The 247,955-nt window shown below is 53.6% G+C and overlaps 17 protein-coding genes, 1 long non-coding RNA gene and 2 pseudogenes across 35 annotated transcripts in view; 12 read left to right on the top strand and 8 right to left on the bottom strand.

Annotated features, from left to right (window-relative positions):
• Positions 1-16,032: 16,032 nt before the first annotated feature.
• Positions 16,033-20,152, top strand: ARHGDIA (Rho GDP dissociation inhibitor alpha). Of its 3 annotated transcripts, none has more exons than XM_055575383.1 (6): positions 16,033-16,180; positions 17,555-17,917; positions 18,019-18,102; positions 18,452-18,528; positions 18,609-18,672; positions 18,791-20,152. In XM_055575383.1, exons 1-6 carry the CDS (start codon positions 16,042-16,044, stop codon positions 18,988-18,990), a joined length of 927 nt encoding a protein of 308 aa, XP_055431358.1. In that variant the 5' UTR covers positions 16,033-16,041; the 3' UTR covers positions 18,991-20,152. The 3 variants fall into 3 exon arrangements, with proteins under 3 accessions (XP_055431358.1, XP_055431359.1, XP_055431360.1); XM_055575384.1 differs by having other exon boundaries at positions 16,061-16,180; positions 17,701-17,917; XM_055575385.1 differs by lacking the exon at positions 16,033-16,180 and adding an exon at positions 16,458-17,090 and having other exon boundaries at positions 17,701-17,917.
• Positions 20,153-20,428: 276 nt separating this feature from the next.
• Positions 20,429-25,866, bottom strand: LOC129648763 (proteasome assembly chaperone 3-like; annotated as a pseudogene).
• A 290-nt stretch (positions 25,867-26,156) lies between these two features.
• Positions 26,157-36,323, top strand: P4HB (prolyl 4-hydroxylase subunit beta). The gene is made up of 11 exons (XM_055575381.1): positions 26,157-26,375; positions 27,454-27,660; positions 29,036-29,169; positions 29,304-29,441; positions 33,199-33,303; positions 33,476-33,601; positions 33,784-33,984; positions 34,103-34,223; positions 34,307-34,488; positions 34,574-34,660; positions 35,406-36,323. Exons 1-11 carry the CDS (start codon positions 26,225-26,227, stop codon positions 35,484-35,486), a joined length of 1,533 nt encoding a protein of 510 aa, XP_055431356.1. The 5' UTR covers positions 26,157-26,224; the 3' UTR covers positions 35,487-36,323.
• Positions 36,324-40,859: 4,536 nt separating this feature from the next.
• On the top strand, positions 40,860-42,068 carry PPP1R27 (protein phosphatase 1 regulatory subunit 27). Of its 2 annotated transcripts, none has more exons than XM_055575379.1 (3): positions 40,860-41,198; positions 41,278-41,428; positions 41,691-41,826. In XM_055575379.1, exons 1-3 carry the CDS (start codon positions 41,009-41,011, stop codon positions 41,779-41,781), a joined length of 432 nt encoding a protein of 143 aa, XP_055431354.1. In that variant the 5' UTR covers positions 40,860-41,008; the 3' UTR covers positions 41,782-41,826. The 2 variants fall into 2 exon arrangements, with proteins under 2 accessions (XP_055431354.1, XP_055431353.1); XM_055575378.1 differs by having other exon boundaries at positions 40,861-41,198; positions 41,710-42,068.
• A 283-nt stretch (positions 42,069-42,351) lies between these two features.
• Positions 42,352-50,407, top strand: MCRIP1 (MAPK regulated corepressor interacting protein 1). The gene is made up of 5 exons (XM_055575380.1): positions 42,352-42,855; positions 48,343-48,398; positions 48,483-48,601; positions 49,220-49,321; positions 49,504-50,407. The coding sequence occupies exons 2-5, from the start codon at positions 48,391-48,393 to the stop codon at positions 49,566-49,568; spliced, it is 294 nt and encodes a 97-aa protein (XP_055431355.1). The 5' UTR covers positions 42,352-42,855; positions 48,343-48,390; the 3' UTR covers positions 49,569-50,407.
• Positions 50,408-55,677: 5,270 nt separating this feature from the next.
• GCGR (glucagon receptor) lies at positions 55,678-64,226 on the bottom strand. 5 transcript variants are annotated; one of them, XM_055579832.1, is made up of 14 exons: positions 64,036-64,226; positions 59,814-59,981; positions 59,599-59,701; positions 58,729-58,836; positions 58,525-58,646; positions 58,322-58,428; positions 58,082-58,238; positions 57,823-57,982; positions 57,679-57,739; positions 57,310-57,379; positions 56,896-56,984; positions 56,620-56,758; positions 56,508-56,549; positions 55,678-56,179 (listed from the first exon to the last, which is right to left on the bottom strand). In XM_055579832.1, exons 2-14 carry the CDS (start codon positions 59,871-59,873, stop codon positions 55,958-55,960), a joined length of 1,440 nt encoding a protein of 479 aa, XP_055435807.1. In that variant the 5' UTR covers positions 59,874-59,981; positions 64,036-64,226; the 3' UTR covers positions 55,678-55,957. The 5 variants fall into 5 exon arrangements, with proteins under 5 accessions (XP_055435807.1, XP_055435808.1, XP_055435809.1 ...); XM_055579833.1 differs by lacking the exon at positions 64,036-64,226 and adding an exon at positions 61,813-61,867 and having other exon boundaries at positions 59,814-60,002; XM_055579834.1 differs by lacking the exon at positions 59,599-59,701 and having other exon boundaries at positions 59,814-60,002.
• Positions 64,227-80,650: 16,424 nt separating this feature from the next.
• Positions 80,651-81,890, top strand: LOC129650787 (60S ribosomal protein L10a-like; annotated as a pseudogene).
• A 2,446-nt stretch (positions 81,891-84,336) lies between these two features.
• On the top strand, positions 84,337-96,993 carry LOC129648757 (uncharacterized). The gene is made up of 3 exons (XR_008712862.1): positions 84,337-85,046; positions 95,703-95,797; positions 96,617-96,993. It is a non-coding gene; the product is annotated as an uncharacterized LOC129648757 (long non-coding RNA).
• A 758-nt stretch (positions 96,994-97,751) lies between these two features.
• On the bottom strand, positions 97,752-107,587 carry SLC25A10 (solute carrier family 25 member 10). Of its 2 annotated transcripts, none has more exons than XM_055575367.1 (11): positions 104,539-107,587; positions 102,499-102,618; positions 101,841-101,955; positions 101,713-101,761; positions 101,438-101,479; positions 100,579-100,622; positions 100,391-100,461; positions 100,056-100,148; positions 99,703-99,780; positions 99,111-99,167; positions 97,752-99,025 (listed from the first exon to the last, which is right to left on the bottom strand). In XM_055575367.1, the coding sequence occupies exons 1-11, from the start codon at positions 104,629-104,631 to the stop codon at positions 98,924-98,926; spliced, it is 864 nt and encodes a 287-aa protein (XP_055431342.1). In that variant the 5' UTR covers positions 104,632-107,587; the 3' UTR covers positions 97,752-98,923. The 2 variants fall into 2 exon arrangements, with proteins under 2 accessions (XP_055431342.1, XP_055431343.1); XM_055575368.1 differs by lacking the exon at positions 104,539-107,587 and adding an exon at positions 104,253-104,479.
• Positions 107,588-107,708: 121 nt separating this feature from the next.
• MRPL12 (mitochondrial ribosomal protein L12) lies at positions 107,709-112,166 on the bottom strand. The gene is made up of 5 exons (XM_055575370.1): positions 111,908-112,166; positions 111,110-111,296; positions 110,853-110,936; positions 108,383-108,517; positions 107,709-108,285 (listed from the first exon to the last, which is right to left on the bottom strand). The coding sequence occupies exons 1-5, from the start codon at positions 111,979-111,981 to the stop codon at positions 108,169-108,171; spliced, it is 597 nt and encodes a 198-aa protein (XP_055431345.1). The 5' UTR covers positions 111,982-112,166; the 3' UTR covers positions 107,709-108,168.
• A 1,313-nt stretch (positions 112,167-113,479) lies between these two features.
• On the bottom strand, positions 113,480-126,554 carry HGS (hepatocyte growth factor-regulated tyrosine kinase substrate). Of its 3 annotated transcripts, none has more exons than XM_055575365.1 (22): positions 126,396-126,554; positions 124,712-124,796; positions 124,303-124,378; positions 123,832-123,924; positions 122,138-122,261; positions 120,986-121,038; positions 120,513-120,581; positions 119,747-119,871; positions 118,974-119,052; positions 118,809-118,907; positions 118,627-118,722; positions 117,977-118,015; positions 117,759-117,899; positions 117,605-117,664; positions 116,926-117,136; positions 116,343-116,515; positions 116,126-116,266; positions 115,866-116,043; positions 115,071-115,204; positions 114,876-114,980; positions 114,607-114,696; positions 113,480-114,167 (listed from the first exon to the last, which is right to left on the bottom strand). In XM_055575365.1, exons 1-22 carry the CDS (start codon positions 126,430-126,432, stop codon positions 114,057-114,059), a joined length of 2,319 nt encoding a protein of 772 aa, XP_055431340.1. In that variant the 5' UTR covers positions 126,433-126,554; the 3' UTR covers positions 113,480-114,056. The 3 variants fall into 3 exon arrangements, with proteins under 3 accessions (XP_055431340.1, XP_055431338.1, XP_055431339.1); XM_055575363.1 differs by having other exon boundaries at positions 114,876-114,995; positions 126,396-126,553; XM_055575364.1 differs by having other exon boundaries at positions 114,876-114,995; positions 116,926-117,133; positions 126,396-126,553.
• A 75-nt stretch (positions 126,555-126,629) lies between these two features.
• On the top strand, positions 126,630-137,126 carry ARL16 (ADP ribosylation factor like GTPase 16). 5 transcript variants are annotated; one of them, XM_055575374.1, is made up of 4 exons: positions 126,630-126,768; positions 127,479-127,592; positions 128,170-128,285; positions 136,958-137,126. In XM_055575374.1, exons 1-4 carry the CDS (start codon positions 126,670-126,672, stop codon positions 137,124-137,126), a joined length of 498 nt encoding a protein of 165 aa, XP_055431349.1. In that variant the 5' UTR covers positions 126,630-126,669. The 5 variants fall into 5 exon arrangements, with proteins under 5 accessions (XP_055431349.1, XP_055431347.1, XP_055431346.1 ...); XM_055575372.1 differs by having other exon boundaries at positions 128,170-128,300; XM_055575371.1 differs by lacking the exon at positions 136,958-137,126 and adding an exon at positions 128,446-133,380 and having other exon boundaries at positions 126,636-126,768; positions 128,170-128,300.
• A 103-nt stretch (positions 137,127-137,229) lies between these two features.
• Positions 137,230-142,965, bottom strand: CCDC137 (coiled-coil domain containing 137). Its single transcript, XM_055575366.1, has 6 exons — positions 142,698-142,965; positions 142,184-142,317; positions 140,523-140,745; positions 139,021-139,103; positions 138,821-138,900; positions 137,230-138,568 (listed from the first exon to the last, which is right to left on the bottom strand). Exons 1-6 carry the CDS (start codon positions 142,832-142,834, stop codon positions 138,347-138,349), a joined length of 879 nt encoding a protein of 292 aa, XP_055431341.1. The 5' UTR covers positions 142,835-142,965; the 3' UTR covers positions 137,230-138,346.
• OXLD1 (oxidoreductase like domain containing 1) lies at positions 142,942-144,448 on the top strand. Of its 2 annotated transcripts, none has more exons than XM_055575376.1 (2): positions 142,942-143,076; positions 143,883-144,448. In XM_055575376.1, the coding sequence occupies exons 1-2, from the start codon at positions 143,020-143,022 to the stop codon at positions 144,282-144,284; spliced, it is 459 nt and encodes a 152-aa protein (XP_055431351.1). In that variant the 5' UTR covers positions 142,942-143,019; the 3' UTR covers positions 144,285-144,448. The 2 variants fall into 2 exon arrangements, with proteins under 2 accessions (XP_055431351.1, XP_055431352.1); XM_055575377.1 differs by having other exon boundaries at positions 142,957-143,031.
• A 3,088-nt stretch (positions 144,449-147,536) lies between these two features.
• PDE6G (phosphodiesterase 6G) lies at positions 147,537-149,238 on the top strand. Its single transcript, XM_055579831.1, has 3 exons — positions 147,537-147,753; positions 148,208-148,248; positions 148,687-149,238. Exons 1-3 carry the CDS (start codon positions 147,608-147,610, stop codon positions 148,761-148,763), a joined length of 264 nt encoding a protein of 87 aa, XP_055435806.1. The 5' UTR covers positions 147,537-147,607; the 3' UTR covers positions 148,764-149,238.
• Positions 149,239-149,326: 88 nt separating this feature from the next.
• On the bottom strand, positions 149,327-154,573 carry TSPAN10 (tetraspanin 10). The gene is made up of 4 exons (XM_055579593.1): positions 154,538-154,573; positions 152,804-153,396; positions 150,619-150,916; positions 149,327-149,383 (listed from the first exon to the last, which is right to left on the bottom strand). The coding sequence occupies exons 1-4, from the start codon at positions 154,571-154,573 to the stop codon at positions 149,327-149,329; spliced, it is 984 nt and encodes a 327-aa protein (XP_055435568.1).
• A 5,932-nt stretch (positions 154,574-160,505) lies between these two features.
• On the top strand, positions 160,506-210,326 carry NPLOC4 (NPL4 homolog, ubiquitin recognition factor). Its single transcript, XM_055575360.1, has 17 exons — positions 160,506-160,680; positions 164,454-164,534; positions 170,442-170,554; positions 174,764-174,940; positions 176,408-176,456; positions 177,169-177,263; positions 178,943-179,066; positions 179,939-180,118; positions 182,840-182,926; positions 184,873-184,944; positions 185,359-185,485; positions 189,259-189,419; positions 198,824-198,895; positions 201,588-201,683; positions 202,826-202,942; positions 204,310-204,412; positions 208,018-210,326. Exons 1-17 carry the CDS (start codon positions 160,666-160,668, stop codon positions 208,173-208,175), a joined length of 1,827 nt encoding a protein of 608 aa, XP_055431335.1. The 5' UTR covers positions 160,506-160,665; the 3' UTR covers positions 208,176-210,326.
• Positions 210,327-210,465: 139 nt separating this feature from the next.
• Positions 210,466-222,210, top strand: FAAP100 (FA core complex associated protein 100). 2 transcript variants are annotated; one of them, XM_055575358.1, is made up of 10 exons: positions 210,466-213,188; positions 213,392-213,510; positions 213,998-214,959; positions 216,175-216,331; positions 216,885-217,648; positions 217,741-217,877; positions 219,103-219,219; positions 221,078-221,164; positions 221,585-221,722; positions 222,073-222,210. In XM_055575358.1, exons 1-9 carry the CDS (start codon positions 213,024-213,026, stop codon positions 221,714-221,716), a joined length of 2,640 nt encoding a protein of 879 aa, XP_055431333.1. In that variant the 5' UTR covers positions 210,466-213,023; the 3' UTR covers positions 221,717-221,722; positions 222,073-222,210. The 2 variants fall into 2 exon arrangements, with proteins under 2 accessions (XP_055431333.1, XP_055431334.1); XM_055575359.1 differs by having other exon boundaries at positions 222,070-222,190.
• A 1,687-nt stretch (positions 222,211-223,897) lies between these two features.
• FSCN2 (fascin actin-bundling protein 2, retinal) lies at positions 223,898-230,821 on the bottom strand. Of its 2 annotated transcripts, none has more exons than XM_055575362.1 (5): positions 229,575-230,821; positions 225,992-226,148; positions 225,472-225,637; positions 225,017-225,212; positions 223,898-224,895 (listed from the first exon to the last, which is right to left on the bottom strand). In XM_055575362.1, the coding sequence occupies exons 1-5, from the start codon at positions 230,398-230,400 to the stop codon at positions 224,690-224,692; spliced, it is 1,551 nt and encodes a 516-aa protein (XP_055431337.1). In that variant the 5' UTR covers positions 230,401-230,821; the 3' UTR covers positions 223,898-224,689. The 2 variants fall into 2 exon arrangements, with proteins under 2 accessions (XP_055431337.1, XP_055431336.1); XM_055575361.1 differs by having other exon boundaries at positions 223,955-224,895; positions 225,017-225,184; positions 225,516-225,637.
• A 16,930-nt stretch (positions 230,822-247,751) lies between these two features.
• The window catches only part of ACTG1 (actin gamma 1), a 2,915-nt gene continuing 2,711 nt past the window's right edge, over positions 247,752-247,955 (top strand). Inside the window, exon 1 of the mRNA XM_055575357.1 lies at positions 247,752-247,903. The gene's annotated coding sequence lies outside the window, so the exon portion shown is untranslated. The remainder of the gene's footprint in view (positions 247,904-247,955) is intronic.

The raw sequence follows: 247,955 nt of genomic DNA, 5'->3' as shown, positions 1-247,955 counted from the left end.
TTATTACTGCAGGTTGTTTTTCTTAATAAGAGCTTTATTAACATATAGTCGACATACCATGGAGTTAACCCGTTTACAGTAATTTTACTCTATTCACCAAGTCACAAATTCACCTCCACATTCAAATTCCAGGATATTCTCATCTCCCCAAAAAGAAACCCACTAGGCATCATGCCTCTGTTCCTGTTCCTCAGCCTTCACTTGTCCACTTTCTGTGGATTTGCCTATTCTGGACATTTCGTACAAATGGATTTATGTAATCTGTGCCCTCGGTGTCTGGCGTCTTTTCTCAGCACAATGTCTCTGAGGTTCGTTCTTGTTATAGCCTGTGTCAGTATCCAGTCCAAATGAAACCCTTGTTACTGCAAATAATCCTGTGGTGGATAGTTCACATTTTGTTTTGTCCGTTCATCAGTTGATGGACATTTGGGTTGTATCTACTTTTTGGCTATTGAAATAATGCTGCTGTGAGCATCGAGGTACACATTTTTATGCGGAGATAGTTTTCAGTGGTTTTGGAGTAGAATTGCTGGATCATAAAGCAACTAAGTTTGCTTCCCTGATAGCTCAGTTGATAAAGAATCAGCCTGCAGTGCAGGAGACCTCAGTTTGACCTTCCCTAATCATTTCTATTAACATCAGCCTACTTCTCCATTTAACTGGAAATGTTCTTAAGTGTCAGTTTGTAATTCTGAGAGTTTAGTCGCTCAGTGTCCGACACTTTGCAACCCCATGAACTATAGCACTCCAGGTCTCCATGTCTGTCACCAACTCCTGGAGTTTACTCAAACTTATGCCCATTGAGTTGGTGATGCCATCTAACCATCTCATCCTCGGTCGTCCCCTTCTCCTGCCTTCAATCTTTCTCAGTATCAGGGTCTTTTCAAATGAGTCAGTTCTTCACATCAGGTGGCGAAAGTATTGGAGTTTCAGCTTCAGCATCAGTCCTTCCAATGAATATTCAGGACTGATTTCCTTTAGGATGGGCTGGTTGGATCTCCTTGCAGTCCAAGGGACTCTCAAGAGTCTTCTCCAACACCACAGTTCAAAAGCATCAATTCTTCGGTGCTCAGCTTTCTTTATAGTCCAACTCTTACATCCATACATGACCACAGGAAAAACCATAGCTTTGACAAGATGGACCTTTGTTGGCAAAGTAGTGTCTCTGCTTTTGAATATGCTGTCTAGGTTGGTCATAACTTTCCTTCCAAGGAGGAAACATCTTTTAATTTCATGGCTGCAGTCACCATCTGCAGTTATTTTGGAGCCCAAAAAAATAAAGTCTGTCACTGTTTCCCCATCTATTTGCCATGAAGTAATGGGACCAGATGCCATGATTTTAGTTTTCTGAATGTTGAGCTTTAAGCCAACTTTTTCACTCTCCTCTTTCATTTTCATCAAGAGGCTCTTTAGTTCTTCACTTTCTGCCATAAGGGTGATGTTATCTCCATATCTGAGGTTATTGATATTTCTCCCGGCAATTTTGATTCCAACTTGTGCTTCATCCAGTTCATTTCTCATGACGTCCTCTGCATATAAGTTAAATAAGCAGGATGACAATATAGTCAGATGTATAGAAAAGAAGTGATAATCAAAGAATTCCTGGATTGTCACCCAGACCACCAGATGGAACCCTGCTCCTTTTCATTCTCTGTTTCTTCTGAACTGATAGAGAATAAGTTGCAGTGTGGTGCCACTTTACCCCTAAATCCTTCCACATGCATGTCTTTAAAAACAAATGCATCATCTTACATAATCAGGCATGAACACTGATAACAATACCATTATCTGAACCATATCCTTATTCAAGTTTAGCCAGCTGTCCTAATAGTCTATGTTGTAAATGCTTTGCCCTGTCTACATGGGAAAGGAATGTCTGGACCACTGCCTTGAGCTAACGATGCCTAGTCATCTTCAACTGGTAGTGCTTCTAGCCTTTTCATGTCTTTCATGACCTTGGCACTTTTTGAAGATCAGTCCCATTGGGGATTGTCTTGCTTCGTTATGATTAGACCGAGGTTACATACTCTAAGCAAAAATATCACTGAAAGGGTTTCCCATGGGGTACAGCATGGTGGTCTGTCTCTCATTACCCATCTTATAACCTTGCTTACATGATTCAGTGGGAGCTGCCAGGTTTCTCCATAAAGAAGGAAGAGTTAGCCTTCCCTCCTTTGTAATCTATAAATTTTTTTGAGAACTTTGAGACTAAGTGAATACTTGTTTCTCACCATTTTGCCTGCTAATTTTAGCCTCCTATGGTGCGATAAGGGCTTCCCTGATAGCTCAGTTGGTAAAGAATTTACCTGCAATGCAGGAGACCCCGGTATCAGTTCTCCGCTGGAGAAGGGATAGGCTACCCACTTCAGTATTCTTAGGCTTCCCTTGTGGCTCAGCTGGTAAAGAATCCCCCTGCAATGTGGGAGACCTGGGTTCGATCCCTAGGTTGGAAAGATCCCCTGGAAAAGGGAAAGGTTACCCACTCCAGTATTTTGGCCTGGAGAATTCTATGGACTATACAGTCCATGTATAGTGTCGGACGCAACTGAGGGATTTTCACTTTCACTTTTTTTTCACTTTCATGGTGTGATAATTATTACTGTAGTGTTTAATGTTGCATTTTTTGTATTTCCCCTATTCTTTCAACATTAATTGGAATTCTTTTCTAAGAAAGAACAGTCCCTTCACCATTTATTCAGTTATTTCAGTCAGTATGGACTTGTGGCTATTTGATTCTATGAGTCATAATCTGTTAACTGATTATAATTTATGTGATTCTATGAGTCACAATCTGATAAACTCTGTTGCTCAGACATTAGGGTTCCTCCTATGCCTTTTCTTTTTTTTTTTTTTTTCACATTTTTCAAAAGAATTTATTAAGAAATAGGAAAAAAGGATATAAAGCACATAATCAAAGGAATCAAAGAGTTTACAACATAGATTCTTCAGGCTGGTGGCAACTAAGAAATATTTGCTCGGCTGACACCAAGGATACCGAGGCCCCAATTTCATTTTCAATCCCATTTCTCTTGACTGCTAACCCAGCCAGCTCAAACTTCCTCCAAAGAGAAGTCAGATTGCCTTCCAAAACCTCCCCAAACTACTTTCCAATTGCTTTCCCAGCCCTTCTCTGCCTGGCCCTATAGTCCTCACCTAGGCTTCAGGTGAGGTCAGCCAGACCCTGTTGAGCCTTCTCCACTCCTCCAATCACTCTGTGGTCCCTAAATCTATTTTTGTTCCCATCTGGATTCATTTAATTAAACTACATTCCTGAACCAGTTGGGTTGGCTTGTTCTGATGCCTTTGGTCAAGATACCTATTTTTCTAACCCTACATCTGAACTCGATCTTTCTCCTGTTGGGAACAACTTCTTGAGCCATCTCTCTGGCAGCTCGCTGCCCCAGTTAGTTCAAGGTTACTTTCTCCCCTAGACAGAACTCTGCACCCCACTCCAACCCCCCACTTAACTTCCAGGTGGCTCTAGTTCTCAGCTAGCCCACCTGGGTGGTGGTTTAGTCACTAAGTTGTGTCTGACTCTCGAGACCCCATGGACTTGTAGCCCGCCCGGCTCCTCTGTCCATGGGATTCTCCAGACAAGAATACTGGAGTGTGTTGCCATTGCCTTCTTCACACCTATGCCTTTTTGACATGCCATGTCCTTTTTTATGTTTTCTTTTTCCTTAAAAAAAAAAATTTTTTTTTAAATGTTTTGGCTGCACTGTATACATCATGTAGGATCTTAGTTCAACCAGGGATTGAACCAGTGCCCCTTGCAGTTGAAGCACAGAGTCAAAGTTAATTGCTGGACTGCCAGGGGAGCCTGTTTTTTAAAGTACTTCCTGACTTTCTGGCCCCAGAAGAGGCTCCAGGCTCACCTTCTATTCCCAGGCTCCTTTCGTGGAGACTGGTATTTAACAACCAAGATCTGGGTGTTGGGTGTGCTCATTGCTACTGGGCTGTTGCTGCTTCTGGGCCCTCTCAGGACAAAACTAGGAAATATATATACTAATTCATGCATATCAATATTTATCTGCCCACTCTAGCGCTATTGCCTGGAAAATCCCATGGATGGAGGAGCCTGGTGGGTTGCAGTCCATGGGGTCGCTAAGAGTTGGACACGACTGAGCGACTTCACTTTCACTTTTCACTTTCATGCATTGGAGAAGGAAATGGCAACCCACTCCAGTGTTCTTGCCTTGAGAATCCCAGGGACGGGGAAGCCTGGTTGGGCTGCTGTCTCTGGAGTCGCACAGAGCTGGACAAGACTGAAGCGACTTAGCAGCAGTAGCAGCAGCATGCATTAAAAAAAAAAAAACATGAGTTTCTACTGTTCTCTGATTCCAACCCAATTCCATAGGATTCATTCTCATCTCCCCTTATTTGTAAATTCTTTCCCTGGCAATAAGAAACCTGGCTCTCTAGGGAGACCAAAAAAAAAGAAACCTGGCTCTCATTTTCAACATGATATTTGCTTAAATGATGTCAGTCCTTTAAGTATCCCCCTAGCCTGATTTTAGAACTGCTAACATACACCGTGTTAGAAGCATTTACTAACTCGGGTACAGTATTGGGTTCATCCGTGTGTTGAGCCATAGAGTACTGATTTCCAGTGAAAGTACCAGTTTCCAAAGTTGCTTAGGCAAGTCCTTCTCTTCTACCCCCTTCAGAGTACTTTGTACTACAATTAGTTTCTTTTGCTACACTTTGTATTCTATTGTGCCTTTCCCACATATCCTGATTTTTTTTTTTTTTTTGTAATTTACATTTATTACTTGTTATGGAATTACATAGGACTGTGTAATTTTCATAAAAATTTATATGGTTTACATTAATTACCTGTCATTATTAATGAGTCATTCTGGAATCAACTGACCATTTAGGGGAAAGTGGCAATAATGGTAAAGAACCCACCTGCCAATGCAGGAGACATAAGAGACGTAGGTTCAATCCCTGTGTCGGAAGATACCATGGAGGAAATGGCAACTCATCCCACTATTCTTGTCTGAAGAATCCCATGGACAGAAGAGCCTGGTGGGTTACAGTCCATGAGGTTGCACTGAGTCAGACACGACTGAAGTGATTTAGCATGTATGCAGCAATAAATAATATACATCAATAAAGATTTAATGTGAAAATAAGCCATCATAGTATTGGGAGATAATCTCATTAGTTTAAAATATATCATCTTGTCTAAGTTATGCCAGAGTTAATTTTTATGTTATCTATGCAGGTTGTAGAAACAAATTATACAATGTTTTAGCATGTTAACTATAAATTAGTATCTATATAAAAGTCACTGTATATTTTTTTTGGCTCCAAAATCACTGCAGATGGTGACTGCAGCCATGAAATTAAAAGACGCTTACTCCTTGGAAGGAAAGTTATGTCCAACCTAGATAGCATATTCAAAAGCAGAGACATTACTTTGCCAACAAAGGTCCGTCTAGTGAAGGCTATGGTTTTTCCAGTGGTCATGTATGGATGTGAGAGTTGGACTGTGAAGAAGGCTGAGGGCCGAAGAATTGATGCTTTTGAGCTGTGGTGTTGGAGAAGACTCTTGAGAGTCCCTTGGACTGCAAGGAGATCCAACCAGTCCATTCTGAAGGAGATCAGCCCTGGGATTTCTTTGGAAGGAATGATGCTAAAGCTGAAACTCCAGTACTCTGGCCACCTCATGTGAAGAGTTGACTCATTGGAAAAGACCCTGATGCTGAGAAAGATTGAAGGCAGGAGGAGAAGGGGACAACAGAGGATGAGATGGCTGGATGGCATCATTGACTCGATAGATGTGAGTCTGAGTAAACTCCGGGAGTTGGTGATGGACAGGGAGGCCTGGCGTGCTGCGATTCATGGGTTCGCAAAGAGTCGGACACGACTGAGCGACTGAACTGAACTGAACAGAACTGAAAAGTCACTGTGAGCGTTCCAGTTTTTTAAATGTACAAATCCATCATAAACAAGCCATTCAAATTACCATTAGTGGTTTCATAGAATTAATATTTCTTTCTTTTTTTTGGTCAAATAAATAAACATCCAAGAGTCCATATTGATATTTAAAAAAAATCTACTGTTCACCTCTGGAGATTCATTCTAAAAATTGGCCAATAAAAGGAAAGAAACAAATATTTTTTCTATACAAACTGTAGTTTGAAGGGATTAAATAGCTGATGACTGGGGTTTTTTAAAAAAGAATTCCAGCTAAGGGACTTCCCTGGTGGTCCAGTGGCTAACACTCTGAGCTCCCAAAGCAGGGGGCCTGCCTGGGTTCCATCTCTGGTCAGGGATGTAGAATCCAGGTACTGAAACTAAAGATTCTGCAGGACCCAATGAAGATTGAAGGTCCCATGTATTGCAGCTAAGACTGGGCACAGTCAAATAAATAAATATGGAAAAAAAAATCCAGCTAAGAAACACAAAAGTGTTAGAAAAAAAATCACCATTTTGTGATGCCTAATAACATGATGCATGTTGGGAAGAGTCCTCAGCAGCTAATGTGATGATAGACAATAGTGGGCCAGGCAGTCCCAGGAGCCTACCATACCTCACTGCAGGTAGGACCAGCAGAGTGTCCCCTGAGATGAAGCACTGGGAAGCCCACAGCACTTCCTCAAACTGACCTGGGGCTCAAACCCCCTGAGAAGTAAGGGGAATGGAAGACACACCACACTAATCACACCCGAGGATTCACCTGGCAAATCCACAAGTGCCCGTGGGAACGTCTCACCATAGGTGTCCTGGCTTCCTCCCCACCTAAGTGCTACAAGCATAGAAAAGGAATCAAAAGTGAATGTGGAAAAAAAAAAGTGAATGTGGTGTAATAACTATATAAGTTGATCTTTGTCCTTTGTTCCTAAATCCCTTGAGATTTCCTGAGTGATAGGATCATCTTTTGTTATTCATAACAAGGCCTTTTCAATTTATGTTAATGAATGACTCTTGGTGGGCCCCTAGATAGTTTTAGGGTGGGTGCTGGTCACCAGAAAGACACAGGTTTGGAACTCTCAGCCCCACCCCCTACCCCCTGACCTCTGCAGAGGGGAGAGGGGATGGAGATTGAGTTAATCACCAGTGTCCAATGATTTAATCAACCATGACTTGTACTGGAAAACCTCTAAACCATGGGGTTTAAAGAGCTTCTGGATCGGCGACCACATCATAATGCTGGGAGGATGGCGCACCTGGAGACAGCCCAGAAACACCAGGAACCCCCACCCCATGCCTTGTCCTAAGCATCTCCTCCCTTTGGCTGTTCCTGAGTTGTATCATTTACAATAAATGGATACTTGGAAGTAAATTGTTTTCCTGAGTTCTGAGTGGTTTATTGAACTTGAGGAAGCAGTGAAGGGAACCTTTGAATTTGTAGTCTGCTGGCAAAAAATGTGGGTAGCTCAAGACTGGTGCCTGAAGCAGGGGCAGTCTCGGGAGTGAGCTCTCAACCTGCAGGGTCACTCCAGTTAGCAGTCAGTATTTCACTGATGTGTGGCTTCAGACAGGTATGAGAATAAACCTCTCAGTGGCACATCATCCGAGTGTGTAGTGTGGACTCCATCTGGATCCTGATGTGAATAAACCGACTGAAATGAGAGGGTTGTTTTTGTTTTTCCTTTTTAAGGTATTTTATTAAATATAGTTGGTTTACAATGTTGTGTTAATTTCTGCCATACAGCAAAATGATTCTGCTTTATATATGTATTGTTGTTGTGCCACAGGGCTTTAGAATCTTAGTTTCTTAGTTCCCTGATCAAGGATTGAACTTGGGACCTCAGCAGTGAAACTGCAGTCTTGGGGGACACAGTGGTAAAGAATCTGCCTGCTGATGCAGGAGACAGACACAAAAGACGTGGGTTTGATCCCTAGGTTGGGAAGATTCCCTGGAGTAGGAAATGGCAACCCACTCCAGTATTCTTGCCTGGAAAAATGCCATGGACAGAAGAGCCTGGCAGGCTACAGTCCATGGGGTTGCAAAGAACTGGACATGACTGAGCAACTGAGCATGCGCAACCACTGGCCTGCCAGGGATTTTCCTATATATTCTTTTTCATATTCTTTTCCATTATGGTTTATTATAGAATATCAAATATACTTCTCTGTGCTATACCGTATACAGAATGCTATTTACCCATTCTATCTATAGTAGTTTGCATCTGTGAATCCCAAACTCCCAATCGACCCTCCACGACTCCCCTGAGACAAGAGCTTTGAGATAGAAGAATTGAACATGAACTATTAGATAATATTAGGAAAGCATTGTTAATTTTGGTAAGCAAGTTAATGATACTGTTATGTTAAAAATAACATAAAAATTTCCCAGTGGTCCAGTGGTTAGGATTCCATGCTCGTAATGCAGGGGTGTGGGTTCCATCCCTGGTAGGGGAACTAAGATCCCACATGCCACACAATGCAGCCCCGGCCCTGAAAAAAAAAAAAAAAAAAAAAGGCTTAGGAACAAATTTAACAATAAAAGTACAAGACCTGCACACAGGCACACTGAAAACTATGAAATTCTACAAAAAGAAACTAAAGATTAAATAGATGCCTGGGATGGGATGGGGGAGGGATAGACTGGGAGTTTGGAGTTAGCAGATGCAAACTATTACACATAGAATGGATTAAGGACAAGGTCCTACTGCATAGCACAGGCAACTATACTCAATATCCTGGGAATTAACCATGCTGCTGCTGCTGCTGCTGAGTCGCTTCATTCATGGCCGACTCTTTGCGACCCCATAGACGGCAGCCCACCAGGCTCCTCCGTCCCCGGGACTCTCCAGGCAAGAACACTGGAGTGGGTTGCCATTTCCTTCTCCAATGCGTGAAAGTGAAAAGTGAAAGTGAATTCGCTCAGTCATGTCCAGCTGTTAGCGACCCCATGAACTGCAGCCTACCGGGCTCCTCCGCCCATGGGATTTTTGGGCAAGAGTACTGGAGTGGGGAGCCATTGCCTTCTCCGAGAATTAACCATAGTGGAAAAGAATATTATAAAGATTGTATATATGTATACAACTCAGTCTAAGGGTCCCTGCTTCCACTACAGGGAGCACAGGTTTAATCCCTGGTCAAGGAACTAAGATCCAGTGTGCCATGTGGCTTTCTTTCAAAAAAGAAAAAAAATCTTTAAATAAAAACACAAATACATGCATAGAAATCTCATGTTTTGGGTTGAAACACTTAATATTGTTAAAATGGCAACTGTCCCCAAATTGCTCTATAGATTCAGTGTAATGGAGCTTCCCAGGTGGCTCAGTGGTAAAGAATCCACCTGCCAATGCAAGAGACACAGGTTGATCCCTGCATTGGGAAGATCCTCTGGAGAAGGAAATAACCCACTCCAGTATTCTTGCCTGGTAAATAGCATGGACAGAGAAGCCTGGTGGGGCTATAGTCCATGGGGTCGCAAAAGAGTTGGACACAACTCACCGACTAAACAACAATCCCTGTCAGTAAGTGCTTTTGTAGAAACTGAAAACAGATTTTAAGATTTATATAGAAATTAAAAGGACCTCGAATAGCCAAAACAATTTTGAAAAGAATAAAGTTGAGAACCTACACTGCCAGGTTTCAAAACTTACTACAAAGCTATGGTTATCAAGAGGTTGTGACATATAGGTTACAAAACAAAATTGAGTCTATAAATAAAGCCTTAAGTTTATGGTGAATAAAATTTCAACAAAGGTGCCAAGACAGTTCAGTGGCTGAAAACTATTAGTCTTTTCAACTCTTAACTCAGTTATACACAAACATTAATTCAAGATAAAGTGTAGACTTAAATGGAAGCTGAGATTATACATATAATAGAAGAAACTATAGGAGAAAACCTTCACAGTTTTGGTTTTGGCAAAGAGTTCTGAGACACAGCATCAAAAGCATGAGCCATGGAAAAAAATTGATATTAGAATTCACTAAAGGGTTGCCCTGCAAATGATGCCATTAAGAAAAACAATGTTGGGCTTCCCTGGTGGTCCAGTGGTTAAGAATCCACTTTGCAATGCAAGGAACAACAGTTCTATACCTGGGCAGAGAAGATCCCCCATGTCACGGAGCAACTAAGCCAGTCTGCCACAACTACTGAGCTCACGAGCTACAACTACTGAAGCCCTCGCGCCTAGAGCCCATGCCCCCCAACAAGAGAAGCCATTGCAGTGAGAAGCCTGTGCACAACTAGAGCAGCTCACACTTGCCACAAGTAGAGAAAGCCCGAGTGCAGCAACCAAGACCCACCACAGACAAAAATAATAATAAAAATAAAATAAGTAAATATCTTAAAAACAAAACACAATGAAAAACAATGTCAAGTAACAGAGATACATCTGACAAAGGACTCCTATCCAGGACCCATTAGTGGTCTTGCAACTGAATAGAACAATCAAATTTTTAAATGGACAAAAAACTTCAATAGATGTACCAAAGAAGACTCTTCATCGAGGAAATGCAAATCAAAGCCACAAACATCATGTCCCACCCACTAGGACAGCTTTAATCAAAAACATAGACAATGCCAAGTGTTAGCAAGGGTGTGCCCAACTGGAACTTTTCCACATTGCTGTCAGGATTGTAAAATGGTACCTTCCTACCTTGGAAAAGGGCTTTCCAGTTGGCACTAGGAGTAAAGAACCCGCTTGCCAATGCAGGAGACATAAGGGCACAGGTTCAATCCCTGGGTTGGGAAGATCCCCTGGAAGAGGGCCTGGCAACCCACTCAGGTATTGTTGATTGGAGAATCCCATGGACAAAGGAGCCTGGTGGGCTATATAGTCCATAGGGTCACAAAGAGTTGGACACAACTGAAGTGACTTAGCACGCATGCACACACCTTGGAAAACATGGGGAAATCCACTCTTGGCAATCTACCCAAGATAACAAACAAACCAAACATTCATGCGAAAACAAATGCAAATGTTCATAACAGACAAAAAGGAAACCAAAAGTGCATCAACTGACAAGTGAATACAAAACAAAATATGCTATACTTATACAAAAACAGGACAAAGCGCATACTCTACACTACAGACGGACTGCAAAACCTTGGGTGAAATCACAAGACGCCAGAAAGCTATGTCAGGCGAGCGTATGCGCCTCGGTTTTTGTCTCGTCACAACAAAGATTTGGAGTGATGGACATTAAAGCCCCCTCGGCGTGTCACAGCTCTCGGGTCTTGGACAGACCGTGTTATAGCTCTAAGACAAATCAGTGTTACAGCTCTATTTTATTTAGAAGACAGCAGGAGAATCCATCCTCGAAGAAGAGAAGAGAGTGGAGGAGCGCCCCAGCGCGACGCGGGGGTGGATGGGGGGCGGGGCAGGGGTAGAGAAAGAGAGTAGGCACGCCACGCAGGAGAGAGCGAGCAGCCCTTTGGCTCCTCTTTTTATCTGTTTTTTCCTTCCCCCTGGGCCTGCCCTATGCAAATTGCGCTTAGTCAGGAGTGCTGTTCTACCTGAAGTCCTCACTCCGGTCCTCGGACCTTCCTTTGACCTTCTTCTTCTGTTCTATTTTTGCGGGCTTTTTTAGCCGCCGCCATTTTGGACTCCTTTTCCCTGTTCTACCTATTTAACAGTTATATATTGTGTGATTCCACCAGCATGAACAGTCCAGGAAAGACAAATGTACAGATGCAAAAAGCAGGACAGTGGTTGCCAGAGGCTGCGGGGAAAGAGGGCTTAGAGTAGGTGTCAGCTACAAACAGTGCAAGGGAAACTTTCTGGGCCTGAGGATTATGCCCTTCTACAAATTTACTAAAAAATAATAGAATTGTCAACTTTGAACTGATGGATTTTGTAAATTCTACCTCAGTAAAGGTGACTTTCTATGTCATTAAATATTTTTATTTGAATAATGTAAAAAGTTTTAATTCATCACAGGGCTTTTAAATTAATACATTTTATTTATTACAGTGTAGATGCTCTGGGGCTGCTCAGTGATCTACTCTGCTTTTCAGATCCTTGTTATGAAAACGTTTGATACTGTGAAAATGGTGAAATAAATGTCCTTCTGTCTGGGACTTCCCTGGTGGTCCCTTGGCTATAAGACTCCTCGCTCCCAATGCAAGGGGTCTGGGTTCAATTCTTGGTCAGGGAACTAGATCCCACAAGCCACATCTAAAAGAACCTGAACACTGCAAGGAAGATCAAAGATCCTGCAGGTCACAACTAAGACCCGTCGCAGCCAAATATATTTTTTTTAAGTCCTTGTAAGTAAATCTTTGCACACAGCCACAGTTCTTTCCTCAGAACACTGTTAAGGTTCAAGGTATCCTTTCACAGCCCTCCCCAGCCTGGGTGCTCTGGGTGTGCCACGTCAGGTCACATCTCTTAAGATTCTTTGCTAATCTGACAAAAGGTTCAAAACAGTGTCATCCCTCTCCCCCCTAGAAATGTGTCACATTCCAAAAGGGTCCAGCTCCTGCCAGTCCAACCTGCACCTTCAGAAAGGATGGAGGGCAGGGACTCAATGTCAGTACTGGGGGTTGTGCTGCCATCCAGAGACAGTTGTGGGAGACTCGAAGGACCAGTGACCCTGGTCCTTCAACAAGACACTGCAAGGAGCAGAGACGATGATCCTATTACGAAGATACGAGCACAACTAATGCCATGTACAAAGCTCTAACCAAAAGTAAAACAATTCAGTACAATCAAGGGAAATAATATTAAATCTTTAGTGATAAATTTGTTGGATTTCCCTGGTGGTACAGTGGATAGGAATCCCCCTGCCAATGTAGGGGACATGGGATCAATCCCTGGTGCAGGAAGATCCCACATGCTGGGGAGAAACTAAAGCCTGCGTGATGCAAGTACTGCAGACTGTGCACCTACAGCCGTGCTCCCTAACAAGAGAAGGCGCCACAGTGAGAAGCCCATGCGTCACAACGAAGAGAAGCCCCTGCCTGCCACTAAAGAAAGCCCACAAGCGGCAATGAAGACCCCGTGCAATCAAAACTAAATACAGATAATTTAAAAAAAACAGAATTTGTTAATTTTCTTGATTAGTATTCCAGGTGCTTACTGCTCTATAAATTACTACAAAACTTGGTGTGAAACACACATTATGGTCACAATTCTGATGGTCAGGGAGTGAGATGACACAGGTTTGCCTCCTGCCACAAAGCAGGTCTTCTGGGTCTTCAGCCCCCACTTTCAGATCAAGAAAAGCCACACCCCCAGACTCATCCTCACCTGAGTCCTGACCAGAAACCATGATGGGATGAGACTTTGGGGGGTCCTGGGAGGCAGTGTGTGGTAGAAGGCCACACATCATCCTTTGCTTCTCTTCCCATTGAGAGGTGGAATCTAATCTGTTACGAAGTGATTTCTGTTATGATTCCTACTCACCTTGTGTGAAACTCATGGGATTTAAGCTATGTGAAGATATGTTAAGTAGTTAAAAATGGAGTCACACTGGCCAATGTGAACTTCCATGTTAGTTGTTTTGAAATGTCTGCTGTAGCACTGTATCTTAAGTGATAAACTAAGAGTATTACTTTAGATAAGAAGCTTGAAGGATGATGTTTGTCACTCAAAGAAAAAGAACTGTTAAAAGTCAAGACCCCTCCCCCTAGGGTTAACTGCTGCTCCTTAAGAGACCACTATGCCCAGTGACTTTGAAAACTCTTCCCTGGAGGAACCTACTCCACACTGTTGAGAACTGTTCCAGCTGTTTCGGACACTGCCAGAGGCCCTGCTGGAGCAGAAGGCAACTTCCCATTCATGTTTTGTCTTGAGACCTACTGCCCTGGGACCAAAGACGCTGCTCATGCTGAGAGGCCTCCTTCTCAAGCTTCTCCCTGGAGTGGTTCATTACCCGCTTGTCCCTGCTTTGTAATTGTGTGTAGTAAACTGAGTGATTTGTGAACTGAATGTTGGCTACTGTTTTATATATCTCTATTCCTGATTCTCACCTGCTCTTACTGCTGAGCCCTGCCCTTCCTTCAGGCACAGAAAACAGGTTTCTTGGAACATTTGTTTTTGAAATCCCAGTGGCCAACATTCCGCAGGAGCCATGTGGGAAGTCCTTGGGTCAACAGCCCAGGCTGAGCGCTATGCAACACGGTCTTTTTGTTGTTGTTTTCATTTTATCACCTCAAGCAGCATATGGGATCTTAGTTCCCTGACCAGGAATTGAACCTGTTCCCCGTGCATTGGCAGCTCAGAATCTTAACCACTGGACCACCAGGGAAGTTCTGGAGTGGTTTGTTACACAGTGGTTTGTTACATACATGGCATGATGGTACCGCTGTTATTAACTCCCAAAGGACCTTTTTACTTAGAATATTGTGTATAGAAATATTTATGGTGAAGTGACATTGAGGTTTGCTTCAGACTTACTCCATGTGGTACGGAGATGAGGGCACACCTGGCACAGGGCTGGAGGCAAGCTAGAGGGCACCTGTAGACGCTGATGACAGAAACTCTGGGCTTCATATTCCCATTCTTTCTGCCTCCATCCATGTGGTGGGCCACCTCCAAGATGGCTGAATGGCCCAGCTTGTCTCCTTGTCCTCATGTCCCCATGCTCCCCTCCAGCACTGTACTGGGGAAGCTCCACATGCCCAGAAGAGTAGAAGCAAGGGCACCTCTCATGCTAGGTTGTGAGGGGCACTGTGGCTTTGTTTTGGGCACTTGCTGTTTCTCTGGCTCGAATTCTCTTTCTGAGGCCTCACGTGGGGAAAGCCAGCTGCCTTACAGAGAAGCCAGAAGCTGTGGGCAGCAGGGAACTAAATCCTCCAGCCAACAGCCTGTGAGGATCAGAGCCTCCTGCCCACAGCACGTGCATGAGCTTGGAATTCCTGCAGATCCTGAAACCAGGGCCCTGGCTCACAGTTCAACCACAACCTCACTAGACTGCAGCCAGAACCACCAAGCAGAGCTCTCCCTGATCCTTGGTAAAGACAGTGTATGTTGGTCGTTTTAAGCTGCTAAATTCCAGGGTTATGTTTTTACACAGCAATAGGTGACAGAGTTTGATCGTTTTCAAAAAGCACTTGGGTTATCGAAAAACAGACTTTTGCTCAGTCGGCGATTCTGCAGTGTAGCAGGAGGCAGGATGAGTGCGGCCGGGTCTAGCGGTACGGTTTTCAGGTGCGCCAACAGGAAGCCTCAAAAGTGCGTATGGAATGAATACAATATTGGAATGCTCTGACTTTGGCCAACTCAACTTTCTACATTTTAAGCTGACCATGTGACTCTTAATTACAGAAAACTAGCAAATATTCCCCAAAAGTTAAGACATTTCCAAAAGATATCAAGGTCAGTATTTCACATTAGGTTCTGTGACCTAAAATGCCCCCACCACACGCAATCCAGGGGTGTGTGTTTGATGACTCGGGTGTGAAGCATCTGAGGTCTTGCACTCCGCGAGGAGGAGGTGAAGGAAGGAGAGATGCATGCTAGACCGGCGTTGGCAGCGCAGGCTCCGCCAGGCTGGCTACAAATCATAGGCCCTGCTTGGGGCTGCAAAATGCTCGCTGGCTGAACGCGTGGGCATGTGTCCGATAGTCGCCACGCCTGGTGGCGTCTGGGCTAGGAGCTCCCAAAAGGGCGACGGCATGCTGACTTGGTCTGGAAGGGGAAAGGCCTGGAGAGAGCCATTTGGACACCCGTGGATGAACGTCCGACGATAACTTCCGGGAGGGCGAACAGCGGCGAGCGGGCGCGAAGGCCGTCTAAGGCCGGACACATGCCACTCGCTGACCCCGGCTCCTTGATGGGACCGGCTGTGCCGGCTCGTCCCCGCGGCGTGATGGCAGCGTGCCCTCGGAGGGAGAGATGCCCGCTGACGGAGACGCGCCCGTGACACACGCGCGTCCCAGCACCTCGCAGAAATGCCATGCCGCGCCCAGGTTTCCCGTCGCGCTCAGCGAGACCGTCTCACTTCCCCGCCCCTTCAGCTTGCCGGCTGACTCCTGGGGATACCCGGGACTAAGAAAAGCCTGTGGCAAAGGGAACAGGAGCCCCAACCGGTTAAGTCTCCTCTGCCGCGCGGCCCAAACGGACGCGCCCACGAGGCCGGCCCGCAAGATGGCGGCGGCGCGCTGCCGGCAGCTCCTCGCACATGCGCTATCCGCGGCCCGCCCAGCGCGAGCGGAAGTCGCGTGACCCCGGAAGTGGCCGGCAGGGCGCGCGCGGGCGGGGCAGCGACGTTCGTCATTCTGTGCGGGAGGGAGCGCGAGAGCGGCGCGGACGATCCTCCGGTGAGTGCGGGCGGCGGGGCCAGCGAGCGCGGTGGGCACGGCGGGCGAGGCGGCCGCGGGGAAGAAGGCCGGGGCCGCGCCTTTGTTCTCGCTTCCCGCCCCGCCCGCCAGTCCGGCTGGGGGAATCTGCGCAGGGCGGGGGCGGCATTGACAGCGGGCGGCGCCCTGGGCGCAGGGCGGGCCCACGTGCAATCGGGGGCGCGGGGATCTGGAGGCGGGGGCGCGTGTGCCGGGGGCGGGAGCCGGGGTCTGTGCAGACCTCTTTTGTGGTCGCTGCTCGTACTCGGCAGACCCCTCCTCGCTGGTGTGCGCGGACAGGGGCCAGGCGGGACGCCTCCTCCCCTGGGAGGTGAGGTCCCTGCGCCCCACCCTGCTTGCCGGGCCTCGCCTGGCCCAGATTGCAGGCCCTGCGGAAGTGCGGGCCTCGCCATCTCACTTAAATGATTTTGTCGCCTGCGGCCGCGCTTGGGTAACGTTAGGGCGTAAGCCTTCTAGAGGAATTCCAGAGGAAGCTGCAGGGAAGCTTGGAAAAACGAGCCGGCCCCACCCTGCCTGTGGCGGCCCGGCGGTTCCGGGTCCTCAGCGGCCCTTTGTAAGATAAGGTCCTCACGCACGTCCCGGCATTGGCTGTCTTTACTGGCAACCGGTGGCCCTGACCCACCTCCCACACCGCCGGGTCTAATCTGAGTCGGTTTCAGATACTCCTCAGGGATTCTATGGGGTGCGACGGTCATCCTTAGCGAAGGAAGTCCTGTGGCTGCCCCATCACTTCTCGCTTTGACACCACTGCTCTGGGCTCTTCTGGGGCCCGGGCGGAAGGAGGATCTTGAGACTACCCATCACATGGCTGCAGCAGTTCCCAAATTCTAGGTCACAGACCCTCACAGTTAGAGATTGGTTTGTCGGACAGGTAGGGTCTTTTAGGCCATTTTAGGACTTACCTGTGGGACTTAGGCTAGCCCCGTCATCTGAGCTCTAGGGGAGCCCTGTGTTTGGGCTGGAGTGAGACATGACTGACCCATGTCCTGCACAAAGGCCTTGGTTTGTAGCTGGGGCGTTTTCGAAGGAACAGGATGGTCAGAGAGAACCCAGCAAAAGGGTTCCTTGAGGGGAGGGCCTGGGTAGCTCAGAACAGGAAGCAGCACTTGGTCCTGGTGCTTCCTGGTTGGACCCAGGTGCTGCTGCTTCCTGGGCAGCAGGGGAGCTGTGCCTGGTTTCCTCTGAGAGCAGGCTGCAGCTTTCATTTAGCTCTGGATGCTGGGGTGAGGTCCTGTGAGGTGGGCAGGGCGAGGAGGTGAGTGGCCACTTTGGGCTTCAGGAGCCTGTGTCTGGGCCCTTTTTGAAGCTCTGGCTGTCACTGCCTTCCTGTTACAGAACGTGCACCTCCCCTTGGGCCCAGGTTGGGGGCTTGGCCACTTGCAGAGAGCTGTGCAGATCACCCGCAGGTCCTGCAGAAGGGCAGGTGGGGACACACTCTGGGTCCCTCCAGGCTGCCACAGCCCCTGCTACCCTGGTCACAGGTGTCTCACATCCAGCTAGAGGTGAGTATGGCTGAGCAGGAGCCCACAGCCGAGCAGTTGGCACAGATTGCGGCGGAGAACGAGGAGGACGAGCACTCAGTCAACTATAAGCCCCCGGCCCAGAAGAGCATCCAGGAGATCCAGGAGCTGGACAAGGACGACGAGAGTCTGCGCAAGTACAAGGAGGCCCTCCTGGGCCGTGTGGCTGTGTCTGCCGGTAAGTGGGCCCTGGTGGGGTGTGTGGACACCTGTTGCTTTTTTGCGTGTCCGCCATTATTTCCCCCACTGGCAGAGCTCTAACTTGCTGTCACTCTGCAGACCCCAATGTCCCCAATGTTGTGGTGACCCGACTGACCCTGGTGTGTAGTACTGCCCCGGGCCCCCTGGAGCTGGACCTGACAGGTGAGTGGCATCTCCAGGTTCCTGGCTGGGGCTGCCTGGCACCCTGCTGCTTCCCCTAAAAATAATTTGTTGAGGTGCTGGCACCCTCTTGTGGGGAGCGTAGGAAGTGCAACCAAATGGTTTTAATAAGGCTTTGGCTTTGGTGTGGCCTGGGATTGGGGGGTGGGGTGTGTGTGGGTGTCTGGGTGTGTGGCCTGGGATGCCAAGGGGGGGTGTGTGTATGTGTGTTTGGTGTGGTCTGGGATGCCAGGGTGTGTGTGTGTGTAGAGGGGCAGACGGAGCACCCCACCAGCGCTGGAGTGGCCTCCCCTACCTGAACCTCCTAGTGTGGCATTTCTCTCAAACGCAGGTGATCTGGAGAGCTTCAAGAAGCAGTCCTTTGTGCTGAAGGAGGGTGTGGAATATCGGATAAAAATCTCCTTCCGGGTAAGGAGGAGGCTCAGGGGGGATGCTGTGGGCTCGGACTGGAGAGTCTGGCTGAGCCCCGCTTGGGTGCCTCCTTGCAGGTGAACCGAGAGATTGTGTCTGGCATGAAGTACATCCAGCACACGTACAGGAAAGGCGTGAAGAGTGAGTGAGGGTGGGCACCAGGGGGGAGGTGGCCACCCAGGGGCTCCAGGGGCGTCGGGAGGGAGCGAGGAAAGGCCCGGCTCAGCTCCCTGACGGACGCCCTCCCCGCATCCCGCAGTTGACAAGACTGACTACATGGTGGGGAGCTATGGGCCCCGGGCGGAGGAGTATGAGTTCCTGACCCCCATGGAGGAGGCGCCCAAGGGCATGCTGGCTCGAGGCAGCTACAACATCAAGTCCCGCTTCACAGACGACGACAGGACCGACCACCTGTCCTGGGAGTGGAACCTCACCATCAAGAAGGAGTGGAAGGACTGAGCCCCTGCCGGGAGGCGGGCAGGGCGGGCGGACAGAAGGACGGACGCGCCCCACCCCACCACCCCAACCCCCTGACCCCAAACCAAAGTGCTGACAGGGCCCGCCCACGCTGCCACCACTGCCCCTGGGCTGCCTCCTGGCTGGCCTGTCCTCCTCTACCCTCCCAGCCCACTGGCCCCAGCCTCCTCGGTGGTCTAGTGTTGTTGCTGCTTCCGCCTGTGCTGTGGGGAGGGAGGCCTCGACCTCCCCTTCTGTATCCCTCGAGATTCCCCCACTGTCCTGACCCGACCTGAGTCCTTGGCACGGGAGTCAGGCATCGCAGTGGGGCTCAGGGTGCTCAGGTCCCCTGGGCCTTCTCTGTTACGTTACCTGGACTCCTGTCGCCCCCTTCCTGGTGGGGGTGGGGTGTACCGCATGGGGCCTCGTGGGGCCGGTTGTCCTCCAGCTTTCACTTCTCCCCGGTCAGCCCATCCATCACTGTCAGTAACGGTCTAACCATGATGCCTTAACATGTGGAACGTGTGCTGTGGGGGCGTCACTAACCTCTAACCCTGTGTCTGCATGAGCATGTGGTGTCTCCCCGCCCAGTCCCTACCCTGTCTGTGATCCCCGTGGCCCGGGAAGGCTTCTGGGATGTGCTGGTCCCTAGTCTGCCCTGGCCTGGCCAGGCCTGCGGGGACAGCTCCAGGGGCTTGGGAAAAGCCAAATTGCCAAAATTCAAAAGCGGCCTCCAGTCCCACCTGGGAGGCTGGGTGTCCTCATGCCTCTGCCTTCTTTGTCCCAGTGGGCAGTGCTTACAGCCCACGGCCCCAAGAGAGAGCCCTCGGCAGACAAAGCCAGTGGCCGAGCCTTACTTGTCCCTCCTGGCCTGCCGGCCTGGAGTCGTGTGCCTGGCCGGCCAGTATTTATTGCCTCCATATGTGCCGTCCTCTGGGCCCGCTGGTCTGCCCCTCTGCCCCCGGGCTCGGTGCCACCATCCCCAGCAGGCCCTCCCTGGACCCAGCCAGGACAACTGTGGGACCAAGCTTGCACCGCTGGAGCCGTCCCCTCAGCCCCCACCCCACCCGACCCCACCCTCCCTGGTCAGGCCTGGGCCTAGAATGCACAGGCGCCTGTCCCTGCTTCTCCTTTTCTGACCGGGAAATAAACTTCCCCCTAAGGAGCCAGGGTGTCTGCTGCTCATCTCCTGGTGGGGAAGGGGAAATGGGGGCCCCATTGCTGTGCTTCCCCGGGGCACCCGCAGGAGGGCCAGGGGCCAGGTGCAGTCACCACTGTCTGTGGCTGGTGGAGGAGAAGGGGGTTACAGCCCTTACTCAGACACATCAGCCCCCCAGGCTAGTGCTGTCCTTTTGGCTGGTGGGTTCTGCCGGGGAAAGGGGGTGGGGACATTTGGGTCCGTGGGGCATCCGGTGTCCAGAGTGACTCCTGCACACCGCTTGTGGGCCCTTTCTGAGCCTCTGGGAGGGAATGGTTCCAACCTCAAAAAAGGGGAACCATGCTGAAGACTTGAGAACAAATAGAATGACTGGGTCCCAAGGAACCCAGGACAGGAACTCAGAGCTGGATGAGAGGATGGAGAAGTTGGCAGCAGGGCCAGTGGAGAGGGTGGCATGGAAGGCCAGAGGGCCAAAGGTGGGATTGCTGAGGCGGGGTGGATGGGAGGAGATGGGGACCCTTGCTGCAAGGAGGCGCAGGAGAGTGCCTGGGGAGCCCTGAAGGACTGACTACCGAGACACCATGCACCACTGCCAGTCCCGCTACTTGGCAGGGTCTCTTCAGGGCCTTGGGGTGGCAGGGATGGTGCTGCCTCAGCAGCACCCCCAAGGGCACCCAGGAACTAAGACACCCCTTACCGACTGGACAAGGAGAGGGCATATAGGAATCCCCAGTTCCATCCAGACAAAGTTGAGTCCATAAACCCCGTTTCAGTTTTTTCAGGGTGAAATCTTCCTTTGTGCTCAGCTGGTGAGAAAAGTGTGTGCCACACCTAGGCTGCTGCTGTCTGTGTGCCCGCCCTGGCCACGCCTGCCAGAGGCTGCCACTTTTCTCAGTTCTTAGCAGGGTGAGCCCTTGAAGGATTTATTGCCAGCTGGAACAGACCAGGAAGTACCCTTTCACTCCCACCCCCGGGCCAGTGACCACATGCCATGCCAGGATGGCTCCCACAGGGCTGATTACCGCCTGGCTTTCCTTCCCCCGGGGCCCCTGTGCTAGGTACCAGGACAAACTGCCACTTTCTGCAGCAACTGGCCCAAACATAAATCCAAGAGTCACAGTCACAGGGGACAAAGACCCTAACCAACCTCCTGGGACCACCAGCCTTAGGCAGGGGAAGACAGACGGCACAGCCCTGGGTTCCCAGGCCCAAGGCCCTTCTCACAAAACTAAGATGCCCGTACCTCTGAAACAGCCCTACCTTTGGAGGCGAAAGGCTTCCAGGCAGCAGCTATAGTCTCAGCCAGCCAGAGGAGCCCCAGGGCCAGCCAGAGCCCCTCCAACTCTCCCAGTCCACTTCCTAAAATGTCCAGTGAAAATCTTGAAATCTAGGGTTGACCTGTGCTGTCAGCAATTTGGCTTATTGGGCAAGGGCTTTCAGAGGCTCGGGCAGGCCAGAAGGGCTAGTCATGCCATCTTGACTCTTGGATTTTCCAAGCTTGATTTTAATTCGTGAACTCAGACCCCAAGTGCCAGGTTGGACAGGCACCCTGCCAGCAGCCAGGACTTTGTTCTGGTTCCTCCCCTCGCGAAGGCTAACATGAGGTGGCACCTGTAGGACCTGCATGACGTGTCTCTCAGGTCCCAAGTCTAACCTGATCCTCCTGGTTCCACCCCAAACCCGTTTGTACAGCTCAGTGCTCCTGAGCCTGGCCTCCCCGCCCTTATGAGCCCGCACCTGTAACCCTCTCCACTCCCTCCTGTCCATGGCCCTCAGTCATCCCCTACAGGGACCCTTCTTCCACTGAGGAGCATGGCGATGGGCACCAGGTCAGCGCCTTTCGTGGACTACCCACCAGTTATTGCAGCTTACTAGAATCTTCATACTCAGCACTGTCATGCTTTACAATCCAAGTCCACTTCAGTCTACCACGGCCTCCCTCACCACTGCACCTGGCTCCCATGTCCCACCTGTGTCTCAGCTCACCTGTGTGCAGACCTCTGTGGCCGTAGCACAGCCCTCAGCCCGTGCTGCTGCCCCACAGTAGAAATCTGCAAGTACAGAGGATTCCTGGGTGTTCATGAGCTTGCTGTGAGTACCTCCAGTTGGGTTGAAAAGGAGTTATTCTGAGAATGCGCTTGCTTTTTTTTTTTTTTTCTTCACACCATGTGGAATGCAGCATCTTAGTTCCCTGACAAGAAACCCAATCTGTATCCCCTGAGTGGAAGCCTGGTCTTAGCCATTGGATCACCAGGGAAGTCCAGAGAACTTTTTTTTTTGGAGGGGGATATGCATTTATTTTTAATAAAAAAATTTCCCCCAACAATTGAGGGCCATGACTCATTCTGTCAATTCTCACACGGGTGTGGCTGCCTGGACCTGGGGAAGACTCGAAACTTTCTCAGGACATGTTTCCTGTCCTCCTTCCACAGGGGATGCCAGCCTCCAAACCAAGGTCAGCCTGAGGTGTCTGTATTTCTTCCAACTTCAAGGGCCAAAGCCAGAGAGAGCTCCTCCTAACTAGAGGAGGACCTTCAAATCCTTGAGAAGGTGTCTGAGTTGCCGCATGCCCCTCCTGGAGAGCAGGGGTGACCACGCCAGTGTCACCACACCTGGCATGTCTGGGTCACCTCCTTCAGAGCCATCACCACCTCCGTGCTCTTGTCCTTCATGTCCAGGGCGAGGAGAACTCTCCAGCTTCTTGAGACACAAATGCCACCACATTCTTTGCGAAGACATGGACGAGAGGCTCATCCTTCCCAAGGAGGACTTTCGTGGTCAGCACAGGCTTGCCGATGTCACCAGTCACATTGCTGGGTTCCAGGGAGACCAGGGTACCCATCTTCCCCAACTGGGTCACCACCACCAGGATGTGACTGCTAAACGCTGTGCAGGCCCCCTGGGTGGGTACTCCACACACCACTGCAGTCTTCTCTTTGGATATCACCAATGGTTTACCTTCCATAGCTGAGTCTGCTCAATGGCACCCAGCCACCCGCCACGCTGCCTGCGCTCACCACGCCCAGAGAACTCAAGAGTAGTCTTTATCAAAACACTGATCACTCAGTTGTTTAACCAGTGAGCACCTTCTCTGGGTGTGAGAGACCCCTGGAGGTCATCCTGAGCCTACTGTGCTGGGTTCAGATGCCAGAGCCACAGCTACCAGGTGGGTAGGCTCTGCCCTCCAAGGACACACTCAGTTCAGGGCATTGGCATGAGAGTGACCATGGCTTCATGACCTTTTCCTAGAGTTGCCCTTGAAAGGCCTGTGAGTGGCCTTAGGAAAAAGACACTAGCCTTTCCCTCAGGGCCAAGGCCTGCAGAGGTGTACACTGAACCTGGCCTATGTTCTGGGGGACAGGCTGCACCCCTGCACCTCACCCAGCTATTTACCAGCCCCAGAAACTGGAGACCTGGGGCTATCACCATACCTGGCCTCCCTCCCACTTTTTGGGAAGCCCTCTTCCCTGCTCCTGCACAGGTCAGTGTACAGGTTGATTCATGATGGGTAACTGTGCTTTGAGAAGGTACATCAATGCAGACAGAGCATGAAAGTGTCATGCCCCCGCCCACGCCAGAGCCCCGGTGAGGCCCTGGTCCTCACAGAAGGATGACTTGGCTGTGTCCATCTGGGCTGCAGAACAGTGGCCCTGTCATCACCTGCATCAAGACGTGTCCCAGTTGCCCTTGGTTTTGACCAGGGAGTTCAAATTGAACCACAGTGAGGCTCAACCATCACCAGCAGCTCAGATCCTTGCTGTTCTTCCCTTGGTTCCAGTAGTCTCAACTATTTACCACATGCTATGAGGCCAAGTGGGAGAAGGCAATGGCACCCCACTCCAGTACTCTTGCCTGGAAAATCCCATGGATGGAGGAGCCTGGTGCGCTGCAGTCCATGGGGTCGCTAGGAGTCGGACATGACTGAGTGACTTCACTTTCACTTTTCAGTTTCATGCATTGGAGAAGGAAATGGCAACCCACTCCAGTGTTCTTGCCTGGAGAATCCCAGGGATGGGGAAGCCTGTGGGCTGCCGTCTATGGGGTCGCACAGAGTCGGACATGACTGACGTGACTTAGCAGCAGCAGCAGCATGAGGCCAAGCTCCCTCCAAAGTGTCACCAAGTATATCTTCATTCTGTTAGCTGAAAAAACTATAAAGTCCCCAAATTTAGGTATCTAAACTCAGATTTCATGAGTGCCTCTGAAATCGAGATGTGATACAAAGATCCCTTGTCTCAGGCCCCAAATTGTGGTCTGTAAAACAGTCATGGCAATCACAAAAACGTGGGAAGATTGGGCAGGAGACATGAGGCAGTTCCCACCGGTTCCCAGAGAGTAGAGCAGACCTGTGATGCTTATTATGAGCCGGGCCTGCTGCTCAGCGGGCCAGCACCCAGGCCAGAACACGGAAGTGGGCTGGAAGCTGCAGACACATCATTCACAGCCTTTTGTTTTGGGAGGCCCAGCTCCTGTAAAGTACCCCCCAGGAGGTACAACCACTTCCTCCTGACTCATGCTCTGCTGGCACTGGCGGAGGGGCACAGAGAACCGGGTCTTGACCTTCCGAAATTCATATTCTAGAAGGAATACTGCATAGGATATGAGAACACATGCCCTCAGGAGCAAGGTGTCAACAAACGCAAACTCTCTCAAGTACAAAAACATAATTTTTCTGTTTTACCATTTTTAAAACCAAGATGTTACTATAGCCAACGTGTACATTTAATGTAGCAGTGTCTCCCTCCTGCCAAGTTATTAAATCGATGATGAGTCTTAGTAGGGGTAGCATTTCATAACCGAGGAAGTGAACACAAATGAAGAGTGTCGACGGGGTTGGGGGTTGGGCTTTGAGCCTTTGAGGGCAAGGCGCTGCTCCGTCCAGAATTGCGCCGCCGGACAGAAGCTAACATTCCGGCCACGCATGTTATTTTAAATGCTCTGAAGCCACATTAAAGAAAAAGAAATATGAAATTTTAATATTTTCACTTAACCCAACAAAATATTCCAACGTATCCATACAAAAAGTCATCGAGGAAATATCGTACACTTCTTTCCATCCTCAGTCTGTGTGTTCACTGTGTGTTACTCTCACTCCGGGTCACACTGCCCGGTCGCATTGTAGAGCTCGGTGATACTGGCCGCTAGCCAACCCCGTGGCGGACGGCACAGGTTTACCCGGTCGCCTGAAAGCTTCCCGGAGACCGCTTCGTGGGCGGCAGCCGGTAGGAAGGAAGGGACGTGCCCACAGTGGACGGTGCCGGACCGGAGCCTCTCACCAGGCGAATGGCCCCATTCCGGGCACAGCTCCGGTGGGCCTTGCTGGCTCCTCCATCGCATTCCGCGTGGGGCCGTCCCCGGCCCCCCGCGCGCTGCCCCTGGACCTCGCTCTGCCGCCACCGAGTAGCGCCATGGCCACTCAGGGAGGCTACCCCGGCAACGCCCGCACAAGACACCAGCCGTCACAGCAGGCACCGCACGGGCCTCACGCGCGCCGGAAGCGCGTCAGCCCGGCTTCCGGCCTGCTGAGCCGGGGGGCGGTGTCAGGTGGGGATACGCGGTCCAGTCAGAAAGCAACACGAGGGGTTTCGGAGGCGCAAGCGTGGCTCCGCCCCTCAGCTGAGGAATCCTCCCCACTGCCACGTTCGACAAAGGATCGCGCGGGGAGCGCGCATGTCTTGGCCAATCAGGAGCCGCAGAACCCGGGTCCCCGAAGGTAGCAGCCATTCCAGGCCCGGGGAAGGTGTATGAGAAAACCACCAGTCACAAGTCGAGAGAGAGAAAGTTCTTCTCCAGGAGCCAATGAGATGCCGGTAGAGAGTGCGAGCGCGAGCTCCTCGACCAATCCTGGGCGAGGGCGAGGGAGGTGCTTGTAGCAATTCCGAATCCGGGGCCGTGACTTGTGTGGGCCCCCAATGCGAGTGCAGCGGAGGCGGGCCCCGGACCCCCCCAGGCCAATCGGAGGTGGGCACGGGCGGGCGCGCGCGCGGCGGCCGGACTTATAAGAGCAGCACGGGCGGCGCGCGCTCTCGTGGCCTGCTGTCCTGGCGGCGCCAACTGAAGCGCCGCGTCTGTGCCGACATGCTGCGCCGCGCTCTGCTCTGCCTGGCCCTGACCGCGCTATTCCGCGCGGGTGCCGGCGCCCCCGACGAGGAGGACCACGTCCTGGTGCTCCATAAGGGCAACTTCGACGAGGCGCTGGCGGCCCACAAGTACCTGCTGGTGGAGTTCTGTGAGTGCCTCCAGCTCGTCCATCCGTCCGGGCCGGGCCTCGCGGCTACTCGCGGAATAGAAACGAAGCAGGGACAGAGGAGGGGGCAGGGGCACCGGGGTGGACTGGGGGACGGAGAGGGGCTGGAGGATGGGGAACCTGGGCGCACTTCCCCACGCTTCCTTCCCTGGCCCCGCCAGAGATGAGTTGGAGTCTAAAGGGGTGTCAGCGGGCCACCCCTAGACGCGCTGACTTCTATCCCCTGTAGAGGCCCATCTGTAAGCGGAAACAGCTCACAGACTTGCTGTCAGCGTCCCTACGCTGCCCGCGTCCTGGGGGCATCCCTCGTGCCCAGCTGGACCTTGATGATGACCGAGGGCAGACATCCTGGATGTGCCTTTGTGCCTGACGTCCACATGGCAGGATCCCTCTGTTAGCCTAAGAAAAGTAGGGTCGGCTCTATGAACTGCCACAAATACAAAGGACTGTGCAAGGGGTAGCCTCCGAATTGCTCACCTGGACCAGTTCCCGGAGAGCACTGCCCCTGCCCACACCACCGTTCACCAGGGACAGCTGTCTTCTGATGAACAGTGTTGCCCACCAGAATCCAAAACCTTTGTTTGTGTTCGTAAGTGTATGAGCCCTGACTATCTCAGGTGGAAATCTTAGGCCCAACATAGCCATTAACCTGAGTTGAGAGAGAATCTAAAGAACTTGTGTTAGATGTGAGTCTCTGGCTGGTGTGCACAGATGTGTGTCTCATAATTACGACTCGTCAGTAAATATACAGCAGCCATGGCTTTAGCTTTAGCTTCTTAATTTCTCTGGTTCCGAAAGGGAAATTCCAGGACCCGACTGCATTAACTGCTTACAGGTAGTAGGAAGTTATTAACCACTGAAGATGAGGGAGAGTAGGAACAGTGGTTTGTCTTTCGTGCCCCCTGTCCAATACTGCTCAAGAGCATCCACAGCCCCAGCATTCAGAGAGGTTATCCTGGTGCAGAAATAAAGATTTCATGGCGGGCGGTACCAAAGGAAAAGGGAAGGGAGGCAGTGGAGTGGGTCGGTGCTGCTTTCTAGGTCTTGCTTTCTCTCCCAGACGCCCCATGGTGCGGCCACTGCAAGGCTCTGGCCCCGGAGTATGCCAAAGCAGCTGGGAAGCTGAAGGCAGAAGGTTCTGAGATCAGACTGGCCAAGGTGGATGCCACTGAAGAGTCTGACCTGGCCCAGCAGTATGGTGTCCGAGGCTACCCCACCATCAAGTTCTTCAAGAATGGAGACACAGCTTCCCCCAAAGAGTACACAGGTGCGAACGCGGCGCTGTCCTTTCCTTGCCGGTAGACAGGGTCTTGGAAGATAACAGGCACAGAGGAGAAGTTGTTCTCCGACTGGGTTCTAGAGTCTAGTTCAGCCTCAGGGTTGGTGAGGAACGTTCTCTCAAGTGGAGAGGGTCATCCCACAAGGTGGCTAGCCGGCTGAAGCTTGTCCTCAGGTTGACCAGTATGGGGGTGGGGGTAGGCTGAGCAAGTGGAACAACACGTTTCAGCCTTTGCTCACTCTCTCGTGTGCCTGCCACCAGGGCAGGTGTGAGGGCCTTTCACAGAGGAGGGGCAGACAGAGATCAGCGGGTACCAAGCTGGGGCTTGTGGCGGTTGTGGTAGAGCTCAAATCCAAGCCCAGCTGCACCGGCCCCTCCCTCAGTTGCTGCTCAGCCGCCTCCTCTCTGTAGCCCAGTCGGTACCGGTGACAAAAGGGGAATCTTTGTCTGTGAAACTGGTTCTGTGGCTTATCCGCACAAATCCTTTAGAGCAGCCCGTCTTGTTCATTCTGACATCAGCTCTGATCTCAGTAGGCTGCTCTTCTGTTGCTCCCACTTTTACTTGTGTTCACTTTTGGAATGGGAGTGCCATATGCAGAGTTACCACAATCCTGTCACTAACACTGAGGTCTTGTAGATGAGAAAACCCTTTCTGACTCCCCCTGTAACTGATAGCACAGCTTTTATTAATTCTAGGCAGAGTCCTTTTAAATGTGAGATTTAGCGACCCTATTCCAGGTCAGACTATGTAGTCACACAAGGGGATAAAGGGCAACTGGTCTCAGTCTTGGGAGGAGCAGATTTTTTCCTTCTTGCTTGATCTGCCGTGATGGTGTACATGGGCTGATCTCTTCCTCCTGCCAGTCCAGGAGGTGTGTAGGTTGAGGACACCTGACCAGTCTGGGTGCACGAGGCAGCAGAGCCCAACCTGCTTTTTCAGGGGAAAGCTGGTCTCGAGGCTGTCTTGCTAAGCAGCCCTTTCTTCCAACCCTACCACATCGCTAAATAAGACGAAGCCTGGTGTGAGACCACTTGGGGGAAAGTACTCATGTGTTTAGTGAATTTAAATATCAAGGAAAATTTATAAGATGCAAAAGTGTTAGAGGGAAAAAAAAAGGTGATTTATGATCTGTTATCCAGAGGTCACTGCTGCCTTCCCCTTCTTTAAACACATCCACAGTTTCCCATATACACATACAAGCCTTTTTAACCTTGGAATTCGGGTAGGTATGTAGACAAGATTCCTTTCCTTATGGCAAGGTGATGTTTTGCTCTGGTTTTGGCAGAGAGCTTGGATAAGGATAGGTGGGGAGGGTGGGTGCATCCCTGATATCAAGTGGACCCTGCCTGTGTTTGGGCGCAGCTGGCCGAGAAGCGGATGATATCGTGAACTGGCTGAAGAAGCGCACGGGCCCCGCTGCCAGCACGCTGTCCGACGGGGCTGCTGCAGAGGCCTTGGTGGAGTCCAGTGAGGTGGCCGTCATTGGCTTCTTCAAGGTAGAGGCTCATTAACTTCACCCTGGGTCTTCCTCCCACCTGCCGTGACCTGGGCACTGTGGTGTCCCCCATTGCTGACCAGGGCAGGGGTCCTCAGTGTTGGGACGGTGGCCACCTCTGCTTCTTCTCTCCAGGACGTGGAGTCGGACTCCGCAAAGCAGTTCTTGTTGGCAGCAGAGGCCATTGATGACATCCCCTTTGGGATCACATCTAACAGCGATGTGTTCTCCAAATACCAGCTGGACAAGGATGGGGTTGTCCTCTTTAAGAAGGTGAGTGCACTCCCCCCTCCCCGGGGTGGGGAGTTGAAGTTCCGGGCCTTTGAGGACCTTGCCCAGGTGGCGCTGGCTGCTGGACTGCAGCCCGCCTGTTATCAGGGCCCGTTTTGCAATGTCAGGTAGTAGGAGCCTCTTAGACTGTGGCCTTCAGCCCTTCTGCTGTGGGCCCTATGTCCAGCTTCTGTGTTGGCCCCATTGTGATGTTTTATGCAAGCCAAGTAGCTTCAGAGAATTAGCTTTTTAAAGGAAAGCTGCGGTGAGACAGACGTGATAAAGTTTAGTGTTTTAAGCACTTGGAAGTTTTCAGTGGCATTAATTACATTCGTGGTAACGTGCAGCTGTCACTTCTGTCTGTTTCCACGGTGGGGTATTAGTGGCATGTGTTTCCACTCTGTTGCAAAGCTGGGCCTTTGGGCTCCTGCAGGCTCCCCTGGCCCCATGTCTGTTATGCTTGGTCATGAAGGGGCCGTGTGTCTCTTGATTTCTCTGCACTCTTGCTAGGACACAGCTGGGATTGGTGTTTGTGCACAGCAGTTGGTGGGTGATCGGGGTCTCTTTTTTATCTTAGCCACCAGATAGCGGGTCTGGGGCTGGCCGAGCATGCATGTCCCTGAATTGGGTAAGAGTGGAGGAGGAGGGAAGGCTATGCCGGGGGAGCTGGCACTGGAGCTGCATCTTCAGGGAGAGGGGCTAGGCCTTGGACTCCTGTCCTGTTTTGTTCCCAGGGTTAGAAGGTAGTTGTAGCATTACAGCAAAGTGGTAAACTGAGTGATCAGAAAGGACACAGTGTTCGGGGGGCCCAGCCTCCCCACTGCGTGCACTCCTGGGTGGGGCACTGCTGAGCCTCTAGCATCTGGGGCTAGGGAGGGCAGCCCTCCCAGGTGCACTGTGTTCTGGGGTAGCTTTCTTTCAGCTATTTCTGAAGTCCTTTCCTCTTCCTCAAAACAAGAGGTGTTACATACGTTCTCTTTACTCAGTAGCCATCTTCACCCCATCCCTTAAAGGGAACAGAATTGCTAAATTAGTTGTCTTCTCAAAGGTACCCAGGAAACTGTTACTAACAGCTGATTAGGAGAAGACCCAGCCAAGTTGGATGGAGTTGAGTGGAATGAAGGTCCTGGGGGCCTTGAATAGAAAGTCTTGGGTGCGTCCCGCAGTCCTGGGTGAAGGATGGGGAGATTCAGGCCTGTGGCGCTTGCAAACCCCTTTTCATCAGCTTGATCCACACCGTCCTTTTCTATTACTCTTGAGATCTGGAGTGGCACTTGTCACACTGGATTGATGCTGGTTCTGGTGATCACATGTCCTTGAAGGTTAAGAAGGATGATTCTTTGTTCTACAAAGACTAGTCATGGTTGCTCATCTCTTCTCGGCCTCAAGTCTCTGGTATCTACGCGGGGAGAAGGGGAACAGTGAGGGGGGCTTCCCTCTTCCACTTGCTGGCTTCTGGCAGCCATGCTGGAATGTCATGCTGCCTTGGGCAGTTGTGAGGCTGGCAGAGCCCACGGGCTTTGTGCTGAGGAGTCAGTTGGGGTCACAACTGCAGTCGGGCAGACAGCTCTACGGATGAGAGGAAGAAGGTGCAGATTCCCCCCGGCCCACTGTCCCCATTCTCCGCCTTTACTTGTCGCTTCAGGCTGTTTGCCAAGTTCCTCAGTGTGAGCAGGGTCTTCTGTTTGGGCAACCTTGAGAGAGGGGGCTCCCAGGAATGGCCAGCTGCCACTTGCAACTCTGAGTCCGAGTCCCAGCTTGGGTCTGCTTGGACCACTGGCTTGAGAGCTGATCGTCCTGTGTCTTTGTTTGGTGTTTACTTTGTTTTTTTCTTTCATCTTAGAATCCAGGGGCTTAAGAGTGGGAGTGGGGCCTTATTTTTGTGACATTTTCATTGCAGCCTGGGGGGGTGGCTTCTGCCCAGGGCCCCAAGACCTCCCGTGGCTGTCCCCAGATACATAAGGGCTGTTTGTTTTTCACCAAAGGAGACACTGAACACAGTGTAACGTGGCACCACTACCTCGACCAAGGTTGTGTCCCAGTAGAGACACGGCGGTTTTGGGGGAGCGGGAATGGCTGTCTGCCTCTTAACGGGAGATCTGCTTTATGCCTGATGGAACCTGGCCGTGGCCAGCCTCTTGCCTCCATGTCCTTCTTGTCTCTCTGCACCTTCCCATCATGGGTGTGGGGAAGGCAGAGCCGGCTTCAGCTAGTGGGGTGGGAATGGGAAGTGGCTAGTTACTTTGGGAAAATGCAGAGGGAAATGGCCGGGCAGGAAAGGTGAGTGGTTTCTCCCTGTAGGTCCCATCTGAGTTCACAGAGGTGACCGGAGGCTCACTGACCAGCCGCATAGGCTGAGGCACCGCTCGGCCTCCTCGCAGGGAGCTGTGTCTGCCCACCCATCCGGAGCTGGGGCCACACCTCTCAGCTCTGAGGCCGCAGCCTTCGCTTTTCGTGGCTCCACTACTTTGAAACTCTTTTTTAATAGATTATTGGAGCTCCCAAAGACCCTTTTTTTTGGTGTGGAATACCTACCCATTTTTATTGTGTTAGACATGTTAGAACTGAGAAATTAAAAAAAAAAACCCTGTTCATTCTATTGGAGAAGGAAATGGCAACCCACTCTAGTATTCTTGCTTGGGAAATCCTATGGACAGAGGAGCCTGGTGGGCTACAGCCCAAGGAGCTGCAAAAGAGTTGGACACAAATTAGAAGCTAAAGAACCACACAGTAAGCCCTGGACTAAACCTGTTAGGGTCTGTCCCATTAGCCCATATTTTGTGTATGATCCTTGTATTGCAGGATATTTGCACAGGGTGAAATGTTACAAATAGAATTTCTCAGTTTTCAAAAGAGAAAAAAGCAGTTTTTAAAATCATTTGCAATTTCTTTATGAATAAAAGACAGAAAATAAAAAAATAAAAAAAAACCCTGTTCATTCTAAAACAACAATAATACATATTACATGTTATCAAAAGAGATGTTTTGGGGGGGAATTCCCTGATGGTCCAATGGTTAGGAGTCCATCTGGGATTCAGTCCCTGGTCGGGGAACTGAGATCCCACAAGCTGCATGGTGTGGCCAAAAAACATAAATAAACAAACATTTTTATGAAAATTTTTTCCCAGTGTTTTCGTGGTCAGAGTGGTGGTTTAGATTTCTAGCGGTCTCTAATGTCTGTCCGAACAGAAGACAGCTGGGTTTTCCTGTTTGCCTTCGGTCTGACGCAGTGTCACACGCCGTACTGCATACTCGGGGGGAATGCGTGACAGGGCACCTGCCATCTGAGCGTGGTTGTGAAAATTGGTCTGACCTTGCGGCCGTCCTGGAAGGGCCTTGGGTCCACAGGGGTGAGGCCCACATTTGGAGGGCCGCAGTTTTAGGGACTTGGCAATGAGGGTGTCCCCTGGCACCCCACCCAGGACATGGGGCTCTGATGGCTTGTCAGGACCGTGCCGGGCAGGGTCTGAGCCAGCTGCTGCGGTCTCAGCCTGCGGGAGGCTGCCTGCCGGTGTTCGTGGGAGCCTTGTGCACTGCTGGTGACCTCTCTGTGGCTAGTGCCCAGAGGGTGTGTCCGGCAGCCATCAGCTGGTTTGCTTTGGATGGAGACGTGTGTCCTGCCGGCCCCGCCCCCCAACTGCTGTCACAACCCAGACAGGAAACTGAGGCTGTAGACTGCCTTCCTGGCCATGGTCAGCTGGCCAGGGCCACAGGGGGCTTTGTGGAGAGCCTTGGCACCCACGCCTTTCTCTGTCCACAGTTTGATGAAGGCCGGAACAACTTTGAGGGGGAGGTCACCAAGGAGAAGCTTCTGGACTTCATCAAGCACAACCAGTTGCCCCTGGTCATCGAGTTCACCGAGCAGGTGTGTCTGTGTTGCTGATCTTGCCCCAGGTGGGGAGGGTCCTGATGTTTGGTCCTGGGGACCCTGACTTACAGAGACCAGGTGTGTGGTGGCCTTGGGGCCAAGGAGAGAATAGCCCGTGTCGATAGCGTGGTTTGTGTCTCAGACCAAGTAACCTGTGTTTCCAACGCAGACAGCCCCGAAGATCTTCGGAGGGGAAATCAAGACTCACATCCTGCTGTTCCTGCCGAAAAGCGTGTCTGACTATGAGGGCAAGCTGAGCAACTTCAAAAAAGCGGCTGAGAGCTTCAAGGGCAAGGTGTGTGCTCCCTGTGGCTCGCAAGCCGCTCGGCACCCCTGGATCAAAGGCTGATCAAAGGGTTCCTCCTGCCTTGGGACAGCCTTTTTAGTGTGGGGTCCCAGTTGTTGGGGAGTGGGCAGCAGGGAAGTCTAGGGAGCCCTCATTGTGCAGTGCCATCAACGTGCCTTTTCTCTCCCAAGATCCTGTTTATCTTCATCGACAGCGACCACACTGACAACCAGCGCATCCTGGAATTCTTCGGCCTAAAGAAAGAGGAGTGCCCGGCCGTGCGCCTCATCACGCTGGAGGAGGAGATGACCAAATATAAGCCAGAGTCAGATGAGCTGACGGCAGAGAAGATCACCGAGTTCTGCCACCGCTTCCTGGAGGGCAAGATTAAGGTGCGGACCTTGTCTGGGGTTGGGGTGCTGAGGATCCTTGGGGTGCACAGAGCAACTAGGTGGCAGAGAGGTCCCCAGGCAACTGTGTGTGCCTGACTCTTCTCTACTCACCCTCTAGCCCCACCTGATGAGCCAGGAGCTGCCTGACGACTGGGACAAGCAGCCTGTCAAAGTGCTGGTTGGGAAGAACTTTGAAGAGGTCGCTTTTGATGAGAAAAAGAACGTCTTTGTAGAGTTCTGTAAGTGAAGCCCTCCACGCCTCTGGGCTTGCTGGGGCGGGGTACTTCCCAGCCCAGCGAGACGCAGAACGGCTTTCTTTCAGATGCCCCGTGGTGCGGTCACTGCAAGCAGCTGGCCCCCATCTGGGATAAGCTGGGAGAGACGTACAAGGACCACGAGAACATAGTCATCGCCAAGATGGACTCCACGGCCAACGAGGTGGAGGCGGTGAAAGTGCACAGCTTCCCCACGCTCAAGTTCTTCCCCGCCAGCGCCGACAGGACGGTGCGCCCGCCACTGAGGGGAGTGCGGAGGAGGTGGGGGGCTGTCGGGGGGACCGCATCTCACACTTCATCCCCCCTTCTTACAGGTCATCGACTACAACGGGGAGCGGACACTGGATGGTTTTAAGAAGTTCCTGGAGAGTGGTGGCCAGGATGGGGCCGGAGATGATGACGTAAGTCGTCACTGGACCTGGCGGCTGTGGCGCGTGCTGCCACGCAGTGCTGCGCGGGGTGGGGGTGAGGTTGGAAGGGTCTTTAGGCGCCACTGTTTGCTCAGGAACCTTCGCAGGCACATCCAGCATGTTCTCTATCAGCTGAGGTGCTCTGCCCGGCGTGAGCTCGGTCCTCTCTACATCTGCTGGGGGGAGTGGAGGGGATAGCAGAAGTGCGCCTGGGCCAAGAGGGTGGGGCTGGGTCGGGTGGTGGAGGGAATGGTCAGTTCAGGCCACAGGGTCTGCCCGGAAGTGCAGGGATGTGGGACGAGGGGCAGACCCGGCTGCAGGGCACAGTGTGGGCAGTGAGGACCGCCAGGGCCGCGTGCGCTGCTGTGATTGGTGGGCTGTCACCAGCCCCTTGAACTCCAGGACTTGAGGGGTGGACATGACACACCAGTGGCTCCCTGCTCAGTCTTCATACTTGTGCCATGGACGGAGTAGGTCCAAGCACTCACCCGCTTGACAGCATGGGGTGAACTCCCAGAGCACCAGTTCTCCTTCCACCCTATATTGTGGGCAGGAGCCCCCATGCCTCGTCCGGAAGCCACCCCACACATCTACGCATCTGCTCATAGAGACCAAAGTTGGCTGCTTGTGTCTGAGCGCCACACTGGTCCCTAGTCCTTGGCATGGGCATGGAGGCCTCAGCAAGCTGGCCCAGCCTGGATTTCTCACAACCCTTCCTTTCCATCATATGTCCCAGGATCTAGAAGATCTTGAAGAAGCAGAAGAGCCTGATCTGGAGGAAGATGATGATCAAAAAGCTGTGAAAGATGAACTGTAACGCAGAGAGCCAGACCTGGGCACCAAACCCGGCACCTCCCAGTGGGCTGCACACCCAGCAGCACAGCCTCCAGACGCCCGCAGACCTTCCCGGCGAGGGAGCGTCGATCGGAAATGCAGGGAACTTTTCTGAAGCCACACTTCACTCTACCACACGTGCAAATCTAAACCCGTCTTCCTTTGCTTTTCAACTTTTGGAAAAGGGTTTATTTCCAGGCCAGCCCAGCCCAGCCCATCTTGGTGGGCCTTTTTTTTTAAATCGTGATGTACTTTTTTTGTACATGGTTTTGTCCAGAGTGCTCGCTAAAATGTTTTGGACTCTCACGCTGGCAATGTCTCTCATTCCTGTTAGGTTTATACTATCACTTTAAAAAAATCCCGTCTGTGGGATTTTTAGACATTTTTGGACGTCAGGGTGTGTGCTCCACCTTGGCCAGGCCTCCCTGGGACTCCTGCCCTCTGTGGGGCAGAACCAGGCAAGGCTGGACGGGTCCCTCACCTCATGCGGTATTGCCATGGTGGGGCATGGCTCCTGCATCATTTGATTAAATGGAGACTTTCCGGGCTCTGTCACAGGCCGCTCCCCCACCATGAGTGGAGGGTGTGGCTGGGCCCAGGACAAGCCCAGCAGCCCCCTCCCCCAAGCCAGGGTCCTTATTGCTCTGTGCTGTCCAGGGTGGCCTGAGGCCTGCGCCAGGCAGAACCGGGACCCTTCGTTTCCAGGCTGGGAGACAGCCAAGGATGCTTGAGCTGAATCACATGTTGACAGTTCTTCAGGCATTTCTACCACAATATTGGAATTGGACACATTGGCCAAATAAAGTTAAAATTTTCTGCCTTTTGTCGTCTCTGCCTTACAACTTCTAGGCACAGGGATGGGGGTTGGAATTCCGACATTCTAGGGAGAGGAGGTGAGCTTGGGGCTGCTGTTATTGAGCCATCTTTTTTTTTTGGAGCGTGGCAGACACCCAGAAGCATGTACACATCCCATGGGCGTGGAGCTGTCACTGCGTGGAGCTGATACCACGAATCACCTAGTGCACGTGGTCGGGGTAGGGGGAGGGCTGCCTCCTGGCCCTGCTCCTATGCTGTCCAGCTGGGGGTCTGCAGCTTTACCTGCTGTGGGCACCCAATGGTCACAGCATGGATTCTGCCAACATGCCATGTCAGGGCACGACAGCAAGGGGAGCACAGGTCTGTTGTGCAAGAGTATCCCCAGCCCCTGCAGCCTAGAACCACTGCAGCTTTGGATGAGAAATTGGGGGCATTCAGACTTCAAGATGGCTGTACTCAGAGACTTCCCTGGTGGTCCAGTGGCTAAGACTCCGAGCTCCCAATGCAGGCAGCCTGGGTTTGATCCCTGGGGAGGGAACTAGAGCCCACAAGCCACAACTAAGAGATCCTGCCTGCTCCAACTAGGATCCAGCACAGCTGGAATAAATAAAAATAATTTTTAAGTGCTGTGCTCATCACTAGATCTTTGTGTAAAAAAGAATCTGATGTTAAGAGAGCCAATCTCTTAGTTTTTAAAATGTAATTTGACTCCTTAGAGTCTCTGCTCATGCATAGTTTGTATAAGGAAAAGTAGTTCAGCTGACCTTTCCTTCCCCCTGCCTCCCCAGACTAAAAAACCAAAACTCAAAAACCGTGACTCAAAGCTGTCATCCTGGCTACAGTGGCTGATGGCACCTGAACCTGGACTGGGGACACCTCTTGGGCCTTGGGGTTCCATGAGGGCTCTGAGTGGGACATCCACAGGGGCCAGTGGGGCTCAGGTGGGCATCAGTCCCCAGCCAGGGCACCCCTGCCCAGGGCAGGGTTTCCTGTCTGTTCTGTGCACGTCTGTAGGCACAGTGGGACACTGATGTCATTCTTGGAGGGAACAGGGGTGGAGACCCAGCCCACTTTGGGAGGTCAAGAACAGCAAATGTGGCTAGGTCTCCAAGGAGCCCAGGCTGTCATTCCATATGTTCCATCAGTCCCTCCAATGCGCTGCCCGAGTAGGAAGGATGCGTGCCTTACGCGATTTGCAGCCTCTAGTTCTGATGCTGCCAGGGCCTTGGAGATGGCTGGAGCATATCTGGCAGATGTGACTGTGAGACTTGCTATGAATGTGGTTCCCTCGGTGGTCTCAGTCTGTGGGGAGGTGTGTGTGTGTTATTTCCCCCATGACCACAGCTACGTTCCAGCCAGAGGCCTGTGTGTCTGTGCCCTCAAACCCCAGGGCTGCTCCCTTCTCCCATCTGGGCATGTGTTCAGCTGGTGTTCAGCAACAACCTGGCATTAGCACCTTGGGCAGCAGCAGCTAAGCCCCAGCTTGTCCACACACTCCCGTCATCTGAGTACTGCTCCCCAGCTCAGCCCACAGCGGGGCTCCCTTCCCTGGTTCTCAGGTGGCCTGTGCTGGGGCTGTTCCAGGGCCTGTGTGCATTGTGCCTCCGTCCGGTCCTGCTGACATGGTGAAACATGTATTCGCGAAGTAGTGAGCTTGGGCACTTGAAGGCTCCGTGGGAGATTTCCGGGGAGATTTTCCTCTCTCAAAATGGGAGAGGATTCCCAGAGGTACATGTGTGGATTCCGGAGAAGGGGATCCAGGATGGGCCGAGAGCAGGGCTGTCCGGAGTCCCAGCTGCGAGGGGTGGGCTATGCCCAGTGATGGACGCTGGTGACCCCGCTGAGCAGCTCCGCAGAGCCTGGCCCTCCGCGCAGAAAGTTTGGGAGCAGGCACCGCTGCCCAGAGCACGTCGTCATGTCATGTGCTCCTAGCAGGGGGAGTGAGTCACCGATACCTTTCCCCTTTTGCCCAGGCAGCTGATTAGCACATTCCTGGGTCTGGGATTGCTGGGAGGTGGCAGTTGGGAGTCCCAGACCAGGCAGGGCTGGTGGATTAGCAAGGTAACTTTGTGGGCTCTGGGGTAGGCAGTCAGGGCTTAACAGCCTAGGGCGTCCCAATCTCTCTCTTCCTCTCTCCAGGTGGCAGGAAGTGGTTGGCCTGGAACCTAAAAAACAGCTGCTGGGCCTGTGTACTGGACCCTGAAGGTCTGACTTCGGCATCTGCCAAGAGGCAGCCGAGTGGGCCCGCCCAGACTCCCCTCCAGGCCCCTGGCTTGTTTCCTACTGGAGGCAGACCTCTGCTAGTTGAGTTTCCTAGGACTTTTCAAAGTGAGCGTTTTCCATTAACTGTTTCGGTTTAAATCAGTTCTCCTGAAAGCAGAATGTTCAAGTTGTGCAAACCAGGTCACTTGACAAGTTCACACGGGCAGAGGCTCAGGGACAAAGCTGTGTAAATACAGGTTTGGTGGTGGTATGGCTGTGTGAATAGCAGGTTAGACTGCTCATGGCTGGCTTCTGCCAAAGTTGCTACAGGCTGTGTCCATGGCTTTGAGGACATGTTTCCCAAGTTGTCACCGGAATGCCTTTCAGGCATCTGTCCCTTCTCTGATCCAAATATCCAAACAGAAACCCCAAAGCCCAGATCCTGAGCTCTCTCAGCTCACCTCTAGCAGGATAGAGTGGGAGGGTCCTTCTTGGGGTCACTAGTAGGCCCACCCTGATGGTTTGCCTTATCTGGCCTGAGGCCTGTCACTGGCGGGGAAAAACCAGGCTGTTGGTGGCAGCTTCTTCATCCAGAGTTCTTTCATTTGATCCTCTGAGCAGGGCAGGCAGACAGAACTTTCCACAACAGCAGAAAAGGCAATCTTCACATCAAAGGAAAGTTCTGTCTCTGTGTACAGCATGGTACTTTGTCTCTGGGCTTCGTGTAAACCGCTGATAGAAACTGTAGCTGCTCGTAAGTGACACAAGTGACCGAGAATTAGTATCGCCCAGCACAACACTCTGAGCCCAAAATACAGGAGCCCTGGGAACCACCCCTCCCCTGGGGCCCCGCAGGGCCTGGGCCGGGTGGAGTTTCTCAGGGAACGTCAGCGGCAGAGGCAGGAGGAGAAACCCCATCAGGGCAGTGCAGTTTTCTGCAGCCTTTGGCCCAGGGCTTTGCACCTGGAGTGTTGATGAATTTGTTGATTTTGTTGGAACAAGATCAACATGGTGGTGCAAGGGCTTCTCATAACCAAGTTCCTGCCCCCCACCACAGACTGCTGGCCCATCTCCAGCATCCAGGTCTTTAGTGACTGCCTGGAGGATCTTGCCAGCATTAGGGGCCAAACTGCGCCCCTCAATATTTATACGCTGAAGTGTTAACTCCCAGTACTCCAGCATGTAACCTTATTTGGAAATGGAGTCGCCGCAGATGTAACAGGTTAAGATGAGGTCAAACTGGAGTAGGGTGGGCCCTACTCCCTGGACACCAGGAGGCTGGTGCCCTTATTAAAAGGAGAAATTTGGACTTCCCTGGTGGCCCAGTGGTTAAGAAACTGCCTCCCAATGCAGGAGACACAGGTTCAACCTCTGCTCTGGGAAGATTTCACATGCAGAGGGGCAAATAAGCCCCGTGAGCCACAACTATCAAGCCCATGTGTTCTAGAGCCCATTGTCTACAACAAGAAGCCTCTGCAATGAGAAGCCTGTCCACCACAATGAACAGTAGCCGTCGCTCACTGCAACTAGAGAAAGCCAGCGAGCAGCAACAGAGACCCAGTGACGCCAAAAATAAATAAATAAAACTTAAAAATAATTTATTTTTAATAATATTTGGTTGCACCGGGTCTTCGTTGTGGCACGTGGTATTTCTATTTCCTTGCAGCATGCAGGATCTTTCCTCGCGGCATGTGGGATCTAGTTCTCTGACCAGGGATAAACCCAGCCACCTGCACTGGGAGCAGGGAGTCTTAGCCACGGGACCACCAGGGAAGTTCTGCACTTTGATTCTAATCTGGGAGGTTTCCAAGCAGAAGGGCAGTGCCACTGAAGCCCTCGTTTTGGGAACACTGCCCTGAGGGTGATACAAGCCATGATAGAAAGTGACAAATGACAGGGAGATGGGTTGGGCTGGGCCTTCTTCTGTACAGCTTCTCCTGTGCTTCCTTAGGTGTGGGGAAGCATCCCCTTGCCTTCCCAGTTGGGCAGAGGTAGCTGTGCTTACCACGTATCATGCCCTTCTCCCCAAGTTCTCCATACGGAGGGAGACCCTGGTCCTCAGTGAGCTTGGTTATCTGTCCGCCTTGCTTATGGGCCTTGCCTTTCTAGTGCTTCTCCTGTCCTCTGTCAAGCACCTTCGAGGTCCAGTTGTGGGGCAGGGAGCAGTGGCCAGGAAGGATCTGACCCCTTTGGCCAGGCACAGCGACAGGTGGGCTGAAAGATGAACCACTAAACATGATCCTGAGGGCAGGGCTGGAGCGGCTCAGTTTCAGCCCCTCGGGTGCGAGCATGACTACGCAGCTTTATATAGCTCTGCCGGCCCTATATAAGAAGGTGCCCTGGCCAACGGGAGCACGGAGAGCACTGTGGCGGCGGTGCTGGAGGTCACCGTCAGTCAGAAGAGCCTGCACACAGTTCGGGTCCGTGCACCTTCCTTCCCTGAGCAGGAGGGTCCCCACAGGGGTGGCCCAAACCATAGCTGCCAGGATGCCCAGCAGAACAGCTCGCTATGCCCGCTACAGCCCAAGGCAGCGGCGCCGGAAGCTCCTGGCTGATCGGAGCGTGCACTTCCCTAATGACGTCCTGTTCTTGGACCACATCCGCCAGGGCGACCTGGAGCAGGTGGGGCGCTTCATCCGGACTCGGAAAGTCTCCCTGGACACCATCTACCCCTCGGGTGAGTGCCTGCGGGGCCAGTGAGGCTCTGTGGGGTGGCAGGGGAAGGCCTGAGCCTTGACCTCTCCTGTCCTGTCCAGGCCTGGCTGCCCTTCATGAAGCGGTGCTTTCTGGAAACCTTGAGTGTGTGAAGCTGCTAGTCAAATATGGGGCAGACATTCATCAGCGAGATGAGACAGGCTGGACACCCCTGCACATCGCCTGCAGTGACGGATACCCTGATATAGCCAGGTGAGAGGGTGGCCTCCAGGATGTAGTCCCCCAAAAGGTGGCCCTGCTAGTGTAGCTAAAAACTCTAAGGGCTTCTGGAATTTCCTTTCTGTCCTGTTGCCTCCCAAGAGCAAACTGCAAAAGTTAGCGAAACTTCCAAAGGGTCGGTTTCTTTCTCCTCACCTCACCTGGAAAGAGAAAAAACAGGTAGATCTCAGAACCGCAGGCTGCTACCTTCAGGCAGGGGTGAGCATTCTCCGGGCCACATTCTCTCCTCAACCAGGGCTGCCCTTTGCACCCAGGTACCTCATTTCCCTGGGGGCAGACAGAGAAGCCGCGAACGACGATGGGGATCTGCCTTCAGACCTCATTGACCCGGAATTCAAGGACTTGGTGGAGCTATTCAAAGGGACTAAGATGGACTGAGACCAGCCCTGCCCTCCCAGGGCGCTAGCCCTGCCTGGAGAAGTCAGGTGCCCATCTCCCCCGGATGCCAGGAATGCCCCAGCAGCGGGGCTATGGGCCGGCCAGACTGGCCAGGACCCCACACCTGGGCAAAACCCCTCCCCTCTCCCAACCCCGCGGCCTGGCTTTTCCTTCGGGTGAAAAAAAATTTTTTTATTGCTATACTTTTTACTTTTTCAATAAACGTGGTTCCTAAGCCCGTGGTGATGGCCTGATTACTAGGGACCGTCCTGTCCCAGTCTTTCGGCTCCGTTTGCTCTGGTGGTCAGCGGCCAACCGCCGTCCACTCTGGTCTGGGCATCCGGCAGTGTCGGAGCAAGGAGCTAGAGTCTCGCGGCTCCCGACCGCCGGTACCTGCCGTCCATCGATCCCGCTACCCCCAGGTCCTGTCTGTCCCAGAACCCCGACCCCGCTGACCCAGGAGACTGTCCTCGACATCCCTCGACCCCGGCTGGCACGAAGTCTATGCACCCCTCAGACCCCAGCCTCTCGGTCCCAGCCCTCAGTCTCCGCCCCTCCGCGCGCCTGCGGTCACGTGACCTGCGCCAGTGCGCGTGTGCGGCGGCGATACGTCACTTCCGGCCGGGCCCCTGGCAGCGGCGGCGGCGGCCGAGAGGGCGAGGTGAGGCGGTAGCGGCGGGGGCGGGGCGGGCGCGGCCCGGACCCGCCCTGGCGCGGCGGCCGCGAGGGGAGGGCCCCGGGCTGGGTCGCGGGGTTCCCTGCTCGCCGCGGCGGAGGCTAGGGAGGGGCACGGCGAGGCGGGGCGGGTCCGCGGGGCAAGGGGCTGAGAGGGAGTAGCGGGCCGCCGTTCTCCGTCGCTGAAGCTGCCGCCGCCTCGTCGCCCGGGGAGCAGCCCTGACGATGCTTCCTGACCGCGAAGCGTGGCCGGCCGGGTTCCCTCGGTTCGCCCTCCGCCGCCGTCCCGCGTATCCCACGCTCCTGGTCTCTGAGCTGGGCGAGGCAGTGTCAGGGGAGGGAAGGGGGTAAGAGGCTGCCATTCCTCCGGGAGCTCACCGGAACCCCGGGGGATGCCGAGGTGGGCGGGGACCGCCATGGGGAGGCCGCGAACGAAGCAACCCAGGTTTGTGAGAAACTTCAGGTAACGCGGAGGCGCATAAGTCGTATCCCCTACCTGCCTCCGAGGAAGACTTCCCAGAGAAGATGGTCATGAGCCGGGCCCCCAGGGCCAGGGCGACGATTTGGGGCAGATGGGACATTTTGAGCAAAAGCCTTTGAGGTGTCAGGGGGAGTGTCTAGAGCTTTTAGAAAGCAGTGCGGGTGGGGAGGGAAGGGTCAGGCCCCAAGTCTTGAAGGAGAAGGCTTGATTTGGGGTGAGTGGAAGGGCTGGTGAGATTGCCAAGTGAGGAAGGAGGGGAATGCATACATTGGGGTTTGTTGCTTGGCAGGGAAGCTGCTGCTGTCACCAAGAAAAGAGGGAGAGGGGTGGTGCAGTGCTTAGAGGCTTCGCCTGGGTCTTTTCAAGGGTCGCCAGGCCCATTTGGTATCTAAAACAGCAGTGTCCTGCCTGAGTGGTAGATTGCCTTCTAAAAGTCTTATTGGTGGAAACGGCTCTTGAGAACCCCACAGACACAGAATATGAAGGGGAAGTGGAGTCTTGAGAAAATTTGAGTACCTATCAAAAATTTTAAAGTAACACAGAGTGGCTGTAATTGCATCATTGATTCTAACTCCGGAATATCCATTGTCACTTTTCCAGACAACAGAATATCATCTCACCCCCTGCCTTTACGCATATGGCTGTGTATGGGGAAAGAGTTCAAGACTGGCAGTCTGGAGACTGGGCTTTGGGCTCCCTTCCCCGCATTCCTCCTCCCTGGAGGTCTCTGAAGCCCTTTTTTCCCCATGAAAGAGCAAGGTGCTATATAGATCCATCCAGGAAGAGTCCCTCCCTGTCTCTAAGCAGAACCACATTGGTGCCAGGGGTCTGGAACCTGTCAGGGGTACAAGCAAAGGCAGAGGCAGTCTCTGGGGTGCTCAGGGCAGCTCAGCCATCCTAGTCTAGCCCTGATTTCTGTGGCCTGGGAGGCCGAGAGGTTGGGAGTCTCTTGGGGCCCAGATCCCACTCTGCTGAGTGGCAGGTTGCTTCATCTGCTAAACCTCCAAAGTGGGGTTTATTGGTGTTCTCCCTGGCTCAGTGCAATGGCTGCTCCACAGTTGGCCCTTGGCTGCTGCCCCTCCACACTGTGTCATATGTTTGTGGGTCTACACCATGCCTGAGGAAACTCTGTGCGTTCAGTTTGCCCAAGGCTGCCCTGGCTTGCACTTCATAATCAAGAGCAGCCCTTTTTACGCTCAGAAATGCCCAGTTGGATGATACATTCCTTCAGTGATTGCCCTGTCCACTGTCTCGTTCGATACGCAGCCACAGAGATTTTGTTTGAGGTTGTGGCTTCATGTGGCTGTATTTGGGTCCCTTTGAGCAGGAAGGCCTGGTGAACATTCTTGGGGGTTGTTTTGGCTCAGATGGGGATTCCATGGCCCATAGAGGGAAGAGACGCTGCCCAGAGCAGCGATGGATGACCCTCAGTCACGGAGTGGTTCTGGACCCTGCCGGGTGCTGAGCGTGTAGCCCGCTGGCTGCTATGGGCTAGGCTGTTGCGGACAACAGTCAAGGCCTGTGGAGTACACCAGGGGACTTTGTGTGGTTCTCTGTGACTCTGGCAGCAGCAGAGGTGGCTCTCTGGCTCAGACTGTGTTTGGGAAGGGCTGGGGGCCCAGTAGCTGGTGACACCCACACCTGGTGAAGTAGATTATGGCCAGACTGAGGGCTTGATGGCAGTAGAAGGCCCTGGTAGTATCTGAGTGGGGAGTGACTTGGGTGGGGGCAGGTTTTGGGAAGATCATGCTGGCATCACGTGTACCAGGGATGGGGAAGGGTAGTGCAGGGTACTGTCTCGACATGGATTGGAGAGTGAGCAGTGGATGTCGGACCGAGAGTGGGTGGGAATGGGAAGAAGTAACTGAAGAGCACATACACGTAGGTGGAGGCTTGGAGTCTATGGCCTGAGGGGAAGCTCTGCATCATCAGATCTGAGACCTCAGTAGTGTGAGCTGGGCCTCACAAGCTCCATCGAGCATGAAAAAATGGGGCTAACCTTTGTGTTGGCGATTGCCAGATACAACCTGATTTCAAAGCTATTAAAAGGGTAAAAAAGTTTTCTCCGAGGTGATGGGATGTAGTCAGGTTTTGAGCTCCAGTCTTCAGGAAATAATTGTCCCTGATAATCATGGTAAACAAAAGTCGGAAAGCAAACAGGAGGGAGATGTTTGCAGAAGTGGATACTCCCTCCCCACTGGCCAGATGGACTGGAAACTCCAACCTCAGGGGACTCTTGTGGCCTACTGGGCCTTTTTAGGTGTCCCTGGCACTTTTCCAGGCGTGCCACTCTCCCCAGCCTGCTGGTCGCCTGGCTCCTCTGCAGTGGCCTCTGTAGAGGCCCTGCTCAGCACTTTGCTCAGACAGTAAATGTGCTCGAGTTTCCCTTTGCTTCACCATACACACTACCGTCAGCCCAGGCCTCGCACCTCTCTTCACAACCAATTGTCAGGCACAGGCAGTCTTGGCCGAAGGTCCCACTCCTCCCCGCGCTCCGCTGAGCCCCTTCCTGCTAGGTCATTGGAGGTTTTGTCATGGTGGCTCAGCGGCCACCTCTCTGCCCTGGCCTTCCTTGAGTCCAGCTGCCTTTTAGACATCTCCTCCCTGACCTTGTTTTGTCCCCCTTGTCCACGCCTTTGCGGCTCGGCCCTCTCCACTGGACAGCCGTGTGTCCCCAGGCTTCTGTTTTTAGCATCAGTGGTATGATTCGCCCGCCGTTGCCACGGCTCACACTTGTAGCTGTCACCTTCCAGGGCAGAAACAGGCCCAGTGTATATGGGCCCCTTTCACTGGTTCTCCCCTCGGCACAGACAAGCGCTGCTTCTCTGGTTGCTCCTGTGCACCTCTCGGGAGCCACCAGGCCCTTTCCTTTGGGTACATCCTGGAATTGGAATGGCTGTCACGGGGCATGCATATTTGTTAGATTTTTCCAGGAAATTTCCTTTGGGGTCAGCGTGGGGGGCCCAACTCCTTGGAGGAGGTGATGAAGGTGGGTGAGTGAGTGCAGCTCACTGTCCCTCTCTCTTCAGGGGAGCAGCAGGCCCTGGCCTCGCGGGAAGCTGCTGATATACTCAGGTGAAGCCTTGGTTTCCCTGCATCCTGCAGGAGGCAGGGTATCCACGGGGGCGGGGCAGGGCCAGCCCAAGGTCCTAAGGAGAAAGGCCCCCAGAGGGAGGCCGAGCTGCTGGGAGAAGACGGAGGACTCGCGGGTTCCTCACAAGTAGGAACCAGCTGGTAGGACACAGGCCATTAAAGACAGACCTGGTTGGGTGTGACCTCCCCCATCGAGAGGAGGCAGACAGTAACTCCTTTTTAAAAAGTCCTTTTACTCATTCTTCAAGTCCTGAGGACATGAGAGCCTGTGGGTGTCTTGCCCCTGGCCAAGGTACTTCCTGGCCGCTCTGTCCAGGGCACCAGAAACCTCGTTAACTCAAGTAGCACATCTGTGTGGGCAGGTGCCCAATGACAGGTACACAGCTCCACCGCTTGTGGGGCATTCTAGCCTCTGGTCAGGAAGCACAGAGTGGGGGCAGCAAGGGATGGGTTCCCACTGTGGAGACTGAATGCTCCAGGGGCCTGGGGCCCAGGCCTTGGGAATGCAGAGACCAAGGGGAGCAGGTGAGGCGCTCAGAGAACCAGAGCCATGTATGCATGTGCGTGTGTGCATTCGGGGCAATGGGAGCTGGAAGGGGCTGGCCTCTGAGTTAGGCCTGAGGCTGAAACGGGGCCTTGGACCAAAGTCAGGCACCCATAAAGGCCAGGCAGCCCTCAGGCTGTGACCAGAGGAGGCCAAGGCCGAGGCTGCCCTGGAAAGAAGAAGCCCTGGAGATGGGCAAAGCTGGGAAAGCAGGTACCCTGAAGAAGTGGCCCCCGAGGTCTGAGAGGACAGACTGCAGGAGGGATGAGGGGGCCTGGGTAGGAGGGGCCAGCCTGGGTTGGGTGGGGGCTGGCTGATCCTCCAGGCGCCTCTCTCCTGTTGCTTAATTGAAGCCTCCCACCTCATTGCACTGCCAACAGCCCCTTGGGACGTGAGTGTTCTTGAGCCCCTTCAGTGTCCCCAGGGCACCCTCAGGCCAGAGAGGGCTTTCCCTCTGTGCTCTGGTGTCTGTGGGACTGGCACCTGGACAGGAGAATCATACGCAGTGAGATCCCTCGAGTCCAGGAAGGGAGAAGTCCCTTTGTGAGGAGCAGGGCCCCTCTCCTGGGAGGGCATAGGCTTCTATGTGCCCCCCCCAGGAAGCTGGCATTGTGCTTTGTCATTACTACCTCCGCTTGTAGGCTGTTTTACCTGTGCAGATTTTTTTTCCCCAGCTGGGCTGTGCAGCATGTGTGATCTCAGTTCCCCTACCAGGGATCGAAAGCGTAGCCTCTGCAATGGGAGCAGAGTGTCTTAACCCCTGGACTGCTAGGGAAGTCCTCCTGTGCAGGTGTTTAAATGCCAAAGGAGCCAGAGAGGAAGTATCCACTGGGTCTCATCTTCCAGGCTCTTCAGGAGGGGCTGTGGCTGAGCATTCTGGGGCCCCCAGGCTCCAGGGATGGGGGAGGGGAGGCACTTGTGCTCACAGGCCCTTCCCAGGCTTCCCCCATCCCCAGCACCTGGGGTTGGCCTCCTCTGGGGCAAGGCCAGGCCTGGGACTAGCCCTGTGCAACTAGCTTCCTCACCCTGAGATGCGTGTTCTCAGCCAGAGAGGGGACTTTGTCCAATTGGGCAGTTTTGAGAGTGAGTCTAAAAATAGACCCCCATCCAGGGCTGTCTGGTTCCTGGGCTGAGAGAGCCTGTAAACAGGACACACCCCAGAGTCTCGGTCACTAGGATTGGCCTGATGGCTTCCTCCAGGCTCACAGTCCTCCCCCAGCCCTCCTGTCACACCCTGGGGACCAGGAAGCCGGGCAGGCACTTTTCCCATTGGGAAGCACATCCCCATTTTACAGATAGGAAACTGAGGCTCAGTGGAAACAAGATCCTAGGCCCTGCAGGCCGTGAAGGCACTGGATGACTGCGGGCCTTTCCTGTAGCCCCGCACTCTGTTAGCAGTGGTGTTATGAGACTTGGAATATCAACAGGGCTTCCCGACCCTGGGGTAGGTGTGTTCCCTGGGCCGCGGTGGTCCAAGTGCGGGGTCCACTGGAGCTCAAGCTGCTCTGACTCGGGCCTGTTGGTGGCCCCTGGCCAACGGTACTGAACCTTTAGCCAGCTGGATTGTGGCTCGACCCTGTCTCCTGGAAGGCAGGGAGACCACAGTTAAAGAGAAGAGGCAAATGCCCCCACGCCCTTCGCATCCCTGGACCCCTTCTGGAGAGGGTGGCAGGGTGGCCTCTATCCCACTCCTATGTCATGGGGCTTCCCTTCCAGAGGCCGAGGGGATCCGGCAGTGGAGTGCGAGGACCAGACGCCCCAGCGATGACCAGGTGGGTCTTAGGTAGTGGAGTGACCTCCAGGTGTGGGGGGGTCCTGCCCTGTAGCCCCTCCTCACGGGCCGGGCTCCCCCCCAGTTCCCCCGTCTCCAGAGTCGTCTACAACGGCAAGAGGAACAATAGCCCCCGCTCTCCCCCCAACAGCAGCGAGATCTTCACCCCGGCCCACGAGGAGAATGTGCGCTTCATTTATGAAGGTACACGGGGTGTCTGCAGCCAGCCCCCCTGAGCCCCTCCTCCCCCTGAACTCCTGTGGGGTGTGGAGACCCAGTTCTGGTCATGGGTGTGCATGGTCAGCACTGTGGTGGTCCTGACAGGCAACACCCCAGAAGAGGCAATGTTTGGAATCAGTGGTGGTTGCTGGGGAAGAGGGGGGCCATGGAAGATGGCGCACCCTGGGGTTTCTTGGAAGAGGTGTGGTGGAGGTGTGAGCACGTGTGCACAGCATTTGTGCTGGGAGGTGGGGGATGGAGGACATGGGAAAGATGGGGCACCCACCTGGAGGAAGTGCTGTACCCTAGTGGGTCTCATAAGCCTCTGTGACTGGAGCTCTGGTCATGGTACCATGAGGCCAAAAGGGGCATGGCTTGGGCAGGGCTCCTTGAGGGAGCAGGGTATGTTGAGGACAACTTCAGTTAGGAGCAGGCTGGACTTGGGGGCCAGAAACTGTTGAAGTGGGAGTTTGGGCTTGGGGGGCCTGTGGGGCCACTCAGAGGGGAGGGATAGGGCAGGAGCGGGTGCCGTCTGCTTGGATACTGACAGGGCCGGATGGCAGGCCCCGGGGTAGGGGCCCTGACCACCCCTGCTTCCTGCAGCCTGGCAGGGTGTGGAGCGGGACCTGCGGAGCCAGATGTCGGGCAGTGAGCGGGGCCTGGTGGAGGAGTACGTGGAGAAGGTCCCTAACCCCAGCCTGAAGAGTAAGTGGGGCTCCCTGGGCAGGAGGGGCCGACCAGGGGGCAGGAAGGCCCACCCACCTGCTGCTTCCAAGCCAGCCTGGTGGGGTGGCCTGGGTCCCAGGGCTTTCAGAGGCGAGGGCAGGACAAGGGACAGACTCTGCCTCTCCACCCGCACCCACCACTGACATTCTGTCCCTTGGCAGCCTTCAAGCCCATCGACCTGAGCGACCTGAAGCGCCGGAACACGCAGGACGCCAAGAAGTCCTAAGGCCCGCCAGTGCCCCTCCCCTGGCCTCCGGGAGATCTGGGTGCAGCCTGCCGCTGGCCGCTTCCTCTCCTGTGGGATCAGCCCCTGGGAGGGGGAGGGGGCCTTGCTCCCTGTGGGCCGAAAATCCCGGGACCAGGACAGGCATGATTGATGGCCAAGGCCTGCCCCTCCTCCCCGAGCCTCTCCTTTCCTCTCGGGGGATCTCAGGTTACCCCCGTCCCTAGGAGGGCCTCGGCCCTGCCAGCCTGTGCCCACCCCGGGCCTGGCTGGACCTTTGGAGCTGCTGGTCCTGCCTGCCCCCAGGGCCTCGACCCTGATTCTTGTCGCCTTCTCCTGCCCCCACCCCCAACCCCTGGGCACTTCCGGGATCAGGAGGGAGATGAGGGGCCTTTGTTATCTCCTGTGCTGTGGGACTGGGCTGGTTTTGTCCTGAAGTGGGCAGGAGCCAGGACAGGGTGGTCCCAGCCACACCCAGCATGGGTCCCTCACCGACCCCTGCTGCATCTGTGCCCGGGGCACGGGGAGCGTCTGACCCCCAACCCCACTGTCCAGCCTGGCCCTTTCCTTCCTTGTCAGCTTTAGGATGACACCAGCTCTCCGGGCCTGGCACACTGCTGGGTGCCCCCTCCAAGGGTTCTAGGCAGCCAGGTCTGGCTCGCCCTTAGGAAGGGGCGTGGGGCTGGCCTGAGCTGATGAGGCTACCCAGTGGGTCCTGCTCTGTGTGGTGAGTTGGGAGGGTCTTCAGGGCCATTTTTTTTCTTCCTGTGCCCTCCAGATTCAAGTGTCTGACTGAAACCTGAGGACCAGTAAATAAAGGTGGGGTGGCATTGGCTTGGCAACTTGGTCTGTGAGGCCCCTGTCTTGGCTGCCCACATGGGGCTGGAAGTCCAAGGCCCAGAAGTTCCATCTGATCCCTGGGCTCCACCAGGGGGCTTGGGCTTCTGGAGGGCAGTGGGAGGTGGAGGTGGGGGCCCTGGAGGTAACACTTCCCTCAGCAGCACTGGGCCCTTGGGGGGTGGCCTGTCTGCTGTCCAGAGAGGGTGGCTGCTGGACTTGGAGAGCCCCAGTGCGCTTGACCTTCAGACCTGGACGTAGCCCTGGCGGACAAGCCAAACCGGAATTTATTTCGGGAACAGCCCTTTCCTGTTAAGAGTATTCTGGGGCTCCAGTGGCCCCACAGGTGGCTCTGGGAGACGTCTTCTCCTGGGGGGGGGGGGGGTTCCCCAGGGATGAGGGTGCAGGAAGGATGGTTCATGCAATAAGCAGCAGCCAGTGGGCGTTGGCTGGTGCCAGGCCCTGAGCCAAGTTCCTGTAACCACACAGGCCTGTTTGCTCCCCAGGGACCTATGGGGCATCCTGCCAAGGGTTTGAGTGCCTGCTGGGCTGGGTCACCCACACAGCCCCTGTGCTTGTGGCTGGAAGGAGGTGCGTGTGGCCTGGATGGGGTTCAGGGCCCTGTGGCCAGAGGCTGGGCGCACGGGCACACGTACCCTCCACCCAGCATGTCCAAGACCACTGAGGATGGGGTGATGGTCAGCCAGCAGAGATCCTCCGTTGGGGAAGGGGAGGGGTGGGCCTGAACCTAGCCAGGCCACTGCTGCACGTGTGGCATTGAGCAAGCTGCTGAGTCTCGAAGCCTCCGTTTCCTGAAGTGGAGGTTAGCACCTTCCTCTGGTGGCTGCCGCAACAGTCACCTCATGGATGCTCTCGACAGGGCCCTCGACCCACAAGACGGCGGGGGCCTGGATGTCTGCCCTCTTGCAGCCACGGCCCTGGCCTTGCTGTGACTGGGGCATGTAACACTGCTGTCCTGCCTGTTTCCCATTTTAAGTGAGGGTTTGGGCTGTGGTGACTGGAAGGCCTTCCCCTGAAGGGGTTTCAGGCCCCCTGGCAGCACACTGGAAACATCTAATATGTTGCGTTGGTTAAAAATCAACTTGACTTTGCTCCCAGCCCTCTTTGGGTCATTCGTCCCTCCTGTGGGGTTGGAAAGTGGGAATGGTGGCACACCGGGCCCCCAGCATCTGGGTCTCCCCTGTCTATAGCCACTCTCCCCTGGCCTTGCCTGCTAGCACTGATACTTTGCCCCTGTGTGGGTGGGCCCATGGGACAACCCTCGAGGCCTTTTCATTCCTGCTGTCCCAGCCAACTTAAGGTTTTCTGAGAAAGAGGCCCTAGGCCTGGAGTCTTCAGAGGTGGGAATGTGGTTAATGGGCCGTGCCAGGGTTGCGGGGGACGGGTATCGAACTCGGGGGCAGTGGTGATAGAATCCTCACCAGCACGGTGGGCTGCCTGGTTGACCCTGAGTGACTGGAGACACCTCCCCTACCCTCAGACAGTGAGGAGAGAGGAGATGAGGGAGTGTCCTGGTGGACGGGGCACCCACATCTCCATCATGTTCTACCCTTGGCAGTGCCACACACATCTCTGCTTTTATTCTGTGCTGGCAACTTGGTGGGGGATGGGGTTATTACCATGACACCTCAGCGAGGGGGTGATTTTATTGCCCTGATTGTCCATATGAGGGAATGGTGACCTGCTGTAGGAGACTGGCCATATCTGATTTTTAAGGTCGTTGATCAGAATCTGAATTCAGCACGTACTTGCTGAGCATGTACTCTGAGCATGTTCATGTGTATTGAGCATAAACAGCAATTCCCCAGTGTCGTAATACCCAGTCCATAGCCCCCTGCTGTCGACAATAATGTATTCCTTGGGTTATAGACTCAGAAAGGCGAAGTGCATCAGCTGCATCAGCTTGATGTGTCCCTTCAGTCTGTCTTAGTCACAGTACTGCCTCCTGCATTTTCCCTCCATTTATGATTGAAGACTCCCTGGATACCTGATGTTGGAGTTTCCCAAATTCCGGTTTTGCCTGGTTGCATCATTGTGTTAACAGGCTCCTCTGTTCCCTGCGTTTCTGTAAACTGAGGTGAGAGATGCGTCTGGAGCAGACTTGGGGTGTAAAGGGATTACTCTGGCTGCTGTGTTGAGAACAGGCCATAAGACTCAGGGTACAAGTGGGGAGACCTGTTAGGAGGGCTACCTCTAGTGAATCGTAGGAGGAAGAAGATGGGTGAGGGCGCAGGCAAGGAGCTTAACATGGGCAGTGGAATTCGACGTGCCATTGGATGTCTTATGTAGAGGTGCCAAGTGGGAAGCTGAGTCTAGTGTGGATCTGGAGGGGCCACGGGTTGGAGATAAAGGTTGGGAGTAATTTTAATGTTGATGTTATTTTAAGGTTGATGAAGGGAGGAGGGTGGGACCTGCATTCAGGTAAGGGAGGAGGAAGCAGGATAGGGGGCTGAGAGCAGTGGAGAACAAGGTAAGAGAAAGGGTGGCAGGGGAGGGCCTGGGACTGACGGCTGCTGGTGTCCAGGAGGAGGCCCAGGCAGGCAGAGAGTTTGGTCAGGTGCAGCCCTCAAACTTCTCTGACTCACCTAAAGGCAACCACTTTCAACTTTGCTGCTGATTGTTTTGTGTTTCTGTTTTTAAATAGCATACATGAACTGTGCTTCTTGGTTCTCCCCTTTCCTTCTTACCCCCAGCCCAACTTATTTGCATGCGTGCTCAGTCATGTCCGACTGTTTGCAACCCATGGACTGTAGCCCCATCCTCTGTCCATGGGATTCTCCAGGCAGGAATACTGGAGTGGGTTGCCATTTCCTTCTCCAGGGGATCTTCCCAACCCAGGGATCTTCCCAACTCCAGGGATCAAACCCACTTCTCTTAGTTTCTTGCATTGGCAGGAGGATTCTTTGCCACTGGCACCACACACACGTGTTTCTACCATCCACTGTCCTCCCTAGATAGTTTTTTTCCTCATAAATTTGGTTACATCAGTGTTGAGTATTTAAATTATGATGTCTATGTGTTCAGAGCTGAGCCATGTGGTAAATTGTGATTTTTTTTTCTGCTCAATTTTCTGTTCTTGATGTTATTAATTGCCACCTTTTTTCATTTGCTTAGTTTTCTGTGTACTAACTAAAGACCTGAACTCTCCACCAGGTTATCTAAATCTTTTCTCAGTGTGTTCAGTCACTCTGACCCCCTTGAGGTGTCTCTCCTGTAAACTTGCCCTGCTTAAGGCGGCCTCCCCCAGTGACCCGCTCTGCCTGGCACACTAGTGCCATCCCGGGGGTGCCCATCACTCCCCTAGGTGTGATCCTTGTTTATTGTAGTCCCTCTGAGTGCTACATACACACTCACGCAGACAGACATGCTGGGTAGTTCCTATGCTTTTTTGGAGGGGAAGGGTATGAGATGAAGGGCTGGGGTGGAGGTGGGAAGGGAAGCAGAGATGGCGAAGGGGCAGAGAGCCTAGAATGTTCATCTTCCTGAATGCAGGGTGATGCTGTGTGGGTGCTGGGCCCTGCTTTGGAAAGTGGGTTACCCCACCGGTAGCCCCTCCACCCCACCTGCAGGACAGCCTGGTCCGAGTCGATGTTTATTGGCTGGATGAGTCCAGCCCCTGCCTGGCCTCCACCCCATCTCCACCCTTGACTTCACCGGCCTGTTCCAGTTCCTTTGGGGATGGGGACAAGGTGAAGGAGGACAAGGGCAGAGGGAGTCCGGATGGGGAGGGCTGTCAGGAGGCCCCTGGGTGAGTGGCACACCCCTAGGGCAGTCACCAACCCTGAGCTCAGCTGGCGTGAAGGAGAACTTGTGCCCTCCTTGTGCTAGCTTGTGCCCACAAGGCTTCTGGGCACGGAGGACGGGTAGGGGTGCCCCTGTGGACAGGGGCTCAGAGGTGTGCTAGGGCCTGGGGAGCCTGGGACAGGAAGTGGTTGAAGCCTCAAGGTCAGGGGTCTCAGGTCCTCAGAGGCGCAGCCAGCCACGCAGCCCTGCAGCCCACACCAGTCACAGCAACATCTCATCCCACCAGGCCACAGGAGAGCCCAGTCTATTGCAACTCACTTTCTGCCCTTCCCTCCCTGCAATATCCGGTGGCATGAGGTCAGTGTCCCCCTCAGGAGGGCCCCAGTGCCTGGGAGGTGAGTAATTCTGTTTACCTTTCCTGAGAGGCCTCCTGTCCTTTCATTTGCCCCAATTAACCCAGCTTTGCCTGAGCAGCTCCAGCCCACGTGGCTGGGCGGGGACTGAACACCCCCTCCCCCAGGCCCCAGCAGTCACTTCCCACCAGCTCCTAGAAGCAGGGCCACCTGGCTGGCCCATTTGGATTCTGCTCTTGGCTCCTGCTGCCCCTTCCTCTTTTGACAGCACCCCTGCTCTTCCCTTCACACCTCCCTGCACTGGGCATCATGGCACCAGCCACAGGGGCAGCTCGTGAGGCATGACCATAGTCCTAATGCTCCTGCACTTGCCTCTACCCTCTGCATCAGATGCACTGTGCCCCAGGGGTCCACAGCTTGGACTCAGGGCGTGCCCATCTGACTTTCAGCCCTCACTGACTACGAAGCAGAGTGCCCACCCACCACATGACAGACAACACCCTCGTGCACAGCTGTCCTGGAGTGGCAAGGACTGCAGGGACTTCTGTGAACTGACTGTTTTGTTGGGCCACAGTCTTAGGAAAACTCTGCTGTGCCCGCACTTGGATGGTCTCGATTTGGGGCATTCATCTCTCCCTGCTTCAGTTGGCAAGTGGACTGTGACGCTGGGGTGGAAGCAGAGACCAGTAGAGGACATCCAGTTCTGGCCTGTCCAGTGATACCCTCACCGGGCCTGAGTCCAGCCCTGGCTGCGGCTCCAGCAGGGAGCCAGATGTATTCATGTGGGGTTGCTAGGACTGTGATGTCAGTGGCTCTCCCCTAGGCCATCTCTGCCCTTCATTTCCCTCTGCAGGCGAATGGTGACCCTCCAGGAGTGGGGGGGCCAAGACTGAATGGGCACTGTCCACTCTGGCTGGGGGTGGGGGTAAGCCCACATAAACTGGGCTGGGGGCAGCACATGCAGGTGGGGCACTTCCAGCCACCACTCAAATCCTCAGGGGTTCCAGCTCCAATTCACCGGTATGATGGGGTAGTGAGGAAAAGTCTAGAGGGGGTGAGTCCACATGGGCTGTCCTTGGCCACTCCCTTCTCATGGGGAAGCCCTGGGCTCAGCCAGCCCTTCTCCTCTAGCCCAGCTCTCTACCCAGGGTGTACACAGAGCTCTTTATTGTTGGAGGACACGTTTCCTTGAATATGGACATGCTGACACCCAGGATGACAAAGGGGCACACATTCACAGAACAGCTTTCCCACCACATGCCGTCCCCCACCCCTGGGCACAGAGCAGGTGCCCCTCAGACCACCACACTGGGGAATGTGTGGACAAGGGTGCTGTCTTGCTTCCACACACTAGCCTCCGTTGGACATCAGTTCCAGATTTCTGGTGATGGCCTCTCTGGGCCTCTGAGTCCAGCCCCAGCTGGAGTTCTGGGGGCTTCACTGGGGGTTTTCGGCAGATCCAGGAAGGCCACCAGCGAAGTGGGTCTCGGCAGAGGGGTCCTGGCCAGTCCCGTTGCTGCTACTGCCCCTTGCAAGCAGCAGCTTCTTACTGGGGGGGCCCCTGAGGGGCCTGGTCGTGTGGCTGCCGGCGTGGCGCTCCTCCTGCAGTGCTTTGCCCTCACGCCAGCGATGCCAGCGCCGCAGCAGCTCTGACTGCACCTGGGGTGGGCAGGTGGGTCGGGCCATACCCAGGGCCTGCCCCTGTTACCCTCCCAGGATCCCCAAGCTGCCATCTTTGAAGGGCAGTGTGGTGCCCTGGGTATAGAACCAGGCAGGCTCTGTCACCACAGAAAGCTAGGGACATCTGGGAACCTCTCCCTCTCTAGGTGCAGGGCTGAGGCTGACCCATCTTGGCAGGCCTGACACCCAGCATCTCGGCAACTGAGCCCAGTAAGTGCAGGTGGACACAAGGGGCTTGCACCCCTCAGGGGTAGGGTGAGGTTGTCTACACTCCCCCTGACACCACCACCCCCCCCCCCCCACCTACCTCCTTGTTGAGGAAACAGTAGAGAATGGCCACCAGCAGACCCTGGAGAGAGGGGGTGGGGTTAGGGCCGCTCAGGGCCTGGGCTTTGGGCGGTTATGGGGCGGGAAGGCACCTGGAAGGAGCTGAGGAAGAGGTCGAAGAAGAGCTTGGCGGAGCGCAGGGTGCCCTGGGCGTGCTCATCGGTCACAAAGGCGAACACCACCTCGTGGACTCCCAGCAGGGGGATGAGGGTCAGTGTGGACTTGGCCAGCCTGCAGGGGCAGAGCCTGAGCCACCCGGCCCAGGCCCTCACCAGGGCTCTGGTGCCCCACACCCACCTATACCCACTCTGGCCCCCAGGGGTGTCTGGGTCTGTAAGCCGCCTACCCCCCAACAACCCCACACCCACCGGAATTTGTAGTCAGTATAACGCATCTGGTGGGCTCGCAGCTTGGCCACCAGGAGGTGAAGGATACGGATGAAGATGAAGAAGTTGATCTGTGTGTGGGGGACACAGCTCAGGGCAGCCCCTGGCCCCCACCTATCCCTCCTGGAGGTGGGTCGGGCAGCCAGCCAGGCCCTGGCTCCCAGGCCCTAGGGCTGTGGGCACCCAGTCAAGGATGAGAAGCCTGGCCCGAGGCACAGGGCGCCGGCCAGTGTCCTGGCAGAGTGCCAGGTCTCCCTCCCTGTCCACCCCGGCAGGGTGCCGTCTGTCTCCTTGGGCTGCTGCAGGCCAATGCAGGAAGGAGGGGCTGGGGTGGGGGGCAACTCCAGCAGCCTCTCAGCCCTCCCTGTGGTGCCAGCAGGTGCCCTGTTTCCTCACCAGGATGGCCAGGAAGACAGGGAAGCGCAGAATCCACCAGAAGGCCATGTTGTCATTGCTAGTCCAGCACCTACAGGGCAGAGACTGCTCGTGCCCTGGAAGCCTCCCAGCACACCCCCCCACCCCTGCCATCCCATAGATTCTGTGGGATCTAATTAGTGCCTCAGGAAAAGAAGGGAGATAATTACCCATGACCTCCACCCCGTGGCACCAGGTTTGCTCACCACCCCCCACTGATGCTGGCCAGAGACCCCCGAGGCGCTTCCACACTCTGAAGCCACATGGCCATTCCCCACAGGGCTGGGCTCACCTCCCAGCTGGGAGAGGTGAGCCCCTCTCCAGCCCACCTTCTAGTCAGCTGATACTCACTGAATGTTCTCGAACAGACACTTCACCACGGCCCAGGGGATGACGAACAGCATGGGGGCACCTGCTGGGGGGAAAGAACAGCTCTGGTCCCAGGCCCTGGGCTGCCTGCCCTCACCCCTGACCCCTGCACACCAGCCCACTCACCCCAGCCAATGCCCAGGTAGAGGGGGAAGCAGCTCCTCTCAGGGACGGCGGCGAGGCTCAGCAGGCTGTGCAGGTACACGCCCTCCACCAGCAGCCAGCAGTAGTTGGCCACAACGCCATACTGCATGAACACCGCAGCCACCCGGCAGCCGGCCACTGCCTGCCCACGGGGGCAGTGTGAGCACAGGTCTCCCAGCTGCCTACCACCCTGGGGCCTGGAGGCTAAGAAACCGGGCCCGGGCACTCACCCCACACTCACCCCATCACTCAGCCAGACGCTCACGCTGATGTCGTCCCCGATCCTCTGGCTGTAGCGCGTCTTGAGCAGCGTGTCGATGACCAGCACAGAGCTGGCCTTGAGCATGAAGGACACGAACAGGTTCATGTGGATGTAGTTGCGGGTGCAGTGCAGCTTACTGTGGGCACGGCGAGTTAGTCCCTGTCCCCCTGCCCACTGTGGCCCCGCCACCCCCACCCCCGTGTGGGTCAGTGGGTGTACCTGAGGCCCAACAGCGTGGCGAGGGCCAGGAGCAGGGCCCCCAGGGACAGGGAGTAGCCCACCGTGTACATCACCTGGAAACTGCTGTACATCTTGGCCACCTCCTTCTGCAAATGGCAGTGGCCAGTCGGGGCTGGAGAGGGCTGCCTCGCCCGACCCCACCTAACGCCAACCCCACCCCATGGCACCCACTGCAGACTGACCTGGACTTCAAGCTCCTTGTCGTCCATCTGGCACTGGGAGGCGTCTCGCCATGGCTGCCCCCGAGGCCCACGCACCCACTGCCCATCGGGCCCGCACCTCTTGAAGACGAGGTGGTGCTGCACTGGGGGGGGCAGGCTCTGGTCAGTGCTCCGCCCCCGCGCTCGACCCCCTCAGCCAACCCCCCACATCCCTCCTGTGGTTACCTTTGTGGTACCAGGGCAGGTACCAGGGGCAGGAGATGTTGGCCGTGGTGTTGGGAGGGGTGTCCGGCCAGCAGGAATATTTGTCAAAGGTTCTGTTACAGACCAGCTCTGCAGAGACGGGGCCAGGGTTGCTCCTCAGCAGGGCCTGGCCCCCACGGCCCCTGCGGCATGCTCTCTGCTCCCTCCAGTGTGTGCTGACCATCTTGCCTGCCCCGGACGCCTCTGTCCAGCCTGGTCCTGAGCTCCAGCTGTGCCTGGCCACCTCCCCTTGGATGCCCCGCCTCTCACCCTGGGGGTCTCCCCTTTTCCTAGTGCCCCTCTGGCAGTACTACTGTCCCTGGAGGCTGAACCCCAATTCTGTTGCCATCCTTCTGGGCCCAACACCAGCCCCCTTCCTCGCCTAGACAATGGCTTGGCTTCCCAGGCTGCTCCTCCTGCCCTAGTCTCTCTCTCTCTCTCTGCACTCGAGTGATCTTCAGAACTTGTCCAGAACACTGGTGCCGGGTCTGTCTGAGCACTCCAAATAATGGCCCATCTCCCTGAGCGTCACCAGGCCCGATGCCCTCTGCCTGCCCCTCCCGGTTCACTTCCTCCACACATTGCCTGCTGGGCCTTGAGCTCCATGGGAGCAAAGACTGTGTCCAGGCCTCAAGCGTGGAGGGCTGGTGCCCAACAGCAGAGGAGGGTGGTGAAGCACCCCAGTTCTGGGGCAGTTCTTCCATTTCTTAGACACCCTGATCTGTAGCCCTGGGCTAGTCACTAGCTCCTCTGTGGCTCAGTTTGCTTACTTGTAAATGGGTGGGTGGGGGTTGGGGGCACAGGGCTTTCCCATGAGGAGAGCACTGGACTCGGGCCAAAGGCAGGGCTCACCAGTCGGCAGGGGCAGCAGGCTCAGGTTGTGGAGACACTGGTCACCATAGAGCTTCCACTTCTCAAACAGGAAATCCATCACCTGAGCAGAGGGGGTCTCTGGCTGGGGGGGGGGGGCGGTGCACAAATGGACAGAGGGGACAGACTGGCTTCAGCACAGGGAGCATGCAGCCTGGTGGGAGTCAGGGGCTGGGTGGGGGACTGGCAGTGCTCACCTGGCAGGCCAGCAGCAGCAGCAGGAAGAGGTGAGGGTAGTGTGGCTGGATGGGGGGCATGCCTCTGGGCAGCTGCCCCCCACATCTGGCTGGGGTTGCACAGCTGGGGCAAAGAGGTCCTCGCGGGTGCACGCTCCTCTGGGGTTGCGAGTATCAGAGCAGCAGGGTCTGTGAGGTGGGGGGCAGGCTCTGGCGTGAAGAGGCACAGCTGGTTTCTCTCATGATCAACAGGGTGTCCTGCTCCCCTAAAACCACCCCTCCCTCGGAGTCTCCAAATCCTACTGATGGAGTGGGAGCTGGGAGGGAAGTGATGCAAGAAGTGGTCACTCTGCCACTTGGGGGTTAGGGTCTGGCCCCGTGCCTGGGGGGCTGGCGCCATCACCCAAGGGGAGCTGCTTTCTCACGGCCCGTGACTGTCTGTCTGGAGGCTGGGCCGGCCCCAGAGCCCCTCCCCTCCATGCTAGCTAAGTGATCGCAGTCCTGCCTGGTACCAAAGACGTCAGGCGGGGGAAGCAGCCTCCCTAACTGCCCACCTCCTCCTTCGGCCCTTGCTATCCTTCCCACTATTCTTAGCCCCTGGGAAAGTCAGTTTGGCAGGCTGGGGTAGGGTGCCGGGACAATCCATCATCACTTAGTCCCCAGGGATGTGGTTATTGAGGTGGCCCTGGGCCAGGTTCCAGCCTTGCCAGGAGCCAGGAGTGCCAGGCATATGCTCAAAGTGGTCCCTGGCACAGGCATACTCCCTTGCCCAGGACTGGGGCGTCTAGAGGCTTCCTTGGGCCCCGCCTAAGATTCAAGCCAGGCTTCCTGGGTTCCCTGGGCCATAGCATGCAGGCAGCCACAGCGTGTTCCTTTGAGATGAGCACTGCCGGGCTGCCGGGGGCTCAGATGCAGAACCGCTGCCCTCATGGTTCCTGTAGTCGGGGGGCCCGAGGTGCCTGGTCCTGGCCAGAGCCGCACTTGAGGCATCAGCGGCCCCATCAGGCACGTGTCACTGCTTCCAGAGTCTGTTTTCTGCTCTACTGAATTCCACAAGGGCACAGGGAGGGGCTCCCTCACGCGAGCCCCTCTAGGGCTGTGGATGGGCCCCTCCCACCAGGTACCCTGCCACAGAGTGAGCATGCGGTGCACCGATGGATGGACAGATGGATGACACTGGCTGGCTGGAAGGCAGTGCCTGGGAGAAGCCAGGGAGGAGGTAGGGAGGAGGGGCGCAGGCTACGACCGAAGGTGGAGGGTTCCCGGACAACCCTGGATCTCAGTCTCCTCCCATCGGAGTCCAGATGGGCCCTCAGGGGGCCAGCTCACGTGGACTCTCCTGTGATTCACTCCTCACCCTTCATGGGACGCCATGTGGTGGGTCCACACAGACTGCCGTGGGGCTCCTCACCCTTGGGCCAGGGTGTGGGTCAGGCCTGGTGAGGCAGGGCCCAGGAGTCTCTGATCTGCAGGCCCTGGTCTAGGTGAGGAGCCAAGGTTTAGGGCTGCTCTGGAGGAGCTGGACCGGAGGGCTTTCCGAGGCAGTAGCCCCCCAGGCGGGTGGAAGACGAGGGCAGTTCAGGTGTCCCTAGCCCAAGGGGCCTTATCTCCTGATTCTTATCAAAGAGCCTGCTGCCCTGCCCTTGCCCACCCAGGCCACAGAGCCTGCTGTGTGAGGCCCTGCTGTGGGAGAAGGGGAGACGGGTGGGCCGGCCCAGGGAGACAGAGGCAGCCTGGATAACTAGAGGCTGGAGGGGCGGGGGAGGCAGAGAGTGACAAAGGATGGCTGGGGCGGAACGGAAGGTGCACAGCAAGCAGGGGACAAGGGGAGAAAAGATACTGCCCGATAAGCTGTCCCTGCCCAGAGGCCCTGCAGCCGGTGGTGAGGGGAGGGTGAAGTGGCGGGACTTGTCCAGTGAGGAGCTCCAAAGCAAGATGTCGGCCCCCTCAGAGCCCAGGTTGGGGGTGGGGGGTGGCCCAGATGTGCCTTGACTTTCCCATCTGAAAAGTGGAAGTTCACCTTGCTAACTTCCTAGGGCTGTTAGGAGAGCTCAAGGTGGGCAGGGCAACAGCTGGGCCAGTCTGCCTTCCAGGTAGGAGTCAGTCAGTCTGGGAACCACAGAGAGAAGCAGAGCCCCAGGGTAGAGGGGAGGGAAGGATGGGCTGCCCTGGGGCCCCAGCCAGGGCAGGGGAGTGGGGAGCGATTCTCCATACCCTTTACTCTGGTCTGGCACATGGGGCTGGGAATCCTTGAAGATTTCCACACAATTCAGTACCTACAGATCCCAGGCTGGGTAACCGGTTCAAGGAACCCAGGGCCCCAGGGCCCTAGGGATCAGGGCATCAGCATCCTGCCACCAATTTAAGAGGAGGATGACCGCTCTCACTAAGACTCTGATAGAAACACAAGAAGCGGCAGAAATGGATGAGGCCCTCCATGCCTTTCAGGGGGAGTACAGGCAAGATTTCTAGACACCTCTCTGCATGAGGGCTGGGTACGGGATGACTTTCAGCTGTGTGCAAGGCTGAGGTCCTGAGGTCCCTGCCATGAGTGCCCAGGTGTGAGGCTGACCCCACAGGAGAGGGGGACATTGCGGGGCCCAGTTCTGGTCCTGGGACCAAGGGCAAATATCAATAATTTAACTTCTCAGAGCCTCGGTTTCCTACTTGTAAAATCCTTGGCTCTGCATCACCAAAGAGTAAATGAGCTTTGCCACTTGAAGAGGAGGACAGAGTATCAGGTCCAGGCCCCCTCCCTACCGTGGGGGACACTGCAACCCCAGAGGCAGCCTGCCAGGCCCAGGGATAAATATTTGTTGAATGAATGAGGACTGACACCTGGATGCAGAGGTGTCCCTCCATGCCTCCCATTGGCTGTGGCATCAGGCAGGGCTGCTGTTTTCCACCTTATTACTCTCCTGGCACGGCCCAGGAGCCAGTGGGGGGTGGGGGACTAACGGCAAGGGACCAAGCCTTCTCCCTTCACCGACCTGGAGGCCTGGCTCTCTCTCTGGCCCTGGACTGCACCTGCCCAGCACAGGTAGCTCAGGATTAGACACTGATGTGGTGGGACAGAGAGCCAGCTTTCTCCCAGCCCCACCTCACCCCCTCCTCTGTTTCCCACTCCCCCACTCCACAGGCTGAGGGGGGCATGTGTTCTGCCCCCTGCTTGGCAGAACGCAAAACTCCTGGGGGCTCAAAGCTCAGCCGTTTCCCCAGTTTCCCTTGGGGATGTCCCAGACTCCCAGACCTGGAACTGCGGAAAAGACCACCCCCCCGTCAGGATGGTTGAGCTCCAAGAGGTGAGCATGGTCACCCCAGCTTCTGAATGGGGCCTGCCAGCTTCTGATGAGAATGGGCTTGGTGGGTGTTTGTGAAACCAGAGCAAGTGGCAGAAGGTCATGGCCCCAGGGTGAGATCAGATCACCGGCCACAGGTTGTTGACAAAGCCTGATTCCTGCGTCCTCTCCCACTCAGTGGGGGCAGGGCGGGCCTGGAAGTGGGCCAGGGTGCTACTGCCCCACCAACCCTCATCCCCCAGCACAGAAGGCTGGACAACATCCCGAAGGGTCCTTGGAGAATGCAGGTGCCCCGACATCAGGAGTCAGTGGGCTCCTGGTAGGGGTAGAAACCCTGTGGCCCCTGCCTGTGAGTGGGGGCTGCCCCGTGAGGAAGACTGGGCAGTGCCCTGCCCTCTCTGCGGATCAGAGTGATAAGTGTAGGCTCCGCAGATGAATGTGTCAGGCTGGATGCTGTCGCCCCTCGACCCCTCCGGGGAAACCCGGGTAACCAAGACACTACTGGGAAGCTTTGGGGAGCAGCCGCTGCTGGAGTGAAGCAGGGCTGCCCAGCGCCCGTCCCCACGCCTCTGGGGGTGTCTCCGCGGTTCTGTGTATGCGCGGGGAGGGGAGAAGAGGGAGTGCTGGAGGGAGGAATCGGGAGTGGAGGGGGCAGCAGGACAGAGCTCCCGGCGGCCACAGACACCCCACTCTTTTCCCCCCGGGACGCGCTCCTCGGGGAGGAGAGGACGGAAGAAGCGAGGAAGCGCTGAGACCCTCAGCCCTCCGGGTAGTTCGGAACCAGGTTGACCCGTCCGAGCTGGAAGGGCGCATCCTGGGGTTGGGAAGAGGGTGTCCGACGGATGAGGAGGGCAATACCCGGGGCCCGAGACCGCCCACCCACGAGAGGGGTGCGCGCCAGCCAGTCCCCCGCTCCAGCCTTCGGCCCCTGGCCGGGAACTTACCCTCGAGCCCGTCCCAGGTGCTCACCGCGCGCCGCTCCGGCCTCTCCGCGCTCTCCGCGGTCCTCCGCGCTCACGGGTCGGGGGCTCGCAGCCGCTCGGGCCCGCAGCCGCTCGCCCCCGCAGCGCTGCCTGATCAGGGTCGGCGCCGGCTCCGCGCCCGCGCCCGCGCCCCGCGCCAGCCGCACGCGAACTTTCCGGCGGCGGCGACGCTGGGCGGCGGCGGAGGGGGAGGGAGGGGGCGGGGGCAGCCTCGGCCCGCAGGTGGAGCGGCGGCCGAGGGTCCCCGCCTGCCGCTCCGAGCCCCTGCCCGCGCCTCCGCCCTCCTGCCGCGGCCGCGGGGAGCGACTCGCCGCCCCGGAGCCCCTGCCCGACAGACCCCTCCCTGCGCGCCGGTGCCGGCACCTGCCTCGCGGACTCCTATGCTGCGGGACTCTCCCCGAGGACGCTGCCCCGCAGACCTCCTCACCCAGAGCTCACTGGGGAGACCCCCTCCCGGGGAACCCCGGCCGGCCGATTGCAGCTCCCAGCCGGGAAAGGAGCGGTGGACGGACAGGTGGGATGCGTGGTAGGCGCGCGACCAGAGACGGGGGCTATTGCCCCCTGCCCCTTCCCCTCACTTCCTCCGGGTTCTGGGCCCTCGCCGCTTCTTTCCCGGGTGCTGATTGCGGGAAGGACTGACGCTCCACTTAGCCCTCAACGTGGCTCCTAGGTGACCCTTCCAGCGCCCAGAGCAAGCTGGACTGGAGCGGGGGCCAAGGCCCTCCACAGGCCGAGCCCACGCCAGGCGGGGAAGAGTGGCCCCTGGGATGCCTCTTTAAGCCCGGTGTCCTGAGTCTTCTCCCTTAAGCCCCCTCCAGCGCAGTTCATCCAACAGCCCCCAACCCCACCCTCTACGCCTAACCAGCTGCCCAGAGTCCCTGGCCACCGCTTCTCCTACTTGGAGAGGACAACGCTCTGCTCCTTCCACACCTCTTCCTTCCCACACTTCCTCCTTCCTAATGCCAGATCCCAGATTCACCCTCCTGACGATGTCCTCTTCTCCCACGACCCCTCCGGTCTAAAGCCAGCCAGCATCTCAGCTACTGCTTTAGGACCCCTTTCACTTCCTCCCCAGTGGGCAGTCCCCAGTGACCTTAGGGTCACCAAACCACATGGACACTTTGGGGCCTCATTTTTGCTGGCATTTCAGGATCCGGGGACCCTGATGGTCATGCCCTCCTATGGAATGTTCTCCCTTGGATATGGTTTCCAGGCTGGCATTCCCATCACCTCCTCTCTGCACTCCTTTTTCCCTTGGACAGTTCCCTGTGTACCACCCGGGTCTCCTGGTGTTCACACTGCTAGATGCCCAGAGCCACATCAGGACCCCTCTCCACTGGCCCGCTGCCATTTCCTGGATGCACTTCCTCGGCCCACCCACCAGCTGGACACCTGGCAGGGATCCTGAGGTTTCCAGCCCATCACCAAATCCTAGTTCTCCCTCTCATGTTTCTCTGGAATCCACTGTCAACTGCTGTCCTGGGTGCCTTCCCTGACCCACTGGGTCAGCTCTTTTTTAGATGCTGTCCTTTATCTTTGGGGCACTTCTCTAAATTCTACTTCTGTTTGGGGGTGGGGGGACATTGGAACATGTGGTTCTCCTCTACCCATGGCTCCCCCACCCTCCAGCCCCCAGAGCAGAGCTGAAGCTGGTCCCAGCACCCCATGACATGCCCACAGGTAGTGGGTGCTTGGTAACCTGACCTCTACACACCTGCCCTGCCGCTGTCTGAAGGCTCAGGATGGAGGAGTATTACTGAGAGTGCTCACCAGACCCCCATTCTTACCAGCCCACCTGGAACCCTGCCCCCAGAGCAGCCTGTTTTGGTTCAGGCAATGGCCAGAAGGCAAAGGTCAGAGGCAAAGGTCAGAAAGTCGAGCTCTGCTTACATAGGGCTGACTGTGCAAGTGCCGGGGGCAGTTGCTGGGGGTGGGGAGCTTTCTGAGACGGGTCCCCAAAGACCACCATCCTCCACGCTCTTCTCCCCTCCTCTGGCACCTCTCTTCCAGCTCTCCTCCCACCTCTCTGGGGGTGGGGCACCCATAGGGACCACACTGATCTGAGTAGGTGGAATCTTGCTTGTGACCTTGGGCTCCTGCCTCACTGTGAGCCGGGTAACTGGCACCACTCTGGGTGTCTGTGAGGCTCAGGGGAGAATCTAGAGGTTCTTCCTAGATGTGGGAGTAACCTGAGGAGCTGGGAAGGTCATCCCTGCTGTGTGATCTTCAGAGAGGCCCTCTGGACCGTATTTTCTTGACGATGTTTTAGTTGGGTGGAGGCCCGGCAGTCTGCAGGGAGGTTCTGGGTGGCCCCCGTTGGGTTCTAGCAGGAAGAGATAAGAAAGCATAAATGTAGAGTGTATGATATGGGGGTGGGGGCATACCTGAAATGTGTAGTCACAGTGGGGAGCAGAAGGCAGAGGGAGAGGGAGCAGATGGGGGTGAGGGCCCCTCCCTGGGCTGGGCCACCTTTATTTACATAACTGAATTCATAAGACATAAATAGACCAGAAACTGGGAACGAAGGGGGCTGGGCCTTCCCACGGGGTGTTGGAGGTCTGGGGACTGAGGAAGGGGCCTGTCTACCACTGAGTCCCTGAGGGTCCCGTTGGCGCCTTGGAGATGTGCTGGCTCCCATGTGCCAGGGCAGGCGGGGGCATTGGGGGCTGCCCTCTGCAGCCTCGGGAGTGCTGTCCTGTCTATCTGCGCTGTGGGCTCTGGAGGCACACCCAGAGTTCAGTTTAGGCATTTGGCTGAGTGGTATGAGCTAGTACTGCCGACGAAGCAGACACCCCAGCCTCAAGTTCTGGGGGGAAGATGATGATAAGCGGCCAGGAAAGAGGTGGCCGCATGGGGTGGTTCATGGCCAGATGGGGTGGTTCGTGGCCAGATGGGATGGTTCATGGCCAGATGGGGTGGTTCTTGGTAGAAACCCAGGGCAGAGGGACCCTGGATTTGGGAGCTGCAGAAAAGGGGGCAGAGGGAAAAGAGATGGTGCCCCCAGAGAAATGGCTGTTAATGTCACAGGGCGGTTCCTTTCAGATCTCTTTACTGTGCCTCAGTTCATTGCTTTTGATAGAGTTTTATGTCAAGGTTTCCCTGCACAGCTGGTAACATAAGCATTTCCCCATCTTCATAAGAAGTCCTCTCAACACCATGGTACATGGGCACTTAGTATTCCAATGTGTGGATCTGTCAGACTTTACGCAACCATTCGCAGGATATAGGAATCAAAAAAGGGAACAGTCCCAAGCTGTTTCAGGTATGCCCCCCACCACTCCAGGGAATGAGCCCCAAACTGCATCCTGGTGCCTCACTCAGATGTGCTTGAGAGACAGAGAACCAACAGAAAAGAGGACACCAGAGGAAACGAGCTAATGCAGGGATCTGAAGAAAACTTCAGACGATCTTCCTCAGATAGGGAAAGACAAGGCACCCGTGCGACTAGGAGAGGGCACTTCGCAAAACAGGAAGAAAACAAGAAAGAGTCCTTGTAAGGTACAAAATAATATCTGAAAACTTAAAAATTTGGTAGAAGGATTGAAAGAAGGAAGTGAGGAAATTTCACAGAAGAAAGAACAAAAATCAGAGAGACAGAAACTAGGAAAGAGAAGATAAGGGATGGTGGAGGATCCATATGGAGGGTCAGAGGGACAGAGTTTCCAAACAAAGACCAGCAGAGGAGGAAGACAATTGTGAAGAAGTAATACAACGTTCCTCCTAGAACTTTTGTAGTGGAAGAGTCTGCCAACTACCCGGCACAATAAAAACAGCAAACCAGCTAACGGATTAAAAAATTCAACCATGTTGCAGCCTCATGAAGTTTCAAATGTCTCAGAATAAAGAGAAGATATGGAAAGTTTCTAGAGTGTGAACAGAGGTCTCCTGGAGATGGGCGCTGCTCAGCGTGGCATCAGACCTGTTGCCTGCAGCTGAGGGAGCCACGTTCCCAGTGACAGGATTTCTCACCTCACGTCCTCGCACCAGGACCACCATCTTCCGAGTCATGCCACAGGTTGCAAGGGCAAAATAAGGACATTTCCAGACGCCAGAGGACTCTTAACTTCCCATGCAGTTCTTCTTAAGAAGCTCCAAGCTTGAGCCACCCAGCATGGAGTGGGGTGCCATCCAGTCAAGAAGACACTGGATTTTAAAAGCTTAGTATAAAAATAGAACATAAAGTGTCATGAATCGTGTGTGCTGGGACATGTTGAAGCAATCCTCTCCCTGACAAATTGGGTTAAATAAAAGGTATTGTTGTTTAGTCACTAAGTCGTGTCCAGCTCTTTTGTGACCCCATGGACTGTAGCCCGCCAGGTTCCTCTGTCTGTGGGATTTCCCAGGCAAGAATACTGGAGTGAGTTACCATTTCCCACTCCAAAGGATCTTCCCAACCTAGAGATCGAACCCGTGTCTCCTGCATTGGCAGGCAGGTTCTTTATGACTGGGCCACCAGGGAAACCTTCATTTCACCAGTTCCTTTTCCTTTTTAAATGTGGTTACAAAATGTTTGAAATGACACGTTGGTTCACCGTTGTGATGAAAAACATTTCTGTTGGCCAGCACCGTCTAGAAACACCAAGAAACTCTATCAAGAAGGAAATGTAATCATAGCCCCAGGTCACCCACCGACCCTACACCAGCAAAATTTCCACAATTAAGGTACGAATGCAGAAGGTCATGATGCCTCTGGATTCAGGTGGGGGAAGGGGGCGCAAGGGCCCTGGTTGGGGTGCTGGGAAGTTGGGATAATGCTGTACAGAGCAAATCAAGACCGATCCAAACTATCCATTGAGCACCTACTGTGTCTTGGTTGCTGGGAGACGGAGGGAAGCTGACATCTTAGGAGAGGGAGGCGGACGATACACAACCCAGCAGATCTGCGTGTTCCTGCTGTGACGTCAGGTTCTGATAAAGAAAATACGGCAGATGGGGAGATAGAGTGAAGAATGTGGTTACTGTACATATTTTCTTCTTAAAGTCCTGGATGTTCCCAGGCCTTGCCTACCCCTCCCCCTAAAATTCCCACTGCTCCAAACTGGGTGTTTCTCCCTTAGTTTTCCATACTGCTGTTGCACAAATATAGAAATGATGCATGATATCTGTGGCAGGTTTTTTTTTTTTCTTGTTGTTGTTGTTGAAGTATTGTTGATTTACAGTTCCATGGCCTGTTCTTAAAACACCAGGTCTGATATATCTGTTTTTTTGCTCAGCAATATGCTTTTGGGCTGCATTCGTGCTGACCTGGGTTGGGGAGTGAGTATTTAGTTATTATTTGAGGGGATCACAATGGAGTTCTTTACTTAAACCCCCTAGACATGTAAACACCTAGGAAAAACTCAACTCTTCCATTTTTGGTCTAAAATATTAAAAATAGGGACTTCCCTGATGGTCCAGTGGCTAAGACTCCGTCCTCCAATGCAGAGTCCAGGTTTGATCCCTGATCAGGGAATTAGATCCCACATGCTGCAGCTAAGCATTTGTATGCCACAAGTAAAGATCTAACGTGCTGCGATGAAGATCAAAGATCCTGAGTGCTGCAATTAAGACCCAGCGTGGCCAAAAATAAATACATTTTTAAAAAACATTGAGGGTGGGCTACAAAAGTGTACTATAAAATACACATAGGACTTTTTTGTTGCCCTCAAATTCCTTCATGACCCCCTGCAGTCCATCCTCACCCTCCAGGCCCCTGGCCATCACTGACCTGATTTCTGGGCCTAAGGGTCTGCCTTTCCAAGAATACATATAAATGGGATATATAGTCTTTCGTGTCTGGCTTCTCATATATGGCAAAGTTTTTGAGATCCACCAGTGGTACAGCCTGTAAGAGTGGTTACTTCTGCTTGTTGCTGAGTCCTGTTCCACCAGATGGATGGCCTGAGGTTTTGGTTATCTATTCTGTTGGTGGACATGGACATTTGGGTCGTTCCCAGTTTGTATGTGTGTGTGTGTTCGTTGAACTACATGGCATGAAGGATCTTAGTTTCCTGGGACTGAACCCACGCCCCTTGCACTGGAAGCGCAGAGCCTTAACCATTGAATCACCATGGACGTCTCAAGTTGTTCTCAGATTTTGGCGTTGTGAATTCGTCTCCTCTAAACGGTTGTGTGCAGATCTTTATGTGGACACATGTTTTCATTTCTCCGGAGGAAATACCTCGGGGTGGGATTGTGGTTCCCAGGCCCATGTCTGACTTTATAAGAAACCTCCAAGCTCTTGTCCTGAGCGGCTTCACTGTCCTGCATCTCCAATGGCCTTTAGGGAGAGCTGCCATCGCCCCAAATCCTTCTAGGCCCTCAAGCTCCTCAGGGTTTTTGAATTGTCGATTCTGATTTTTTAACCATTCTACTTCCAGTATGTTCCAATGCAAGTCCTTCACCAGATGCATGTCTTGTAAATATTTTCTCCTGTTCAATGACTTGCTCTCCTACTTTCTTATTTGTTCTTCAGAGAGCAGACGTTTTTTAATTTTGATGAAATCCAAATATCATATTTTTGTTTCAGGACTTGTGCTTTTTGTGCCCCATCTGAGACATCTTTGCCTAATCCAAGGTGGCTAAGACTTTCTCCCGTGTTTTCTCTTTAAGATTTGTCGTTTCAGCTTTTACACATTGATCTATGATTTATGGTAAGCTGTCCTGGCATGTGGTACAACATGAGTTTGTTTGTTTGGCAAATGCACCCAGTTGCTCCAGCTCCATTTACTGAAAAGACTGTCTTTCCTCACTGAGTTGCCTCAGCACCTTTGTAAAAGAATCTCTTGACCATCACTGTGGGTCTTTTTCTGAACTCTCTTCTCTTTCATTGTTCTCTATGTCCATCTTTATGTCAAGACTGCGCTCTCTTGGTTACTGTAGCTTTGTAGCATGTCTTGAAATTGGGTACTGTGACTTCTCCAGCTTTATTCAACTCTTTCAAAGATGTTTTTGTACTATACATTCATTGCATTTTCATTTGAATATTAAAATCAGGTTGTCAATTGCTACCAAAAAAGCCTACTAAGATTTTGATTGAGATTCAGTTGAATCTATACGTTAAGTTGGGGAGAAAAGACATCTTAACATTGAATCTTCCCAGCCACAAACAAGATGCATCTCTTCATTTATTCGGGTCTTCTTTAATTTCTCTCAGCAATGTTTGATCATTGTACACAGGTCATACAGATTTTTGGTTGTTGTTAGGGAGAGTATTTCATGATTTTTGATGCTATCGTGAAGGGTAATTTTGTGAAATTTCTGTTTCCAGTTGCTTATTGCTACTGTATAGAAATGCAACTGATGTTTTCGCCTGTTAATTTTGTATCCTGTGACCTTGCTAAACTCATTTATTAGTTCTACTTGTGTGTGTGGATTCCTTGGGTTTTTCTATGGAGGTGACCGTGCAGTCTGTAAGAAAGGATGTTTTCTTCCTTTACAATCTGTATACCTGGTTATTTATTTTTTGGTAACTTATTGTACAGGCTGTGACCTGTAGGACAACATTGAGCAAAAGTGATCAGAGCTCATATCCCTGCTTTATTCCCAATTGTTGGGAGAAAAGCATTCAGTTTTCCACCAGCAAGTATGATGTTATTTATAGGTTTTACAGAGTTGCCCTTTGTCAATTTGAGAATGTTTCCATTCATTCCTAGTTTGCTGAGAGATTTTTTTTTTAATCATGAATGAATATTGAATTTTATCAGATGTCTTTGCTTTTTGTGAGATTTGTCTTTCTCTATTGTTGTACTGAATAACACTGATTTTCAAACGTTTACCAACCTTGCATTCCTGGGATGCATTTCATTTGGTCATGAAATATTCTCCTTTTTATGTACTTCTGGGTTAGATTTGCTGACATTTTATGAAGAGCTTTTGCATCTGTGTTTGTTAAGGATTTTAGTGTGTAATTTTATTTTCTTATAATAAGAAAATTGTCTGGCTTTGGTATCGCGATGATACTGGCCTCATAAAATGAGCTGCTAAGTACGCCTCCCTCTTCTGTTTTCTGGAAGTCTGTATAGAATTGGTATTATTACTTCCTTGAAGTGAAGTGAAGTCGCTCAGTCGTGTCCGACTCTTTGAGACCCCTTGGACTGCAGCCCACCAGACTCCTCTCTCCATGGGATTCTCCAGGCAAGAATACTGGAGTGGGTTGCCATTTCCTTCTCCAGGGGATCTTCCCAAGCCAGGAATCGAACCCAGGTCTCCCTCATTGCAGGCAGACGCAGGTAGACACTTTAACCCCTGAGCCACCAGGAAGCCCATTACTTCCTTAGACAGTGATAGAATTCATTTCTGAAGCATCTGGGTCCAGACTGTCTTTTTTGTAGGAAGGTTTTTAACTACACATTCACTTTTTAAAATAGACATAGTGCTATTTCCTTAGATATTGCCCCATTGCTGTTTGAAATTATTGTGCCGATTTTTTAGTATCTCTAGCAGGATTTAGGGTTTCCCTGTAGGAGAAGGCAATGGCACCCCACTCCAGTACTCTTGCCTAGAAAATCCCATGGACGGGGGAGCCTGGTAGGCTGCAGTCCGTGGGGTCGCTAAGTCGGACAAGACTGAGCGACTTCACTTTCACTTTTCACTTTCATGCATTGGAGAAGGAAATGGCAACCCACTCCAGTGTTCTTTCCTGGAGAATCCCAGGGACGATGGAGCCTGATGGGCTGCCGTCTATGGGGTCACACAGAGTCGGACACGACTGAAGCGACTTAGCAGCAGCAGCAGTAGCTCAGATGGTAAAGCAGGATTTAAGACTTTCTTTTGCTGTAATTCCCCAGCGGTCCAGCGCTTAGGACTCTGCATTTTCAGGATCTCAGTTCCCTGACCACGGGCTAAACCCCAGCCACAGCAGTGAAAGTCTAGAATCCTAACTATGCGGCCACCAGGGAACTCCCAGTATTTTCTTACAGTAAAGGAAAAAGGTGTTGGGTCACTGTTGGTCGAAACCTGTCTGGAACAGAGTGGAGCCTTCCTCCTGGGGCAGGTCTGAGCTGAGGCCCCTCCTCTCCGAGCCTCCTCCCTGCTGTTCATCCCCCTACCTTTCCGACCTGCCAGCTCCTCCTCCCCTAATCTTGATTTTGATTACAAGAGAAACTCCTACAAGTGGACGTTGCCGGCCCTGCCGCTCTCTGGCCTCAGCAGTCTTCCCAGGTCCCGCTGCCGTGATAGCAGGTGGTCACTGGCCTGAGCACCCCTCCAAGCCTGTCCATTCACACAGCCATGAATCCGGTGGAGGCTACCTTTCCTTGCCCTCCACGCAGGCCTCCTCTGCCTGTTGGACACCATGGCTGCCCTCCTGCTGCCAGGGACCACCCCACTCCGAACTGACCTCCAGTCTCCATCTGTGACCTCCAGATAAACTGAGGCTGGGGTGGCCACTGTGCACATGGACCATGCCCAGACCCCACCTCCAGAGGGCAGGGATATGCTCAAAGGTGTGGCGGAGCCTGGAACAGGGAGAAGCCAGGCTCACCATAACCAGCTACAGTCACCCCCAAGTCTAGACAGCCTTTAGGGCACCCAGGACCTGTCCCCACTCACTGCCCATCTTCTGGGAGGGTCAGCTTACCCCTAGTGTTCACCCGGGTCCTTTGCAGGTTGGGCCCTGGGCCAATCCCCACCCACATGCCCTCTTTAAAAAGAAATTTTTGTTTAATTGGAGTAATGTTGATTTACAATGTGGTGCTAGTTTCTGCTGTACAGAAAAATGAATCAGTTATACCTTCATATATATCCACTTTTTTTTTTCAGATTCTATTCCCATATAGATCTTTACAGGGCTTCTCAGGTGGTGCTAGTGGTCAAGAATCCGCCTGCCAATGCAGAAGATGTCAGGAGACGCAAGTTGGGAAGATCTCCTGGAAAAGGAAATGGCAACCTGCTCCAGTATCTTGTCTGGAAAATTCCATGGACAGAGGAGCCTGGTGGGCTATAGCCCATGGGGTCGTAAAGAGGCTGATAGGACTGAGTGACAACACACACAGGTCTTCACAGGGTACTGAGTAGAGTTCTCTGTGCTGCGTGTAGGTGCTGTATATTTTATATACAGTAGTGTGTGAACCGGAGAAGGCGATGGCACCCCACTCCAGTACTCCTGCCTGGAAAATCCCATGGACGGAGGAGCCTGGAAGGCTGCAGTCCATGGGGTCGCGAAGAGTCAGACACGACTGAGCGACGTCACTTTCACTCTTCACTTCCATGCATTGGAGAAGGAAATGGCAACCCACTCCACTGTTCTTGCCTGGAGAATCCCAGGGATGGGGAAGCCTGGGGAGATGGCATCTATGGGGTCGCACAGAGTTGGACACGACTGAAGCGACTTAGCAGCAGCAGCAGTGTGTAAATAGTCAGTCCAAGTAAGTAAGTGTTAGTCACTCAGTCGTGTCTCCCTTTGTGTAGGGAATGTCCAACAGAGTGTAGGGAATGAAACTTGGAATTTTGCTTGTGTCAGACTTGCCCCAAAGCGTAAGCATTCATGGATTGTCCTCACTTCTTCCCACCACACCATGTTCTTACAACCTCCGATGGTTCCCCTTTGCCTCCAGGGCTGTGTCTCCTCCCAGTGGTGCAGACTGGTCCACAGGCTGGCCCAGCTGGTCTTCCTTAACTAGCTTCCCCAGTCTTCTGTCACCCATTCTCCCAGCTGACCCCAGAGCTCACCTGCAGTGGCTCCTCTATGCCACAGACTTCTGCAGAAAAACTCTGATGCCTTCTCTGAGTGATGGCCTCAACCTCTGAGAGGTGGGAATTGAGGGAACCCTGGAGCAACAAAGCTGGGGTTTATCCACCATTCCCATTCCTCGAGGCGGCTAGTGATGGGGTCGGGACAGCTGCGCACCTAGGGTGGACTGGCCTGAGCCACGGGTGGGCAGGGGCACACTGGGTGAGCCTTGTCTTCAGCATCGGAGAGATGTTGGAGAGGGAACAGAAGTTTTAAGGGTTGGACATCGAGCGGCCTGAAGCCTCAAAGAAATCTCTGGTCAGCCAGTTCAGGGTCGCAGTGAGATCCAGAGCCCTCTGTTTCCAGCTGAGTTGTATCCCCCCAAAATGTGTATAGTGGCAGAAAGCGAAGAGGAACTAAAGAGCCTCTTGATGAGGGTGAAAGAGGAGAGTGAAAGAGCCAACTTAAAACTAAATACTAAAAAAACTAAGGTCATGTCATCCAGCCCCATTACTGCATGACAAATAGAAGCGGAAAAGGTGAAAGTGTGACAGATTTCCTCTTCCTGGGCTCCAGAATCGCTGCGGACGGTGACTGCAGCCATGAAACCAGAGGACGATTGCTTCTTGGCAGGGAAGCGATGACAAACCTAGTGTGTTGAAAAGCAGAGACATTACTCTGCTGACAACGGTCTATATAATCAAGGCTTTGGTCTTCCCAGTGATCACGTACAGTTGTGAGAGCTGGATTGGAAAGAAGGCAGAATTAATTAAAAAAAAAAACAAAAAAAAACAAAGAATTAATGCCTTTGAACTGTAATGCTGGAGATGACTCCTGAAAGTCCTTTGGACAGCAAGGAGACCAAACTAGTCAATTTTAAGGGAAATCAGCCCTGATTATTCACTGGAAGGACTGCACTGGAAAGACTGTTGCTGAAGCTCCAGTAGTTTGATCATCTGATGAGAACAGACAACCCACTGGAAAAGTCCCTGATGCTGGGAAAGATTGAGGGCAGAAGAAGAGGGCGTCAGAGGATGAGATGGCTGGACGGCATCACTGATACAATGAACAGGCACTTGGGCAAACTCTGGGAAGGACAGGGAGGCCTGGCATGCTGCAGTCCATGGGGTCAAAAAGAGTCTGACACGACTGGGCGGCTGAACAACAATAGCAACAAAACGTGCATGTTAAAGTCCCAACCCCCAGCACCTTGGGATGAGACTGTATTTAGAGATGGGGCTTTTTCAGAGGTAATTAAGGTAAAATGAGGCCTTCCCAATCTGACTGTATCCTTATAAGAAGAGGAGATTAGAACACAGACACACACAGAGGGACGCCCGTGTGAGGACGCAGGGAGAATGCAGGGCCCGCATGCCCAGGAGAGGTCTTAGGAGGAGCCAGCCTTGTACACTTTGGTCTTGGGCATCCGGGCTCCAGACTGTGAATTGTTATATATATATATATATTTGGCTGCACTGGGTCTTAATTGCAGCATGTGTGATCGTCAGTGTGGCACTCAAACTCTTGGTTGTGACATGGGGGACCAGGGATTGAACCCGTGCCCCCTGCACTCGGAGTTCAGAGTCTTAGCCACTGGACCACAAGGGAAGTCCCGCAGACTGTAAGCTGATAAAACTGTAGTTCAAGCCACCCAGTCTGTCCAGCCGCTGTGGCAGCCCCAAGACACTCACAGAGCCATCATGCAGTACGTAGAGTCACAGCCCCTAAAGCCAGAGGGCAGGTTTGCAGGTAGTCGGGTCAAAGACTTGATTCTGGGGAGGTGTGGGGCTGCAAAGGAAAGGACGTTTGTGCTTCACCGTCTCCTGGGCCAATGTCAGGACCCATAGCAGAGGGTGGACCCTGCAACCCAGATCAGGTGTCAGAGTGGAAACCCTCAGGCCCGGAACTGCTGGCAGCAGAAGTGGCCACAAGCCTGGCTGGAGGAGACCAGCCTCCGGCTGCCCAGGCCACACAGGTGTCACCAGGTAGGGGTCCTTCCCCAGGTCCGCCTGCCTCCCCTCCAAGCCCCTGACCGTCACGAGGGGCGAGTCTCGTGTGGCCTGATGATGGGCAGAGATGGAGCATTTTCCAGGGAGCTGTGGCCAGGCAGGCATGTGCCAGTAGGACCCAGGAGAAGGGGAAGAGGATATTGAGGATCTGGAGCAAATGGTGGAACTTGCCTGGGGAGGGGGAAGGTACTGATAAGGGCATTTTCCAAATCCTGGCAAGGACACCTGGACTGGGTCCTAAGAGGCTGCTGGAATAGCTCATGGGAGACTGAGGACAACAGAGTCCGGGGAAACGGGGAGAGCTGGGGGATGTATTTGCAAGAGGACCTGCAGCTGACGGAGAACAATAAGGAAGCCCTGGGAGGGAGCTCCCAGGCCCCCATGGCATGGCTGTCACGTCCTTAGGTCCTTGCTGGGTGCTGGCTGGACACGGGGGCTCCTTCCTGGGGGCCAGAGCAAGATGGCAGCCAGTCTTTAACGTCGTCTCACAAGGGACATCCTGTCACTTTGTGACCTTCTATTAGAGGCAAGTCGAGTCTGCACTCAGGAGAGAGGACTTCATGAGGGCGTGGATGACAGGGTAGGGTCCTGGGGCAGTTAGAGGAGCCCCCTCAGGGAGTGAGGGTGGGCAGCCCATAAGGGCACTGCTTCATTTTTATCCCCTAGAAAGGTCAAGGGTGGGTGACCCTTCCCTGACACTCCAGACCCGAGCCTCGACCCAGGACAGAGGAGACCACTCAGGTATCTCCAGAGCTGCAGGTGAGGGTGTTGACCCTGAGACCAAGACACGAAGGAACCATGAGGCCTCCCTGTTGGGTGGGGGCATCCAGACTCTTAAAGACCTTAGACACAGACTCCTTAAAAAGTTAGACATGGAATCACCATGTGATCCAGCAAGTCCACTCCTGGGTGTATTCCCAAAAGAACTGAATATGGGGCTTGAACAGATACGTGTACATTCATGTTCATAGCATCGCTATGAAATATATATTTTTAAATATATATATTTCTTATTTATTTATTTTAGTTTTTGGCTCTGCTGGGTCTCCGTTGCTGCAAGTGGGTTTTCTCTTTATGTTACTTGTTATATTTTATTGTATTTTACCACAATGAAAAAAATTTTAAGTCTTAAGATGCAGGGAGGCTTATACATGTCAAACCTTTTTTTTTTTTTTGAATCTTTTAAAAATTTTATTTATTTATTATTTTATTGAAGGACAATTGCTTTACAGAATGTTGTTATTTTCTGTCAAACCTCAACATGAATTGGCCATAGGTGTACATATATCCTCTCCCTTTTGAACCTCCCTCCCATCTCCCTTCTCATCCCGCCGCCCTAGGTTGATACGGAGCCCCGTTTGAGTTTCCTGAGCCATACAGCAAATTCATACCCCTGTTTAATTCCGGGGCATGACTGCTGCCAGCACTGGCCATGAAGCGGGGCCTGAGCGCAGCAGCCCAGCAGGCCAGCTCCTCCCTCAGCCTCCGCTGCGTCCTGCAGGCACCCACCCAGGGAGCGTGCTTCCTGCGTCCTCATCAGAGGGGAAGTGGCGGCATGTTCCCCTGCCCTGGGGCCCTGTCTCCGCGGCTGCTGCCGCCAACTCTAATATTGGGAAACAGGAAAGATGTTTCTGGTTGTGAGTTGTTGGAAACTCAACTAGCTAGCTGGAAGGATAAATGGATGGAAAAACAAAATGCTTTAGGGTCCAGCCTGACCCTGACCCTCACCGGGGCCTGGTGGACCCTCTGGAGGGGGTGGCCTGTAGAGCCCACAGTGACCAGACCTCCAGGGATGATGGGGTCCAGGGCTGAGCCTGGACACTGGGACCTGTGGTGGGAGGTGAGCCACCCCCCCCAGGGTACAGAGTGTCCCCAGATAGCTGACCACTGCTGCCAGGTGTGGCCCCTGCAGTGGCCGTGCATGGCAGTGTAGGCAAGGGTGGCTAGTCCTCCAGTTCCCCTCACTGGGGGCTCTGTGTTGGCTGCTGGAAGAGAGGGAGCCCCACCGGGGTCCTGGGCTTCCTGGTCACCCTCCTAGGGTCTGGAAAATAAAGCTGGGCCCAGTTAGCTTATGTGAGGAAGGAGCTGGTCGCCCACAGTGCAGAAGAGGGGGTTTGGAGGGTGAAGGGAGGATGCAAAGACCCGGGAGACCACACCGGAAACTTGACCAGCCCCTCTCAGCACCCCTTCACTGCACCCCATGTCCAATGCCCCCAGGGCCTACAGTAATGGGTTTCCTCTGAAGCCCTCTCTCCTCCCAGCCCTCCTTTGTTCCACTGGAACCCCACCATCACACCCCCAAAATTATTCACCAAAGGCTACTGCTGCTGCTAAGTTGCTTCAGTCGTGTCCAACTCTGTGCGACCCCATAGACGGCAGCCCACCAGGCTCCCCTGTCCCTGGGATTCTCAGCCAGAGCCTTCTTTCCACACTCTGCCCCCAGGCCAGCTGGGATCGAGACCCTGCTGCAGAACTCCCACTGTCCCCAGCAACAATCAGAACAGACAGATACTCCTCACGGGACAGACTGGCCACAGGGTCTGGTCTTACCCCCTTGTATCTTTCCCAGCCAGCTTTCAGACCACACAAAATGGCTCTGCACTCTCCACCCAGTCACCCGCTGGCCCTTCCAGGCTTGATCATGGTACCCTGTGAGTCCTCGTGGCTTGCCCTCCCCCATCCTGCCTGCCCCCTCCTCCATGAGTAAGGCTCTCATGTCTGAATCCTCTCTCCCATCAGCCCAGTAGCCCACACTAGGCACTGGTGATACTGTTGGACTGTCCGGCCATGGACCTGGGTCATATCCCCTCTCCCAAAGACTGGCTGAGTTCCAGGAAGGCTGAGGGTCTGGAGGAGCCCCTGTCCCGAAACCTGACTTCTCCTCCCACCTGGGCCAGGCCGCTGCCCTCTCTCTGAAGGCACTGGGTTTTACCCTGGGCGGGTGGCTTTGATGGGATCTAGACCCTCGCCTTTTGGAGTTTTGTATTAATATTTTCTAGACCACTGCTGTTCCTGGAAAACATTCCAGCCAACTTTTCCTTTGGTCACCCTCCTTTCATCTTGGAAGGCAGCCTGGCAAAGGGGAGCCCAGTTAGCCCCTGCTAGGCAGCAGTCCCCCCAGTCATTGGGCCTCCCTACACCTCCGGCTCTGAGCCCTCCTGGCCATAGTGTCACCAGGCTGCCACCCAGCGGCCACTCGGGGAGTGGACAGCTTTCTGTTTGGCAACCGGCCTGCTGGATGGACCCACCCAAGCCCAGCTGCTTCTCCCATCTATTTCCTCCCTCATCCACTCACTCATCTGTTCACTCATTCATTCACTTAGCAGACCACAGGGAGCCCAGCTGAGCCAGGTCCCAACGGACCTCATGGCTGGAAAGACTCAGCCAGAGAAAGAGCTCAACCCTCCTCCCAAGGGGCTGACTTTCTAGCTGGGACACAGACGGGGTCCAACAACTGGGGATGGTGGGATGAATTGGGAGATTGGGGTTGATATACATACACTGAAAGCGAAAAAGTGTTAGTTGCTTAGTCATTTCCAACTCTTTGCAGCTCCATGGATTGTAGCCTGCCAGGCTCTTATGTCCATGGAATTCTCCAGGCAAGAATCTGGAGTGGGTGCCTTTCCCTTCTCCAGGGGATCTTCCCGACCCAGGGTTTGAAGCTGGGTCTCCTGCATTGCAGGCGATTCTTTACCATCTGAGCTACCAGGGAAGCCCCATATATACACCACCATGTGTAAAATGTAGTGGGAACCTTCTGTATAGCCCAGGGAACTCAGCTCAGTGCTCTGTGATGACCTAGAGAGGTGGGATGGGGGCGCGGTGCAGTAGAAGGGAGGTCCAAGAGGGAGGGGATATATGTATACATATAGCTGATTCAATCCACTGTAGAGCAGAAACTAATAGAACATGGTAAAGCAATTATACACCAATTAAAAAAAAAAGGCAACTCTTTTCTGGTTTTCAGGGTTCAAGGAACCATGAGCAGCAGTCTCCTGAGACACCCTCTATAGGCAGTGCAGGAAGTCCTGTCCAGGAACAGCACAAGCCCTGGAAGTGTTTAGAGACGGTGGAGCTTCAGGGCAGCCTGAAGAACTATGACCCTCAGAAGGGCAAATGCTTCCCAGGCACTGTCAGGCTTAATGCCCTGCTTGTGGTGTCCACTCCCCGCCCCAAGTATGTGTCCTGAGGGACCAACAGCAGTGTGATAAGGCCAAGGCTTGGATATCCCCCACATGGACAGCAAGGTGCTGAAGAAACTCAACAAGAGCAAGAAACCGGTCAAGAAGCTGGCCAAGAAGTATGATGTCTTTTTGGCTTCAGCGTCTCTCCCTGATTAAGCAGATCCCACGAATCCTGGGCCCAGACCTGAACAAGGCTGGCAAGTTCCCATCCTTGCTGACCCACAGTGGGAACATGGTGTCTGAAGCTGATGAAGTGAAGTCCACAATCAAGTTCCAGATGAAGAAGCTGCTGTGTCTGGCAGTGGCTGTTGGCCACGTGAAGATGACAGACGAGGAGCTGTGTACAACATCCACTTAGCTGTCAACTTCCTGGTATCATTGCTCAAGGAAAGTTGGCAGCATACAGAGGCCTTATCCATTAAAAGCACCACGGGCAAGCCCCAGCAACCTGTACTAAGGCACAGCTTAATAAACCATACTCCACACACACAAACAAGAGGCAAGATTGAAACTTCCATTGAATTTATGTCAGAAAATACTTGAGATTGGTTGAACTACCTCACAATAAAAATTAAACCCATCAGACTGAAAAAACAAAAGCAACCGGGCAGATGGCAGGAGGGATGAGAAAGTGGGGGGGGCTCCTTCTGTCCCAGCCTCACAGATTCTGCCTGTCATTCTGCCCGGGGCCACGTTGTGGGCGAGAAGATGCTGCTTCTGTGAGAGTAGTGGGCTCCTCCCCCCGGGATGTGGCCCAAGTCAGCAGTGGACTGCATCTGTTTCCAGGGGGTCCCCCACTCCACCCAGCTTCTCTCTGCATTTTTAACTCACCTGTGAGGACTGTCCTTTTTTTTTTTTTTTTTAGTAAATCATTCTTTATTTTTGGCTGCACTGGGTCTTCGTTGCTGCTCGCAGGCTGTCTCTAGCTGTGGCAGGTGGGAGCTTCTCTTCATTGTGGCGTGTGGGTTTTAGGGCTCATGGATTTAGTTGCTTCGTGGCCTGTGGGATCTTCCTGGACCAAGGGTGGAAGCCATGCGCCCTGCATTGGAAGGCAGAGTCTTAACCACTGGACCATCAGGGAAGTCCCTGTTTTCTTTTAACAGCTTTGTTGAGACGTAATTCACACACCATATAATTCACTCATCTGAAGCGCACAGTTCAGTGGTTTTTAGTGTGTTCACAGCCCTGCAGCTGTCGCCACAGTTAATTTTTAGAACACTTCATCACTTCAAAAGGAAACCTCCTGCCTTCTAGCCCCCATCCCTCAGCCCTCCATCCCTCCCAGCCCTGCTGCTACTGCTGCGTCGCTTCAGTCGTGTCCGACTCTGTGCCACCCCATAGACAGCAGCCCACCAGGCTTCCCGTCCCTGGGATTCTCCAGGCAAGAACACTGGAGTGGGTTGCCATTTCCTTCTCCAATGCATCAAAGTGAAAAGTGAAAGTGAAGTCGCTCAGCCGTGTCCGTGTCTAGCAACCTCATGGACTGCAGCCTTCCAGGCTCCTCCGTCCATGGGATTTTCCAGGCAAAAGTACTGGAGTTGGGTGCCATTGCCTTCTCCCAGCCCTAGGCAAGTGCTAATACACTCTCTGTCTCTATGAGTTTGTTTGACTCTTTTCACTGAGCTTAATGTGTGCCAAAGCCTTTGACTGTGTGGATCACAATAAACTGTGGAAAATTCTGAAAGAGATGGGAATACCAGACCACCTGACCTGCCTCTTGAGAAACCTATACGCAGGTCAGGAAGCAACAGTTAGAACTGGACATGGAACAACAGACTGGTTCCAAGTAGGAAAAGGAGTATGTCAAGGCTGTATATTGTCACCCTGCTTATTTAACTTATATGCAGCTGCATCATGAGAAACGCTGGGCTGGAAGAAGCACAAGCTGGAATCAAGATTGCCGGGAGAAATATCAATAACCTCAGATATGCAGATGACACCACCCTTATGGCAGAAAGTGAAGAGGAACTAAAAAGCCTCTTGATGAAAGTGAAAGTGGAGAGTGAAAAAGTTGGCTTAAAGCTCAACATTCAGAAAACGAAGATCATGGCATCCGGTCCCATCACTTCATGGGAAATAGATGGGGAAACAGTGGAAATAGTGTCAGACTTTATTTTGGGGGGCTCAAAAAAATCACTGCAGATGGTGTTTGCAGCCATGAACTTAAAAGACGCTTACTCCTTGGAAGGAAAGTTATGACCAACCTAGATAGCATATTCAAAAGCAGAGAGATCACTTTGCCAACAAAGGTCCGTCTAGTCAAGGCTATGGTTTTTCCAGTGGTCATGTATAGATGTGAGAGTTAGACTGTGAAGAAAGCTGAGCGCCAAAGAATTGATGCTTTTGAACTGTGGTGTTGGAGAAGACTCTTGAGAGTCCCTTGGACTGCAAGGAGATCCAACCAGTCCATCCTAAAGGAGATCAGTCCTCTTGGGTGTTCACTGGAAGAACTGATGCTTAGGCTGAAACTCCAGTACTTTGGCCACCTCATGTGAAGAGATTTCTCATTGGAAAAGACCCTGATGCTGGGAGGGATTGGGGGCAGGAGGAGAAGGGGATGACAGAGTATGAGATGGCTGGATGGCATCACCGACTCGATGGATGTGAGTCTGAGTGAACTCCGGGAGTTGGTGATGGACAGGGAGGTCTGGTGTGCTGCGATTCGTGGGGTCGCAAAGGGTTGGACACGACTGAGTGATTGAACCGAATTGAACTGAATGTCTTCAGGGTGTAGCTGTGTTTTAGCAGGAGTGAGGGTTTCATTCCCTTTAAAAGCTGGGTAGGTCCACCTATTGAATGGATGGACCACGATTTGTTTATCCCTTCATACACAGATGGACTTTTGGAGACTGTGATAAGGCGGCTGTGATCACCTATTTAACAGCCTTTCATGTGGACACATGTTTTCATTTCTCTTGGGAATAAACCCGGAAGAGGAATTGCTAGGTAACATGATAACTCTTAGGGCTTCCCTGGTGGCTCAGCTGGTAAAGAATCGGCCTGCAATGTGGGAGTTTTGGGTTCAATCCCTGGGTCAGGAAGATGGGAATGGCTACCCACTCCAGTATTTTTGCCTGGAAAATTCCATGGACAGAGGAGCCTGGCGGGCTATAGTCCATGGGGTCCAAGAGAGTTGAACACGACTGAGTGACTTAATACTTTCATAGCAACTCTTAGTGACTAAACATGACAACCATGGTAACTCTATATTTAATTGATGAACTGCCAGCCCTGAAAATCCTTTAATATCCACGCCTGACCCAGTCACAGCCCTGATCAAGGCCCTCTGACAGTGTCTGACCTCATAGCCCAGGCCCTGCTGGCCCACCTCCTGCCCTCCACCCTCCACCCGCTGGCTTCCATCCTGGACTCGGCCCCCAGGCTCCCGCCCACTGCAGGGGTTTGGCAAGCACCAGGTTCTCCACATGGAGCTCTCCTGCCTCCCTCCTGCTTTTCTTCGGTCCTCCCAGAATTCCTCCCAGAAACACAGGCAGGCTCCCAGAAGTCCTTTCCTACTTTGCTTCCATGGCGTTTATGCAATTAGTTAATTAGAATCCACGTCTGGAGGTACCAGAAGGGCAAGTACTCTGTGTTTTAAAGTACATAATAGATTGTGGTACTGGATTACAAAACCTAATACAATTTTTTTTTTCATGGAAAAGAAAAGCACACAATAGATGTTTCAAATCATTCGGTAGAAGAAGAAATTCTTTGAGCAAAAGGCCATCCAGACCTGTTTTAATTTCTAAATAGGATTGGGATGGGCTGAGCTCCCTTTTGCCTGCATAACTTTCTACAGCCCTCGGCTCTTTTCTGGTAAGAGTATTTTGGTTTCCTTTTGGGGTCTCTCTCCCCACTCTTAGTCTAGGGGAGGTTAGAAACCCAGATTGGCCAGCCAGTCTGTCCTTGGCAGCTGAAGTTGGTTCACGGAGGCAAATGGCTCAGGTGGGGGCAATGAGAAGTCACTCAGGTCTGCTCTCGTTTTCTCCATGGAGACGCTGAGCTGGCACAATGTGGCCAGGATTTCAGAAGAGACTGCCCAGGAATGAAGCCATGTGGAGGAAAGTCAGACTGAAACAGGAGGAGAGATGGATGACGCATCCGGATTAAGTCATGCCTTATGTCCAGGTGAGTCAATACATTCCCCCATGCAGAAATCAGTTTGAACTGGGTTTCTGTACTACGTCATCAAACGATTCCTGATTAACTCAGGGTCTGCATGTGTGTGCTCAGTCACTGTGACCTTATGGAGCCCACCAAGCTCCTCTGTCCATGGGGATCCTCCAGGCAAGAATACTTGAGTGGACTGCTGTGCCCTCCTCCAGGGGCTCTTCCTAACTCAGGGATCGAACCCGTGTCTCTTGAATTGTAAGCAGATTCTTTACCACTGAGCCACCGGGGAAGCCCAGTGCAGGGTCTACAGCCCAGAAAAGTTTTGCAATCTTAGCCCATTTTCCTATCAGGTGGATTTTTTTCTTAGTGATTTGTAAGAGCAATTAGTATATTAGGAACTTTTTACCATATACTTTGCAAATGTTTTCTCTGATCTGTTTGTGCATGTTTGTATGTATTTCTTTATAGAATGTTTTGCCATGCATAATTCCAAAAATTGTTGTATGATCAAATGTCTGTCTTTCCTCCCATAATTTGTGGTCTTTAATTTTACTGTATCTTTTTATGGCAATGCCCTTTATCAGATCAACAAGTTGTTCTTCTACTCCTAGGTTGCTAGACGATTTTTAAAAAATCACAAATGAGTTTTCAATTGTTTCAAGTCCTCCTTCTGCATCTGTTAAGATGATCGTGGATTTTGTTTTCCTTTAACCTGTAATGGGAAGTACATACATCAGTTTCCTGACATTGAAAACCCACTGTAAACCCAACATGGTCAGAGGTCTAACATTTTTTGTTATATAGCTGACTTCAATTTATTAAAAGTTTCTTTGGGTTTTCTGCATTCACCATCAGGAATTAGATTGGTCTTTTAACTTTCGTTTTGGAGTTGAGATCATGCTAGCCTTCCATGATTTTTTTTTAAACTTTTTTTTGGCTGTGCCATGTAGCATGAGGGGTCCTCCCCGATCTGAGGTCAAACCCATTCTCTCTCTTCATTCCCCCTCAAAGTTGAGAGTCTTAACCACTGGACAGCCAGGAAGTCTCTGAAATTGTTAAGACAGGGAGTTTTCTGTTCCATGATCACAGTAAAAATTCACCTGTGAAATCAGCCATATCTGGTGTGCTTGTGTGTGTTTTGGTCAAACATTGTGGCGGTAACCAAAGACCATGTAAATCAGAACAAGAGAGGCTATGTGCTCACCTTGCTCTGATAGGGAAGTAGCCCCCTCACTTGCATGCTGGAGAGATTCAAGGCAGACAGAGGAGGGGGCAGCTCCATCGTGAAAGGGGAGCTCAGGTGCTCTCCGAGAGGGGGCTATGGGCTTGGGGAAGCTGTGGGCAGCCGACTGGAGGTGCTGCAACCCATCTGGTTGGTTACAGCAGCGTACTTGACTTTCTCTGGTTGGTCCTGAGCCGGAAGTGGAGGCAGAAATTAGGGAAGCTGGCAGGTATTGGCCAAGTCCTGGCCGTTTGGGGCTGACTGAGTTCTGTTGGCATATCTAGTAGCTCTGTGTGTGTGTGTGTTTGTGCATTCTCAGTCGTGTCTGACTCCTTGCGACCCTCTAGACTGTGGCCTTCCAGGCTCCTCTGTCCATGGAATTTCCCAGGCAAGAATACAAGAGTGGGTTGGTTGCCAGTTTTTCCTCCAGGGGATCTTCCCCACCCAGGGATTGAACCTGCGTCTCTTGCCTCTTCTTCATTGGCAGGCGGATTCTTTACCACTGCAGCACCTGGGAAGCCTGCTAGTAGTCATGGTCCCAGTATATTCAGTCTCTCTGTGTTTTTCTAGAATGTTACCCATTTCTTTTTCCCTTTTAAATGTACTGGTATCAAGTTGTTTGTAGGATTCACTAATAATTTCAATATCTAATATTTCTTCTGTATGTTTTTCTCTTTCATTGCAGATTCATGTCTTTTCTCATTGTTCTTGTTGGACATGTTAGTGGTGTGATGACATGACATGTCTTTTTAAAGTACCAGTTTTTTAAATTAATTAATTTATTCATTTACTTTTGGCCATGTTGCATGACCAGTGGGATCTTTTTTCCCCAACCAAGGATCGAACTTGCACTCCCTAAATTGGGAGCACTGAGTCTTAACCACTGGGCTGCCAAGAAAGTCCCCTAAAGTACCAGTTCTGAGTTTTTGTTAGTCAATTTCCATTTCTTTCCTTTCTGTTCTTACCTTTGGTACTTCCTTCTGCTCTCTGGGATTTACTCTGCTCTTTTGTAATTGCTTAAATTGAATATTTAGATACTTTTTTTAACCCTTTCAGTTTTGTGATAAATGCTTTTAAGGCTATATGCTTCCATTTAGTGTTGCAGCTTTCTACATGTCATATTTCCATTGTTGGGCAATCCAAAAATTTTCAGTTTCCATTGTGATTATCTCTTTAGAAGCTGTTATTTAGGAGAATGCACATTTTAGTTTCTAGGAATATGGCATTCTTTACAAAAATCCAAACTCTCTTTTTACACAAAAAGAAAATTTAATTCTAGGAGGTTTTTTTTTTGTGTGTGTGTGTAGTTTTCTTGGGATTTTCTACATTGAGAGTCATATGATCTGAAATAGGGGCAGTTTTAGTTCTTCCTTCTCATGTATGAATGCCTTATATTTTCTTGCCTTCATCCACTGGCTAGAAACTCCATCCAATCCTACACTGCATAAGGATGGTGAGAGTGGACAGCCTTGCCTCATTCTAATTTACAGGGAAAGTATTCAGTCTTTCACTATTAAGTATATAATATTAGCTGTAGGTTTTTGCATCTATCATAAGAGAAGTGTGTCTCCAGTTTTCTTATTTTGTATTGTCTTTATTTGGCTATGGTATCTGGACAATACTAACTTCACGAAATAAATTGAGAATTATCTCCTCCTCTTGTTTTATGGATGAGATTGTGTAAATTTTTTCTTTAAATGTTTGGTAGAATTCTCCATGAAACCACCTGGGCTGTTTGGGTCTTCCTTTGGGAGACCCAAACCTTTGGGAGATTATGGAGTCACGGTCCATAATAGTTACGGGGCTATTCCCACGATCCATTCTAAACTGGATAAGTTGTGGTGGTTTGTACTTTTTCTAGGACTTGTTCCAGTTCATCTAAATCATCACATTATGCTTTGCAGTTGTTTGTAATATTCCCTTACCTCCCTTTTGGTGTCTGCAAGGTCTGTAGTGATGTCCCCATTTATCAGTCTTGCTAGGAGTTTGTCATTTTGATTAATCTTTTCAAAGAAATACACTCTGTTTCGTTGATTTTTTCTATTTTTTGTCTATTTACAACTTAATTGGTTTCTGCCTTTGAATTTCCTTCTTTTTACTTTCGATTTATTTTTGCTCATCTTTTTCTAGTTCATAAGAAGGCAATGGCACCCCACTCCAGTACTCTTGCCTGGAAAATCCCATGGATGGAGGAGCCTGGTAGGCTGTAGTCCATGGGGTGGCTAAGAGTTGGACACGAATGAGCGACTTCGCTTTTGCTTTTCACGTTCATGCATTGGAGAAGGAAATGGCAACTCACTCCAGTGTTCTTGCCTGGAGAATCCCAGGGACGGGGGAGCCTGGTGGGCTGCCTCTATGAGGTCGCACAGAGTCGGACACGACTGAAGTGACTTAGCAAGGTGGAAGCTTACATTTTTTTTTCATTTGAAAGATGCATTCTTATATAGTCTTTTCTCATATAAGCATTTAATGCGATGAGTCCCCTCTAAACCCCATGTTTGTTGCTGCCCAGACATTTTTCACATTTTTATATGTTGTATTTTCATTTTTATTCAGTTCAGCTTATTTCGTAGCTCCCGTTGAGATGTCCTCTTTTGACCTGCTGATGATTTTGACATGTGTTTTTTCCAAGTGTTTGGATTTTCTTGTTATCTTTCTGTTGAAGACTTCTAGTTTGATTCCACCATGGTCAGAGACAGAACTTCTATGATTTCAGTCCTTTAAATCTGTTGATGCTTGTTTTCTGGCTACCGTGGAATATGTTCCCCGGGCATTTCAGCAGAAGATATATTCAGGTGGTTCCTGGTGGCTGCTGTGACCATGACCACACGGCAATTAGAACTGCATGTTGTGTCTCGCTCTTGTGGGTGGAAAGTCCGATAAATGCCAGTTAGATTCTGTTGGTTGATAATATTGAAGCCTTTAACATCCCAACTGACTTTCTAGATTTCTAGAAAATCAGAAATCTAGATTTCTATCAACTACTGAGAGAGGGGTGGTGATGTCTCTAGCTATAATTATGGATTTGTCTTATTTTTAAAAATGAGAGTCTTCAGATAACTAACTTTTGAGTAAAAGAGCAGATGAAAAATTTCATATAATAAATATGAGAGAACACTATTGGTGTAAAGCTTGTGCAATAGAGCCCAATTCAGTCTCAGAGGAAAACTTTATAGCCTTAAATACATAACTTAGAAAACATGAACGATTAGTAATCAATCTAGTGATTAAAAGAATATTAAGGAAATATAATGAACAACTCTATGCCAATACCTTTGACAAATGCCTTGAGAAACAAATTGCCAAACTCACCAAATAAGAAGATAACCTGAATATCCCTATGTCTGTTTTAAAAATTGAACTGTTAGTTTAAAATCTTCCCTTGGGAATTCCTTAGCAGTCCAGTGGTTAGGATTCTGTGCTTTCACTTCTGAGGTGAGAGGGTATGATCCCTGATCAGGGAACTAATATTCTCCATGCCAAGAGGCTAAAAAAAAGGGAGGGGGTAGTGAAGACTTAAGTAAAATAAAATTAAAATCTTCCCACAAAGAAAACTGAAATTGCTTGGTGAGGTTATGTTTTTAAAAACTCAATAATGAGAAAGCAATTTAATTATTAAAAAATTGGTCAAAGTGGTTGAAAAGACACCTTACCAAAGAAAATACATAGATGACAAATAAGTAAGCCCATGAAAGATGGTCCACATATTTAGTCATTAGGAAAATGCAATTTAGAACTACAATGAGATCCCACTGCATAATATGAAAAGGGCTAAAAAAATAATCTGACTCTACCAAGCGCTGGAGGGAGTTGAAATTCCTTTACTACTGGTGGGTGAAAATGGTACAACCACTGTGGAAAACTGTCACTTTCTTAGTGATTTTTGCCAAGAGGAATGAAAGTACATATGTGTCCATACAAACACTGCAAAAATTTTCATAGCTGCTTTATTTGTAATATCCCAAAACTGGAGACAGCCCTACTGTCCATCAGTGGGTAAGTGGACAAGCACTCTGAGGTCTCTTCATCCATGCAGTGGCATGGTCCCTGGTGTGAAATGTCCTGAGCAACTTATATGAATCTCAGAGTTCTTATGCTGAGCAAGGAAATCTGACAAAAAGAGAGCATGTTATGTGTTTTCATTATATGAGAGTATAGAATATAGAAGTCCATAAGAAATCCATGAAATGAATCTCTAGACATCTACAACCTGTCAGTGATTATTTGAGGATGGGGAGAGCAAAGAGGGGCCAGAGGAAAATTTGGGGGCAATGTTTGCAATCTGGCCTGGGGTGACAGTTTCAGGGTGTGTTGTTTGCACAAACTTCTAAAATTGTGTGCTGCGATTGTGCACGGTTCATCACGTTAGGACGAATCACACGACAGTGAACTGTTAAGACCTCTCAAGTGGCCTTCTGGAACACTGGCTCTTGGGAAGGTCCTTCTGGAACCCAGTAGCTGTGCTGTGAGAGGCCCAAGCCACAGGGAGGCCACTGGGAGGCCCCGTGCAGCGACTGGCCTCCCTTGGCTCCTTCGTGGGAGCCAGGTCTCGGCTGTGTCACTGCAGGCCCAGGGCTAGCAGCTGGAACACCTTGGCCGGCAGGAACTGACTCCCGGAAGGCAGGGAGGCCTCTGTTCCTGGCAGTCGGTGTCTGGTCGCAGGCCCGGAGCCTCTGGGGCGGGGGGTCCAGGGCCACAGCCCTGCTTCACGAGGCTGCCCAGGATCACCCCACCCTGGGCACCAGCCTGGGACTGGGCAGCCAGGTAGCTCTGCCCTTGGCTCCACTGTCTTGCGGCAGGTCCCCTGGGAGGCCCTGGGCCAGGATGGAGGGAGGTCATCCACCCAGGAGCCCAGGGACTGAACTATATCAGAGCAGGGGGCCCAGAAATAAGGCAGGGTCCAGACAAGGGGCAGACTGACCTTCAAACAGGGTGCCAGAAACAAGAAAGAAAGGTGAGGGGTGGTGCAGAAAAAGAAAGGAAAGAAAGTCTGCAGCCTGGGTGGGGCACACCAAACACCCAATCTGGGGAGAGTTAACCCAGTGGGGCAAAAGGCATCAGAGAGAATTAGAGGAATCACTCCAATTAACCATCTGCTCTCAAAGAGGAGGGGACACACCCATGGGGGAGGAGGGGTGGCAGAGGGAACAAAAGGCTGGAGGGCATGGGGTGTGGCAGCAGGTCACAGACTAAAAGCACTGGACAGAGCAGAGAAGAGGTCAGAGGTGACCCTAAGCTGAGGCAGAATGTTCTTAAAGGCACAGTAGAAGCCAAGTAGGGATGTGGGGAAGCTGATATTACAGACCAAGGGCACGCCTGGCTCCGGGAACTTTGCCAAGCTGACCCTGAGACAAATAGATCCTGGTTGTTTCTGACATTCAGGGCCAAAGAACTATTTAGGCTTCAACCCAAAACGAGGCTGTCACCCAGAGAGGGTGGGGAATCAGGTCAGCGTTTACAGGGGAGATGGCATCTGGAAGCTTACAGAAGTTAAGCTGTGGTTCAGGCTCCAGAGTGATGAGCAGACCCCAGACCTCCAACCCTACCCAGCCTTTCTGGGAAAGACCATCCACAAAAGAAACCCTGGCAGTCCAGACAAGCAAGAAGATTGCTAGAGAGGCCAGGGAGAGGGCAGGGCCTTCAACAGCCTCCTCCAGGAGGCCAGGACAGCCCCTCTCGGTCCTGGACAGTGGATGGCCCTCCAGGCCCCCAGGGAGGGTGAGGGGACCTGGGTGTCCTGGAGCAGAATCAAGACCAGGGCTCAGCTTTTACAAACAGAACGGAGGCACACCCTCTGTACGACAATATACAAGACACAGCCTTGAGTGTTTAGACTTCGATGATGTAAAACTATCGTGTTGTTACCAAGTCTAAGCTCGTACTACTGGCCTCCTGACAGGCCAATAATCAAGAGACAAATTGTTGGGGCAAGGAATATGACTTTATTTGGAAAGCCAGCAAATCGCCAAGATGGTAGGCTCATTCACCCCTCCCCACAAAGAACCATCTTGCCTGAGTTAGAATTCAGGTTTCTTTTACATTAAATAGGAAGGGAGTTAAAGTCAAACATTTCCCGGTTCCCATCAGCTTCTGGAGGGGGTGTGTTCATTTCTTTCTCCCTGCCGTCATTTCAGGTGGGCCTGGTCAGGATATTTCTTGTGAGCTAAGCAAAGGTACTTTAGCTTAATGCTCATTACCTGGGAGGTGGGGTTCCCAGAGCTGGACCAATGCATATAATTTGAGCTTATAGGCGACATTCCTTTAGCAATTAACTTGTCATAGAATACAAGGTTCTTCTTCCCCTTACAGTGTGGCTGTGAGGAGGGGACCCAACAGGATAGGCGTCCTCGAGGGTCACAGGTTGCGGGGAAGATGGGAGAGGGTAAGAGGTGCAGGTCACAGGTGCGGGTAAGGAGAGGGCAGGTCCCACTCCCATCAGCTGAGAAGGGGTCCTGCTGGCCACAGAGCATGGGTCTGAGCTCTCAGGACAGAGTCCCGGCTTGTAGCACCAGTAGGACGGCAATGTGGCCATGAGGACAAGCTGTATACACACCGCCCCCCTCCACCTCCCAGGTTGGGTGGTCCAGCCAGGCTGCTGCCTGACCCCTGGGGATGGGAGGGCAGCTGTGGGAACTGAGCTCAAACTGGCCTCCCAGAGGTGGTATTGGGCCCCTGGGTGCTGTGCTGGGTGCCTTCTGGTGCCTCCACTTGTCAGCAATTAGGAGGTGGGGAGTGGGTGGTGTCACAAGGAGGGGAGTAGGAAGGGAACAAAACCGCGTGACTCCACTTTCTGGTGTTTCCATCCTCTTTTGGGGAACTAGTATCTCTGGTGGAAAATAAATACTTTCTGAAGACTGGCATTTCCTCCCCCTCACTTCTGTTTTTCTTCTTTTTTTCCTGTTAAATTCAAGCAAACTGGGGAAAATACCCAAGACCTAGTGGCCGTGGTTGTTCTTCTGGGAAGGGGTCAGGGCCCGGGGTTGGCGGGAAGGAAGTAATCCATCCCCTGGAAACCCTGCTGGGTGTGCAAATTTGTATTGTGGTGCATGGGTTACTTGAAACAACTATTTATAAACACGCAGAATGACCAGTTTCAGTAACAAGGGAGTGAGGCAGGGGAGACGAGGACAGCCCAGCCTTGTCCCCGGGTCAGCTGGTGGAGGTCAGGTCCCTTCCCAGGCCACCACTCCTACCTGCCCCGTCTGGCCCTCTGTGCTCCTTTGGGCTGATTGCAAGATTTGCACCTCATCTTCAGCTGCCCCCAATGCCAGCAGCCTCGTTCCAGGATCCAGAATTCCACCAAGGGCTGGATCAACAGGGCTGGAGCAGGATAGGTACTTAGGAGTGTGTACATCACAAAGATGCCCTCCTGTCCCCAGCGTCCATCACATCAGTGAGGCTCTCTGCTGCTGCCTCTATGGGCACCACACGGCATTCCTCATTTAATATGTTCCTTGTGTGCGTGCGTGCTAAATCATTTCAGTTGTCTGACTCTTTGCAACCCCATGGACTGTAGCCCATCAGGCTCCTCTGTCCATGGGATTCTTCAGGCAAGAGTACTGGAAGACTGGCATTTCCATGTATGCCCTCCTCCAGGGGATCTTCCTGACCTAGGGATGGAGCCTGCTGGATGAAGCACTAGAGAGCCTCACTGAGACACAGTCCAACGTGTCAACAGAAAGACCACAGAGATCAACACAGCCAGACGCCGAAGTGCAAAGGACAGGTTCTAATCAGCACTATACTCCCAGTGGGGCAATTCCAGCATGAACTGAACTCAATTTCAACTTGTGCGGAGGTGACTGGCATTTTAAAGTGAGACTATGGGAATTGGGACGGCTGAGAGCTCAGGCAGTGGAGTCAGGCAGCAGACAGTTATAAAGCAGGCAGGAGGCTGGGAGACCCCATCTGGTTCCTTAACAGCACTTGTCCGAAATGAGCCTCTGGGTTCTCACAGAGGCCCGAGATGTCCAGCCTCAGGTGGGCGCTCTAAATGGGGCTGGGGTTGCCCCAGGGATGCAGTTTGAGCTGTCAGAAACCGAGTCTTTCTAGGCCTGATGCAGAAGCAGGCTTTGAGACAAGCCTGGCTAGAGTTTAGTCAAGGAGAGAAAATTTTAGTCACCACATACCATACAATCCCTCCATTAAAAGTGTACAATTCAGGGGACTTCCTTGGTGGTCCAGTGGCTAAGACTCCTTGCTCCCAATGCAGGGTTGTGCAGGTTCGATCTCTGTTCAGGGAACTAGATCCCACATGCCAAAATTAAGACCCAGTGCAGCTAAATAAATATTTTAAAAGATAAAGTGTACAAGTCAATGAATTTTAGTATTATTCATAGAATTGTGCAATCATCCTATATTCCTACATCTGAAACATTTCCATAACTCCAGAAAGAAATCTGTATCCATCTGTAGTCACTCCTAATTTCCCCACCCCACCCCACCCCAGCTCCTGGCAACCACTCATCTATTGGGTTGGCCAGGAAGTTCATTCTGGTTTTCCCATAAGATCATGCAGGAAAACCTGAATGAACTTTTTTGCCAACCCAATACCTCCTGTCTCTGGATCGGCCTGTTCTAAACCCTTCATACAAATGAAAAAGTGAAAGTGATATTCGCTCAGTGGCATCTGACTCTTTGTGACCCCGTGGACTGTAGCCAGAATCACATAATACGTTGTCTTTAGCGACTGACTTCTTCCACTCAGCGTGTTTTCAGGTTTCATCTCTGTTGTAGCAGGGCAGTGTTTCACTCCCTTTTACGGCCAAATAGTATTGCATTATACAAATAGACCACATTTGACTTATCTGCTCATCAGGTGATGGCCATTTGGGTTGTTTCCACCTTTTCGTTGTAATGAGTAAAATGCTGCTCTGAAGATTCCTGTGCAAGTTTTTTCGTGGCCAAGTGTTTCTAAGCCCCTGTAGCAATAGGCCCAAACTTGGCCAATAACTGCCAGCTTCCCTAATTTCTGCCTCCGCTTCCAACTCAGCACCAACCAGAGAAAGCCAAGTACGCTCCCCTAACGAACCACAGGGGTTGCAGCACCTCCAATCGGCCCCCAACAGCTTCCCCAAGCCCACAGCTCCCACTTGGGGTGCACCTGAGCCCCCCTCTCGTGATGAAGCCACCCCCTCCTCTGCCTGTCTTTGAGGCTCGGCCAGCATGCAAGTGAGGGGGCTGCCTCCCGCTAGAGCAAGCCAAGCACACAGTTCCGCTTGTTCTCATTTTGCGTGGTCTTCGTTCATATCTACACATTTTATAGTTCCAGCTCTGTGGTCCATTTTGAGGAACGTCTGCCTGTGTGTGGGAGGGCCCACGCTCACTCTTCGTGTGGATGTCGTTGCTGAAAAGGCGTCTTTCCCTGCTACTTGGTCTTGGCACCCTTGCTCAAACTTCTTGACAATGGACTCCTGTTGTGTAACTTTTTGTGAACTATTGTCTTTAAGGAAGAAAGGTGGAGATTGAATCATGAAATGCTGAGCTTGCTTCCCTGCCTGCGTGAAATCCATCACTTCCTTACCCGGAATCAGGTGACCCACAGGTGGGGCTGCTCCTCTATTTTGCTCGCCTTCTCAGGCTGGTTCTGAGCCAACACAGGTGGAGAACTCCCTGGGGAAGGGCCTCATCCTTGACTTGCCCCGATTTTCCTGCTTTCCCCTGCCTGCCTCGTTTTTCCCCTCTTGCCCCCATCCAGGAAGCTGGGCCCCTGCAGGGCGGGTGGGCAGGTACTGTGCCTGAAGCCCTCCCCCGCGGCCCACCAGTAAACACTGCAACCCTTCACTACCCTTTGCACCCCGCCCTGCAGTACCGTCCCCAAACCACATGGGGCCCTTCGTCCCCTGACACTGGTCCAGGAAGCGCCATGTAAGCTGGCTGGGCTGGGAAGAGGCTGGTGAAATGCCATCTTCCCAGGCTGCCTGGGCACTCTTGCAGGCAAGTAAAGAGGATCCCAATGCTTCAAATCAAAGCAGCTTTAAGGGCAGAGAATGTGGCCCTGTGTGGCCAACGTTTCTGAGATTTGCTGTTTTCAACTTGCCAGGGGTCTGAGAGAAGTGGCAGCCTGCTCTGAGACCAGAGTCATGTGCCCCCGCCCCTCCCGCTTTACTTCCTGGGCTCTGGGTTCCAACCGCCTCAGTGGGACTCCAGCCTGGGTGCCGGGGCACCAGACTGGGCTTTCTGTGAGGCTCTGGGTGCTCCATGCCCGCCTGCCTGTCTGCCCAGGGCTCAGGAAGTCTGGCCCGCAGCCACGTGTGCTTCCAGACTCATGGCTGCTTCGTGCCCAAACACTGCAGCAGAAACTGCACTCTACACCCAGCACCGTCACCCAAAAATGTGACTCTAATCCAGGTCTCTCTGCCAGTTTTAGGAAATTCACAAAGGGGCCAAATTGGACGGGAGAAGCAACTGGATGCAGGACCCGGCTTATCTTGCAGAAAGAACGAGGGGACATGCGCCGTAGAGACGTGAGTAGATCTCAGCTGGACTTGATTCAAACAAAACCAACTACTTAATGACATGCATGTGGTAACCCAGGAAATTTGATGATGGTAACATGGGCCATTTTATGTACAATGAATTATTATTGCAGTTATGTTAGAACTTTTAAAAAGACCGTTTTCAGAGACTTGTTAAGTATTTATCTATAAATGACAGGACATCTGGGATTTGCTTCCAAATAATCCAGTGGTGGGAAAGGGTCTGTAGGGCTTGGAGAACACAGGCCTGGTGAAAACTCTGCTGAGGCTCGGGTGGGCATGTGGGTGGTTTGTTGTTTAAGTAACAGCTTTGTTGTAATACAGTAATTTTCGGGTTACAGAGCTATGCAACCATAACCATGACTTAAAATTTTTCTATCTGCTTGAAATGCTCCACAAGTCTCCTTGCTTCATGGCACGGGGTCAGAGGCAGTGATGTCTGAACCGCCTGGGGCGTATCTGTTCTTTCTCAACTGGGGCAGCAGGAGCCCCAAGGTAGCTTCCACCTGTCCTGGGATAGCAAAAGGTCACTGGTGGTGTTTACACCAGCTCCTGCCCCAGCCTGAAGGTCTGTAGCCCACAGAACCTGGGTCTGCCAGTCCAGTCTGGGTTTGCTGCATGACAGGCCAGCATCCAAAAGGCCAGGGCTCTGACTCAAGGGGCCACCTCCAGGGAGACCAGGCTGCAGCACCACCCCCCTGCCCCCGCCACAGGAACTGTCTCGGGGGGCTTGTAGTGGCCGGTGCCTGCTGGGAAGGGGCAGCCCTGGGTGGCGGGTCCACGGTGACCTGGATCCAGGACCACAACACTGACGAGTCCCTCAACCAGCCCCATGCCCTGCTCTTCCCCCAGCCCTCTGCCCACAGGCCATCCCAGTGTATCCAGTCAGAGCTGTGGCTTCTCCCCTGCTTTGGACCCTGCCCCTCCATAAACCCTAGAGCCCTCTTTGGAAGGTGCAAAGGAGGATCTCATAGGCCCTGACCGCAAGGCAGACTAGTTAGGGGCCTGGATGCAGAACCAGACTCAGCACTTCACCGTCCTTTATTAACATCCCTGCAGGGCAATGTGGGACTGACTGCTGGCCACTTGCTGGGGGTGTGGGGTAGAGGCACAGTGCCCACGTGACTGGGGGAGGCTGACAGATGCAGCCCCCAGCCTCATTTGCAGGCTGCTTTGGGCATTTTGGCTGACCAGCTCCTGGAGACCTTGCAGGTGACCGCTGTGCAGTCAGCCCCCGTGGACGTGCCACTCCTGCTCAGGGAGCCGGGAGGGGTCGCTGCACAGCCCCGAAGACAGAAGCCGCCTCCTGGCGCTGAAAGGTTTTGGTGAAACTAATTGTTTAAAGCTGGGCTTCCCTGGTGGCTCAGCTGGTAAAGAATATGCCTGCAATGCAGAAGACCTGGTTCAATCCCTGGGTTGGGAAGATGCCCTGGAGAAGAGAACGGTTACCCACTCCAGCATTCTGGCCTGGAGAATTCCATGGACTGGACAGTCCATGGGGTCACAAAGAGTCGGACATGACTGAGCAACTTTCACTTTCACTTGTTAAAGCCAGTGGGGGTGGGCTGGACCAGGAGGGGTGGGTGGGGTGCCCGAGGGTCACACGCAGGCCCTTCCTCCTGGGTGCTCATTCTGCCCTGACCTGGCAGCTGTGGGGCGCAGCTGCCTTAAAGAACGTCATGAAAGCTATGGTCCCTCTGCTGGGATGAAAGTGCAAGTGTACACACCATTCGATGGGTGGTGCTGGGGGTTCACACCCCCTACTCCGCCACCCGGGTCCTCAGTGGGAGCTGCTGGGGGTCCTGGGCTTCGTGAAAGGAAGAGACTTCAGGGACTGGAGACCCCAGACTGTAAAAGTCTGGCCAGCCCACCCCTCCCAACTCCAGGGTTAACTGCCTACCTGGGGAGAGAACACCCAACCCGGGGCCTACACCCTCTGAGAGTCACTGCTGTGCGCAGGGAGAGTCAGTGGTGGCAGCGGGAGGTGGAGGTGAAGCCAGCAGCTCGGAGGGGGCAACGGTCACTGGGCTGGCCAGGCAGGCTGGGGTGGGGGTCCTGGGCCAGGGAGGAGGGGGCTGGAGCACAGTGGGCAGGTGCTGGGCTCAGGGCAGTGCTCAGCTGCCAACCCTCTGGCACTCTGGAATAAACTGGCGCAGGGGGCTGGGCGTGACCCAGCTGCTCCCACCGCCACATCAGGACGGCACTTTGATGCCAAAGTGCTTGCGAAGCTGTTCCAGAAACACGAATGTGAGCACGGTGTGGGGCATGAGGCGGATACCGGCAGGCACGAGGCCCTGCGGGAGAAAGGAGGGGAGCATGAAGACAGCCCTGGAGGGAGAGCCCCTCCCCTACACCCCCTGCACTCCCCCGGCCCCAAACCTTGTAAAAGGCCAGCGGCCCCAGCTTCGCTGTCTCCATGGCGCAGTGCAGAACACCCTGCAAAAAAAACACCAAATAATGAAATAAAATGGAAAGCTGCTTCTCAAAAGGCAGGAACCCCCTCCACCTTATCCCCCTCCCCCACCACCACTGCCAGTAGCTGGTCACACTGATAGTGGGCGTAAGCGTACAGAGCAGCAGGCCCGAAAGTTGAAAGGTTAACACGGGGAGTAGGGCTGGTGGGCACAAAGGTCAAGGGCTGCCCTCGCCCGTTAGCCAGGCAGAACTAGAATTTAAAAGCACACCAGGGCCAGGCTGACCCGCCAGGCACCCATAGTTCTTGGGCGGCTGCCACAGACACAGAAGATACCATGCGTAATGGAGGGAGCCCCGGACAGGTGCTTGGCCCCAGGCGCTGGACCTGCCACCCTGCTAAGACCAGGCTGCCTCTGTTACCATGTCAAAGAACCTGACTTAAAAATACACTCGGGGCCCAGGCGGCCTGGGCAACTGGGCGGGACACAGCTTTGTCTGCACCCCGGCCCAGGGACACAGGCTCACCCGGCAGCAGCAGGGTGGGAAGCCCACTCACCCGATACTCGCCCTTGGCATTCATCAGCCGGGTCTTCAGCACATCCAGGGGCTGGCACAGGAATGTGGCACATCCACCCTGGAAGGCAAGTTGTCACCAATGGGTCAGCCAGGAGGGCACCCCTTACCTCCCCTCCGCAGGCCCGTCTGGACCCCCAGGAGGTGTCCCCAGGGCCATGGGGACAACACGAACAGTCCTAGCCTGGGCTCTGGGGATCCGTGGGCTCCTCTCACTAATGCAGAGCCCGAGAGGGGCAGCCACCACCCTCACCAAAGCCTCCCACCATTCTGAGCCCTTGCTCCGCCCAGGTGCCCCCAGCTGCCAAGGCTGGTCAGGGACCCCCCACTACTCACGGCAATGAAGCTGGCAATAAAGTGAGTGAAGATGCTGTCAGACAAGTAGCCCGTGCTGAGGACCAGCTGCTTGGCTTGATCATAGCAGGACAGCTGTTAGGAAATGGGGATGGTCAGGACACGAGGGACAACCCAGGGGAAAGCAGATGGGGCCTGCAACGACACCAACTGGACTGACCAAGTACCTGCTCTGTGGGTCATCTACAGACATCATACGGGGGCGGACAGACGAGGCCCAGACCTGCCTGAGCCCCACGTGTGTTAGTGCCCGCTGCCTTCCGGGCCCCTGAGCCCCGGATGCTGCCTGAGAGTGCCACCCCAAGCCAAAATCCTACCTGGCCCACGGTGACCAACATCCCTCGACTGGACGCCATGGTTGCGCCTGAGAACAGCTTCTTCAGACCCTCTGTCGGGGGAAGAGGAGAGGTTGGGTGCCCAGCCCGAAGCACCCCCCTAGACTCCCCCAAGGCCCGCTACTGGGTCCCACCTGGAGGCTGTCCCAGGCCTCCACCTCCTGTCTTACCTTCTCGGGCCACACGGTACAGGCCGTCCAGGGCATGGGCATAGCTGCCAAGGGACAGAGAGTGAGGCTCTCCCTGACCACAGGCTCCCACAGGAAGATCCTCCCCACGAAGAGCCATGCCCCCATCACAGGCCAGGAGGAACCCAAAGCATCACAGGGCCAGAGGACATCAGCCTTTTCTGAGAGCTCAGAGTGGTCTCACTGCTCAGGGGACCTCAGGGCCTAAAGATCCCCCGGGTTCCACAGGAAAACCCCCTCGCTGGGGGGCCTGCCAGCTCCGAGGCTGGTCATGTCTGCAGGCTGTTACCGAGGGCAGGAGGATGGGACGCCCTGCCAGGTCCCCTTCCCAACCTACTCAGTCTGCCCTCCCCACGGCCTATGCTCCGGCCAGAGAGCGGACAATGGGATCGCCTGGGGCCACACTTCTCCCTGAATTGGCTGATGCTGGCACCCAGGGTTTAACTACAGTGTCTGTCCATAAACAGGGTCTCAGAACCCACGGTGTCTCAGATCTCACACAATATGATGTTTTATCACAAAAACAACCTCCCAGCTCCCAAACCCTTTTGAAGACCACATAAGCTTCTAGCTTACCCTCCGGGAAGCATGTGCAGGTGCAAGAGGGAGCAAAGAGTGACCAGCCTCTGCCCACCTCCCAGTCCGGCTCCACAGCGGTAGGACCCAGAGATGCTGGAAACCCCCTCACGATGTATGATTCCAACATCCACCAGCTACCCCATTGCTCCACGTGACCCCACAGGTGTGGTGGCCTGTAGGAGTCCCCACTGGGTCCCTCAGAGCTACTCAGGGGTCTTCTCAGCCCTGGCCCCCAAACCCCTGGGCACACCATGCGACTCACTTTCGGCGCTGATTCTGGGGCAGCTTCATGTCATTCTGCATCCTGAAAACAAGCAGAGAGTTCAAGGGGGCAGGGCCAGACACCCCACAGGCCCTAGCAGGAGTGAGCAGCTGGCCCCACCCGGGGCTGCCCCACCACAGGCTCAGCACCACCCTCCTGCACCGCGGACCCCAAGATCTGAGTGACACGTTTTAGGCTGAACACACTGAGACCCTAGTGAGCCAACCTGGCCCCGCTGGGGGACAGCAAGACCCTGGCCTCAGGGCCGCACTGACCTGACGTTGACCATGTCCGCAGGGGTCCCCACAAAGCCGCCGATGCAACCTGGCACAACAGCCAACACGTGACCACTGGCAATGCCTCCTGCCTCACCTGCACCACCCCCTCCCTCCCAGCTGCTCACCGCTGATGGAGCCCAGCAAGACCTTCTTGTAGAAGGGCAGGGGGCCCTCACTGCCCTTGGTCACCTGGTCCCGCACGGTCTCATAGATGGCAAACCGAGTCAGGGAGTAGGTCATCTGGGGAGAAGGGGCCCAGCTCAGAGGGTCCAGAAGGAAGGATGGCGCTGGGCACCCCCACATCCTTGGCCCTCCGGTGCACGGACATCACCATGTGGGCCACAGGGACACCCAGGAACCTTCCAGAGGCCACACAGCCAGCAAGCAGCTGAGCCGTTTAAAACACCTGGGGCTGACTGAGTCCAGGCCCCACCCCTGCTCATCCCCTATCATGTCCCTGCAAGCCTCAGTTTCCCCACCTGTAGGTGGAGATCTCGGGCCAGCTGTGCTGAGCCAACTCTGTGCAAGGCAGAAGCCATGCCCTGTGCCCACCCCGGGTGGTTGCTGGCCCCCCAGGTCTTGTAGTTCTGTCCTTGTAAGCAGTCTTGAGAATGAGAGAGTAACTTCCAGGCCCAAAGGGCACCTATGGTGGGCAGGAGGGAGGCCAGCGACCCCTCCGCCTCCGTGGGCTGAGAGTGGGCTCTGGGATCAAGACCTAAGGGATCGCTGGCCATGAGCCTCCACCCACCCACTACCCTGGGAGATGGGGCCCCCCAGAGGTACCTGTCTGCACAGGGAGGCGCTCAGCCCGTTGTAGAGTGCCAGGACGCCGTCAGAGCGCACCACCTGCAGCGCCATGCCCGTCATGCGCAGCTTCACCTCCTGCTGCGTCTGCAGGTGCACCTGTGGGGGACGGGTTCCCACCGCTCAGAGCCGCACCCCGCCTGGAGCCTGCCCCAGCCAGCTCTGCTCTGAAGCCCTTTTTCGCAAGTGCTACCAGCGCCTGTGCTGAGAGACAGGAAACTGAGGCCTCCTAAGGCACCAGCTGGGGCGTCTGGCGCCAAGCTCTGTTCCACTCGATCACCTCACAGGAGACAACGCCAGCCAATATGGGAGCTCAATTCCAGCTGCCCTGGGGCGGAGTCATCAGCCCCGTCCTTTAGATGAGGACACTGGGAGACTCCAGAGCCCCACGTGGTAGCCTCCCAAGGGGGACAGAATTAGGGGACTCAGAGATGTCCTGAGGAAACAGGGGAGACTCAGGAGAGGTGGGTGGAGCTCCGTGGGGCACCCAGGGGGAGGAGCACTTCGGAGTCCATTCTTGCATCACAATCTCAGGTCCTACACGTCCTGACCGGACACGCTGGGGCAAGTTACTGACTCTGCTGCCTTAGTCTCTCTTGGCTGTGAGCTGGGAACCTAGAGTCTGGGGGCAGGGTGGCCACGCAGCAGCACCCCATGCAGGCAAGCCACTGTGAGGGTTCAGCCAAGACGAGGGGCAAAGGCAGAGATCAAGGAGCTTTAAGATACTTTTTTTTCCAAAGACAATGCCGAGAGATTAAAAACTCTGGCCAGGGCCTCCTCGGCTGGAGGCCTCTATGGCTGCCCACACTGCCTGCTACAGCCCAGCCCAAGGCCATGTGCTCCCTGGGCCAGAGGGCGGCCACATTCCTGTGGCCAGCCACCTCCCAGACTCCCACCCCCACGCTAAGTGTGCTGCAGCAAAATAACACCTGGGGGTAGGGCAAGGGGCAGTGACGCCCAAAGGAGACTTGAACACGGGAAAAGGCTGGCCTGGGGCCAGGGAAGGCTCCAAGAGTCCTTGAAAGCTGTTTCTACCTCCCAGGCCGACAGTCAGTCTGACCCTCCAGGGCCTGTGATGGGGGAGGTGGGGGAGGGCACAGGGACCTGCATGGGCAGAAAGTAAAACAAAGCGTGCAGGAGAAAGGTTTCCTCTTCCTACAGACCCAAAGCACCTTAATACCTGGCCCTGCTGGGCCAGGCCACGTCACAGGCCCTGGCGGCTACCAGGAGCCACAGAGGACTCTCCCAGGTCTCTGAAATGCTGGAGGGGCTGCCAGTTTCAGCTCCACCCCCAATGTCTACTAATCCTGCCTTTCCTGGTGGCCAGGCTGAAGCTTGAGGGATGGTTGGATCAGCCCAAGACAAAGGTGCCAATCCTTCCAAGGGGGCCAGCATGGGTTTCAGGCTGCTCTGGGTGGGAATACGGAAGGGGATGGCCAAGTGACCACTCTTGCCAATAGCCTCCGCAAGACCACAGCCCAGGTACTGTGGCCCAGGGCCCACTTGCCAAAATATGCTTTGAGTTTCTGGCCTTTCTTTGTTGTTTGTGGTGAGAAAGGAGCAAAAAACTGGTCTGCCTCAGAGACAAGGGAAACTGTCTTATTCTGCCCCATAGGCATTAAAAAAAAAAAATGTAGAAAGAGTGTGATTGCTTCTCGATGGAAGAAACAATCACCCTCATTGGGCAGGACCTGCACGCAGGCTGGGATCATGGCTTCCAGATGCTCACCTACCTCCCAGGAGGAAGCAGCCCAAAGCCGGGGTGCCGGCCACATCCCTCCTCCGTCTACCAGTGTGTTTGTTGGGCACCCACTAGGCAGAGGGAGCGCGTGGTCCTGCCGGGGTGCCGACAGCTGCGCTCACTGAGAACTACCCTCAGGAGAGCTGGGAGGGAGACCAACCCAAGGTCACACAGGTAGCAGAGCGGGGGCCAAGGGGCATCTCTGCCGCCCGTTCCACGCAGAGCCTCCGGGCGGGGGCGACAGCCCGGCCCGAGGCCCTCCCCACAGCCGTGCTCACCTTGAGCAGGTCCAGCGGGTGCGTGCAGCAGGCGGCCCCGCATGACGCCAGCCCACCGAAGTACCAGCGCGACACGCGCGCCTCATCCGCCATGGCCCGGGCGCCGCCGCCGCCGCCGCTGCCAAGGAGCGCAGGTACCGGCCCCGACCCAGCCTGTGAAACCCAGACGCTGGCCCGGCCCCGCTCCAGCAGGTACCGAACCCCGGCCCGGTCCTCGTAGCCGCCCGCCGCGCGTTCAAAGGTTCGCCGGACGCCCTCGCCGCCGACAACCAATGCACCCGCGCGGCCCGGGGGCGGGAGCTAACGGGCGGGGTTTCGCAGACCCCGCCCCCAAGTCCGAGGGTGGGTCCCGAGCCTTAAAGCGGCCGCGGCTCGGTAGGCTAAAGCGGTGGGCCCCAGCGAGCCGCCCCAGTGGAGGCCGCTCAGTGGGACCCCCCCACTGGCCGGACCTCCGCAGGAAGCCTGCTAGGTGGACCTTCCTCGTTCCTCTCAGGGACCTGCGGCCTCCCTTATCCTGCGCCGGTCAGCCCGCGGGGCGGCCCCGGCGCCTAAGGCATGTCTGCAAAGGTCACGGCCCGAGTAGCCTGGGCGCTCGGCCAGCCTACCCCTCCTAGAGGCCTTCCTCCCATAAGCGCCCTGCCCCTGCCGCGGCCCGGAACTTGCACCCGGCTTCCCACCCACGCGGCGCAGGCAGCGGAAAACCTCCACGGATTACAACCTGCGGATTACAGGCAATTCGGAGACTAGCCGCCCCGCCTACCCATCCCTCCCGAACCCCCAGCCTTAGGCTAGCTCTGACCAGACAGCCCCCAGGCAGCTACCCTGAGGCGGAACAGGATGGGGATTCTGGGCGTGAGGGCTCAGGCTCCTGGGAGGCGGTAGTCAACAAACTGTCCTCCCAGCAAACTGGAAGCGCGGGTGCGCTGCTGGCCAGAAGGCGCGCCTGCGGGGCAGAGAAATCTGGGTCCCCAGGGCCGCTTTTGGACGGGGCCCCATGGATCTCAGGGGAGGCAGAGTCAGAGACCCCTGCACTAGTAAAGGCCCCATGTAATGGGGCCTAGTAAAGGTCCTGCTGTCCCAGCTTAGCCACTGCAGCCCCCACCCCAAGGGAGAAGGGTGAGGGGCACCAGAGAAGCAAATCTTGGCCCCGGACCCACCAGGCACCAGGAATAAGAAGTCCAGCCCAGCCTAAGCACACAGGGATTCTCTGTCGGAGGCAAAAGTTGCCAGAGCAAACCCTGCTATTCGCCTAAAGCGGCTTCCTGGAAACTAGGGAAAATGCCTTCTAGAACCACAGGAGGCCTCTGCGCTCGGTCATCAGTTGGGAGGGTGAACAGCTGGCTACAGAGATTTCCAGCCCAATATTGCCAAGGAGCCTGGGATGGGGCCAGTGGTAGAGATGTGCTGAAAAGGCAGTTGGAAGTATGGGAGAAATCCTGGGAAAAACAGGAATGCCCCAAGAGAGGGGCACCCTTTTTAGAAAAAGGTGGATTTTGCAAAGGAACTCAAAAAGATCCAATTTTCAAAAGGATCCCAAACACTTGTGCATAAATCCGAAGGGATGGGGACTTTGGGCAACGGCTTGGCTTGGCTGCCAGGCCAGGCCTGTTTTGGGACCTGGTGTCTGTGCTGCAGCATTTACACTTTCTCTTAGTTTCTGGACAGGGAGGATGCAGCCATGTGGGTGGCCTGGCATATGTCAGGGTCCCTGGAATTGGCAGGGAGGAGGAGGTGGGGGGTGTCTATGGTGTGAGAAGCACATGACCAGCTCTGGTTCTCCCATTGCTGTGTCCTCTGTGATCATCTCATGAGCCTGCACAAAGGCCAACTCCTACAAGGCTCTGAAGGGATCTTCTAAGTTCTGTGGGTGCCAGCAGGGCAACTCAGGATGCCTAGCAAACCCACCTCCCAACACCAGGCCTAAGGGCTAAGTGGGCTTCAGGGACCCAGGGTGATCCCCAGTGGCACACCCAACCTATTTCCAGGTCTGAGACACCTTAGAGCTACCACAGGCTGGAGCAGGTCAGGGGGCGCTGGAAGGGTCGAGAGGCCTGGGCCAGGGGGCTGCCTGGGAAGGGGAGGCCAAGGATCTTCAGCGCCTTCAGACAGGGCTTTGCGGTCAGGTGGGGGCACCATGGCAGCATCCTGTCTGTTGTAAGCAATGCGGGAGGAGTTGGGCTTGATGGTCCCGCGGGTAGACACCTTTAGCAATACTACCATGAACAAAGTGACCCCTCCTTGGCGGGTAGGGTGAAGGGAGCCCATGTCATCACCCTAGCTGCCCTGGAAAAAGATGAAGGCGCTCAGAGGATAAGCGGCCTTTAAAGGTCACCCATAGGCCGGGAGGTGGAGTGTGACCACACAGGCCTGGGGTGAGGGGTGTCCCTGAGCCTGGACCACTCCCTGCCCCTAGGAAAAGGCAGCAGATCAGCAGCCCACACTTAGCCCCAGGTAGCCAGCTGTCCCCTCTGCTAAGTGAAGGCACACCCAGAGATCTGCTGCCGGCCAATTGTTAACTTCACGGGCCCCAGGCTTGGCTAGTGGGGCTCTCCAGTCAGGGGGCCGCCTCCCCTCTCCTGGGATTCTTCCTGCAATGACAGCCAGCTGGAAGCATGTCCTTGTGGAGGACCCCAGGTGGTGTGGGGGTTGCTGGGCACGTCCATCTGGGAGCCTGGCAGCTCCTGGGCCTATCCTGAGCCATCTCACCCAGAGGGTAGCACTCCCAGACCGAGTGTCCCCTTGTGGTCCCACAAACCAAGGGAGGGAACTCCAGGTGGGACCTGAAGACCCAGGCCAGACGGGGTGGGTCCCCATGAGTCACAGAATTATGGGCCTCCCCAGAGTAGATACTCAAAAAGCCCTGCAGCTGCCTGCCCTCAGCCCGAGGGGCCTCCTGTCATGGGCCAGTGACGGCGCTTTCCCAGGAGAAGGAAGCCAAGGGTCCTTGGAGAAAAGAGAGCACTAGGCAGAGCCTGCAAGCTTGGGTGGTCACTGCCACCTGTAAACGTCACTCTGGCACCAGGTTACCTCTTCTTACCAAACCCCTGGCTCTATGAAAAAGCTCCTTGAGCCCGTCTAAGGGAGCAGCTGACAGCCCCCCAACTGCTATAGGCTTGCAAAGCACACCCTCCTGCCTCCTGTGCCCTATCTATGGTACACACCTCACTCTCACCTGCCCAGGTCTGTATTTGCTGTTAAAGACCACCAATACTTAAAGACAAGGAGTTCCAAAGGCGCCCCCATAGCTCCCAGGTGAAGATCTAGTGCCAGCCACGCAGGAGCTGCCACCCCCACAAGCAGGACAGGCATGCGTTCGGATCTCAGAGGACAGCCCACTGCACGACTCCACACACAGGGCCTGCACGATGCATTTTTCCCAGCGGCCACGGGGGGCGTGTACACTCCTGGTGGGTTCTAGAGTCCTTCTCCCTGGGGCTGCAGAGTCAGTGGCTGCCCCTTCCTCCCCATCTCAGCAGGTCCATCCGTTTGTCCCAGAACGGAGTTGGCCTCGTGGTGCAGATGCCCAGTTCTGCTCCAAGGCTGCTCCATCCACTGAGCCTGGGTGCTGGGTGCAAAGCAGGCAGAGCCCCACTCAGGGCCCGGGAACCCTGTCCACAGTCTCCTGGGCAGCTACTCCAGAACCACGGTGCCGCCCACTGCCTCCAGGGCTGCCTTGATCTTCTCGGCCTCGGCCTTGGCCACGTTGGCTTTGATTTCCTGAGGCAGGGATTCCACCAGCTTCTTTGCCTGCCAGAGAGTAAAGTCAGAACCCAACCTGGGCCTGGGCCAGCCAGAGAGCTGTCAGTGACAGCGGGAGAGGGCTGTGCGGTACATGGAACCTCACCTGGACAAGGTTGATGCCCTGGACATAGTTCTTGATCTCCTTGATCAGCTTTACCTTGTCCACGGGTTTTGCCTCTGTCAGGCGGACAGTGAAATGTGTCCGTTCTTTTTGTTTGGGGACGTCTTCTTCTGCTGCCTGGGGGAGGGAGGGAGGAAATGGGTGGCAAGGTGAGAAAGGACGGGGTGAAGCAAGCAGATTCATTCCCAGGCTACCCTGTCCTGTAACCCAAAGGCAGGACCCAGGCAGGCTGCCTGACAAAGCCTACGATTTTGCCAGGAGGCCAGAGTGAGACAAGCGGGCTCAGGCTGCCAAACTGGGTGCTCTCCTTGCCTAATCCATTCCAATCCAATCCATCTCTCCAGATGCTGCTCTAAAACTACCTTCTGCCCCCACCACCCAGCACTCTAGTTTCCTTGTCCTTTAAAAATTGTAACTTTTGAGACAAGGAAAAATGACACCATAAGCGCTCTGCAGATAAAATAACACTCAGAAAAGCAGTGCAAGCCCAAGGTTACATACTGATGACAAATGTACAACCAGCTTCAGCTCCACCAGGTGACTAATAATGGGACAACTGGGCATGACAGAGCTCCAGCGGTGAAGGCCACAGCACGCCTAGAGCAGGGACTACATGGGCCAACAGCCTGGGGCAGTTCTACTGTGGGTCTGCTGCCTAATTATTAACAGCACCCCCTTTATTCTTAAAAGCGCTCCAGTTTAGACAAGTTACACAGTAATTCTCTCTCCTTGCCCCAGGTGTTTAGCCTGTATAGTCACCTTCCAGTTCATAGTGTGGGGAGGAGTGTGGACAAGACTGGTGGCACTATCAGACACATGTGGGATGTGGGACGCTCCACAGGACCCCTGACCTGGTTTCCTCAGTAGGTGATGGCTGGGGGAAGGGGGCTGAGGGCAGCCACCCAGATTTAAGAGGCTTGAGAAACCCAACAACCAAATGCAACACAGAGACCTCATTTGGATTTGAATAAACTGACTGTTTTCAGAGAAGGCAATGGCACACCGACTCCAGTACTCTTGCCTGGAAAATCCCATGGATGGAGGAGCCTGGTGGGCTGCAGTCCATGGGGTCGCGAAGAGTTGGACACAACTGAGTGACTTCACTTTCATGCATTGGAGAAGGAAATGGCAACCCACTCCAGTGTTCTTGCCTGGAGAATCCCAAGGACATCGGAGCCTAATGGGCTGCCGTCTCTGGGGTCGCACAGAGTCGGACACGACTGAAGTGACTTAGCAGCAGCAGCGGCAGCAAACTGACTGTTTTAAAGTCTGGGACGTTCCTGGTGCTACAGTGGATAAAAACCCGCCTGCCAATGCAGGGCACGTGGGTTTGATCCCTGGTCAGGGAAGATTCCACATGCTTTGGAATAACTATGCCCACACGCCACAACTACTAAGCCCGCGGTCTAGAGCCTATGCTCCACCAACAAGACAAGTGACTGCAACGAAAGGCCAGTGCACCACAACTAAAGACTAGCCCTCGCTCTCCACAACTAGAGAAAGCCTGCAAGCAGCAACGAAGACCCTGTGCAACCAAAAGCAAAAATAAATTAAAAAAAAAAAAAAAAAAGGGTCTGGAAATGGAACTTCCCTGGTGGTCCAGTGGTTAAAGAATATGCCTTCCAATGCAGAGGACAAGGGTTTGATTCCTGGTCAGGGAACTAAGATCCCGCATGGCTTGGGGCAACAAAGCCCTCCTGCCTCTACAACAGAAAAGATCCTGCATGCCGCAACTAAGACTAATAAATAAAAAACTATTTTAAAAAGTCTGGAACTATTAGCAAAACTTGGAGAGGCTGGAGTAGGAAACCCTGCTAATTGCACTTGAGACAGCTCCTGGTAACGTGAGGAAACACTGGTGCTTTCAGAGATGGATGGTGGGACACACGAGGCAGAAGAGATCAGAAATCTGTCTCAAGCTTCAAATAGGTAAAGCAAATGTGGCAAAACCTTTATGATTTCTGACACTGGGAGATGCATATATCAATAATTATGTTATTTCTCCTTGTGTATAAGTCCGAGATTTCCATGGCCCTGCCATCCCTCTGCCTCACTCTCATCCTTAGCTCCTCAAGTCTTTCCTCAGAGTCACCTTCCCTGCAGCGTTTCTTGAAACTGTAACCCTTTCCCTCACTTAAGAGCTTCTTCCTTACTCTTTTCCCTTTCTGTTTGATACAAATTCTTTTTTTCTTGTTTCCTCGCCTTTGGCTTTTCCCCTTCACCACAAACATGGTCTTCATATGGGCAGGAACCTGCACAGTCTTGGCAGGGAGGAGATGCCAGTGAGGCTGCAGGGGTGCCCACAGCCAGAAAGCGCACAGACCTGCAGGCTGTGCCTGGTTGATGCAGGAACAAGATGAGGGATGAGGAGGGAAACCTGGCCATGTGAGGTGAGGCAAGATATCAGCTGGACACCAGAGAAACACCGCTTTATGCCCTGGCCTGAGCTCACCTCTGGGGCTGTTGGGGCAGGGGCAGCCCCAGGCACCATGCCACCCACTGGCATCAACCCGACATCTTGGATCTTCAGTGTTTTCTGCAGGGACAAAGAAGGGTAGTTTCAGGAGCTGGTTGTCACACACAGACATGCTCAGGAACACGCCTGGCAAGGTCCTTGCATTTATGGAGCACACTTTGGATAATTTACCAAACTCCCAAATATCCCAGCAAGAGGCCCCAGAGCTCCTTGCCCAGCCTGAGCACTGATACCTTCAGGAGCTCGTTGAGGTCGGAGATCTCCAGCAGCGTGAGGCTGGCAATGTCCTGGACCAGCTGCTGGATCTTGGGCGGGTACTCCTTGGGGGCGTTATCCAGGGGGGCGCCAGTGAGGGTCTCCCCCCTTCGATGGCTGCTGCATCTCATAAGCCGCACAGCGCAGACGTGAGGTACCTGTTGCCTGAACCCCATTAGAACAGAGTCGTCAGCCTAGCACAGGCAGGGGAAATGGGCCAGGCAGGTAGGTGCCATTAGCTCAGATCTAGCTCCTTGGTCCCAACCCAGGTTCTCAGACTCCAGGGACCGCGTGGATAACAAAAGGGATTTCCGGGCCATTTTATATATTCTTCAAAGGGCCTTGGAAACCCACATAACTGTTTGCAGACACGCTACCCACGACGTTTCCGGTTTGGATGAACTCTACCAGTCCATGGACGTAAAGCAATTACCTGAATGCATTTTGCCGCGCAAACTTTCAGACCCTGCGGTCCCTGGCTGTAGAACGCCAGATCAACTCATGGGAGTCCTACCACATCACTGTGCTGCCGGGGAAACTGAGGCACGGAGGAAAGCACGGACCGGTCCAAGGTCATCCGGGGCCACCCCATAACTATCGGCGGCCCGTGAGGTTAGGGGATCGTTAAGTGGAGGCCCCGTGCCTACCAACCACGTAGGGACTCGCCGAGTCGGGGGAAGCCCCCAGCCCGCGGCCGCCGCCCCAACGTGCACCCTCAGTGCCGGGCCAAGGGCCCCAAACTACCAGCCTGCCCGGCCCTCAGCGGCCCGCAGTACCTGACGAGGCGAAGCGCAGCGGCTCGAAGCCCGAGACACGGCCCCAGTAGGAGGCTTGTGGCCGACGGCAGCATCGCTCCACAGGAGAGAAGGTCACACGCGGATCCTAGTAGACGGGACACTCTAGCCGCCGGGGCCACCGGACATACGAGCTGGGGAGGACACTCTAGCCGCCAGGACTACCGAGCATAGAGTTGGGTAGTACGTTCTAGCCTGCAGGACAGTCGCGCATACAAGCTGGAGAAGGACGCTCTAGCCTCAACTCGACTTGTCTCCTCTCGCTCCGCGAGATTATGCAAAAGAGAACGAGTGGCGCAGGCGCAGAGCTTCGTGGAGGGGGCGGTGGCCCGACGCCGGCTGATCTGGGTCCTTCCCGCCGAGGGGCCAATGAAGCCGAGAGAAGGCTGAGACCCGGCGCCAGGGTTCGTTCGAGTCGGGGAAGCCGACTGGGCCCTCGATACACTAGGGACGACGGGCAGGGACCTGACCCTGTTGAACGGCACAGTGACACCTGCAGCAGAGTCCGGGCATATGACGTTTGCGCTGCCGCAGGGCACGCCCGGGCATCCCTAGTGCCCTTCCTCCTAAAGTCCGTTCTGGGGGCCCGGCCGCCCGTGGCCTGTGGTCACCTGGCGGGAGGGAGCTCCCCGGCCCTCTGGGCCGTCTTCTCCTCCGTCTCCTTCTGTATCTAAACGGATGTCTTGCAGGCCAGCTCGGGAGCACATTTGGTCCTTCCGTCCTGGCAGACGCAGTAGCGAAGCCACCGCCCTCCGCCTGAACCAGACCCGCAGCGAGCTATAAACTCTGCTTGCAGCGTCTGCTAAGGGTTGTGATTGAGCCCGAAGGGGTCGAGGATGGGGTCCTTGGGAGAATTTGTAAGCCTGGACTCTTGTCTCCAGCTGCCCGAATCCTCTGCACTCTTGCCTCTTAGTTCAGCTCCCAAATATCTGGCACATGGGGTGTCCCCAGCCCTTCGGGTCCTAGGGCCTTTGCTCCTTAAATGCAGCAGGGGACATACTGCTCTCCTTCTGTCCTAGATACCATAGGTGATTTTCTAAGAGCCCAGGGATAACAGTCCTGACTTTAGGTCGAAGAAGGCTGGGCTTCCTTTTGCCCAGCATCTGTGATCCTGGGCGGGCTTTTGACCTGAGCTCTGAGCCCATTACACTACTGCATTGCTTCATAGAAGAGCTAACAAGGGGAGTCACCCAAGAGGTTTGCACACTTAGTTTATGAAACGTATTGAACCCTGGATGTGAGAGGCCGTGAGTCTATGTTGTCATAAACATTTTCTTCTAGGCTACAATTCTGACAGTGCCGACTCAGACTAGAGCCCAGGCCCCACACGCCCCTCCCAGGAGTCAGCGCAGCTGGGTGGAGAGGGCACAGGTCCTTGGTGCTCAATCTCAGGGAGGAAGACAACCGATCTCAAGGCCGAGTAGCGTGCACCAGTTGAGACTCCTGTGGAGCTAGGCCTGCGGCGAGGGGCAGCTGGCCTGTGAGGAGGCACCCACACACCCACCCAGAACTGAAACAGCTGCCCAGCACTTTCCCTCTGAGCAGACACCCTGATACTTGTTGAAATACATTTTTATTATCGCTGTTCCATTCCATCTACTCAGGGCACTGGATAAGATGGCAGCTCAGAAGCAGAGAAGCTGGAGACAGGCCCCACCCTTCCTGTGAGGGCCAGGAGCATCCCTGCTGACAGCCTGGGGGGCCATGCTGGAGAACTCTGGGGAGCACTCACGCTAGTCACAGACCATGGCCTCAAGGTCTCCCGGGTGGGGATGGGAGGGCATGAGCTGTGCGGGGCAGAGACCCCACTCTGGCCAGCCCTCACAGAACCCGACATAACTGGGCTGGAGGCTTCCTCTCAGGGAAGGTCCTTCCCTTCCACCCTCCTCCCCGAGGCCCAGCCCTGGGGAAAGGAGTCAGACATGAACTTAAGGAGCCAGAGACAAGGATGGGGCCTAGGGGAACCAGGAGCTGGCAGGCAAGGACAAAGACGGAGGAGGGCCGGAGTGAAGGGCCACCCCGCCCACGCAGAGGGTAGAGCGCGAGGCAGGAGGACCACGCTAGTTAGAGATGGAGGCGGCAGTTTTGGAGAACCGTAGTGTTACTCTAGATGGGGAGCTCCCAGCCGGGGTCAGTCAAACGAGATGAGCTGGGCTTCACTGCCCTGTGCTGGCGGGCCCTGTGCTGGGGGCTGCTGGGCCACTGGGGGCTGCTGCTGAGGAGGGCCGCTAGAGGGCGCCATCTGCAGGAGGACACACAAGCCAGTGGTCTGTCTTCCCTCTCCAGGCCCCAGCCTCCCCATCCTCTACCAGCTCCTCTCCAGAACACTCCACAAACCAGCCTGGCCCAGTATTTAGGCCCCTCAAGCCCACGCTCCTGACTCCTCCCCTTCCTCCAGTCATCACAGATTCCCTGTCCTCTTCCTGTTCCCAGCAGAGCCCACTCCCCAGGCATTCCGGATTCATGTCTCTGGAGCTGAGTAGATGGGACCTTGGGCTTTTAAGTAAACATATGGTTTTGACACCCAACAGCTATTGTTACGTGCCTGTCCTGGTCCTGCCTGAAGAGCAGCAATCCTGGCCCACGCCAGCCGCACTTCCCAGGGCAGCCCCACTGCAGACGGGGTCCACAGTGAAGCCTGTCCCCTGTCATGACCCACGGTGGTCCCAGGAGAGGCTCACCTGCTGGTACATGGGCTGCTGCCCTGAGATATAGGGTTGCTGTGGGGGCGGCAGAGGCGCGTCTTGGCCAGGGAGGGTCGGCATGAGATTCTGTGGACAATGAAACAGCCCCATGCTAAGAAAGCAGCTCTGTAACCAGGTCAATGCCAACCAGCAGAGAGGCAGTGGAGGGGACATGGGGCAGTGAGCAGACCATGGAGCCTGCCCAGCATGCTCCCACCCCCAAAGGCCCTGCTCCTCCCATCTGAGGCCCCCCGACAGCCTCTCACCTGCATGCTATAAGGCTGGTAGCCCATGGACACTGACTGGCTCCCCATGTAGCCCATCGTACCAGACTGCGGGGGCTGGGAGATGGCTGGGAGGCTCTGTGGGGCCTGGGAGGCCACGGTCTGTGGAGGAGAGAGGGCGATGGGAGACAGTTGGGCCTACGGGCCTTGTAGGGAAGGGGCAGCCTCCCCACCTACCTGATAGCCCTGAGTGGGAGTAGGCTGGTATGATGAGTAGGCTGGGCTGGTGGTGGGCCCCGCGGGGCCCTGCGGGGCTGCCTGTGCACCAGCCGCCCCCGCTGGGTACATGTAAGCGCTCACCATGCTGGGGTCTGCAGACAGAGGAGAGAGCTCAGAACCCTGAGGATGGGGCAAGGGACGGGGGCTTGAGTTTCCCTTTTCCTTGTGACTTACAGAAATAAGTTTGTGTTTCACATTTTCACAAAAGAATAGTAAGTGAAATAAACAAAAACAGGAAAGGACCCACAGAATGTCACACTCTCAGAAGACCAGTTACAGCCCAAATGGTCTGCAAGACAACAGGCCAGCGGTCTTTGAGAAATCAGTGTCAGAGAAGCCCACGGAACGTTCTAAGAGGGAGGACAGCTAAACAGGGGGCGGGTTTCCTGTTGGCACAGGTGAGGCCCTGGGGCCATGTGAGCGCGAGCCAGCCGCAGATGCAGTCACACCAGGGCCTCTGGGCTCGTCTGGCACCTGTGCCCAGGCCCTGCAGAGCATCCTGGTCTAGCAAATGTAGAGGCCTCTAGTAGTAAAGGGTGTCACACCCGCCACTCCCCCTAAATTGGGTCAGAAGAGAGTGAGTGTGGCTGAGTGTGGGGAGAGTGTGTGAATCTGAAAAACGCTGTGTACTGCTCTGCCAACTGTTCTGTTAGTTTGTGATCACACCAACACAACAAAAGAAGGAAAGGGTAGCGGTCTGGGGTTCGTCTTGGCTGTTGGCCCCCCACCCTCCTGCCCTACCCACTCCGTTACCTGCTGCGGCTGCTGGCATGCTGGGGTAGGGACCGCTGGCAGCTGGGGCCGGCTGACTCATGTACATGGTGTGCATGGGTGAGCCCTCCACCGAGCCGGCCGGGCTGAAGGTGCCCGCGAAGCTCGCCGGGCCGGAGGGCTGGTACAGCACAGCCCCCGCCGCAGGCATGGCCTGGAGCTGGAGACAGAGAGACAGCTTTCAGGGCACTTGTCCGTCACCAGGGTGCCCTGAGGGACCGAGGTGTGTGGTGGGCACGTGCCTGGGCGTAGGGCAGAGAGAAAGCGGGCATCTGGGCCCGCATCTGGATGGTCTGCTTCTGCTGCTCCAGGCGCATCTGCCGCTCCTTCTCCTGCTCCTGCAGGCGCTGGATGGCCAGCTGCCGCTGCACCTCTAGGTACTCCTGTGGACCACGAGGCAGGCGTCAGGGCTGGCTCCGGCCCCACACCCTATGGCCGGGCGGGCCGCCACCGCCGCACCTGCTTCTTCTGCCGCATGATCTCCAGCTTCTGGGCCAGCTGGATCTGGCGCTGGCGCTCGGCCTCCTCGGCTGCGCGGCGAAGCTTCTCCCGGTGCTCCTCCCGCAGGGCGCTGAGCGCCCCCCGGGCGTCACGGATCTGCGCCAGCTTGTCCTGCAGTCCCTCGTAGTATACTGTGGGGAGGGGGCAAGCTGGGGGGCCTTGGTATTGGCTGGAACACAAGCTGCCCACAGTGGGCACTGCTGCCCAGCCTGGCTTGGGAAATGGCAGGGCCCAGCTGAGCACCTGTCTACAGGGTGCAGCTGGCATAGGGGCTCCAGGGCAGGGGGACGCACATGCACACGTGTGCGCACACATACGTACACATACACACTCCCGCCAGCTCACTGTGCTCAGTGGGACATCTGCCACTGGGACTCCCTCATGCAGAGCCCAAGGTCCCTCGCGGCAGCCCTGCCCACACCACCCCAGGCGCGATAATGCCTGGCCCAGAAGGAGCCCACTGCCCCTAGCGGGTGTGGCAGGCCCGATGGGAGCCCCCAAGGCCTGGAGGGACACCTGGGAAGGTGCACGTGGCACGTACGCCTGCGCTCATCCAGCTGGTTGAGCAGCTCCAGCAGCTGGGGGTGCATGGTGTTGATGGACTGGAAGAGGGACAGTACGGCCGAGTCGTTGGTGATGCTGCGGCCCCGCACGTGGTTGCTCTTCATGCGGTTGACGAAGGTGGTAACGGCATTCTGGAGGGCCTTCAGGAACTGTGCATGGCTCTCCTCCGACTCCCCATTCTGGTACTGCTGCCGGGGCACAGGAGTCTGCCTGAGCACCTCCTACACCCCGAGCCCGAGTGGGGACAGGGTCCCTCTGTCTGGCTGAGTCAGGTGCTGAGCTCTGAGCTTGCTGCACAACTGACTGGGTCCTCCTGGGGGGTTGGCGAGAGGCGCCCCCAGCACCCGGTTCACAAGGGAGGAAACAGAGGCCCAGGGAAGCTCGGCTTTTGCCCACAGGCACAGCGTGGCCGAGACAAAGCTGTCCTGGCACTGGCCTCTTACTCCACTGGGCACCAAAGTGCAGAGCCCCAGAATATTCCAGCCTGTTTGGGGTAGACAGCAAGGAGCTGAGCAGAGCCTACAGCCAACCCAGAGACGTCCAATGGAGAGCTGTAAGTGGCAACAGCCCACCTCTGGGAGGTCACCATGAGCCTGGCGCTCTGCACTCTGGGAGGCCAAGTCTGCCCCCAGCCCGAGGAGGGAGTCATGGCTTACCTCACTAAAGGCAGCTCCGGCTGCAGTTACGGCCTGAGGGTCTGTCTCTGGGAGGGAAGTCTGGAAGAGACCAGACAGTGAGACTCCATCTCTGCCTATCCTGGTGTCCCTCTCCCAAGGGACCACAGTCTGAAGCCTGAGAGTAGCCCCTTACCTCCACGTTGGCAGGGATTGCGTGTCCCTCCCCAGGCTGGGCCGTGGGCTCTGTCAGAGGCACTGGTGCAGACGGCGTGGGGCTCTTCCGAGCCTCCTCCTGCTTCTTCTCCCAGTAGTTCCGGTTCAGGTACCGTGCAAGCTACACAGGCAAGAGGGGGTCACTCCCAAGGGCCAGGAAGCAGCGAGGGGAAAGCACCACACTTGGGGTATCCTCACCTCAGGATCGATGTCCTCAGCCAGAGGCGCCGATGAGTTCTGGGGAGACATGGTGTATATGAGAGGCCACAGGCCGGAGGAGAGGCCTGGATGATATAGCCATGAGAGCGGACCCTGCAGACTGGCCAAAGCCTGTCCAAGCGCCAAGGGGCTCCGTAACCGTAGATGGGATGCAGGGTGCTGCCCCACCAGCCCTCCCACTGACCACAGGGTCGGGTGGGCAACTGGCAGGGCTTCTCTCAGCTCCACCCACAGTGCCCTGCAGGGTTTGCAAATGACTTTCTAAACCTCTGCCCCACCTGCCACCTTCCTCCTTTTTACAGAAAGAATTCGGTCCACCTCCAGCAAACAGACCTGTGACGGCCTCACAGGAGGCTAGAAAAACAGAGCACTTTGACCCAAGGTGTCCCCAGCTCCTCCCGCTTGGGGGGTATGGAAGACACCGGGGTCTCGACAGTGAGGCCTCCAGCCCTTGCAGTGTCCTCTGCTCCACTGGGGTCCTGACCAGGGAGCCGAGACCTGTGGGCACCAGGCTGCCTCTGCCCCTGCCCAGGAGACTCAAGCATCCCTGCTGAGGCACAATCGCTTGCCCTCTCATCCCATAGGAAGGCAGTCCAAGCCACTGGGGCTGAGCTGAAGGGCAGGCTCACCACAGGCGAAGAATACAGGCTGCTGGCAGGGGGCGCTGAGGAGGCCACGGGCGTGGGTTCAGCCTTGGGGTACGCGGTATAGGCCGACTTCTGCCTCTGCAGGATGACCAGGAGGAGGTGTCCGAGGTGCACGCCGCACTTTCCTGTGCACCCCCAGACTCAGCAAGGCTGCCCCCGCTCACCATCCGTTCCTTCTCCTCGGCCTCCGACTGAGACAGGGCCAGGGCCAGCTGAAGCTCCTCCTCTTCCTGCAGGGCTGTCTCGTCCCTTTTGGGGGGCAGCTGAGGATGACAGGGCAGGGTTAGCGGGGCCAAGGGTCAAGGCGCCCCCAGAGGCCCGGGCAGTACCTGCGACTGCTGAGACAGCGGGCTGGTCAGGTACTCCGGGGGCAGCTCCGTTGTTGAGGCCGCTTTTCCCTCTGCTTTCCTGGAGGAGACAGGATGCCGTGTGTCACCAGGCGCTGTATCCCACCCCCATGTGTTCTAGGAAACAGCCTGGGGCTCCCCTCTGACACCCTGAGGGAAGGAAGACAGGAAGTTCCGCAGACCACACTCCAGAGAAAAGCTGGACCCACGAACCAGCTTTCACCTCTGGGCTGCAGGGCCCTGGGCAAGTCACTGGCCTAAAAGACAGCCCCTTTCCTGGAAATGGGGCTCCAACATCCGCCACGCTGCGGCTTTCCAAAGAAAAGACCTCCCAATGGAGCGGCCTACAGATACCACTTCCCCAACAGATCAGATCCCATCCCTGATGCTGGGAAGATGGACACACTTGACTGCTACCAGCAGTCTTGTGGGAAAAGTTCCCCTTGGGAAGCACACATGGGAGTTGAGGGGAGAGGGACAGGGTGCCTGCGGCTCACTCTTGACTGGTTCAGGATACAAGGTGTGTGTGGGCACACAAGCCTGGGAGGGTGGGGGTGGTGTGTGTGTCAGAGAGAGAGGTGGAGTCAATGGGGCTGCAGAAAGGCAATTTACTGTCGTGGGGTGAGGGTCTCCAGGCAACTCCTGTGTCTCTTCTCCCAACACTTTATAAACAAACCCGAGCAACTGGCCAGCAGGACTCAGACCTAGGGGCCCTGCCGGGCACCACCCTAGCTCCAGTGTCCCAGGGGACTCACTTGTTGAGCTGCTCAAAGCAGGGCTCACACACCCGCACTTCCTTCTCAATGCCGAACTTGGGGATGGTGGAGTACTTGGAAGAGCACTTGCCGCAGAAGATCTGGCCACATGCCCGGCAGTGGTGCTGTGACACGGGGTGGTCAGGGAGGCCTGGTCAGCCACTCTTCACGCCCACCTTCTGCCCAGCACTACCTGCTGCAGGAAGTGCCAGGCTGGGCCTCCCAGGCTGGGGTGGGCAGAAGGTGAGCTTGGGAGGCCACAAAGGACCTGGGGGAACAGGGCACACTCGCAAGCTCTCAATTATAGCCTCCACTTTGAGGAAAAGTAGTCAAATTGACAAAAAAAGTTCACAAAAGAACACACAAGCTGTCCTAATGAGTAAGTTTTGCTGTACAGTGAGTCTGGGGAGTCTGCTCAGATGTCCCAGGCCCCAGCTTCAGTGAGCAGAGGGAAGGTCCAAGCCGGACAAGCCAAGTCAGCTGAGGAGACTCAGCGAGGGGGCTACTGGCCGAGGCAATGCAGACCCAAACCCCTGGGCATGGGGTGCTTGCGTTCCCCAGGAGTACAGCCTTGCCTGAACTTTGCCTGAGGGCACTGACCATTGGACACAGATCCCAGGTGACCTCACTCCCCACGCCGCCAGGTCCCAGTCCAGAGAGAAAGGGCCTGCTGTGCGCGCCGTGGCCTTGTGGTAACAGCGGGAGGCTTGGGGTCTGTCCCGGCCAGGTGGGGAGCTGGGGCCCTCCCTGAGGCAGGCGCACTCACCTTGCGGGTCATGACCCCAAACTGCACCCGGCACCGGTGGCACTCCTCAGCATCCACCCAGTCAGGGGCCTGGGGACGGGCAGAGTCAGGTCACACGCCCCAGCCCTCCCTGGCCACCCCGCTTTCCACAAGGGGTGCAGGGGCTGCAGGGGGCTGCGGCCAACCCACTGCAGACGTGACTCGAGGAAGATCTCCCTCCAAAATGGTCCTCTTTTCTTTCTAAAGACCTGACTGCAAGACTTCCCACAGCTTCGGGGACATGGAAGTATTTAACTGGGAACCACAGCCCTAAGGCACCTTCAACCAGGTTCCTTTCTCAACCTGCAGACAAAGCTGCATATTCTACTTAAAGGGCATTCTTATGTTGAGGTCAATTAGCAGCTCACCTGCTCCCAACAAGCCCAGATCCCAGGGTCTCCCTTCTGCCTCCTGCAAGCAGCCTAACTCCTGGACCCAGCACCCTGTGAACTCACTCTCTCCGCAGCAAACATGGCATCGCTCTCCTTGAACTCTGGGAAGACGTGTCCTGGAAAAAGGAGGCCCCTGTTACCACTGAATGCTGCCCTGGTGTGTGAGGCCCTCAGCCTCACCTGTCCTTACCCATCAGCCCTGAGGCCTCCAGCGATCACATCCCAGTCCTTGGTGTCTGCTCCTCCCCGAGCAGATAGAAGAGGTCCAGAGCCTGAGGCAGCAGGCACAGTGACCTCACACTGCAAAAGGGCGTCTAGGGGCGCAGCTCAGCCAGCCTGCCCCACAGCTGGGGTGGCTCCGCATGGCTGCTGAGTCCTAGGGACCACACACAGAGCCAAGCCTCGCTCCCACCACATCAAGGCCTCGCGGGTCTTTCCTGGGCCTCCCGTCTGGCTCCTGGCCTGCATTCCAGCCAAGCACACTTCCCAGAGCTTTTAAACCAGAGCTTTTTTTTTTTTGAGCTATGGACCCGTTGAAATCCCATAAGTCTTTGTTTTTGGTTGGGTTTTTTTTTTTGGCCATGCTGTGTGACTTGTGGGATTTAGTTCCCCATCCAGAGATCAAATCTGGGTCCCTGACAGTGAAAATCCAGAATCTTAACCAGTGGACTGCCTGGAAATTCCCTCCATAAACTCTGGATGTTCTCTCTCATGTCTGAAGTTCAGGAATTGAAAGTCTGAGACCAGCTTATTGACCTGGATGGGTCCTTCATCACACAGTGTTGGCACAGTCCTGCCCACCCTGCAACCAACAGGCAGTGCCCTTGCTCCTACTCCGTGGCTCATCTTGGGGTCAGAAGACCTGGCCCAGCTGTGCGGCACAGGTGGGAGAGGACCCAGCCTGCCCTCTCATCCACACCTGGTGGGAGCACCAGAAAATCTTCCAAACATGGCCTGAATCCACTGCTCTCCTTGCCAGAAACCCAACATCTCTCCACAGGTACAACAACAGGGAGGAACACGCACTGGGCCTGAAGAAGCCTGCCTCAGCTGCCACAGCCCCGCTTAAGAATCTCCAAGTCCACTGTGCTCAGAGCACAGTGCCGCCCCCAGCACAGCCTCCCTTGGGCCCACCTGGTGCAGGGCAGCCCCTCAACCCGATGGTGCGTCCCAAGCCCAGGACTGGACCCTCTCGCCCCCACCCCCCTGACTCACCTTCCACCTTCATGATCTGGTACGTGTCCTGGACCACCTTGTACTTGGGCTCGTTCCGGAAGGCGTGTGCCCAGGCCTGAATCAGATACAGGATCTTGTTCCGGACGTTTACTTCCACCTGCCTCTGTAGGCAAGGGAAGAAGGAAGATGAGGAGATGGTGGTGCCAAAGAGATATCTCAGAACAAGGAAGCAACTGGCAGACCCCAACTGGAGACGGGGCCATGTAGGGAGCCACTCCCCAGATCCAGGCCTCCTCCAGGAACCCCATCCCCAAAGACAAATCCATTCCCCCTGTCTGTCGACTAAGGGCCTGCACTGGTCTCTAAATGCCTGGAAGAACCTGGGGAATCCCTCAAGTGAAGGCTCTCCCACCCCTACTGTCTCACCACCATCTGTCTCTCCCCATCTCACCCCTGTGCCCTACAGGACCCTGACTACCTAGGGAGCCCCTCAACCTGTGACCCACTGTGGGGCTGGCTAAGGCCGGCCAGCAACAGGCAGAGCCAACCGAGCCTGGGCTGAGGGTGCAGACGCACGGTCAGCCAGCTGCCTCCTTCCAGTCACAGGCAGCCCAGACAGGTGGGATGAATGGCTCCAGAAAGTTCCCCACATACAAGGCCACCATCTCCAGCAGATTAAAGCACAACCAATCCCACTTCTAAAGCTCTCTCGATGATGTACACACACAATGCTCAGGACAGTGGATCAAGAAAGTTGCTTCGAGGAGACACCCACCACAGCTCACATGCCAGAGTTCCCGCTCTTTTTTATAACCTGGGTCCAGTCAGTGGACCCCTCTCCAGGTAGCCCCGGCCCTTCAAGGACTCAGACCGCGTGCCGTGTGAACAGGACACGATCATGCCCATACAAGGAGGACAGGTTCTAATTCCTCTGTCATCCAGGACAGAGGAGGGGCTGGCCAGGCCTCCAGCCAGGGCTTTGAAAAAGTTCTGCTGTCAGCTCAGCCTCAGATGGGCTCCAGGCTGCGAGGCCCACAGGCGCCCAACAGGCCCAGGTCAGTGGTGGTGGAGTTGGTGCCGGAGCTGTGCTCCTAGGTTGCCACCTAGGGCAGCCTCAGCTCTATGGGATGCCCTTCACCTCCAAGAATGGCTGCACCACCCCACTCTACATCATACAACCTCCTGGTGTCACTGCCCACATCACAATCCCTACAGGTGGGCAGCGAACATGCCCTGCTCAGATGACCCCTTGAGGCCCTGGAGGACTTTTCCCTCCTCTGCCTTGGCGGGTGGGGTGGGGGGCGGGTTCTGGCATCCCTTCTCTGTTGCTGTTCCCCAGCTCTGCCTCCACAAACACATCAAACTCACGTGCCTCCCTGCTCTATGCAAGTCTTTTGGGGACCCCAGGTCTCCACTCACATGCTCTGCCATGGCCACACGCACACTGTTCCTCCCCACCTTCTCTGCTACTCAGTGAGCATCCCCTACCCTTCAGACTTAGCTCCTGCCCCCCAGGAAGTTTTCCTCACCTTGCAGGAGTGGGGTCTTCTCCGCACTCCCAGATGCAGCCCTGCCTAGCTTCTGGGAAGGCCTGACCTCTCCAGGCAGGGATCACAAACACTTGCCCTCCAGCCCTCGGCACTGTTTCTGACACAGGTGCCAGCAAAGCCCCAAGAAGCCCCTGGGGTGGTGCTCCCCCACACGGGCCTCTCTGCTCCCTGAAGAGCACCCACCTTCAGCAGATCCTTCAGCTCCTCCATGGTCTGCTTGTTCGCCACCTCATCATGGACTGTCTGGCCGCAATTCTTCACCACAGACTCCATGACCTGCAGACCCCAGGGAGGGGAAGACTTAAGCTGCAGGTCAGGGCAGGAACTCCCCCTCCTGGACAGGTCCACCTTCCCCACAAGAAGGTGGGCCTCAACAGGGCCCTCAGACCACCCAGCTGGATAGGAAAGCCCACGGAGCAGTCTCCAAGGCAAGCAGAAGCCAAGGCTACACCTGCTCCTTTTAACTCTATGTTTTATCACCAAGGACAGACACTGGAGTCAACCTCAGGGGCTACATGTGTCAGCCTCAGGTGGAAGAGCGGAAGCACTGCTCCCAGCCCAGCCCAGCCCTCTGTGCCTGGTGCCTCCACTGTTGGCAGTGCGCCCATCACTGCCACCCCGACCAGGGCCGACTGGAGTACAGGGTCTGATTACCTCTAGGGCGTACAAGGCCACGTGGGGATTCTTATCGTTAACTTTCTTCTTGATGGAACTCACTGCATACTTTGCCCTGACAGATAAAAAGGCATTGGTAAAAGCAAACAGAGAAAAAAAAAAAAAAGAAGAAAACAGCTTCTAAGACTGAGGAAAAGCCCATTGGCCATCTGGTCCTTGAGACCCCCTAGGCAAACGTCCAGGTAACCATGCACTCCCAAACGGTACAGAAAAAGTCCTTTAACTGTCCTGAGATCTCAAGAGCCATCATAGCACACAGACCACACAGTACTCCATCGGGGCCTAACATGCTCAGCTTTCATCAGGGCAGGATCTTGGAAGATGAGTGGGCACAAAGCAACCCCGGTCCACAGTGCGGCCACCCCCCTGCTCCCGAGGGTGCACTTACTGCGTGTCCCCCTGGCGGATCAGGTCACAGATCTGGAGGATGGACTCCCAGTCAGTCTCCAGAAGAAGCTGGCTGGTCGCTTTGTCTAAGGCAGAAACGCACCATTACACGGGCTCATCCTGCTGGGTGATCCCCTAGCTGGACCCCCAGCTCAGTAACAGGCAGGAGGAACTGCCTCCTTCCCATTTTATTTTAGACATCTGGACCAAACGGAAAACTGCGTGACCATCCTCCTGACACCTGACAATAACCATGGAAAGCACTGTCCTTCCTGAAAGACATTGCGGGCTTTTTACACACAAGTGCTGTTCCAAACACTTTACGCGAACTCACTCAACTCTCAAACAAACCTTAAGAATTAGGGGATATTTCCACCCTCTCTGCGGACAAAGAAACTAGGTGAGAAGTGAAGAGAGGTAAAGTCACTAGGCCTGAAATCACACAGCTTGCTGGGGTGGAGCCAGAATTCAACACTAAGCTCTGCTGCCTCATCCCTCAGAGTCCCTTGTTTTCAGAAGTTTAGCCTGTTTGTTTAGCTCTCAGCTGTGGCACTGCTGGAGAGACATACAGCAGAGACCCTGGTCCTCTGCCTCAAGTGTTTTGTGGAATGCAGACAGGGCTGACCTGCCAAGGAGGATTCTCCAACAACAGAGACCCCGGTCCTCTGCCTCAAGTGTTTTGTGGAATACAGACAGGGCTGACCTGCCAAGGAGGATTCTCCAACAACAGAGACCCCGGTCCTCTGCCTCAAGTGTTTTGTGGACTGCAGACAGGGTTGACCTGCCAAGGAGGATTCTCCAATGACCACCTCTAGTCTATGTCTCTGTGGCCTCAGACACACAGATGAGCGGCTCAGGGGCTGCTCTCCGAGTTCAGTCAGGACCATGGTCCCTGGAGTCGTGCAGAAGATCAAAAAGGATCTGACAGTGACTCCTGGATTGATCACTGAAGGGCTGAACCATCTCATGAGCTGAGTTCCTCAGCCCAGATAATTCAATGAGCAACGAAGAGGCCTCATCTGAGGTCCCTCCGAAATCGCATTTGAGGAAAAAGGAGGCCAGGTTCAGGCAGACCATTCGACTACCCAGAGCGCCTGTCCCAAACACAGAACAGTTTCCTGAAGGAGAGTGAGCTTGTCCATAAACATTGATTTTCCTTCCTAAAACCTGTGACTTCCAGGAGGTTCAGAAAGATCAGCTATCCAGCCCAACAGAGGAAACGCCTTCTTAGCCCCGGCGCTTCTTCCCGGAGCCCAGGGGGGACATCCGGCGCGGGTCTGGATCCCTGGGGAAGCAGCGCTCCGAAGAGCTTGCAGGTCCCAGGGACAACACTGCTGGCTCCACCCTTGGGGCCCACGTATGGGTCAGAATCCCCAAATTCCAGGCAACCTAGGTTTTTGGCGGGGAGAGAGGGTCTACTGAGACTTTACTATTTCACTGAGTCATCCATTCTCCTGACTCAGGACGTGAGGCCCGCTTGGCCAGACGCTGGTAGTTAACTTCCCCAAGCTCCTGGCCGGTCTCCTGCGCGGACCCTCACCCAATCGGTCGGCGCCAGGCCCTGCGCCCAGGACCGCCGGGCCTTACGTCGCCTGCGCGCCCGCCCAGGGCCCGAGTCGCGCGGCGGTCGCCCGGGATCACTGGGGGCGGGGGTCTTTCCCACCGGGGAGCGGGGGCAGCGTTACCTAGGAGACGCTCGAAGGTGCCACTGCCACGCCCCATGGCGACCCGGGACCCCAACCTGACGCCGCGGCGATCCCCACTGCTGGCCGGCGCGCCCCCGACTTCCGCTTCCGCCTGCCTCTCAGACGCGCGCACGCGCACGTCGCCGGCCAGCCCGAGAACCGTGGGGAGGAGGGTCTTTCCGCTCGCCCCAGACGCTGGACGCCGATTAGACCGCGCCTAGTGAGACGGTTAGAGTCGGGAGCCAATGAGCTGCGCGGCAGCGGAATCTATCCGATGAGAGCAGAGCTGAGGGTGGCCCTTGCGTGGCTCTCGGAGCTAAGGCTGTCGAGTGGAGCGGGAAGCGGGATGTGTCTCCTCCTGGGGGCCACGGGGGTGGGGAAGTCGCTGTTGGTGAAGCGCCTGCAGACTATCCTTCCGCGCCGGGCTGGGGGTGGAGGGGGTCCGGAGGGGCGTGGGGATCCGAGGGGCGCTGGTCGCGAGCGGGGCGGGGTGCGTCGGGGGCGCTCGGGCTGGGGGCGGGGTCCGGCCGACGAGCCCTCCTTGGCCCCACTCAAGAGTCCTTGACTTCCTGGCACAGTTGAGTTCCCGGGATGGGAAGGGCGACCTGGGCGATCCGCCCCCGACGCGGCCCACGGTAGGCGTCCTGCAGGTTTAGAAGTGGGTCCCCTTGAGATTAGCAGAGCTTTGGGTTCCTTTAAAGGGAAGCAAGGGTCTGACTGGTGGGTGTGTTCAAGACACCTTTCCGGAGGTGGTGGGCGTCACCGCGGGGAGCCTGGCTCCGCCGGGACAGAGTCGCAGGGCATCCGGAGCCGCCTGCCCCTCACCACTGGTCAGATTGAGTTTGCTGCTCCCCGCACAGGGCGAATCCCTTTGGTGGGTGTCACAGCCAGCCCTGTGGGTCCTGCACCCCGGGGAGCGTCTTTAGACCTCCTCCCTTGTGGGTTCTGCCTTAGAGCCTAAACACTTGAGAAGACCTATGTTAGTGGTTAGGTCGCAGTGTAAAGGGCTGGGCACATTGCTCTCCAGGAGTTGCCAGTGGGAAAGTGCTTGTAGTGGTCTCTACATCCCGGTTTTTTCCACAGGTGGGTACCAATTTAACGGACATTGTGGCTCAAAAAAAGATCACCATCCGGGAGCTGGGGGGCTGCATGGGCCCCATCTGGTCCAGTTACTATGGAAACTGTCATTCTCTCCTGGTAGGTCCTAGTCTTTTGCCCTTCCTTTGGGGAAGAAAGTCCCCATTTCAGGGTTGTCTAGTCCCCAGTTTCACTTTGTGTGGGATAGAATTTGGGTTCCCAGGCAGCTATGCTAGTCAAGGAAACATGGCCCAGGCCAGAACTGCTTCCCTCTGGGACTCCAGCTGCTCCCTAATGCTGCTGCTCCCAGGCAAACGTGAAAGCTCACCAAAGGGTTGCTGAAGACAGTATTTCTTCTCTGCAGATAACTGTGTCATCCACTCACTGTCTTATTGTTCTGGGTGTGTTTGTGTGTTTTATGTTTTAATTATGTATGCCCTGGTTCATCCCATCCTGGCAAGATCTATGCCCCAAATTCTGGGACACCTCCTTGTAAAAGTAATGGCTACACGAGTAGAGCGACTTCCGTGTAGGTGGAAACAAATAACACTGGTGATTCTTGCATAGCTCGCTCCCCTCTGCTTTTCCTGAAGCCTTCCTTGCTCTTCCTGAGCCAGGCTTGTGATGTGAATAGAGATTTGGCAAGGATGGTATTTCATCCCAGGGGGGGCCCTAATCTCCATTCACTTCTTTCCAGTTCATGGTGGATGCCTCTAACCCCACCCAGCTCTCCGCATCCTGTGTGCAGCTCCTGGGTCTCCTGTCGGCAGAAGAACTTGCAAAAGCATCAGTTCTGATTCTCTTCAATAAAATGTACGTGTCTGTGAGGTGAGCAGGAGTGCAGGTGTGCCCCAGGGCGGAGCTCCTGTAGAGGGTAACCAAGAGGGTGGCGCACTGGGGGGTGGGAGGGGCACAGTGATGGCTAGGGTGGGCTTCTGGCAGCCCACTCTGATATGTGCTGCTTTCACTCCAGTGACCTGCCCTGTTACATGACCATAGAAGAGATGAAGTCGTTAATCAGGCTCCCGGACCTCATTGCTTGTGCCAAGCAGAACATCACCACCTTAGAAATCAGTGCCTGGAAAGGCACTGGCTTGTCAGACGTGCTGCGCTGGCTCCAGGACACCCACAGAACCAATGGTTGACTGCAGGGTGGAGAAGCATGGCTGGCCTGCTCTGTGGCAAGAAGGCAGAGGCGGTACTGCTTGGCCACCGGCTGTCTGTTGCTTTTATAAAAGCAGGCTAAGCCCTGGAAGACGGGTTTCTGTGCTGAGTTGCAGTGATGGATAAACTGAGTCACCCAGGTTACAGAAACTCCTGATATCTGCCCTCTGGCTCCAGGGTTGGGAGAGGAAGACAGGCCTGCCAGGTGGCTTGTGTCCTGTACCATCCTGGGATGGTTTTAGGGGAATTGTTCCCCTCTCCCCAGGACATCTGCTCTCTCAACTGTGATACAAGCTCCAACCTGTAAAGTTTCTGGTACCCTAACGGTGGGATACCCCACAGACAGCGTCAGGTACATGAGTCAGTGTGGTAGGAAAAACCAGGCTTTGGGTTAGAAACAGTAAACATTTACTACTCAGAGGTGCCTCAGTGGTCAGGGATCCCACAGGTAGGCCAGGGTAGAGAGAGGCTCTGATGGGGTATGGGAGGTGCTGGTGAGCTCATGGCCAGACCCTCAGGCCATAGTTCCCCCATGGCCTGCTGTGTTCTCAGCTAAGAGAGCTTGCAGGAAACACCTACATCTATTGCTGGTGCATTTGTGTCCTAGGGCCCCTGTAAAGAATCACCATAAACGGTGGCTTGTAGCAACATAAACTTAACAGTCATAGGATTGGAAGCCAGAAGTCTGAAATTGAGGTATCATCAGGGGTGATCCTTTTGCAGACTCCAAGGGAGAATCCATTCCTTGCTGTGGTTGCTGCATGGTGTCCTTGGCTTGTGGCTTGCAGGACTTGAATCCCTGACTCTTGTCTTTTTTTGTTTTTTTATTATTTTTTTGGTTGTGCTGGGTCTTTGTTGCTGCGTGAGGGCTTTCTCTAGTTGCAGAGAGCTGGGGCTAAGAGTAGTGCATGGGCTTGTTGCGATGGGTTCTCTTGTTGTGGGCTTCCCTCGTGGCTTAGACGGTAAAGAATCGCCTGTAATGCAGGAGACTTGGGTTCAATCCCTGAATTGGGAAGCTCCCCTGGAGAAGGGAATGGCAACCCACTCCAGTATTCTTGCCTGGAGAATTCCATGGACAGAGGAGCCTGGGAGCTACAGTCCATCGGGTCCAAAGAGTTGGACACGAATGAGTGACTAATACTTTGACTTTTCTCTTGTTGCGGAGCACAGGGTCTAGGGTACAGGCTTCTAGGGCGTAGTTGTTGCACTCAGGCTTAGTTGCTCCACAGCATGTGGCATCTTCCCAGACCGGGGTTTGAATCCATGTTCCCACATAGGCAGGCAGAGTCTTACCCACTGTACCACCAGGGACATTCTCTGATCTTTCCTTCTTATGAGGATGTAACAGTGGTAAAGAATCAGACTGCCAATGCAGGAATTGCAAGAGACACAGGTTTGATCCCTGGGTCAGGACGATCCCCTGGAGTAGGAAATGGCAACCCACTCCAGTATTGTTGCCTGGAAAAGTCTATGGACAGAGGAGCCTGGCAGGCTACAGCCCATGGGGTCGCAAAGAGTCAACACAACTGAGCAGCTGAGCACAAACAAGGGCCCACCTTAATCCAGATTGAGTTCATCTCAAAATCCACAATCACATGTACAAAGATTGTTTTTCCAAATCAGGTCCTCTTTGTAGGTTCTGGGGGTTACAACTTGGGCATACCTTTGGGGCCGCTATTAAACCTGCTGCAGTCTAGTAAGAAATCCTCTGCTTCTGAGTGTGGTTGTGAGTTTTCCTACAATACCTTCCTCTGTCTCAGCTGGTGGTCTAGCTCACTGGGCTCCAAGGGCCTTTGGAAGGCCTGCATGGCCCCCTTTAGCCTTGTGGGGACCCAGGGCCCCAACACCCTGCGGTTTCTCTAGGGCCAGAACAGTTCACACTGGCCTGCTTGGGCCACCCCTGTGGTTGTGCTTTGGCCTCACCCACTCTGATCCCAGGGCCAGATGTCCAAGCCCAGAGGGGCCAGGCAGGGGGCTCAGTACACACTCCAGGAGAGTGGGCTGAGGGGTCTGGGCTTCAAGTTGACCTACATCCTCAGCCTGCTTCTGTTTCCCCAGTTGTTCTGAGAAACAGCTCTCAGATGGAGTAAATACTCTCTGTGAAGAGGCCCTGGGGTTGGGCAAGCCATCCTGAACAATCTTAAAGACAGCCTTCCCGAAACCTGGAGAGAATAGCTAGTTTTGGAGGGAGCCGCTGGCTGGCTGCGTCAGTCTAAGGCCGTAGGAGAGTGCTTTGCAGTGTTTGTAACACCTGAACATGGGCGCGGCAGAAGTTTGGAGCCCTGGTGGGGACCATTCTGTGACTGTGACCCAGGAAGGCATGCTGGCTGCCCAGAACCCATCTTCCCATCTGGGATGGAGCAAGGTTCTGAGCTGTTCTGCTGTCTGGAACCTGAGAATCTGGTGAGGGGCTGGTCGTTCTCCCTGGAGAATGTGCCACCTGTGCACACTCCCCACTCGCCCAGATTGCAGGGTGAGCTTCTGAATGCTGCGGTCCCACTAGGCCCCAACACCACCTCCCAAGGTTGGCCATTGGAGGAGCCCATCCATTCTGTTCTCCCCACTCTGCTTTCCCAGAGTCACCTACAGAGCTCGTCGATGCAATGGACCCTGGACCCCCAGAGTCCATGTGGATGCCACAGGGCTCCCTGAAGTCAGTACTGAGTTCTCAAAAGTGCTGATGCTGCCCTCTGGTGTCCTCATTCCTAGACTGGCTGGGAGGGTGGGTGGGCAAGTGGGCAAGAGTCCCCCAGGTATCAGCCAAGGACCATAGCAAAGACTGCCTCCTCCTGGCCCCCACGCTAAGAGCAGGCCTGGAACACTTGTGTCATCACCAAATATATTTTGTATACATTATACTTGTATGAAATATAAGTATATAACAATATGTTTAAGATAATTCAGTTGCCCACCTGTTAAAAATGAGTAAAGTAAAATATTTTTTAAATATCAGTAAAGTTAGACAATTTAATGAATTGTGACTTTCATTCACAAAGTGATAGTTTTTAATATTCAGGAGTAAACTGTCAAGAAATGTATAAGACATAGATGAAGCAGACCACAAACTAGCAGCAAGAAACAAAAGATTTATATACACAGTGGTTCTTAAGTGGGACAGTCTGGCCACCAGTGGATACTCTGGAAATATTTTGGATGGTATAGCTGGGGGTGGGGGCTGTGATCCAGCACCTATGTGTATCTATTAATACAAACAGAGAGAACAGGAGAAAGAGAGAATGACATTTATTTTAAGGAATGAGCTCATGTCATTGTGGAGGCTGGCAAGTCCACAATCGGCAGGACTGGGCAGCAGGCTGGTGAAGCAGGTTGACGGGATGTTTATAGTCTGAAGGCCATGGGCTGGCAAAGCCTTCTTTGTGCGGGTGAGGTCAGTCTTTTCTGTTATTAAAGTCTTAACTGAAGTCCACCTGTATTATGGAAGGTAATCTGCTTTATGCATAAAGTCTACTGATGTTAATCTCATCTAAAAAACACCTTCACAGAAACATCTAGAATAATATCTGTCCATCGGTAGACATCACAGTGAGTTCCTTGGTCTGATGAAGTGATGGTCGGCTGCCCAAACTGGTGCAAAATCCTCTGTTGTGATTCTTTCATAGTATTCTGAGCATTTGCATCTACCACCAGGGCGGCAAAGCACTGTCCAGAGTTGGCATCTCTTCACGTCAGAACCCCTTGTAGCCCTGGGTTTCTGGCACCAGTCTGATGTGACCCTGTGCTCAGGGCCTGCCCACCAGTGCACCTGGCACATGAAGATCCATGGTCTCAGTGTCTCACGTTGGCAGACAGGACAATTGTTACTGGCATTTTGGACCTCAGAGGGTGCAAGAGGTCTACAGGCACCTCTGTGATGCTGTGTATTCCAGTCCTAGACCACCACAATAAAGCAAGTATAATAAAGTCAGCCACACACATATCTTGGTTCCCCAGTGTGTAAGTGTGAAGTACTGTGAATATTGCCAAAATGTGACACACAGACATGAAGTGAGCAAATGCTTTTGGAAAAATGACACCTATAGACTTGCTTGATACGGTTGTCACAAACCTTCAATTTGTTAAAAAAAAAAGTTATCTGTGAGGCATAATAAAATGAGGTCTGCCTGTTTATCTACATTCAGCCCATCTCAGTGTTGCTGCAGTGCCCATGTCCACAGATGTCATGGACCCAGGTAGTTATCTCATGGGAGCACATGGGGTATCTTTGTTCCAGCCACCTTCCAAACCTGGAAAGGGGTTCTTCTGATACGCACTGACATGTCCTACTCAACACACCCCTCAAATGGTTATCATCGATTTCCATGGGACTGTGCCCCAACTGGACATCCTTAAAGAGGCCACTGCCCTCCTGCCTGACCATATGGCCAGGCCATTGGCCGCTACCCCAGTCAGTAAAAACTCAAACACAGGGGCTTCTACAGCTCAGTGCTTCATCACTGCTAGGAAAAATGCATGTAATTTAGCCCAAACAAGCTGGTCCTTTTTAACCTATTTCAGTCAGTCTCCATTTGCTGGTCTTTACGTAGAAGCTTTCCAAACAAATGCTGTCCATTCAACTTGGAACTGCCGTTTACAAAGTGAACAGCTCTTTGTTGGTCAGTCGAGAGCAGTTTGTAGGGCACTGTCCAAGTGACTCCCAAGTAGAGTCCAGCACCTCCTCATGGTTCCAGGGTCCGCCCGGATGAAAAGGCTTCCTGCACCTCCTTGCAGTCTGCAGGCAGCTCGGTCTGGCATAAGCCATTTCCACTTCCATGTCTATATGGAAACCTTCTGGGCACTGCCACCGGCATTAAAGTGTTTCTCTGACATTGTCCGAGACATGACAGCTACTGGAGCTTAAGATCATTTTATATCCTTCAGTCACTGGGGCAGCTTCAGTTATTGTCAGGTGGCAAGGTGGTAAACCCCCCTCAAGCAGAAGTTCTCCCATCCAAAGTCCCAGCAGCTGCCGCTACGGGGGTGCTCACAGGCTCTTGCCCTCCACACAGGGCCACCATGGCACCCAACTTTCTACCCCACACTGGGTTCAGCCACCCTTCAGTTCAGTCACTCAGTCATGTCCGACTCTGTGACCCCATGGACTGCAGCACACCAGGCCTCCCTGTCCATCACCAACTCTCGGAGTTTACTCAAACTCATGTCCATTGAGTCAGTGATGCCATCCAATCATCTCATCCACTGTCGTCCCCTTCTCCCCCCTTCAATCTTTCCCAGCATCAGGGTCTTTTTCAGCCACCCTTACTGGTTTCCATTTAGCATGTCCCGAAGGGCAGTTATATGCCTTCTGTTTTTATAAGATGAGGTGCAAGACTGCACAACTGCCCTCAGGAGCCAACTGCAAGCCCAGGTTGCTACCTCTGCTCTTGACTGACAGCTAGGCTATAAATTGGATTCCCAAGACCGCCCTCCTCAGGTTCAACTAATATGCTAGAGTGGCTCACAGAACTCAGAGACAGTTTACTTACCAGATCACTGGTTATAAAAGAACATTTCTCAGTGATGGGACTCCAGGAAATCAGTTTTTCCAAGTCTCCCTCTTAATTGGTTCAGAGAAACAACTCTCCAGACTGGGAATGAATTTTCTATACTGGAGCTACATTCTCAATGCTCAACCCCAGTACTACTGAACAGTCCCTGCCTCAGAGCTCGATTCCCAATTGTGGAGGTCTCCAATAAACCTCAGCAAATCAAGAAAAAAAGATACTGAACCCACAACACTTAGTGCTCTTCCAACAGGAGTGAACAGATCGTGTCCTTACACCAGACTGGTGGTGATAAAGTGAGGGGGCAGGTAGACACGCTGTTTACAGTGCTGGACGTTATGAATCTGAACACCAGCGTGCAGGCTTCAGTGTTGCTTTCCCAAGTAATGAATTCTCAGCAGACACTATCAGGCAATTATGCAGCATTATGTGGAAAGATATTGGATCCAGGGTTGGTGTCACATTCTGAAAATGCAATCCAGAAAGTGTCCACGCGGCTCCCTCCCAGACGCTCCAAATTGCCTGACAGACCATTCGAGGTTTGGCAAGTGGGTTTCACAGAGCTGCCCACCATCTCATGGGTATAATTCTTGGTATTGGCAGGGCTTCCCTGGTGACTCAGTGGTAAAGGACCCTGCCTATGCTGGAGACACAGGTTCCATCCCTTGGTCGGGAAGATCCTCTGGAGAAGGAAATGGCAACCCATTCTAGTATTCTTGCCCAGGGAATCCCACGGACAGAGGAGCCTGGTGCGCTATAGCCCATGAGGTTGCAAAGAGTCAGACATGACTTAATGACCAAACAGCAACAATGATTTGCATGTTTCTTCATTGGACTGAAGCTTTTCCACCCAGCCAGGCCACTGCCTCCTCTGTGGCTCAGATACCATTGGAAAGGAACACTTTTTGAACTTCATAGCGACTGAGGAACCCACTTTATTGGTCAAGTGCTGTCTATGCAAGTCTGTGTCATTTGGCCAGTTCTCATCAAAACCTCCTTAGGTCAGAGTAAGTGCCAATAAGCACATAACCAGAAATTTTGCAGCCCAACAACTATCGCTTGATTCATCTGCTAAAGTAACTTTAGACAGCCACAGAGACTTTGATCTCGTACTTAATGAATAAGGAGGCATTTGTCCAATAGAAAATACAACTACTACTACTTGGATAAACACCTTTGGAGAAGTAGAAACTCAATTACACAAGATGAGGGAACAAGCACAAATTTCACCTGACTCTCCTTGGCCCTTTGATTTATTCAGCTACCTTCAGGTCTAGGGTCATGGTTTAGAACCATCATACAAGCTAGTTGTCATATATTACTTTTGCATTCTGCTTTGCATAGTTTTGGTTTTTTGTTTCTGTTTTTTTTTTCCCATGCTGCATAGCTTGCATGATCTTAGTTCCCCAACCAGGGATTGAACTTGGGCTCTTGGCAGGGAAAGTGCAAAGTACTAACCACTGAACCACCAGGAATTCCCTGTTTTAAAACTTTGTACATGCTTCTGGTCAACCCCCTGCAGAAATGCACACTAAATACAATGATGTTGACTCAGTGCCTTGAGAGGACTACTGATGCCTGTACCTTCTTTACAAGGTATGATTTTAACAGGGAAAGTGGCTGAGAGTTTCTCCTTCTACTTTCCTTGTTACTCAAACGTGGCCGCACTCAGTGTCAATCACTATGCACTTTCTCTCTGATGTGGGACACGATGTCCAGGCAAGGTCCTGGCATTGAGGGACAAAACACAATTCCACTAAAACTGATCAGTGATGCTCTCAAGGAAAGACCCGGATCAAAAGGGAGGGGGAAATGTGGAAATGAGCAAAGGAAAGCTCAATCAGAATGGGGTCGGGAAGCTCTGAAGGGAAGGCTCTCTCATGCATGCATCCCTCAGCACCACAGCTCACAGGCCCAGCAGGAAGATTTCCTCTGATTCAGAAACAAGCTACTCATTGCAGCCAATGGAAAACCAGATCCCTCCTCATTTCCTCCTCACTTCAGTTCAGTCGCTCAGTCGTGTCTGACTCTTTGCGACCCCACAGACTTCAGCATGCCAGGCTTCCCTGTCCATCACCAACTTGCCGAGCTTCCTCACACTCATGTTCATCGAGTCGGTGAGGCCATCCAACCATCTGCTCCCCTATTGTCCCCTTCTTCTCCTGCCTTCAATCTTTCTCAGCATCAGTGTCTTTTCCAAATGAATCAGTTCTTCAAATCAGGTGGCCAAAGTATTGGAGCTTCAGCTTCAGCATCAGTCCTTCCAATGAATATTCAGGACTGATTTCCTTTATGATTGACTGGTTTGACCTCCTTGCAGTCCAAGGGACTCAAGAGTCTTCTCCGACACTACAGTTCAAAAGCATCAATTCCTCCTAAAACCTAGTAAAAGCTCACCTTCCCTTTGTCTCCTCCAACTTGCCACACAGTTTGCTTGTTCTGAATTGAAATTCTGATTCCAATAAACTCATTTTGGCCAAAGATCTTATTTCATGCTAAGAGTCAACACCCTTAACGCAGGCTGGATGTCCTGATGGCTGATCCTACCTGGGTTCTATCTCTAGAGGTGACCCGAATCTGGGTGCATTCCTGAGGGGTGATGCCCAGCTTGGGGGCCCATCTCTGAGGGATGACCCCAGCCTGGTCACCATCGCTCATGGGTTAGGTTGGGCCTGATGACATCTCTGATGGTAAAGCCAGCTGAGGCGACTTGACCAGTTTTTAGAGGCACTCCAACAAGGGTCTAAGGAAATATAATTTCCACATTTCATGTGACCAAGGGCAAACTTCCTTCACCATGACCTGTTTCCTCATTCCCAGGTTCAATCCATACTTACAGTGCGTCCAGGAAACACTGGTGTTTCTCAGCGGCTCCACCTCATCCCTTGCTCTCACTGCCCTGCCTGTCTCAGAACCCAATTGTAAGAAGGATGCCAGCACTGAACGAGAGATGCGCTGCCCGCCCCAACTGCCATGTGATGGGGGGTGAGTCCTGGCTACTGCAGCCAGCCAGCACCTGGCTGCTCCATGCAAGGGCTGGGGCCACCCACCATGCAGAAACACTCCCTAGAGAGTGACATCCTGATTCCAGGTACAGCTTCCAGAACTTCAATCTTTTAATTCAAAAATAAACTTCACTGCATAAAATACAAACTTGGGGAAGAGCAAAACAGACCCCATACCACTCCACACTCATTCTCTCAGGCCACCCTGGCCAGCGCTGAGGCCGAGCACTGGCTGAGGTGCCCAGGCCGTCTTTGCTGGCTAGAGGAGCCTGAGCTGTAGAGAGCAAGGCAGCCCAGCGGCTGTCAACCTCCAACAGGGCGATGAGCGCCCTGACCCTGTCCCTCCATGTTCGACTGCTAGCAGCCTGTAAGCCACATCCCCATGCTCTCATTTATATCCCACACCTGAGCAGGAGAATTAAACCCAGGTGCTCTCTCCTTTGGCACCCGTGGGAGGTTCAAACCTTGCCAGGCCCTGCCCTTAGCAGAAACTCACATGGCTCCTCTGATCACGAGAGCCCTGAGCTGGGCCCCTGTCCTTGCTGTCTAGCCACTCTTGACCTGCTAGAGAGCTCCGCCGTGTCCTCCCCAGAGACCCTGATGATATAAGGACTCAGCCTCCCCATCCGCAGTGTGGGTGGCTTAGTCTTCGCACCCCAACATAAGCTGGGGTGGCGCTGCCTGCCCTGTGGGGACCATGATGACAGTGGTCTAGGTGGCCTAGATGCTGACCCCCTGCCCCTGCCCTACACCAGCCTGCTGTCTGGCTTTGGCTCCAGCCGTGTGGCTCTGTCGAATCCGGTAGAGCCTCGCTTATCGAGTCAGCAGTATCTACAACTCACTGGCATTTAGGGACAGGATTATGGGATTGGCCCTCCCTAAAGTGGCCCTGGGTTGTGTCTCAGCCTGGACCTGTGTGTTCAGAACAAAGCTGCATGTGACGCTAGGCTTAAGGGAACGACGCTGACTGCATCTCACCCAGGTGGTGGCTCCATCTATGGGGGCTCAGGAGACAGATGATGCTCTGTGCGAGATATGGGTCCAGTGGATGGTCACTCCTGAAAGACCAGTCTCTAGGGAGAAAAAACACAGGAGCCCACTCCCCCACCTGAGTCCCAGGATATGTCCTGGGAAAGGACTCTCGACTGTAGGCCATCTGCTTGTCCAGCTCCAGCCGAGGTGCAGCAGCTCTGGTCCCTCTTCATCACAGCTGCGTCCCTGGCTTCTTCCCGGGAGGGAGGTGGGGTGGCTGTGGCGACTGAGTCCCCTGCCGCTGCCGCTGCAGTCTCTTTAGCGCCCTGTAGGCGTTCACGGCCCGCTCCCTCTCCTCCGCCACGATCCTCTGTCTGGCCAGCGAGGTGGTCAGAGGCCGGGACACACTGCCGGGGCTTAAAAGCTTCTTCAGCATCAGTGATTTCTTGCCAGGCTGAAGAACAGAGAGAGGGAGGCTGAGGCACAGGTTCGGGAAGGAGGGGAGGTTAAGGAAGGGTCTCAGTTCAGTTCAGTCGCTCAGTCGTGTCCGACTCTTTGCGACCCCATGAATCACAGCACGCCAGGAAGGATCTAGGTCAGTTCAAAAGTCCAAAAGTCAGTCCGTGAGAACGTGGTGCTCTCCTGTATGCCCTGGACCCTGCAGCATCAAGGGGCAAAAAGGGCAACTCCCGGAACCCTTGCTTACCTGGTCCCTACTCATGCTCATCCTGGGCTTGGCGGTCAGCTCTGGCGGCTGCAGCGCGACCTCACCAAACTTCACCGTGTCTGGAGGGGCAGAGGAGCACAGCTGAAGCCTGCTGCTCACACAAGCCCCGCAGCCCTGGCACCCAGAGCCACTGTTAGCCCACCCACTGACCCCAACACAACTGCTTCCGGAAAAGCTACCTTGGAGCAGCTCCTGCTCTAGCCTCTCTGCTGCCTTCTCCTCCCTCCTCTGCCGAGCCTTGTCCAGTCGCCGCTTCTGGAACCTGGGAAGAGAGCATAGTGCTGCTCTTACTCCTAAACCCTCGGTTCACTGGACTCGGGAAGAGGCAGAGGTCACCCCTGCTCACGAGGGATGATCCACGGCAGACCCCAGGGGGCTACCTCCAAACCCCACGACCTACAGAGAGCACTCCTGAACCCAGCAGACCCTCCCAAAGCTCTAGGTCAAGGGTCCTCAGCATCAGTAGCCCTGGAGCCATGTGACAATGTCTAGAGATGTCCTGGGCTGTTACAATGTGTGTGTGTGGGGGTGCTCTTGGCACCTCATGGGTGGAGGCAGGGTATGCCGCTCACTGTCCTACGGGGCATGGAACAGCCCCCACCCCAGAGAATCACCTGCCCCAAGTGTCAACCGTGCTGCTGGGTCTCAAGGGCCCTGCACAGTAGCATGTGTGATGTGGCTCCTTACCGTTACTGGAATCAGCGTCCAATGAGTGCTGGAGATCACTGTGGCTTTTACTGGTACCTGGGACAGGTTTTGTGTGATGTTATTTTCATTGGTTAATATGAGTATGTGTACTATAAGTGGACACGGAGAAACTCCACAAAGCTGAGAACAATCCAACTTTTACAGCTTTAGGGAAATTTTTTTCTTTCTTTTTAAATTAAGTCCATGCCACATGGCATGCAGAATCTCAGTTCCCCCAAGCAGGGATGGAACTCATGCCCCTCGCAGTGGCAGCACTGGGCTGCCCAGGCAGTCGCTGCTTTCAGAGAAATTTCTGATGAAAGCCTGGCTTGGTTCATGACGAAAGTTTCAGTAGAGGCAGAAACACATCTCAAAAAGCATTTGTTTGCTAAAACCACTGTCCCAGCCCCCACCCACAAGCTCAAGAAGGTATCACATAGCTTGTGTCCTAGACTTCTCCAGGGCTGAGAGTAGGGATGGGCAGCTGGTGGTGGGCTTCCTCCTGGTGCCAGTATCTCCACCAGGAAGCTGAGTCTGAGAGATCACAGAACTTGTCCAAATGACACAGCTACAGGCTCTCAAATCTTTTTGGGGCTGGAAAGGTCAATCCTGGAAACTGACTTCTGTGGGGCAGGAACAGTCCCCCTGGTGGCTTGCAAGCACTCCTGGGAAGGAGCCTCACCTTTTTTCTACTTCCCTACAATGACTGGGCTGGAGGGGACAGCTAGCCCTCGCTTGGCTCCTGGATCCCTTGATGCTTTCCACAGAGAGGCACAGACAAACTCTGAAGGCTAGGCTTTCAGAGTTCTGTGGGTTCAGAGCCTCCCAGGTCAAGAGGCTGAGGTGCAGAGAAAAACAGAGACTGACACCAGGTCCTGATTGCTCTGAATCATGGGGTGAGGAGGGTGCCCCTTGGCAACAAGATGCTGTCAATGTAGAAGACATTCGAGGAACCCCACAGCCTTGCCTCCCAGCCCCTCCAGCTCCCACTCACGCTTTCTTCCGCTCTGACTTCTCCTTCTTGGGAGCCGCCTGCACCTCGGGCTGTCGGTTGGCTTGGTTCTTGCTGAGGAACAGCACATGCTGGGCCTCCTGTTCCATGCGCCGGACATAGGCCCTGTCGGACTCCCACTTCCTCTGCTTGAACTTGGGTATGGCAATGTCTGGTTCCACCCCCTTTGCTTCCTTCTCCAATGTCTTACTGAAGGCCGCCTGGGCTGAGGACAAAGGGAGACCTCAGAGGGGAGAGTGATGAAGGCAGGAGGGGTGGACTGGGTGGTGCTGGGCTGGTCACCCATGTTCATCTCCCCTCCCCAGGCTGCAGAAAGGGAACAGCAGGCTCATATGGGAACTAAACAATCTCTAAGATGCCAGCTGGGGGCACCCTGGGGTAGCATCCCCACAGCTCACTGGCACACATCAAAGATGTCCTCTGCAGCTCAGCTGAAAAAAGTGACGAGACCTTAAGTGTCCGTCACTAGGTGATCGGCTGAATGAATCCCCTTATGTTCATCCAGAGGTGTCACTGCACAACTGCTGAGGAGAGCTTCGTGGAGTTATGGGAAAGGGCATGGAAAGATCTACAAAATACACTGGAAGGGAAAACCCAGGACACCAAACAATGTACAGAATGAAAGTACAGCTTTTACTAATATGTGAAATGTGAAATACGTATGACTAACATGTGAATAACTAAAATAGGCCTAACATTTCCCCTGGGAAGGTAAAAAGAAGATGAATAGTGGTTTCTTCTAGGGGGAGGGAAAAGGATTCAAAGACACCGCAACTCATACCTTTCAGAACTGATTTCACCATATACATAAGTTTATATTTTTAAAAATAATTTAACCCCCCAAAAGTGCTGACTCTATAGGGCATGGTTCAGAATGTGCCATCATCCATCTGGGTCAGTGACCTCCTCTACCCCTCTGCTTCCTCAATTCTTTACTTCGCTATTGATTTGGCAGCCATCTAACCCCCAATAAAAAGGCTAAGGTTTACAAAGAAATGACAAAACAGCATTGCTGCAAAATCAGTGTCATGTTTAGGAACACATACAGCTATACATGTACACGAAACACAAACACTCTGGACCCAATTCCCCCAGCATTCAGGGAGAGGCTGACAGGTGGGCACCCTACCTGGCCTTGGGGAAAGGGGTGGGGCGGGGGGGGTGTGGAAATGAGCTTCCCAGAGGGTCTGATCAATTCCCTCCATAACCTCTGGAAACCATCCACTTCTCTCCACCATGACTTCTGCACTCTGGTCCAAAGAACCATCATCATAGTAAGGCTGGCCTGCAGTGTCCTCTCACCCCCTCAATCCTTACATAGCAACCTTTTTCTTCAAGTAAATCTGAACCGACTGTCCCCTCTGATGTATCTCCACTACTCTTGGGGGGCAGTGGTAGAAATCAACACTTCCATCTTAGCCCATGAGGCCCCAGGGACTCCTTTTGGAGCCTCACCTAAAACCACCTTGTCACCTGCTGCCACCCACTGCTCTGGCCCTGGTGACACCAGCCTTCAGTCAGCCTTCCACATGCTCCTACACCGTCTGAACTGCCCAAGCCTGGCAGATTTCTTTTTACTTGTGAAATTAAGTGGATTCAAACACACAAGGCTTTATGGCCACCCAGCATAGGCCTGCAGTTACCCTCTTTCTTCCTCTTCTTGTTACTGATAGGATTTTTCATCTCTTGCCGGCTCCTCATAATCTCTCGCAGCCTGAAAGGAATTTCCTGTTCATTCTGGTTCTTGGGCTTGCAATTCACTTTCTTCTTTTCTTTGCTGTGAAGGAGAACACGGGGGTGAGACAGGTCTCAAGTGGAGCATAAACAGAATCAGAGAAACCGAAGCTCAGCCTGGAGAAAGAAACTTCGCAGGCTAACCTGGCCGCTTTCGGGCGTGCAGGTCAAGGGAGCACGACCTCGTCCTAGCCCGCCCGGAGACTGTCCCTGGACCGGTCTCCCTGCGTGGGAGGACCTGACTTCGTCCAGGATGACAAGACGGCGCCCGGAAGGTGACATGGGCCACACCGGAGACTCCGTCACGCCTCTGCCGACCCAGCTGACCCTCCGGGACGCCCACCGCCCGGACCCGGCAGCGAGCTGTGCCCGGCATGCGGAGGGGCGCCGAGGTGTCTTCAGGGCGGTGAGATCCGCACCCACCTGCGCGGTCCCGGCCGTGGCGCCGCGCGCTGCTTCCCCAACTCTTGCTGCCTCCGGCCCTGCGGTCGCCCTGGTCTCCCAAACCCTGCCGTTCCCGCCGGCACCGCCGCCGCCGCTCCGCGCCGGAGTCCAGCCATCTCTGCAAGCACGGGGTTCACAGAACAGCCACTTCCGCACTCCCGCGCGGTCCCGCCCTACGCCCGCCACTTCCGCTTCCTGCTCCCATCGGCGATGTACAGCTCCCTGACGGGTCGGGATTGGCCAGGGCGGCCGCCTTTCACGGCCGCCTGCAGCGCGTGCGCAGTGAGCCAGGCCGCGGGCAATGCTGCTGAGGGTAACTGGGGGAGGCCGGACGGTGGTTGCCGCTACCCTCGGCGGGGCAAGTACAAGCGGGGACGGAGACGGGGACGGGATGTGTTCGGGAGGCTGGGCCCCATAGGGGCCGAGGAGCCCCGCTCTTCCCGCCGCTGATCAGACCTCGGGGTAGTGCCGGCGGGTTCTGCTCTAGTTACCCCCCTCCAGTACCTGTTGAACAGCTGCTGTGTGCAAGGCCTTTGGGGAAACCTCAGTGAATAGGAGCTGATGCTCCTCGCTGGAGAAGTTAGAGAAATAAAGTTTGGGCCCGTGTTCAGTGCCCTGGAGACAGAGCAAGGGGCCAGGGTGGGGGCTCCAGGTGGGGAGAAGGCTGCGCCCTGGACCTTGGGAATGACTTGGGCTTCTCCTGTGACAGAAGGAAGAGGGATGAAGGGGTGATGCGATTAGTCAGGATGGTCACGGGAGGGAAATGTGGGAGTACTGGTTGGAGAGGGAGAGGTGGCTGTTTGGCCTGGAGCTCACAAGCCTCCACCCCCGCCACAGTCCTGACCACCAGGCAAAGGCATCTTAGCTGGAGGTACAGTCTCTCCACTCACCATCTGCTGGAGTGCCTGCCTAGTGCCAGGCCTTGAACCCAGCCTCTCTCATGAACTTATGGGTCATCCTCATCCCAAGCATCATGTCCCTTTTACAAATGGGAAACTGAGTCTAAAGAAGAAGTAACTTGTCTAAGATCATGCAGGAATTAAGGAAACTGAGAAAGACATGGAGTCCCCTGCCAGTGACAGGAAGCCAAAGTTTGCCCAGAGCAGGAGGCAGGCCGGGCCTTACCAGCTTCCTAGAGACTCATGTGCTTATCTGCATCCTTAGGGGCCACTGTCCAGCTGGGACTGGTGCCAAAAGCTTCCTGGAGGCGGCAGCCTTCTTCGCAGGATCCAAGTCCGTGAAGCCCACAGAGAGTTTGGGAAGAACCATGTGGAAGTGGGGTCCCAAGCAGGTGCAGCGGGCACCGGGCAGCCCAAGTCCTCCCTGCAGGGTGGGGGCCCCTCAGGACCCCTATACCCACCACCACCTGAGCTCCGGCCACCCACCAACTGCTGCATGAGCGGCTGCCCCAACTGTGTGTGGGTGGAGTACGCAGATGCGCTGCTGCTGCACTATCAGGACGGCGGGGAGCGGGCCCTGGCCGCCCTGGAGGAGCACGTGGCTGATGAGAACCTCAAGGCCTTCCTCCGGATGGAGATCCAGCTCCGCATTAGGAGTGGAGGCTGAGCCACCTGGCCAGACACCCTCACCCTGACACACTCCTTCTCAGGATCCTGCACCGCCCCCTTTATCCACGGCCCGTTCGTGCGGCTGGTGTCGGCAGGAGTAGGAAGAGCTGTTTATTGACTTTGCCTGAGAATAAATATGTTCTCTGTGGTGGTTAGACAGCAGGCTTTTGTGTCATCATCTGTAGGCTTATGTCATATTATCATATGTCCACAGGGCACCTACAGCCTTCACCAATCTGTGAAGGTGAAAATAAACCTGTTTCCTTGACTATTCAAGTGACAATGACCCCAGGGGCCCCCTTCCATGTCCCAGCATCCCAGAAGTCTCACCCACAGGTCAGCTCTGGTCACTGTCCGTGGTGCGGCAGAGGGAGGACCATCTGGTCCTGTGAGGTGGCCATTAGCAAAGCACTGGTGGGCACAAATGCCCACAGATGGCCTGGGAAGCGTCCCATCCATCCAATTGCAGACTTCCAAGCTCTGATACCAGTGGCCTGGACAGACAGGGTTAAACGAATTTATGCCTATTTTATCTCCTCATTTAAAAGAAAAGCTAGGGTTGTGATCCGACTTCACAAAGGAGTTGAGCTGATAAAACAGGCCTTCCCAGGTAGAGGCCTTCAATGTAAAGCCAGCATTTTCCACTAAGGCAGATCTGTGGACAAAAGAATGAAACAACACAGCCATAAGACATGCTGCCGTGCTAATAATGCCTGAGGATACACCCAGTCGTGCCAGCTATCTTGGCCGGCTAATGATGTCATCCAGAATCAGCTTTGGTTTTTTCAGAGAAACATGATAGTAGCAATACAGGTTTGTTACACTTTATGTCAGAGAGCATCTACTTCGATCATACCCTATGGATTTGAAAATGGCCCAGGAAGAGATTTCCTGGGAGACAAAAGCACAACAGACCTTAGTGGGCCTGAGGCCCCTGAAGGGGTCTACAACATAGAGGTAGTTAATCTCAGAGATGTAGGAAGAAGTTACTGTATATTTCTCAATAAAACATATTTATGGAAAAAAAAAAAGAAAGATTTTCTATGTGTATATGAACCTGGGGTTGATCTTTGTGAAGTCCCAGGAGGAGGAAGCTAGGGGAAGGTGAGAGATGTAGAAAATGTACCACGTGGTGGGAACAGCAGGTACAAAGGCCCTTGGGTGGAAGGAGTTCCTTAGAACACACAGCAAGAGGGAGGGATGAGAGGTGAGCCCACCGAAGTGAATCAGGACCAGGCTACCTGGCTTTGGGGGCCAGAAAGGGGTTCCTCGGCAGTCAGGACTGAAAGCGGAGAGAGGCCTGAGATGGCAGCCAGTGCCGTGTCATCTTTGCTTCAAAAATGAGCAGCTTCAGGGACTTCCTGGTGGTCCAGGGGTTAAGACTCCGTACTTCCAATGCAGGGGGCCTGGGTTCAACCCCGGATCTGGGAACTAGATCCCACATGCCACAACTAAGAGTTCCCATGCTGCAACTACAGATCTCGCATGCCACAACTAGGACCCAGCATAGCAAATAAATATTTTTTTAAAAACAAGCAGCTACAGGAGAGGCTGGTTGTTCATGATCATACATCCCTTGCCTGTCCTGACCCTGTCCCCAGCTTATCCTTCCCTTGACCGCACCTGAGCCCCTTCCCCCATCTCGGGGAATCCTCGGTAGTGCTACCCAACCCCACAATCTCATTAGTGAGGTGTCAGGCACAATCCTAATCAGCTTACCCAGCTGCAGGATAAATGCCCAGCCGGCACCCTGCTGAGGGAGGCCTGCCACTCACACCCATGGTCCCCTGAGACCTGCTGCCCCAGAACCTGGTGAGTAGCAACCTTCCCAGGTTGCCTTTCCTGGTGGCCACTTACCCAAGGGTGTTAGTGGGTATCTGCCTAGAGGGTGGGGAGCTGGTGGGCTTTTCACCACCATCCTGAGGTCTGGGTCTCTGGGTGGCCACCCGCTGCCCTGTTCAGAGAGGACCCCCAGCCTATCACGTCCTCTGCTCCCCATGTCAGGTGGTGGTGCAGGCTGTCCCCCAGGCTAGCAGTGGTCTCGGAATCTCAGGCCACACACCCTCCACCAACCTAAATGGGCACAAGCCACAGGCCAGGCTGGAGCCAGGGCAGCTCAGGCAGCGGTTTCCATGGGATAGCATCTGATAGTCGGAGCTCCATCAGGTCTCAGAACTGCCCCCACCAGGCCCATGGCCTGGGACTGGCGAAAGGGTCTGGCTGGGCCCACAGCGTCTGGGCCGTGAGGAGCGGGTGTTGTGGGGTTTGAGCTGCCAGGGCCACCAGACCTGCTGCTGTCCACCTTGGACCCAGTGTAGATCTGGCCCCTGATCCCCGGTTCCTCTCAGGCTGATGCTGGTGCCAGCACAGAGGCCAAAACTTAGGGAGGGGAGGTCCACAGCGGGGCCCATCCAACCCTAGGTGCCCTGGTACTCATGGCCAGGCCTTCCTCACTGGTCTTGATAGAACCAGCTGCCCTTGCCTCCCCACTGGTCTCAGCCCTTAAACTCTAGCAGGCAGCAGGCGGTGGCCCCAGACAGAAGTCAAGCATTGCAGCCCACAAATGGGGGACAAGAAAAGGGGCCACAAGAGGTGGTGCCTGGGGCATCCAGTGCCAGGGTAGCTACGGCTCCTGGCTGTGTCGTGTACTTAGCCCCAGAACCTTCTGGGCTCAACCTCCTGAGAGATTAGCGTCTCCCTCTGGTGCTAATAGGCTTAAAGGAAGGTGAGCTTCCTCTGCCCAAGGTCACCAGGGTTTAGGGCATCCAGGGGGAAGCTCTGGGGGAGAGGAGGAAGGGAGGCCACTCCATGCAGTGGGTTCAAGGACACCAGCAGGTGCTGCTGGCACCTAGCGAGTGGTGGCGGGTGGAGGGGTTGTGTTTACCAGCAGAGGGAAGACGCTGCTGGAACCAAGGCTACACAGCTACACAGTTGGGGGTTTCATTGTGACACAGGCCCCTCCCCTGCCCTCCCATTTCTCAGGCTACTTTTATGCCCCCATAAATGAGGCTGAGGGTTCCACCCCAGAGATTGGGATGGGGAATGCAGAAGGAGGAAGCCATCAGGAGGGTGCCCCTGGGGACCACCCAGCACTCTCACCCCGTTCCTGGTCCTCATTTGGGCCCCAGGTGCAGTTGGCAGAGGCTCCCCGGGGCAGGGGACTGCCGTCCAAGTCCTACTGGGGACTGGTGGGTCTCATATTGCAGGGTTTCCTCTGCTCCAGGGAGTTGAGACCTGCGAGGAGGGTTGGAAGCAGGAGGGCCCAGAGCGTGAGGGAGTCCAGAAGCTGAAGGTCGCTGCGGGATCTCTGCCAACCTGGCCATGAACCTGGAGCCACCCAAGGCCGAGATCCGGTCGGCCACCAGGGTGATGGGGGGACCCGTCACTCCCAGGAAAGGGCCCCCGAAATTTAAGCAGCGGCAAACCAGGCAGTTCAAGAGCAAGCCCCCCAAGAAAGGTGTCCAAGGGTAAGCAGAGCTGTGGGAGGGGTGGCTCTGAGAGGGGGGTGGAGGGCCCACCAGCTGTACAGGGGGGAGGGGGGCTGCACTGCGGGGGGGGGCTGGGTGGGGCCTCAGCCACCCTTTTCTGGTGGAAGGCGATCTCATCCTCCTAAGTGGGTGGGGCAGTTCTCGGGGGCCTGAGCCGGCCTGTCTCAGGGTCCCCGTTGCCTGGGGACAGGGAGGGGGGTCCTTTTTAGCTGTCATTGCTGAAAGGTCTGGAAAGCACACCCACCCACACTGTCACCCAGACACTCAACCAGCACCCCACTTACTGATGTGCATCTCTGCACACGCAGCCCTATCTGTACACACCTAGGACACACTCAGACACACCACATTCCCAGGAACCTGCACTCAAGTCCACACACGCCCCCCTCCCCCCTCTTCCTGGCCACCGGCCCTGACTGCTCTGTCCTTGCAGGTTTGGTGATGACATCCCTGGAATGGAAGGCCTGGGAACAGGTATGACAACCACAAGTGTCCACCTAGGTGCCCCCACTCGCCCAGCCCCCCACCCCAGGCAGAGGGCACCTCCCCCTAGCTGTGCTTCATTCCCTTTCCCGACTGCAAGCTTCAGACACCACCTGAGTGGGGTCGTTCCTACTCAGTGGGTGCTTGGAGGGGCTGGGAGGAACAAAGCTCTTGCTGTCCCCACCCCAACCCCCCCTCACCAGCAGCAAGGCCCACCTTGCGCCCCGCCTCCTCCAGGCCTGCTGTACCCACTCTCTTCCTGGGCAAGGCACCCATTTGATACCCCCCAGAGGTGATGTGTCCTGAGAGGAGGGCTCTACGCTCAAGGACCTTGTACTCTCACCACTGGGGTGTGGACAACAGGGCCCGGAGGGCATGGCGGCACTGGGGGCCATGGGACCCTCAACCTGCTGCCCCCTTGTCCTGCAGACATCACCGTCATCTGCCCGTGGGAGGCCTTCAACCACCTGGAGCTGCACGAGCTGGCCCAGTACGGCATCATCTAGCCCTGGAACCCCGCCCTCGGCCCCTCTACTCTGCTGCCCACCCTGACCCCCTGCTCAAGATTTCTGTGAGGAGAGCTGTGCCCCTGGGAGGTCCAGAGTGTCTGGATTGTGTCTGGAGACCCTCACAGGGCAGCAGCCTAAAGCCTCCTGGACGCTAGTTACCAGGAGCCCACCAGCTCCTTTCAGGGCACCCTCTCGGGGCAGCCAGGCCCTGCTTAACTTCCAGAAACACTGGTCCACAGACCCTCTCATCCCCAGGCTGGAAAGCTAGGGCAGGCCTCCCATTGGTGTCTGCCACACCCCGCCTCCTGGCCTGACTGTCTGGGGCTGAGAACGGGCTCCCCTCACTAGCCTTTCCCAGTTGAAGCCGTTGGGCCAGCAGGTGAATGCCAGGAGTCCTGCAGGCGTCAGACAATGAGAACCCCCTGGACCAGTCACACCAGTAGGAAGCTTTCCAACGTGGCCCATGCTCGCTGTCCTGTTTCAAATAAAGTTAGCCGTGCTCCCCACCACTTGTCTGGGGTGTGCTGTCAGTGGGGACAGGGCCCGAGGATAGCATCTGTTCAGTAGGAGTGGATGGCGCAGGCGCAGGTGGCAGGGATGGGGGGGCCTTGGCCAGGCTGAGGGGAGGAAACACGTCGGGTGCTGAGAAGGCTCCTGAAGGCTGGATTGGGGCAAGGCGGGCAGCCTCACGTACTCCAGGGACGGGAGCTTGGGTTAAGGGGAGAGAAAGCCTGTTTGCTCCCCACAGGTGAGGAGACAGGTGCAGGGAAACTGGGCCCCCCTGCCCACCCTTAGTGTCCACTAAAGCCAGACAGATGCCCACCAGCAACTCTGCAACTCCACTCCTGACCCCACAGCGGGGCACGCTGTCATATATACACATAGACCTGCACAAAACTGTCCCTACTAGCGGTCACCTTCTGGAAACTGCCCAGGTGCATGTCCACACGGACGTGGGGCTCTGTTCACACAGCAGTGACTGGGCAGTGACTCTCAAGAAGGGGGCCCCATGATCCCGTCTATGTGAAGGTCGGAAAAGCCATGAGAGCTGAAGGTAACAAAGGTCCAACAGGGGTGACCTTGGGTAGGGGACAAAGAACTCTGCTGGAGCTGGAGCTAGACCTGGTAGTGGTAGGGGATGCACAGGTGTGTAGGTGAGTAAGAAGCCTCACGCTGCCCACTTAAGGTTGGTGCAATTTACTATATGAGTGATACATCGCAATAAAACTTACACTCTGCCAAAAAAACAGACTCTGGAGGGAGAGGCCTGAGCCTCAACGGACAGGAAAGGGGGAGATGGCCCCAGAGGAGTGCAGGTGCCAGGCTATGGTGAAGACATGGGGCTTCGAAGGCTGGGCTTGGAGGTGGGACTTGGAGGCGGTTGGGAGCGGAGGTCAGAGGTGAAAATTGGAAGTGAGAGTCAAGGTGAAATTCACAGCTGGGGGCTTGGCAGCAGGATTTCATCCAGTTCTCGCCCCCCGCTCTCCCTGCTGGCCAGGTGGCTTTGCCTGGCACCCTCCGTGGGAGGCAGATGCTGGCCAGGCCGTCGTCAAGGTCTACTTACACTTGGAACAGCAGCGTTTGCAAGCAAGCAGGCAGTGTGAGGGAAAGGGAACCCTGGGAAGCTGGAAGTCAGTAGGTGGAGGTGGCCTGAGGGTTCAAGCCGTGTGTTCCTAAGCACCCAGGCAGGTTACTTTGACATCTGCCCTGGGAGGGGAGGGGAGGCCTGCGGCCCCAGACCCCATCCTTTTGGGGTCTTTTGTCCCCCCAGCTGGTCAGACCGGGACCAGTTTAGCAGAGGGTGGGACATTGGGTCTGGGGTTCCTCCGGACAGGCCCCCACTCCCTGCTACCCCCTTGTGGACAGTCAGGGCCCTCACCAGCTGGATGGCCAGCAAGAGCTCCATCCCCTGGACCAGCACGGCCACGATGGCATAGCAACCCACAGTCCGGATGTTACTGCGCAGCCACTGGAGGAGCGGCGGGCCACAGCCCTCCAGATGCACCACCCTCTGGGCCGCGTCCTCGTCCAGGCCCAGGGCCCCGAAGCCGCACTGGTCATTGACAGAGGCTCCGCCTTCCCAGGGGTCAACGCAGCAGGAGGCAGGAAGGCTGCAGGCCTGGACCCCGGGGGAGCTGCAGTTAAAGTACCTGGAAGGGCACACAGTGTCAGTCTGGAGGGCAGGTCCCCTGGTCTGGGACCCCAGTGTGAACTGTCTCTTTGCGGTTGCTTAGTCACTAAAGTTGTGCTCGACTCTTTTGCAATCCCATGGACTGTAGTCCTCCAGGCTCTTCTGTCCATGGGATTCTCCAGGCAAGAATACTGGAGTGGGTAGCCATTTCTTTCTCCAGGGGATCTTCCCTACCCAGGGACTGAACTCGTGTCTCCTGCATTGGCAGGCAGATTCTTTACCACTGAGCCTCCCAGAATGTCTCCTACCCACCTCCAAACTTCCATGGCCACACACATGCATAGGCACACAGGCATGCACGTGTGTATGCATGCAAGTACAGAGGCATGAATGCACACACACACACACACAGCATGAATCCACACTGGCATGCATGTATAGAGGCACACACATGGACACCTGTGCGTGCGCGCATGCACACACACACACAATATCCAGTTCTCTATAATTCATCCCACACCAGGCAGGCCTCTGCACATGCTTCTTGGCTAGAAGGCACACACTGCACAAGACGGTTGGAGGGAGCCAGCGTTTGATGGGGGCTGGAAGGAAGACGGCCTCGCCCCACAGATGCTGCTGAGTTGGTCTGAGCAGCAGGGTTGGAGCCGGAGAAGGTGGGTTGAGGACTGGCAGAGGCTTTTGTAGGGATCAGTGGGTTGTGGTGGGGGTGTGAGGGGCCACACTGGACAGCAACAAGGGACAGGAGGCTTGGGAGGAGCTCACAGGGCCTGGAGGGAGTGTCGCTCTTATCACCTGCTTCAGGCAGCCCTCAGGTGCCCCTGGCTTTGATTAGGCATCTAGTCAAAGCGTCCAGGGCCCTGTGAGCTGCAGGCTCATCCCTCACCACCCCCCGCCCCATACAGGCACAGTCTCATCTCCTTTAAGAGTGGGCTTCACTAAGGCTGGGGCTTGGAAACCGGTAGGCTGGGTGAACATAACAACATCAGAAAGGGCTGCCACCAACCCAAAGTCACACATGGCCACCCAGTGAGAACAAGCCTTGCGAGTGCTTGTAGGGTGCCTGGTAATCAGAAGGAAGGGCTCAGCACATCTCAGGGAGTCTCAGGTACAAGTGGCTGGTTTTCAAGAGTCTCCATGTGACTCTAAACACACACACATGTACACATACATACACACATGGTAGATGGAGAACCGTGGAGTCATAGTCTAGAGGGATGTCCTGGATTAACCTAAAGTGAAAGTGAAAATCGCTCAGTTATGTCCAACTCTTTGCGACCCCATGGACTACACAGTCCATGGAAATCTCCAGGCCAGAATACTGAAGTGGGTAGCCTTTCTCTTCTCCAGGGGATCTTCCCAGCCCAGGGATTGAACCCAGGTCTCCCACATTGCAGGCGGATTCTTTGCCAGCTGAGCCACAAGGGAAGCTGGTGGTGGTTTAGTCACTAAGTCACATTCGACTCTTGCGATCCCATAGACTGTAGCTTGCCAGGCTCCTCTATCCATGGGATTCTCCAGGCAAGAATCCTGGAGTGGGTTGCCATTTCCTTCTCTAAGGGAAGCCAGATTAACCTAAAAGTTATTTTCAATTGACACTGAGATGTCTTTTATGATGTCCTTACTGGAAAAAACAAAACAACAATCTCCAAAAATGATTTTCTACGTCTGCCAGCTGAGTTTCTCTGTTAACATCCCTGCGTGATCACGTGGCCCTAGCTGGGCCCGAGCGTGTACATGTGCAAATGTGCCTGTACGAGCGTGTGCACACGTGTGAGTATATGGGTGAGGAGCCTGTACAGGTGAGTGTGTGTACAAGTGAGTATGGGCATGTGAGTGCGGCCCGCCCCCTCTCCAGCCCTCCTCCCTCGTGGGCTCCAGGACTCACAGGTTCCGCTGCCAGTCCTGGTAGGAGGCCGCCCCACAGCACTGCAGCCCCAGCTGGACTTGGTCGATGAGGAAGCACAGGTCTGGGTCGTCTTGGTAGTGGGTGATGGCCAGGTGCAGGACGTGCTCCAGGCCATCCTGTAACTGACCCCAGAGGGCCACCACCAGGGCCCCCACCACGGCCTCCAGCACCAGGAAGGCAAGGACACCCCCGGAGAAGCAGCGCAGCAGAAAGGTGTTCTCACAGAGGGCACCCAGGCAGCCCGCCAGGCTCACCACGCTGACCGCCAGCCCACCCAGCACCAGTCCCAGCATGGGGTCTGCGGGCAGGGGGGACCCCCAACTACTCCCCAGAGACCCCTTGACAGCCAGGCCCCAGAGCCCGATGGCCAGGGCCAGCAGGCTGAGCAGGGAGAAGAGGAAGTTGGACAAGAAGAGTAGGCACTTGAGGCAGCTGCTTTCTGAGGGGAGCAAGCAGGCCAGGAACCCCCCAAGGCCTGCCCTCCAGGCCGGGTCCTCCCAGGGAGCTAGTCCTGGGCGACTGGAAGTGAGGGGGCTGCTCCCGGCGAGGGGTGATTCCTGACCTCCAGACTCCTGCAGAGGAAGAAGCAACAGGGAGGTCTCACCGTGCGACCCCCTTCACTCAGACCCTGTGACACTCAGCTGGGAGCAGGGTTAGACTCTTCGGGGGAGGAAGCTGGACAGCGGAGGTGGAAGGGGGCGTTCAGAGACCCTAGAAGCTCGGGGACATGGGTGTGGCCAGGAGACCAGGGCTCTGTGGGATGCAGGGCCTCCCAAAGACTCCACCTTGCCCTCCAGGAGGACACTCAGCCAAGTTTGGGGGCCCTGACCTTACCCAGGTAAAGAATAACGGTGTGCTAAAGGTTGGGGGTCCCATCCTCCTCTCAGTTCCCCAACAGAGGCCTGGATCACTGATCATGAGGTTGGGAGAAGCTGCCAGTTTCATTGATGGAACTTCGTCCCTTGACGGACAGTCTCCACCTCAGTTTTGCCTGTTCCCCAACCCCTCCACTGGCAGGCAGGTGTGGGAGGGCTTCTGCCCCATCTCTGTAGGGGAAGGGGCAGCAGGCCCTTGAAGTCTGGTTGTGGGAAGAATGAGGAAGCTAAGACCCCAGGCCTGGGCAGAGTCCCCAGTTTCCCAGGAAGAAATGAGCCCTTTACTCCCCACCTGTCTGATTGCATCAGAGCAGAGGAAAGAAGGGTTATTGATCAGCATCCCCCAGACCTCATGTCAGTAAGAGCAAAAGGACAAGCTGCCGACGATGTTGGCCTTCAGCCCCTTCTGCACTGAGCCAGAGCCCACCCTTCCATCACCCAGATCCACAGGGAGACCTGCCAGATCTCCTGTCTAGGGGCCATACGGGGCTGAGTGGATGGCAGCCTTAGACAGGGGGCACCAGGGAGATGAGAAGGCCGATGGGGGCTGGGTCACAGGTGGGTGGGGGCAGGGAAAATGTGGCGGTGGCCCGATGGGTGATGGCCCCTGGGTGTGTGCTATCCTTGGGGTGTGGATGCACCCCACACCATGTTAAACACAAGGGCAACGCTGGGTCACCTTTCAGGGTCGGAACTGGGTGCTGGGGGTGGTTCAGGCACCTGATTAGTAAAGCACCACCCCAATCTTGGCAGCAGGGCATCCGCCTCCCCAGTACACAGTGGGGCTCTGGGTGGGGTCGGAGAGAGAACACCCCCAATCCTGGCAGTCATTGCTTACCTGGGACAGCAGGGGGCTCCTTTCCCCCTCCTCCATCCTTCCCCAGGACAGGTGTGCTGAACCCTGCTGGCTTCTCTGGCTGGGACACCAGGCCTGATGTTGCCTGTGGCCTTGGCCGCTCTGTGAGCTGTGAGCCCCACCGGGATGCCGTGGTCACGACCAGATCATGTGAGGAGTCATATTTTAGGGCTTAACACAGCCTCTGCTTGTCGAGATGCAGAGAATTCTTCCTGAGCCCAGATTCTTGGCCTTGCTCTGTGCAGGCATGACGTGGGAGCTGTCAGGGGGCTGGCCTCGTGGTCATCGCCAGAGGGTCCGGGTGTGGACAGCCTGGCAGATTCAGTGCTGCCCCTCAGCTCAACTGGAGGATCAGATCCTGGGCCCCAGTAATAGCCTGGGAGACCAGCCCACAGCTTAATGCCAGTTTATCCTCTGACTTATTCACTGAAAGAAAGAAATTATATATATATATATATATGTATGTATATATATAATGAATATGAGTTTGAGAAAACTCCAGGAGATAGTGAAGGACAGGGAAGCCTGGTGTGCTGCAATTCATGGGGTTGCAAAGGGTCGGACACAACTTAGCGACTGACCAACATAATTATATACATACATATATAAATGCTGCTGCTGCTGCTGCTAAGTCGCTTCAGTCATGTCTGACTCTGTGCGGCCCCATAGACGGCAGCCCATGAGGCTACCCCGTCCCTGGGATTCTCCAGGCAAGAACACTGGAGTGGGTTGCCATTTCCTTCTCCAATGCATGAAAGTGAAAAGTGAAAGTGAAGTCGCTCAGTCATGTCCAACTCTTAGCAACCCCATGGACTGCAGCCCATCAGGCTCCTCTGTCCATGGGACTTCCCAGGCAAGAGGACTGGAGTGAGGTGCCATTGCCTTCTCCCCATATATAAATATATACATATAATTACGTGTGTTGTGTGCCTAGTTGCTTCAGTTGTATCTGACTCTTTGTGGCCCCATGGACTGTAGCCCGGCAGGCTCCTTTGTTCACGGAATTCTCCAGGCAAGACTACTAGAATGCACAGCCTTTCCCTTCTCCAGGAAATCCTCCCGACCCAGGGATTAAAGTCCAGTCTCCTGCATCCCAGGCAGATTTTTTACCGTTTGAGTCACCAGGGAAGCCCATAATTATATACAAATGTATGTATGTATATTTGAAGTGCCTTTTTATTTTCACATGTCACTGGGTAAATTATATCCTTCTTGGTTTTAAGGTACCCGGCATCCCTCACCCTCTGAGTTTCTCAGCAGCAGGACTTTGTCAAGGTCACTATTGGGCCCTAGAGCTCGGAAGGACCCTGACCATACAGCACAGAACAGACAGAGGTGTGCTCCAGGCTCCCTGAGCCTGCATCATCTGCCTTCTCACCCTGCCTGCCTTGCTTGGATGCAGTGGGAAGACTGGCTCAGAGCAGGACCCTACCCCCACCAACTCTGCAAGACCCTGGGCATGAACCTCCACAACTCCTGAGTCCAGCTTATGGACTGCATGAGACTATGATGTGTGTGGATACTGCTGTTGGCTGCTAGAGCCCTGAGACCGTGGAAAACAGAGGCTGCCAGGAGCCCCTCTGCAAACACATTTGCATGGCAGGAGAAAGGGTGGTCTCTGGGGGGTTTGTGTGCCCTGTCCTGTCTCCATCATCCTCCCCACTCCTTTTCTCAGCTTCTGCTGTTTGATGTTTTAGCCCATCTCTTTTCCTTCCTTACTCACCACTTTACAATCCAGACACATGGGCTGCTTGCTGGGCCCTGATCAGCCTGGCACTGATGGTCCCTGACCTATGCCATCCCCTGAAATCTCTTCCTGGTGTCCAATTCCAGACTAGTATGGCCCAGGGAGCACTTTTTATTTTTATTTGCTTTATCTTGTCCTTTAAAATATACATATATATATATATATATATATACACACACACACACACACATACTTTATTTATACTTGGTTGCTCTGGGTGTTTGTTGCTGTGTGGGCTTTACTCTAGTTGCAGCAAGCAAGGGCTACTCTCTAGTTGTGGTATGCAGGCTTCTCTTTGCAGTGGCTTCTCTTGTTGCACGGGCTTCCCTGATAGCTCAGTTGGTAAAGAATCCACCTGCAATGCAGGAGACCCCGGTTTGATTCCTGGGTCAGGAAGATCTCCTGGAGAAGGGATAGGCTACCCACTCAAGTATTCTTGGGCTTCCCTGGTGGCTCAGCTGGTAAAGAATTCGCCTGCAATGCAGGAGAACTGGGTTTGATCCCTGGGTTGGGAAGATCCCCTGGAGAAGGGAAAGGCTACCCACTCCAGTATCCTGGTTTGGAGAATTCCATGGACTGTATAGTCCATGGAGTCATAAAGAGTCGGGCAGGACTGAGCGACTTTCACTTTCTCTTGTTGCACAGGAGCACGGGTCTAGGACACATGGGCTTCAGAAGCTGTGGCTCCCAGGCTCTAGAGCACAGAAGTTGTGGCATGTGGGCTCAGTAGTTGTGGCTCTCAGGCTCCAGAGCACAGGCTCAAGAGTTGTGGCACATGGGCTTAGTTGCTCCTCGGCATAGGGGATCTTCCCAGACCAGAGATCAAACCTATGTCTCCTGCATTGGCAGGTGGATTCTTTACCACTGAGCCACCAGGGAGGCTCCCATCTGTGTTTTTGCTTCAGGTTCCTCACTAGGGGCTCCCATAATAACTACTCCTTGGAGCCCAGCCTAAACTCGGGCAGAGGGCCAGCTGAGTGTTAAGCCACTGAATTTTGGGAAGGTTCATTACACAGCAGCATTGTGAGCACAAATGACTGACACAGAGTTTATTCTCTGTCAGGGACTGGTCTGCAGTGCAGAGCCCTGCAGTATAGAGTGATGAAAGTTGACGATCCCCCATCATTAGGTGCTTACATTCAAGTACAGGGGAAGTCAGACAGTATGTGGAGAAACAAGCAAATATGTGCTCTTTTATATGGTCACGAGTGTCATGAAGCAAGGAAAGGAAATAGTGGTGATGTTGTCTTATATAAGGTGATCAGGAAGGCCTCACTGTAAGGCTCTGGTTCCTAGGTATACACCCAGAAGTATTGAAAACAGGGACTCAAACTAATACATAGATATACAGGATCATAGCAGCCAAAAGATGGACACAACGCAGGTGTCCATCAATGAAGAATGGACAAACAAAATGTGCTCCATACATGCCATGGAATATGTGTGCACGTGTGTTTAGTTGCTTCAGTCATGTCTGACTCTTTGTGACCTGATGGACTATAGCTCACCAGGCTTCTCTGTCCATAGGATTCTCCAGCAAGAATACTGGAGTGGGTTGCCAAGCCCTCCTCCAGGAGATCTTCCCAAGACAGTGATCAAACCAGTATCTCCTGCAGCTCCTGCACTGCAGGCAGATTCTTTACCACTGAGCCACCAGGAAGCCTACCATACTCAGCCATAAAATAGAAAGAAGCTCTAACACAGGCTACAATACGGATGAACCTTGAAAGCATGATGCTCAGTGAAAGAAGTCAGACACAAAAGTCCACATATTATGTGATTCCACTTGTAGAATAGGTAAAGCCATAGGGACAGAAGGTAGGTTAGTGGTTGCCAGTGGTTGGGGAAGGGGGAAACGGCAGCCACGGCTGAATGAGTGGGAGGTTTCCTTCAGGGGTTGATGAAAACTTTAGGACTAGATAGAGAAGGTGATTGTTCAACATCGGGAATGCACTAAAGGACAGTGAGTTTTCCCCTTTAGAATGGTTAACTGTATGTTCTGTGAATGTCATCTCAATTTAAAAAAAGAAAAGAGGGACTTCCCTGGAGGTCAAGAGGCTAAGACTCTGTGCTCCCAATGCAGGGGGCCCAGGTCCGATCTCTGGTCAGGGAACTAGATTTCACATGTCACAAGTAAAGAGTTTACATGCTGCAACTAAAGATCCTGGCATGCCAGGATCTAATACCCCTGGTATTGCAACTAAGGCTCCGTACAGCCAAATAAATAAATAAATATTTTAAAAATTTTTAAAAAAGGAAAAGAAAAGAACAAGAGGACTGAGAAGAACCTGAAGGAAGAGAGGGAACGAGCCTCATAGATTTTCTTGGGACAAGGCCCCTGTGAGGATGACTTTAGGAAGGTCACCCAGGAGTGTCTCAGGATCCAGACCTGCAATGGAAGCAGCATGGCACAGGCGGAGGGAGAAGGTGAGCAATCAGACAATCCCAATAAAGGCCTCAGGGATCCTCGCAGCTGGGATGGCCTGCAGAATTGTACCAGACCGAGACATGGGGGTGGGCCTTGCTAACCATTGCTGTTATTGGGCATGAGCTGCCTGGGGGAAGGGACTGTGATCTGGAGTAAGCTAAGTCCCCAAAGGAGAGCTCAGCCAGTGCTGCCAGCAGCTTTGGTCCTGAGTGGGGGTCTGGGCAGTGCCTTCGGCACACGCCAGGCTGACGTGCAGGAAGAGCGTTTCGGGCACATGTAGTACCTTAGGTGGGAACAAGCCTGGAAAGTCTGAAGGATGGCTGTCTTCAAATTTTTCTCCAAGTGAGATGAGGAGATGACAGGTGTTGAGTAAGGTGCATCCAATTTGACAAAAGGACCACTCAGGCTGCTGTGCTACGGGCAGAAGGTCAGGGATAGGACGGGAGCTGGAGGTCAGGTTCGGTGTAGCCAGACCGTGGCTCGTCTCTTCCTCAAGGAGGACACGTCCGGCCTCATCAGTTACTGCATCAGGCTTCAAAGCAGGCTCTCAGGAAGATGGCTGTCACCTCTCTGGCTCCATCTCAGCCCTGTTCTGATATTGGGTAGCCTTTGGATGAAAGTGTAGTCACCCCCACTTTTATGGGCTGAACTGTGTCCCCCTCCAAATTTCTGTGTTGAAGTCCAAACCCCAGGGCCTTAGAATGAGACTTTGAAGGTAAGGCCTTTAAAGAGGTAGTTAACTTAAAATCAGGCCATTAAGGCGGGCCGTCCTCTAATGTCCTTATAAGAAAAGGAAACTGGGACACAGAGAGACACCAGGGATGCACTTGCACAGGGGGAAGACACAGGACGAAGACGGCCATCTACAAGCCCCGGAGAGCGGCAGCAGAAGAAACCAAGCCTGATCTCCAACTTCCGGCCTCCAGAACTGTGAGAAAATAAGTTTAAGCCACTCAGTCTGTGGTATTTTGTCATGGCAGCCCCAGAAATATAACTACTAATACAACTTTAAAACGTTAATGTAATACCTTCACAGTCACACAACGGAGATTAAAAGGCAAACGGTGTAAAGGAGAACAGCATGTCTGTCAATGCTTGGACGTGACCACACCAGGAGACGTCACCACCAGGACGCAGTTTTGTCCTTCTGTGTGAGGGATACAGTCAGTATGAGAAGCATACTGTATGAGAAGCAAAAAGAGGCCGTCTTGTACAAGAAGAGCAGGACAGGGTGAGAAAGCAGGATGTGTGTTAGCAGGATAAAAACCACACACCTTGCCCCTTGATAGGAGCAACCCTATCAACTGTTCCGCCAACGTTTGTCCCGCGTCCAGCCCCCTCATGGCCACTGTGTTCTGCCCTCTGAACTAAATAAAGCCTCAGTCTCCCCAAGGGTCTCCCTGATTCTCCTCCTGCACTATTCTCTATTCAGTTTCTAGAAGAATCCTACAATGTTACACAGCGCATGCTTCCTCCACTCTCACCTCCCCAAAGACCTCCCGAACACACTTAGAATAGAATTTCCGTGTGACCAGCAAGGCGCCCAGTTCGAGCCCACCTGTCGGTGGATGAGATGCGCTCCGATACTTCCATCTGGGCTGCAGCGCAGTGTCTCTCCACCGCATGGTCAGCTGGGGGCGCCCCTCCACGCAGACCCCAGCGCGGGGCCGCCCTGCGCAGGCGCGGGCCGTTGGTGGGGCCGGAACCTGATTGCGGGGCCGGAACCTGGTTGCGCGGCCGCGCGGCCGGGAGGAGCGCGTCGGGTGAGGCACAGGACGTCGCGGCGGTGGCGGCCGGGCGGCGAAGCTGGAGCGGCGGTGGCGGCGGCGGCGGGAGGCCGGGGCCGGGGCTGAGGCCGGGGTCGGGGCTGCGAGGCCCGTGGGGCGGCAGGCGGCGGCAGCCCGGGGCCCGAGCCCGGACACGGGAGCGGCCACCATGGCCGAGAGCATCGTGAGTGGGGCGGCCGGGCGGGAGGGCGCCGGGATGAGGCAGCATATTTGCCGGCGCGGCCTGCGGAGAGGCGCAGCGGCCCGCCCTCCTCCTCCTGGGCCGGCTAGCCGGCTGGGCTCCCGACCTCCTCTCAGCTCCTCCCGTCCCCGGCTGGAGTGGGAGGCCGGGCGGTCTGAGGGTGTGGGCTGTGCCGGCCGCTCTATTCCTGGTCGCGGGGTCTCGCCGGGCGCGCCTAGAAGAGGGGCTCCGGGTTGCCGGGGGCTAAGACCCCTCCTCGTCTCCTGTCCGTCTTTCCTGCCTCCTGCCGTCGCCCCAGTGAGTGCCTTGTCACAGGTCACTAAAAGCGTTTTCTACAAATGGGGACCCCCCTCCCCGCTAGAGGAAGCTGCGAAGAAGGGAGACGGTGGACTGGCGGATGGCAAGGAGACCTTGACAGCTACCTGTCTGTAAAGGGATGTTAGATCTCATTTTGTACCCGAAGTTAGAGATTAACACACGTCCCCTTAAAGTTTTTTTTTTTTTTAAGTGAAAATCAGAAAAAAACTGGCCGTCTCTTAACTTGAGAAAAGTTCCTCTCAGAAGTCAGTGTAGCCGGAAAAAAACCCAACAGACCAGCTGAACAGAAGAATTTTTTGGTTAACTTTAAGGACCACTTGGAATTTACTGGGGGAAGCAAAAGCAGTGTGGGGTGGCAAGTCATGTTCAAAACTTGGCCTTGGGAGGGCCTCAAACAGTTTTGCCAGGTGTTGGAATAGCACGCATTCTCTCTGGATGGTCAGGTCTGCAGGAACCTCCAGCTCTGGGACTTTTAGACTTTTCCTCTAGTGAGTCCTAGCTCTGCTCTCTATTCAGGGGCCCTGGCTCCTTCTCCCCGTTTCCCAGCCTAGAGATGAGCAGAGGGAATAAATGGCCGAAAAGAAATGAGCAACTAACTCGTTTTAAAATAAGACTACCACCAATTCTTGGTAACTCATCCTAGAAATAGGTTAAGAGTTAGCACTCAAATATGCTTCCAAACTTTCTCTTGACTGTAGTATTTTTAACTGAATTGAAATACTTGTGGATAAGTGAGTTGTTTCAGAGAAAGCCACTTTTGTGTCTGTGTATAAGGCAAAGCTGTAGTGGATAGCATGGATCTCTTGCAGAATTTCTCACATTGTGAGGAATTGAAACAGATCATTCTGAAATTTATTTCAAAAGTTTATTTACTTATTTAGAAGAAGTCTTCTAAAATTTTTTGTGTAAAAACTTGATTTTTATCTTTCTAATTCTTTGACTCCCCCAAGAAGTATTCTGGGCTCACTTTCTCATAAATAGGGAGACCTAGGTTGCCAAGAAGTTAATGTGTCTCTGTTGCCTGGTTTGTCTTTTCTTGTGTATTTTACTTTATAGCCTGTGTCAGAGGCCAGGCCATAACTTCCCTCAGTATAAGTTATGTTTGTCTTTCGGAGTTAAATACTGAGCTTAGCTTGGAAATCTCGACTTCTGTGTCTTGTTGTAAACGAACAAGTAGAATAACTTCTTAAGCTTTGAAACTCTCCAGAAACGTGTAATCCTGACCTTTAACTCCTCAAGGAGTAGAGTGTCATGCTGTTGGTCCTAAGTGAACATTAAAAGCCGCAGTCACTACATCCCTCAAAGAGAAGCAGGGCTCTTGACTGCTTAACCTGCCTCAGTATTGGAGACAGATTGCAGAAACAAATAAGTGGGAGGTTACCTCATGTCCAGGCTGTGTATTAAAACATTTTTCTAGATCTTGAATCTAGAGTATACTAGAAATCAAAAGTCAAAAGACTTTTTGTTTGTGGTACACACAGATGAGTGAGAAAGTTAAACAGATGTTATTGAGAAGCAAAAATAAAGAAAATACATTCTTAACAATTGGGATTTCATAAGGACTATTCAGAACAAAATCTTAAAATTGAATACAACATGGGGCGGAAACCGTTTCAGTTAAGCAAAAGTTATTCGATCTCTGGGTCAGGAAGATCCCCTGGAGTAGGAAATGGCAACCCGCTCCGGTATTCTTGCCTGAAAAATTGCATAAACAGAGGAGCCTGGCGGGTTACAGTTCATGGGGTTGCAGAGTCCGACACGACTGAATACACACACACACACACACACACACACACACACACTACTAGAAAATGAGAACACACACACACACACACACACACATATGTTACTAGAAAATGAGAAAGGACTTCCTTGGTAGTCCAGTAGTTGAGACAGGACTCCTTGCTTCCCCTGCAGGGGGTAGGGGTTTGATGCCTGGTTGGGAAAGTTCTGCATGCTGAGAGGTATGACCGAAAAAACCAAAACAGAGAAAGACAGAGACAAGCTATTTTTTAGGAAATGTAGGAATAATTTTAGGAAAATCTGAATTATTATTATTTAAAGAATATTTGTTTATTTGGCTGCACAGAATCTTAGTTGTGGCATGTGGGATCTAGTCCCCTGACCAGGGATCGAACGCCAGCACCCTACATTGGGACCCAAAGTCTTAGCCACTGAACCACCAGGGAAGTCCCTACATTATTCTTAATTTGTTTGATAAAATAGACCAGATCGAAAGCCATTGTGGCATTTTGTCCTGTATCAATGAAAGCCTTTCAAAAACAGTTGCTTATGACATTCTCATCTGTATAGTGTTGTTTTGAATACAATATACAGTGCAGTGTTGCTGAGAGGAAGAACATGAGTACTTTCTGGCACATTCTGTTCGTGGCTCCTCCCATCCCTCAGGTGGTTGGAACATCCTCTGTCTTGCTGGTGGCAGGGCATGCCTTTTCATGCTCCCCATTGAGGCAAAACCTCGGATGGTTGGCCTGGACATAGCAGCTCACCTTCACTGGGCTTCTATCAGGGTGAAAATCAAGTCCAGAAAGTGCTGCTCTGTCCAGCTGTCTTCCAGACCTGACAACCATTTCATGGCTAGCCATGAAAATACATATATTTAAAACCCTGACAAATTTTACCATGGTATTAAACATCTTATTTCTTTTCTTTTATTCTTTTTATTGAAAGTAAATAACAAATTAGATTTCCTGCAATCCTTTAATGTTTTTAGTTTTTTTTCTATTTTGGCCTCATGGCTTGGGGGGATCTTGGTTTCTAACCAAGGATCGAACCTGTGCCCTTGGCTTTCACTGGGGGTCCTAACCCTTGATAGTCTGCTAGGGAGTTCCACGTGGAATTCTGTGATGTTTTAAAAGTAATCTGTATGGATCTGGGAACAAAAATGTTTTTTTAAACAACTCAGTTGTTCATGATTCTTGTTTTTTTTCCTGCTGATAAAAAAAATATATTTGTGTAAACCTGAAGAGAAAAATGTTGATCTTTCAGATATATTCTTTATAAACAATGGTTAAAAGTTGAGGTTGTAGGAATTCCCTGGTGGTCCAGAGGTTGGGACTTCCCATTTTCACTGCTGAGGGTGTGGGTTCAAGCCCTGGTTGGGGAACTAAAATTCCACAAGCCATGTGGCATGGCCAAATAAATTAAAAAAAAATTGAAGCTGTATTTTTCTGAGTGAAATGATACGAGTTGACTATTAGGGCAGCCCTCTTAGGATGTCCTCCCCTGTGCTGATGACTCTCAGACCTCTGCTTCATCTTCTAGAAACATTGGGTTACAATATGCAAGGGGAAAGGTGAAGTTTGACTCTCTAAGTTTCAGTGACTCATATGCCAAGAGACTGCAGATGTTAGTTTCAGTAATAGGTCAGAACCTTCCAAGTCTGCACAGTAACCACCTTGTTTCATTTACCATAGATAATACGTGTCCAGTCCCCAGATGGGGTGAAGCGGATCACGGCAACAAAGAGAGAAACGGCTGCAACATTTTTGAAAAAGGTACCTGTGGCTGGGTATTGACCTTTCTTCATCCTCCACTGTTCCCTTCCTAGTCTGTACCTTTTCTCTTTCCCTCATTTTCTTGATTCCTCTCCACTCCCAAGTTTAGTCTCTTGCATTGGTTTTCTCTGTCATGATTGGTGGGACTGATACAGGATCAGATGTGTCACAGCTGACCACTGCTTACCATTGCAGGACCAAGGGCCCAAAGGTCAGTGTAAAAGGATTTCATAGGAGAAATATTTGTGAGTGAAAAATCAGAGAGTGAAGAACTTGAATCGTTCTTCAGCAAAGGGGAATTATTAACATGTATAGAATGATCCCACTTTCTTCTTAAAAAATTAAATAAGCTCCATATACAAATCTGTGATGTGAGAATGTGGTTTAAAGAGCATAAGCCAGACCTAAAAGGGGTAGCTCTGGAAGAGGAGGCCAAAGGAAGGAGAGTGGCTTTTGCTTGATGCTTCGTTCTAGAGGTCGGCAGAGCATGGTTCATGGCTCGCCGCCTATTTTCATTGGAACTCAGCCGCACTCTTTGGCTTATGTACTATCTGGCTGCTTTTGAGCTCCAGGGGCAGAGCTGAGTAGTTGTGACAGATTGTATGGCCTGAAAGCTGAATATATTTACTGCCTGGCTCTTTACAGAGAAAATTTGCCAACCTCTATTTTATACATTCTTTATTATTTGAATTTGTTGTAGATGGCTATTAACTTTTATAATGATTTAAAAAGTCACTTTTCATAAGCAAAAAAAAAAAAAAAAATGGTCACAGACTGTTAAAGCCAGAGGGAATTTTCAGTGTCAGGTAGTCTGATCTTTTTGTTTTCACAAAGATGGAAATTGGAAGTCCAGAGAATAAGGAGATTTGCTGAGGATTACACTGTGATCTGTTAAGGAAGTCATAGCACTTACCTGAGAAGTTTGGTTTCTGAAAAGTAGTTTCTATTCTGATTCCAACAGTGCTGCTTAAGTGACCGTATTTACAAGAATAAAAGAAAGAAAACCCAGGTGCAGTAGACAGCAGAAAAGAGAATTTCTGTGTCTTCAAGGACTTTTTAATATCCTGCATGTGTGCTTACTTGCTCAGTCATGTCCAGCTGTTTGTGACCCCATGGACTGTAGCCGGCCATGGAATTTTCCAGGCAAGAATAATGGAGTGGGTTGCCTTTTCCTACTCCGTTTTAATATTTTACTCTTTGCTTTTTTAGTAGCAGCTGACCATTGTCAGCTCACTCCTGGTAATGGTGCTGGGATACCCTAAAAGCTTGAGTTCTTGAGAGATCGTCTGAGCAAAGATGAAGCATTAAGTGGCTATTGCTTGGACAGTTGTGGGGATAAACGTAAGATTAAGAATACTGCCTACAGTTGTTCTTTACTTTTCTGAGTCTTTGTTATATGAAAATTTCTTATATCTGTAGTAACCATGTAGAGATATGGTTTTGTTTTTAACTTGAGGTTTTTGTGCTTGGCATCAAATATAGAGTTGTTGGACGGGTTAAATTCAAATGATTTAAAAGAAGCCTGAAAATACAGGATTATTCTGACTTTTATTTGCCTCAGAAGTATCCTGAAATCCTAGTGCTCCCTCTGGGTATTTACTTGTTGCCTTGCATAGGGAATATGGACACAATAGCTGCCACTGGATGTGGGTGGAGTCAGGGAGGTACAGTTTAGTGTTGACCTAATTTCTGAAGCCATTATCACCACAGCAGTCATTGCTTAGGAGAAATTTGTTTGGGGATACTCAAAAACAAACATTTATTATGCTGAGATGTTTCCCCTCAAGTGAAAATCCTTTCCTCTGATTATGCAAATAATATGGATTAATTATAAAAGCCTTGAACAATACAGGAAGTATAAAGAAGCAATAATAATAACTCAAAATTTTACTAGCCAGAAATAACTGTTCCTGTAGCATGTCTTTATGTGTACACCTGTGCAGGCATATGTGCGCACACATTCCTGTGTATGCATGTACATGTACTTTTACCAAAATAGGAGCATACTCTACTACTGCTGTATTTCATATCTGAGGTTAAGGAGAAACATTTATGGATCACTAAAGAAAAAAATGGAGAAGGAATTGGCAAACCTACTCTGGTACTCTTGCCTGAAGAATCTCATGAGGAGCCTGGTGGTCTATAGTCTGTAGGGTTGCAAAGAGTTGGACATGACTGAAGCAACTTAGTACAAAAAATGAAACAAAAACTGGCATGCCTGCATTTTAATTTATATGTAAATGCTTTTTTAAGACTGATTTGGAAATAATGTATTTTAATCATGTATTATGCATTGGTAAAGAGGAAAATCCAACTGAAATTAATTGGATAATAGGCTCTCCCTGTGACCTCACATTCAGAGTCCAACCTTCCTGAACCATTTTTTGATTCACGTGGCCATGTTATGTCTTCCTGAAGGGGTCACTGTCTGCCCTGTCAGGAAGACCAGTGAGCCAGCCATCAACACCTGTGTTTCAGGCGCTGGTGCTAGGATGTTCTCCACCTTACCGACAAGTCTCAACAACCAAGATCCCTCTTTCGTCCTTGATTGATCATTGAATGGATTGTTTGATGGCAGTGTTGAGGGCTGATGGTTGGTTAGCTATCTGGGTGACAAGTTACACGAGTCCAGGCAGTGACCCATATGTCAGTCCTCCTGCCCTGCAGGCAGAAGATGCACCCATTCTAGAGAAATTCACATCTCACCTTGTGATCATTTGTAAACTGCTTTTTTCACTTCACAATAGGTTATGGACATGACTCTATGTCAACAAATGTAGATTTGTATCTTTTTTTTTAACTGTGATAAGAAAAATAACATAAAATTTGCCATGCAGACCATGTTGAAGTGTATAGTTTAGTAGCGTTAAGTACATTCATAGTGTTATACATCACCACCATCCATCTCCAGAATTTCTTCATCTTCCCACACTGAAACTCTGTTCCCATTAAACACAAACTTCCTCTCCCCGCCTCCCCTTCAGCTCTGGTAACCACCCTACATTCTGTCTCTCCAGGTTTGTCATATAAGTGGACTCATACTGATTTTTGATAATTAATAATTTGGCTGTGCATTTGTGCCCTGTAGGTGGGCTTTGAAATGGCCTTCCTTTCGCCTCACAGACTTGCCTGAAAAGTATGTTAACCACTGAACTTTGTTGGCTCCAACTTCCCATCCCCACACTTGACACCCTTGATCCTGATTTAATATGTGGCATTATGCTCTCTAAGGAAATTGGTTTTGTAAGTGTAGTGAGACATCTTGCAATGAAAATCTCTCATAGAATCTTGAGTTACTGGATCCTTTCCTTCTCTGTGAATCATTAGACCATAAACCCCTCCAGGACAGGTTCTTCTGGCTGTCTTGCTTGGCATCGTCTTTCCTCATCTCCAGGATCCAAGGGTTTGCTTCTGCTGCTGTCACTTCCCTGAAAGGGCCCTTACTGAGTCACCCCAGATCCTACCTCTATCCTTTTTTTTTGGCTGCACCTTGTGGCTTCTGGGATCTTAGTTCCCCAACGAGAGATCAAATGTGCACCCTCAGCCATGAAAACTCAGAATCCTAACTGCTGGGTTGTCAGGAAATTTCCCTCAGTCCTTTCTTAACTGACCTCTTAGCAGCAAGTGACTCTGTCCTTTCTCTTTATAATATACATTTTTTTTTACCTGTGAATTAAAGTACCTGCTAAGAGATGCTTGAAAAATGTGAACAGTCAAAAAGACTGATGATGAAGAAAATACCCAGGTCTGGGTTGGGGCGGTGCCAGCCTCCAGGAACTGTCGGTCAGCCTTCCCACCTCCTCACCCTGTCACTCCTCTCCTGACCTGATGGGAGCTGCTTCCCCACTTTTCTGTGTTTGACCACCTCTATGCCTTCCTAAACCCTAAATTTTAGTTTTGGCTGTTTTTGAACTTAAATGAAATCATGCCATGTATTCTCTTTTGTTGCTTTCCATTATAAACATTTGTACTCATCTTACACAGCACCGTGTTTCTGGTTTTATTACAGTAGTCACACATCAAGATTATCTCAGGTGTGAAACGAAGTTTTTAAGCTTTTTTTCCTGGCTGCACTGCGTGGCATGTGGGATCTTAGTTCTTCTACTGGGGACTTGTGCCCTCTGTGTTGGAAGGCAGAGTCTTAACCACTGGACTGACAGCAAAGTCCCAGTTTTTAAGATTTTAACTGTGCTCTTGTAAGACTCTGCTAAGTTTTTTTTTTTTTTTTTTTTTTTTAATGCATGATGCCTTGTGTTTGATTTCTTTATCTTTAGATAAAGAATTCAGAGTTCACAGAAGCAGTTATTTTCACAGGAACACCGTATAGAACCTAGTATATATATTTCTGCATCTCCCAAAAGTGGGATTCAGCATGTGTGAAGTAATGTTGCTGCCTGTTGTATTTGAAAATACTGCTGCTCTCTTTCCTGATAGAAAGCACAGATCTCAGTCATGTGGTCATAGGGATTTCCCTCTGCCCACAGGGCTGCCCACATGATACCCTGCACCACTTCAGAGATTGCCTGACATCCCAGGGGTGCTATCCTAACTCATGCAAGAACGATGTTCCTGGTGCAAGACTTCTTTCTTATTCTTGGCAATAGCTTGCAGTGCTCTGCCTATAGAAAAACAGTATGGTTTTGCAGAACAGATAAAATGCCACAATTTGTTAATTTCAGTTTATCGCTGTTTCAGAAAAAGGTCAAAGTCTTTAGTCTTGTCTGTTTCTTTGTCTTTGGCCACACCGCGCAGCATGCTGGATCTTAGGCCCCGACCAGAAATTGAACCCATGCCCTCTGTGTTGGGAGCGTGGAATCTTAACCCCTGGACTGCCAAGAAAGTACCTGCTCCTGTTCCTGACCAGCATTGTTGCTCTCTCAGGATTCTCATGGCGATTCTGTGATGATTTCCTGTTGTGTGATTTGGAGTCCTTATCTTCGTGTGTCCTCTGCTTCTGAGTTTCTGTCTGGTGTTCAGCCTGAAGAACATCCTCTGGCATTTATTGTGGTGGAGGCTGTCAGCAACAGGTGCTCTTGGATCTTGTCAACTTGAGAATGTTTTCATTTTGCCCTTGTATTTGAAGGGTATTGTCTCCAGATGGAGAATTCTGAGTTGACAGATTTTTATTCCTGCCTCAGCACTTTAAAGATGTTGTTCCATTGTCTTCTGTTCTCCATTGATCTTCGGTTTTTAGCGGTGTGATGACAGTGTGCCCAGACATAGTTTTCTCTTTATTTATCCTATTTTGGTTTTGCTGAACTTCCTGGATTTGTTAACTCATATGTTTTTCATCAAATTTGAGGGTTTTGGCCATTCTTTCTTCAAGTATTTTTCAGTCCTAGCCTTATTCTCTTCTCTGGAGGATCATTTGCTATGGCTCCGGAGGTTCCCTAAGGCTCTGTTCATTCTTTCAAATCTCTCTCTGTAGATTGTAATCTCTATTAACCCATCTTTAATTGACTTTTTTTTATTTTGTTTTTGTCATTTCCTTTCTGATGATAAGCCCATCCAGTGAATTTTCTATTTCAGTTGTAGAATTTCCATTGGATTATATTTTATAATTTCTGTTTCTCTGCCAAAATTCCCTGTCTCAGATGACCCTAAGAGTTGAGCTGCATGTCTTGGCCCCAGACTCGAGTTTCCTCATAAGAAAGCAAAATAACAAGAGGTATTTGTTTAAGGAGGAGCAGTTTCTAAACTCACTAGGAATGTCTGATGTATATATGTGGTCAGAGTAGTGAGACTTAAATATTTTGGTATGTTATTTGCTGTGCTGTGTGACTTGTGAGGTTTTAGTTCCCCAGCCAGGTATTGAACCCAGGTCCTTAACCCTGAAAGTTCAGAGTCCTAACCACTGGACCATCAGGGAATTCCCTTAAATATTTTATTAAATCTCTGTTGTTTTAGGTCGCAAAGGAGTTTGGCTTCCAAAATAATGGCTTCTCAGTTTACATCAATAGAAACAAGACTGGAGAAATAACAGCGTCATCTAACAAATCCCTCAACCTGCTGAAGATCAAGTGAGTGCCCGAGGGGAGAAGGTGGGGAGTGGGGAGGGCATGCTGGCACTAGTTACCCGCCTGAAGTCACTAAGTTCTCCCCTGTTTCCTTCTGCTACTGTGATTACGGTCTTGAACGTGGACCAGAGTACGGGTGACCGTGCTGCTTGCCAGGTGTTTGGCAGCCATGCCGAATCTACAGTTACTGTCGAGCCGATCTGTTTGACTTGCAGAATTCAGGGATGTGCGTCACAGAGGAGGAGTTATAGTGTGTGTGCAACTGCACACTCAGCTGCTTCATGCAGAGAAGGACCTTGAATGTAACTCTGTGTGTAGTTCTGCCTTGAGACCTGCTTGGTAGGTCTGTGTTGTATTTCTTGCTGGCACGACCCCTGGAATACCTTAGAATTGATGGGTAATGTCAGAAGGATTTCTTGGGTGCAGAGACCTCTTCTGTTTTTTTTAGTTTTATGGGAGCACAGCCACGTCCATCCATTCATTTATATGTCTTCATGCTGCAAGGGCAGGGCTGAGTGATTGTGACAGAGGCTGTCTGGTCTGCAAAGCCAAAAATATTTTACTGTCTGGCCCTTTATAGAAAAGGTTTGCTTACCCCTGTCTGAGCTGTGTGGGCACACCTGCTCACGGGTTAGTGAGTAGAACCCTTCAGGTCTTTCGCTGTCCTTAGGTAGTGGGCAGGGAATTCTCCTATTTGGGCTACAGGTAGCCTGGCTGCTGTGACCACTAGTGAGGGTTGGGCTGGGCTTTGTTGGTACTTGGCTGTGTGACTTTTACCAGTCAGAATAATAGGCTGTCTTGGCAATCTGTGTGGTCCATTTTAGATTCACATTTAGTATATATTAGGGGGAAAAATGCAATTTTAACATGAATTTATTTGTTCTTCAACGGATACTTGTTTGGCACCTGCTCATTGCCTGCTGCTGTGATGATGTAAAGCCTTGTCTTACGTATATTCGTTTCCAGTGGATGAGAGCCGACTTTCCTCCCAGCTTGCAAAGGGTTTCCGCATCTTGAGAATCACTTCTCGTGGGTGTTACTCAGGTTTGGACTCACACCCACTACTCCTGGCTGTGTGCCTGAATAGTCACCCAGTCTCACTGGGCCCCTCCACCCTTGTCTGTTAGAGGGTGGGGGGCTTGCGCCTCCTCCACATGGTTGTCTGGTCCCTACATGGGACGAGCACTGTGGAAGTGGCAGCTGTGTGTCTCAGAGCTATTCTGACGGCTGGATGCCAGGAAAGGGGGGCTGCAGGATGAAGTACCCTTTAGGCAAGGCTGTCCACCTGCCATGCGGTCACACTTGGAGGGCGTGTCTTTCTGGGTGATCCTAGAGCGCGTCTTTTCAGTGATAGTTGTGATGCTTGCTGAGCAGCATGAGAACCACGTCCTGTCCCTGCTCGAGAGTTACCTGACCACGTCTGTAAGAGTCGGTCACCCAGAGCTCCTTGCAGGGCTCACTCCACTGCCTTTGTTGCCATTTTCACAGTTCAACTGGCTGTTCTAATTCTCTTACTCATTTGTAAGTTCTTTCTAACCCCCTCTGGCTGCTTTAAAGATCTTCTGTTGGTCTTGGGGTCCTGTGGTTTCTGTTTGATCTGTCCAGGTGTGGACTTGATGGTTTGTTAGGTGCTGTGTGTAATTCTACCTGATGTAAAATGTATTTTCTGTATCTGCAGGTGAGGTGTAAAGAATTCTTCCCCATTATCTCTTTAAATAATACCTCTCCTTCAGTCTCTGTATTATTTCAGTGATTACATTTTTTACTTTTTTCTATTTGATTTCTTTCAGCCCTGGCTGTTCGCTCATATGCTCACAGGGGCTTCTTCCCGGCTCCTGCTCTGCTCTCACGCTGGCCCCCAGGCTGCCAGTGAAGACTGCTGGGTTCCTTGGGGTTCTGCCTTGGCCTGGCACACACCTGGTGCTTCCCTCTCAGGTCCTGAGGTGTCTGGAGTCTGTCTCTCCTGAGTGTGTTTAGGGTTTGTGAGGATCCTATTGCACTATTGCTGGTGTTGTCTAGCCTGTTCTAAGCAGGGGATTTGGGAAGAGCTACTAAGTCTGTGGCCCCTCTGTCCACTCTTGGAGCCCCTGGTCATTGCAGATAGCCTCTTGTTGCTCACAATTCTTCATTCCATTTCCAGCTGACGTTTCACTCATAAGTATATATCCTTTGTTTTGAATTCCACACCTGAAGTCTTTGGCTATCTAAATCTGTTGATTGTTTCCCACCCTCTCTTGGTCCTGGTGGTTCGTTTATCTTGTACATTTGGTGACCTTTTCTTGAGAGCTTATATTTGCCCAAACTTGGTCTTAGGGAGCCCTGAAGGATCTGGGGTTATTGGCTTTCTTACTGAAGGAAATGGCAACCCACTCCAGTATCCTTGCCTGGAAAATCTCATGGACAGAGGAGCCTGGTGGGCTGCAGTCCATGGGGTCGCAGAGTCGGGCACAACTGAGTGACTTACTTACTGAGAAGCATTTGTTTCTGTAAGCACAAGGGGGCGTTGTGGGCTCAGCACTCAAGTTAATTTCTGTCTTTGGTTTCCTGAACCAAATAGCATCCCTAAGTGTACCCTGGATGCTTGCAAGAGCAGGCCTTTGGTTTCAGACTCGCAGACAGTTTTGTCTACAGCATAGTGGATGGAGGCAGATAGGATTTCTCCTTGGTCTGTTGTCAGCTGGTAGGTTTTTTCCCAGCTGTTGAGACATCTTCAGACATCTGGCTCTGTGTGGCATTTTGGGCTCAGCAACTTGCTTTGGGCAGGCAGGCTTGAGGCCTCCTCATCTCTGTCTCCCAGAGAACGATTACAAGCCAACTTCAAGGTTCCCCTCGTGAGCTGGCCATAAGTTCCCTCACTAGTCTTGTTTGAGCTGCCCTGGGTTTTTGGACCCTTGGGAGTTCCCTTCTTTAGAGCTCCACAATGCCTTTTAGAGTGTGTTTGTTAAAACTGATGGATAGTTGAGCCAAGTACCCTGAACCTGGAGGATGTTTAGGAATATCTCATTTGCTGTTAGACATAGACATCTTTGATTACAAGTTGGCCGTCTTATCACCCTAAATTGTGAGAGGAAAAAGAGGGCCGAGCAGACCCGTTGAAGAGCTGCAGCCCAGCCTCCCCATCCTGGCTGAGGCGCCTGTTCTCTCTGTTGGTTGGAGGCTCCAGGCTGTGCTTCCAGTCTTGCTTTCTGCACGTGCCTCTTGAGAGCAAGGAAATACTTACCCAGTGGTGGTGCTACAGCTTTTCCTCCCAGACTGGTTGACTGATTATCTCAGGACCCGCAGTGCTCCCAGGTGGGACTGTTCACTGGCCTCAGGCATGGTGGTAGGTGGGCAGTCAGGCTCTGCCAAAGTCTGCAGTGGGTCTGATGGGGAAAGGACGCTGTTCATATCGAAAATGATCGAAAACCAAATATTGCCCTTTGCAGTGTGAATCATGGCAGCCTTTGTAGAAAGCAGTATGTCAGCAGCTTTAAGAACAAATAAACTCCTGAAGTCTAATGTACTCTCTCTGGGAAATCTGCCCTGCAGCCGGGAGACTGTGCCATCTCTTGGTGGCATGGTAGTGGCAGGTCTCTCAAGAGCCTTGCCTGTCATGGGGGAGCAGCAAAGCGTACTGTAGGGTGGCTTCACCGCGGAACATTGACTAGAGGCAGACCATCTTTGGAGGGATTGTGTGGGAACAGCAAATATAGAAAGTGTGTGTCTAATCATCTCAGGGTTGTACATTAGTGACATGCATGTTATGGACACGTGTGTGAATGTAAAGAAGTAGAAGGAAGATGCCCCAGGGAGGTAAGTGAGGGAGCTAAAGAGAGGGCCAAGGAAGGAATGAGGGGAAGTGGGTGCCAAACAGAGGAGGAGGAGGAGGGTAGAGGCTGTGCTGCCCCAGTGTCTGCTGAGGTTGTGCGTCTTCTGTGTGGAACTAGGTGTGTCTGTGCCTGTGCAGCATAGATCCTGCAGTCTGATTGTAAGGAAGTTATGTTTTTGTCCAGAGAGCCTGCTGCTGACCTTGATAAGGTGAACAGGCACAGGGGAGACAGGAAAGGAGCACTCTACTCTCTTACAATTGGAAGCTTTGCTGTCTAGGCCGTTGGGGTGGTTGGTGTTGGCTGTTTGCAGGCGTCAGAGGTTTTTGCGTGAGTTGATCTTCTGTGCAGCTCAGGTTGTGGAGAAAGGAAGACAGCCTCAACTTAACATTTGTTGTTTGAACAGGCATGGAGATCTGTTGTTCCTGTTTCCCTCGAACCTTGCGGGACCGTCGTCTGAGATGGAGACGTCGGCCCCTCAGGGGTTGAAGGCCTTTGGTGCTCCCAACGTGGTGGAAGATGAGATTGACCAGTACCTCAGCAGGCAGGATGGGAAGATCTACCGGAGCCGCGACCCACAGCTGTAAGTGCCCTCGGGGCCACAGGGTCAGGCAAGTGAAGTGTCTGTCATGTGTCCTGATGAAGAAATGTAAGTTTCGAGTTTGACCATCTATTTTCAACTTAGATCTCACTTAAGTTATAACTGTGAGCTTTTTCTCATTGTTTGAATCTCTGTGCTCCATTTGTATTTTAAAAGTTTTAAAGTGGTGAGAACTAAGAGATTTGAAAGAAGGGAGGAGCCTTAAACCAAGTCCTCTCTGTGGTGTGCCCCTGAAATACCTGGATGCATGTGCAGAGAGGGCTAAAGCAAGTGTGGCGGGGTAGAGGGGGTGGAACCCCAGCACCCGCCGGCACAGGTCCTCTTTCACATTGTCTGGTTTAATTCTTGTGGACGATGCTCAGCCTTCCATACTCAGTGCGCTCTTTCCATTCTTCTTGGAAATGTTTCATTTGCTAAAGGTGCCGCTCCCTTCGGAATGTTCACTTTTCACCGAGGAGTGTGTAAAATGCTTATGCTTGTGTACATTTGTTTATTTCAGATTTTTGGCTGTCCTTTTTAAGGAGACTAGTTAGAAACATCTGAGTTCACACTCTGATGTAAAACTGAGTGAAAGTTGTCTCTGCAGTGGAGTGTGTAACTGCATCACTCTGCAGGCATGACATTGAGATATTGGAATTCAGCATGCTGCATTAGGAACTTGTATGTCTCCAATCAGAGGGCCCCAGACAGTGCTGAGATGCAGTTGGCGTCGAACCACTCTGTGGCTGTGGCCATCAGTCAGCTCTCCACCCCCATTTGCATTTCTCCCAGGGACCCAGGGTGGCTCCCACTCTGATCAGTGTTTGTGAGGCCTCATTAGAAATCTTTTTCAGAGTTCATGTGCCTCCATGTGCATTACCTGGAAAGCCTGCCTGTTGGGAGATCCAGGCGGGTTTTGCTCTGAAATACAGAACCTGCTGCACCTGAGCACTCTCACCCCGTGTGGACAGTGCTGTGACTGCACCTGTCAGCACCCTCGCCAGCCTCCCACATCCCCACTGTCCTACCCTGTGCAGACTGAAACCCACAGAGCCAAGTGATCCTTTCATCCTTTTTTCCAAAATACGCACGCAGAGTGGGTGTTTTCCACACTTGAGCTATTTATGTACCATTTTCAGGGTTTTTGCCACATCCACATACCAACTTTCTTAGTCTTTACCAAACATTTTTATTTAAATTGACTTTAAATTCATTCACTTTTGCTTTTAGTTTGTGTCATTTTAAGCAGTTAATATCCATGGAATAACAGGTTTGATGCACAAGTCAATAGTTTTAATACAGACCAAAATATTAAACTGTTAGAAGCTCTCTTCACCATGTACCATTTCAGATAATTTCACGTGGGTGGGGCAGCATTTCATTAGGTATGACATGCATTGTGAGTATCAGCATGCAAGGAGGCAGAAGAGCACGTGCTGACACTGTGCGTTTCTCTTCCCTATGCTCTAGGTGCCGGCACGGGCCTCTGGGGAAGTGCGTGCACTGCGTTCCTCTCGAGGTGAGAGTCCATGCAGAGTGAGTTCCCAGAGCTGTCTCCACACCTCTAAGTCCTGGGCTGGGTTGGAGTGGTTCAAAGAACTTATCTATTTATTGCCCTGGGCCTCGTATTCCCCCTAGTACAGGCTGCACTGAGAGGATGAGCCTTTATTTATGGGAGTGACCTTCTGGGTGGATTATGAACAGCTGGGACAGGGTATTGCTGTGATAAAGGGGCAGCATTTACACTGGGTTCCCTGGACAATCCTTTTAAAACCTGACACAAAGCTGGGCCTGGTGGTTTTCGTGTTCATCATTGTTTTGATTTACTTTGCCCTGAATCTCACGTCTCTACTGATTTGTCCTGGTGAGATTGAGAGTTACCATAATAATGCTGACTTGTGACTGGTTAACACTGAATTTATGGCAGGAAGGCCAACCTGATTTTCTTCATGAGGCTCCTCTTGCTTCATCTTCTGGCCTTTTTTTTTTTTTTTTTTTTTGCAAAATTTACTTGATATTTACTTGACTTACATCATCTTATATTTAATAGAGATTCATTTTAATCTTTAAAGATAACTGGTACACAGAATACTGGGTTCTGACCTGGAACAATAGTGAGGACCCAGCACCAGTTCTCCTACTGCCCACCTGCCTCAGGGCTGGGCAGGTGGAGGCTGTGGCCGCAACCCCGGTCGCAGGTGCGTGACTCTGTTGACTGTGTGTTTTGGCAGCCGTTTGATGAAGACTACCTAAACCACCTGGAGCCTCCCGTGAAGCACATGTCCTTCCACGCCTACATCCGGAAGCTGACTGGAGGGGCTGACAAGTAAGCAGCTTGAATGTGGGGGTGGCACCCCTGTGGCTTTGGGGCACAGAAGTTCATTTTTCGTCACTTGCACACGTTGCTTAAAGCCCCTTGGCATATGAGTGAGAAAAGTAAAGATAAGAGTCTGGGCATGCATTGTTTGAATTTGTGAATCTTATTCTGATTCTAGAAGAGGAAACAGGTGGGTGGAGACTCTGGTACCTGCTGTAGTCCGCAGTGCAGGGCAGAGGCCAGGCTGGCGGTGGCCGCTGTGAAGGCCCGGGGGTACCTTGGCAACCTTCTCTCGGGTATGCGGTGTCCTGGCAGCTAGTTGTTTGCGAAGATGGATGAGATGAGGCATGACAGTGGCCAGTCCTGTGTCTGTGGAGTCTGAGCCCACCTTCCCTCTGCTCTTTGGAAAACCTGAGCCACCTCCCCCCAATCCTCTTGGCTCTCCTGTTTCACAGCCCCCGTAAGCCCTTTGCCCTGGAGCCTGCCTCATTAGCATCTCAACTTCACAGCCATAGTAAGGCCGAGGTAGGGTGTTATCCCTGGCTTGGCCTCTGGTGCCTCAGCATTGCTGTCTGCAGGCTCGGCCAGGCAGGCAGGGAGGGTGCAGGTGGGCAGTGGGCACGGCTGGCTCTTAGAGAGCAGCTATGACAGTGGCAAGCTGAGAGCACTTTGATTTCTTCTGAATTACATCAAGTCCTTGCCATGCAGCCCCATCCTGCTGATGTGTTCACCTCACCAAAAAGGAACGGACTTCTTACTGGGATTTTATGATTCCTGTCTGTGCAGCGAGAGGAGATGGTGGTTGAACCCACCTCAGCAACATTTCATGAAGAATGTCATGTTCGCCTGCTTGTAGTTTTTCTCTGACAGCCTGCTGACATCCTGAAATGACTTAAAAAAAAAACTTAGATCAGGGGGAAAAAAATCTACCAGAAGCCTATTCTTGCTTTGTCCGTGGGGTAAACTCTGAAGCTGTCTGGACCAGAGCACGAGTGAGCTGAGGTCTGCTGGCCTTTTGTCAGTCTAGGCCAAGGGCTCGCTTGTCGCTGTCGTTAACACGTAGCCTTGGTGGTAACCCTTGCTTCCCAAGTGCCATCATTTTCATGATGCCGCTGGCTTGTAGGGACAGTGCTGATCACTGGGCTGTTTGTGAACAGGAAAGTGACGGAGGTTGCAGGCGCTTGTGCAGGCTCACCCCCAAGTCCACAGTGGGGCCCAGGACATCCTCACTGACCAAAAACAGAGTGGTGATATCTTTGTTATGTATCCTAATCACATTTTTTCTATGGATAAGAATTCTGTACAGAAATCTTAAGTACTAGACTCATTATGTAAATATTTCTGTTAAGCCGATGAAATTTAAAAAGAGTTTCATTTTCTCTCAGAGGCATAGGTTAAATCTAGATATTCAGCAGTACTCTTGAAAATCTTCATAGATGTTAGTGATAGTGAAAATGAACTATTTTTGTCAGAAATAGTTCTGAATCCTGTACAGTGTTAAGTGTACGGGACAAAAGCTAGAACTCCATTAGAATAAATTTTAGCACATTTTCCCTGCTGTTGCTACCACGTGTTTAGCTCCTGAGAACTCTATTCAGGAAGTGTAAGGTATCTTACATTTTATTTCCAGCCTCCTGCTAAACTTTTCACCATTGTAATGTTTAATTAAGTTGCATTTTCTTGTTCAGGGGGAAATTTGTTGCCCTGGAGAACATCAGTTGCAAGATTAAATCAGGGTGTGAGGGACACCTTCCATGGCCTAACGGCATCTGTACTAAGTGCCAGCCAAGTGCCATCACGCTGAACAGACAGGTGAGATATTGTCTGTCCATCTAGATGCAGAAAGCAGTATATTTATGTTCATGGCTAAGGAAAGATCTCTGACTCCTTCAAGCATAGAGGAGAGCCTTCAGTTTTCTGTCTTGTTGGCTTATATGGAGGCAAAATTTTCTTGGTGACTGTTTGAAATGCTTAGTGGTTGTGACTTTGCCTTTTAAGAAACTGTGGCTCTGGAAGTTGGCTATGGCTCAACTATAAACAGAACTGTCCTGGGACCAGCTCAGGACATCTTTCCAAGCCAGGTTAAGAAGGGAACTGGGCTCAGGAAGGAGCCTTGGCTCAAGAAGGAGCTCAGGGAAAATTTTGTGTGGTTATTCTGGCCTTTTCCACTCTTATCGTCCAGCCCTCCAAGAATAGCTCGCCTCCTCTTTGCCTTGCCGCTGCCAGCCCGTGTTTAGCTGCTTAGAATTCCATGACCTCCTTGACTGAGAACCTTTCTCCTTTTCTTTCTTGCCTTCCTTCCATCCATCACTCTTGTTCTCTTTTTTCTTTCTTTCTGTCTTAATTTCTTTTTGAAAACTTTTTTTGACTTAGAAAATGTGAAAACCTTTATTTTAGGTGAAAGCCCATGTGGGATCGAACACTCCCCCCTGCAGTGGAAGTGCAGAGTCTTAACCACTGGACTGCTAGGGATGTCCCCCAGTGAGATAAATTTGAATTAATTTATTGAGGAATCCCACCATTACCCCTTCTACCTGCTAAAATCTGAAGTAGATTTAAGGGCAGAGCACATTTTTAAAGTCTGTGTGTTTAAAAAGCAAGGTAAAAGATACTTGTGAACAGTTTGTGCTAAAAGAATTATTTTTTATTGACTGTTTGAATTTAACCTATTGTTAACTCTACAGAAATACAGACATGTGGACAACATCATGTTTGAGAATCATACAGTTGCTGACCGCTTCCTTGACTTCTGGAGGAAGACAGGGAACCAGCACTTCGGGTACTTGTATGGACGGTACACGGAGCACAAAGACATTCCTCTTGGTATCAGGGCTGAAGTAGCTGCAATTTATGAGCCTCCTCAGGTAGACGTGAACATGATTTACAGTCTGTGGGTCTCTGTTGCTTTATTTTGACGGCTCTATGGGATGCCTTTTTCAGATTGCTTGTTTCTTTTCTTATTGCATCATTTGCCACAGTCTGTAGACACTCAGACGCACTCAAAAAGAACATTTGGAGAGTAAGAGCATAGCCCCTAAATATTTCAGTGTATGTTTCCAAAGAATAAGAACGCGTTCTTATATAATAAGTGCATTGAGCAATTTAAGTAAGTTGAACTTTAATATAGATCTAATCTGCCATCTTATTCCACTTTTGTCAGTTCCCCCAAAGTGTCATAAAGTTGCTGTCTTCTGATTCCCTATCTCCTATGCTCATGCCTACTATCACCTATCCTAGGAATTATGAAATTAGAGTCACAAAATTACTCTAGTTCTTTATCTTATGCCACACATATAACTTAATAACAGTATCAAGATTACCACCAGTGTAGGACTGAAAACAGTTTAGAATCGTTTAGGTGGAAGGGTAGGGTCCCTAGGGTATATCCCACTAGGGACCAGCAGTTGGTTTCTGTGTTTAAAGTTGCCTGGAAGATCTTCTCTGTATGATTATGTCACTAACAGGTTATAACCAACATTTATGTTCATTTGATTTTCAGTATTTAGGGATTGGTTTTATATATATGTATTTAAATTTGTTGTACGATTATATAAAACTTTTATATGGTTGTATAATATATATATATGTAATATATTGCTTTATTATATATAATAAGTTCAGTACAAAAGTGAAGACTGGAACTGTGTTGCATCCTGGTTTATGATGTGTTGAGATAGTTAGGAGAGGGTCTTGTTTCTATAGGTTACTGTGATGCAAAAACACAAAAATGCAATGCGTTGAGGCATGAACAGAGGAACAAATGGAACATAGTAAATGTTGGGCTGAATTAGGTGGTGGGTGTATAGGTGTTCACTACTGATTCTTTAAACTTTGTTGTATGCCTGAAATTTTTTATTTTAAAAAATGTTGGAAAAGAAATTTGTATGTTTGCAAAGTGAGATCTACAAACAGCGTCTTCCCCTTCATCTAATTTCCTCCCTCCCCTACAGGTATCCCTCACTTTAAACAATTTTTGGCTTAGATCTGTAAAGTTTGATTTTTTTTTTTTTTAGTATAAGTGGGTACATAGATACTACTGTCTTCTCCTTTATCTCTGGTGGGCACCATGCCATACACATGTGTGTCACCTTGTGCTGTGTTCTGGAGATCTTGCTATGACTGGTTCACTTTTTTTTTTTTTAATAAACCAGGGTCTGGAACTGCAGGGCTTGTGGCCGGTGCAGGTGTGTGGCTCCTGTAGAGATACCAGTTCTTCCCTGGGTGTATTTATACAGATTGTGTGTCATCTACCCCCTTGACATTCTTGTTATCTATTGAGAGCCACAGAGGAAGTGTTGGACCAGGCCTTCTGTGATGGTTCACTTGTAAGGAGATGGAAGATGGCAGTAGGTGCTTACCCAGAGACGCTGCTTGTCCAACCCTTCAGCTGCTGGATGTGCTCTGTAAGCAGGATCTGCTTTTGGAAGCACATGAGGTTCCAGTTCAGCTTTGAGGAGGGTCCTTTCATGAAGTATTTTTACAGTTCTGTTAAGAGTACGATTGAACAAAAAATGGAATCGGAAGCCTTTGGCGTCGAAACTACTCACAGCATCATCAGAGCTCCCAAACTGGGGATCCTGGAGGTTGAAACATTTGACCTCTAATAACCTCTAGCTCATTAGAAGTTGAAGCTCATGATGCCACATGTCATGAAACAAAAATCCTTAGGTTTGTTCTGAGTTTGTGCTTTGACCTGTGCCCTGGATGTATTAATCACCTCCATATGGATCATACCCAGCGACATAAAGTTCTTTTGTTATTTTGCCAGGATTTGACTAATTTACAAGGATATACCCAATTAGCATAACTCCATTTGGAGTTACCTTCACTTTCCTGTTTCATAGCCGTGTCTTCTGCTCAGTATGATGCTTAACCTATGAGCTGCATTTTGGTGCAGATTAAAGATGTCAGCATGCTTTGTCTACTGCAAGAAGTGGAGTCCTGTGGCCAGTGTAGGTTGCATGTGAGCCAGCCCAGGCCCCCCCACTGCCCCGAGCTGAGCGCTGTCCTCACCAGTCAACAGGATACCCATTTCAGGTGCCCTTTTGTTGGCTTAGAGTGTGTTTATCTTCTGTGCTTTCTTATTCTGCCTTGCCCGTGAAACTAAGCACTGTCCCTGTAGAAGTTGTGTGCAGGTTTTCCAAGGCTGTTTTTTTCTGGGAATGAATGGTACTTTGTAACTCTAACCTTGCATAATCTAGCCAAGCTTACCTGGAGTTAAACTATTTATCCAAGGGAGTTTTGAACCTAACTTCTATTCCAAACAAAGGAACCTTAAGGTGTAGTGAGCCTTCTCTAGTCCTGAACAACCACATGTTTCATGTGGAGCTGCTAACATGAACCAGCCTGAATATTGGCTTTTCATGTTCTCTGAATCTTGATTAAAAGCAAAGCCGAGCCCTGGAAGGAAAGAGCCTGGGGGGCTTGGCTTATGGATCTGGTTGAGCTTTTTTGCTGCAAAAATCTCCTGTTTGGCAAGGGAGATTGGTGCTCCTTTGTGACAGCCGACCAGAAATGGAGCAGAGCTGCTTGCTGCTTTCCTGAATCCCTCCTCTAAATCCACCTTCTCTTTAATACCCTCACAGATTGGTACACAGAATAGCTTGGAGCTTCTTGAAGACCCAAAGGCCGAGGTGGTTGATGAAATTGCTGCCAAACTTGGCCTGAGGAAGGTACTGAGACTATTTTTGTCCTTGAGGGAGGATCTGGGCTCTGTGTTGGGGACATCTGGGTGTGCGCATGGCCAGGCCTGATCCGGGACTGAACTCCCAGCTGCCCAAGGTCAGATGCAGACCCTGCACGTTTTGAAGCCTCACTTGTATTTATTGGGTGCCTAAAAAAGGATGCCAGTGTAGGGACTGTTACATGTAAATCCACCAGACATACTTCTTGCGGATTGCCTCAAAGTGAGCAAGGAAAGAAGCCGCAGGAGCAAGACCCCTACTTCTGCTGCAAGGGACCTGACACCAGGCTCTGTGTCCCACCTGCCTGCTAAGGCACATCCTTCTGGGTGTGTGCTCTCCCTTCACGTGTCTATCTGCACTGATCATTTTCTCTCCCCTGCACTTGGAGATTCTGGTGGTTCCTCTTCAGTCCTCATTGAACTTCCTGTTTGTAATTGAGGCATCTGAGCATATAAGCCTTGCTAGTTTTCTGGGCAGTTAGAAGACAGAGGGTTTTCTTTTTGAATCTGTTTATCTAGTTTATCTCACATCTTTGGTAGAGTTCCTAGGAACTGTAAAGATGACTTTTTATAGATAATGTTGAAATGTGAATTTGAACACATCTTAAAAATTCGCTATGTAAGGTTTATCGTTTGTTTCCTAATCAGTTTAGACAGGGAGAAATAGACTCTGTACAGATAAATGGGGGAAGACTGGAAATGAGCCTTATAACCCAGGAATGCTATGGAGCAAAGTTACTACTTCATTTTAAGAAAAAAACTGTTGTTTCTAAAAAGGATCCATATCATGATTTAGGGGCATATTTTGGTTTAAATTCTGAAAGTTTCTCGTGTTGAAAAGAGAAATCAGTGTTGTTTTTTTTTAAACCCATTTTTGTTATAAATGTTTGGTTCATGGTAGAGTAGAAGATCTTGAAATTACTTAAATGCCTTTCTCCAAACACTAATTCCTTAGCCCTTATCTCAGCTTGATTTTGATTCTGTTTTGTTTAATGGTTAAATTACATTTATCCCTTAAGTCTCATTTTCTCCATTGCCATCCTCCTTGGGGGTTTTGTTCATTTGGGCATTTTTAAAGAAAACGAAAGTCTCTTGATTTAGCTGGTCATGTCTGCAGGAGATGGAGTTGAAGAGTTTCATGTCAGGGTTGTACTGGAGAGGGTCACAGGCACCAGGTCACTTCTTTGAAGGACTGAAATGGGTGTGTGTCTGGATTCCATCATCGCTCTTTAACTTCCCAGCCAGGTTCTGGTTCAGGAAGGGTAACCAGCTGTGAGATTCATGGGCACAGGAGGGCCAGGGCTCACCGAGCACATGGACAGGCACTGTTGCTGCAGCAGGACGTGCCAGGAAGGCTGACTGTGCCGAGGTCTGGGATTGGCGTTTCAGATCCCTGTACCCTCAGATGCTTCCTTCAGCCCTGCACTGGAGCTCAGAGGAGTAGCTGGGTGAAGTCTCTGTTGTGTTTTTACTTTTATTCTAAATGCATTCTCTAGGGAGTATGTTCTCCTGTCTTATGGAGAAAGCCCTAGCATCTGAAGTGTCACTGTCTTTATTTGCTTGCTCGTTGTTTCTCCTTCTCTCCAGAATGCCAGTTCCCTTTTCACTGATATTCTGTTAGTTTTGACCACCCCAGAGTCCCCTGCACCTAGCACAGTGCTGGGCCCAGAGATGGTGCTGAGTCTTAGTTTCTAACACATAAATGAGCTTTGCTCCTTTGCCCTCATCTCCACCTGGCAACATCAGGGGGAGGACAACCAGTGTCAGCTGAGTACTGTTTGAGAGCCCTGGTTTGGACAATGGCTTAGCTGAGGAGCTGACTCACCTAGAAAGCAAGGACTGACTCCCAGGAGTCTCCTCTCTGGGCAGAAGCTAGAAGGCATTCATCATCTGTTTCAGGGAGAGACTCAGAAGGTATTTTTCTCTCTTATGCAGGTTGGCTGGATATTTACAGACCTTGTCTCAGAAGATACTCGGAAGGGTACAGTTCGATACAGTCGAAATAAGGTGAGGTGGGGCGGGGATGTTTGCTTGGCAGGACCTTGTTACAGACCAGCTCTGGGCTGCACTCGTGGGCATCTCAGCACAGCTTCTTGTTTTTAGACCACATTATTTTCAACACATTGTTGTTGGTAAATTAAGGCTGAGTCTGTTCATTCTGTGTTGGAAATCAAAACCCTCCTTACCTTTATAAAGCCCTGCCTTTCAGAGGTCAGCCCGTGAGGTGAATTGCCATGTGCTTCTGGCCTTACTGGTTACAAGTGGTTTTCTGTGGGGGGTTGGTAACAGTAAGTGTAGGTGCTCATTTCACCGTAGTTTGTGACGTGCCATAGTTTAGTTCTCACTATTTTCTAAAGAAGAAATAGAAGCATATTTTGACAAGATGCTGTAGAACTTGATATGCTGGTTCTCTTTTCTTAGGACACCTATTTCCTGAGTTCAGAAGAATGTATCACTGCAGGAGACTTCCAAAATAAGCATCCCAACATATGTCGACTATCTCCAGATGGACATTTTGGATCCAAGTTTGTTACTGCAGTGGCTACAGGTATAAATGGAGGCAGAGTTATATTATAACCATTACTACCCTGTCGATAGGTTTTGTTCCTCTTTGCATTTTTTTTTTAGGAACTTTTTTTTTTGCCTCACCCTGGTACCAGGCCTGAATGGATACAGGAAAGAAAGGATTAAATCATGTCAAGTCTGTGTTTAGCCTGCTCTGCTGCCCAGTTGGTTTAGTCACCAAGTCATGTCTGACTCTCTGCAACCCTGTGGCCTGTGACCCCACCAGGCTCCTCTGCCATGGGGTTTTCTCAGGCAAGAGTACTAGAGTGGGTTGCCATTTCCTTCTCCAGGGGATCTTCCCAACCCAGGGATCAAACTTCGGTCTCCTGCGTTGAAAGGTGGATTCTTTACTAGTGAGCAACCAGAAAAGCCCTGTATTGTTAACGTAGTTACAATAGATTTTCTGAATGGGCCTGTGAGACATGAAATTCTTCTTTCTGGTTTATGGCAGAAATCCTGAACTCAGCGTCGCCCCAAACTGTTAATGCTAGAATCGTGGCCTCGGTGTAGCCCTCCTCTGGTCTACTCTCTTAGCCTTAGTCCAGGTTCACTTGGTTCTGGATCTGAGTTCTAGGCTGCCTTTGCCCCTTTCCAGTAACCAAGGATGACTCTGGTTAAGTAAAAGAAAAGGAATTTACTGTTCCTGTTACTTGTTTATTTATGAGTGGAAGTGTAATTTTAAGAAATCTTTTCCATAAAGCTTTTATTGGGAGTGATGAGTGTGTTTGTGATATTGTGTCTATTGTATTACATGTTACATATATGTCATGAAAGTTGCTCAGTTGTGTGCAGCTCTTTGTGACCCCATGGGCTATACAGTCCATGGAATCCTCTAGGCCAGAATACTGGAGTGGGTAGCCTTTCCTTCTCCAGGGCATCTTCCCAACCCTGGAATCAAATCCACGTCTCCCATGTTGCAGGCAGAATCTTTACCAGCTGAACCACAAGGGAAGCCCATACGTCATGAATACATAGTAATAAAAGATTATGGCCTGTAAAAAAGTGCCACCAAATCTTCTATAATACACTTGAGATGCTGTCCTAGAAAAAAGCCAAGTATAAGACCATATGGTTCAAAAGGAGTAGGAATTTGAAACTTGGAAAACCAACTCATAAAAACAGTCTCTTTGGTCAGTTTATTAAACACTAACCTTGATCTGTGAAGCCTTGAGTTCTTCCATCACAGAAGTGATAATCCAGTTCATTCATGGCTACCACACTTCTTCTAATTTAAAAACCCAGTTTACAAACATCCTAAAGCATATTAAAAAATATGTGCTCAGTCATGTCCAACTCTTTATGACCCCATGGACTAGCCCGCCAGGCTCCTCTAGCCATGGAATTTTCCAGGCAAGAATCCTTGAGTGGGTTGCCATTTCCTTTTCCATAAGTAACTATATCCCCTATTAATCCCAGTTGAGCCTGTTACCACTGCCATGGGAACCATGAAGGAAAACATCTTTCATGCTGTCTGAATTTTTAAGATCCATTTGATTTGCGATCCATTTAGAGTGACAGGCACCTTCTCTTTGAAATGAATGTACTTTGGGGCACAAGAGGCTATGGCAGCATCATTCACATGTTAACGTGAATTAATGGGGTCAGGTGCTTAAGGAAGTGGATGGGAGTTTGGACAGGGATTAGTGAAAGCACTAATTCTGTAGCATAGAGTCCTTCTACCAGGGCCTCATGGGGCAGGGAACCTATTGTGATGAGAAAACTCAGGGCAGCAGGAGCCAAGGGGGAAAACAGAGAAGAAACAGGTTGTACATTATCAGAATTTTGCCAAGCCAGCTTTCTGTTTGACACAGGGGAGGAAAGTATTCTCTTTCTACTTCCTACATCACATAACCCCCACTCGCTGCATTTAGGCTGAGATTCTGGGTCTAGGCATTTAGGTTGGTGGTTCTCAAACCTATCAGACCTGATACCTGCTCTTTAGTACATTTATGACACGTCTTTACTATCCAGAAAGTAAAGTTCATAGATAATGTACCAGCCTACACACCTGATTCTAAAAAGAAGGCAGAGTCGTAGGATGACTGTAACATTAAGGAAAAATAATAGTGAAGGAACGTGTAATAAGACAGTACACTCCATGAGCCAGCAAGTGCTTGGGGATTGATGCTTGCTGAGGACAGCACTGTGGAGGGCTGCCAGCCTTGTGGGCGGGCCCTGTGTAGGCATCAGTGACATGGTTCCTAGACATTCAGCCAGCAGCCCTCCATAGAACTCTGAGCCAGGCAGGGCCCTTCCTCAGCTCATACGGTATCCTGTTCATAGATGGTACGCTGTTAAAGCTATGAGTGTTTATTTCTGTGGTTGTGTATAAAATGCAGTCGATTCTAATCCCAGGTCTCCACAAATACGGGTTTTGCCTACAGGAGTGTGCACAGGACATTTCAAGGCCAGGTGTGATGTGGAGCGGTTCTTTGTCGTGAGGGACTTGCTTGAACACAGCAGGGCGTCCGGCACCTTGACTCTAGCCTGCTAAAACTGGCAGCTCCCGCCCCACCCTGCCCCACTTCATTAAGAAAAACAAAAGTCACCTCCACAGATTTTCAGAACTGCTTCTCGTGAGCACTGTTGTTTTAGGCTTCCATGGGCTCCCATGGTAACCTAACCCCTTAAATTACTGTTTCAATGGGGAATTAATTTGATGAGCCCAAAGAACTGGTACATGTTTAGAATTATAAATAGTTTCCAAGTCAGGAGCTGCCTGTACTTTCAGTTATTGAGTCATATCTGTTGTTGGGACTTTGGAAATTACAGATTGTCCGTGGAATTTTTGCCTCTGAAATTGGCACTTTACTGACAGGTTTTAAAACTGTAAGGTAGTAAATCACTTATAATAAGATCTGCAGTTAGAGTCCTTTCAGATCTGGGCTGAGCTGTCCTTGGTAGTGCTGTGAGATGCTCAGATGCATAATTTCTCTCCCTTTCCTGGGGGATGGAGATGGATGGTGTTCCTTGATCGGTACCTTACTCTCCTTTTATAAAGAAACTAAGTTAGAGATGTTGAGAGCTTTTTGTTTTTTTTTTTAATTCTCCAAAGCTATCGCAGTTGTCAGGGTGTGACCCTGATTCTGGAGGGAAGGAAGACGGCCAAATGATTGGTCCTGCCTGACCGCCTCCATGGGTTTTACCCTCACCTCGAACTATAACCCTGCTGCAGGTTTCTATGGAGTAGGACCTGAGAAAGGTTAGCGTGGAGGGCAGGCCTCAGTGCAGGGAGAGTGGCCGCCTAAGTGCTGCGGCAGGGTCCACGTCTGCCTCGCAGATATGCCGGCTGTCCAGGTGTCTGAGGTCAGGACTGCCCTCTGCAGTGTGCGGATAACTAACATTGTATTTGCTGGGAAAAGTTTCTGTCTTCTCCCATTCATTCCCATCTGTCTTCCTGCATTCACTCAAGAATGAAATTTGTTGGAACATGGGGCTCTGTTGTTCACATCCCTGTGTTACTAAAATCCAGGAGCCCAAGTGTGCTTTTGGATGGGTGTTAGAGAAGGTTTAACAGTCATACCTCCAGTTCTGAGAGAGCATGTCGCTGGTGGGCCTGTTTGAGGAGCTGCAGTGGCATTTCCACAGCCTGTGTTCACGGCTTTGTGCCCACAGCTCTCATGAAACTGCAGTCGAACTTTTTTGATTCTACGCAAGACACATACATGGGAGTTGGTTCTGCAAATCCGAGATGAGGAATGACACTTGCTTTAAACATTCTCCAGTGGATTCTCATTGAAGGTCTTTCTCTTGCAGGTGGCCCCGACAACCAGGTCCACTTTGAAGGGTACCAGGTGTCCAATCAGTGCATGGCCCTAGTCCGAGATGAATGCCTACTGCCCTGCAAGGATGCCCCTGAGCTCGGCTATGCCAAGGAGTCCAGCAGCGAGCAGTACGTGCCTGATGTGTTTTATAAGGTAAAAATGCGATGGTACCAGAAGAGAAAAGTGGATGGAGAGCAGTGTGGACACTGACCTATCCTGGACGTTACTAATTCTGGTGCATTCTGGCCATGGGTCCACCATGGTCATCTAGAGGCCAGCTTGTGGATAAGGAATCTGTACCTTTTCCAGGACTTTTGTTGACTATGCAGGATTGTGTGGTGTCAGGGCTTATAAGCAGAAGTGGGGATGCTGCACACTGGGGTTGGGGTGCATAACAAGTGAGACCATTGCAGCACAGACTCTTTCAGTTTCTGAAAAGGAGAATTGGTGCCTGTGGGCCTCAGCAGGAGTGAAGGTTGGAGCTGCCTGACAGAAGTGGGGCCCTCCTGAGGAGATCCAGTCATCCATTTCTAAATCTGTTTCCTGTGAAAGCTATAAAAATGACTTTTATTGAAAACTGTGGGGACTTCCCGGGTGGTCCAGTGGTTAAGACTCTGGGTTTCCATTACAGGGAACACGGGTTCCATCCCTGGTCCGGGAGCTGAGGTCCTGCATGCTGTATGGCGTGCCACACCCCTGCCCCCTCCCAATAAAGAAAGCTGTGATCTGGTTTGGACAGTCCGCGTTGGGTGCTTCTCTGGAGGCTCGTGACCTGATTCCCGTCCTGCTTGTGGTAGTTGTTCGGGGTCACAGTCGGGCTCTGTGCCTGCTCCCCATCCTGGGCAGACTCCAGTTTCCCTCTGGCACTGCTCTTCCTGGAGGAGCTTTTATTTCCTGTGGTGCAGGGCTGCTTTCGTATGTCTGAGAAGTACCTCGTCTCCATTGCTGAAGGATGTTTTCACCACGTAACCAGTTGTAGGCTCACAGTTCTGCTTGTGGTCTTACTGCACTTAGGCCACAAAGACTTGCTGGCAGAAGGGGCCTGGAACCAAAAATAGGCAAGCAGTGAAAGCCCAGAAGAGTGACGATCCAGCTTCTTTAAAATGATTTGATTCTTCTAGCATTCTTTTTGTATCAGTGTGTGCAATGACTAGATGCTAAACAGTGTCTAGTCATTGTTCTGTTTGTTTTTATTGTTCCAACAAGGCTGTATTTTTAAATAACTTTATTGAGATGCAGTTTGCACATCACACAGTTCACTGATTTGAAGTGCCCAGCTCAGGGGCTCTTAGGATATTTGCAGGGTTGCGTAGCCATCACCACCATCTAATTTTAGAACAGTTTCGTCCCCAAAAAAGAAGCCCTGCATCGTTTAGCAATTACACCCCAGTCCTCCCAACTCCTGACAACCACTGATTTGCTTTCTCTGGTTTCCTTGATGGAATCCTACAGTGTGTGGTCTTTTGTGACTTGACTTTTCACCACTTACAGTGTCTCATGGTTCATCCATGCCTGCAGTCTGCAGTGCTTCATTCTTTTCATTGCTGAATAGCATTCGGTGCCAAGGACACACCCTACTACCTATGGGACATGTCAGACACCCAGGAGAGCGCCCAGAGCTGAGGGGCTCCAGGGCCTCATCCTGGTGGTGACTTGAAGGTTAGACACTACATGATTGTGACAAAGACTTCACCTCCTCAGGGATTAGAAACGGGGCTGAGACTGTCTGAAGCTGGATCTTTCCTGCTGTGGGCGTCTGTGGCAGTGGGTAATGTGCAAAGGAAAAATGCGAGGGCCTGAGGGTCTTGTCCCTGCCCCTGGTCTCCCCCTCAGCTCTTTGGAATGAAGGTCTGCCTTTTACTTTTGAATCTGAGCTTCTGCATGGTCTGAGGGTAGTGGGGGCAGGGACTGTCATTGTGCCAGGAAGGCCGGGTCACTATGGTAGCAAGTAACCTGTCTTTGCTCTGTAGCAGCCTGTCAGGAAATGCTCGCTGAGCAGGGAGGCCTCGATGCTGTATCTGCTCCTTTCGGCTGGTGGCAGTGAAGAGACAATGAGGCTGGCCTGTGATAGCTCGCTCAGGCGTCCCCTCAGATTTGTGGGACAGTAAGGAGCTCTGGGAAAGGGTTCTCCATATCATTCTTGAAAGGAAACATTTCCAAAGAGTCTTGATTAAAAATTCTGTTGTCTCTTCTCTCCTGTGGTGTTCAGTAACAATTTCTGGCTTGATAACACAGATTTTGCCCTTACACAAATTCTGTGTGCATCAGGTACTCTGAATAAATACTCTTAAACCATTATTAAACATTCACACATCAAAATCACACCATGCTGGGAACCACTGTGAAAGTTTGATCTTCTCCCCAAAAGTTCCTGTCTTACAAGATATGTTTGTATGGCATGTTTCGGAATGCAGAATGGCTCACTTATAGACCCTAAGACCTGGTGGTCCTGCTAGTTGTGGTCCTGAGCCTTTTGGGGACAGCTTTCCGGTCTGGGGGATGGGGTCTGTGTCTTCATGGAAAGCTGTTCCCTGTTAGCTGCAAAGACCTGTGAAGCCCGGCACGCTCAGTGTGTGTGCACACATTGCTCCAAGGTCATCAGGCTGCCATCTCTTTTTTTTCCCCAGAATTTTAAAAATTAAATACTGAGTAGATATAAAAGATTATTTATAAAACATGTTTAAGAAATTTAAAAAAGCAGAAATACTAATTCCCAGAATTAAGAACCAGAACGTTCCTGTGGCCTCTGAAGTTGCTGGGTCTTCCTGTCTGCGTCCAGAAGGAGTGCAGTATGACTTCCTTGCTTTTATTCTAGTTTTACCTCCTATGTATGTTTTCCTAAACCAGGTACTGTGAGTTTTACATGTTGCTGCACACAGTAGACCCAAAACTGTGCTCTTGTGTCCTCCAAGCTAGGCCACGTTCCCTTACCCTGGAGCAGCCTGAGACCTACCTGTGTGTGGCCATTGTGTTGCCTTGGCACGAGTCCACTGTGAGCAGAATGCCATGTGAGGCACCGTGCTCCACATCCTCGGGCCCGAGTCCTGCTCACCATTCAGACATCCATGGGGAGTTTTCTTGAGCTGTCATTGTGCCATCCTGATTATAAGTGAGGCCAGGCTCCTTTTTTTTTCATCTGTTTGCTCCGTCCTGTCTCCTGTGCTGTGCTGGTTGTATCTGTCTCCTGTTCCTCCCCGGGTGGTTCAGTCTTCTCCCTGCCTCTGACCATGTCAGGAGTGTGACACCTCTGCCTCTTCTCTCCCGTGGTGTCGTTGAAGCAGAAAGCTTGCATTTCCATGTGGTCAGCTTTCTACGGTTTGGCATTTTGAATCATAAAGAAAATCTGTTATCTTGTCTTCTCTAAGGTTGGTGGTTTTAAGTCCACCTAGGATTGCTTCACGGAGAAGGCAATGGCACCCCACTCCAGTACTCTTGCCTGGAAAATCCCATGGACGGAGGAGCCTGGTAGGCTGCAGTCCATGGGGTCGCTAAGAGTCGGACATGACTGAGCGACTTCACTTTCACTTTTCACTTTCCTGCATTGGAGAAGGAAATGGCAACCCACTCCAGTGTTCTTGCCTGGAGAATCCCAGGGACGGGGGAGCCTGGTGGGCTGCCGTCTATGGGGTCACACAGAGTTGGACACGACTGAAGTGACTTCGCAGCAGCAGCAGCAGGATTGCTTCAAATGTGTGTTCCAAGGTAGGGGCCCAGTTTTCCTCTTAATTTATTGTAGCCATATTCTGTCTGAACACCATTTATTGGGAAAACTGTCTTTCTCTGTTGATCTGTGGTGCTTCTCCATTAGCAGTCATCTCTGTGATCGTGGCCTCACCTCTGTCCTCCCTTCTGTCCCCTGGCCGGTGTTGCTCAGCCAGCACCAGTACCGCGCTGTTCAAGTCACTGTAACTTCACTCTTCCCCAATCCGTTGCAGCCCTGCCCTGCTTATCTCCCCAAGCCCGGACTGTTTCTAACTCTCCCCTGCCTCCTGTAGACTTTAGGACCAGCCTGCAGGTTTCACCCAGATGTGATTCTCTCTCTCTCTCCCCCTCTCTCTCTCTCTCTCTCTCTCTCTCACACACACACACACACACACACAGGTTTCACCCAGATGTGATTCTCTCTCTCTCTCTCCCTCTCTCTCTCTCTCTCACCCAGATGGGATTCTCTCTCTCTCCCTCTCTCTCTCTCTCTCTCACACACACACACACACACACACACACACACACACAGCCGAGCAATACCCTTGCCGTCTCTCAGAAAGTCAGGATTTTTTCACTGAAGGTTTTGTCCGTTGTTTGTTGGGTTGTCCTAGGTGCCCTATAGTTTCTGCATACTGCAGTAAGCACCGCTTGGCAGTTCAGCTCTCTGTTACTTGTTCCTCTCATTTGTACATGTGTTCTGGATTCTCTGCATTATGCAGGAGTGATGATTGTTCCCTTCGTTTTGGCTCCTCGTGCTGGCTAGGGCTTTTGGAAGAGTTGAATAACCAGTGCTTTTGTCTGGTTTTTAATTGTAAAAGATGTGTTTTCAGGATTTCATCATTAACTGTGAGTTTGCTGTGGGGCTTTTTTGTGTGCTGTTTCTTTGTACCCTTTATCATGTTGGAAATTTGCTGTTTATTTCCATGTCTTGTTGTAAGTTTCCTCCCCTTAAGAAGAGAGCTCCCTTTTGTCCCGGAACATATTATTTCCTTAATCATGCCGCTGTTTTCTTAGATTGCTTACGTGCCCGTTAGTGAGAGCAGGCTAGAAGGGCTTCTCAGAATTGTTTATAGCCCTGTAGGAGTTGACACAATCATTTCTCATACATTTCAGGAAAATATCAGTTTGAGCAAAGAGACCTATGAAAGCAAACATTTAAGTAATCCTTTTAGTCCTCCTGTGGGCTTTGGGGTTGATTTAAAATATACCTTGTAAACAGGACACATAGCCGTGTTTGTCTAAGGCTGTTCATCATGGTGTTATCTGTGGTAACAAAAACTTAAAGCAATCTAAAAGTCTAGTAACGGGAACATTAAATTATAAATACATCTATATGGTGGGATATTCTGTGATCACTAAAAATGTGTGTTTGAAAATTATGTGAAGATATGCGATAAAACTCATGAAGTAAAATTTAAAATGTATCTGTATGGGACTTCTCTGGTGGTCAGCAGCTAAGACTCTGCTCTCAATGCAGGGGGCCTGAGTTCGGTCCCTGGTCAGGGAACTAGATCCCACAAGCCACAACTAAGACCTGGCGCAGCTCAGTAAATAAATACATTTTAAAAATAAAATGTGTCCGTATGTATAGTAAAACTCCCAGTTCCTGTAGATGTTGGTTCATGTATGTACACACATTTGTATGTGGGTTCACACAGAGGACAGGGCTGGAAAGCTTGAGGGTCCACCTTTGTCTGCAGCTCTGATCTGTTTGTCCTGGGAAGCTCTGTGGAGCCAGTGAAAGAATGGCCGGGGAGCACCTTCTGTCAAAGTGGGGAGAGGTGCCCGTGTTTTGAAGTTGGATGCAGTGGGACAGGAAGGAAGGAGAGAGGTGCCAACCAAAAGTGCCTCTTCAGGGTTATCTGCCAAGACACCTCAGATTAAAGCCCAGGAAGTAGAGGAGAGAAGGTGGACTGTTCAGTGGACAAGAAGGGTCTTAGAGACCCCAGGGAATGCTGCTCTTAGGTGGCTGCCCAGGCAGGGGGGTGGCAAGGTGGATTCTCCCGGCATGAGGGGGTTGTGGCCTCAGTGATGAGGATCTGGAAGAGCTGACAGGTGGCTGCGGTGGGGAGGAGAGAGCACACAGGCAGCTGGGGTGTGGTGGCTGTGGAGGGGACCGGTGCTCTCTGGGGGCCTGTGGAGTCCTCTCTGTCCCACCCATCATTTACCCACCTGTCCTCAGCCCAACATGGGTTTGTCCTAGCATCTGGCACTGACTAGCTGTGCTTTGTGACTCATCCGGAGCTCACTCCGTGTGTGTTCTAAGTTACCTGGGACATTCCAAGCAAACCAACAGCATTGTTTTGTCACAGGTTAACCTATATTTCAGGGGTTTCACATGGTCTCCCAAAGTTCCCCCGAGAAGGCTACAGCAGGCTGTGCTGCAGACCAGCCCTGTGCTCGTCCGCTCACCCACCTGGGCCCTGCTCTCGGGACCCTGTGCTCTGCACTCACTCTGTCCCAAGTCTCTTGTGTGCATTGCTGTTTTCTCTGTGAATTGCCTCTCTGTTCCCTGAGGTATTTGTAAGGCGATTCATCATTTTTGTGTTCATTTATGAGGGGTCTTTATACGTAAACCCTTTGTCATATATATCATTTCTTTAACTTTACATACAAAGGAAGTTCTAACATTTTCTGATTCAGAGATACCTTAATCTTTTTAAATTGTAATTCCTGCTTTGGTTATCATACTTAGAAAGTAATTCTTTACTTTATTTAAAGCTATCTATTTACTTATATTTTCTTTTAGTGCTTTTTGATTTAATTTTGCATTGAGATTTATAATGTTTATCCATTATTTATCTATTTATTGTAGTTTCATAATACAGTTTTATATTTGTTAGGGCAAGACTCTGCACTATTCAACTTTTTTAAGCAAATGTTTTATTTTTTGCCTATTTATTTTTAAAACTTTCTTTTATTTTTGGCTGTGCCACTTGGCTTGCAGGATCTTAGTTCCCCAACTAGGGATTGAACCTGAATCCTGGCAGTGAAAGCACCAAGTGCTAACAACTGGACTACCAGGGAATTCTAGACGAATGTTTTCATCACAGGAGATTGTGTTTGCCTCCAGCATTATTCAGGAAAATGTATCAAGGAACCAAGAAATTGCCAGCGAGAGAAGAAACTGAGCAACAATATCCCAGTCTAGGAAGAGGGATTCTGTGGCTTCTGAGACCTGTGAGCTTGGCTTTCATTCTTTCCATTGAGCTGGAGATGACAAGTCTGTGGTCAGATCCCCACGAGGGTGGAAGTAGGCTCGACATGCACACCCTTGGTGGCAGGGCTGCGGAGGAGCAGAGCCCGAGTCCTGGTACTGAGATCTGGAGTCTGAAGTGGACACAGCTGCTGTGCCACCTGCCCTCTGCCCCTCCTGGCTGTTAGATCTCTGGCAGAGCAGCTTGTCCTCATACCCCTTTGTGCCCTCCGTGTGCTCTGGGGCCCGCTGGGTGCATCCACACACTGTCGAGCCTGGACCAGGCTCTGCTGGTCTTTTGCTGCTAACAAGTGCTCTTTAGGTGCTTATCAACTGGACTGCTTCCTAAATGGTGATTCTTTAAGAGACTTTGTCCTGAGAATGTTGTTTTTTCTTGCTTTATCCTGTGAAGTCTCAGATCAAGGTGCTAGTTTCACTTACTGTCTTCTTGCCAGTTCTTTAAGGAGAAAAGCAATACATTAAGGATTTCATTCACCTTTTCCAAAGCAAGCTGGTGCCACCCAGTCAGTGGACTTTGCTGTTGTCCTGGCACAAAGCCTGCTTGCCTCTGAGCTAACACAGACAGAGATCCCTGGATTTCTCATTGACGTTTTGTAGACATGACCAATGGGAGGTAGCGAGGCGTCAGGGACCTCGATTTCTGACTCTCCCAGTGTCTTGCTCCAGGTGGAGATAAAACTGCTGACACTTTGGTGGCTGCCAAACTTAGAATTAAGATGTCTTCCTCCTAGTGTATTCTGCCTGACATTTGCTAACGCCCATAAAAAGTAATTGCCTTTTAAAATGGTGTGTGGGGCTAGGGCTTGGCTGGCAAAAACATTTGCGTGAAAGCATGGGGGAGAGATAGAAGGTACCTGCTTTTCCTCCAGGGAAGAGAGGGGGATGCAGCACCTTTATTTTCTTGGGGAGCAGAAGGGTACAGTGGGGTAGTTAAATTTGAAAGAGAATCGCATGACACACAAAAAAAGAGAGGGGGGCATTTAGCAAGAAACATCCCTAGAGGGGAAGATTAAAGCGAACAGGTGCTGTGAAAATGTCTCTGCATATTAGAGCTTAATTAGATTTGAAGATGAATTCCAGACGGGCTAATTATGTGTGAGTTGTTGCAGGTTGTTTCTTGTAGGGGCAAGCATGTATTTTTGGAAATGGTGATGTAGTTTGATTGGGTTTGATTCCCGCCTCCTACCATGTTTCCTCTATTGAAAAACTACCACTTTTGGGGCCCAGGACCCATTCAGCAAGCCTCATGTCTTGGGCTGCCAGTGTCAAAGCTGGTAGAGCCACAGGAAGGCAAGCCTACTCCATATGCTGCAGCAGTGAGCATGTGGAAAGACCAAGGACTCTTGCCCAGGTGGAAGGGACAGGATTCCAGCTTCCGAGGAGGGCAGACAGAATGGGCATTGTTTCCAGGAACCTGTCCTCTGCTGGTGCTCTTACTCCCTGTGTGGCTGGTTAGATGTGTTTGCTTAGATGTATCTGAACCATTTTCTGGAAGGGCAGAGGGGCACATGCTTGCCAGCAGCTCTCTGGGTTGTGAACCGAGAAAAGGTAGAGAAGGTGTGGGTAATCTGAGATGTGCTATGGACCAAAGAGTTTAATATCTGGAAGAAAAAAAAAAGGAGCAGGGCTGCATGGAGCCTCTAGACTTCTGGTTAGGATAACAGACTCGGTTTAATGTAGGACAGCCTGTGAACATTGTCTCAGAAGACGGCATGGGCCTCTGACTTCCCCAAAAGGTGTGATGTGCTGGGGTGGCCCTGCGTCACCTGCATGCCCCAGGGAGGTCTGCTTGGCATCCATTAGGGTCTGAGAGCTTTAATAAACATAAACTTTTATGTAAGGTCCCATAATTGGAAATTATGGATGTCTAATTTATATATGACTCAATGAATGATTTATATAATGTTAAGTGATGAGTTAGATAGAAAATATGACCCTCTCTTGCAGAATCTTTAATGAAAAGCGTTGGTTCTTATGAATTTATTTCAAGAGCTCTGTTTGAACTCAGCATGTTTGACATAAATCAGATCTAATTGTCATTTTATGATTAATGAACATATGCTGGCCATTTTTCCCCATAATTAAACTTTATGTTCTGTGCATCTGACAAAGCAAAACAAGTTTAGACTTTGACAGATTGGTGGTGGGGTTTTCATGTTTGCGTAGTAGTATGTGTACTCGTGTGTGTGTGTGTGTGTGTGTTTATTTTGTTAATGTGTAAGGATTAAGTTTCCATGAAGTTGGGTTTTCCAAAGGTGTGAGGGAGGTTGTTAAGAGTTAGGATTCAGGTGAGAGACTGGGAGAGCTTATAGAGAAGGCGGGGTGCACAGATGCAGCCTGAGGGGGATTGTTTCCAGGAACCTGTCCTCAAGGGAGCTGGGGTCTGTCTCCCACAGCTTCAGCACCAGGCTGGGGGGCAGAGACACCTGTGGCCAAGAGCAAGTCTACTTTCTTGAGTTGTGGCCCCCATGAAATGGCGGAAGGTGGAGTCATTGCAAAAATGTGCACATTTTCCTCTCTGCTTTTCATACACTTCAACAGGAATTGTAGTAATTTAAGGAGTGAGACAAGCTTGTGGACGGAAAACCCATCACAGGTCAGCATTCACACCCTGGACCTTTGTCTCCTGTTTCAGGACATAGACAAGTTTGGCAACGAGATCACCCAGCTGGCCCGCCCCCTGCCTGTGGAGTATCTGATCATAGATGTAAGTGTGTGTCATCTCCCCGCGGAGGTTAGGACGGCTGGGGGAGGCCTTGAGAGGGCGCCGCTTGAACACCTGCCCCTCTGCCTGCGCAGAATAGTCACGTTTGAGTCACTGAGCTCCTGGCATCCCTGAAAAGCTAGAAACCTTAAGGGCTTTTTGTTTTTTATTTCCTTAAAAACAACTTAAGGGGTTAACTTCTCCCAATCTACAGTGCAGCAAAGGACCACCGACTAGGCCAAGCAGCCGCAGAGGTCAGTGAGCCTCTCCCTGGCTCTGTGCGCAGGTTCTGCCCTGGCCACAGCGGCCGCCACAGCCAGGCCCATGGTGGGCTGCTGCAAGTCGATCCGTAGGGAACACAGCCGTGACTCTGCCCTTGAGTAAAGGGACAGCATGGTCTCTGGGAGGGCACTGTAAGAGCCAGGAAGGCACCTGGTACTGGCACACCATCCCCAAGCCTTGGCTCCTTTCTGGAGGTGTGCTCCGCTCACGGAGATGTGGTCACGGGCAGAGGGCAGCACGTGCTGCAGGACCAGAGCCTGATGCATTTGCTGCAGTCTGCGCTCTGTCCTGTACAGGGTACGGGAGGTGGCTCATTTCCTAACTGCTGCCTGCCAGGATGAATTCAGGCCGCATTTGGACTAGGACAGGCATGTGATTCAGGCTGTAAAGTATCATTGCATTTGGAGCAGCGGGTCCCTGTGAGCTGAGCCCGCCAACGCTCCATTCCCACTGACAGCTCCCGAGAACATATTTATTACCTAGGCCATAAAGGCATCTGCTTTTTAGACTACCTAGGGTGTAATTAAGATGAAAACAGATTGATGGAGTATACACTTAGGGGGGGTCTGCGTGATTTAAAGCCAGCTTCCTGAGGTCTTCTTTCCCAGTGGCCTCCCCACCCGTTTCCTTTCACGAAGGAGCTAAGCTCTTGCCTTAGTGCTGCTGCAGTACCGTTTGGTTGATGGGGAAGCCTTCCACTCTGTGATACTCACGTGCTCTCTTCCTGTGGAAGGAGGTTGGAGCAGGTGCCCAGACAGGCGTGCTCACTCCTCACCCAGCCCCAAACCCCCACCTGATCAGCACATTTAACGACTTTAAATAAACCTCGTGGCCAGGCAGCCATTCAGGCCTTCTGTGGAGGTGTTTCGCATGTAGGGGGTTGTCTGCCAGGCAGGCTGGGTGGGGAGAGGGCTTGAGCACAAAATAAAGTGCTTGACACCCTGCATCCTCTCCCCTGGGTTTCTGGGATATTCAGACTGACATGTGAACTTGGCTCTGAAGTTCTCCAAGGGGCAGTTACAGGTCTAACAAATAGTTCCCTTGATTCCACATTTACTTACTAGTGGGTCTTCTGTTGTTGCCGGTCCACTCCTGTATCTGCCTTCCAAAGGGAGGGGTGTGAGCCCGCCACAGGCCTTGTCTCTGCAGTGAGGTGGCCCCTTTGCCATCTCTAGAATCATGATGGCAGCTGAGACTGAGCCCCACGTATGCTGCCCATTCTGCAGGCTCCACATGACTGGGCACACTTGATCCTCACAGAGCCTTAGGAGGCATGGGCTCTCCGATCTTTGTATCTCTCAGATGAACCAAGCGAGGCCTCACAGTAGGACTTGGCGCTGTGCTGAGTTCACACCCTGTGCCCCGAGGCCACGTGGTCTCATCCATAAAAGGCCAGCAGGGCTCGAGTGAAGGAGCTGCTGACGGCTCAGCTTACTGTCACAGCGCTGGCACGGGCACAGCGGGTCCTGGGCCAGCCAGCCTGGCACAGCTCACTGCCTTCACTGATGCAGAAAACAGGCCAGAGCCACATTTTAATTCTTTAGAAATAGTCCCGAAGGAACCAGAATAGCTGTGCTAAATCTGGACGAGGTGTAATCTGCTGCTAGTGTCATATTGCAGGGGAAGAGCTGCGTCAACCAAAAGATGGCTGATGGTGGTGCACACTTGGGTGCGTTTGTGGGGAGGGGCACCTGCCAGGAGGAATGAGAAACTGGATTTGTATTGATTTTTGCACATTTGCCATTGTCCCTGTAGCTTCTATTGATTTTGAATTTTAAATGCCCTCTGTCATTTCTGAACCACGTCTGAGGCCCTGCAGGGTTTCGGCCCTGATTTGGACGCGAGCTCCTGGCTCCAGCCATCTTCAGGGGAGAGCCATGCCCTGTATCTCCCCAGCCTGGCCTCTCCTCCTGCCTGGTCATGCCCTGGCTCCATGGAGTGGTGCCTGGGAATTGGAAGGGGCCTCAGCCAGCTCGCTGGAGGGCACCATGGCTTTCAAAACCATCAGGAACTGGTTCTGCACTTGCCCTCCAGACATGGTGGTGGGAACAGCGTTGGCTCCTGAGATGGCGCTCATGCCTCTGCTCTCTCCCGTGGCCCACCCTCTAGCTCCCCCTTGGCAGCGGGAGAGCAGCTGAGAGGCCGTCCCAGTGGAGATGGAGTTAGGAAACTGCCCACGGGTACCACAGTCTTACCAGCTATGAAAAATGAGTCTTTATTTGCCTCTGAGAGTCACAGTTTCAGAATTTTCATTTAGGGGCGGGCCTAAGAGTTAAGCATCCCATTCAGGGTAGAACAGTTAGGACTTTGCTCCTGTGAGCAGCTCGGGGCTCCAAGGATTGGTGTACTCAGGGCCCACATCCCTCTTTACGACACAATTAATTTATCATGGGTTTGTGTTTTTGTTCATTAGATCACAACAACTTTCCCCAAGGATCCAGTTTATACTTTTTCTATTTCACAAAATCCATTTCCTATTGAAAACCGGGATGTATTGGGTGAGACACAGGTAAGCTCTTTGTCTTTAGAAACATAATTTAAAGTCGCTGCTGCTTGTTTATCTAGTGTCACTATTGTTTTTCTAGAAAGTATCAAGGTTTCTGACTCTCATTCGTTCTTGTGACAAAGCCTGGTTAGGCTTTTTTCTAAGATACTGCTGATCACATGAGCCCTCTCCAGGGCAGCGGCAGTGGATGAGCATAGAGGCAAATCCCTCTAAGTCCTCAGGCCTGCGGATTTGCCGGAAGGACCATTCTCAGGGGGCCTGTTTTATTGGTCACTTCAGGTCCTCTTCCAGCAAGGTTATTGATTGTTGGTAAGCGCCGTCTTTTGTGGCGGTGTCTTGCTTTGCTATGTGCTCTGCCCTCTACCGCATCACCTTGCCACGTTTCTCTGGCACCATCCAAACCATGGGGCCTCATGTGGCCTGGCCACCTCGGCTCTCACCTGCACATCAGGCCAGTCAGAGCTACCCTGACTGCCGTGTCCTCACGTCAGTGGCCTGTGAACACACATCCCAAGTTGATCACAGGCGCTGCAGAAAGGGGCCTGGTTAGAGAATGTCTGCATTGAGAGTTTCTTCTGAAGCAGTGACTCGTGTCCAGGGCCTCTCTGATACTTTGGTTTCCTCACCGCCCACCTGGCCAGGTGCTGGTGGAGGAGCAGAGCCACTGACCGGGGTAGCACCCTTGAATGTCCTGCTTCAGTCCTGTTGAAAGTGTTAGTGTCATATAATCCCCCATCCCTCTGCCTCAATTCCTGTTCCTCACTACTCTGCTGCCGTGGTCAGCAATGCACCCGGACAGACAGGGCTTCTTGCAGCCCCACGTGACCTTCCCACTCCCACTCTTCCCCAGAGGTGAGTTTGAATGTGTCTCACAGCTGGGTCAGTTTCACAGACATGTTGCTTACACTCTTCCGTAAGTCAAATGTACTGAGTGTTTTCCTGGAAGTTTTCCTCTGCAGCTGCGTTCCTCAATCCCTGGCTCCCAGTAAATGGTTCTAGAAGGAGAGTGGGTGGGCCATCCCTCAGCTCTAAATGTGGTCAGTCTCGTTTTTGTAGGACAGTGGCTCTCCTCCGACTCTGACCTGGGACCAACGGGTGCTTGTGTCTGTCTCCCCCTCCTCCCCCCCCCTTACCTGGACCTCTAGGATTTCCACAGCCTGGCCACCTACCTGTCCCAGAACACCTCATCTGTGTTCCTGGACACTATATCGGATTTCCACCTCCTGCTGTTCCTGGTCACCAACGACGTCATGCCTCTGCAGGTACGAGCCAGGTGGGCTTTCTGTCCTCAGACTGGAGCACTCTGGGCAGCACCGGAGCAGCTAAGGCCCCCTTAACCTGTCCTGTGGGCAGCAGCTTTGCACAAGGACCTTGACAGGTGACTTTCTCAGTTTTAGAGTTTGCACTAGAACAGCTTATTCAAAAGTGTCTGCCCTCCATGACGGAGGACAAATCATACGGGGCGCAGAGGCCGCTTAGCTGTGTCCTTCTAAGGGAAGCATTAGAAATCAACAATTAAAAAATTCCTGTTGGAACAGTTTGAGAATCCCAGCCTCTGCTTCTTCCTGATCTCCCCTTCTCCCGAATCAGCTCTGGTTTATCACCTTGGCCCAGAAGGTTGGCCAGCATCCAGGCCCTGGGCGCACAGCTGCACAGTTGGCGTTTTTAAGACATGCTTTGTGGGGAGATGAGAGCGAAGTGTTACAGATGGCAGCTGCTTTCTGAGCAGCACAGGAGTAGCGGGTCCAGTCAGGAAGCCTCTTGCATGGGTTGTGTTGTGGCTGTCTTTTTACTTTGGCCCTTTTTCTGCCTGAGACCCAAGGAAACGCATTTCTACAAGGAGACAGAGTAGAAGGGCAAGGCCCCTTCCTCCCACTGCTTTTCTGTAGCTGTTGTTGTGCCCTGCTGGGTTGATCTTGTGTTTGTTTTTGTCCAAACTGCTCACTTGTGATACTTGACATTGGGCGTCCTGAGGCTTCACACTAGCTTTGCCTTCCCTGTTTAGCCCAGAGAGTTGCAGCTCCAGTCCCAGGCCCAGCTGCTGCCCCTCCGGTCGGGAGGGTGGTGAAAGCTTAGGGCCTTCTCGCTGGAAACCGTGTGCTGTTGTTGCAGTCATCTGTTAGGGAGCACTTTCTGAAGGTACTGCCTGAGAGCCCCTGGAAGGCTTTGTAGGTTTTTAATTATAAAAGCTATTTAGTTCCCTGCACTTTTACCCTGGCGTTCTAGGTTGCAAAGCGCACTGAGATATACACGTGATGAAGACAGAGGACTGAGGGAGGCGAGAGGGACGAGGGTGGGCCTCATGGCCATGGGGCTCCTGCCCGTCTGCCCGGGCCCTCAGGAGAAGGCCTGTGAGCTGTGACTACCTAGCGGGTGGAGCAGTCAGCCCAGGAGAGAGCGCAGCACAGTGGTCACCTTGGGGCTCTCTGGGAAGAATTTACATTTTACCTCAATTTAGCACTTGTCTTTATAGACTAAGTGTGTGTTGTTTTGCGTTTCATGTGACAGCCTGGGAGATATTCGCAATTCTCCCTTAAGTGTGTCTTGATATTGGGGAGGAAAAACTTGTGAGCAAGTCTGTCTACTGTCAGTGAAGCGAGTTGGACTCTTCCATTCTGGTTTCTTGCAGGACAGCATCAGCTTGTTGCTGGAGGCCGTGAGGACCAGAAACGAGGAGCTTGCCCAGACCTGGAAGAAGTCTGAGCAATGGGCCACCATCGAGCAGCTCTGCAGTAAGTGTCCTCCCCTCCTGCAACCCCCGTGACCAGGGCTCAGACTCCTGCCCTTCAGGCCCCAGTGCTTCTTCCTGGGCCCTGGAAACCTGACCCCAGATGTAGCCTGATGGCATCGTGGGCAGTGGAACAAGCACAGACAGACCTTTGCTGGGGCCCACAGATGTTTTTAATCACTGTAGCATATGTGTAAAGGCCACACATCTTGGATACACAGTTCTATGGATTTTTGTACATGATTCTAGGAGTAGTTTGAAAGTCATTGTTTTAGGTGAACAGGAATTTCATACTCATCTAAGTGCTGAGTGCAGACAGCTTTTGGGCTCCTCAGGCTTTTGTTTTCCCCTTTCCCCATCAATCCTCAGTATTCTTGGTGGAGAAGGAGGAAAAGAGAATAGAACTAGGGGATCTTGTGTTTTCAGAGTGAGAGCCTCCATCCATCAGCCTCCATCCAGCTGCCCCCATACTCCCAGTGCCCTCGCCAAGAGCTCAAGAGGATGGTGACCCTGGTGGCCCTTTTCCCTGTAGCTTTGAGAAGAACTGCAATGCCCCCTGAAAACACACCTGAAAGTACATATGAAAAAGTGTTTAAACATTTTCTCAATCTGGAGGGCAGCTACTCGAGCCAGAATTAGTCAGGAAACCCTCAGTGGAGCCCAGGCCACAGGGAGCCCCGTGGGATTCTTACTTTCTCTACACTGAGTACCTGGAAGTTCAGGAGTTGAGGAGCCTTGGTATTCACGTGTTGCTCTTCTGTTTAAGTTTTCTTTTTATATGATTCTGACAGCCAAACGGTAAAAGAGCTGGACATGCCATCTACTTCTTGTCCTCACGTTCTGAAACAGAGGACCCAATGTTGTCACCAAATTCCTACAGCCAAGCCCATGGCCTCATGTCCTTGTGTGGACAGTGTGAGGTGCTGGCCAGGGTCTCAGCTCCTGGTCCAGCTCTCCCACGTACTGGGCTCTCCCAGCTCCTGTTGTTATTCTTCAGATGCCTCACACAGAAACATTGACTGCAGCAGCTTTAGTGGTTTGGAGCCCTCTCTCTAAAAAGAGAGCTCCAGAAAGAGCACATGGGGAAGCTGGGAAAGGAGGGTGGCTTGACCAAAAGGTTTTACTAGATAAGCACTGGCCCAGTGGGAGAAAAGAAAACCAGATGAGGAAAGGATTCCGTCTGAGCATGTGGTATGCCTTGCCATCCTCACTAGAAACTAATGAAACGCTAGTGACCCCATAGGAGCTGGGTCCCACTGGCTCCACGCCTCATACTTCCAGTGGGAAGAAACCCAGACCTATGTCAAGCATCAGTCTCACAGTAGCAGGATGGTATGGTCTGGACCCACTGCCTGGAGCCTCTATTGGGAAAGCGCCTGTCACTTTGCTAAAACATGCTGTGTGGTTGTCAAATGCTGTCAACAGATACACTACTCACAGAACTCTGCTCACTACACAGGGGTTGGTAACGTAAATTAGCAATGGAGTACCCTTTGCAGATGCAGAGTCACAGAACGTGAGCGATCTCATGACACAGTCTACTGATGCCATGTAAGAGCTCTCTGCTGAAAGCTAACACTTTGCCAGAAGAGCTAAATAGATCGTAAAGAAATACCATTGTTCTGGACTGGAAGGCAAGATATTTCTAAGATGTCAGTTTTCCCAAAATTAATTGGTATAATCTCAATCATCATTCCCCTTAGACATATTTATTTTGCAAGGGAAGGGAGGGGAAAAAAGTTTTAAATTTTATCTGGGGGTGTAGAGGGGCTAGAAAACAATCATGAAAAAAGAAGAATGGAGACTCCTAGGTGGTCCAGTGGTTACTGCTACTGCTAAGTCGCTTCAGTCGTGTCCGACTCTGTGCAACCCCATGGACAGGAGCCCAACAGGCTCCCCCATCCCTGGATTCTCCAGGCAAGAACACTGGAGTGGGTTGCCATTTCCTTCTCCAGTACATGAAAGTGAAAAGTGAAAGTGAAGTTGCTCAGTCGTGTCCAACTCTTAGCGACCCCATGGTCTACAGCCCACCAGGCTCCTCCGTCCATGGGATTTCCAGGCAAGAGTACTGGAGTGGGGTGCCATTGGACTCTGCATTTCCAGCGCAGAGGGTCCAAGTTCGATCCCTGGTCACAGAACTAGAACCCACATGCTGCAGCTAAGAGTTAGCATGCCACAACTAAAGATCCTTTATGCTGCAGTGAAAACCGAAGGTCCTGCGTGCCACAGCTAAGACCTGGTGCAGCCAAAGAAATAAATATTTAAAAAAAAAGAAGCTGGAGGATGTGAACTGTCTGTTTTCAATAGTAAGGCTGCCATGGTTAAAACAGGGTACTGTTGGCATGAGAATAAATAGGCTGATGGGCCAGATGGAGAGTTGAGAATTGGGTGATAACAAGGCACCTGATTGAGATATACCCTTTTTAGGAAAACACGTCGAAGCAAATGGGTATCTGTGTGGGTAAAATGAACTTGGACTTCTGCAGTACACCCCATATATAAAAATCAACACAGGACTTCCCCTGGTGGTACAGTGGCTAAGAATCTGCCTACCAGTGCCGGGGACACAGGAAGATTCTACATGCTGTGGAGCAACAGCCAGTGTGCCACAAATATTGAAGCCCATGAGCTCTAGATCTGGCGAGCTGCAGCTACTGAGCCTGTGTGCTGCAACAGGAGAAGCTAAAAGATTTTTTTTTTTTTTAATCAAAGAAATCAAAAAATCAATACAGGCTGGGACATTAGGTCTGTCACAGGCTGATAGACCTAGTGGTAAGATCTACAACTATAAAGATATATGTTTAAAAAAAAAAAGTTGAATATGTTCAGGACCTTGAAGGTAGGACAGAGAAAAACACTGACTAAAAGATTGGTCAGGTGGACTTCATCAGAATGAAACACTTGGGCTCATGAAGAAATGTTGTCTAAAACTTGAAAAGGCAAGGCACAGACTAGGAGAAGATACGCCATAGAAGATGTTCCACAAAAAGCTTTAGTAAGGTCACCATCAGTCATCAGAAGAGTGGAAATTAAATAAGCTACCATTACATGCTGTGAGATGAGATGCAGACACTGGCTGCATGGCGTGCTCACACACTCCCAGAGCAGCTGGAGATCTCCCACACCCTGGTAAGGATGACCCAGCCAGCCCACTGCTACCCAAGAGACAGACAAACACAGATTCGCACTAAGATTTGTGTTAAGAATATTCGTGGCAGCTTTGTTCACAATAGCTTAAAACTGGCAGTGACCCAAGTGTGCATCAGGAGGGAGACAGATGACCAGAGATGCTCTTCATACCACGTACTGCTGCTCAGCAGTGAAAAGGAAGGAGCCACTGACACAGCAGCTGGGCAGGGGCAGTGGGCAGGTGCGTGAGTGGCCACAGCTGGCAGCCTTCTGCTCAGCAGACAGCAGCTTTCCTTAGCGGGGCTCTGTGTGAGAGAGAGAGCAGAGGACCCAAGGTGGGGCTCTCAAGCCGCGTTTGTCCACGCCCATGGCAGTTGCTTTTCAAGTCCCCTCCTGTCCTGATAAGCAGCAACTCTCAGGGTGGGGGGGACAGCTTCCTGTGCAGAATGGATGAATACTGCTGCTCTTCCTACCCCACAGGCACGGTTGGTGTGCAGCTTCCAGGCCTCCAAGAGTACGGAGCCGTCGGTGGCTCCACACATGCCGCCTCGTCCGCCATGTGGGCCTGTCAGCACTGCACCTTCATGAACCAGCCGGGCACCGGCCACTGCGAGATGTGCAGCCTCCCCAGGACCTAGGGCTCCCGGGCCCTGCTGGCAGGACTGGACCCACCCCAGCCCTCTCGGAAGCCGAGATTGTTGTGACCGTGCCCCACCTCAGCAGCCCTGAAGGCAAGGCAGGGGCGGCTGTCCTGGGGTCCCTGACCCAGGAAGCTTCTCAGCACCAGGCTTCCTTGAAGAGAGGGAGTCAGGCTGGTGCTCTGCGGGCTAAAACCAGTATCCTGGTGGAGGCACGGTGTGGCCTTACCTGGCCGCCCACAGCAGCCCCCACTGTGGTAGAAGGACTAGGTGCCTCTGAATCATCACCTGGAATCGGGGTGGGAGGGCTCGCTGCCACCATCCAGCTTTCTTTTTTCCTTCCTTGGATGCTTTTTGTTCCTGCTCCTGTTCCTGTTTTTGGTTGGGAGCTTTTGGTGACCTCTGTACCCTGTTGCTCTGGGGCAGACCCTGCCTGTGAGGGCCACCTCTTCCCCTTCTGGTAGCCATCATGCAGTGGAAATGCGTGGCCACGGGCTCATGGCCTCCTGTCCGCCTGGTCTGCAGGTGAATCTGCTGCCCGCCCTTTCCTGCTCCCACCCAGCTTCCATGGGGGGGTTTTAAAGTCTGCTTTGGTTGTAATAACAGTTAATCAGTAATTCCTGCCCAGAAGACTTTTATTTATTTTTTTTTTTAAGATAAAAACTGCATAAAAGGGGAGTGAGAGAGACTAGTTTCCACCTTCGTCCCTCCTTTAATGAGTCCCTGGAGGTGTGTGCAGCCTGGGTGAGTGGACGGGGGACCCACAGTCAGGTCTCCTCACATGTGAACCTCAGTGCCTGAGACTTTGCTGCCAGGCCACATGGCTGGCACAGCTGCAGACCCAGGACCAAGCAGGAGCATGGCAGTGTCCCCCACTGAGCAGGCAGCCCCTCGGGCAGCCAACACTTGACCAGGCCTGCATCGGGTGAGCTGGGTGGCCCCAGGCAGGGCCGGAACCTCTGGTCCCTTTTGTCCCCACCATTCCTTCTTGTCCTGCCTAGACCCTGGCCTCTGACAAGGCCACGTTACAAGCCAGGTCAGGGAGTAGGAACCCGGTTGTAGAGGGCTGTGGAGCTGCTGCTGGGTCGTCGGAAAGTGGGTACTGTGCTGAGGTGTGGGTCCAGGCCATCCCAGGACAAAGGTTGTGGTCAGACCTTGCACGTGCTCTAGGGTCCCGCGTTTCTTCTACAGCTGGGTTCCAGTCTCGCCCTTCCCCAGGAGCTGTGGACATCCTGATGCCTCTTTGCCTTAAAAAAAAACCTGTATCTCTGAGCTGCACTGCACTCATCCCCGGGAGAGGTGGACCCAGACAGGCTGCTTGAGGACTTCGTGTCTCTGTCCTAGGGCAGGACGCAAATCTATGTGACCCTCCCTCGCTCTTGGCCTGTGAACAGAGCACACCTGGGTGTTGTGTTTACTTGTGGCAGGGGTGTGCCTGGCACCTCCGGGTTGACCTGGCATAGGACACTCAAGTGGCCAGTGGGTTGGGCCTATTCTAGGGGCACGAGGCACAGAGCCCCGTTTCCCCAGCTCATCTGTGGCCGCCTGCCAGAAAGCTGGGCGTGTGTTCTGGCCCAGGTCGCCTGCTCCTTTGATCAGATGTAAGTCTGCAGGGGGAGCAGGAGTGCGCTAACCTCAGACCTCGCGGCCCCCACCATTCCTCCTCCACTTGTTCTGGTCTTTACCTTCTCTTCGACCAATATCCTGCTCACCCTGAAGTTCTGGCATCTGCATAGTTCATTTCCGTCTGTCTTTTAGCTAAAGAAAAAGTGTTGTGATTTCTCTGCTTCTGGTTTTGAGTCACTCTTTGTTCAGTAATGCACTTTATTGTCCAAAGACAGTCAGGGGTCAGCATAAGGAGCGGGGGCACCCTGCCAGCAGACTCAGGCCCAGGCAGCTTAGCCATCTCCTTTTACACAAGGGAGGGGGCCCCCAGCCCCACCTTCATCCTACCTGCCCTCATGTGGACACACCCTTTCATGCCACCAGGCACCATAACTCAGCGAAGGGTGACTAGGTGCCCAGCCTCCATTGACCAGTCTGCTCCCTGTGCTCCCACTTGGGTCCTGCAGGTATGTGTCGGTTGGGTTTGCAGTAGCGTTGCCTGGACTCCAGCCCTGCAAGTGAACCAATAAAAGCACCTGAAGCGACTGTCAGCGCCCCGTTTGTCCTTCCTGGGCCCTGAGGCCTCTCCCTGCTCTGATTCTTGACCTGCCTACCTTGTCGGGTGACTTGATGACTTCCTCTCCACACGTCACTGTCCTCTGCTGATGTGTTTAGAGTATGAAGGATAGAGACCCCCTCCTGCCCAGGCTCGTCGGCCCTGTGGTCCCAGCATGATGTCCACGGGAAGAGCAGAGCCTGGCCTTCTCTGTGCCTTTCCTGTACCCTTCCCACCGTCAGCCATGTGGCTGCTCCTGGCCTTTGGTGGGTCAGGTGCAGGCAGCCAGGCAGCAGGTGAAGGACAAAGCCCAGAAGCCCGCGAACTTACACAGGTGCGAGGGGAGCAAGGCCTGGACAGAACATGCTGCCTGGCCTGAATTACTTGTCGAGTGATGGCCTTCACACATACCTAACAGCCAGCTGTCCTTTGGCCACTGACCCACTGCTCCTTGAACACATATAAGAAACACCACCACTGATGTCCAAGGGGCCCTAGGGTGAGGCAGGCCCAGCTTAGCTTCTGGACTGGGGTGAGTGGCCTCAGCTCCCAGCTCCAGTCCTGTCCCTGAGTTTGCCTGCTTTTACTAGCAGTGTTCTGCCCTCTGCATGGCTCAGGCTGCTGACCTTGTTGGTTCTATGAAGTAATGAGGTTCTGGAATATCCCCCGTCCCCTCAAAATCAAGCAAATGGAAGGTACTGCTTGGAAATAGAACTCAGGGTCCTGCCACCCCCTTTCTTGGCACATTCAACATGTTGGCGTTCCACGTTGCTATGAGAAGTGATTGGCATTGCCTGTACATGCTGTGTCCTGTCCCCCCACCACATCCCCAGTGCTGTCTGTCAGTAGTTTGTCCTTGGAAGACGATACAGCTTCCATGTGGCACAGAGACCAACTGACTGTCCACAGCACGCTCTGCTGTCTCACCTCCTGCCACAGGCCTTCCAGGGACATGAGGGGCTCGGCCTCTGCATCACGCCTGAGCTGGCTAAGCCCCTTGCTCATGTCTGTACTCTCCAGGGCGATCAGCATTCAGGGACCCCTTGCCGTTCAGGATAGACTGTTGATGGTCATAAATCCTTGTATCACAGAGTGTCGGGTTTGCCTGGGTTTGGGGCCAGGAGCCTGCTAGCCCTCCAGAGCCGAAGGGAGTGGGGCAGAGCAGTGATCAACTTCACAGTGCTTGGCCAGTCAGGGCTGAAGCAGGGTGGTGAGGCCTGACTGGCTTAGCCCATCTCCTCGCAGTCCACTTGCCCATATGGTCATTTTCTCTGGGACAATCTCTGTGTAGTTCCCTTGGTGTTGGAAGTCTGGGAGGATCAGAGTAGAAATTGGTATGGACACATCACCCACAAGGATTGGTGGTCATAACACAAGCCAAGAGCACTGCACTCGGAGGTGGGGGTTGGCGGGGGCAGGTAGAGGAGGAACTCAGAGTCGTGTGTCTTGAGAGGAGTCCTCACTTTTAATTCCAAAAGCCAAGCAGGAGCTGGTCTTAGGGCAAAGGACAGACTGCAGATGGTGCACTCATGCTGGGTCCAACCCAGAAGCACAGTGGCTGTCCACTGCCCTAGGGGTTGAGCACCAACCTCAACAAGGGGGATTAGAATTTGTGCCACTGGTTTCTTGTTTCGGTAGGTAAATCAGCCTTGGTGAGGTCAGTTTAACTCAAGCTGGGAAAACACTTGGCTGCTGGGCCCCTTCAACTTGGCCTGTCTGGCCACACCCCCGCAGATGCCTCTTTCATAGATGTTTGGCCTTGAGAGGAGTGTAACTGACCTATCTGCAAGCATCTTTCAGTGTCACTCTGAGCTCAGTCTCTATTCAGAGAACTCTTGGGCCATCTGATCAGACCTTTCCCCAAAGCCATGGAGGATAGGGTTAGAGAGAAGAGGTGTCTTGCCCTGTCTTCACCCTGACCGCCAGGATGACTACTGGTGAGCTGTACCCAACCCCCTTAGCAAGGCCTAACCGGTGGTTTTCTTCATGGTCTTCTGTCCTCAACCCAGAATTCCTCTGGCTTACCCATTTTCCTCACTGTCCAGTCAAACCAACACACCCACAGGCAGTTATAGCATTAAAGGAAGAGACCCTTCTGTCCATGTTAGGTTCAGAGGCGGCAGTGTCCTGGGGACGGGGTAGGCGTGGATGTGGCTCAGTAGCTCAGAGGGAAGAGACCCCGGCTGCGAAAGTGTCAAGACCTGGCGCTGCCCGCCCCCTCCTGGACTTAACAGGCCCAACCCCAAAACGCTAGACAGTCGCTTTAGGAGCGGACTGTCCGCTCGGAGGAGACATGCTCTGAGGGATCGCCGCCCTGGGGGAACCTGTGTACTAGCCCGGGCTCGGGAGCCTGCCCGGCCCTTCGACTTCGGGAGGGTCCAGTGGAGCCCCCGAGTGGAGAGGAGTGGAGAGGCCAGGCCCTTTTGCTTCCCGCGTTTGGCTTTAAACACGTTCGCCCTTTAGCATACAGCTCTGTGTGCGCTAGCTTTATCCCAGCGGCACGAGGGCCCGGCTCCCGCTGAGACGCCCCCGAGACTCGGCGCGCAGCGGCCCCGCCCCCCGGCCCCGCCGTACGGCGGAGGCCGCGCTACGACCTGGGCGGCCGTAAAGCGCAGGGCCCCGCCCCCCGGCTCCCGCGCCGCGAGGCCGAGCCCCCGCTGGTGGCTGGGCTCCAGGGCGATCCCACCATGGCCGACCCCAGGCCGCGGGTCGAATACCTGGCGGGCTTCTGCTGCCCGCTCGGGGGCGTGGCGGCGGGCAAGCCTCGCGTGCTGTGCCACGGGGCGGAGATCTTCCTGTCCACTGGGAGAGAGATGGTCTATGTCTACGACCGGGAGGGGCGGCTGCTGATCGTGAGCACCGGGCACACCGGGGAGGGGCTGGGACTGGGGGCCTAGGGGCTGGGGGGCTGGGGCGGGAGGGATCCCGGGCCCTGGAGGGGGCGGGGTCGGGCGTGGATGTTCGGAGCGGCCGGCGCATTTGAGGAGTTTGTCCTCTGCTTCACCTGAGCCCCCACGCCCCTGACCCAACACTGCCCTTCTCCCCGGTCGTCCAGGCCGTGTACAAGTTTCCCGGTCAGGTGTGGCACCTGGAGCTCCTGGCCCTTCGCAAGGTGCTCTATGTCCTGTGCGCCCGGAGCGGCATCTATTGCTTGTCTTTGGACAAGACGACCAGGTGAGGCTTGGTTGCTGGCGGGCACTGCTTTGGGTTGGGCCCACACTGGCCTCTACCAGGTTGAGGCTGACATGTCCTCAGATGGGCTTGTCACTGTTTCTGAGTGGTAGTACTTCCCTGTCGTCCTCAAACACTGCCCCTGTGACCTATATGGGCTGGTCACCTCTGAACGGGGTTCAGAATGAGCACTCACCACAGGTGAGGACTCGGGGTCCTGACAGTTCTGCATTGTTGAGAATTTTCTATCCAAACCCCATTTCTGGAAGCCTTGATACATGCTGTTATGCATGTGTCCCTGGGTGACCCGGGTAGGGGAAGCAGAGCATTCCCTGGAGCAGGTGGGAGGCACTATGGCATGCCAGCTACTCCCTGGTGGCGGCCTCTGAGATCGCTCCCTGTGCAGACCCCACACCCGTCATGTCGGTGGCAGGCTGTCCCGAAGGGAGCCTGTGAGCACTGTAACCGACAGTCCCCTGGGTTCTCCAAGGTCTGTGAGCCGAGACGAGGAGGATGGTGGGGACGACCAGGACAGGGAGGATGGGCAGGTCGGTGAGCCCCCTGTCCCTGTGATCCCTGTGGACCCAGACTCCTGTGTGCTCCCGGACGCCTCACTGCATGCCTTCACCGTCCTTGATGACACGCTTGTCACCTTGGCACTGGGCCCCACCCAGTGGAAGATGCAGCTGTTTGAGCGTCCCCCTCCAGGGGAGGACCCCAGGCCCGGAGGCCAGATTGGTGAGGTGGAGTTGTCCACCTGCACCCCGCCAGCTGGGAGCCAGGGGGAGTCCACAGCCCCCCGCTTCCTCCCAGTGCTGTGCTGTGCATCACCACCTGGCTCCAGGACCCCACTCGGCCACTCATGGAGCTCTGAGGGTGTCATGCTGGAGGGGGCCCTCTTTGGGCTACTCTTTGGAGCCGATGCCGCCCTCCTGGAGTCACCCGTGGTCCTCTGTGGGCTCCCCGATGGCCAGCTCTGCTGTGTGATCATCAAGACCCTGGTCAGCTCTGTGTCAGCCCCAGGTGATCCGAAGGCCCTTGTCAAGATCCTCCATCACCTGGAGGAGCCTGTTGTCTTCATTGGCGCCTTGAGGACAGAGCCGCTGGCCGAGGACGTGGAAGACGTACACTGCGACTGCCTGGTGGCCCTCGGTCACCACGGCCGGACGCTGGCCATCAAGGCCAGCTGGGATGAGGCAGGGCACCTGGTGCCTGAGCTGCGGGAGTACAGCGTCCCGGGGCCCGTGCTCTGCGCGGCCTGCGACAGGAGCAGCCACGTGTACCACAGCACCTCCGCGGGCCTCCGTGTAGTCGACCTGGCTCAGGAGGGTTCCCCCTTGGACCCCGCGGAGCGTGACGGGGCCCCAGGAAGCCTGCCCCCTCTACTGTATCCAGACAACTTGGGTGTCTGCAGCCTCGTCACTCTCTGTGTGTCATCGAGCGCGCCTGAAGGTAGGAGCCATGGCCGAAAGCTAAAAACCAAAGCCGCGTTGGGGTTGGAGCCCCCGCCCTGGCATCTCCTCCCTGTGAACTGGCCGTTTTCCTCTCCCTGCCTCATTCCTGCTCTCCTTAAAACTGCCCCGGGCAGCCCGACCCTCCGCCACCGCAGCCTCGTGGTTGATGCTGGTCTTGGGGTCCTGTGTGGGTTTCGGGGAGGGGTTTGTGCCCCTCTGCCTGGGTAGGGTCTGCACTTGGACGCCCCCTGGTAAGAGCATTTTCCCGTGACAGGTCTCACGTGGCAGGTGATCCAAGGGAAACTGAAACTGGTTCAGGTCAAGCCTTTACATTTCTCCTGAAGGCTGAAAAACATTTGTTCCACTTACCGAGTGGCCTCCAAGGAGCCCACCCTGCCCTGAAGGCGGGGGGCAGGGAGGGGGCATCCCTGAGCTCTGATGTGTGTGTTCTCTCCGGACAGAGCCGGAGAGGGTTTCAGCCGTGTCTGCCCAGTGCTGGGGGGAGGGGTACAGCCGCCCTCCCCCCACCATATATTCCCTTTAAGATGGCCCATGAGTGCACTCTAAGGCTTGCCGTGGACCATACTCGACAGGAAAGAAATGCTTTCGAAGGGAAGAAACTACTGTCTCCCACAGGGAAAGAAGGGCTGCCTGTAGCAGGCAATGAGGGAGCCATACCTCTGGGCAGGGCTCAGGGCCTCGGTGGTACTGGATCTGCAGAACCAGTGGGTCGCAGGAGATGGAGCCTGTATCTCAGGGAGCTCCTGGTGCCCAGGAGTGGGAACAGAGGCAGAACGCTGCTGGGGAGGCGGCAGGCTTCCAGAAAGGCCCCGGCAAGTGCAAACTGGTCAGTGAAGGAGGCCTGGGCCTGCGTAGCACTCCTCTTAGGAAATCTCAGAGCAGCTCTACTCAGGGCGGAGGCTGTTGAAAGGGGCACGCACCCTGCTAATTCGACGGCCCTCATCTGTTCCCTTTTAGTCCATGTACAAGGTGACGCCTCTGCTGGCTGACCCCCTGCCAGGGAGGCCCCTCACAGCCTGTGCCCAGCCCAGGATGCACTCCAGGCTCCTCAAGGATGTCCCTAGGACTCTCTTTTCCTCACAGGGGCATTGCTGTTCTGCCAACATGTATCTGAGTCCAGAAACTGCTGGATGTTCCCAGGTGTGTGCCCCTCCCTGCCTGCCACCCAAGCCCTGCGTGTCTTCTCCTGCAGGGGGTGCCGAGCTCCTGGCCCTGTCTGCCAAAGGCCGGCTGATGATCTGCCACCTGGACCCACACGATGAGGCACCTCAGTCCTCCAGAGTGACCTCAGCAAAGGCTGGAAAGAAAATTAAGCAGCTGTTGTCTGGAATTGGCACCGTGTCTGAGAGGTGAGCAGTGAGCTGCGGCCCAGGCAGAGGCTGGCATGGCATCCAGGAGGTGTCTGAGACATTGGCACTGGCACTGGTCCGGACAGGGCCTGTGACTTTGCCTCTGACCCCCAAGATTGCCCCAGATGTCGCGGTGCCTGGCCAAAGGTGATACTAAAGGCCAGCGCGGATGCCAGGCCCCTGTGGCTTAGGACCATTTCCAGGGTGCATGCCACCCTCTGGGCTGTCAACGGTGGCTCTGCAGAGGAGCACCTGGGCCAACTTGGAACACGTCAGGGAGCACAGCAGGGGTGGCAGCCCCACCATGGGCACTTCCTGGCCCAGTGGCCCAGATTGGGCTACAGGCTCTCTGAGCCCAGGGGGCGAGGCCAGGCCACCAAGTCCAGGCTGCCCCAGCTCCATCCTCCACCCTCTCTTCTCTTGTTGCTGGAGAGGAAGGTCAGGTTAGACAGTCGTGTGAGAAGGACGGGAGCTCCTGAGGTGAAGGCTTCTCACCCTATGCTAAGGAGGAGTGAGGTCTGAGTCTTCCCTCAGCAGCCACGTCTGTTTCCAGAGTGTCTTCTCTGAAGAAGGCAGTTGACCAGCGGGACAAGGCCCTGACCTGCCTCAATGAAGTCATGAACGTGAGCTGCGCCCTGCTGTCCAGCCGGGAGGGTCCGCGGCCCATTTCCTGCACCATCAGCACCGCCTGGAGCCGCCTGCAACTGCAGGACGTGCTGGTGGCCACCTGCCTGCTGGAGAACAGCAGCAGCTTCAGCCTGGACCGGGGCTGGGCCCTGTGCATCCAGGTGCTCCGCAGCTCCCGGGCCTTAGACCTGGACTCGGCTGGCTCAGCCGTTACCTACACCATCCCCGTGGACCAGCTCGGCCCTGGCGGTCGGCGCGAGGTGACGCTGCCCCTGGGCCCCGGCGAGGACGGTGCCCTCGACCTGCCCGTGACTGTGTCCTGCGCACTCTTCTACAGCCTCCGGGAGGTCGTGGGCAGGGCCCTCACCCCCCGGGACCCTTTCAAGGACCCCCCTTCGGCCGAGTGCACCCCCGTCGTCCTGCCCGAGCAGGATGGCGTGTGCCTGCCCCTGAGCGAGCACACAGTGGACATGCTGCAGGGCCTGCGCTTCCCCAGCCTGGGTGTGCCCCACACGCAGGCCCTGGGCCCTGCCAGGGACCCCATCCACACCTTCCTGGGAACTTGCCGCGTGCCGGGCAGCCAGCCAGCGGGACCCGATTCCCTGCGGGCCAAGTACCTGCCCCCGTCAGTGGCCACCATCAAGGTGTCGGCAGAGCTGCTCAGGGCCGCTTTGGGGGACAGTCACGCAGGTTGGTGGCATTGACTGGCCTCTGGCAGCCTCGGGGCCCTTCCTCCCTCCCCGGAACCCGGACAGCCTCACTGGCGCACCTCTCTCCTCCAGGCATGTCCCTGGGCTGTGCCACCCTGCACTGGCTCCTCGCCGAGAACGCTGCCGCGGACATCGTAAAGGCCCAGGCACTGTCCTCTGTCCAGGGAGTGGCCCCTGATGGCACAGATGTCCACCTCATCATCCGAGAGGCAAGCAGGGGTCAGCTCTCCTGCCCCAGGGGGACATTGGCCTCGACAGCAGCAGTTCTGAGTAGGGTCCCTGGGCTGCTCGAGAAGAATCAGATTCTGGGGCCCACCTTCCGGAGGAGTCCGATGCACCCACGTCCGAGAAGCAGGCTGTGACGGGGTGGTCTTCCTAGGGCTGGAAGCTGCATCAGCCTCCCAGCCGGGTCTCCATGAGGACCACCCTGTCCAGCGCTCCCCATGCGTGGCCCTGGCCCTGCGTCCAGCTGGAGTTCATAGTGGCCCGAGCAACTCACTCACTTGTGTCGCCAGCAGCAGCACAAGCCCTCCAGCCCCTGAGCCACGCAGCCCCCAGAGCCCCAGGGTGCTGGGCCCTGTCACAGACACCCCACCCAGGGGCCGCTGAGACACTGAGGCAGGGCTCAGTCCTCTGGGTGTGGTCTTTGCACACACCTTCCTTCCGGAGACCCTCCTGGCAGCCTCGGGGTCACATCCAGCTGACCCTCGTGCCGCAGCGTTGGTGGCTGTGGCGGAGCATCCCATGTGACCCGGCACACCCCTCTGAGGGTGGTGGGTGGAGGCTGCCCACTGGCGGCCTTTCAGGTCCACCCACACTAGGCAGCATCAAGGTCGGGTGTCCCGGGGGCCTGGTGGTGGGGAGGGTGGGGTGCCCAGCCATCCCACAGTCCAGAAGGAAGAGCTTCCAGGGACAACATCCTTCCTAAGGACCCTGGGGTCTTGCCTTGTGTCCTGGCTGTCACCCATCTTTGCCAGGTTTTATGTTTGGCTGGAGGGCACTAGGCAGAGACCTCCGTTGCCCAGCCCCCTCCCTGTTTTTTTACAACCTGACCTTGCTATCGGGTGACGTGGAATGCACAGGGTGGGCCCTGGAGGGGTGGGGCATGGGCTCTCCTTGGTGGTGCAGCCACAGCCATCACCGCCTCTGGCGTAAGTGCCACACACCTGGACTCAGAGCGAGCAGGGCTCTTCCTGGACGGATGTTTCCAGATGAGCAGCTTTGCTGTTGCTTGACTAGCTGGTTCTGCAGGTGGAAACTCATGCTGGGTGTGGAGATCGAGGCCCAGGGCCCCCCAGGCTTTGCCCACAGTGGGATGTGGAGGGGCCACCCAGGCCTTATGTGCCTCAGCCAGCTCAGACGCTCCCATAGGCCACGCTGCCCTCGGGCCAGGCAAGGCTGTGGACAGCCAACGAGGCTTCTCGTGCGTTGCAGGCGACCGTCACCGACCTGTGCCCAGCGGGCCCCATCCAGGCCATGGAGATCCAGGTGGAGAGCTCCTCTCTAGCCAACATGTGCAGGGCACACCACGCCATCGTTGGGCGTTTGCAGGTCTGTTGGCCCTCATGGGCTTGCCTGGGAAGTCTCTGTGGGGTGGTGGGGACACTGGACCCTGGTGGCTTGGCTTCCTGCCCGGGGTTGCAGATGAGCTGTGGCCAGTTGGGAGGTGGGGGGAACTTGTCTCTCACCCTCCTGGCAGTAGCCCCCAGTGGCCCGTGAGCACACATGGTTACAGGGAGACAGCCCACCTGTGACTTGTCAGCATGAAATTTCCATACAGTAGTGTGGAGAGGTCTGCCTCGGGTCCTGGGATAAGGTATCTGCTTGTCGGGGCTTCCATGTCTTTGCCAAGAAAGAGAGAGTTGGCAGCCAGCCCTCACACACACAAAGCCCTGGGGGCCACTCACTGCCACTTTGATGCCTTGTGGGGCTACTGGGGCCACGACTCTAGGATCTGAGGGGAGGTCTTTGTGTCCCCCAGGGAAATCTGTGAGCTGGGGCCTTTGGCAGGCTGGGCCCTTTGGCAGGCTGGGCCCAGGGCCAGGTGGCCCCTCTCCTGCCTGTTCTGTGTGCATGGCCTCGGCTGCACAGAGCAGTCTGGGTTGGCAGCTATCAGCCGATTCCCATGCTTTTCCTTACGTGTGGGCTCTGCGTCAGCCTCACCTGGGAACTTACCAGTGCACATGCCCAGACCCCACCCCAGACCCCGAGAGTCGGAGAGTTGCAGTCCGAGCTCCAGCAGGGATCAGAGGCTGCTGTTCAATTAATAAACCCACCTGTGTGCCCAGGCAAGCCTGGGGGCCAAGCCCTGACCAGAGGTCCCCCTCAGCCGTGCTGTGACGGCCCTGCCATGGCACAGCCTTGGCTTCATGCCCGGGCTCAGGAATCTGTTCTCCTGTCCCCAGAGCGGAGCTCCCACCCTTGTTTCCCTCCACCCCAGAGGGTGCCACGTGATTGCTCTTGCTGGGCCTGAAACGTGCAGGGCCATCTGCAGACCTGCCGAGCGCAGCAGCTGATAGGTGGACAGTTGTGAGAAACTGGGGTGGTGGGGAGCATGCTGACCAGACTTCCCGCAAGAAGGGGAGTTAGCATCCCAGGGCTGCTAGGACCAAGTGACCAAATGCCACAGATGGGACACAGTGGGTTCAGTTTGGAGGCCAGGATCCAGGTGTCTACAGGGTGATTCCTTCCGAGGCCTTTCTCCTGGGTATGTGGACGGCCAACTCCTCCCCAGGTCCTCACTGGCTCTTCCCTTGGCATGTCCGTGTCCTAATCTCTTTTTAGAAGGACACCAGTCCTGTGGGATTAAGGCCCACACACCTGACCTCATTTTAATTTGATTATCTGTGAAGACCCTCTCCAAACACCATCACCTGAGGTGCTGGGGGCTGGACCTTCCACATGTGAATCTGGGAGGCATGAGTCAGCCCCTAACGGAGTGCTGCAGGCACTCCCCTGATGGGAATCTTCTCGTGGGCTGCAGACCTCTGCCCTCCGTCTGCCACATCACACACCTATGACAGGATGTTCATTCACTTGGCCGCTCAGGCTTGGGGGGACCTTGTCAGATGTGTAGTTTCTGCTTCTGGTGGCACCTCCTGCTGCCTCTCGGGGTGTTGGGATCTCTTAGTTCTTTGCCCCAGAGACCAGTGGGGGCCTTGCTGCCTGGATCCATCTGGGAGCATCCTCCCTGGGAATCAGGAAGGTTACTTCCAAGTAAAAGACTGTCAGGCTGGGGCTCGTGTGGAGCGGAGATTAACTAGGGGCAAGGCAGGGAGGCCTGATGGATGTCTCAGCTAGCGGGGAGGGCTGCCTGGCTCTGCGGGCCGGTGCCAGGAGCCCTGGGCTCTGTCTGGGGACACATAGGAGGGGCGCCCTCTCCAGCCACTTACCCCTTGTAACCCTCCAGAGGCTGGTGGTGGAGCAGGCCGCCCGGGGCTCCAGCCCGCCTGATCTCCGCCTGCAGTATCTCCACCAGATGCAGGCCAACCACGAGGTGAGGCCCTTCGGGGGTCCGTGCCCTGAACCTTCCACCCTCCGGGGCTCCACTGGGGTCACACACACAGGCACCTGCGTATCGCCCAGCTTGGCGGGGCCTCCCAGTCCGCTCAGCCCAGAGTCAGGTCTGGGCTCCTGTTGCAGGGGCCAGATGAGGGCAGAGTGGGCACGGTCAGGCTGCTCCACCTTGGCCGGGACATTCCCGTCCCCTGGGGACGGAGTCTCCCCTCAGCCCCAGCCACACCTCCTGTCCCTAGGGGTCATCACGTTAAGGTCACAGAGGAGTGTGTTTCCTGGGCCACCTGCCACAGCCTGGGTGGGATCTGAGTGGTGGGTGTCCCCCAGCCTCGGAGGGGCCTGCCAACGTGCCTGGTAGGAAGGTGGCCCCTAGCTTGTCGCCACCCGTCCCTTCCTGTAGACACTGCTGCGGGAGGTGCAGACATTGCGGGACCGGCTGTGCACGGAGGACGAAGCCAGCTCCTGCGCCACCGCCCAGAGGCTGCTGCAGGTGTACAGGCGCCTCCGCAGCCCCAGCCTCCTCCTGCTGTGACGCCAGGTGGGCCCCGCTCCGACCGGGACACTGGCAGCCCCCTCCCCAAACCCCCACCCCGCCCTGCCCGGGGCCTTCCCGGCCTCTGAACCCTTGACAGCTCACAGTACCTCCATGGTTTTATGGAGATAACCTGGCTCCTGACCCAGGAGGCACTCAGCCTGATTACAGCTGGGGAAGGTCTGGGGTGAATGCAGCCAGCACCCCCAGATGGCCACCCGGTGCCCCCCGGGGTGGGTGTGCTCAGAGGAGGCGGGTCATGTAGCTGTTGTGTCAGGATAGCCAGGCAGTCCGTGACCCCGCTGGGCCTGGGGCCCGGTTGGCCTCCCACATCACTCCTTCCTTTCCTCCAGCAGCTGCCACAGCCTCTGCACTCAACCTCCACGCCGCTGGGCCGCCACCCACCCAGAACGTTGGGGCTGGATCACCGACGTCGCTCCACTCAGAAGTCGGGCCTGGCCGTGGGGTCTAGACTGCAGAGCAGGATTGCTGCTGCCCTCGCAGCCTGCAGGGGCCCTGGAGACAGGGCTTCGGGGTTGAGACTCAGGCAGGTGCGTTTCAGCGGTTGTCTGGTTCCCACCACGGTGCTCAGAGCCTGGGGCTGCCCCTCTCAGCAGCAGCACTCGCCTTCCCATAGGCCTCTTGTCCAGTACTGTCCACACCTGCACAGCTGGCCCGCTCTGGTGCCTTGGTTCTGCTTCTTTGCAGTTACTGGGGTCACCAGGTGGGAGGGTGCTCCCTGTGACCAAAGCACAAAGACTTGGGGTGGGGGTGGGGGGGGTAGGGGTTTTTTCCTGCAGGTGCCCTGTGGCCACAACACTCAACAACTAGGTGCCTCTGGCCAGGGCCACACCCAGCGCCCAGCACTGTGCGTTGTTTCCAAGGGTCCCTCGGGGCAGACAGCAGCCCCGGGGTGGCTCCGGTGCTTTGGGGGAGGGCGGCTCTCCCCCGGGACTTCACACGGTGCTCTCCTGCTGTGCATGCAGGGCCTGTGAGGCATCCCGCCTCAAAAAATGACCCTTTCTGTTGCTCTGCCTTGTCCTGGGCTGTTTTTTTAAGCCTCCCCCTGCAGTCTGGTGGCAGCTTTGACCTGGATTCCTGGGCTCACCGCAGCTCCAAGCCCCCGCCAAGGCTGGTGGCCACTGCGCTCCCCAGAGGAGCCTTGAACTGGCCTCTCTGGGGCCCTCAGGCCAGTGGGAACCGTCAGACACTGGGGTGAAGTGGTCCCTGCAGGGCCATTAAGGTCATGAGGGCCCCTCCGCAGGAGGACCACGGGCACCTCTTCGTCGTCCTCCATTGAGGGAGAGGGGCGGTGGTGTGCTCCAAGTTGGGGTCTGGGGTCATCACACAGACCCAGCACCGGAGTGTTCTTCTGAGCAGGAGGGAGGACGGGGAGGGGTTCTGCCCACCCAGACTGTTCTGTGCCTCCTGTCCCCGTGTGTGCTGGAGCAGTGTAACAGCTGCCTTCAAGGATGAGCAAGCAGTTGGCCTCCGGTCCCTGCTGGCTTGGGTGGTCCTTACACAGCCTGGAGGGGAGCTGCGGCCCAACCAGGGAAGGGCCTGCACCCCCTTAGTGGCTGTTTCTGAGGGTCGTCTTCCTGTCACCTCCCGGGGGAGGAAGAAGTGGGCAGGCCAGCCCACAGGGACCCCCAAGCCCTCTTCCCTGCCTCCCGTCTCCAGCCACTGCCCTGGGCTGCACACACTCCACTCAGCGTGTCTGAGGCCAAGTACCTTGTCCAGCCAAGGTCAGCAAACAGGAGACCCTCCTTGGCGCCCACTGGAGCACTTGAACAAGGGTGCCAAGAGTGCCCAGCAGGCAACCCTCCTGTCCCTCAGGCCACCAGGGGGCAGTGCAGACCGCACGCAGGGCAGTCCCCTCGTCCCCTCTGGGCCAGTGTCCATTAGAGCCCACCTTGACCTGTTGGCCCATGTGGGACCCAACTCTTCTTCATCCCTAAGGTGAGGGGAAGCGGTGAGGCAGGGAGCCAGCCAAGGCGGGGCCCTGGAGAGGAGTCCCAGCTGTCCCCCTTTCCCAAAGCACCTCACACTGGCCAGACTCACTGGAAGGGGCACTTCAGGCCCCAGGCAAGAGTGGGGGCTGCCCAGGGTGGGAGAGGGTGTGGGCTGAGGGGAATGGTCAGTGAGGCCGGTGGTCTCCCCCTACTTTTGCTCAGGCTGTCCCCCCAGCCCTCCATCACCCCAGTCCTCAAGGCCTAGGCCAATCCCAGGGGGAACACCTCCCAACCCACTCCCACCTCCTGTGGTCCAGGTTACCCAGCACCTCCAGGAGGTATTGGCCTGGGTGGGGGTCCATGGCGACTGGGGTGGTTTGGGTGCCAGCTGGTTTGGGGAGACCTGTGGGTGAACCATGGGCCTTGTTCTGGTGGTCCACCCTTCCTACACTGGGTGGCAGCAGGCCAGTGCACAGGCTGAGAAGAGCCCTCTCCCCCATGGTTGGCTGCACATAACCCTGTCTGGGAGGGCTAGCGGTCACTTCATCAGGTGCTTCCAGGATTCCCTAAGACCCTATCCCTGGGGAAGGGAGCAGTGATATGTGCTATGAAGACCCTGAAGACCCTCTAATCTACCTGACTTGCTGGGGCCTGGGATGAGGCTCCTCCCAACTGTCCCACTCCCATCCCTGTCCTGCTGAGTAGAATGGGGGTCCTCTCCACTCCCCACGAGCTTGGAGAGGAGCTATGTGCCAAGGAGTGATGTAGACAAAAGAAGGCCCGGGACTGGCAGTCCAGGAAGGGGTCTCGGGACGTTCAATCGGCTGGACAAGCGCCAACCTTGGATTTTCTGGGCATGAGGGATGGCGGAGTGTCGAGCAGTCGAGCGACCATCGCAGGAAAGGCCCAGCGGGCCTGCGGCGGGTCGGTGCAAACCCTTCCCCACGCACCCCGAGCGGCGCCACTGACCCGCGAGCCGCTGGTCACAGACACGGTTTAATGGGGGACAGACGGGCGGCGCTCAGTATTCCCAAAGCGCAACCCCAGCCGGCGCGTCCGCGTCCGCGCGCAGCAGTCCCGAGGCGCCGCCACGCAGGTACTTGCCGCTCCGGGCCCGGATGGCCAGGCGGCCGCGCTCCCGGAACTCGAACAGGAAGTCCTCGGCGCGCTCGCCGTCGCTGCACACGCTGCCGTGGCTGCCGGTGTGCCAGAACCCGCCGCTGCGGCCTGGGGTGGGGCAGAGAAGGGTTCACGGGCGGCTCGCTCCCCGATCTGGGCTGGGCACAGCCCCTACTCTCTCCGGCCCCCACCTCCCGCTGCTCCCCAGCCCCATCCCGCTCGCCCGCACCTCGGATCTGGTAGGCGCCGTCGCTGAAGCTCAGGTGGAACACGTCGTAAACCGAGCGGTTGGTGTCCAGCTGGTTGGAGCCACGTCGGTGGCAGACAAAGCCGTCCAGGCCGCGCAGGACCAGGATGGGCCGGTTGATAAGCTTGAGCGTGAACTCCTCGTCCTCCCCTGCTGGCGAGACAAGGGCTTGAGGGGCCTTCCCACAGCCGCGCGAGATCGCCAGGCCAGGACCCGCCCCGCTTGTGCGCCTGGATCTGCCCACCGCTTATGTGAGCCCTTGGTTCCCCAGAAGTGCAGCAGTGATTGGGGTGCTCTGGATCTGAGCCCCCACGTCAAGAGCAACGGGCTGGACTGGGGAGTACGACCCTTGTCGTAGACAGCAGCAGCTCCATGGGGAGGGAGAGGGCCCAGCCCTGGGTGGAGACAGAGGCTGAGCTGGCACTGTCCCCAGGCACAGCGCCCAGCCCCGGGCTCCCCAGGGCAGGAGGGGTGTGCTCACCCACAAAATCGCTGATGGCCGCCAGCTGCCCATTCTTCTTCATGCACACATACCGCCCATTACTGGCCTTGAGGGCCACCCGTCGGCCCCGCCACTCCATCTCAAACATGGTGTTCTCAGAACTGAAAGGAGCAGGTCAAGGTCCCCTCAGAGGAGCAGGACATGGGGACTCAGGGTCAGACCTCCCCCATCCCCTTCAAGTCCAGTACCACCCGCTCAAGGCACTTGACTTCCACTGCTACGCCCACCACCATGAAGAGCTGCCCTGCACGCTAGCAGCCTTCTTCCCTGGTTGGGCGGCTACGTGGTCCCCATGGTTGAGGTGGAGGTGGCGATGCAGATGGTAGTGGAAATGGAGATGATGATGGTGGTGGTGATGGTGGAAGAGGTGGTGGTGATGGCAGCGGAAGTGGTATGTGTAGAGGAGGTGCTGGTGGAGATGCAGGGGGTCACAGAGGTAAGGATGGTGGACTCACACTTGTGTAGCTGTGGCCTGGATGCCCCCGTGGGTGACCAGGGTCCAGTAGCCCCCAGTGCTGGAATAGAAGGTGCACTTCTTTGTCTCCTGGTCAATTTGCATCAGGAAGGTCTCGTGATCCAGTTCTTCATCTTGGTTGGCTGAGACATTGACCCCTGGAGGGAGGAGATGGGAAGCCCCTCACGCCTCACCCTGGGTGGGGTGGGGAGCAGAGGGATGGGAAGGCATGCTCTTGGGGCATCCCTGAAGTCAGCGGGGGTCTCTTCTAGAACCCTTTGGACTTGAGAAGATTTGGAGTTCTGCCCCAGCGCCGTGCAGGCGCATTGTGGACGCACACACACCGCTTCCTAGAGGCCAGGTTCCCATCACAGCCCCAGGAGCCAGGCCCTTCCGTGCCACCAAATCCCCTGCCTCAGCTAATCAGCAGGTAATCTGCTTGCTCCTGCTCTCTGGACCCAGGACTTACAGCAACCTCTATTTATAACTCCTCCCTAAGCTGCTGGGTGGACACAACAGGGTCCCTGTCCTTCCCTAGCATGATTCAGGACACAGCGGGGGCCTGGGGTCTGCTCCTGGGCACTGAGCTGGGGCTGGCCCCCTGTCATCTCCTCAGCCCCTCATGCACATGTGTGTGGTCTCCCAGGACCCCAGAGGGAGGGCAAAGCTACTTGGGACTCTGCTTGGGAGGGAGATGAATGATGAATGGGGCATCTATGACCAGGATGGGGAAGAGCAGTTAGGCAGTGGGGTTTCCCTGGTATCTTCCCATAAACCACGTCCTTGTTTCATCGCAACTGGCAGATCAGAGTTCCACTGAGGCAGAGCCCCAGCAGCTCCAGCAAGCAGAGCAGAAGGGAGTGGGGCATACCCCCACCAGGACTGAAGGGTCAGGGCCATATCCTGTTCTGCCCCGCCCCCTGGGAAGGAAGTGGGGCAGCACGCAGGGCCCAGACTGGAGAGGGGGGGCCATGGCTTTGTCCTCTTTGTCCCCCAGACTGGAGTCTGTCTCCCTTCTTACACAGATCACTGATCAGACCCCAAGAAAGTGACCCCTTCTCTTTGCCAACCCCACCATCCCATCAGCAGTGCTGCACATAGTGAGCTCCTGCTGCCCCCAGCCTGTGATCAGCAATAACAAAACAATGGCCTTGTTCTCCAGACACTGGCCCAGGGGGAGCGGTGGACAACGAAAATGGTATGTCCAGTGCCCATGACTGCTGGGGTTTTGGCCAGGGATGGCCTCCCTGAAGCAGGATCTGAGAAGATGAGGGAGCCATCCGACAGGTACTAAAGGGAGGAGTGAAGCCAGGGGTATGAGGCTGTGGCTTCAAGTTTTTCACCCCCATCTCTGAGGTCAAGCCTCTTGGTGTCCCCAGCATCACCTTCCACACACCCTCTCTAGATAGGATACAGCCCAGGGGCTCAGTCTCACACAGCCGGCTGCTCCTGGGACCCCGATATTGCAGCATCAGGGTCTCATGGAGTCCTGGCTGGGACCGGCAAAGAGTATGGACCCTACTGTCCCAGGAGGGATTGATCAAGTGGTGGATGTGTGAGCAAGAAGGGGCGTCTGAGAGCATTTACAGAAGACCTGTTCTTACTCCTGCAAAGCCACAAGAAGAGCCAGTGCCCCTCTTCCCTTTGGACTTTGTTTTGTTTGGACATGAGGTCCGGAATAGCAGCAGCTGTCTTGTAACCACAGGGGCCCCAGTCTGAGGTCAGAGCTGTCCTGGGAGAGCAGTTCCTCAAAGAGGAAAGAGCAGAAGACTTTGGTGATGCCACTGAGCTGGATGTGGTGCCTGTTTGGGACCCCACCACCCCTGTGCCCGCAGACCTCTACTTAGGCGAGATATTAGTGTCCTCGTGGCTTAAGCCAATAAGCAGCCATTGTTACTTGCAGCAGCAAACACTGCTTGTTGGGCAGCCTGGCAGCAATACCACATCAGTGAGGGCTGGCAGTGGACATAGCAGAAACAAGCAGACTCTGGCTGATGGAGGTTGGTAAAGAAAAAAAAAAATCAACAGGAAAAGCCAATTTGCTCACAAACGCCCTGGCCTGGGGGAAGGAGACAAGTTTGGGGGCTACCTGGCCAGCAAAATGACAGGGACCAAGGGACCACCAGCCCACTCCGCAGAAGCCACCACCCCAGCTGCCTCAAAACCTAGCGGCTCTATCCCCCTGCTCCCTCAGCCTGAGATGCCACACTCTGCTTCCCTGAATCACTGGTTAGCAAAGTCAACATCGGAACATCTCAGGGCCAGGTCTGATGCCCTCAGGCTTATGCAAGGAAAGCAGGGAGGTGAATGTAGGTACCTCTGGCCTCACAGTGGCGCTGGTGGGGCGGTGAATCTGTTCCTTTGTGGGGGAATTCCCCCATCAAAGGGATCGGGTCAGATGCAGGGTAATCCAAAGAATGAAAAATGGTTTATACGGCTACCATCCCCCCCTCACCACCGCCACCACCACCATCATCTCCATCAGCACCAACACCACCATCAGCAGCAGGACCACCAGCACCAGCTCTGTCACCATGGCACCCTTACCATCACCACCATCCACACTACCACTTGTCTCACTCACAAGCTGAACGTGGACAGATGCTTTGTAGCCAGCATTTCCTTTGACTCACAGAGAAAGCTTTCCCCACTACTGCCCACCTTTTACTGGCAAACCAAGCATATGGGCCTTGGTCAAGGCCAGAAAGCAGTGTGGCCAAACAGTAGGACCTGTGACGGGAAAGACTGGGGCTGTCTGTCCTCCCTTACACCTCAGGGCCCAGCCACACTCCACAAGGATTCAGGGGTGTTTGCTGAATGCAGGTCCCTATTCAGCACTGGCCTTGAAGATCCAAACGACAGGTAGGAGTCCCTAGAGCCACAGCTGGCCACCCCTCTATGTGCTCAGGGCTGGGACCAGGTGGTGGCAGTGAGCCAGGTCTGGGTACACCCACCCCTTCTGGGTGCACAGAGCCAGGAGTCTGAGCAGCATGGAGCCACTCTGGAACCTCACTTTCCTCGAGGGGACGTGGGAGCTGCCCATGTTCACCCCATAGGCAGGTGATCATGTGTAGAAGGGCCTGCGGGTCACATGAAGCAGGTGACCAATGATCGGGGACCTGGGGGGAGCCACGCGACACCTGCTGAGCAGAGAGTGTCTCCCCACCAAGGAGTCCAGGCTCTGGAGGGGCCGCTCACATCTCCCTGGACTGGAAGGCCCCCAGGATCCCGCCCCACTCCATTCCTGCTGCCTGCCCTCGCTGCCCTTGGCCATAGCCCCAATTTCCTTTAAAGTTCAGAAGTGGGGTGATAGAAGAAAAGGGGAAGGGCGGTCAGGGGGCAGCCCGGTGCGGATGGGGCCTGCCCTCCTGCCCCTCACCACAGAAAGCCTGGGCCTCAACCACCTCCACCTGGGCACTGCCCATCCTGCATTCAGCAGCTGTCCGGCGGGCCTGAGGCTCACCAGGGACCCCATACCTGGCCTACGGCCCACTGTATTCTACAAGTGTATTCTCACCCCTCAACCCGGAGCCACTCACTACAGGACCCTACACACACACACACACAGGCCCGCACCCCGTTACCTTGCCGCACGGACACGTAGCGGTGGTTGGCGGCCACCAGCACCACCTGTGGGTGACTCTCCTCCAGGTCGAAGAGCTCGTCCTTGCCAGGCCGTGTGTTGCGGCCTGCCCTGAGCGTGCCCGCGGGGCCCATGGGTGCCAGGTAGTGGCCATCGCAGTCCTTGAAGGCCAACTTTCCCGCCTTGAACTCAAGCGTGTAGCGGGCGCGAGCCTCGGGCTCCCAGACGAGGCGGCCGTCGCTGCGCAGGTAGCGGCTGTCACAGGACTTGAGGCAGTACTGCCGGTTCTGGAAGATGAGCGTGACAAGCGCGTCCACACCCCACGGCGTATTGCTGTCCGCTGCGATCTCATCTTCCTGCGGGCATAGGTGTGCGTAGCGCCGCCGGCTCACACTCAGCAGGTGGGCCTGCGGGTGGATGGCCAGGTGCACTGTCCACAGCTCGGCTGGGGTGATGGCCGTGGCGAAGCAGGACAGCTGGTCCTCGGTGCCGCCGAAGAAGCGGCCGTGTGGCTCCGACTGCAGCACCCAGCGCCCATCGGGCTGCGGCAGGACCAGGAAGCGGCAGTCACGACCCGGCTGCTCCGCCTCGCAGGCCACACGCCCATCCTCCTCGGCCGACAGGTAACGGCCCAGGTGGCTGCTGCGAAACAGCACGGCAGTGCCCTCCCCTGGGTCTGGCTCCAGCACCCACATCTGCTTCCGCTTGAGGCTGGGTGCCGAGGCATTGACCTTGAAGCCAAAGCTCTCGGCCGTCAGGTAGCGGTCAGTGTCATTGATGAGGCCAAACTGGATTTTCAGCACCTGGTGCAGGCCATTGGTAGGCATCTTCGGGCCTGGCTGAGGTCCCCGACGGGGGCCCAGGAAGCTCTCTCTGTGCTCACAGCCCCTGAGGTCCCCTAGAGGCCCGGCTTGTCTGGGTTGGCCCACGCCCCCCAGGCCCGGCTGGCGTCATGGACCCGCTGCCCTCTCAGATGCTGCCTCTGACCAGCAGTGGAGGGCCCAGGCAGCTCTTACATGGCCAGCGGGCAGCAGAGGGAGGGTGGGAGGGCGGATCAGAACTGTGCCGGCTTAGAAACAGCCTTTCGTTACCCCAGCTTGGATTTCAGCCACTCCCGGACTGCCCAGGGGCCAGAGCCCGGGGCCGGCGGGGCTGGAGAGTGCCACTCACCGCAGGGCTGACCACCTCCTTGTGCTCACTGGCGGCTGCCCGGCCCTGGCTCCGGCGCTGTGCCCCACCCTCTGGATACCCACCCCCCAGTCTTGGCCTCTCTCCTTGCCCACCTCCGAGCCCCCAGACCCACTGCACAGGCTCGCCAGCCCAGCCCAGCTCTTTCCCGGGGTAGAGAAAGCTGCCTGGTGGAAAACTTGCGTGTGGCCGCAACCCGATCGCAGCCCTCCACCCTCGGCCGCCAGATCCAGTTACCGCTTCTCTGATTCCTTGCTGCTACCCGGGCGGCTGCGGCTGAGCCTTGCACTGTCCTCCTCAGCAGCCCCTGGGTCACAGCCTGCAGCCCCGAGTCTGGTGCTTCCCAAGGGTGGCCTGTAGCTGGGAAAGTGGCAGGCAGGGCTGTCAGTGCCAGTGAGCGGGCCAGGCAACCCCCCCATCCTGGTACTCATGGCACCCAGATCCATGCCAGGTGTGAAGAGGCAGCTGCTCAGCCAGATTCACACTGGCCAGACAGCCTGGCTTTGCCGGGCCCCGGGGGGAAGGGCCCTCGGTTTGGGCTGAGGTGGCAGCTGTGTGATGGAGACAGTCATGCCCACCTCGCGGGCTGCACAGCGGGAGGGTGACCTGGGAGCACACATGTGGAGCAGGCGTCATCCCGGGCAGCATGAGGAGGTGGCAGGCCGTTGGACTTGGGGTCACAGGGCCAGGCTTGGACCCGACCCCTGTACCCTGAGCAACTCTCAGGGCCTATGAGGTTGCTCTGTCTGCCATGGGTGGGCTCTGGTGAAGCCAGCCTTGATGAATGACCCTGGGGACCCCTGAATTGCCACTCACACTGCATAGAGCGACTGGCCTGACTGTGGGGTCCTTATGGGGTCCTTAATGGGCCGGGTCCCACTATCACACAGAAGCAAAGCCTTCCCAGCAGGATAAGGGTAGCAGGCTAGGAGAAGCCACAGCTGACTACCTCTGACCCTGGTACCTCCCAGCTCAGTCTCTGGGGTCCCACCCTGTTGTACCTCCCCAAACCCTGAGCCTGTGGATGCTGTCTTAGGGGGCTGCGGTGGGCCTGCTCAGCTTCGCCCTGCCTGTCTGTCTCTTGCACCTGCCTCAGGGGCCAGGAGCCAAGTAGTGAAACCAGAGCCACCTGCCCTGGGCCCGGGCCAGCCTCGGTGTCTTCTTCCTCATCACAGCGTGTGACCCTCAGGCCTCCCTGGGGACCAGGAGTGGGAGCCACAGGGCACTTCCAGCCTTGGCCTCCTGAGTCTTGCCCTTGATGTTCCAGACATCACCCCTCCATCCCTTTCAAGGCCATGTGGGGGTCCAACAGAATGAAGGGGCCTCAGGTTGGGCATGCGGAGGCCCCAGGAGGTGGGTGGGGCGGATGGGCACACGGCTCTGGAGTCGTTCCTCCATGTTCCCAATCCTGGGCAGTGACCTCCCCAGGCATGTGCAGACACTGAGCAGGAGACCAGGAGACCCGACCCCTTGCTTGAGGGGTTCACACTGGGGTTCAGGGAGATAGGTCTGCACACAAATCCCCATGACAGCATGGTGCATACTGAGCGAGGAACTGGTCTTGGCTAGTGTCGTCCACCTCTGTGGCCCACAGGTGTTTACGGGACACTGACTGACTAGGCTGTGTGCCAGGCACCCCATGGTAGGGAGATGCAATCTGGGGTTGCACCCCCTCCGCAGAGATGATGCCCACATGAAATCCCCCCACGTTCCCAGGGGACTGCATTGCCCAGCGCTTGATGCCAGGGAAACGTCCTGGTTTGGGCGTACCAGCCATGATGCTGTCCGCACTTCAGTTCCTGTGTGTATGGGCAGCCCGAGGGGCAGCTGTGGCTGTGGCCACCCCAGGCATAGGCACTGTTCTCTCCTTGCACTCCCAACTCCCAGCCAGCCTTCTGAAGGAGCCCAGCCGGACCCGATTAGCACGACGGTCTCATTAGCGCTGACTGGTGCTGGCAGGGCACTCACAGGCATCACGTGCCCCGCGGGAGGAAGCCCAGCCGCCAGGCGCTAAGCAGGCCTGGCTCCAGGCAGCCTCTCAGCAGCAGAGCCAGAAGTGCCGTGGCCTCTCAATTCTCGGGCCCCACAGCCCCCAGTGGGGGTAGGGTGGGGCTCCCCGGCACTGATCCAGGGGTGTGAGCCACTGGGTGGTGTTTCAGGCCCCGGGGGCTGGGGGGTGGGCTCTGAGAGGCAGCCCTTCCAGCACAGGTTTCCTTGGAGGGAGGGGGATTGCACAGATGGTACCTCCTCCCTCCCTTCCTCCCTCCCCCCTTCAGGATCTCAGGGCCTCGCCCAGCTGCCTGCTAGGGTCATGGTTCCTTTCTGGATCCCCTGCAAGGCTCTGGCACACAGTAGGTACTTAATAACTGCCTGTGAATGTTTGATGTGGGGGTTCCTGTGTGATGGGCCCAGCATCTGCTGATAGGTGGGGCAGGATGCCTGCAAGTCTGGCCGTGTGTGTGTGTGTGTGTGTGTGTAAGTACACACAGGCAGGAATTGGGCAGAGTGAGCCACAGTCACCTGCTGGGTCAGCCCCAGCCTGGAGATGCTACTCTGGATCCCAGCCTCAGAACCCCCTCGGGGCTGCCCAGCAGGGTGACCAGGCTGTGGGTGGCTTAAGGGAGTTTGTTTCAGGGGCACCTCTCACACTGGGGCAGCATCCGCAGGCAATGGGGAGCACCCTTCCCACAGAACCCCATGCCCCCTGCCAGAACTTGTCCACACAGCCACCCATTTGGGGCACACAAATGTGCCCACGACTGCCTTGTCCAGCCTGTGCCCTGGGACATAAAAGGTCCTTGCCACTCTGGGAGCCCCATTCACTTGCCCTGCTCACTTCTGAACCTGACCCCGTCCCTTCCCAGGGGTGGGGGCAAGAACCCAGTGTGTGCTCACCACCCTGAGCTGGCATCTGCAACCGGGACCAGGCCTGAGCACAGATGTCAGGCTGTCTGACACACCAACTTTAATATCTTTGACTGGAGGAGGGCGCCATTTCCTGCAACGAGCCATGCCTCTGGCCCCTACTGCCGGGAGTGGCCATCTGCGGATGGACACAGCCAGATTGGGCCCTTCAGGCCACAGCTGGACCCGGAAGGTGGGAGTGGCCTCAGCTATCAGACGCCGCCAGCAGACAAGGCTGGGGCTGATCCTTGACCTCCTGCCCCCCTTAGTGTCCAGGTGGGACCAGGAGCAGAGAGGGCCTTAAAGCCCCCCAGACCTCTAACATTCACCCTGTAGCTCTCAGGAAACTGTTCCTTTCCTGGAATGCTGGGGATTGGGCAGTCCTAGCCATTTGGAGGGACCCCCTCCCACTCCCCCCAGCCATGCCCCTCCGGGGCTACCAGGGAAAGCACCCCCACCTCTGCACGTCGAGACAGCCAGCCCTTGATGCTAGAGCCCAGCCTGGGTTCCTGCCAGCACACTGCCTGCTGCCATGGCAACAAGCGCGTGCGCCAGGCTCGGTGCCCGGGCAACGCTGATGCTGGTGGTGTGAGCTGGCACAGGTGCTCTGTGTGTGCAGGCTGGGGGAGGGGGCCCTCCCTGCCTCAGCTGGCCTGGAGCCCTGGAAACTGGCCCAGGATGGGGGCCAGGGCAGCCCCACTGGCTAAGGAACCTCCACAGTCACACCTTTCCCAAATCAGGTCTGGACTCCCGGCGCTGAGCAACGGCAGAAGGCCCGAAGGGCAGTGAGTCTGGGAATTACTCCTCACAGAGCAGATCGCTGACGCCTCACCCCAGAGCCTCAGCCCCAGGCCTTGGCCAGCTGCTGCACTAGATGGTGTTCTTCTCCCACCCCACCCCGGGCACACCATCCCTCCCATGCCAGGCCTCTGCCGTCCCTCCTTAACCCTCTGCCCTGGACTCCTTGGCCCCACAAGGTGAGGGCCGTCCTGGTGGTCCAGGTGCTGCTGGGCACAGCCCGAGGCCCTGATTTCCTCACTCCTGGGCCCATCACCTGCTTCTGGGGTCCAGCTCGGCAGGTGCCCAGGGCCTAGCCTCCTGCATTGTTCCTGAAACAGGCCCACAGCTTGGTGTCCTCATGATTTTTTCATGGCGGAGCTCTCTGCTGCCCCGCAGTTCCACTTACACGGGCGGGCGGGGGCCTAGGTTGGTTTACTGGAGGCCTGCTGGCGGTTTAGGGTGACAGCTCCCCTCAGCAGGGCAGAAGGGAGGGGGCGCCCACATCTCAGACTGCACCGTCTGGGCAAACACTGGGGGTGCCCGGCCTGCTCCACCCACCACCATCTCTCAAGACCTCTCACCTCCCCCACCGACCCCTCCTCCCAAGACCCTCATCTACACACACACACGCACACACACACACACACACGTACATGCACCCCCCACACACACCATCTCGGCAGTTCCACTTTAAACAGACACCTACTGGCTGGGCTGGGGAAACCCCCACTTGGGGCTGTCAGGGTACGAAGTTGGTGAATCTCCTGGTTTTTGTCTCTGGTAAAGCCATAAGGTGAGGGGCTGGGGAGAGCGGGAGACGAGGGCTATATCTGGCAGGAGAGGGAGGGAGAGACCAGAGGCCTCCGGGCTCCAGCAAGGCCAAAAGTTTCCAAAGGGACCACAAGGACAAGATTGAGGGCAATGACCACTGGGCAATCTTCCAGCACCCGCACCTCAGGACCTTTGCACATTCTTGGGATAAGAGGAGCACTCACATTATCCTAGTGAGTCCCGGCTGTATGGAACTGAGTGAGGACCAGGTCAGCTTCATTAAAATATGATTGCCTACTGCCCACCTGGGTTTCCAGACACACCAGTGCCTAAGGTGTGTCAATACTTGGCATGGACAGTCAGGAGCTCACAATTCTGCAGGTGACCACAGAAGCCTTTGCCCAGACTGCCTGGGTGCACCTTCACACAAAAACACACACAGATGCCTGCACACACACACAGACTCCCAGTTCAGTTCAGTTCAGTTCAGTCGATCAGTTGTGCCTGACTCTTTGTGACCCCATGGACTGCAGCACGCCAGGCCTCCCTGTCCATCACCAACTCCCGGAGCTTGTTCAAACTCATGTCCATCAAGTCGGTGATGCCATCCAACCATCTCATCCTCTGTCGTCCCCGTCTCCTCCTGCCCTCAATCTTTCCCAGCATCAGGGGCTTTTCAAATGAGTCAGTTCTTCACGTCAGGTGGCCAAAGTATTGGAGTTTGAGCTTCAGCATCAGTCCTTCCAATGAATATTCAGGACTGATTTCCTTTAGGATGGACTGATTGGATCTCCCTGCAGTCCAAGGAACTCAAGAGTATTCTCCAACACCACAATTCAAAAGCATCAATTCTTTGGGCTCAGCTTTCTTTATAGTCCAACTCTCACATCCATACATGACTACTGGAAAAACCATAGGTTTGACTAAACAGATCTTTGTTGGCAAAGTAATGTCTCTGCTTTTTAATATGCTATCTAGGTTGGTCATAGCTTTTCTTCCAGGAGCAAGCATCTTTTAATTTCATGGCTGCAGTCACCATCTGCAGTGATTTTGGAGCCCAAAAATAAAGTCTCTCATTGTTTCCATTGTTTCCCCATCTATTTGACATGAAGTGATGGACCAGATGCCATGATCTTGGTTTTCTGAAGGTTGAGTTTTAAGCCAGCTTTTTCACTCTCCTCTTTCACTTTCATCAAGAGGCTCTTTAGTTCCTCACTTTCTGCCATAAGGGTGGTATCATCTGCATATCTAAGGTTATTGATATTTCTCCTGGTAATCTTGATTCCAGCTTGTGCTTCTTCCAGCCCGGCATTTCACATGAGGTACTCTGCATATAAGTTAAATAAGCAGGGTTAAAATATACAGCCTTGACGTACTCCTTTTCCTATTTGGAACAAGTCTATTGTTCCATGTCCAGTTCTAACTGTTGCTTCCTGATCTGCATATAGGTTTCTCAAGAGGCAGGTCAGGTGGTCTGGTATTCCCATCTCTTGAAGAATTTTCCATAATTTGTTGTGATCCACACAGTCAAAGGCTTTGCTGGAGTCAACAAAGCAGAAGTAGACGTTTTTCTGGAACTCTTTTGCTTTTTCAATGATCCAACAAATGTTGGCAATTTGATCTCTGGTTCCTCTGCCTTTTCTAAATCCAACTTGAACATGTGGAAGTTCACAGTTCACGTACTGTTGAAGCCTGACTTGGAGAATTTTAAGCATTACTTCGCTAGTGTGTGAGATGAGTGCAATTGTGCAGTAGTTTGAGCATTCTTTGGCATTGCCTTTCTTTGGGATTGGAATGAAAACTGACCTTTTCCAGTCCTGTGGTCACTGCTGAGTTTTCCAAATTTGCTGGCATATTGAGTGCAACACTTTCACAGCATCATCTTTTAGGATTTGAAATAGCTCAACTGGAATTCCATGACCTCCACTACTTTTGTTCATAGTGATGCTTCCTAAGGCCCACTTGACTTCACATTCCAGAATGTCTAGCTCTAGGTGACTGATCACACCATCGTGGTTATCTGGGTTATGAAGATCTTTTTTGTATAGTTCTGCTGTGAATTCTTGCAGCAGAATCTTTGTAATATCTTCTGCTTCTGTTTAGGTCCATACCATTTCTGTCCTTTATTGTGCCCATCTTTGTATGAAATGTTCCATTGGTATCTTTAATCTTCTTGAAGAGATCTCTAGACTTCATCTTTTGTTTCCCTCTATTTCTTTGCATTGATCGCTGAGGAAGGCTTTCTTATCTCTCCTCGCTATTCTTTGGAACTCTGCATTCAGATGGGGGTATCTTTCCTTTTCTCCTTTGCCTTTACGTTCTCTTCTTTTCTCAGCCAAACACCCATGCCAAGCCCAAATCTATCTGCAGAGGCTCAGGCCATCATGAAAGAATAAGACACTTCATGTCCAACAATCACAGGCACTTATTAAGTACCTACTGTATGCCAGAAACCTTGCTGGGGATCCAAAATGGACTAAGCTCCATCTCTGACTTCTGGGCCAAAACAGAAATGGTTCATTGCCTGGTCCTACAGTCAAACAGGCTCTGCACATGGGCACCTTCATCAAATGGTTCCCATGGGGACCATGCCAAGCCACTCAGCTTGAGGCATTAGTGCTGGTCTGCTTCTGATAAAAATCTTCTCACCTATAGGTGATATGCTATAAATGGTACACAGAACAGGAGTGAGGCTCTGGGGATTAAGTGTGTCATAAGTTAGGATAACTAAATGCAATACAGAACCTGGATTAGGTCAGGAAAAAATTCTGTGTAGGACATTATTGGGACAACTGTCATCACTGAAATTCAGATTGCAGATTAGATGAATTGTGTCATATTAATGTGAAACTGCCTGATTTTGGTTGCTGTACTGTAGTTATATAAGACAATGTCCCTGTTCTTAGGAAAAAGACACTGAAATATTAAGGAGTAAAGGTCAGAATGTCTGAGACCAACTCCCAAATGGTTTAGAAATTAAAAGAGAAAAATAAAAAGAAAATAAGACAAGTGTGACAAATGGTAAAAAAATGAGTGCATCTTAAAGTGTCTCAAAAAAATTTTTTTAAACCATAATAACTAATTTTAAATCCACTGTAGGGACTTCCTTGGAGGTCTAGTGGTTAAGAATTCACGCTTCCACTGCAGGGGGCATGGGTTCAATCCCTGGTCAGGAAACTAAGATCCACATACTGCACAGTGTAACTAAAATAAATAAATAAAATTAAATTCCACTGCAGGGTCAGAAGAAGTCGAAAATCATTACAGGAAGTGAAAAAAAATAAAGAGATAGAAGGAAAAATAGGATGATTAAAAGATTCAACCAGGAGGTATGATCAGCCTATTAATAGAAAACCCCAAACCAAAGAACAGAAAAAATAAAACAGGAAAGAGGGAAAATATGAAAGAAATAACATGAGAAAATTCCGAAGAACTGAAGGACATTGAGGGCCTAGGGCTTAGTAATGGTCAAGACAAAAATGAGACGTCTTCAGTACTGGTACCCCAGAAATCTCAGATCAGCTGGAAAAAAAGGGGGAAAGCCTAAACTCTTGTGCATGCATGCTAGGCTATTTCAGTTGTGTCCTACTCTTTGCTACCCACCAGGCTCCCAGGCTCCTCTGTTCATGGGATTCTCCAAGCAAGAATACTGGAGTGGGTTGCCATGCCCTCTTCCAGGGGATCTTCCTGATCCAGGAATCAAACCCATGTTTCTTATTTTCTTGCATTGGCGGGAGGTTCTTTACCACTAGCGCCACCTGGGAAGCCCAACAAACTCTTGTGGAGAAACACAAAAAACCATGGACTCTGGGTTGGGGCTCAAATGACAACCATATCCCAAGAGCAGTAGTAGGAAGAGCCAGGGAGTCAAGTCTTCAAAGCCTGAGGGAACATAGCACTTCCCTGGCTATCCAGTGGAATAGAGTCTGTCCTTTCACGCAGGGGGCGTGGGCTTGATCCCTAGTCAGGGACTAGGGCTTCCCAGGTGGTAAAGAACACTCTTGTCAATACAGGAGATATAAGAGATGCGGGTTCGATCCCTGATTCGGGAAGATCCCCTGGAGGAGGTCATGGCAAACCACTCTAGTATTATAGGGCTTCCCTTGTGGCTCAGGTGGTAAAGAATCTGCCTGCGAAATGGGAGACCTGGGTTTTATCTCTGGATTGGGAAGATCCCTTGCAGAAGGGAATGGCAACCCACTCCAGTATTCTTGCCTGGAGAATTCCATGGACAGAGGAGCCTGGCAGACTACTGTCCATGGGGTTACAAAGAATCAGATATGACTGAGAAACTAACAGGGAAATAAGATCCTGCATGCTGAACATTCATCCAAAAAATCCGAGGGAACATTTTCATCTTGAAACTCCCTCCCTTGTTCCCAGGTAGGTAAGACACAGGCACCTGCAGATATGCCAACTTGCTCCTACTTACAGGCCCTAGGCCTGCCCCTTCCCCGCCCCACACTCAGTCTGTGTCTGGGCAAAGTAGGGAAGAAAATGCTGTGGGCAGGAGTGGGTCTGTGAGCCTGCTCAGTACTGCTAACCTTGGCTGACTCCTGTGGGTCAGGGCTGCTCCTGGGGGCTGGCTCCGAGACAATTCACTCACACAGGCCCTGGTGGACACACAGGTAGGGTGACTTACCTGTCACCCAGGAAGGCAGAGGTGCCGCTCTGGCCACCTGCCCATGGGCGTCCTCTGTCCTTCCCCAGGAATGACCTGACCCCAACCTGGCTCTCTCTGCCCCCTGCCTATCAACTTTCAGGGAGACCTCATGAGTCTGCCCTCAACTCCCTACCCACCCACTCACCCCAGGGCGTTATGGGTCTTGCTGTTGCCCTGGCGTGGCACTCCAGGTTCCCTAGAGGCTGCACCTCGACCAGCTCCCACTCTCACCTTCCTGGGGTTAACCCAACCCCAAATGACCTAGCCCCCCAGCTGACAGTCCTTGCATAGCTTCTGGAGAAGTGGTTTGAACACACACCCCTTCGGCCCCCAACCCTGGCCTGCCCATGCCAGCAGATGTGTGTAGTTGGGGGAGGGGCTCAGAGTCCCACCCCTCCAATCATGCTGTGTGTCCTCAAACCAACCTCGGCCTCTCTGAGCCTCCTCCTTCTCTCTGAACTGGTTATCTATGGCCATCTGCCCAGGTGGCCTAGCTGCTGAAATAACCCAGTGTGTCCAGTGAGCACACAGTATGGCAGCTGCCATCTAAACCAGCTGTGTATCCAACAGACACACTCAGGCCCAGGGTCTGCCCTAGCTTTGGGATCCCTCTGTGGGTGCTGTCTGCTCCCTGAACAGAAGGTACAGGGACATAGAGGTGGGCTGGCCCTGCCTCCTGAGTGGTGGCCCTGGCCCTCCCTTCTTCTGTTGCCCTGGGTACAGGCTGACCCCAATCCCACCTTGTCTCCCTGCGTCAGTACTGACTGAAGTCACCGGCCACTCCCAAGCCGCTCCCTGTCACCCTCGGGCGGCAGTGACTCAGCGGCCACCGACAGCGACCTCCCCAGCCCGGGTCAGTGGCTGCCGGTGTTGTGCGGGAGGCCCGGGCCAGCCGGGTGGAGGGTTATGGTGGGGCTGACAGGTGCGGCCCCGACTCGCCCAGTCCTCGCCCGACCCGGGGCACTTTGCCGCGATAGCGGGATCCACCTGGCGGCCCACCTGGGAATGACAGTGGCCTGTTTTAGAGCTGGACGCTCCGGGCCGCCGCGACCGGCCACAGCGCCATCTCCTGGCCCAAGCCTCCAAACTCGCCGCTTACAGGGGATGACCCGCACCCAGCCCGTGCTTGATCTGAAGAGGTGCGTGTTGCGTGCGGGCACTGGCGCCCACTTCCCCAGTCTGCAGGGCCATGCGTGCAGTGCCCTGCCCGCAACCCGTTGCGGAGATGCGGGTTGAGCGGTGAACGGGCGGCCCCAGATCTGAAACCCACTAACAGAGGGGGCGCAGAATGGCCGTGGATGGCAGGGCGCCCCAGGCTTCCAGACCCAGTTGGCGCTGCTTCAGAGGCAGCCTCTTCCGCACTCTCTCCGCCGCCCGCTGGACCTAGCTTCTCCCGGGACTCCGGCGCTGACCCTAAAGGGCCCAGGGAAAGCCGGTGCTGGGACTGGGGTCAGGCTCCCGGAGGTGGAGGCGAGCCGGGGGACGGGAGGGGCGCGCTAGGACTCGAGGCCTGGGACCCGCCCCGGGACCAAATTAGGACAAGCTGCCCTAGGCCCCGCCAGCCAGAGTCCGGAGTGGGCGGGGCCGGGCTCTATAGGCCCCGCCCCCGGAGCGCAGCTTCCCCGAGAAGTCCGAGCCCTGGAAGCCGGATGCGGCGAAGGCCCGGGTGACCCGTCCGGAACCGACTCGACCTCGGCCCTGACCTCGCCCCGCACCACTCTGCGCACCCCAGCTGCAGCCTTTGGAGTAGTGGCGGGGAGCCGACAGCACCAGAGCAGCGGCCTCCTCCCTGTGTTTTGCCCTGATCCGCCTCCCCGTCTTCCTTGTGGCGCCAGGTGTCCCGGGGGTGGGGACACCTGTCGCGACAGTCCTGACCTAGTCCAGCTCAAGAGAATTCGGCTGGCTGGGCGAGCTCCCCGCAGCCTGGGGCCAGAGCGAGAGGTGCAGGAGGTGGGCCCCACCCTTGTTGCCGGCAGCCCCATGCGCCTACCAGCTGCATTACTAGAAGAGGGTTCCTGGGGATAGTCAGGCCTTGGGTGGGTCTCCTTTCCCTCTCAGCTCTAGAGTCATATTCTGCGCAGCCGCTCCTCTGTCCCTCTTCTGACTCTCAGAGAAGGCCCTTCCCTCTGGCAGGGCTGTCTGGAAACCCTCCCCCTCCATGCCTTCTTCCCTCCCAAGTATAAGGGGACACCAGCTGCACCTTGCCTCAGAAGAACCACACTCTGGGGCCAAAGGCGGGGACAAACTGAATAACAAGCATTCAGGTGGGAGGTGGGGACTTGTCCCAACGCCAGGGGATGACCTGGAGGCCTGCAGAGGCAGCAGCCAATGGGAAAATCTTTCTGGGCAGATGCTGGTCCTGGGCTGGAGGGCTGTGAGTGGGAGGTGTGTGAGGTGAGGGGGTGGAGGGGTCAATCAGAGCTTGCCATGAGAGCCCCCAGCAACAGGGTAAGGGGCTGAATTTCTATCTCAAGGCAGTGGGTGGCATGGGGGGCAGGGTGATGGGTTTGTAGCATTAATCGGAGGGAAGCAGAAGGCTGGCAGCTGGACTGGACAGACACAGGACCAGGCTGTGCAGAGTGCTATGGTCTGGCAGGCACCCGGGTTTCTGTCTTTAGCCACATGCTGAGGTAGGGCTATCATGAAGCAGCTGGAAGCCCAGAATTCTGGGTATAATCCTTGGTTCCTTTTGGCAATCTCTGGACACAGCTCACCAAGAGTAAGAACTCTGCACACATGAAAAGCCCTAACCAGAGAGCAGGGTCCACACGGGTGGGCAAAGTGTGCTCTTGGCATGTGTGCAAGCAAAGGTGAAAAGCAGACTGTGACCACTTCTGGACCTCTGTGCCAGGCCAGCAGGCTGCTCAGTGGCGTAGAGAGCGCTGTCACTGGCCCTGGAGGCCCAGGGGAGTGAGGCCTGGGGATGCACCGTTGGAAGCAGAGTGCGGAGACTGCTGCTCCAGACAATCTCAGGTCTGACACGTGGAGGTGCTGAGTGAGTACATCTTACTCATCAAAGAAAACTGAATGCCTGGGGACATCGAGGCCAGAGGTCTGGAAAACCTCAGTAGTGAGGCTTGGGGAAAGTTCACTGGGCCATCCAGGGGCATCCTGTCCCCAGACCTATGTCCAGTGCAGGAGGGCCACCAGGCTCAGAGCCTCTGGTGGGTCAAACATCACTCACATCACTGGCTCATCTTCTTTATAGAAATTGAGACCCAGAACTCAGGTCCTGACTCCCAGCCCAGTACTCTTCCAAGGGCCTCCTCGGTTCCCGTTGCATCATAGTGAGATGGGAAGCTCCCAGAAACTCCAGTGGGGCCTGTCTAAAAGATACCTGGAGCTCTCCACTGCCAAAGCAGTGAAGCCCTGGCCTGGGTATCTCTGTGTACCTGACCCCCCAACTTCATGGGGGGGTACACCCTGTGACCCTGTTTACCTGCCTCATGCAGCAATGACTGGATGACACATGAAGAGGCCTGGCCCAGTGCATCCTGGCACAGGACAAATGGCAGGGATGAGCATACAGCACCTGAAAACTCACCAACGCCTGAGTACCCAAGCATTTGGCCACCATGGAGGCTCCACAGGGCTTGGGGCTGGAGCCCCAGGCTCCTGGGGTGCCTTGGGACAGCTGGACTTTGTGTGCCTGTCTATAAAGTGTCGGCAGAACAAATCCCTCTAGACACCTAGACCAGAGACAGAAGTATGTGGCCTGACTCTGTTTATTGATCTGAAACTTAGAGGTAGGCGGGCCAAGCCAGCAGAACCTGACTTTGCTTACCAGGGCAGTTTGGGGACCCTTGTTCCAAACAGACAGAACCACTCCAGGGGCTGTGCCTGCCACCGTGGGAGCCAGCCCAGCACCCTGGAGAAGGCTTTATGTGATAGAACAGTCATCTTGCATTTGACCCACAAGCCTAGGAGAATAGGACAGTGAGCTGAGGGTAGGGAAACTTTGTGGTTTTCCTTGGATTTTTTTTTTTTTTTTTTTGCCATACTGTGGCACACCGAACTTCCCTACATGTCTTGTCCAGGGATTGAACTTGTGCCCCCTTCAGTGGAAGCACAGAGTCTTAACCACTGGACCACCAGGGAAGTCCTCCTTGGCATTTTAAAAATGAAGTTCTTTTATGAGATAATTTTAGACTGACACAAACGCCCCAAAGTCAGTATTAGCATTTCTGCAGACTTTCCACCTGGTTTCCCCTAATGTTAACATCTTACACAAGTCATGGTACGACTGTCGTACTGAAATTGACTGGTACTTAATTCATTAAACTTCAGACTTTGCTCAGATTTCACCGGTTCTTCCACTACTGTCTTTTTTTTTTCTTCCTGTTCGAGGATCCAACTCAGAATCCCACGTTGCGTTTGGGGGGAGAGGAAAGAAAGGCATTCCTGGCAGGTGGAGTGGCAAAGGCAAAAGCAGAAAGGGGGACTCATTACCAAGTCCCTAGGCTGCCTGGCAAGTAACTGGCTAGTGGGAGATGATGAGAGGTGGGAGGCAGGGGTGGGGTGATGGGCTGCAGGTCAGGCTACCAGGTGCAGAGGTGACCCTGGATCCTGCAAAGGATCCCTGGAGGCTGGAGCTGGGAGACTGACAGGCTGGTGTGGCTGTCAGAGGGAAAGAAAAGAAAGACCCTGAGCTGGGGTTGCCTGGCAGTGCCCCAGGGCTGGGGAGGCCTGGGGCTAAGTCAGTCAGGCCACAATTCCTTGCAAGGTGATGCCACCTCCCTGCACCAGTGTCTTCTCTGCCGTTAAATGGCCGCAAAATGAAACGAGACGCAGCAAGCACACGATAGATCCACCAAACCCAGCACCGAATTAAAAAAAAAAAATCACATCATTTCTCTGACCACCCTCCATCCTCACGATGGAAGGACACACCCGCTTCTGGGCAGAAGTGCAGCTGCAGTCTCTCGCTCCTCCCAGGGCCTCCCTGCTCACCCGAGCCAGGGGCTGCCACATTCGTGTGGTCCCCTCCCAAGGGATTCCTGGGCCTCTCCATCTTGAGGGAGGAGGGGGCGGCCTTGTGCTTTCCTGAGCACAGCCCTGAGATGACCTTGGGCGAGGCCTCACACTGCCAGTTGCAAAACAGAAAAATCACAGCACAGAATGCGGCGTTCCCCAAGCCCCTGCGCAGGGTTTGGAGATCTCTCTCTTTGTGGGGCTCGGTCCCTGGACCCGCAGCATCCACTTACTGCTGGTTCCGGGTGGGGGTGCTTCCCAGGCGAGGGGTCGCCCCCTCCACACTCTCGCCAAACCTCCAGCTCCGCTTCCCCACCCCCCATCCCCGCCCGCGCCACCTGACCTCTGGGGACACGCTCACCCCACCCTTCGCTCTCGCGGCCGGGTGTGACGCGGGGCGGCGGGGTCTCGCGGACCCGGGGACAGGGCGGGAGCGGCGGCGGCGGGCCCCCCCGCGGCGGGCCCCCCCTCCCCGTCCCCTCGAAGGCAGCCGGGGCCTCCTTGCCCCCGCCCCGGCCGCCCGCCACCGCCCCTTTGTCTCGCCGGCCAATCCGCGGCCTCCTTGACTAAATAAGGCGAGGAGCGCGCCCAGAGCCCCTAGTCCGTTACTTCCGCCCCCCGCCCGGCCGGTGACTCAGGGCCGGCGGCGGGCGGGGACAGGGCTGCCCGGGCTGCGGCTTCCCGGGCGGCGGGCGGGGCCCCGGCGGCGCCGAAATGGCCAAATATGGCCGCACTGCGCGCCGCCGCCCCCCACCTGCGCACCTGCGGCCGCACCTTGACCCCCCCTCCCCCCGCCCCGCGCCGGGTGACACAGCCGCGGAAGTGGAAGCTGCTCCCCCAGCTCATCCCACCCCGCGCCAGGCCGGCTGAGAGCGCCCCTTCCCCTCCGCCGCTGGCCGGCCCTGCGGGTGGGGGGCTGGCTGCCTAGGGTGGGAGCCCCCGGCAACCCAAGCCCGGTCCCACTTCCCTCCACGACTCCTTGGCTTGTGCATCCAGCGCCCTTGCAAAGTGGGGAAGATGGCAGCGGGGGGTGGGGTGGGGAAGGGGACAGAGTTCCAACGGCCTCCGCCCCCTCCCCATCTGTCCTACGAAGCAGCCCGGGCGCACCAGACAAAGGAGTGCCGGAGGGAACTGGAGTCCGGGGAGGGGAGGCCCCCGCAGACGAGAGAGCCTGAGTGGAATGCGGGTAGGCGGACACTGGGCGCGACGCCTTGGACGATACTGGAAACTTCCCACTTGCCATGTGTGACATCTTGGGACCCCCCCCCCCCAAGTATTGCAATCATCTTCACACACTCCCCCACCTGGGGATTGAAGGCCCGGTGGTTGTGCCCAGGGGCGCCTGTAAGGGTGGGTTTTTCTGGAGGGAGACAGCCCCAGGTTCTCCCTTAGGTGGAGCACACACCTGATGGACAGCAGCCTTGCCCTGTGCCCTTGCAAAGTCTTAGGAGTCGGGAACCCAGCTAGGCCTGGCAGCAAGGGTGGCCATAGGCATGGCTTTGGCATCTGGGTGACTGCAGTCCGCAGGTGAGCTGGGCACCTGCTTTACCTGCCTAGCGCAAAGGTAGATGTGGGCATCAGCTAGACACCAGACCTTGCCCAGCTCTTTGGGGCGCTCGGCCCCGCCCCCCATCAGACGCCAGCCCAGAGCACCTGGACCTTGGACGAGTCCCCAGACTCACTCTGCCTGGCACCATTGCCATCCCTCTTTGGCCACTGCTCTTCCCCATGTCTCCCGTGATGTTTTCATTCATTACTGAGCAATCCTGAAGCTTACAAATCCAAGGAAACCATGATACCTAGTTCCCTCTGGACATAACCCAAATACTGGCGGCAGAGGGGGTCATCAGGACCCTGCCAGAGGTGACAAGTCTTCAAGTGCCAGCTCCTGGGAGAAAGGGCGCGCCCTGGACCCGGGAAAACCACAGCCCCAGAGCAGCAGGGGTCCAACAGTGGGACACAACTGAGCGACTGTACGCACGCACAGACACACACACACACACACACAACTCAAACAGAAGAGAGGGTGCCACCTTCAAGTTTAGCGGGGGAGTTGACCGTTTAGGCAGTCAAGACTTCTTCCTTGCCTCAGTTTCCCTACAACGCTCAAAGGTCATTAAAATGAAACAAAGCTCCACCCCCTCCCCAGAGGGGACGGGGTGATCCCAAAGCCAGAGTGGAGCCCCCGCCTGGGGACAATCGGGCCTGCGGTTTGAGGGGCAGGATGCATTGGGTGTGGTAGAATCGGGCCAGTCTCTGTACAGTCAGGGACCACGGTGCCCCAACTCCGACGCTGAGGCCTACGCGATCCTGGCTGCGGTGGGGGACAAGCGGCTCCTTCCCATCCAGACAGGGTCGAGGTCACGGCTCCCCAGGACTGCCCTGGAACACCGGGCCCACAGTGCCGCAAGGGAGGCCGGCCGGGACCACCACCCTCCCCTCCCCCAGCCCGGTGCCGGGAACCCGCCTTGATGGCCTGCAGAGACTAGGGGAAGATTAAAGGGGGCGCGGAGGAAAGCCCACCGGCGCGGCCACGCCGCGGTACACACCCTGCTCCGGGTGCCGCCCAGCCCCGGGCCAGGCAGTTTCGGGGTGCAGCCGGGCCCTCCCCCACGGCGCGCGACAGTCCCGGGGCGGGGCCCCCAGGTCAGCTCCCGGCCTCCTATGCGACCACCCCTGCAGCCCCCCGGGGGCGCCCACCCATCCCACCCGCGCGCCGGTCAGTGCGGGGTCTCATTCTGGGGGTCTCGGGCGCCCGGGGGCAGCGCGGGCGGGGCGGTTGGGGGCGGTGCGGGCGGGGGGCGGGACCGGGCGCGGGGCCCCACGTGCCCCTCTCGGGCGGGCCAATGGGCGCCCGGCGTTCGGAAAGATCGCCATATATGGACATGTTCTGGGGCCGCGCGCGCCGCCGGTCCGCGCGCGCGCCCCGCTTCGCTTAAATACCGGCGGGGGAGGCCGCGGACGGTCTCACTCGCCGCAGCCGGCTCGCGTTCCGTGTCTTCCCGCGCTTCTTTGCTCGCTCTTCCGCACCCCGCGGCCCGTCTCCTCCATCGGTAAGCGACCAGGCCTAGGCGGCCTGTCTGGGTATCCGGGCCCCCGTACCCC

The sequence above is a fragment of the Bubalus kerabau genome, chromosome 4, assembly GCF_029407905.1.
Source record: "Bubalus kerabau isolate K-KA32 ecotype Philippines breed swamp buffalo chromosome 4, PCC_UOA_SB_1v2, whole genome shotgun sequence".
In the NCBI taxonomy this organism is placed as follows: Eukaryota; Metazoa; Chordata; class Mammalia; order Artiodactyla; family Bovidae; genus Bubalus; species Bubalus kerabau.
Note: the sequence above shows the minus strand (reverse complement) of the source record. Positions and strands in the feature narration are given on the sequence as shown.

Bases quoted from the DNA above. Each gene is read 5' to 3' on its own strand.
- ARHGDIA (XM_055575383.1), top strand. From the start codon at position 16,042: ATGCGCTATCCGCGGCCCGCCCAGCGCGAGCGGAAGTCGCGTGACCCC. The intron at 16,181-17,554 runs GTGAGTGCGGGC...TTCCTGTTACAG, and splicing joins GCGGCGCGGACGATCCTCCG to AACGTGCACCTCCCCTTGGG. The intron at 18,673-18,790 runs GTGAGTGAGGGT...CGCATCCCGCAG, and splicing joins GTACAGGAAAGGCGTGAAGA to TTGACAAGACTGACTACATG.
- P4HB (XM_055575381.1), top strand. From the start codon at position 26,225: ATGCTGCGCCGCGCTCTGCTCTGCCTGGCCCTGACCGCGCTATTCCGC. The intron at 33,602-33,783 runs GTGTGTGCTCCC...TTCTCTCCCAAG, and splicing joins CTGAGAGCTTCAAGGGCAAG to ATCCTGTTTATCTTCATCGA. The intron at 34,661-35,405 runs GTAAGTCGTCAC...CATATGTCCCAG, and splicing joins ATGGGGCCGGAGATGATGAC to GATCTAGAAGATCTTGAAGA.
- PPP1R27 (XM_055575378.1), top strand. From the start codon at position 41,009: ATGCCCAGCAGAACAGCTCGCTATGCCCGCTACAGCCCAAGGCAGCGG. The intron at 41,199-41,277 runs GTGAGTGCCTGC...TGTCCTGTCCAG, and splicing joins GGACACCATCTACCCCTCGG to GCCTGGCTGCCCTTCATGAA. The intron at 41,429-41,709 runs GTGAGAGGGTGG...CTTTGCACCCAG, and splicing joins GGATACCCTGATATAGCCAG to GTACCTCATTTCCCTGGGGG.
- MCRIP1 (XM_055575380.1), top strand. The intron at 48,602-49,219 runs GTACACGGGGTG...TGCTTCCTGCAG, and splicing joins TGTGCGCTTCATTTATGAAG to CCTGGCAGGGTGTGGAGCGG. The intron at 49,322-49,503 runs GTAAGTGGGGCT...GTCCCTTGGCAG, and splicing joins CCCTAACCCCAGCCTGAAGA to CCTTCAAGCCCATCGACCTG.
- GCGR (XM_055579832.1), bottom strand. From the start codon at position 59,873: ATGCCCCCCATCCAGCCACACTACCCTCACCTCTTCCTGCTGCTGCTG. The intron at 58,429-58,524 runs GTCAGTCTGCAG...TGCCATTTGCAG, and splicing joins ACAAGGAGCTTGAAGTCCAG to AAGGAGGTGGCCAAGATGTA. The intron at 56,759-56,895 runs GTGGGTGTGGGG...CTGCCCCTGCAG, and splicing joins TATACTGACTACAAATTCCG to GCTGGCCAAGTCCACACTGA.
- SLC25A10 (XM_055575367.1), bottom strand. From the start codon at position 104,631: ATGGCGGATGAGGCGCGCGTGTCGCGCTGGTACTTCGGTGGGCTGGCG. The intron at 102,619-104,538 runs GTGAGCACGGCT...CGTCCCCCACAG, and splicing joins ACCCGCTGGACCTGCTCAAG to GTGCACCTGCAGACGCAGCA. The intron at 100,623-101,437 runs GTGAGTCGCATG...GTCCCTTGGCAG, and splicing joins CCCCAGAATCAGCGCCGAAA to CTATGCCCATGCCCTGGACG.
- MRPL12 (XM_055575370.1), bottom strand. From the start codon at position 111,981: ATGCTGCCGTCGGCCACAAGCCTCCTACTGGGGCCGTGTCTCGGGCTT. The intron at 111,297-111,907 runs GTACTGCGGGCC...AATGGGGTTCAG, and splicing joins GCTGCGCTTCGCCTCGTCAG to GCAACAGGTACCTCACGTCT. The intron at 108,286-108,382 runs GTGAGGTTCCAT...ACTCTCTGGCAG, and splicing joins AGGGCATCAACCTTGTCCAG to GCAAAGAAGCTGGTGGAATC.
- HGS (XM_055575363.1), bottom strand. From the start codon at position 126,432: ATGGGGCGTGGCAGTGGCACCTTCGAGCGTCTCCTAG. The intron at 124,379-124,711 runs GTAAGTGCACCC...TTTATCTGTCAG, and splicing joins ATCCGCCAGGGGGACACGCA to GGCAAAGTATGCAGTGAGTT. The intron at 114,996-115,070 runs GTAGGTGGGGAG...TCTCCTCCACAG, and splicing joins CTCCCACTCAGGGCTATCAG to ACCGTGGCCTCCCAGGCCCC.
- ARL16 (XM_055575371.1), top strand. From the start codon at position 126,670: ATGAGAGCAGAGCTGAGGGTGGCCCTTGCGTGGCTCTCGGAGCTAAGG. The intron at 126,769-127,478 runs GTGGGGAAGTCG...TTTTTTCCACAG, and splicing joins TCCTCCTGGGGGCCACGGGG to GTGGGTACCAATTTAACGGA. The intron at 127,593-128,169 runs GTAGGTCCTAGT...ACTTCTTTCCAG, and splicing joins GAAACTGTCATTCTCTCCTG to TTCATGGTGGATGCCTCTAA.
- CCDC137 (XM_055575366.1), bottom strand. From the start codon at position 142,834: ATGGCTGGACTCCGGCGCGGAGCGGCGGCGGCGGTGCCGGCGGGAACG. The intron at 142,318-142,697 runs GTGGGTGCGGAT...TCTCCTTCACAG, and splicing joins CCACGGCCGGGACCGCGCAG to CAAAGAAAAGAAGAAAGTGA. The intron at 139,104-140,522 runs GTGAGTGGGAGC...CTCTCTTCCCAG, and splicing joins AAGTCAGAGCGGAAGAAAGC to GTTCCAGAAGCGGCGACTGG.
- OXLD1 (XM_055575376.1), top strand. From the start codon at position 143,020: ATGCTGCTGAGGGTAACTGGGGGAGGCCGGACGGTGGTTGCCGCTACC. The intron at 143,077-143,882 runs GCAAGTACAAGC...CTGCATCCTTAG, and splicing joins TTGCCGCTACCCTCGGCGGG to GGGCCACTGTCCAGCTGGGA.
- PDE6G (XM_055579831.1), top strand. From the start codon at position 147,608: ATGAACCTGGAGCCACCCAAGGCCGAGATCCGGTCGGCCACCAGGGTG. The intron at 147,754-148,207 runs GTAAGCAGAGCT...CTGTCCTTGCAG, and splicing joins CCCAAGAAAGGTGTCCAAGG to GTTTGGTGATGACATCCCTG. The intron at 148,249-148,686 runs GTATGACAACCA...CTTGTCCTGCAG, and splicing joins AATGGAAGGCCTGGGAACAG to ACATCACCGTCATCTGCCCG.
- TSPAN10 (XM_055579593.1), bottom strand. From the start codon at position 154,573: ATGGAGGAGGGGGAAAGGAGCCCCCTGCTGTCCCAG. The intron at 150,917-152,803 runs GTGAGTCCTGGA...GTGCCCTTCCAG, and splicing joins CAGGACTGGCAGCGGAACCT to GTACTTTAACTGCAGCTCCC. The intron at 149,384-150,618 runs GTAGCAGGGAGT...TCCTCCCCTCAG, and splicing joins CCCTGACTGTCCACAAGGGG to CCTGGCCAAGGCCCCCCCAT.
- NPLOC4 (XM_055575360.1), top strand. The intron at 176,457-177,168 runs GTGAGAGTCCAT...GTGTTTTGGCAG, and splicing joins TGCACTGCGTTCCTCTCGAG to CCGTTTGATGAAGACTACCT. The intron at 204,413-208,017 runs GTAAGTGTCCTC...CCTACCCCACAG, and splicing joins CACCATCGAGCAGCTCTGCA to GCACGGTTGGTGTGCAGCTT.
- FAAP100 (XM_055575358.1), top strand. From the start codon at position 213,024: ATGGCCGACCCCAGGCCGCGGGTCGAATACCTGGCGGGCTTCTGCTGC. The intron at 219,220-221,077 runs GTCTGTTGGCCC...GTAACCCTCCAG, and splicing joins CCATCGTTGGGCGTTTGCAG to AGGCTGGTGGTGGAGCAGGC. The intron at 221,165-221,584 runs GTGAGGCCCTTC...CCCTTCCTGTAG, and splicing joins AGATGCAGGCCAACCACGAG to ACACTGCTGCGGGAGGTGCA.
- FSCN2 (XM_055575362.1), bottom strand. From the start codon at position 230,400: ATGCCTACCAATGGCCTGCACCAGGTGCTGAAAATCCAGTTTGGCCTC. The intron at 226,149-229,574 runs GTAACGGGGTGC...TCCTCCCTCCAG, and splicing joins CTACGTGTCCGTGCGGCAAG to GGGTCAATGTCTCAGCCAAC. The intron at 225,638-225,991 runs GTGAGTCCACCA...TGCTCCTTTCAG, and splicing joins CAGGCCACAGCTACACAAGT to TTCTGAGAACACCATGTTTG.